The 288,358-nt window shown below is 36.2% G+C and overlaps 24 protein-coding genes and 1 long non-coding RNA gene across 54 annotated transcripts in view; 12 read left to right on the top strand and 13 right to left on the bottom strand.

Moving 5' to 3' along the window:
* The first annotated feature begins 7,762 nt into the window (after positions 1-7,762).
* On the top strand, positions 7,763-8,083 carry LOC118270945 (homeobox protein Hox-D11-like). The gene has a single exon (XM_035586770.1). It carries the CDS (start codon positions 7,763-7,765, stop codon positions 8,081-8,083), a length of 321 nt encoding a protein of 106 aa, XP_035442663.1.
* On the top strand, positions 7,869-54,049 carry LOC118277827 (potassium voltage-gated channel subfamily KQT member 4). 9 transcript variants are annotated; one of them, XR_007705995.1, is made up of 19 exons: positions 7,869-8,172; positions 8,981-9,036; positions 16,064-16,237; positions 17,776-17,910; positions 18,589-18,671; positions 20,292-20,467; positions 27,519-27,647; positions 28,667-28,777; positions 28,979-29,166; positions 29,629-29,780; positions 30,572-30,637; positions 33,437-33,535; positions 37,669-37,739; positions 39,778-39,905; positions 42,525-42,621; positions 42,790-43,100; positions 46,354-46,460; positions 46,844-46,958; positions 49,588-49,616. XR_007705995.1 is itself a non-coding variant. In XM_050698588.1 (19 exons), exons 1-18 carry the CDS (start codon positions 8,128-8,130, stop codon positions 46,910-46,912), a joined length of 2,166 nt encoding a protein of 721 aa, XP_050554545.1. In that variant the 5' UTR covers positions 7,869-8,127; the 3' UTR covers positions 46,913-46,958; positions 49,588-49,734. The 9 variants fall into 9 exon arrangements, 8 of the variants coding, with proteins under 8 accessions (XP_050554545.1, XP_050554539.1, XP_050554537.1 ...); XM_050698588.1 differs by having other exon boundaries at positions 46,875-46,958; positions 49,588-49,734; XM_050698582.1 differs by lacking the exons at positions 39,778-39,905; positions 46,844-46,958 and adding an exon at positions 38,566-38,693 and having other exon boundaries at positions 49,588-54,049.
* On the bottom strand, positions 43,911-46,344 carry LOC126911456 (uncharacterized). Its single transcript, XR_007705996.1, has 2 exons — positions 45,495-46,344; positions 43,911-44,675 (listed from the first exon to the last, which is right to left on the bottom strand). It is a non-coding gene; the product is annotated as an uncharacterized LOC126911456 (long non-coding RNA).
* Positions 54,050-56,648: 2,599 nt separating the features above from the next.
* Positions 56,649-63,205, top strand: LOC126911480 (negative elongation factor D). The gene is made up of 12 exons (XM_050698765.1): positions 56,649-56,840; positions 57,070-57,295; positions 58,019-58,128; positions 58,202-58,309; positions 58,403-58,552; positions 58,890-59,020; positions 59,169-59,356; positions 59,680-59,920; positions 62,366-62,576; positions 62,651-62,791; positions 62,859-62,988; positions 63,070-63,205. The coding sequence occupies exons 1-12, from the start codon at positions 56,781-56,783 to the stop codon at positions 63,099-63,101; spliced, it is 1,728 nt and encodes a 575-aa protein (XP_050554722.1). The 5' UTR covers positions 56,649-56,780; the 3' UTR covers positions 63,102-63,205.
* On the bottom strand, positions 63,128-67,938 carry LOC118277835 (nuclear speckle splicing regulatory protein 1). Of its 6 annotated transcripts, XM_050698766.1 has the most exons (7): positions 67,737-67,938; positions 67,570-67,654; positions 66,587-66,650; positions 64,844-64,988; positions 64,569-64,766; positions 64,284-64,449; positions 63,128-63,761 (listed from the first exon to the last, which is right to left on the bottom strand). In XM_050698766.1, the coding sequence occupies exons 4-7, from the start codon at positions 64,853-64,855 to the stop codon at positions 63,199-63,201; spliced, it is 939 nt and encodes a 312-aa protein (XP_050554723.1). In that variant the 5' UTR covers positions 64,856-64,988; positions 66,587-66,650; positions 67,570-67,654; positions 67,737-67,938; the 3' UTR covers positions 63,128-63,198. The 6 variants fall into 6 exon arrangements, with proteins under 6 accessions (XP_050554723.1, XP_035452703.2, XP_035452699.2 ...); XM_035596810.2 differs by lacking the exon at positions 66,587-66,650 and having other exon boundaries at positions 67,579-67,654; XM_035596806.2 differs by lacking the exon at positions 66,587-66,650.
* LOC118277858 (uncharacterized) lies at positions 65,731-68,790 on the top strand. The gene is made up of 5 exons (XM_035596831.2): positions 65,731-66,088; positions 66,195-66,361; positions 66,602-66,733; positions 66,851-66,967; positions 68,562-68,790. Exons 1-5 carry the CDS (start codon positions 65,984-65,986, stop codon positions 68,764-68,766), a joined length of 726 nt encoding a protein of 241 aa, XP_035452724.2. The 5' UTR covers positions 65,731-65,983; the 3' UTR covers positions 68,767-68,790.
* Positions 68,791-69,522: 732 nt separating this feature from the next.
* On the bottom strand, positions 69,523-73,786 carry LOC118277875 (FUN14 domain-containing protein 1). Of its 2 annotated transcripts, XM_035596882.2 has the most exons (4): positions 73,505-73,786; positions 73,076-73,271; positions 71,686-71,786; positions 70,717-70,818 (listed from the first exon to the last, which is right to left on the bottom strand). In XM_035596882.2, exons 1-3 carry the CDS (start codon positions 73,645-73,647, stop codon positions 71,706-71,708), a joined length of 420 nt encoding a protein of 139 aa, XP_035452775.1. In that variant the 5' UTR covers positions 73,648-73,786; the 3' UTR covers positions 70,717-70,818; positions 71,686-71,705. The 2 variants fall into 2 exon arrangements, with proteins under 2 accessions (XP_035452769.1, XP_035452775.1); XM_035596876.2 differs by lacking the exon at positions 71,686-71,786 and having other exon boundaries at positions 69,523-70,818.
* Positions 73,787-74,085: 299 nt separating this feature from the next.
* Positions 74,086-78,489, top strand: LOC118277823 (probable leucine--tRNA ligase, mitochondrial). The gene is made up of 6 exons (XM_035596770.2): positions 74,086-74,396; positions 74,708-75,157; positions 75,346-76,693; positions 77,096-77,334; positions 77,650-77,886; positions 78,196-78,489. Exons 1-6 carry the CDS (start codon positions 74,289-74,291, stop codon positions 78,424-78,426), a joined length of 2,613 nt encoding a protein of 870 aa, XP_035452663.2. The 5' UTR covers positions 74,086-74,288; the 3' UTR covers positions 78,427-78,489.
* On the bottom strand, positions 78,414-88,876 carry LOC118277862 (uncharacterized). 3 transcript variants are annotated; one of them, XM_035596845.2, is made up of 6 exons: positions 88,855-88,876; positions 83,712-83,825; positions 81,482-81,607; positions 81,085-81,156; positions 80,141-80,284; positions 78,414-78,984 (listed from the first exon to the last, which is right to left on the bottom strand). In XM_035596845.2, exons 1-6 carry the CDS (start codon positions 88,855-88,857, stop codon positions 78,913-78,915), a joined length of 531 nt encoding a protein of 176 aa, XP_035452738.2. In that variant the 5' UTR covers positions 88,858-88,876; the 3' UTR covers positions 78,414-78,912. The 3 variants fall into 3 exon arrangements, with proteins under 3 accessions (XP_035452738.2, XP_035452748.2, XP_035452757.2); XM_035596855.2 differs by lacking the exon at positions 88,855-88,876 and adding an exon at positions 88,644-88,810; XM_035596864.2 differs by lacking the exon at positions 88,855-88,876 and adding an exon at positions 88,644-88,769 and having other exon boundaries at positions 83,712-83,840.
* A 417-nt stretch (positions 88,877-89,293) lies between these two features.
* LOC118275126 (exostosin-1) lies at positions 89,294-95,495 on the bottom strand. The gene is made up of 8 exons (XM_035592993.2): positions 94,345-95,495; positions 91,749-91,950; positions 91,109-91,228; positions 90,679-90,996; positions 90,356-90,477; positions 90,099-90,279; positions 89,774-90,018; positions 89,294-89,543 (listed from the first exon to the last, which is right to left on the bottom strand). Exons 1-8 carry the CDS (start codon positions 95,205-95,207, stop codon positions 89,363-89,365), a joined length of 2,232 nt encoding a protein of 743 aa, XP_035448886.1. The 5' UTR covers positions 95,208-95,495; the 3' UTR covers positions 89,294-89,362.
* Positions 95,496-96,086: 591 nt separating this feature from the next.
* On the top strand, positions 96,087-103,521 carry LOC118273405 (zinc finger protein on ecdysone puffs). Of its 4 annotated transcripts, none has more exons than XM_035590362.2 (13): positions 96,087-96,251; positions 97,319-97,555; positions 97,853-97,930; positions 98,843-99,222; positions 99,545-99,656; positions 99,903-100,055; positions 100,893-101,222; positions 101,316-101,433; positions 101,599-101,702; positions 101,856-102,042; positions 102,166-102,285; positions 102,542-102,650; positions 103,111-103,521. In XM_035590362.2, exons 2-13 carry the CDS (start codon positions 97,319-97,321, stop codon positions 103,229-103,231), a joined length of 2,049 nt encoding a protein of 682 aa, XP_035446255.1. In that variant the 5' UTR covers positions 96,087-96,251; the 3' UTR covers positions 103,232-103,521. The 4 variants fall into 4 exon arrangements, with proteins under 4 accessions (XP_035446255.1, XP_035446271.1, XP_035446278.1 ...); XM_035590378.2 differs by having other exon boundaries at positions 98,876-99,222; XM_035590385.2 differs by having other exon boundaries at positions 98,876-99,222; positions 99,548-99,656.
* A 2,992-nt stretch (positions 103,522-106,513) lies between these two features.
* LOC118279516 (glycylpeptide N-tetradecanoyltransferase 2) lies at positions 106,514-108,277 on the bottom strand. The gene has a single exon (XM_035599154.2). It carries the CDS (start codon positions 108,156-108,158, stop codon positions 106,743-106,745), a length of 1,416 nt encoding a protein of 471 aa, XP_035455047.1. The 5' UTR covers positions 108,159-108,277; the 3' UTR covers positions 106,514-106,742.
* A 1,584-nt stretch (positions 108,278-109,861) lies between these two features.
* On the top strand, positions 109,862-112,681 carry LOC118279579 (60S ribosomal protein L13-like). The gene is made up of 5 exons (XM_035599220.2): positions 109,862-110,022; positions 110,152-110,416; positions 111,557-111,706; positions 112,214-112,366; positions 112,531-112,681. Exons 2-5 carry the CDS (start codon positions 110,174-110,176, stop codon positions 112,648-112,650), a joined length of 666 nt encoding a protein of 221 aa, XP_035455113.1. The 5' UTR covers positions 109,862-110,022; positions 110,152-110,173; the 3' UTR covers positions 112,651-112,681.
* Positions 112,682-117,881: 5,200 nt separating this feature from the next.
* On the bottom strand, positions 117,882-122,282 carry LOC118279494 (polyadenylate-binding protein 1-A). The gene is made up of 3 exons (XM_035599131.2): positions 121,709-122,282; positions 119,644-120,428; positions 117,882-119,252 (listed from the first exon to the last, which is right to left on the bottom strand). The coding sequence occupies exons 1-3, from the start codon at positions 121,899-121,901 to the stop codon at positions 118,395-118,397; spliced, it is 1,836 nt and encodes a 611-aa protein (XP_035455024.1). The 5' UTR covers positions 121,902-122,282; the 3' UTR covers positions 117,882-118,394.
* Positions 122,283-123,353: 1,071 nt separating this feature from the next.
* Positions 123,354-138,080, top strand: LOC118279440 (tudor domain-containing protein 7). 3 transcript variants are annotated; one of them, XM_035599118.2, is made up of 20 exons: positions 123,354-123,523; positions 124,816-124,910; positions 125,345-125,559; positions 125,730-125,867; positions 126,638-126,793; positions 126,949-127,101; positions 128,535-128,717; positions 129,362-129,579; positions 129,672-129,786; positions 129,976-130,137; positions 130,303-130,394; positions 131,142-131,304; positions 131,509-131,745; positions 131,854-132,053; positions 132,133-132,280; positions 132,355-132,590; positions 133,022-133,226; positions 134,923-135,074; positions 135,160-135,320; positions 135,856-138,080. In XM_035599118.2, exons 2-20 carry the CDS (start codon positions 124,826-124,828, stop codon positions 136,083-136,085), a joined length of 3,249 nt encoding a protein of 1,082 aa, XP_035455011.1. In that variant the 5' UTR covers positions 123,354-123,523; positions 124,816-124,825; the 3' UTR covers positions 136,086-138,080. The 3 variants fall into 3 exon arrangements, with proteins under 3 accessions (XP_035455011.1, XP_050554726.1, XP_035455012.1); XM_035599119.2 differs by having other exon boundaries at positions 123,381-123,607; XM_050698769.1 differs by lacking the exon at positions 128,535-128,717.
* A 1,143-nt stretch (positions 138,081-139,223) lies between these two features.
* On the bottom strand, positions 139,224-141,826 carry LOC118279590 (splicing factor 3B subunit 6). Its single transcript, XM_035599231.2, has 3 exons — positions 141,617-141,826; positions 140,911-141,029; positions 139,224-139,572 (listed from the first exon to the last, which is right to left on the bottom strand). The coding sequence occupies exons 1-3, from the start codon at positions 141,644-141,646 to the stop codon at positions 139,341-139,343; spliced, it is 381 nt and encodes a 126-aa protein (XP_035455124.1). The 5' UTR covers positions 141,647-141,826; the 3' UTR covers positions 139,224-139,340.
* A 748-nt stretch (positions 141,827-142,574) lies between these two features.
* Positions 142,575-148,182, bottom strand: LOC118279505 (carboxylesterase 5A). The gene is made up of 11 exons (XM_035599143.2): positions 147,683-148,182; positions 147,164-147,256; positions 146,260-146,394; positions 145,730-146,057; positions 145,123-145,319; positions 144,877-145,042; positions 144,688-144,797; positions 144,325-144,550; positions 143,596-143,734; positions 143,312-143,508; positions 142,575-143,139 (listed from the first exon to the last, which is right to left on the bottom strand). Exons 1-11 carry the CDS (start codon positions 147,782-147,784, stop codon positions 143,000-143,002), a joined length of 1,833 nt encoding a protein of 610 aa, XP_035455036.2. The 5' UTR covers positions 147,785-148,182; the 3' UTR covers positions 142,575-142,999.
* Positions 148,183-148,268: 86 nt separating this feature from the next.
* LOC118279541 (protein mono-ADP-ribosyltransferase PARP16) lies at positions 148,269-151,663 on the bottom strand. Its single transcript, XM_035599180.2, has 7 exons — positions 151,390-151,663; positions 150,935-151,079; positions 150,642-150,797; positions 149,778-149,987; positions 149,078-149,258; positions 148,779-148,952; positions 148,269-148,555 (listed from the first exon to the last, which is right to left on the bottom strand). The coding sequence occupies exons 1-7, from the start codon at positions 151,515-151,517 to the stop codon at positions 148,389-148,391; spliced, it is 1,161 nt and encodes a 386-aa protein (XP_035455073.1). The 5' UTR covers positions 151,518-151,663; the 3' UTR covers positions 148,269-148,388.
* A 1,688-nt stretch (positions 151,664-153,351) lies between these two features.
* On the top strand, positions 153,352-162,058 carry LOC118279466 (aryl hydrocarbon receptor nuclear translocator homolog). 3 transcript variants are annotated; one of them, XM_035599120.2, is made up of 14 exons: positions 153,352-153,550; positions 154,703-154,751; positions 155,502-155,582; positions 156,577-156,737; positions 156,843-157,015; positions 157,100-157,247; positions 157,320-157,502; positions 157,830-157,918; positions 158,000-158,210; positions 158,407-158,557; positions 158,642-158,769; positions 158,933-159,093; positions 159,266-159,422; positions 160,170-162,058. In XM_035599120.2, the coding sequence occupies exons 1-14, from the start codon at positions 153,523-153,525 to the stop codon at positions 160,334-160,336; spliced, it is 1,887 nt and encodes a 628-aa protein (XP_035455013.1). In that variant the 5' UTR covers positions 153,352-153,522; the 3' UTR covers positions 160,337-162,058. The 3 variants fall into 3 exon arrangements, with proteins under 3 accessions (XP_035455013.1, XP_035455014.1, XP_050554535.1); XM_035599121.2 differs by having other exon boundaries at positions 153,353-153,550; positions 157,842-157,918; XM_050698578.1 differs by lacking the exon at positions 153,352-153,550 and adding an exon at positions 153,628-153,838.
* Positions 162,059-163,075: 1,017 nt separating this feature from the next.
* On the top strand, positions 163,076-171,851 carry LOC118279424 (trafficking protein particle complex subunit 8). The gene is made up of 18 exons (XM_050699087.1): positions 163,076-163,409; positions 163,863-164,024; positions 164,228-164,516; positions 164,600-164,744; positions 165,072-165,159; positions 165,239-165,336; positions 165,523-165,711; positions 165,849-165,949; positions 166,248-166,496; positions 166,619-166,901; positions 166,983-167,168; positions 167,422-167,731; positions 168,172-168,463; positions 168,622-168,760; positions 168,979-169,186; positions 169,387-169,604; positions 169,711-170,507; positions 170,599-171,851. The coding sequence occupies exons 1-18, from the start codon at positions 163,253-163,255 to the stop codon at positions 170,852-170,854; spliced, it is 4,167 nt and encodes a 1,388-aa protein (XP_050555044.1). The 5' UTR covers positions 163,076-163,252; the 3' UTR covers positions 170,855-171,851.
* Positions 171,852-171,948: 97 nt separating this feature from the next.
* LOC118279526 (casein kinase II subunit alpha-like) lies at positions 171,949-177,100 on the top strand. Of its 2 annotated transcripts, none has more exons than XM_035599163.2 (7): positions 171,949-172,110; positions 174,143-174,423; positions 174,562-174,749; positions 174,889-175,081; positions 175,220-175,449; positions 175,534-175,682; positions 176,103-177,100. In XM_035599163.2, exons 1-7 carry the CDS (start codon positions 172,053-172,055, stop codon positions 176,189-176,191), a joined length of 1,188 nt encoding a protein of 395 aa, XP_035455056.1. In that variant the 5' UTR covers positions 171,949-172,052; the 3' UTR covers positions 176,192-177,100. The 2 variants fall into 2 exon arrangements, with proteins under 2 accessions (XP_035455056.1, XP_050555045.1); XM_050699088.1 differs by lacking the exon at positions 171,949-172,110 and adding an exon at positions 173,567-173,763 and having other exon boundaries at positions 173,982-174,423.
* Positions 177,101-178,256: 1,156 nt separating this feature from the next.
* On the bottom strand, positions 178,257-181,138 carry LOC118279551 (cytoplasmic tRNA 2-thiolation protein 2). Its single transcript, XM_035599190.2, has 4 exons — positions 180,436-181,138; positions 179,771-180,126; positions 178,828-179,100; positions 178,257-178,649 (listed from the first exon to the last, which is right to left on the bottom strand). Exons 1-4 carry the CDS (start codon positions 180,698-180,700, stop codon positions 178,389-178,391), a joined length of 1,155 nt encoding a protein of 384 aa, XP_035455083.2. The 5' UTR covers positions 180,701-181,138; the 3' UTR covers positions 178,257-178,388.
* A 454-nt stretch (positions 181,139-181,592) lies between these two features.
* LOC118279562 (probable elongation factor 1-delta) lies at positions 181,593-183,939 on the bottom strand. Of its 2 annotated transcripts, XM_035599201.2 has the most exons (7): positions 183,772-183,939; positions 183,190-183,277; positions 182,991-183,077; positions 182,576-182,761; positions 182,331-182,490; positions 181,977-182,218; positions 181,593-181,889 (listed from the first exon to the last, which is right to left on the bottom strand). In XM_035599201.2, the coding sequence occupies exons 2-7, from the start codon at positions 183,274-183,276 to the stop codon at positions 181,851-181,853; spliced, it is 801 nt and encodes a 266-aa protein (XP_035455094.2). In that variant the 5' UTR covers position 183,277; positions 183,772-183,939; the 3' UTR covers positions 181,593-181,850. The 2 variants fall into 2 exon arrangements, with proteins under 2 accessions (XP_035455094.2, XP_035455101.2); XM_035599208.2 differs by lacking the exon at positions 182,991-183,077.
* A 5,769-nt stretch (positions 183,940-189,708) lies between these two features.
* On the top strand, positions 189,709-288,166 carry LOC118269607 (protein grainyhead). Of its 5 annotated transcripts, XM_035584795.2 has the most exons (15): positions 189,709-189,874; positions 191,777-192,412; positions 248,825-249,037; positions 256,054-256,213; positions 256,591-257,010; positions 258,782-258,939; positions 267,081-267,243; positions 277,696-277,807; positions 280,761-280,855; positions 282,058-282,114; positions 283,288-283,386; positions 283,486-283,820; positions 284,442-284,640; positions 285,201-285,265; positions 285,699-288,166. In XM_035584795.2, the coding sequence occupies exons 2-15, from the start codon at positions 191,874-191,876 to the stop codon at positions 285,838-285,840; spliced, it is 2,757 nt and encodes a 918-aa protein (XP_035440688.2). In that variant the 5' UTR covers positions 189,709-189,874; positions 191,777-191,873; the 3' UTR covers positions 285,841-288,166. The 5 variants fall into 5 exon arrangements, with proteins under 5 accessions (XP_035440688.2, XP_050555048.1, XP_050555049.1 ...); XM_050699091.1 differs by lacking the exon at positions 285,201-285,265; XM_050699092.1 differs by lacking the exon at positions 256,591-257,010.
* Positions 288,167-288,293: 127 nt separating this feature from the next.
* Positions 288,294-288,358, bottom strand: part of LOC118270935 (delta and Notch-like epidermal growth factor-related receptor) — a 16,013-nt gene continuing 15,948 nt past the window's right edge. The window contains exon 12 of the mRNA XM_050699095.1: positions 288,294-288,358. This exon is cut by the window's right edge and continues 1,723 nt beyond it. The gene's annotated coding sequence lies outside the window, so the exon portion shown is untranslated.

Consider the following 288,358-nt stretch of genomic DNA (forward strand, 5'->3'; position numbering starts at 1 on the left):
AATTTCGAATTTGCAGGAAAAGTATTAGCTGAAGTATGGAGTTCAATGGAAATTGATGGCTATAATGTTAATGCAAAATATGTTGGGGCAGGTGAACAAGATCTTCCTGATTTTCCAGACATTAAATGGTATTCAGAACATGTGCGTGAAAGCCAATACTTGCTCCAAATTGTAAAATGTAGAAATACAGAATGCTGTCGTCCAAGAAGTGGACTATTTAGATTACTAGACAACAGGTTTCTTCCACCACCTGTAAAAGTAAAACAAACAGTTGATGACTTGGTTTTAGATGAAGGAGGGCAATTTCTTAATCTTCCAGTCAATTTAGCTCTACGCTTAAGTGCTTCACTCAAAGATTTCCTGCAAATGCCATACGATTATTTTTGTCCGACGGTACAATTGAGGCTATCAAGTCGAACATGCAAAACGTGTGGTCTTTATCATGCTTCCGTCAAGTCACTAAATCGTCACATCGAAAAGATCCATAAGAAAGTAAACACGCACACTGATAGGAAAGTTAGACCTGTAAGAGTCGCTGCTCGTCGTGCTAATGAACTGATGTGCATTATTCAAAATTTAGAGCACCATGATGTTGAATGGCTCGATGAGAATGACGTAGACATTCCAAAATCGGATGAAAGCGAGCAGACTCACAACACTGAGCAGCAATCGAAGCAATCCAATGTCATCGAAAACTTAGAATCATGGATTCGGGTTTCATGGACTGAAGACTGTTAATTTGAATTTAATATATGTACCAAAAATTTAAAATAAGTTTGTTATGTTAGTAAGATATAATATTTTTGTCCTTTACTCTATGTTGAATACCGTTTCAGTAAAATATAATCTCTATCCTAAATCTATTTTCTTATTTTTCAAATTATAATTATAACATTATAAAATTAAAAAAACAATACATTAATTGACAAATGTTTACGTAAGCATGGGGGGAGGGGGTAAGAGCTTTGCTTACTTTTGCTGACAAGGGGGATGGGGGGTAAATAATTGCAATAAATCTGCTTACGTAATACTTGAACGGCCCCAATGATAAATCGTAGATCACGTAGGTATGTATTTATTGGGTCTTTCGGGGTTAGTATTTATTTAAAATAATCCCATATCTTTTATAAAAAACCGTGTCACAAAAAGAGAGTATGTAAAGACATGTCTATGGAAACACTGGTAACCATGCTGCGAACAGATGGCGAATAGATACACCAATGTACATATTCGCCTTCTATTTCTTCGAGGGTCTCTAAATTAGAATTGACGCTGACCACAACATCGTAGGTGGCAACAGTAACCCATTTAATACCCGTCCCAGTCTAGAGGATTTTAATAAGATTTGAACCGCAAATAGGTTAAGTTGTGGCAAGATTGGTTTGTGTGCCTGCATAACTTACCTGCCTACATAATATATATGAGTGACTATGTCTCCGTGTCTTGGAGAATACGTTAAGCAATGAAAAGTTTAATCCCTAAAAGAAATTCAACTGCCGAGGCTTGAAGTTCGATGTTCAAATCGAGTAAATATTCGGGTATATAATTGAGAATTCGATTTAAATTACACATACACATTGATTCTCGCGAGAATCGAATCCGCGATACGTTGAACAACAAGTAACAGGAACCCACTTCTTCAACGGCTGGGTCTAATAAAATTTTTGCTTTCACATACTGAAGGTGTAACTGTGACTACACCCCTACTTACTTCCTTGGTGGATAAAAAGCGTATCTTGTTATATTAGTGTATGTACGTATACATTATACGTACACCGTAAATAGCCCGACTACCTTCCTTCCTTGGTGATCACGTTATGAAAAATCCTCTATACTACTTACAATTTACCTATTCTCAGTATGAAACTCACAATATTGTATCGCAAGCATTGTGACGATATTTTCAAGTGAAAATTACTACGGGTTTGTATTTCGATGGAACTTTACAACAATGTTTTTCTTAAGAAGGTGTCAAGTAGAGAATCAATCTGGGTGCGATTCTGTTTACACTTGTTTTGTTTTTTAATGTCGTGAAATAAAGGATCTCCCACGGGAGCGGCTATAAACCGCGTTGGTATAGTATACACGGAATACACAAGTTGAATAAAATGAAACTTTTACTAGTAACTAAACCAGTAGGTACCAACGAAAATAGTTTTACTTGCCAAGCTTCAAATTGTCGATTTCTCTCCGTCTCGTAAAACTGTTTCAGTAGGTAGATAAGTTGTAATATGAGATCGAGACATTCGTTTCTTGGACCCAAAAACTTGTGCGATAAACCGTAGACCGTAGCCACTGCGAAACGTATCTACGTACTAAAGTACTAAGATACCTACCTACTCAACGAAAACCCGTAGTCTTAAACAACAAATATTTTTGGTCCTTAGGTTCCCAACTCGTTGTATGTGAGTCGTATTTTTATGTAAATAGCTACCTCAACTGCCTACGTAGGTATTTATTTGTCGACCTGTCACCTCCACACATATGTCTATCGATTCTCTTGCGATATGGAGTCGTCAGTAATAAATTAAATATATGGATATCAATAAAGTTATAGACTGTTGGATTGGTAAACTTTCCTCAGATTATCAGACTGTCTGACTATTCAACTATGGCATTAGTTTCCTTACTTGTTAGTCATCTAGACTAATAAAATTGTAGTGTCTGTTTGTGATATTGAAATAACCGATTTTTACTACATGTATATAAATTACGATACATACACCAAAAACGATATTGTTTTGATTAATCTCTGAAAGAGCTTTTACTTTTTATCCCACGGGACTGCGGCCGAAGCTGCTAGCAGAAACTAGTAATTAAATAAGGCAATACCAACCTGTAGCGCACAAATAGGTTCGATCTTTAGTTCGGTGTTATTATCTGTTTAAATAAAAAAAAAACATTTACAAATTTGAAATTGACGAATATACTACTACCTACATACCTAGATATGAACAGTAGCTATTGTAACTACAAATGCCTCTCCTTTGGGGAATGTCCTGCGTGATGTTGAGTAATGTTTCATACAAAGTATACACCTCATACATATGCAGGTGTGAGCACCTAATTATAATACTATTACTTATGTATGACCAGTGAAGGGAAGCTCACTCAGTAGGTAGGTACCTCTACCTACTACCGACTTAAACACGTAGGCTCACACATTCAACAAATTATAAAGGACATCGGGCGCTTTTTACCCGATTTTTTAAAAGTCGCGAACATAAACCAAAACATTTTTAAATGATAGTGTTTGCAATCATATTTAATATTGTGTAGTTATTTTGATTCACAATAATGGGAAAATGGAAATAATTAGTAAAATGAAAATGATATTTTAAGTTGACTATTTTTTCTAATTACTAAACGACCGCTCAGTAAGTTAAAATATCACTCCGTGGTATTTTTGTAAACCCAATCAGACTAAATCCGTCAAGTTGATGTGCATGTTTCGTTCTCACTCTCGCCCATAGTCCTAAAACTGGTATACATATGTTGCGCTCGCGCAGGTAGCTAGCTTATCTTACTACATCGCAGTCCTTCGTCATCATCATCGCAGTCCTTCGCCAAAGGTTAAGAGAAAAATATGTTGTTTTAATTATTTTTGATTCCCTTTTTCCTCTTCAATTATTGCCCAAAAACATTTATAAATATTTTTTAAATGTCCATTTTCTCCTTATTGCCACGACCCACAGATATGGGAACTATACCATTGTGAACTAGATTTAATTGCCTATCCACCGTACCTAATTTTATTTTTGTTCGCCGTAGGTAAGTGTCCCATACAAAAATGCCCGATGTTCTTTATATTTATAAGTTATATCTGACCAAAAACATTCTGTAAAAAACTAGCCAAGCTTCGATGGAGCTGCCTATTTAAAAAGAATTGAAATTTAGACAAAGTGCCGTGCCTTGGTAAATGTACCTTAAAGAAAAATAAAACGCTGTTTCTTTATTATTTTAGTTAATGATACGCGTATATGACTAATCGTTGAATATTCTTTATACGTTAGTGGGTTCAGCTCAACAGCAATAAACATGCAGCTCTTGGTGGGATTTCATATTTTTGTAGAAATGTGGACTTCAGCAGAGACCAGCTGATGGCTTTACATCACATACTTCAGATCTTAGATTTTTGACATCACATGATGCGAACCAAGTCCAAGTCCATCTTTTATGTGTAGTTTGGTTGGACTCTTGTGTTTTCATGGAACATGGACATGGAACGGCAGTGTTTGCTTCGCGATCGTCTTGGCGGGGGCACTACCGTTTCCCCAGATACATATGTCCACCTTTTGAATACATGCCAACGGTAATCACTTAACAAATGTTGAAATATAATCATAGTTTTATTAATGCAAGCTTCAGTTCAGTTCCCACAACTAAAGTCTTGATTCTGTACGCAAAGTCCAACAATTAGAAGGCCTACCGACCTACCTATTTGATCTGAAAAAAATTTTAGTTGTCTTTGACATTGCCAGGAAAGGGTCTCTGAAAAAAATGTTGGATAGTTCGTCGGGATACTCAGGAAACAGCAGTATTTTCGATGCCGTAGTGAGCCCCAAACAGAACAATGACTGACATCGGGGAAGTTAGGAATTAACACTGGTGCGAAGCATGAGATATTCATTATTTAATGCATTTAGAAGAGAATTGTAATCATTCTCTAGTTTGTTATGAATAAGTAGGTACTCGTACTAACACTATAATCTCGGTGCACCACAGAATACACGCACCTTTAACTAAAACACGGCACCCACGTAGGAGTTAATGTAAGCAAATCAGTCATGTGCGCCTTATTGTTTACAAATACAAGCCGTAAATTAGTACCACTTCAATTCAAACTGTAACTACGCCATCATATTTTACTATTATTACTTAACGTTTTTAAACAACTCCTCAAAGCATTAGAAACAAACTGATACCCGGTTATTTATTAGTATTAACCAGTCTCCAATTAGGTCAAGTCTAATTTATTATTTATTTATAGCAATTAGGTAACGAATATTTCTAAGTAATTGTTTAAAAATAGCTTTTGGCTAACTAATGTTATTCATTCTTGCACAGCATACTATTTATAAACATTCTTGCGATGAAGATGGAAACTGTACCCACGTGAAATACTAGTAATGTTAAATATGTAAGTGAAAATAAGTAGATATCGTATATAATGTAGGGTGGTGTGGTGCAGGAAACAAGGAACATAGTTTTACCCAGTTTGAAGCTTGTAAAGTATAGAATGTGCCAGTAACTTATCATTCGGCGCAGGTCGTAAAACTCGACGAAGGAAAAGGTTGCCGTTGTGTTCGTAGATAGTGTATGGGATGCCAATCTTATACATCGTGCGTTTTATGAACCTCTAGAGCACTGGTAAATAACTTGTATGTGTAGCATACGTATATGCCATGGGTTCAGAAGATAGTAAAAGAAGATACTGAGTGTTAACAAACCTGTATTATAATGTATTGGGGGTACGGAAATATTGAAGTAAGAGCTCGCTAGTAATTTGAATTTAATAAAACGATACAATACAAATACTGAAACATCACTATATACATATAACCGCCTCCATTCCTCAAACGTGTAGAGTTGTACTTGTCCCCGTCACACGTATGAATTAAATGAAATGATAGTAAGTGCAATATATTTTTCTGATTATAGTATTAGCATAGATTGGAAAAAGAGCAAAAACATTACATTAAATATATGTAATTCAGCAAATTCCTTCTAGGATTAAAGGAACGATGTTACGTTTCAATGTTGCAAAGTGCAACCAACAAATCTATTAATTAACAGCCAAGACTCCGTACTGCTATTAATTGCTAAAACGAAGCATTCGATTTAATAATAGATTTCTAATTTCGTTTTGAACTGCCATTGACTGGCCTACTGCAGCGTACCTGATGAGGTCGGGTCGGGTAAAGTACGAGTACATAGTATTATTAGAATTTTTGATTTTGCAATTTTCGCTCCCTTTTACATTGACCAATTGATTGTTTCCGTTCTTTTACTCATAATCAAAGTACTACCTGCCCCCTCGTTAATTGAGTAGACGCCAAAGTGACTGCAAAGTAAGGTCTGCATTCGATTTCTGAATTAGGCAAAGTAAATATTATTAGAAAATTCTCAGTAGTTAGTACAGAGTCTAGAATGGTGATCAGTGTATGAATATAGGCTCGCTTATTGCCTTGTGGTCATAACGTAACAGACGAAACATGGGCATTACAAACAAATTGTGTGCCTCTGCCTTCCTTCTCAGGGTACGTATGTATGTTGCACAGCTGCCGTGAAGAGAATGTAAATGTGTACTAAAAGTGCAAATACATCTGATACTCAGGAGAAAAAAGTTTTAATGTCAAGTTATATTTTGAATTCTGAAACAAACTCGAATCTCACGACAACGCGACGACGACGTAGAAACGAAACTTGCACCACTACTGAGCATCTTATACTCGTACAATCAGTGCAACGTGTCGCGGGTTCCGTTCCCGTACGGAAGAATTCTTTATATGATCCATACTAAGATTCACAAAAAGTTTACTTCAACACGACTTTACATCCGCACGGTATCAACCGCTGCTCGGATCCTATTGGTCGCAGCGTGATGTGTGGAGCTTTAGCATGGTGTTTTATTCCTCGATAAATAGACTACATAAAACAGAAAAAAATATTCAAATCGAAACAGTACTTCCAGAGATTGGCGCGTTCCAACAAAGAAACTCTTTAGCTTTATATATTAGTATAGATAGATAAAACAAAATATTCCAAGAATCCGCCATGTCACAAAGAAATCAATACAATATATTGTACTAATTTATCAAACCATTATGAACCTCGCAGTCGGTACTCGTAGATAATTACAACGCTGCTCATGCAACCTAAAACGCAATCATGACAGTCATAATGCCACACATTAACATGCACGGAAACTTTAATGAGCAGATCAATATAAAATGAGTTTGTAACTCCTTACTCTACCATGGAAAACTGGCAATATCTACAAGGACATAGTGCTACGTGCGCCCGTGTGACCTTATACTTGTAATCACAATTATTATAATTATAAAATGAATTCAAACTGTTTGGAAAGCATCGACGTGTGACTGAACACAGTACCTACCCTACAATATTGCCCCAGCCACTAAATACACAAGCTGAACAAATTGTAGCCACCCGACTTGACGACCAATGATGGTTAGCCTTATAGATCGATAGCGACATCAGTTTTAAAATATTATAACTATGGTAAGCATCAAGTTACCTTTAATAATGCATTCAATTACTGTAATTAGAATTAAGATTGACTTTTTATTCAATTGGTATTCTCTTTACTCCAAGCTAAAAGATTTGCTTACATTTACAATAAAATAAAGTCAAATAATATTTTAACTCGCAACCCACGGATCAGAACGAGGGTAGTCCCATGGGGTTGTTCTTGCTCTATTATCGCGTTTTTTGGAGTTCACAGACTTCGTACGTACTATATTTGCCTGACTATGTATATTATTATTTACTTTGGTGCCAATTTGTTTTTTTAAGTAAACACTTGGACCGTAAGAAGTCGTCCAATTGGTTTTTAATTCTTGTTAGGTACGCCGGCCGTCTTCGCTAAATAAAAAATCTACCCGCCTAACTTATTCGCTAGTAACTTTTTATGAAACTGAAGGTGCCAGCGTAATCTCGACTTGAATTGAATCACAATATTAAATATGCAGGTACGAATTGGGTTTTCCGTTTAGGAAAGAATTCACATGCAGGTACGATGACCTGGATCGTCAGAGGTGGCCAACAATTAGAATTAGAGGAGTGCGGGCGGGCGGGCGCGTTGGGCGGGTTGGGCGGCCGCGGCGGTGGCGGTGGCGGCGGTGGCGGCGGCGCGTCAGTCGGCGTCCGCGTCCCGCGTCAGGTCGCCGCCGCCGCGCGCCTCGCGTGCTATGAGTGGCGGGTATTATGCCGGCGCCGCAGCCCCGCTCCGCCCGCGCCGCTCCAGCGCGCTCGCCGGCCGCCAGCGCCGCCGCCGCGGTTGCCGCGCGCCGCCTGCACCACACCACCCTCTACAGCGTCTACAGCGCCGACAACATAACGCACGCTATTACACGTCTCACGTCTACCGGAATGTAAATATTTATGGATGTCAGTTTTCAGTTGTTTAGATTGGCTGTGAATTTTAAGGTACGTAACTAATGTCTGGTGTTTCGATTTTTGCACGACATTTTTTAGACAAACGATTGTGTCGATTGAATAGACTAAATATGTCGATTATAAAATTTAATAAATAGCATGTCTGTTCAATATCGCATTGTGCTTTGTGCCTTTGTACATAATTGCTGACGATGACTTCGATTTTAATGGCGCTCGAAGTACCCTTCTATATTTGGATCGATAGTTTACCATTAAACGTAGGTAGCATTAGTCGAACAGATTTTTCGCATTACATTACGTGATTAAAATATGACGGCGGTAAACGACAGTGCGCCGCCGCGAACATGCCAAATTGATATTCATAACAATTTAAAAGCTCTCGTAAACTTTATTGAATATCAATCAATACTTATTAGTCACACCAGTTGAACTTTTATTTTCACTGGCTTTTGCATAACTTTCTTTAAAAATATCCTCACGCTAAGAAGCACAACCACAATTATATTTAAACTTATTAGACTATCAAGAAACTTTGTAGTTACTTTACTTGTTACATTTTCTTAAAATCTTTCAAACATAATCACCATGCAGTTGTCTCATCGCTACGCCCACATACCTAGTTACTTTACGTGCATTGCTAAGTTTCCGAGTAAGTGACACTTGACAGGTACAAACAATACAATAACATCACTCTACATACTCTCCGCCACTCACTACTTCTAGTTACATCATTTCCTCGATGTCACACAAGAGCTAAACGACATTTGAATTGCAAAAATCGAAAATAAAATCTTCATTGTTATATAAAATAACATATTCATTGGCATAAAATGTTTAGGTGAAAATGAAATCGACAAGGCGTGTTCGGGTACATGAAGATGCTATACGCCATAGGTAATATATTACCATAGTTTTTATTTTATTTTTCTAATCGTAGACCTTGCGTAGCCAAGATAATACCTCCTACCTATTTATTTACCACTAAATTATTTTGGTCCTTAGCTGAAACTTGAAAATAATTCTTCCTACCTAACATCTACTTATTTTATTTGCTGTAGTATTTAGTGTAAAATTATAAAAAAAACTGATTAGAAACACTATAACATAAAAGCCATGAAATAAAGCACACGTCCATCTAGGTGTGAAAAGTACTAATATACTTACTTATAATTTATTATCCCTTCAATCAAGTTCCATCAAATTTCTATGTCAATGTACTCTATCTTTTGTACATAAAACTATATTCAAAGCTATCAATCACTTAACCCAATACTTTACTTCACTGAGTGTGTTTTATCTTCTTCGTTTATAATAAATAACATAAAATAATAAACGTTTAATCCAAACAAAACTTCTGTAACTTGAAACTGAACAAACGTCTCGTTGTATATTTTATTTGCAATGTCAATAAATCGCACATTAGTAATAGCACATGTTACTTAACAGTGGCAAGGTAAGTAGGTATGTAAACCATAGCATATATTTCTAATACTGGAGATGTCAGGTAATTTGGTTTCAACAAATTAATTTATTAAACAATTTATTTACGCAAATGGTTCATAAATTCTTAGCCGTCAAATATACACAGTATATAACATATAGAGCACTATAATAGCTACATAATTTATTGTGCCGGAGGCTACCAGGGCTATAAATATGTATAACAATCTACCATGAGGGTTTGTTTCACCATTCGCGGATCAGTTTTGTGTAGTAAGATAGATACGTTTATTATACTTATAAGTAGGCTGAAACATCGCCACGCGTTTTTATCAATAGATAATAATACCGCCATGTTTGTAATTATTTTCAAATTAGTAAAACTAAGGTGCAACCCTGAAAGTCACATACGTAAATATGTACCGCATTTGAAATTATTTAAAAAGTATTAGAGAAATTCTTCCGTTATATGCTCATAGTAGTGATATAGTACTACGAAGTGATACGAAACGTGTGCAAACACTCATATTGCTTGCTTTACTCTCATAACACGTTGCGCCGGGATTACTTTGATTTTTACTAATAATTAGGTAGTGGCTGGCATATGGCCTAGTTATTTGTAATATATACTTAGAACATCAGCTCATTTTAATAAAAGTTTTCGAGTAGGTAAGGGCATTCCCTGCCCCAGAGTGCCGCAAAAACGATTACAGATTTTTATCAGAACTCCCTGATTATCTTTTTGCGATTAACAATCTACCAGCAGGCTCCGTGATTACGACATTATCTACCCAAGATCGTTGGTGGAAGCGTTTTATGGCCGAGACCCATATCTAGCAGTGGACGTTTATGGGTTCCGATTGTAATTTTCAGCGCTTTAATTAAGTAGACCGAGGCGACCGCAATAAAAGCACAAACACAATCTGATTTTTCAGTCCGTAGTCCGTGCCTACTCAGTACTTATTGTATTAAATTGAGTGAATAAAAATATGAGTTTATATTGAACACGTCGTTAAAATACTTTTCCTCTTGCAGAAAAGGTTTATTATATGTTCGAGTAGCTATATCTTCGTTCATAAAAGTCAATGTCCCCTTCTTGTAATCGGAAGCTTTCCTCGTTACGTATAGGAAATTGCCGTGTCGTTTATTCCTGATACATAACAGGTTTAGATATGATCGCTGTTTGATACAATTTGTTCCTAATTGCCAGTGATAGCAGCTGCCAATCCAACTAACATTGTACGTGGGTAATTTCTTAAAGCCCCCATGGGAGTAGGCTTATTCAGAACTGGGCACCGCACGGCGCTCAACATGACATACGCCTACCTAATGAATATTGCTAGTATCTGAGCCTTGTCTAATACCTACCGGGGCTGTTACACTAGTGCACTGTTTATTGAATAATAAAATGATTACTATTAACTAACTTCAGTCCCCGGCTATGCCCCGGTTCTAAACGCAACTGAATTCAGTATTTCTCTAAATTGAAGCCAGCGAAACAAAAGCAATTGCTTTCCAAAAAAATACTTTTTTGAAAACAAAATTTTAAAAATAGTCTAGGATTTTGTAATAACCGCAACATTGAAACCTTCGAAATACTTATAATTTTCAACAAACTACATATTCGAGACCGACAACAATCTCCTACTTTTTTAAAAGTAGGTTAAAAAGTGGGTTAGTCATATACACCTGCTCCTAAGTATAGCAAACACTTTTCTGAATACAGCATCGAAATCGGTTTAGTAATTGCTGACAAACAGCTCAAACCGAGAACCTCCTTATTTTTGAAGTCAGTTCAAAACCATTTAATCATTTATAGTTAACAATACAAACTGAAAGCAAACAGCAAATAGAAACTGAAATAAAAAAATATACGTGACGTAATGTTCGGAGCTACGGAGCAATTACAAAACTATAAACGTAGTTAATAATTTTATAATTATTACCTTCGTTTAATAATTATTATAATTAAGTAGCGACATAAAACCACAGTTCATAAAATATTTAATTGTGTATGCTTGCTGTACATACTTATAATACGCGACCATCTTAAATCGTCATTATTAGCCTAACACAATAATTCTGGTTACCAATACACAGTCATCGTGTTTGCAAATCATTTATCTGGAGGACGTTATAACGACATTCAATTCGGCAACGAGCGATTTGTCACAGGTATAATTTGTCGACGCTCGTTCCACTGAAAAGAACATTTTACCGCTAAATCTGTTTTATCACTCGCTGAAGTGTAAACCAAGTTGATTTTTCGTGCGTAAGTAATTTCATTAGATTACGACTTCTTTGAAATGTTGTGCACGGTGGCCAATCAAAAAAGGGACTCGTGACGTTTGTTTCTGACGGTCCCTCACTCATAAACCCGTTCTAGAACTGTATAAAATATTGAATAGTGACCCGTCAGCACTCGACGATCGTCCATTGCAAAATTATGTTTGCGACAATTTTCTCCGTTTCTTTAGGAATTGTCCAGTTGGGATAAAAATCATATCAATAAAAATCTTCAGTGAACAATATTAAGATGTTCTTTCATAGTATAAAATAAATACTTTCAGTGCTTTTAAGAAGTATCAGTGAATAGAATTTGTATGAAATTTTTAGTTTTCACAATATTCGGAACGAAATAAAGCTATAAACACTATTAATTCATGGAATTGATCATCATCATTTATGAACAGAGAGAGATATATGGTGTTGATAATGTCTATTAAAATCGATTTTTAACTAGTCACACAGGACTTAATAAAGGGTTACGAATTGATCTATTAACGAGTGGTGTCTCCATAATGGATGTAGGCAGGTGACCTAGATTACCGCGTAATAATAGCGTGACCATCTGCAAACAATTACTGCGGGCAAGCACAAGATGGAATCCAATATAATTTATGGATAGTAAAAATAAGATTGGATCAAAACGTGATCCCTAGGGATCGCACCGGCACGAGGTCATTACAACCATTGACTCGTGTCTGTTTTATCACTACCTACGCTTTAAGTCTGTTCCCTGTAGTAGGTATATCGGGAAATAATCTATTATATCACCTCTCACTATACGAATGTTATTTCGTTCCGACTAATGATTTATTTTATTGAAGACGTTGTTATAGACAGATACAATTTGTAAACACTAAGAATTGAGAGCCATTGGAAATATAACAAAGCGTTCTTTTGAAGTAGATGCACAATAAAAATTTGGAATTATTATCTTCATGTACCTAAATAAATATTACTTGTCAGGCTCGTATTGTTTCCTAAGGTCTTGGCATGTTAAGAAACACTGTTGTTCATAATATCTTCACATGATGCTTGAACTCGTAAATATGGAAATATTATTTCAACCAATCTCAAATAAGCTTCTTTTTTCTTACAGAACAATGTAATTATTCTTATGCCAGACCTCGGAATCAAACTTAGGATCAAACTCAACGTCCCTGCTTACAGCCGTAAGATCAGAATCTATGTAAATAAAATAAATTTTATTTAAAAGTTCAAATGTTACTACTTACTACGATATCGACTAACTAGTTTCGAATATGACTGTATAGAATTTACCATCAGTGGCGACCATGCCTTGGGGAATGCACATCCTACGTCAATTAACCAGAATTACATTAATTCTGACATAAAAACCTTTATTCACAATTAGGTAACCATTATATGAGTTCCGATGTAACATTTGAACTGTAGCAATGTATACAAACGCGCTAATTTTAATACCAAATCATAAACAATAACAAAAATGACAATAAATAACACGCACGCACGTAATATCGACATCTCCAATAAACTACAGCATATGCACGCCATCACAGAAACTCATTTAGAAGCATGGCTAATTTTCACGCCAGTGTAATTAACTTGCTACGTATACACGATATTATATTCATCGTGAGCTGAATTAAGGGCAAAACTTTGACACGGACTTTGATGTCGGCTTAAGTAAGTATACCGTCTTCGTCTTGTTTAAGTATTATGCCGTTCTCGAAGAGGACTTATCCTATAACTGTCACTAGAAACTTTCAATACATATACCTATCTGTTTTAATATCAATATACCAACTAAGTAAGTCAATTGCCAAGTTGTCTATGTACCTATCTACAAAGAGGACATAGAAGGTAGTACCTAAACTTTCGTAATCATCTACTGAATAAATTCCTACCATAAAATGTCATGAAAACAGCTTATACTTAACCCAAAATTGTGGCTAATTTCGTATGCTTAATTTCACATTGAGGTCACGTTATACATTCACTACTAAATATTCACACAATATCTCATGGGGCGAAAACAAAAAAAAACCTAGTTTATTTATGGTTGCCTAAATAATTTACTAAAAAAGTTTGTAAATGCATAAGTAGAGAATCTATTTTTATATGCCGTATGATAGATTGTGCTAGGAACATGTGTTACAAAGGTATTTGTTACAAAATAATAACGCCTTGGTGTTATTCCTACGAGAAGTTGAATCGTTATGATTACCATATTTGTATTAGTAACTTGGAAAACTGTAATTAGAATAGTTTTAATTTTTAAAAGGGAGCGGAGCTACCTCTCTGTAGCTCCTCGTTGTGTGGGTTGAATATTGAATTCCTTTGTTCTGGCTTCATAGATTGATTGTGTTCGCAGTAGTTTGTGTTGGGAATGTTTATGTATGACTCCTATATGAAGCGTAGCGTAACTGAGTAACAACTTAATTATGCAAAACCTTTTATGGAACCAATATAGAACATTTTTGCCGAAAAAGTATTCTGCAATATTCACACAAAAGGGTATTTTAGTACAGCTGTGGATATATTTATTTATACACGTATGTATAAGTTACATTACGCTTCGTAAAGGGTAGCAACTATCCAATTTCGTAAAATGAAAGCTGACGCGTAGCGGTTGGTAGCTAGAAGTTATATGATGTTTGTGGATAGCATCGTCTCCGCCGAGCAGAGGCAAGTTTATCGTCGCGATTTCATCGCTTTTCCGCCGTGTTGATAAACTGAACTGTAGTCGCGCCAACGGGCATTTACGATACGTAACGCCACCAGCTTGTGTTCGTATGGCTCACTACAATAACGCATCAACAATAATTGTTACCAAACCAGCTTAATTCAAACTCATGTTTCGCAGTAAAACTAAAATCTTAAGGTTTTACTACATATAACAACCGCTTTCACTCAGTTTTCCTTCCAAACGGTGCATAATGCGATGGTAAATATTATTCTGTGCTTAGTATATGTTAGAAAAGCATTAAATTTGGGTCGGTGTGGTGGTAATTAACTTTATAGCTATGTATATTTCTGTAGGGTTGGTTTGCTTAGTTTTGTATTTTATATTTGTGTCGTACGTCGGACGCCGCGGCAGCAGAATTGTTTTGAACAAAGCACTCAGAGTTTCCACGGCACGCGATTTTATTGAATTTAATTCTGCTAAAGCTGTTTTACGCTGCAAAGTCAATTCTAATTTTATTTTGTCAGTTTTACAGCAATCACCGAGAACCTATTAAAGGGATTAAAATTAGTACAATAATAATTATAGTAGTAGACATATTCAATATTCATTTCAACTTTTACATTATTCCTCGGGTCGCAGTAAACACTGAAAACGTATTTTTTCATAAAATGAAAGAGAATTGAATAATTTACATAGAAGATAAAATGGCGAGATGGCTTTTGACTGAATTTATTTAATTTTCGTCAGGGTTGGCAATCTGATATTAACCTTATATACATTTACCTGTTAGCACATGTGCACACTGTTTTTAACCTCAGTATTAACTCACAATAAAGCACATCTAGAATCCTAATAATATTCATGTAGCATAATAATATTTCCTTTCACTAACTGAGTATAACAACACGAACACACCAAATCAATCATGGCTTTCTGTCTAGCACTTCTTCTCATGAATTTAATATTCTTATTTACTGTAATTAGGAGTAAATTCACTGTTGATATACCTATGTACAATGTGTAAACCCATTGTTAATTATACAGACCGTCGAGAGACCGTTATTGCTTATAATCCCGAGAGCAAACTCTTCTAATAAATTACCAACCCTTAAAATTGTAACTGCCGTGATAGCTTCAATTATAATTTCTTTTATAGTTCTAATTAACTAGGCGTACATAACGAAGTTGCTGGTAAAACAATAAATAGGTATATAGGTACTGACAAACCGACCTCACTGCGCATTTTGATATTTGGCTAGATAGTAATTTAAGTACCTGCATGCTACAAGGACTATGGACTTGCAATAGATGCATATCATAGGTCACCAGTTAAGTCGGTCTGTAAGTACCCAACTAGCAAGTAATTAGCCGAGGGTTGGTGTGGCCCGATTCTGTGGAGGTGTGGTAAGGGTTAGCAATTGTGTGCGCAGTGCTACACCTCCGCCAACAATTGATTTGATGCATGCGAAATGAAAACATGTGGTGCGGCTCAGTTGTGCGTAGCTGCGGTGTCATTGGTTGCAGTGAGTGTAAGAGTGGCGGCGACCGGCTGGCGACGCCGCGGATGTCGCTACTTGGCAAACCGCTCAGCTACCGCGCCACGCGACGCGACGCGCGTTACCGCCGCCTTCAGTCCAAGTTCTACAATTTCCTTGAACGGCCTAGAGGTGTTAAAGCAGTCCTTTATCATATGATCGTGTAAGTTTTGTGACATTCCAAAACCATTTCAACATTCTGAACATTCTCGTACCCAAGCGTAAGTTATTTTATATGGATTTCATAAATCACCGTAAACTAACGACATTGTCGTTCACAGACAGTAATTACTGTTCGATGAAAGCCGAAAATTCAGCTAATATCAATGTTTTGTAGCATCAATCATACGTAAAACAAACAAACGGAAGTGTAACGCGTTGTTTACGCCGCGATACTTAACACCCTGGCGATGTCCACAAATGTACTTTCTTGCTCATAGGATGACACAAATATTTCACAATATCATATTACTGAATAAACCATTCAAAGCTCAATACGTGTTGATCCGAGACCTATTCATTCTTTAGTAGCTACAGCTAAGACCGACTATATTAACAAATATTTACAATGGATTTTTAAATCTTGAAACAAGTTGTTTATCCCATCACTAAAAGACCAATATTTAATAAACTTTGAGTCAGACTAGTCTCTATACACTTTATACATAAAATAAACAAGCAGTTTTCCAGACCATTAATGTGTTTATCAATGTGTAGACGTCTCATTTCGCCAACGCGTGAGAATTTAAAAAAAGAAGACGCCTAATTGAAAAATTGTTATTTAAAAAATCACTAAAATAGCATTCAATGTTAAAATATTGGCAAGAAAACTATGCTGGATTACAGTTGTATCGTGGTTTATGACATCATGACACAATAAACACGTGTGGAACAAACACATGTGTGGACATGCATGACCTAGAACGCATAAAACTTAATCACCTTACTTATCCGGTATTTTATGTCAAACATATTATCATGAAACAGTCGTTTACAAATATCAAGGGAGGTATTTTGAGGAAGTTGTTCTCATTATAGAATTGTTTAGCGTGTTCATTAGTTACAAAGATTAGGATAATTAAAGTGACAATACTGTCAATTCCGCTAACAGTCTGGTTGGTTTTTCCACTATTCATACAAATAGATATCTATACTATTTGACTGAAAACCACATCACTGAACAATACATTCCGTTTAAAGTATTATTGTTTCTTCATTAACATTATGTCTTTGCCAATGTGTCTTAGTCTACGTCATCTCTGGCCATCATAGTGAAAAAAATATATTGTGTCTTTCTAAGATAATTTTAAAGAAAAATATTATACTGAAATTATGGCTTAAAAACCAATGTACGTATGTGAGTAAAAATATTTAATCTTCCATATAAAATAACTCGCGTTTAAATAGTTTTTAATCTTTTATAGTATTCAAGAAGTAAAGGTATGATTACTACATCACCTTAATTATAGATTCGGCATCTTTCCATGTAATCAAATTCATGCAGTTACACGCTACAGCTGTGAATTAAATCGTTGGAGTTAAATAGGAACATTCGTAATTCCATCCGACAATCAACTAACATATTCAGTGTCGAAATTGGATTACGTCAGATTCTGATCGCTTTACCTGCAATCCAACGTCCTACATTCACGTATTTACGTTAAGTTCATAAAAGTTTAAACGCAATTTTTCTCTGCACAGATTTCTGATGGTGTTCATGTGTTTATCGCTGTCAGTTTTCTCAACAATTGAAGAATACGAAGCAAAAGCAGGAATTGTCCTTTTCTACATGGAGACAGTAGTTGTAATTTGGTTCGCTATCGAATTCTTTTTAAGGTAAGATTTACAATAGAAATAATTTACTAATCACAAAGCTACCAAACTACGATACTAATAAATTAATTTGATGAAAATTGGATCGTGAATTGTTTATGCAGTGTTGGCAAGTTCTCTTTCAATGCTATAAACGGTGCACAAAGAGCTGCCAATCTCGAAAGTTTCAATTCGACTAGTTATAGTTTTACAGCGGCTGTGTTTAGTTTGTGGATACACAATAAACAACGCTCTCATAGATAAGTTCTGAGAGCTTTGTGCTCGTGAAGTACACAAGTAGGTAATTCGTCACTCAAAGTAGACGGATTACTCTGCCTACAGTGGCTCCCCGTCCAATATTTTCTTTTGTTTTATTTATTTTATCTATCTATCAAGCGCTAGAGTAACACGGTAACACGGGTCAGCTGCACAATGACAGTGACACGCCAGTGAGCTCAGAATTCCTTTCGTTTTTATTATATGATTCAGTTTCACTGTCTAACAACCAAAATTATGGAGCAAATTTTGCATGAAACGCGGCAATTTAAATGTCTATTACCAAAAAATGTAATCGTTTCTATGTTGAAATCTTTTTGAGTGGAAACCTGCGCATTGAAATGACACAAATTTGTAGTTAGTGTGTTTATTTTGAAACGATTATAATACTTTTTATAGCCTGTATTAATTGCACTATTTTTATAGGTTATGGTCGTCAGGATGCAGATCCCGGTATCAAGGCTCAATAGGTCGCCTCAAATTTTTGAGGCGACCGTTTTGTATTATAGGTGAGTCTTTCAAAATGTTATTTAAATTATAGTTACTTTATAAATTTAAAATAATAATAATCTAGCTGTTCCCCACGACTTCATCCGCGTGTAATAATCACTTCTGGCAGAAATTGAGTTTTTGAATTCTCTTCTATATTCTACGGCTGTATCAAATCTTATTAGAATTGATTTAGTACTTATGTTATATTTATTGTGAAATAAAATCACTAACACTACATACAACAACACAAACAAAAAAATAAATCTTTCCTCTTTATAATAAAGTGTAGATATACAGAAGCATATCTAAATCTAAGTTTTGTGACAATGACAATTTTACAAGTAGATACTAGCTATAGTATCTAGTCGATACATTAAAGTTGACTTTGTCATACTGTGTACATAATACTCATGTAGAAACAGTATTTTATTTAAATGTTGTTTACCGAAATAAAAAGTGCTCCGGTGGCGTGTAAAAAGACAAACAATAGACCAGACAAAACTCACGGTGGCTATATCAAATAAACAAACATGGCGTACAAAGGACAAAACAGAAGAAATACAATTCTCAACGACCTTCACGAATCGTCAAAGAAAATGTCTAGAGAATGCCAAAAAATATCATAAAAGAAGGGAGTTGGAAAAATGCGCCCTATGTACTTTCATCTTCAACATTTCCAAGTAAAAGTCACGTTTTGTCTATAAACCGTGACGAAGTGACCCTATTTCAGGTGCGAGCAATCCGCTATGACCTTCGCATTTTCGGGCTGGTCTCCCTTGACACCAGTTTCGTGCGACCGCTTTGCGCTCTCTGGGGAGCCGGCCGCTCGAGACCGTAGTGGCCGCACTGCCGCCTCACATGGCCGCACGATATTACCGCCGACGACGACAATAAAATGAACACTGCCCTCCTACCCAATTATATATTAATGTTAAAGCACAAACATTCGCGTGGCAAACCATTGCCGTTTGGCCCGGCCGTTTCAAATATAAAATTAAAAACTTGATTTCTGTTGCAAAACCAATTAACGAAGAATGGGCCTTTCATAAATTTATGGAGGCTTAATAGTCAATCTTAATATTATAGAAGGCCGAAGCTATTCAACTTAAAACTTCATGGGGTTCATTTAGTACAGTAGGAACAACCGTTTCTATAAGAAAACATTGAGTTATTAAATTACGTACACGAAAAAATTATAACTGAAACAGAGAAATTCACTGCTTTGTTTTTCTTAGAAACCCCAATCTGTAACTTACTACGTAATTACCCCTTTTCCTCTTTCCTGCATACCAGTAGCTAGACACGAAATGGGATACCTCCCGGCTCCCTGCATTAATATTAAAACGCTCTCTGTTCTGTCTAAATTTCCTTTGTTCGATTTTTCTTTTATTTAATTTATGGACAAGCAATAAAATATTTACGTCATGATTTTGTAGAAGCTGTTTGATCACGCTTTAACTTTACTGAAAAATATTTCTGTTAGACAGATTTCTTGAGAGTAATATTCTTGGTAAATATTTTGACATTAACTCATTGGTTGATTTTTAATGTTTTCTGATTTCTATTCCATGTTTCAATACAACATCGATTTCTGGCACTTCTGGTGTACTAGAATTGATAAACCGTTTTATGTACAGATGTAACAACAATATTGGCATCAGTAGTGGTGCTGGGTATGGGTTCATCGGGGCAGGTGTTCGCAGCGTCTGCCCTGCGTGGACTGCGATTCTTCCAAATCTTGCGCATGGTGCGCATGGACCGACGCGGTGGCACTTGGAAACTCCTCGGCTCCGTAGTGTACGCACATCGGCAGGTAATTAATTAACCGTAACGATAAGATCACGTTAACTAATAGCTTATATTCATTCCTTTACCCTAATAACACGTTACAAAAGACACAAAGAGATAATGGACTCACTCGCTGAATAACAATGAAAAATGACAACGCTTTGTCGAATAACACTGGGCTATAATAAAACTGAATTGGCCACTCTCTCTATCAATTGTTCTTTTCTGAACGCAGATATCTTTCTTATTTTATGCGATAATTTAGGAACGAACGAGATTATCTGGCGAGACTGTTTGTCTCGATCTTGAAGCCGCAATAGATATGTGAATCAGTATGCATCGTTGCTCGGACTAAGACGGGCTCTAGAATCACTGTATACTGCTTGAACAGATCGCTGCAAAAATCTATATCTCCCCCTGCTTAACACAATAATACAATTATACCATACAGCTATAGTTTCGATAAAATCACCCGCAGGGCACACAGCCGTACAATATTATTCGTAATCTAATAGAACTGACTCGTGCGGATTTACGCTACACGTCCCACTGCGAATCATTGCCATATATATTCACATAACTGTAGCTTTCGTTGGGACAAACAATAAAGAATTTTGTCAACCTGCTTACATACCTAAATGGAGATGCTTTACATTGTAAATAGAGACGAAAAAACGAGAGTAGTAATCAAGCCGCGGCGCGTCGAACAACAACAAAAACATAAAATAAAATGTCAGTCGATATTGGTGGATCCATAAAGCTATCAACTAAAGCGCAAAACGTGTAGCTACTAAAGACTATACTTACTTTTATACTTATGTCGGAGGCAGTTCTTTGTGATAGCGTTTTTCAAGAAATTTGCATAGCTAGGCCACGACCGACTGCGGAAAACGAACGGAACCGTAATCTAGTCTACTCGCCGCCGCCATACAATAGGCGCCATACATTACATTTATAACTTCGGCCGTGACGAAGGTATACGAGCAGGATACACAACTTCGACACACGTTCTGGACAGGTTTTAGATCAGAAATGTAAGGGATTAATATAGAAATACCTCCCGTATTATTTTAAATCAGAAAACCTTTTTGTTTGACGTTGTCTAACTTTGGTTTGACCTCAAATGGGTATTTTCCAGAGATTATGAATTCACTGACAAATTATTTGGCTAAAAACTATGTCCCTTGTATTTACAAATGGGTCTCTTGTTTAATTAAACTTCATTTTCCTCGTAGCACTAACCGGCAAAAAATTGCGGACCGCTTTGAACTGTGGGATTCCGGAGTATTTCAGTCTCGTCCACTCTCGGCATTAATATAAAACTAGATTGTTATGCATATAATCCATTATTCGCCAACACAAACACGAAATACTTATAAACTTTACCTCTACTCAACTCTATTGTGTTGTATATAACTTTTTATTGTGAGCCCGTGGTTACAGAGATGTTTGTAAAGATGCTAAGACAACAATATTCTACATTTATGCAAAGCTCACCTGTCACCTGTTCACAAATCCAACGGTCCGACCTTCGCATACTCTATTATGGTCGTATACATGTAAATTATATTTTCGAATTTTATTTCGTATTAATAATCGATCGAACATCGATCTACGACTATAATACCTACATATCTTATTACCCTTTTAGTAAAAAATAAATAAAAATATATTTACGATAAATCTCGGCAACCCACATACAGAGCCCGTTGAAAATATACCGTGATTGAATGACCGACAGAGACAACTAAACCTATTATTGGCACGTAGCGAGAATATATTCCCATATCCAAGCTTTACGACATGTTCCGTTACGATAAGCATCCGAATTCATACACAATCAAATTTTATTGCATACAGCGACGTTGAAAATCAATTAATAATACACAATTCACATATATTAATTATGATCCTGTACACTATATTACTATGCGTTTCTTTATTCGGTACACTTATCACAAAATTCCTAATTACTTATAGGAAATTAACTTTCTCCAATTTAATTAAGTAGGTAGTAATTTATGAAAAGCAAATTGGGTAATATCCGCGTAAAACCCCGAACATAACTACACAATGTTATATAGGAACGTAATTACTTTTAATTAGCAGACGTTAAACATAAGTATGCCAACACGGTTCTCCATGTTACTAGACTTGCGAATAACAAACTGTTTTTCTATCCGTGAGTAATCGTAAATAGATTGCCGAGTGGAGCACTTTTATAACAATTTACGTAACGGGTATTTAACGAGATACTAATGAAGTGTAGTGATCACGACCCTAAACATAAATAAACGAATGGTAGGACAAGCATAAAAGTGCCAACAATATTTCATTGCAGATATTTGTGTAGCACAACTTATTTACTTCAATTTTATATTTTTCCTCAGACAAATTAAATAATGCAATTTGCTCAGTGATTCCATTACGACCATTGAATAATGCGCTTTGTACATCTCGTTCGAGATGCATGCGCCAGTAGATTTATATGGCTCTTGTTTATTCTTTATTACATACATGACTTTTAAGATTTCACATCTCCTTTTAAACTCAAAAGGAATATGTTATATTTGATTTAAAATGTAATATTGTAAAGTTGGTTATACGTGCACATACAGAATGTAAAACTTTTATGAATCCACGGCTATCACAATCAAGTACACACTGAACTAAAGCGATATGTCATGCAATAATTCGCCTCAATGCATCGCGTGGTAGTTTAAAAATGTGCGGCCATGTTTATTAGTACTTGGATGATTGTTTTTGTTTCTGGGCAAAGAAACGTTGAAATATGTGCACACTTGCACAGTGCACATAAATAAATATGTTTTTCTAACTACTGAACATTAACAAACTGAAGTCTATAGATATTTACGGTGTTGGCGCGTTATTCTCCCAAACATTTAGATACTAAAAATAAAGTACCTTCTATACTTATGCTATTAATAAAACGGTAATAAAATAATACATTAAACATTCAAACGTCATTTGACGCCATACAATACACCTATGATATACATACATATGCACCTATGACGTAAAAAGCCGGTAAAACGATGAGCGTTAGAAAATTATCACCTTGATGTTAAGCACGTAAAGGTCAAAGAAACACATTTGTACAAATGGATCAAAGATAAAATTAACCCTTCAGTCTTAACTAATTAGGATCTTATTTTATTAACACTTAGAAACAGGATGAAAATCCTGTAGCTGTGATTGTGAAGTATTTATCTCAATTACACAACAAAGGGTTGTATTATTACAGATTTTATTGGACGGTAATGAATATAGCATACGCTTTTCCTATGAGAAAACTTACAACAAAAAGCAGTAAGTTTCCTCATTCTCTTGCTCCAGATTCATGCATATTTCATAAATGAGGGCCACCGGTTGCAAATACTGAGCACCTCACCTTTTACCGCACCTTTCAAAGGTCATCAATATACTTCTCACGTACAATTATTGTTGTGAATGTTCATTAATATTTATGGGAATTATTCCTTACCTTAGACGGTTAGATTTAATGGATGTAAGAGAAGATACTACTCTGTATTTGAGACGTATCTGTTGACGAATGTATATGGAGCGAGGCCAGTCGCAAAGCTTGTCGCTAGTCACAATTCGTTGGTAATGTTCTCTTCAAACTGTACTATTTCGTTTTATGGTAGTTTAAGTGATATAACATATTTATGTACGTTGTAGAACTCTTGTAAATGTAGTTTTGAATAACCACTTCTAGTTGGTAGTGTACAAGGAATAGGTAGTGTTCATAGCAATAAATAATGACAATAAAGAAGAAATAGTTGAATTAATAAAGGGAAAAGGAATACAATGTCTCTCATTAACTTTATTTCTTCCTGGAATATAACAGTAAAGCGTACATTTTCCTCCTTGTACAAGTAATAACAATCGCATAAGTGCAGACTACAGTTTTCAGCCTGTGAAGACTGCACCAACGAGGTAATCATAAATATAAAATGAAAAAGGAATTCCTAAAAAGTCGAGCGTTTAACCGAGATAGCGCTAAAAAGAAAAATGATGTAAATTAAGTACCCACTGCTTTTCATTTCCGTGTTTTCTCGTCACAAAATGATCTTGCTGCGAAATTATATTTCAGCGACTTCAAAGTAAAATGTTCTTCATGGAAAGATTCCCTATTCAGATTTTTTTAAGTCGGATGTTTATTAATATGTTAACAAGTTAAAAAGAATTAGATTTTGAATGGCGAGAAAATTGGCGAATTGACAATATTGTGTATCTATGCAATAAAACAAAATAAGTTTAAAATCGACATAGTTAATAATGGTGTCATTGTAGATAAATTGGTCCGTAACTGGCATGGTGTTCGTAGCAGCGTGTAGGGACTTTCGTAGCACGCATCGACCTTGCGCGTAGCAGGTGTAGCCGCTGTCGTAGCGGTGGTCGTAGTAATAATTATGGCGCTAATTTAGCATGGACACTTTTTATCCAATTACTGTAGTTGTCAAAAGTTAACAATCCAATGCAATGTTTAGACATAGGCAATTTTCTATTGAACAACAGACCTTTGTTCTCAATAATTGTAGAAAAGGTTAACTTTACTTTACCCAATATGTATTTTACAACGGTTTGCTGTCACGTCAGCAGAAATATCATACTTTACTAGAAGGAATATATAAAAAGAAAGGCGTCCGTATCAAAGTAGCGTTGTTAAGTAAGCATCGCCAACGCTCTCGTCGCAATTTCCTCCGTTCAAGTGGTGTAGTAGTGGAGGTAGTGGAGGTGGTGACGTTGTCGGCGCGCCGCCAACGAGACTCAATATCTACTCACAATCACTTCAGGTTAAAGTTGCATGATCACAATGCAGAGCAAATACACCGGAGCAACTGGCGCGTTCCTCGCTTCTACAATATTGACTTTCAGAACGCTTCGTTCTAAAGCAAACACAAACGTCGGCATCCCGTTTCAATGCAGCCGGGTGCTAATTTAATATCTAATATCAGCTTTAATACGGACGACTTTTATTCGGCTGTTTACGTCATGAATAGTTTATATGTGTGCGGAGTTGCTTACTCTCGAGGGACGTTCTCGATACCAAAACTGCTCGCGCAATATTTTAGTGTAAGTAACAATTTGAGCCACAAAATTCAGCTTTTCGACTTTACGGCTGTTGAGGTGTTCACTCAGGAAATATATATAAACATTTGGTTTATTTCCAATTTCGTTTTCATCATAATATTGTATAAAATTCATTCACTTACTTAAAAATAAAGCCGAATCCGCCATCTACAATTTTAAAGAAAAAGTTTCTATTAAAAATGTTGCAGTAACTTGCCTAGTCAGCGTACGTAGCTCGGCGATGAAAATTTATAACAGCATGTCAGATTAATGAACAAAAGCTTTTGTTACTTAAGACTGACTAAGTTTGCCAACATTTTTACTCGGTCTATTGTGACTAATATCTTGTCACAAGCAGCAATTTGTGTTTGTTTCGCAAACAAACGTTTATATACAAACATTAGTAGGCACATAAAATAAATAAGTGTTGTGTTTTGTAGACAAATATTTGGACTAGCCACAACATGCAACATGTCAGGTGTGTCCCAGGGGAGGCAGGTTTAGTTTGCTCTCATTACGTCTGTTATGTTATAATTCCCATGTATACTCTGAGATATCTGATATACCTAGGTATACATACAGGGAAATGTAACATATGAAATAATCAAATAACTCGGCGCGGTAGAAATGCATGGTATGTATTTAGAATTCTTCGTTTTTCATATATCCCTTCTTACGTCGTTCGCTCAATGGCGCTCGATGTTCGCATTCTTCGGATACATATTTGACATGTTCCTGAATTTCTTCTGAGACGTGTACCTGTAATTTTTCCCCACCGAAGAACAAGCGATAAATATTTTGTGTTGGCTCCGACAATGGCTACTTCCACAGCAATAGCACACACGATCTAGGAGTGTAATCAGAATGCACCTACACTATTCAGTAACCCTGCTTTACTAATAGGATCGCTGCCCCCACTTCAAGACAATATTACCTACTCAACTTGAAAATTTATACAGCACCGGTCACCATGTTGCTTGTACGTGAATTTTAGAGTTTTGTGCTTATACATAGTTTTGTAAAACTATCCGATTGCTAGTGTGCTATGTAACCTTCTTTTATATATTAATTTAACTTTCTAGTTTAAAAACTGCTTAGACTTAAACTATTAAACTTATAAAAGACTTTCGGGCGAATACTTATCGCGGTTCAAGGACCCTTCATGCGTATTTTTTTCAGTTTAGTGTTAATTTAATTTGAGACTTAAAAACTTGTGCAATAAGAATATAATCTGCTTGGTATGTAGTTGAAGTCATTAACACAGTGATATCGATAAGTTCGCAATCGCAATGGCATCTTTGAACTGTGACCTTTAGGACGGCGCGGCGCCGACAGACGTCTACTAAGGCATTGCTACGGTCGTGCCACTACGTCATGTCATGCCACACTACACCATTACACTTTACCTTGCTTTTGTTGGAAAATTATAATTATGTAAGGTCTTGATCATTTATGTCGTGTAACCTTTATTGTAAAAGGTACTAATTGAATTTAAGTGATACTTATGTATGTAGTGTATAGGTATAATTAACGACTTACAGGTTTGCGTACTCTTCTATAGTCAGAAACACGACTAAATGGTATCTTTTAATTAATTCCACTAATTTGGGACGGATAATCTAAATCAATTTACTTTTGTGTCAAATTATTATTTGATGACTCATATTGTTATACTGATTTATTATTGATGCAGACAGACAGACAGATAAAACATTTTTATCACATTTTCGGGTTAGTATAGTAATACTATCTAGTAACGTACTATTTATTTTTTACTATTTTTAAATGTACAGAATTTACATTTCTACAGTTTTATTATATGTATAGATATAGATTTTCTTGTTGCGCGAAATTGCTTGAAATTACTTGGTAACTTCTACCAGTCCCATTAAAGGGAAAATCCTTAAATATAACTTTAAAACCGAAGCAGGTACGGTTGATAACCCATAAAAATAGAGTAAGCAATAATTTTGTTTCAGGAATTAATAACGACGTTGTACATTGGGTTCCTTGGGCTGATATTCGCCTCATTTTTGGTATACTTAGCTGAAAAAGACGTCGCCGACACAAAGTTCAAAAATTTTGCCGAGGCTTTGTGGTGGGGTGTGGTGAGTATTCCATTATATATTAGCTTCATATGATAGCATACTACACAATTAGCTTATTTTATCTGAGTGACATTTGATTAAAATTGATAAAAAATGTATCATGATAGCGAATTACACAACTCTTCACTTATAAACAAGTAAAAAATATGTTTTATGTTAAACAGTTTCAATGAGCTCTATTATAGCAATCCAGCCCTTTCATTTGATATTCATAATGGAAGTTGTTGTGGAAAAACATAGATTATATTGTATGATCATCGATATTAAGAGTGTCTACCAAGTATACAATCGATCTGTCTTCAGAAAGGGAGTAAAATTTCATTGACTTTACCCAAAGAAACAAACGGGGTAAGCTAAATAATTAACTGTTTGATAACCGTTTAGTAAAAATAAACTTAAAATGTATGTTGTGGTCGACATGGAACTCAACACAAAAATGTATTCACTTATGAAAAAAGAAACATAAATTCTTCATCTTTTAAGAGAGCCATGCTTCGCCACAAATAGGCCAGGTCAACCAGGGTGTGATACTACGGCCTCATACAAAACCGGCGTAAAATAACGCTAGCGATGATTTCGCAATGTGAATGATGTCACCGAGGGCCCAATTCCCAAATCCTCAATCCTCAAATCCTTAAATGGCCCCCGGCCCCGGCTAAACGCCTCTGGTGTTTCGGGTGTCAATGGACAGCGCCAATTACTTACCATTAGATGATCCGTCTGTTCGTTTGCCGGCTTATCCCATATCGACTTATCCGCTTCTTCCATAAAAAAGAAAAAAATCTGGCAGTCTACCCAGACAGATTAGTTCCTATACCTAATCGTATATGTTCTCAAACCATTCTTCTCGTTGACATCGAGCCGAAACAATGTTTTATCGCTTTTGATTGTTATTATTTTGTCGTTTAAAATATAAAAAAAATAACACATAAAAGGCTTTTTAGTTTGATATATTATGCGAGTAACTGACGAGCTGGCTTAATACCCGGTTGTGTGTTAAGTTGTTATCGTAATCTCAGATCACGCTGTGCACGGTGGGGTACGGCGACATGGTGCCGCAGACCTGGCAGGGCAAGTTCATAGCCTCCTTCTGCGCACTGCTCGGGATCTCTTTCTTCGCGCTGCCCGCCGTGAGGACCACTTACTTTATCTAATACTCTTTCAATCACTGCTTATATTCCTTTACAAGTTTAGTATACAGCTAAAGCAATTTCCCGTATTGAATTACATTTTTAGGTGGATGTTAATGTGTCACTGACAAGGTTGGCAATTTCCTGTGTATCCACAACGTTTGATTTGATGTAATCGATATAGATGTATGTTATGAACAGGGAATACTGGGCTCTGGTTTTGCGCTCAAAGTCCAACAGCAGCAACGTCAGAAACATATGATTCGGCGACGTCAGCCGGCTGCAACGCTGATCCAGGCGCTGTGGCGGTGCTACGCCGCCGACGAGCACTCCATGAGTGTGGCCACTTGGAAAATACACCAAGTACCTCTTCCTAGTCCGCAAGCCAGGTAGGTCATCGTTATCTTTTTTTCAAGCAACAAAACAGCAAAATAAATGCGATTCTTAGAATTTTCTGTTTTAACATTTTACCTATTTATAAACTAACCACAGAATCAAACGAATTCTTCCACGTAGGATTTCTAACTGATTATTTACAAAGCAAAATGGAAATGTATTTTCTGGGTCGAAATTATAAACAGCTGTTATTTAAAAAGTATTTACTTTATGTCATGATTGTAATCTTGATAAATTAAAAAAAAACTATTTTCTTAAATAATGCGTAAAAAAAGGATACCTATATCCAAACATCCTGAAGTAAATTAGCATCTCTTTGGTAGCAGGGTTAAAACTTATCCCTCTTTTATATTGACAATAATAAAATCTGACAAGCAGTAGTGCCCCCACTTACACTATGAAACGTGACGGAGGGCTTAACAGCGAGTAGTGACGAGTATGTGTGTATTTGACAGCCGCGTGATGAGTGCGTCGTTCAAGAACAATGCATCCTTTGTGTCGCGCCTGCCGACTATCCGCCGCCACAAGAGTACGTCCCTGCACTCTCCAGCGCCGCACTCCAAGCCCGCGCATAGATACGATGTCAATGCCAGCGCAGAAAATCTGGGTAAGATTATTTGTATCATGTTTATTCCTAATTACTATTTATATAAAATTACCTTAATAACTAGAAATTTAATCTATATTGTAAGTGACAAACTAATGTTTCCAAATTTACCTAATTAATGATGTAATGATCTTTTCAATATAATATACATAGGTACATTTAAACAATACATGATCATAATCGCGGTAATCAATTCCACCAAATATTTTCACTTCATAAATAAACAACACGGGAAACCATAACTAGGCACCGCACGATCTCGCTCACTTTCATTGGTAAACACCACACAGCAATGATGATGACCAACAAGAGTCAATAAAATATACGTAACTAACATTAACTGCAACCTTTAGTCCAGAAAGTTTTGGATGCCATGAACAAGATTACCAAATTAACAACAAGAATCCTAATTGGCTGTTTAACCATGAGACCATAAAACAACACGAAGAAAATAAAAGAAGAAGGAAACCGAACAAACAAACGACAACATATCGGCAAAAAAACAAAGCGAGCAGATCTCTAAATATACGACAAGCTGGGACTTAACCAATCGAATACATATAATAAATGTTCGCCGTCACATTCATCATGTATACATACTACAAGCCATTAACATGGTGCACTCGAATCGCAACTTTTTTCAATTGCTAACACAACAAAAAGGACAAATATTCATCAACACTCTGTAGATTGACGAGCCGTTTTAATTAGCGCAGTGTTGTGCAGTGTGTGTGACATGTGAAGAGCTTAGTGGAATGGAGTGTGATGTCATTTATTGCCCTGTTCCGTAGATAATCATACGTCGGGAGGGGACCGTGCGTGTTGTCTACTACATTGTTGGAAAAGCTGCTTTAAAGGTTCTGTTATAAATATTTTAGACGGCACTATGGCATGACAATATTACAGTCGATAAACTTCCGCTGCGTTTCTTGTTGATTCTTATTAGTAAAAACTTTCCAGAAATATGTGAATACACGAAAAGCGAACATGTTGACGTAGCTTTCAGCCCGGACTAAATGTCAACCTTCCGGCGATAATGGCTACGTCTCTTAGCTCCAGACACGATTGCTGACATCCTACTTACCTTCTACTTCTTTCTATTATTTTTCACTTTTTTTGGAATCAAAATGCACCCGCGTAGATTAAAATATCGCTTCGAAAACTTTACAGTACTTACTTGTACTTGTATCGCAGTCAGAAGCTTTATATACCTACATTTGACGGAGTGGCTTCTAAATAAAATTGCTTCCGCGTATTTTAACTGCTACAGTTAGAGAAATGGAAAATGGAAATGTTAATTTCGTTAATTTATACCGATTGCAAGAGTTGCGTTCATTTAGCATCATAGATCGCGGTTCACACAATGAATTTCCAGATTATACAAGCGACCTCATGTTACTGGAATGGCTTCCTTAAGAGCTTGTAATTTTAAGTTCGACTACATATATCTTAAATAAATAATAACTAAGTATTTACACTGCTTTGCATTTTTTATTATGCATGCCAGATAGTTCATAGGATTCCTGTAAAATATTTATAGGTATTTTATCATCACAATATTTTAAGTATGTGGGTGATGATCGTATGAGACTATAAATAGGTAACAAGCGCAATAACAGATCTGAGTCTTATCACATGATGCTGTAGGCTGTAGGCCACATTCGCTACAGTCGACGTCCGCCTGTCTTCATTTGTCATCGTTTCTCTCGTTCTCACTTCAAGGCACTACTTACCTAGGTTTATTGACATTAACCAAAGATATGAATGAACAAAAAAATATTTGATATTATGATATTACGACAACTGACGTCAATCTCAGTATTAGAAAACACCAAGTCAATATTTCACTACAAACAAAAACAAATTTCGTTACATAATTTGTTTCTTTTTTCCTCACCAAACAAAACATACAAGTTGCTTGGTGACTCAACACTTGGTGGCTCCTCGGAAATGATACAAGTCAATCTAGAGATAAAGTTTGAAGTATTAATTCAATTGATAATCCAACTGAATACAATTCAAGTTAATCTAGGTTGAGGTTTTGTGAACGTATTATTTTGAAAGCAAAACGTGATAAAACCACCAAGTCCAGACTTTGCGGGATCGAGATCTTTTTCAACACTTTTTATGTATCTTTCTTTTTATTTATCTCTCGCGAATAAATTGAAACATCGTTGTCAGATTTACTCTGCAATAGATAGCGACTAAAAATGTCAAACAAGTATTAGTTGAAGATGAAGTTATTAAAATGAAATGTAACTCTTAGATGTTGTGTTCAGTGTTCTCATTCTAAAAACTGAACGGTTCATGAACAACGTCAACAACTACATAAAAGAATTCGACGTCTTTATGTTACTTTCGAAGTTAATTCGTAATAAAAACTAAGATAATCATCCTCTAGTGGCCATTCTGTGATCACAAAAACATGTGAAACGCCTTTAGTATGTAAACAACTTTTGTTGGCATAAAAACAGTCGGCCTCTGTATTTCGACTCCCCTCCACATTCTCGCACGTTTTGTTTCGTCAATTTATATTAAGAGTTTGTAAGACTTATTTATTTATCCAGGGAAAGACAATAATCCCATTATCCCACATTTACCGGTCTCCACATTTTCACAATGTGAGCATTTCACAGTGCGAGCTTAAGTCCAAATCGTCCTCATAAAATTAGCTCCATAATTACATAAATTAAAAAAATATATATTTTAAAGATTGACGTACGTATATAATTTAGGTGTCTACGATAAGCTACATTCATAAAACGTTTGCACATTAGTCAGAAAGAGACGAAGAACGGATCAATAGTTTGCCCGAGACATTAAATGGCAACCGCTGCATTGACCTCATTATTTAGGTGTTTCTTTGATGCAGCCTTTACATTTTTTATTCAGTCAATTAAAAAGGAAATTCCTCAATCTAGTAATAAAATCAATGAGCCTACGTACAAATGCTCTGGTTTATACATTACACAATACAAGTCAGTGATACTGTACATATTTATCACGGTTTTGTTATACCGGCGCTCAGACCTAATGATAACGTTCTCCTTCAAAGAATATAATATAAAAGGATTCTCCGTCTGAGACGTTTCCCGCAACCCTGTAATATAAAATAAAATTAAAGACGAATCCTACTTAGCATAAGCTATACGGTGCGGAAAATTTTATTTAAAGAACATTGTTTAAAACCATTTAAAACCATTTTGCATTAGTTAGCATTTTAAAAGACGATAGGATAACGGAAAACAAAAGTCAAAACAAATTAATTTTACTGAGAAGGCACTTAATCTTATTATCAAACTGCGTTCTACTTGGTCTCGTACTCCGAAGATAGTCTCATAGTCTCATGGAGATTTCCTCTATGATGATAGACTTAAGTTTTACTTCAATAGCATAGTAAAGAATTTTCAATAACGATAAAAAAAGTGTAGCCTTTCTTTATCGTCTATAGGCATTAGGTGGTTTGTTCATAGCAGAGAAAAGCCTGATGTGGAATGCGCATAGATCGCTGTAATTACAATGAATCACGTGGTGGGGTGGCTTCGTAAAAGTACGGGGAAGTATCAGCACAGGGTAGGGTCGCGCAGGTCAGCTAGCCGAGGTAGTTTAGCTGGTGTGGGTGCAGTGTTGAAGTGAGCGTGTGTGTGGGTCGGCAGGCGCTACTGCGGCCCGGCCGGCGCGCGCGCCGCCTGTCCAACCGGCACACAGCGAGGACTCGGTCGCAGAGACACCGCTCTCCAAGAAAAACTCTGATGGTAAGAAGTGGACAAGCAACAAATAGCTGTTTTTCGTATTAGACAAGACTGATTGTCTGTTGACATGCTCTTCCTGTTGCTTTCGAGTAGATTAACATTTCTTCACTAGGTGTATGTATGTACATACGTAGTGTATGTGGTTTGATGAGATTGTGTACATTTTAAACATTCACTCAGTACTTTCCGACACCTAGACTGTTGAGTAATGTATGTCACTAAAGTTTCCACTTAGATTCGATAAATTATAATCCGTATAAAATATTTACTAACTAAATACATGTATATTGTATGTATAGCTATTGACACGCGCTTTATAATATTAGACATCGTTGCTATTGGAAACTTATATTGGTAAGGTATTGATAGTGTGTAACTTCTCTATCGGATGCACATGTTCCAGTTAGATTGTGTACGTTCGAGTGTACAATATCTACACAACAATGTTCCTGATTGTACTTAGCCGTGTAGTTCTGTAGCTCTCTGCATTCTGAACAACATTTTATATGACTTTAATGTACATACACTAATTTCCTATAAAATGTTGTTACAATACCACATAGTTTTATTGTCGGTATATGTGAGTAGGCCTTATATAACTTGTATGCATTACGCATTCTATAATATTTATGTTTATTGCATATAGCATGGACCAGTGATCTCCCTAGGCACAATAACGCATGCTACAATATGGAAATGCAATGTGTGGACTGTGAACGTGAATAAGTATTCAAAACCTATCTGTGCTAATCACATGAATCTTTACTTGCCTCCTTACTACAAATAATAATCAATCGTGCACGCGGTGAAACCTCGTTGTCGTAGCCGTTGATTAAGTACATTAACCCATTTATGTTATACTTGAAATAGCTAAACAAATAAATATCCTGTTATCTATGTTACATTAATCTTTACGGCCTTCGTGCCCTACGCTATATATGTACTTACTAGCTCGCACATAAACCTCGAAGATTTGGTACTATGAGAGAAAGGCGGTAACAATTCCCCTCACATTTCTTTGTGTAAATACGATCATCGTATCAACAAACAAAATCTAATTTATGAAGAAGGCTAACATTAGCATAAATACATAGATGTATATAGCAATTATTATTGCAGCTTACTTGTGTAAATAAATAACTTTTTGATGATAACAGAGGTTCATTTTTTAAAGTAATAAATGCTGGGAAAGCATATAATGAACAACACTCCGACCTCATAATGTTTGTTTAATTTGAAAAGTCCTTATAGTGCAGGTTCCCTAATACGAATACAGCTGCGTAAAGGAAAACGAAAGTGTAAATATGAATTGGAAGAAATTGCGTAATATTTACAATATGGCGCGCACATGCTATGAACATTTTTGTACAACAAAAAGTTGGAGTATGCTGACAAAAGCATTTGTGAGTGTATTGTGCTCACCATGGTTTGTTTTTCCTTTAAGTGTGTCTGTTTATTGAATGTGCTGAAAATATTAATAAGACCCCATTAAAAATGTAATGCAAAACATTGTTAAAACAGGTACTTATATTTTATTAAATTCAAAGCGTACATATTTCTTATTTTAATAAACCTGTGTTGTCTCTTAACTATTTGTGCCTACTTATAATTCTTTACGAAGGCAAAATTATTTGGGGCTACATATATAGGTACCCATAAGCTAAGCTATGCTCAAGGGCTTTTGTTCCCGAAATAAGGGGAACGGGCCTCGTTTTTCTTCAAAGCTAAATCCTTTCGTCCGTGTCCGTCCAAACATTTTCGTGTGACGAGTACTTTATAATCCGCGTGTTACAACATTTTCTTATCCAATATATTTACTTCACCACGATGCTCATTAATTTGTTTACATTAAAAAAGTTTGTTTGCTCTCTCCTACGTACAATTTGCCCCAGTTTGGGAGCCAGAGTACAATATTGTGTAAACTCGGTATATATTATGTTAGAATACAATATATTGGCGGAGTTATTAAATTAAACGCTTATTTTAATTCTGTTCACCTAACATAGGGCTGAAATCGATATGGACCGGCACTCGTGTTATTAACTGTCAATAGATTATAAATAAAGTAATCACTTATTGTTGGATTAATTTATCTTTTTTTGATATTTTATATAACAAAGGACTCATAACATAACTGGTGAAAAGTGGGTGTACATCGTGCCTATATTGAAATTATGAGTTTTACCTTCGGGGACGAAAGGTATTACGATAATTATACCTAACTAAATAATATAGCGACTTCGTCCGCGTGAAATAATCTCACTTCTGGCAGAACTTGGAACTTCTTGAGTCAAAGTCTTTCCAGGGCGGAGTCTCGGAGTCAATGTTTATTAAAAATTACAACTTAGGTGTCTTCAAGTTTTATCCCGGAAGTCTGTCCTACGTCCTTTTTATTAAACGGTTTTATTTAGCTTGCCCCGGTTGTTTGTTTGTTTATTTGGGTCAAGTTTAGTCATTGGAATTTTACCCCCTTCCTGTTTCTTCCTGACGACAGATCGATTTGATATTTGGTACTCGCTACACAATCTTAATCTTGATGATCATAAATAAATATCAGATTGTTCAACAACTACCTCAATTGTGCTTAACACTACTTGCTTTTATGTTATAACTAGCTTCTGCCCGCGACTTCGTATGCGCAATCTCGTTTTTTTCCCGTTCCCATAGGAATTTCGCGAAATCCTTGAACAAAAAGTATCCTATATCCGTCTCCTGAAGCTTCTCCTAAAGCAAGATTTCCAGGCAAATCGATTAAGTCGTTCATGAGTAATAGTGTACCTAACACGATTTTCTTTTACATAGATATATAATTATGGTCAACAGCTTTTCATGGTAATGTCCTACAAACAGTGGCATTTCAAAAAAAGGAAACGTGAATCATTTTATTTAACAATATGTCATACGGTAAACGCTGTAGTAACTTATTGTCACAACATTGGACCCAACGCTCGCTGCTCGCTAGCTAATATTCTTTTTTGTTATCATATACTAGTAAGAGTGGCTTCGTTTTTATATAGTAACAATTGTTACTATACAATTTATACAATGTATATGTTAGTTACGTAAAAGAATATTTCTATGATAAAAAATAATTTATAATTATATAAATCACGGTTAAATGGGCATTTTTCAGAGACAATAGAAGTCACATTTACATAATAGCGGCAGTAAGGTTTTGTCTTATCTTATTCCCTTTCGTAGGTTAAATAAAACAAAAGAATACTCACCTCCTTTATTTTGATGTGGACGTTTTTTTTCTTTCACCGACACCCCTATTTATCGACCTGAATCTGGAGAATTTGACCTGCGTTGGTAATAAAACTCACAATCTAAGTAATTAACTGAGTAAACAAATTAATTGTAAGTAATGTTATTTTCTCTGAAAGAATTTATGTGTCCGTGTTGTTTATGACATCATTGACCGTTATTGTTTGACCGAGGCTCCTTTGTTACGAACCAAGGTCCGTTGTGAGCCTACTATTAAGGTCCGAACCATAAAAATGATATTTAGGCCCGAGTTGAACCACGAGGGGCGGTTGAACAGCGGTTCTATTACAATACCCTAATAGAAAAAGCTCATTCTGCTACTCCTAAGTATATAAATCTGGGTGGATATACAAAAATAATTGGGATCAATGAAATAAATTATTAATTCACATTTGAGTTTAATAAACAGGAAAATCAATTATTTTGTTACAATAGTATGTTAATTTTGAACCCTATTTCAAAATAGTGTACATACCAAACTGCGATCGACTGGCACCCGAAGCATGGGCGTTCGTACACTTCGTGTGGTCAATTATGCGGTTCACTAATTTACTACTCTGTGATGTAGTGAGGAACACGAGTGTTGCTACTCAATTAATTGGGTAGGCGTTTTCCCACAAACGTAATAAAGGATTGCTACGATGGTATAATATGGAAACCTAGCGCGGAATACTAAAATGTAATTAAGTGATTTAACTGTTATTTAATGTTTATACCTAAAGAAAAGCATACTGCAACTTATTAAAAAGCATATAAAATGGTCACGTCTTTGGCTTTAATATAAAACTCCCCGTAAACACCCGCTTCAGATGGCAGTCTCTCGATAGTTTCACTTGACACATTTATCTAAAGCTAAGCTTTTTGTGCAGATGAAGACGAGGAGCCGCGCTGTGTCACTTTGACGTCGCGCCACAAAGCCGCCATACGATTTATAAGAAAGGTACGTAACATTTTAAAGAAACTTTTACATGAAAGACATAAAATGACTCAAAACGAAGTGTAATATGTTAACTGGAAACATCACTGCTAAGACAATTATGAAACAGCAGCGTATGCTTGTGAAATAATATTATGATTAGAATAAGTTTATGATCTTGAAAACATTCGCAAATTAACACAGAGACAGACAAAATATCGTCGACTATTTACATAATTCAGAATTTTAGTTCAAGGTCTATGATTTCGGTGCAGAAAATAACTACACGGTGTTCTCGACAGTCTATAATTATCTTTGTGTTAAATACAAAAAGCTTATATTTTTAACAGATTTTCCCCTCAGACGTCTGTAAGAGACTAATGGCATCTATTATAAATTCACGGCCAATTTGATACTCTCAAAGCAGTCAGACAAAACTTGTAAACATTCCATCACGACGGCAAATAACAGAGCTACTTACAAAACATTCTATTACATAAAATATTTCAATTCTACAAATGAACCATTTACCTACATTTATTTACACTCGTGTGTTATTTAATATCACTAACATGGAGAAAATGTGAGAAATGTGTAGTAAATGTTCAAGTACAAAGCTTAGTAATTCACAAGAACACTAAAAAAATATTCCTAACATAATAAACTTGTAACAGAACTGAGGTTCTGTTCGATACCTGAATAATGAGTTCTTAATGATGACTTCTAACTTTTTATTGAAATGCTCGAGGAAGCGGAAAAGTTTAATATAAATCCGGGAATTAGTCTGTGTTCATGAGAATTGTGTAATAGACATAAATCCGTAACTTACTGACTTGTTAAATCCTGACAGATGAAGTATTTTGTGGCCCGACGTAAGTTTAAAGAAGCGCTAAAGCCTTACGACGTCAAGGACGTTATTGAACAGTATTCCGCGGGCCACGTGGACCTGCTGGGCCGGGTGAAAAACGTCCAGACTAGGTACTGCAGCCACCAGCGAACCATCTACACCATGCACTGCCATTGACTTTCTACATACCTACCAGCTACCTACTATACTTTCATCTGGACTGTGTACCGACTGTGTCTTGTTATCTTCGTAGTCAAAGTTGCCATTAAACTTACTACCTTTATACTACCTCCGTAGTTAGTGTGTGCAACGCTATACATAATGCATAACTACAGTACATTACCTGGCTGCCTCGAAATCGCTAAAATCTTTTCTTATGTCTTCAAAGAACACACGTACTTCCATTGTATGTTATTCGTTTGAGTGATGATTATTTCAGATAAGGTAGTTATAGAAATGTTATAAAGGATCGTAGGTAAATTTTTTATTCATATGTTCTTTCCATTTATTTTAGCACAGTTACCTACAACTTGTTCATAGGATTTACTACGACTTTACAAAAATCGTTAGGAACATTTAAAATCTCATAATTATAGCGATTTTGATGCGGTCTCTACACTGAAAACTTCAAGTGAAAACTGCTCCTGCCTCTTAGTCTAGATGCCTGATAGTTTATATGAAAACCCTTTCTTGATAGGAAAACCCTTCTGGCTGACTCCAAATATATGCCAAAGACAAAACAATGGTTTTATCAAATTACCTAACAAAAATATAACCAACAGGTAGTCTTATCTAACAGATTAGTTGCTCGGTACCAATACTTTCTGCATGATTGCCTACCTATTATTATTCAAATAAGTACAATGTCTAAGTCCAATACTGTAGAGGCACTATTAAATTAATTAATTATCAGATATATGATATAAACTAAAACACACTTAATTTGTGATTAAATAACTAGTGCGCGACATTTTTATAAACTCTGACTTGACTCAATAGAACATGTTAATTAGAATTTCAATCACCACTTAATAAGAGTACAACAAGCTGATACACTTCACGCATTCAATGACTAGGTGAACACTTGTCTATAAAAGAGTGCGGATGTTAACTATAATCGAACAGTGAATTTAGATCATTCATTCTTTCAAAATTATAACATGTGCAGAACTTTTGCAATTTTAGCTATCAGGATTATGTTTTATTTTCGTGTAGCTCAAGTATTTTGTCGCACGCAAGAGATTTAGAGAAGCATTGAAACCGTACGACGTCAAAGATGTGATAGAGCAATATTCGTCGGGACACGCGGACCTGCTAAACAGAACCAAGAACCTGCAGTACAGGTGAGATAAGAGCCGCCGCGGCCGCGCTACTCGCACCGACGTCGGTCCTCGCCGCCGCCGCCGCCGCTTCATTCACTGATCATCATCAGCCCGTCCGCCTACTAGTACAATGTACAGCCACTCGCTAATCAAATTTACCGAAAGAACGGCTCACCAGTAACCAGTCATTCCTCTCTGACTAACATAACATCCATCCATGTACTTAGGTAGGTATCAAATTAGTCAATTATGAAGAAGGGTAACTGTGATTTAATCGTGTTTTATGTGATTTGAAGTTTTAGTATTATTATTTACTGTATTTGCATTGTGTAACCACGTTCCTGTTTAGATGTTGTGTGTAGTTAAGTACTCGATAGATGAAGTTAGTTTTATTAATGTTCCTTCACGGGTTTATAAATGTTGACTTAGAGTTTGGGATACCTGCCTTCGCACCTACTTTAATCGTTTAAACAATTGTTGTTTAATTGTAATATTATGAGCAGTCTACTGTAGGATTAATTCGCTTGTTTAGAGATAGACTGGCTTTGTTAGGGAAATCTTAAAATAGAATTAAGCACAAACATCAACACTTATAGTTGATGAATAGACATTTTATGAAAGAAATAATGGAAGCTGTTACTGTCCCTGTTAAAAATGTACGCTAAATATCTTTGTTAAAGTTTAACTAATAAATAAATTTATTAATTATTAACTACGTGTGTATAGAAAGCCGAGCATTAGGTAACTGGCAATTTGCATGATAATTAGTTTTACCAAATAAACGTGTCCTCCACTGAATTCCTTACCTAGAGATGTGTCGCGGATGGAAGATCACTCATTCGAATATTATGCATGAACTGTTTCATCTTTGACAGCAAGCAATGATAATATGCATGCACCAAGACAATACTTGGCATAAACCTACACAATTAATAATACAGCACAATTTTCTTAAGCTTAGCACTTCTTTCTAATCTAACATAACCTAATTTCTAATAGTATTTGTACCGTAGTTCATGATCACACTTATGAGCATAACTCACTTTGCGTTTCTTTCCTCAAAATAAATCATGATTAATAAACCTTCCACATTTATTATATATGCAAGCAGTCATCAAATTAAGGTTTACGCTAAAGCATTTGTACCTTCGTAAATAACTATATTATTTCAATTTAGTCAACGCATACTTTAAAACTGCTTCTTTTTTTCTGTTCTTGAAATAGAAAATGTGTATGAAATTGGCGTATTTTTTTTATATAACAAAATGTGTGCAGTGCCTTTCATCTCGACTCGTTAGAGTCGGTATTTTGCAATTCACTCGCTAATTTTAGTAATGTTTTCACATAAAAACTCCTAAACTGATTTCAAAAATTCTTTAACCATTTGCTGCACTTTTTTGAGCAATATATATATTACATTTTCTAAAAAGTCTGTGTAAGCCTCAAGTACAAGAGGACGATGTTGCAGGCAGAAACCAGAAACTTTTACATGTAAACTGACAATAATACCTACGAAATTTAATTTAATCTATCTATAGGTACATATAATAAATCAGTAAACAAACGCTGTTTGCACAGGCTACTCTCCAGACCGGCTTCAAATGAAACTTTTTTTGTCGAATAGCTAATACGCTTGGGCAACATAGGGATTTTGGAAAACTAACAAAAAAAGTAATCTGCCTAAAGTCAATATTCTACGCGGATGACGTTTCGACCAGAAGCTATATTAATAGTCCAAGATCCCAGAGACCTAGAAATAGATATAAGATATATAAGAGATTAATATGTACAGTGCACACAAAAATTGTACTTATAGTCTGAGGTTTGATTCTTACTTATGTTGGGAACATACGTAAGAAGGGAAGGGAAGGGAATGTAGTCTACAAGTACTGTTTTTCTTTCTTTCTGAGTTAGTTGAACACACATAGTTCAGATGCAAAATATTTTTATTTACCATAGCTTTCTTTGCTATATCATTCCATTTGTAATATAATATACGTTTTAGATTCTTTTATTGCAATTTGTGGTGCAAATCATACATATTTACGTATGGCAGGTATAATAATGGTTCATTATTTGTTAATATTTTAATAAATTGTAAATTCGTTACTTTACCTCCTACCGATTTATGTATATGTACTGAATATATTATTTTGGGCCTAGATAGGCTCAGATGGCGTCGAATTCTAAACCTATTAAATAATCTACATGTCACTATGTTGCTGCAAAGCTTTATATTTCATTACATCAGCTAGTAATATTTCAAGTGCCTTTTCATTTAACTTGAATTATGGTCACGAGCAATAATTTTAATGGATCACTTATTTTATATTGAAATAACATTCAGTAACGATGTCACGCCTTATTTCATTTATCACTCGAGAGTAGAGCATGTGCCAATATTTATAGGTAACCTTTGTTTGGTTTATGTGTTTTATTGTAGTTCCTGTACGTGATTGTGAACTGTATTATCATATTTAAAATTATTGGTTGTTTATTACTTATAGATGTCGTAATGTATTGAGAATACCAATACAATACAGTCAGAAAGTTGTCATCATGTTTAAATGTTCACTATTAACTTAACAATTACATAGCCTTCAAAATGTACTAACTAAAAATATTTTAATGTGCCCACAGGTTAGACCAAATACTTGGAAAACAAGGATCTAAAGCTAAAGATGTCTATGCATCGAAAATCAGCCTAGCTTCCAGAGTAGTTAAAATTGAAAGACAAGTGAGTGCTATCTTTAATTGTTAATTTCAATATTTACTGAAGGTACTGTTTCCTTACTACTTTTAGTATAAAAATTACTTACAGCGAGTGACTTGAGTCAACAGATCATTAATGTATTATTCAGGTTAGGTGATGTGACGTATAGATAAGAATATTAATTTCTTTCAGGTAGATGATATAGAAAGTAAGTTGGATCATTTATTAGAATTGTATAAAGAGGACAGAGGGGTGCCTCGGAGACTAATGGGCAGTAGTAATAACGGAGGAGGAGAAGGCGGTCCGTCCGGAGAGGGGGGACTGTTATTGAGGAACAGGCCGGCGCTGACAGAAAAGCAGTGTTCAGAGCCCAACTCGCCAGTGTCACGCACCTTCGAGCCGCCTCCGGCCACGGCTGCGCCGCTCGTCCCCTTCAAACGGCCTATGAACCGAGGGTACTCGGACCTTGGTAGCAGATTTATAAAAAAAAAAGTTATCGTGAAGTAAGTACCTAAAAAACTTAATCTTTAATCTATTGCGTAGTGTTTATCTATCCACTATTCTCTAGTTATTTTGTTAATTACATTGTGTTAGGTATTTTCGGTATTTAAAGTTCTGTGTGCTAAGCACGAAAACTATCGAGAAAGTATTCGTATCGCAATCGAAAGAATTTTCTATGGGATTTGAACAGCGCCCCTACCGTGCGTAAAAGGAACTAAATATCGCAAGCACGAATGTTTTTGATAACTATCGTATAGTAATCGTATCGTATTGGTATCGAAACCTAGAACATTTTGACACAAATTGGAAGCACGAACGAGCATTTGACGTACGGTAACGTAAATTTCGAAAGCTGGCTATCGAAACGACTCGACACATTTGTCACTGAGAATTTGTCGGTGAGAAAGGTATCGAAATTTGTAATAATACAAAATATATTATATTGTGAAGTCAGTGAGTGCTTGCAGTGATTTTTATAAAATGCCAAGACCGTCGTTGTACCAACAAAGTACCTACAACAATTACTTAAGATCGTTAACAACGATTATACCAACAACAACGAATACGTTTAAGGGTTGTTGGGGAATCGGGGATTGGGAAGGAAGGAAGGGGGAAATTGGGCCTCCGATAACCCCACTCACACAACAAAACAACGCAAGCGCTGTTTCACGTCGGTTATCTGTGAGGCCGTGGTATCACTCCGGTCGAGCTAGCCCATTCATGCCGAAGGATGTAATCCACAGTAATAGGAAATAAGTAAAGAAAACTACTACTAAAAAACATTTTGGTGGACAGAATAAATAGACTCCATAGTTATTTCAAGTGTTTTATTACTTTTTAGTACAAAATCCTCTTTTTATAGTTAATAAAATGTATATACATATATAACTAATAACGTAGTTATAATTAGCGAAACAATTGTATAACAAGGAAGAGCGAGGCTTATCCCAACACAAGTATCTTCGGATTACTTTTTGGGAAGCCCCGGCAACTTATTGTACTAACTTTTGTCAATAAACACATTTTTATTTATTATTATTTAACTAACTTAAAAACTATTTTATCCTAATCTTAATCCCAATAATATATAATTTATTTATTTATTATTATAAGACATTAATGAAAAACAAGATGAAGACACAAGATCATGTGCTTATGCCAATTTATAGACATGCACCACATTCACAGTATTGACACAGTTAGAATAATTATTATAAATACAATGCCATTAACAATATTTTGATAATATTTTAAAATAACATAAAAACAGAAAAATTCAAATAAATATAAAATTAACAGTAAGTTATAAAAAATAATCAACTAATAAAAAATAATAACTTTTCTCATGCTCCTTAGCATAGCATTCTTGTCATTCTCTATACACATTTTAATCAAACTCGCTTTAGGTTTTTTCACTGGTGGAGGATTCCAGCTATCTTCCTCGGATGGAGGATCGGTGGTGTTGGTGGAGGCGCTGGCGAAGGGTAGGCTTCGTGAGGAACAGTGAGTGGTGTGGTAGGAATACAGTAGGCCCACTGCTCCCAGAAATATTGGACTGGTCCCACAAATATACCAATCTGTAAAAAGATAATACATCAAATATTACATTACAAATATTGTTTAAGTATCCGCTGCTGCCTGAATGGCTCCTTCCATTTAGCCTGAATGTAACTGCTAGGGGTTTGCACCGGAGCAGTGAGTACCGGAGAATAACCGGTAATATACCGGTAAAAGTACTCGATTGAAATCAATCGGTTGTTAACCGATTAAACTCTGGTGATTGTATTATATCTAACTGGAATATTTTTAAGTAAAAAATATTATTTTTCAATACTATATTAATACTACTTACTAAAATAATAGAAATATTTATTAACCATTAGTTTTTCATTTAATACATAATTAAGATAATTTATTTACTGATTTGCTTCTTTCGAATGATATTATTTATTTCGGTCATCAAATCAAAGCGCTCCTGGCAGTTTATGTGGCATAATTCACTTGCTACTAGCTTTCCAAAGAGTTCAGGGTTCGTTGAAGTCCAATTATCTATTTTGGTTTGTTTTTCAATTAATAAAAACTTGATTTGAAATTAATGGTTTTCATCACCGGTTATACCACAGTCAAACTATTAAAACGGTTTTGTGGGGCTTAGTATATTGTAAAGTAATTTATATGGAAATTGAATAAATAAATAAATAATAATAAATCACCGGTGAATCTCCGGAGATCGGCAAATCACCGGTGAATTTCACCGGTACGCCAGACTTCGCTCCGGTGCAAACCACTAGTAACTACCACCCTGGGGAGGGTTTAGACAAATCTCCGTTAAACTATTGTCCATATCACATAAAAAAAGGGGCTAATCAAAGAAACATTTAGAAATCTTTACTTACTTTTGCATAAATTCCACCATTAGCTCATATTGGAGTTGAATCGTCCTCATTTTAAATGTAACATGTTAAAATTGTAATTTTATCTTATTTACATTTTACATAAGATAAAATAACAAACAAACAACCGGCATGACAAATGTGATGTCAAATACGACGTTCGGAAATCATAAAAAAAATTATAAATTTATGAAACTAAGTACTTATTTTTTTTCATAGATAATGTCGTTATATTTCTCTTAACTCGCTTTAAGAACTTTTTGCACATAATTAATATTTATTTAATAAATATTATTTCATAAAACGTGTACACAAAGGTTGAAATATATATATATAAATTTAATTTAGTTTTCAGACGAAATCTTTATGCTCAATAAGTCATTCAAATCGTTCACTTGGCCGCTTCTCTAGTTTACATTAGCATGACGTCACTATCGAATTTGATGCGAGCTCTCGATAGTTGAAAGAATAGGCTTCGTGCTGCCACACTCCGTTAACGTCTCATGACGTATCGTCATCTCGATACGTTTACATTACGAATGCGATAGTTATTCGTGCTTGGCGCTCTGATCAAACTGGAGACTTGACCTGAATAACTAGTTGGTAAATGTTCAGCAGGGAACGTCTTGTGGCTGACATGATGATGACAATGCTGCATTAACTTACCAACTACTTACATTTAAATAATTTTAACTTTCCTATATCCATGTCATAAGAGCGTAGCGCGTAGCACAGACAGCGTAGCAGGTAGCATAAATGTAGCTAGGAAGATGTTAACGTAAAATATATTGCAGCCATACACTGTCGTTGTGTTGTCAATCCCTGGAGTGTGGATGCATAGTTCAATAATGAATGTTAACAGGACAGCAAGTTCAAGTCGCAACGGTGATTCCCCCAGAGACGATGAAGTAGTTATCGTAGTGCCGGACCGTGAGGTCACACCGCCCCGACTCGTCACCGACAGCTCAGGTCGGTATATGTCACACACACACACGCACATGTACATACTCCAACATCAACCCATTTCACTGTAATGGCAACTTAAATTAACTGCCCCACTTTACAACTCCTACAAGTCACAAATATTGACATGTTTTATAAGTAGAGATTGCATGGAGTGTTTTGTAACTAGACTTAAGATGCACAGCTGATGCGGTAAAAATAATTGATTAGCCTTGACTTACAGTTTTAGAACTTAACACTCCGGTCAATCTCTACACTGTTCACCGAGAAACTTGTCCTCACATATCATCAACGCTAACACTAACTTAGTCACAAGTAGATTAGTAGTATGAATAGCAAGTTGTAGTGAATGTGATGCTAACTTAACCAATTACACGTCGTTGCCATAGGTATAAATATGCGAATATTACAAAATTGCAGCATCTTATGAAGATTATTCGTCGTCAACCTCTCTCTGACCGACGACTTGGGAGAGCCCCATAGTAAATGGCCGCCGCCGGCTGAGTGAGTCCTAAACCCTACCCCTATCGATGTGTGGAATGTTTATTATTTAATAGTATCTCTCTGTGTCCTACTAGACAAGCCTACAACTTACTCCAACCACATGAATGTATCTACTAATGAAGGTGTCGTAGATTTAGATTTATTTTATCTAATCTTTTATCTGACAGGGGTTAAAGTATCACAAAGCCGATTTATATTGAATTTTTAAAAACAAAAACATTTCATCCATGTAATTTTAGATAGCAGACCTAGACTAACAGAGTCTTGCCAAGTAATGTATCATTACAAGTGAGCCGTGGGGAGTTCTTAAATTGACGTCCTTGTAATTTGCCGTTAAAACGTTAACCGTATTACGTTTGTACACATGATCCTAGTGCGAGTTTCGGTCTGTTCCAATGAAGCAACCAATCAGAGCGTCGAACGACGATGAGGAACGCGGAGATTAACGTAACATAAACTCGTATTAAGCCCTCTGGCTTGGTTTAATGTACGCAAAGCGTGTCGTCAGGTAAATTGTTGTTGCGTTGTTAATTAATTGACATTAAACCAACTCTGAATAATTAACAAATGTTTATCAATAAAACACACTTACTTTTCGCTTGTAACAGTCTTAATACTCAGTAGACAAAGTCAAAGGAAAGAAGGGCAAAAAAGTAAAAATACAATTTCAATATAAGACGGCAAAGTAATACTTCAACACCTACATATTAGTATCTATTACTTACATTTCATTTGCTATTTTACCAACTTATATTTAAAACACTATACATATAACATTAATACGACAAAATATATATAAGTATACGTATGTAACTGGAACTCCAACTATTACACGACTCTACCATAAAAACATGCCACAAATTTTATTCGACAATAGCTGCAGTTGTTTGTGATCACACATACGATACCGATGTTACGATCTGTATATTCGTCTATCCGACAAATTACAGCTGAACGTGCCTTTGACTAATGCCGACTGACGCACAACGTTTATGAATGAAGGAAAGTACGGCCCGCAAGAAATGTAGATTGTACCAACATTAAAACTTGTAGCATGTTTCAAACTATCTATTTAGGTACTTAATAAAACACAACTAGGCTGAAATCTGCAAAGCGTAAAAGTAAAGTTAGGTGTTCAGATTTCACAAGATGACCTACATAACTGGCTGAGTATACAATACAGAACACGAGCCTGAAAACGACTAACTTATCTTTAAAACTTAGTATTTTCGTACCATTACTTCTTAAACAGTAAACTCATATCAATAACAACAAATAAATAACTAAGTAGATAAATATTCAAATTTGTGAAAGATTTATTTCAATACTTTCAAACTTACAAATAAACACACATAAACAGTGACAAAACTTGTACCTTCTATACTACGCTAGATTTCAGCCTTCTCCTCTAAAACTAGGGTAAGACCGAACATATATTTTTCACAACACCATCAGTTTCAGCATGAATCTGTAATGTAGATTTCTTTTACGTATTTAATATAGACGTTTTATAATAAGTACGTGTGCAACATATGTACAGGGTTATCAGTAAATAGTACGACGTGACATACTGCGAGGGGTGATAGCTGAGATCAACATAGACAACCCAAAATATATTCACCGAAAAATTCCTTAAAAAACCGAACCGAAACCTTCTTATGCGGATAATTCTCAAGAAATTATGCGAATGGGTCTCCTAATCCTGCTTCCTTCCAGACAAAAGTATTAAGGTTGTTGTCGACGTTGAAAGATCCTACTCTCTGTCTGTAAAGGCTGGTGTCCTTTAAGAACATACATTGAGTTGCCTAGGTATTTATCCGAGCTATGACCCTTCACAGTATGTTGTACAATTTACTGAGCACCCTTTGTATTTGGATACATTACCAGTGTCTTAAATGTTAATGTGTGGTTAATTATGATTGTTATCAACTCGTATATGAAACTACCGTTACTGAGTGACTGACTGACAGACAATACACAGCGGAAACTACTGGACCTACGAAGGTGAAATTTGGCATGTATGTTCCTTGCGGAGTGTAGGGGAACACTAAGAGAGGATTTCTCTATATTCTCACGAGAACGGGTAGAATGGGACAAGTCGCTGGCATAAGCTAGTAAAATATATTTCTGTTTACTTTAACGATTTAAATTGATTTAAAGTATAAAACCACTTACATACAGCTTGTATTTAATCATGAAAATAAATGAGGGCGCCACAGTCGTTCACAGCGAGCCCTAGGTACAGCGCGACTAAAGTAATATTGATACTAGCGCATTGTTTGTTCACAAATATTTGTAACCCACATAAATCAATGCAAGTGTTTCAAACTTTTGATGAAACTTTCGTCGCATATAGGCAGTGAGGATAACGATTAATGTAGACTCTAGTAATACATTTTACTAGCTATTTGCCAGTGATATTTACATTTGTATCTTGGTTTTGTTTTGTTAACAAAACAAATAAACATATTAAATTATCATTATAAACACTATCTAATATAAAAGTCTCTTTGCCAATTAAAACGTTGTAAACAAGAAATGTGAATATATAATCTTAGCTTTAGCTTGATTTATGTACCCACTTGCATAATTAAATTTCGTAGCATATTAATCGTAAAGATGATTGCAGAAGTGTGCGCCAGTTGTTCGGCCGGCGCGGAAACAGAACCTCGGTCGGTGAGCTCGGGATCCGCGTCCTGGTGCGAGGGTGACGCTGCCGAGGAGCGTGGCTACGGCTCCGGAGACTCTCTAGCAGAAGACGCCGCACTGCTCGGCGACGCGGCACAAGCTTCACAACCCCGCATGATGCGCAACCAACGCCGCGACGTGGCTGTCGACCTCCATCTCCTACGACCAGATGTCTGAGACTTACTATTCAGTATTTTCATCTTGACGAAAAAAGGCTTTCCACTAATTACCTACCTACCACCATTATGATTGTAAATATAATGTCATCGCACAATATTGACTTGATACTACGCTGTCCATTCACTTAATTTCCTTATTGATAGGTGCTTGTAATGAGAAAATGAGCAATCATAGTTTAGGTAAAACGAGTAGATAGTATATAAGGCGTCTTGTGCAACTCCAATGAATAAAATATACAACGAGTCGATGTTGTGATAATCACTTCCGCTCGATTATGTATAAGACCAAGGACTCTTGAGCCGAGTACATAGGTACCTACCTAATGTTTATTATTACGCTTACATTGTTTAATTAATTATTGCTTTAAAAGATATAAAATTTACGATTATACTGGGTGTAAGGAAAACGCTCTCGAAGCCAAAAGACTTTTGCTTTATTATACGAACACAGTTTAATAACAATAACCATTCACCAAATGGTTAATGTATTAGTGATTTAGTATTTTTCAAAACCGCAATGTACAGCGTACAGAATTTAAGGTAAACGACATCGCACGCGCGCGCAATTTTCATACCTACCGTACCGCACGATCCAGCGGCGCGGCGGGCGGTACGGTGAAACACGCGCCTATTCATCCAATACGTCGGTATAGGTTGAAGCGTATTGTTTACTGTAAAACACTTACCTAGCTAAATCCTTTGCGATCGAACAAGGTGGGGCTCGAATTGTGCCCCATTCATCTCGATGCAGAGGCGGGCTCGGCGATATGTTTCCGCATGAAGACGGGGCATCAAAGTTGGGTCTTCATTAGAATGCTCATTTTGCCGCATTTCATCCGCACTAGAACACTCGCGGTCGAACACTCTTTCCTTAACGTACCCCCACAAAAAAGTCTAAGGGGGTTAGATCGGGCGAACGGGGTGGCCAAGCTTGTGGCCCTAGCCTGCCGATCCACCGGTCTTCCAACATCACCGAGAGACGCTCACGGACACTTCTCACTACGTGCGGCGGGGCACCATCAACATGTTGCCGTATTCACGAGCACTGTACATTGTTGTGGCATTGATAAACAACACGAACACAAACTTAACAACACGAACACAAACTTAACAATAACTAACAAGAAACTTAACAATTAACTAACAATAACAACAAAACTGTAATTTTAATCTAAAAACGTAACCGGAACAAAATTAGGCGCGTCTACGTAATTCGCAAGGGAATACTGACTTAAAAACTGTTGCACGGTTGCACAAGTACCAACAGTGTTGCCAGTTTATTTTTATGTAAATAATACTTAGACGAAATAAAAAAACAAAAAATACCTTGTTGCGAGGTCTTGATTTTTACCCCATGACCTACTACTGATGAACTTGAGAAATCTTAATATGTAGTTACTTGATTCATAAGAGTTTTTGCACACTTAAGAAATAAAGAAGAAACAAATGCAAATTTTAATACAAAAATTCAAATAAAAGTGGCAACATTGCTCGAACTTCCCCGAAAAGATCTACCCGGTGGCGGCGCGGTGTCGGCGCCATCTTCTTGTTCAAAGATCAATAAATTGCAGACACTCCTCTTGCTTCCTTTGTCTGCTACTGTTTTATTCGTGGTTACTGTTTACGTTTCTCAGTTATTTTACCTTTAATAAATTAATTAATAGAGAATCAAACTAAATGCATGAACGTTTGAAGGCTTCTTAGTGGTGAAGCAAAACGGACTAAATTAATACCTACTATCGCTACCTAACGGTACTTGACGTTAGGGATAAAACTATCTCAGTGTCACTTATACGGCATGTTGGTATGTTACTTAAAGTAAGCAAAATCGTTCGTTTAGAAAGATGATTTAATAATTACATAATAATTAAATGATTGAATGATGATTAAATAATAAATCAGAATAGTGAAGTTAAAAAAGCATAAAAACAAAAAACTAACTTACGTAAAATAATAAAATAAAATGTTAGCAGTGTAGGCATAATGCATGTTTAATCATTATTGTCACCTCTGTTTTATTTTAGGCGCGTCGGCTTGGCGCTTGACGTTTGCGTATGTAGTAGTGTAGGGCTCGCCCACGCACACATAGTCTGTACCGCTGTGCCTACTACGTGCAACAAAGTATTGCGCGGTCGAGTTAGTTGACCCGTGGTTTCACAGCTGATTGAATTAATTTACATTGCGTTTTGAAAAATAATTACTGAATATGGTTTTTTTTATTGCGATTCTATTTCTTTGTATGTATCAAAGGCTAGTGACCTAAAAAAACCGAAAAAAAAGTGTAAAAAATTGGTTTTTTTTCGCGTTTTTTTTGGTGCCTTCGTATCAGTAATCACCAGCACTATCGCCTGTTTTTGTTTTCGGAAGCGTTTCCCTTACACCCGATATAAATAGAAAATCTTTACTTTATAAAAATGTACCATAATTGTTAAGTTGTACATATTTTTAATAAGTTGTTTAATAATTATTATACTTAGATCTATAATGTATAGTTATTTAGGAAATGTTACTCGCCGTGAACGAAATCCAGAGAAAGCATCAATCTCGATAGCTAGGCTAGATATTGTATAATGCCTAAAACTAACATTTATACATACTACTAGACATTTTATAAGTGGAAACATCCAGGATTAGGTGTGACGTTTGCAAATAATGTAGGAAATATGAATTATTATAATATTTCTACAAATAAATAAGTAGGTAATTTTAAATAATAACATAATTGACAAAGAAACTGTGATAGATATTCAGTTTTGCCATCACGCCTAACGAAACAGACTATAGATGATAGAAGCCACCACAGAGCAGATTTCAGTAAGTACTATTGTAAAAGTAGTCCAATCTGTAGGTCGACGCCGTGCGTGCTATCGAATCTGTTTTTAATTTATTGGTAAAGTCCTATTCTTGAACCAATTTTGAAATTTTGGACATGTTTCTTAATAAAAGCAGGGTAAACTATTGCCTGAAAATCAAATGATTATGTAATAAGATTATAAATATTGGTATATATGTATTTATATATGTTTAAAACATTCATATTTAGAAAGATGTTTCAGACATTCAGACTTGAAATTGTCATGGCTGATGCTGTTCACAATATCGAATGATTACAGAAGATATTGTATAGAATGAAAAATGTTTTTATTCTATGTTATATATTCGGAAAAGGCTTCCAACGTCATCAGATATGGCTTTATCAGTATTTTAATTATGACATCAATAATGGTTATTGTAATATGAATAATCGTATCCAAAAGCACATTAAGTTGTAGGCGAGAAAATTCATCAGTCAGTAAAATAATAATACAATGGGACCTACTAATTGCCTAACTGTTAGATCTATGAATTGTGATATGTTTATGAATTACTTACTTACCTAAGTCAATTTACACTGTAAATAAATCGAAATAATTACCTAACTACTACTGGCAATAACCGTATAGATCTGTATATTACTGTGAGCATCCTAACGTCAGATCGACGAATGTTTAGAATTTCTGAACACATTTCTTTCTCCTTTCACATTATGTTTTTCCTTAATCAAAAATACATTTATTTTGTGTACAGTTGAGTACTACGTAGAGTACAGTCACGATTAGCAAGTTGGATCTGCCTGTAGAACAGTTATTATAAAAGTAGATGATGTCGTACATGGATCCTGAAGTGACAGTGTAACTACTGAAAGCATATTTACTCTGTGCAAATCTTAACATTTATTATGCCAAACACTGGGCAAATGCTAGACTATAAGAGAGAAATCTATTAAGCAATGGAGTTAAGAAAATAAATCCAAATTAATTCGAATATTTTATTTCTCTTTCTATCTTTAAAGGCAGGTGCTATAAGTTGGTACGCAATTTAAAAACAATATACATCGTAATAGTCTATTAAAATGTGCACAGTCTAGTTCTAAATGAGAATTAGATTTCATTTAAGATAATATTTTTTCTCTTTTGCAATATCTACCTATACGCATACTTATATCTTGAAATAAATACAAAGACTTATCAAAGTTGGAATATTCACAGTAATATATAAGACAACACGAAAACTGGTTGCCAGGAACTGGCCTAATAATACCCTAAAATCCTGAACATATCTAGACTTTAAGCACGTACTAACCCTTCGCTTGTCAAATACAATGATCGAAACCGATTGATTCGTTTTAATAAATAAATCAACACGAGTAGTAACGAGCCAGCACAAATAAATTCATCACAGACATTTGAGTTTTCTCTACGTTGGAAAAATCCCCATTCAGGCTAGTTTTCCAACAGTGCTATGCCAAGCCCTTTGTATGAAACCTTTTAATATTCCCACAATAAAGCTGGTTTAAATTAAAATTAATCAACGGCCTGGTGTTAAATTCTCATACTTAATTTGATTTATTTTTGAACTTCTGTTGGAAGGCTAGCCTACACCCTAATATGTTTAAAACTATGGAACCAAGGTGCCATTAAATATGTATTTAGACTGCACGCTTGATGCGATTGCTGTGCAGCCAGCTACCACACCACGTATAGTGGGTTCGACTCCCACACGAAGCTCTTTGTGTGATCCACAAATTGCTGTTTTGGTCTGGGTATCAAGTAATTATATGAACTTTTAAACGCACCCATGGTACAGGAAACATCCTTGTGGGGCAACGTTTTCAGTAATACCTAAATTACAAAACAATTTAGGTAAGTACGTATGTATAAACTACCTTCAAGCAAGACCTAGGTACTGTACCTAAACAGTGGACCCAATGAAACTACTCACTATACACTATCATTACCTCGGAATTGGAGCTGTCGATGTGTAAGTAATCAATGATGATTTATAATATCACGCTAGTGTTTCTATTGTCATTAGTGGTTACATCAAAACTACTGGCTTCAATATAATGGTGTCACTGTAATACGAAGGGTAAGTAAGTACCGTAATAGGGGTTGATTCAAACTCGTCGGTAAAGTATTTTTGTTTCTGAAAAATATTAACATAATAAGGAGCATGCTTGAGGACTGTCCATGATTAGTCCCTATATCTAAACGGTTTAGGTTTAGTCCAGTTTAAGATGTGCTAGCACATAGGTAGGTATATTTATCGTTTCTTTTTACTATAATTAATTAGGTATCACCATGAAGCAAGTACAAAGAGGAGATGACATAATGTGATTACTGATTATGCACTGTGACAAAACAAATCAGCCTTGCCCCATGATATTATAAGTAAAAAATAGTAGATTGGTTATAAGCGCTCAGAAATTGGCACATTAAAATGTAAACAATTAGCAACTTTTTTAATAATTATGGGGCTGCATGATGCGTCGATATAATGAATAGTGAGATAATATGGTGTGGAGTACAAAATGTATGCAAAACCGTTGAAGCCACAATTGCTCCTCCATAACACTAATGTTGCACACATAGTTCTGTCTAAACAATATCTACGAACAAATGCACTAGATCACCTACACGTACCTAATTGAAAATAACAGATTTTTAGAAAATGATAGCCTATCTGCAATGTGAAGTTTTAAAAATCCTTAGCGATGTTGACGATCCCTTTCAAACATCTACTGATATAAAAAAATCCTATGTATGTTAGTTACTACACACATCAAAATAACTTCATTATCGAGCCAAACGATAATCATAAAAATGAGTTATGGTATGTTTATGCTTATACTGCGAGGGCTGCGGGGCTATGGAGTGGACATGCTAAGTCATTGGCCATTGTGCCCATTTCCCCAAACACAAATAAAAACATGTAGGGCAAGTAGGCATGCCTACTAACAGCTTGCCTTATTATTGTAATATTACCGTGAGGAAGAAAAAGTCTAATTTACTAACTTTTTCTAAAAGCGCTAATAAATATAGTCCGATCGAGACGAAATTAAGTCGTAACCTAGATGTAATTCGAAAAATGGACTATATGGAACAGGACCCGACTAACACTTTATATGGTTATTGTTTTTGTTGCGGGAAAGCTTGAATAAAGAATATCCAATGTCCGTCTGCTGATTCTAAACTACATCCCTACCATATTTCAGCCAAATTGTTATAGCCGTTCTCAAGTTATAAATAGGGCAACTAGTTATAAATAGGACAACTTTCTTTTATACAATATAATATAGCTTTTGCACGCGGCTTCGCTCGTGGTGTTTTGCGGAGTTGGGGGAGGGTTTACAAAAAATTACTACTAATATTAGTTTTCGAGTAATGCTCAAAAGTAATCGAGTAACGCTCGAAAATAATTCATGAAGCTCGACCGTTTTCCAGTAAAGCTCGAAAGTACGATCGAAAGGGATCGAGAAAACCTGATCGTTTTTTAAAATGCTTGATCGTTTTCAAGTGAAAATGATCGAAGACGCACTTTTGTTTTCGAGCTTATATGTAGGTACGACAAACACATCGTTGTGTAAGGCTCTTTAATACTGCATGGCCAAACAGATGACCAATTCTGTACATTAAATCCCGTTTCTGTGTTACCTATACCTATGAAACACCGATCAATATAGTAAAATTATCCACGAAAATATTATTTTATAGATACCCGATTAGAAAAGGACGACACATTCGGACTTCTCTTTCATTCGGACTTGGATATTGAATTAACTAAATGAATTTGCTTTATATTCCGTACTTTAAGTCTTATTTTAACAGCTCCGATTGCGTTTGTATGGGTTTGATATTAGATATTTAATAATAATGAGATTTTATTGGATTGAAATTTCATTGACAGAGTAAGCGCTCAGTTCTATATACGTCTATGGTCAGAACTCGGTCGACAGAAGGCTCAAGGCTGTCAGACGCCTGTCAGTCGTTAGGTCTGTCATTGTCAGTTTTGTTTTCTGATTGTCAGATTGTCTGGCGGCTTGGTCTTGGTCAGAAAAATAATAATCTATCTGTTGTTGCATATTTAAGTTCCTTTCCTATTTTTTTCTATATACTTATAAGTATATAAGTTAATAATGCCAAGTCAATACGAAGAGGAGCGTGCTTGGGAAGCACCAAATCACAATCAATATGAAGTATGTTGACCACTTAATAATTTGTTTATTTTATAGTTACCCTAAATTTAATGCTAGGACGCTGTTTTATTTTACATGTGTTTATGACTTAAATTGTAAACATTACAATAGTTTACAATTTATTACGCAAACGGGGCAAAATAGTCTTGTTGTACAGTATGATATTCTAATCAGTTTACACATTTCGCCCCTAATGTGACCCACTGACCATTTGTATTAATTTTATCAGGAAGAAGGCAATGAAGATGTCATTGAGAACCCAGAAGAAGTTTTACATGAATGTCTTGAAAAGTTCAAGACCCCAGATTATATTATGGAACCTGGAATATTTGGACAGCTGAAACGATATTTCCAAGCTGGTGGAAATCCAGAACAAGTTATTGAACAGCTATCAATAAACTACAATGCTGTTGCACAAATGGCTAATTTACTTGCTGAATGGCTAATACTTGGAGGTTGGTGTAAAGTTTGTATTAAAAACTGAATAATTTACAAATTATTTGTTAGTATGTAATGACATTTTATTTTTAGTTTTTGGCCCAACTTATTCATGATTATTTGATATACCAAATACTAATGGCTGTTATCATCAGCCCCTAACCCATCTCCTACAGTAACCCCGTAGGTACTTGTTCTTTTAGGTAACACTCAAAGATTGGTGAAAACTAAACTGTCATTTAGCTTAGGAGTTCCTTAGGTATAGATCAAATACACTCTTAGTTTTTATCAAAACAAAAAGCAAAATGTCCTTGAAGCTCTGTACTCACATTCGGTATTACTCAATAGTTTTACTCAAAGTCGAGTAAAAATCAATGTGTGGACCGCAAAACTCATGGCTTGATGGCTCGCACCCAGCCGGCTTGATGGAATTAAATAAAAGTAATTTCCTTCAAGCCTACTCGAAGCACCGTCATCCTTTGGCTCAAATTGTTTGGCGAATACTGAACGGTGGAACTCACTCCATAGATCAATGCTAAATGTGTGGACGAAAGCCCAAGCCATGGGTTTTACTCGACAGCTTAGCTCCATCGAGTAATACCGTATGTGAGTATGGAGCTTTAGAAGTTTATAAAAACAACAATGACCATGGGGGCAGAAATTGCTTCCTATCAGGTGATCTATCAGGTCGTTAACCAGCTTATACCATTACAAACATTTAAATTAGTACTTTATTTCAGGTGTCAAAGTGACAGAAGTACAAGCAATGGTGGAAAACCATTTGAAAGATATGATTTTGAAAACATTTGATCCAAAAAAGGCGGACACCATATTTACAGAAGAGGGAGAAGTAAGAAACACCTATAAGAATTATTTTGGTCTTTTTACTAACTTTTTATATTAACTAAATGAATACATTTTAGACTCCAGGTTGGTTGACAGAAATGATTGAACATCCAACATGGAGGTCACTGATTTACCGATTGGCTGAAGAATATCCGGATTGTCTTATGCTTAACTTTACTATCAAGGTAACTAACCACTTTGATAAAACATAGAACCAATTTTTCTTACAAAATTTATATCAGTGCTAAATTAATAAATTACATATGAATTATTTTCAGTTAATATCAGATGCGGGATTTCAAGGAGAAATTACAAGCATATCTACAGCTGCTCAACAAATTGAAGTATTTTCTAGAGTTCTAAAATCAGCAATAGTTGGATTTTTGCAAAGCTCTGATGATTGGCAAAATAGTGTTAATGAATGTGCAGTATGTATTACTATTTTTGTGGGCTCTAGAAAAATATGCTCTACACATCTTTTTTTTTTATTTTGATTGTTTTTATTAAGAACTAGCAACTTCCGCGCGATTTCACCCGCTCTGCTCGGCTCCTATTAGTCATAGCGTGACGTTTTATAGTCTATGGCCTTTTGTCGATAAATGCTCTATCCAACACAAAAATAATTATTCAAATCGGACCAGTAGTTCCGGAGGTTAGCGCGTTCAAACAAACAAACTCTTTAGCTTTATAATATTAGTATAGATGAATTAGTTGTTCCTTCTATTTCAACAGAACATAAACTTATTGACAATTGAATTCTTTCAGAAAATGGTTTGCCATGGTGCCCACACATATGTGTACAGTCAAGTGATTGTGCATATACTTTCACAAGAGCCTAGAGGAGGTGCTATCATGAAAAGATTAGGCCAAGAGATAACTCGTTGTGCTCAACAAAGGTGAGCCTTTAATCTTCTTGAGACAAGAAACTAAGAATCTAGACAGAATCTAAAGAGAATTTAGACAAGAAATGAGAGAAAATCCTTTATATGATTAATTTATAAATTGTAATGTATGTAATTGTTTTTCTTTTTTATTAATTTTTAGTGGACATGATGTGACCCCAATCACATTGGCCCTCACGTCTGGGGAATCATGGCGCAACGCTCGGACAGCCCTTGCCGCCATGTTATCTCGCGGTGCCTTGAACCCGGCCGATATTTCAGTGTTATTCAGAGCTTACACACAGTCTGAACCACCACCAGTACATTTGCTAAGAATTCCTCAATTTTTGGGTATGTAGTATTTTTTCAACTTCGATACGCTCTGTTTCCTAAACACACTCCATTCAATCTAGATTTACACATGGGTACACAGGCAACTCGAATACATACCTATGTCAAACTGTATCGATCTCACAATAAAGAAAACTTAAGTATCTACTGACTGAATCTGATGAAATTTGATTCAGCCATAAAATAGATCTTGGAGAAGGCAATAAGTCAAAACTCCCAAATTCTGCCAGGAGTCATTATTCCGTACGGCCGAAGTCGCTGGCAAAAGATAGTTTAAAATATGAAATATCATAAATTGTCTTAACACACTGTTTGTTTTACAGAACTACTAGTCGACTCATTGTTTAAATCAGGAAGTAAACTAAATCCAGAACATAAATCAAAGTACATGTATTTATTGGCTTATGCTGCAAGTGTTTGCGAAGGATTGACACCGGGCAGGCCTGTGAAGGATGAATTAAAAGCTACAGTACAAGCTATAGAAAAGGTGCACGCTGTATGTAGCAGCTCTGCCAGCTCTAGTGAATTGATTGCCGAATTACCGACATTGTATCATTGTATAAGGTACTACTATACAACTGCATACCCCAGTAATTATGTCCGTAAGGATTGAGGAGCCACATCAGATTTTTAAAATCTGATTTTACCATTATTTAGCAGCAAGGAAGCTGATTTTGCAGCACGAATTCTAGATTTAGCAGCAAGATATATAACTAGATATATTAATGCAAAAGTGGCTCCTCAATCTAAACGTTTAAATTGAGGAGCCACCTATAACTCGTTAAGTAATAGATGAATATTTTTGAAAATTTTGTATCATTTAGCAGCAATTTCGCATATTACCGTCTACAAATTTCGCTTCTGTGGCGCTAAAATGTAAGAAAATACAATACTTTTAGTATGGCTCCTCTATCTAAATTTAACAGGTGAATTTCTACTGGATATGAGCGATCAATTATTATATTCGACATAATGATCATTTAGTAGGTGTTGTGTTTGTTTTTGCAGTATAGGAATAAAATAGTAAAACAGAGTAAATTTTGTAGATGAACGCATTTTCTTTGGCTCCTCAATCCTGACGTTCTAATTATATATGTTTGACTGTACCCACCTGAGATGACAACGGAATCTAAAGCCAGAGAAAATGCGTTCATCTACAAAATTTACTCTGTTTTACTATTTTATTCCTATACTGCAAAAACAAACACAACACCTACTAAATGATCATTATGTCGAATATAATAATTGATCGCTCATATCCAGTAGAAATTCACCTGTTAAATTTAGATAGAGGAGCCATACTAAAAGTATTGTATTTTCTTACATTTTAGCGCCACAGAAGCGAAATTTGTAGACGGTAATATGCGAAATTGCTGCTAAATGATACAAAATTTTCAAAAATATTCATCTACTAGCTTTTGCCCGCGACTTCGTTCGCGTGGAATAGTGATTTCCGGCAAATTTTTGGTTTTAACCACACAGTTCCCGATCTCGCGGGATCTCTTCAAAAATGAGATGTGGAAGATATTCCAGGGAACTCTTCAAAAATCAACATAATGAGCTCTGCGTTTGAATTTAATAGATGTATACTCACTTAGGGCATTGAAAAAATAGTTTAAAAACGGACTTAAACTAACTTAAAACTAAAGAAAGCTACGAATTACGAATTTATAACAATTAAAAAAGAAACTATATTACAACCTATCCTCTATGCTATAACAACCAAGCTTAAACTAAATAATTTAAAAGAAACGACTTAAATGTAATCTAATTAATTTATAAATTAGACTCACAATTTTATTAAAAAAACTAACTACAGTAACTACTAATAATCGATATCAAACTAAACCTACGTTAAATAGTTTAACCAGAAAACCAGGAAAACCCAACAAATAAATTATTAATTGACAAATACAACGAAACCAATTTAGAATATACGAAACAGCAGGACCACTACAGACAAATAATATAATAGATAAAGACAACTTGGATTATTTATTTATACTCCGTTCGGGCATTTTCTTTGTACTAAAAGTTTAATTATATTGATATTATTTTTTTCATACCTTTTTACTATTTATTTACTTTTTTTCGATGAATTAAAACAATAACATGAACCGAAGTCGTGTAACGATCGACATAAAATAATTTATTTCTTATTTTTATTTTTTGATTTTTGAAATAAAAATATATCTATGTCCTTTCTAAGGTTCTAAACTATATCTGTACCAAATTTCAACCAAATCCGTCAAATAGTTGCGGAGATTAATGGTATAAGCATAGAATGTTCGACGTGATTCTTTAATTTGACATAACTTTTTTATTTATGAACCGATTGACATGAAACAAACACTAAATGTAAATTTAAGCATCCCACAATATATTCGTGAAAACCGCATCCAACTCGGATCAGCCGTTTCTGAGATTAGCGCGCACAGACGAACAGACAAACAGACAAACAGACAAAAAAAAGTTAATTACATTTTTGGGTTCGACATCGACATAACAATAACCCCTGCTATTTTTTTTATTTTTATTTTCAATGTACAGACAGCACTTTTCTACGATTTTATTATATGTATAGATTACTTAACGAGTTATAGGTGGCTCCTCAATTTAAACGTTTAGATTGAGGAGCCACTTTTGCATTAATATATCTAGTTATATATCTTGCTGCTAAATCTAGAATACGTGCTGCAAAATCAGCTTCCTTGCTGCTAAATAATGGTAAAATCAGATTTTAAAAATCTGATGTGGCTCCTCAATCCTTACGGACATCAGTAATTTGCTTAGAAATAGTCATTAAAAAAAACTGTTTACTCACATAAAGTCACTGAGTAGCTGCTAGTTTCAAGTTACAATAGGTCTCTTATTCATGAGCGTGCGTAGACACGTCTCTTGGCCGACTTCACAGTGTGTTAACCATTATTTTAAATTATTCCAGTATATCTCACAATAGATATTATAGAAATATTAAAATCTTAATACAACTAATTCACGTTATTGCAGATTTCCTGTCGTTGGAATGGGTGTTTTAGTTTGGGTAGAATGTGTTGTTACTGAGCCCTCATACTTCAAACTGTGCACAGAACACTGCCCTGTGCATTTAGCTTTATTGGACGAAGTTGCGTCTTGTCACCAATTACTGCACCACAGGCTCTTACGATTACTTGTGCAACTTTTCGAATCTCCACAAGATGAATTGGAAATCTTAGTACAGGTAAATAACATATAAAAGGTACACAATTTGTGTTTTACGCATGATCACCATTTGATAAAGTTGTTTGGTTTTAGTTGGAACTAAGGAAAATGTTATTGGATAGAATGGTAAATCTACTAAGCAGAGGATGCGTCGTGCCAGTTCTACGTTACATAAAACAATGTTGGCAGCGTGGGGATACTGATATTTCCTTGATTAGATACTTTATAACTGAGGTAAGATTATCGTGAAAATGTTATTTTTTCTTTGTATTCTTGTAACTTATGAATTGTTTTACAACAGGTTCTAGATGCGATAGCACCACCTTACACACCAGAATTTGTGCAATTAGTATTGCCAATGGTTGAGAATGAAGAAATTACTGGCACAATGAGGGCTGAAGGAGAAAATGATCCTGTGTCTGAATTCATAGGTAAAACTAGCTCTAAGCTAATAATAGTTTCATAACATGTGTTAATTATAATTAAAATAATTTCATTTTTTCTTTTTTCAGTTCACTGCAAGGCACACTATGTTGTAGTGTAAACAAGAATGGAATAACAACAAACAGAAATATTAAATATGTTTAATTTTGCTTCTTAATATTATAGAAAATGGCTTACGAAATAAAGGCCCAATTTAATCAACAACCCCTGGCTGCTTTTCTTTCATAATACCTTTTAAGAGCTTCTTCAAAAACTAGTCCAACAGTTCTCTTTTTCCAAATATCAATTTTCTCTTTTGGTGCAGGTTCTGCAATTTCAGTACTTTCATTTTTAATTTGTTTTGGGCTACTGTCTTTTTCTTTTGTGCTGATCTTTTCACTTTTTTCTGGTTTAATTTTCAAAGGTTCTTCATCTTTCTTGTCCTTTTCTTCATCACTAGACTCGTCAATGGAAAAATCAGAATCTGCATCAATATTGTCTGATTTTTGTTTCTTTGCCAATCTCAGATCATCTAAATTGACTCGATTAAACTCTTCATCAGAGTCCTCTATTTCACCTTCTGACAATCTTGTCCTATCTGATGATTTTCGTTTTCTATAATTTCTTTTCTTTTGTGTATCAGGATTTGTAGTAGTTTTTGTAGATGCATCATCTGTTTTGAGGTTTTCTTCTGGTACTTCAGGCTTTGTTGCCTCTACATTATCTCCTTCTGTTTTATCTTTTCCTAACTTCTGTTCATACAAATGACGATAAAAACCACCTGAAAAAAAAACAACACTTAAGATTGAAGTATGATAAATTTAATTATAGTCAACACAATCCAAGAGGTGAACTCTGACGTTTGTATAAAAAAATATGAACCACTATAAGTTGTTATGAATGTCCTGTAATTACCTCATATAAAATGAAAATTCGAATTCATAATATAGACTAATTACTTTGTTACTAATATAATTTATATATGTATATCAAATTTAGAGAATCATTAAATAATTCAGAAGTTCTCGAGATATTACCTATTGTATTTTGTGATGTAAAGATTACAAACTAATTATTTTAACTCAATATAACTTAAGAATCAATCATAAACAGCAACCAATCTTATTTATCTTATACGGCAGCTGTCAGAGTTAGCCTCTTAGATTGTGACAACTAAACTTACTCTATAGAAAAGATATGCAGAGAAAAATTTATGTTAATTATCCACATATTTGCTGCATGCTTAAATATGTGGATACTTAATGAGCGTGAGCATATTAAAAAGTTAATATAAAATAACAACCTAAATCTCTTTGCTTCATAACATCTCCTATGTTCTCTAAATATTCTTCCCTTTTCTCTTTCTCTTCTTCTAATCTCATTTCCTCCAATTTCTTTTTGTATGCTGATGTCACAAAAACTTCCTTATCTTTGAATTCATCGCCTTCCTTTTCTCTTTCTTTCTGAACCTGAAAATTTATATTATTGTTTTAAGTGTTATTTAAAGCAATTGATTAGAGTTGGCAAGTCTATGGCTTCCTATACAAAACCCTAGTGGTAACATGTTCTACAAATGAATGATACTGACTTGTCTCTCAATACGCCTTTCATTCTCAATTTTACGTTTGTTGGCTGCCTTCATCAGATTTTCTATGTACTGCGGTTTCTTTTCCTCCTTCGTTTTAACCTTTTCCTTATCTTTTTTGCAAACCATTTCTTCATAGATTTCATCATACTGGTAAACTGTTGGATCTTCATTCAAAGCTTTTTCCTGAGTCAATTTTATCTGAAAAGTGTAATTAAATGTAATAAATACATCAAAGCAGGATTAATAATTTCATCACAGCTAACTTGGTAACTTACCTTTCTATTCATATGATCGCTAGGTCGAGGCAAAGCTGGTCTTTTCTTGGATTCGTCGTCTGAATCAGAATCGTTTCCAAAAACATTCCTTGAAGCCTGGAATGTGGGCTTTGGTTTACCTTTGTCAGATAATATAAGGCCATACCTGAAAACACGCAAAATTTAGTAAATTGTTAAGTGTAATTACGATACCTAAATGATTTAACAATACAAACTTTTTATTCGACATTTCAGAAACAAATATTCCACATTTATATTTTGAAGACAGACTTGATTATGTCAAATTCTTTATAAATCCACAGACTAAATAGAAGTGATATTCTCTTTGGTTGGACATAGAGCATACAAACCACTAGATATCTTGTCTATTGTCTAGTTTATTAGCTTTAATATACGTATACGTCCTGATTTGGTCTGGCCCGACAGCCCGACAGCCCAAATTGCAACGTGTAGAGCGAACCTTAACACAATGTTGACCTACCTAAAAAAGGTATTATTATTGACCAAAGAATGTATTCAACACTATGGTGAAGGTCATTATTAAAAAAAGTTGGCAACATGGCGTTTAAACATAGCCACGGCCTTTAAAAACATATTTCCTCAAAAAACATGGCAATTTTCCCTGCCAAACAAGGCAGTCAAATATCTTGCTAGCAACACTAATGTTGGCTCAACCGCTCTACACGTTACAATATTGGCGGTCGTGTAAAATATATGGGCTTATATAATAATAATATATGGTCGTGTATTATTATAATATTTATATTATAACTATAATAATACATATTAAAATTATAACAATAAAAGTTAAGGAAACAGAACGTTTACCATAGCCAATGAGAAGAAATCTATCTCTGTCAATGGTGTCATGTCAAACAGTGTCACTGTCAATGTTGATTATGTATGATATAGTAAACAATATTAGATTTGTGCCTCTGAGACTAATTATAATTACCGATTTTCCAATTTTATTTTCTTTAGGTATACATTTTTAACAACTTACATAAAACATGAACATGTATAGAAATTGTATATGACATGAATGGTGATAGTATAGTTGTTCTTGTTTGAATTGTTTTCGTGAACAAGTGTGATTAATTTAATAATATTGTGAAACTTAGGAATATATTAAATAAGAAAATGGAAACTAAGCGTTACAAGCCAAAATCTACAAAATTTCCAGAAACTGCTTACACTTATTATATCAAACAATATTGTAAAAGAAAAGGCACTTCGGAAACCAAGGTACTCACTCATGTTGTTTCTTGAAACATGATGTGTTGGTAGTAGTTAGTAATAGTTTTAGCTTTTTAAGTTTGAAAGTATTTATATCATATATTTTCTATTCTAGTATACCAATGTCTTAGTTGAAGCAACAAAGTCATGGTTGTCTTTAACAGAAGCTGAGAAACAGCAACTAACCACAACACACAAGGAGATAGAACAGAAGTTCAGATTACACTATATTGATCAGTTGAAAAATGCAGAACCTTTCTTGAAAAAGAAAAATTTATCTGGGTAATAAACAATGACTAATTTATTTTATACAGATTTAACATTTATTTGCAAGAAATGCATGTTTTTAATAGAAATATTAAATGCTTCTTGTGCTTGACATTATTTTCTAATTTATACTGGTTTATGCAGACTAGCTAACTAACTAGTAAGCAAACCAAGTTATTATTTAATTAACTTACTTAAGTAGTATTTAATAAGTAAATAATTTTGTTCTACTTTTCATACCTTTCTGAATTACAGACAGATAAGCAAGGATTTTGTTAAAAGTAATTCGGAAATTCAGGAGTGCCTAGAACAGGTTGAAGATGACTGCTTGCAAATAGACACACATGAAGTAATAGATGATTGTAATGAACCATTAATAGAAAACAAGTAAGTATACCTTTTTAGACTTGACTACTGAAATATTATCTAGAAAGATATTTCCAATTTTGTTGCAAAAGTTCATTTTAAATTTTAATATTTATATTAATGTAATTTGATTTTTAGTATCCAAGATTTGCAAAATAATCAAGATCTTCAAGAAGATGGACCTAATGAATCCCTTAGGGATGTAGAAGAAATACCCAGCATCCCTCTGGTGGAACCATCACCTCCCACAATAAAGTAAGTACAGAACTTGAATTTTCAGTAAATAACTAACAAGACCACACAAAGCCTTTTTTACACATTCTAAGGTAATTGATAACTATTAGAGGTTTTCAGTTTTAGAGTGACTGCATTAGAGGATCAATGCTAAAAGTTGAATATTTCATTAACTATATTCGCCTATCCCTTTGTTCGACAAACATTTTGGAACTGATTTGTTCTATAACCTCATACAATATTGTGCTCTAATAAAATTATAATTTGTCTCAAAACCGATATATCAGTCAGTAATAAAATTGCGTCCTCCAAAAAATGCAATACTCGGTATTTAAATTGTAACATTTCAATGAACTAACATATCATTGTCTGATTTCTACAAAAAATATCGACAAAACAGAGGTATACGGGGCGGAGGGTAGTGATGGGGAAATGGTTCACTTAAAAACAAACAAAAAAAACTTTTGTAATTCTTAAATAATACAAATTAAAACTTCTGATAAAAAAAAATTGCCCATGGAAAGCATCTAATATTTGTATATGAGTTCAGAGTTATATTGTACAAAACAAATATAAAAATCAATTACAAAAATGTAAGTTAAGTAACTCTGATTTTTAGTTACCTTTCTCACCTGGTATCTGTGCAGGTGTCACCGGGCTTACCCGATGGAGCTCGCTCCAAAAACAATCAGCACTGCATAGTGCACCCTACAGGTATTAAAAATTACACAAAGAGAATACTGAGAACCAAAAGTTATATACTTTAGAAAATGAGATTTTTTTGTCTTACGGCTCAGGGTTGTTGCGACTATTATGACTCCTTATCCAATGGAATAATGTTGGAAAAAATATCTCATTCAAATCTAAAACTTTGAATCCACCGAAAGATTACATCTTGCCTCAAAATTTTTGAAATCGAAATTGCTCAAATTTTAAATAAATTTTTGACAGTTCTATTTCTCTGGTTGTCATCGTTTAGAAAGAAGTTTGTATCTCTTACATCCATGTCAAAAAAACCTAAGAGGTCAACACTGACGTCAGTCTATGTACCGCTATAACTTATTATGAACGTCCTGGAACTCAGGCGTAAAGTAAACAATTGTCCGAGGACAATGGGTTTTTTTATCATATAGGTACCGAAGCCCTAACACGGAGCAGGAGTTGGAACGAAATGGTTTTCAGTTAGTAACCGTCTGGTCTGGTAGACTGGTACTCCCGCACCACTTACTTCAGATTTTTTTTTTCGTTTTTATGGGACAGAACGTTCTTAACAAGTTATAGCGGTACATAGATAGACTGACAAACGTCAGAGTTGACCTCTTAGATTGATACTGTTAGTAAAGCCTAATTAAAAAAGAACATTTGCTATTTAAAATGCACCCCTGTAAAGATGCGGATACCCTACGATATGTAGGTTTTGAATCAAGTGTTATGTTGTGAAAATAACGACTTTTCACAATTCTCACTTGCCTTTATTGACCTAATTTCCGTACATTATTGTGTTGTAAATTCTTATAATGAATTAAATTTGATTCATACTAACAAACTCGGTACTTTATCTTTATGTATAATTTATTAAAATTATTCAAATTTAAATAAAACAACTTTGTTTCAGATCTAGCAAAGATTTATTTTGTTTGCTTAATTCTGTGAATGGATCCAGCACCTTAAACTGGACAGACCTAACACCATCACAAAAGAGCCAGTACCGAAGTGCCGTATGTTTATTGAAAAAAGATTACCTCAACAAATATAAAGAATATTTGTATAATTTAGCTCCAAAAGAATTATTTGATTATTATCATACAAGAATATTTTAAGTATTGAATAAAATCAATTTGTAACATCATGTCTTTTATTCCCCGATGCAGTAAATGTACCTTGAATAACGAAATTTCGTATAATATACAAGAAACACAATCCTCATTTCGGTATGTGGTGGACGATTTTGTAAAGTTCTAAACTATCAGTTGGCAAGCAATAGTTATTTTTTTGTTTTTATTTTATTTTATGGTTTTTGTTGGTTTGGGCACACGCGGGCCCCGTAGCATTCACTACCTCCAGCTATATGGCTAATCCGGCACTGACCAAACTAGAGACCAGAGTCGCCACACTACACTGCGACGGTATCAAAATGGACCTCGAAGAGTGCGACTGTCGGACTTTATTCTTAATCTATATACTACATATAGGTACGTACGTACCTACGTATAGGTATATAAATAATTAGTAGCAATCGTTTAATAAAAATTACGGCCTCATACTATAATCAATGTGACACAGATTACCGTGCCAGATTTTTTTTTAATAATATTTACTTAAATCTGTTGAGGAGTTTAAAAGATAAGAGACCTAGAAATTTTAAGGTCATTGTTCCAGTTCGAATGAATTCCCCGGGATAAAAACTATATACTCCTCGAGTCTCAAACTGTCTGTGCTAAATTTTATTCACATCGATCGATTTAGATGATAAGTAGTCCCGACATTTCAACACCATGACTACGACTTCTTTATGTGATGCAAAGTAGCATAACTATAGTAACTAAATAAAACCTTTAGATGAAAAAAAAACAGTGTCAGTATTTAAATAAATAATTTATTAATAAGGGTAAGGTATAATTATTTCTTAAAGAGATTAAATCCTACACTAATGCTTACTACAAACATCTTAGATTGACCTATAGTCGTCACAAAATGGTCAACTCTGACAGTTGCCATGTAGTGAGAGGTAAATAAGATCGGTTGCTGCTTATGACCGAGAATCGAACACGCTACACGTTGCACGGCAGACAGTTGCCCAGCCAGTTCCAGCCAGGTGATACTTATATTAAATTACCTAAACCAAACACATATTCGATTTGAAATTGTCTGAATATTCCTTAAGTCCTTTAAGAATATTATCTGAATATTTTTCTATTTAAATGCATTTCTATAAATTATAAAGATACATTTGAAGTTTATATTTTTTATGAAATTATAACGAGTAACGTAATTAAGTAATATTATGAATTCGACCTTTTTAATTTTTTACTTGAACATTCACAACAAGTTTTAACGGTACATAGACTGACAAATGTCAGAGTTGACCTCTTATTTCGTGACGACTATAGTAAGCACTACTACATACATCATTTATATAATTATTCGATTTTAAATAGGTCAATAATAATACTTCAAAATGAGATGATTTTTTAAATCTATTCACACTTATTACAATCCCATCGCAGGAACGAAAATGTGTGTGGGTAGGCAGTTAAGGAACCCCAATCACATTGATCTTAAACAACACACAGGGACTACATGGTATTTGGGTATTCTCAATACTATAATTTTAATAATAAAAAAAACAAAATAAGTATGTTAAGAGTTAGATGGTTTCCTTTTCGTTGTTCTTATTAAAAGAAATCATTACAATCAACAACTATCATGATACTGCTGTTGAAGAAAGTTATTTAACTTTTGTCCTCAGCAATTGCATAAAAACAAATTCGATTATTATGCTCCTTGAGAATGATAAATGAATTTAATGTTAAAAAGAGGAGTAAATTAATTGTTATATTTTATATTCAACAAGCTATATACCTAGGTTCCAAATTCTATCACTATATTGTGATCTATTTCAAAAAAGTTATGGTGAACATTTACTGATTATTTTTGTAAGTTATATTTATTTATCCCTGACTTACAATCTACTTCCCGCAGAGGAGACCAACGGCCATTCCAGCAACAAATGATGCCAGAAATACGTGAGACTCAGTAGCACGATAGTGGTCATCTCCAGTTATGTTATGGACCCAGCGTTTAGCTTTAACTTCTTTTTTCTTCAATAGGTCTTCAGCTTTGTCCAATTTGCGATCCACAAATCTCTCAACCTTTAACAAAACACATCTATGTAGCTACTCAATTATCTACAAACCTACTACTGTCGACACCATTGAAATATTGTAGAAAATTTAACATGGAGTTTCATATCCATAAAAACTCAATATTCTGCTCCACATCTATACTTATATCACAGAAGTGTTTTGTATCGTAAGAATGATATATAAAATTCGAATTAAGGTAAAACAGATAGATATTAGCTATTTACAGATGTCGCAAAATTATAATGATGTGCATATAATTATATGTTTGCGAATGGAAAGTTTTTTAATTAATAAACATGAGACATAAATACATGAATTAGGAAGTTATAACTAATATTTTTTTTTCAGGGAATGAATGCAAGCTGGCCCAATGCTTAGTTAATTTTTTTACTTCTACTTGTCCAATAAGTCATTTATTATTTAACTTGATCTGGAATGTAGACATAGGTGTTTGTTTTAAATGACATTATTAATGTATATTAACATTTAGTTTAAGTTGACGCTTGGATAGTCAGTGTATTATGTATTGTATGTTATCAAAGCTACACTACTGGCAGCCTTGCATGAATTTATACTTAACTTTAAGTATAATTATAAATCTGAAAATTTGTTTGTAATTGTAATGTATAGAATATGTAATGTATAGAAAAAGAAATAATAACTTTTGTTAAACTAAAACAGGTTTATTCTGCATCTAGTTTTTATCCATAATGTTAAGCATATAATATACATAGGTATAGCAATATTCTACTTTACTGCTTCTTCTTCATAATAAATACATTTAAAAAGTAAACATGATGTATACAAAGTTACAGACTTAATCAAAATAATCATAAAATAATAAAGTGGTGTATAACAATATTACAAACTCACATTAACTATTAAAAATTAAATCATGATGAAGCAATACCAAAAAAGAATCCTCCAGTAAACCCTGCAGAATAATAGGTATTGTTTTTGACAAATAGCAATACCTGCAACAAATAAACTGTATTTGAAATATTGACTTCTTTATCTATCATAGATTTATTTAGAATAGACCCAGAATAAGTAGAGCCCTGTAGAAACATGCATTAATGAAGACCTGTGGATACATCTAGAAATCTAGAGACTCCATTATTTTAATTGTTTTTAAATGGAGTTCTAATAGTTAATTAGAACAAATGAATGATAACAAAAATTAATACTACTCCTACATAGCTATACCTAGGCACAATCTTGTTTTAAATTCTTTTAAAATTACATATCTCTGATGAATTTTATTTGCATTATTGAGGTTGAAGAAGTTTTGTGTCATTTGGTATTTTTGTCACTCCCTATTCTAAAAGGTACAGTAATAAACAACCAATTAAATTACACCCGAAACAACAATTTGTGGATCACACAAAGAGTTATTCAAATCACAAAAAAAGAGATGTGGGAATCTAATTCATATTTAGAAGCCAGTTGCCGGGCAGCTTCTGCTTGAATGAGGTAAAGCTAGAACTAGCATTTCAGTACTCAACTTTGGTTCAACTGGTACATGGTTATACATGTATAAAGTAACTGCCCACTACTTATTGGAATATGTTTATATTGGAGAAACATCTAAATATATGCCTATAGCATAGTGATCTATCAACTCACAGCCCAAAAACTAGTTTGCAATAAATTCTGAGTCTAATGGAAGTCATTATTTTTTGTAAAACATTGTCAACTCACACAATCAACATTTAACCATAATTTTATAGGTGACCTAGAGTCGAGTGTACTAAATTCAAGTATTAAAGCAAACTTTAACTTGTAATATCACTCAAGGTGAATTTGTATACAAATTCGATTTTCCTCAAGGCCCTAAAAACAATTAAAAAGGTCATAGTTATTATTATTTAGTTTATATATCTTTTTTGGTTCTTTTAGTTTAAATAATTACAGTTATTTAATATAAAATATTTTTTAATTGGGAAAAGTAATATTTTTCATTTGTAAAAAGAAAACAGAACAAGCTTTTTTGTTTGACCCATTCACATTAGACTTGGTATAAAATGAACTATAAAATATAAATACAGATTCGCATATCATCTTCATGATCTACTCTAGAGACAAAGTGAACTGAGTAAGAAAAGAACTGTGTAGTATATGGGAATCTATAGGTTTTAGGCCAAAGTGACTAAGTGCAATAAGCAAGCCTCTTGAGATGAATTAATTGAACATTAAAAATTGTGCAGATATTAGATGTGGTAAAGCAAGATTGTGTTAAACAAATAATATAGAAGATGCTTACTTTTTCAATCCAATCGGGAGATTTTCCAGTCGCTTCTTTCTCTATCTTATCGCTGATTTTATCAACTCTCTTGTTGATTTTGTCCCAATTAATATCAATGTATCCCTTCTGGCTGGCAATGTGTAATAGAATAACACTGCCTCCCAAACCAACTGCAGCTATCTTACCTATTTTCATAGATAGGAAACCAGTGATCCTGTAATAAGTGAAAGTAAACATTTAAGATTAGATCATCGTAGACTGAGTCATGGCTTTATAACAAAGATGTGACCTTGTGCAATTAAGTAAAGTAAATATATCAAGATGTCATTACCAATCTACCGACCCGCGAATTAAGTAACACCACATTATTATTCATTAATCTAATTCTATTTAAACACAATGATTTAATGAGATGAAAAGTAATAGATGAATGCAAAGTGCACTTACCACCCTGACGTAGTTCCTAAAATTAACTGCTTTGTTGCAGACGTTTTACCAATATCTGATATTGCCTTTTCAATAAAATTCTTTGCATCATCTACTATCTTCTTCGCATCTTCAGCGGCATCTTCTTTCCCTGGCCTAGCCATTTCAGATATTGTTTCTCAATTTACTTTGCAAAGAGATTTTTTGTAGATTCGAAGTGATCGGAAGAACACAATAAAATCGTCGCAATAAAATTTTTATAACAATGAAGACTGAGATGACAGTTAACTGACAGACAGCATTGCATTGACAGTAGTATGGGACAGATAACTATAATACTAGTCGGAGACCAACTTTAAGCCCTTCACACGTTCCAATTTGGTTTTACCCGACCAAATTACTATTATCCCGACATTGCTTCACAGGTGACGACTGTCGGGCCCAGTAGTAATTTTTTAATATTTGCGAAAATGTGGTATAATTTTGAAACCATACTATCGCTGAACATAATTACCTATATTGGCTTGTTTAGATAGGTATTGATGCTAGCGCCACTTTGACACTTTGACAGTTGCAAATCAGAAAATGAAAACGAACGTCAAAGTCGTCAAATGTCAACAAATGTGAATGTGAGATTGATGTGAGATCGTGTGAGAATTGTGCGTTTGCTGAAAGAAGATTATTTTATTACTATGTGACTTAAAACCGGCATGATATGAAACATATAAGTTATACTTCCATATAGTAAGAAGCTTAAACAATATAAAATATTGAAAATTTGTTAATAAAAATTAATGTTTAAATCATGAAAATAAAAATATTTCAAACGTATAATTATTATCAAACCGCACATAGGTTTCGCAATTTCCAACAATCGTTTCTATATAGAAGTAAAAGCAGTTTAAGTTTATGGGTAATTAAATTTTTATACAATAACTTACTACACATACATGCACTTTAAAATTTTAAATGGTCACAATACTTGATTATAGTGTATTAAAAATTGAAAGTTTAATGATGCAACCATAATATTATTACTAATTTCTTATTTACAAACATGAAAAAAACAAAAATATACTTACATAAAAGAACTGTACTATGATTTTTTCATACATATTTTTTAAAGTATTATCATTATTCCACTCAGAAGTTTTTTTTTTAAGATATACATACATCTCCTGATTTCATTTCATACCTCATATTCACTTATATTTTAATCTTTAGGAACAAGACATAAACACTGAAATTAAATTGAACATTGAGAAGCAGTGGTCTAGTGTTGTCAGAAGATCAGCAGTCAACAATGGAAAGAAGCCATATTATGTGTTGCCGATGTTTCCTTACCCATCAGGGAATTTGCACATGGGTCATGTTCGGGTGTACTCTATCTCAGACACTATTGCAAGATTTGAACAGTTAAATGGAAGGTATTCTATTCACCCTATTGGATGGGATGCTTTTGGTCTACCAGCAGAAAATGCAGCAATAGAAAGAAATATTCCACCTAGCCAATGGACTAAATCAAACATAAATTCTATGAAAAATCAATTAGAGAAGTTAGGATTCAATTTTGATTGGAAAAGAGAAATCTCTACATGTAATCCTAGCTATTACAAATGGACACAATATATATTTTTAAAGTTATTTGAGAAAGGTTTAGCCTACCAAAGTAAGGTAATGTTCTCACATTAATATTTGCTTAGCATAATCTTCCTGATTGTTGTAGTGAGCTCCAATGAACTAGAATAAGTTCACTGGCCTCAACAATGTATGTACTATAGTTTCTATACTTGTGTTATAAAATACCTATTATTATGGTGATACTCACATTACTAACCTTGGGACATTAACCTTCATTTCAGGCACAAGTAAATTGGGATCCAGTAGACATGACAGTTTTGGCTGATGAACAAGTTGATGATCTTGGTTGCTCATGGAGGTCTGGTGTTAAAGTTGAAAAAAAATACTTAACTCAGTGGTTCATAAAAACAACAAAGTATGCCAAAGCTCTGTATGATGGACTAAACAGTGAAGAGTTGGAAAATTGGAAAGATATTATTAACTTACAAAAACATTGGATTGGAGAATGTGATGGAGTTGTAGTGAGTTTTAAACTAGAAGTTAATGGTGAAATGAAAACATTTGATGTTTGGACTGCAGATCCTTATAAATTTATTCATGGTGATTTCTTAACAATGAATTCTAGTCATCCAATAATCCAGGACTTGAAATCTCATAAAACTGTCACACTTGTGTGCTTAAATCCTATATCAAATCGTGAATTACCTGTTTTTATTGTTGATGATTTTAACTACCCTGAAGGTAGAAATGTTTACATTGGATGTTCACAAATTGATAAGGAAGATAAAAATGTTGCTAATTTTTTAAATGCCCCTGTTAGCAGTGAACAATTGAAAATTGATATTGAGAAGGAAAATAGGCAGGCAGTTGATATGGCACTTGCCAAAAATGTTGGTGGTCACTTTGTTAGCTCTAAACTCAAGGATTGGCTTATATCCAGGCAACGGTACTGGGGTACTCCTATACCAATAATCCATTGCAAAACATGTGGTGCAGTCCCTGTACCTTATGAGGACCTTCCTGTAGAACTACCTGAAATTGAGTCGAGTACAGGTATACAAACATTGGAAAAGTTAGAGCATTGGAAAAAATGTACATGTCCTAAATGTCAATCTAGTGCAATAAGAGAAACGGACACCATGGATACATTTGTGGATTCTTCATGGTATTATTATCGTTTCTTGGATCCAACTAATGAACAAATGCCATTTTCTAAAGAACAGGTTGTAGATCACATGCCTGTTGATATTTATGTTGGGGGCAAAGAACATGCTGTGTTGCATTTATATTATGCTAGATTTATGAGTTATTTTTTGCATTCACTTGGATGGACACCAACTAAAGAGCCTTTCAAAAAACTAGTGGTACAAGGAATGGTAATGGGGCAATCTTATAAATTGAAGAGTTCTGGAAAATATTTACCCCCTGAACAGGTTGAAAAGGTTGGAAAAGACTATAAAGAAAAGGGCACAGGTGATGCTGTAGTAACTCAATGGGAAAAAATGAGTAAATCTAAATACAATGGAGAAAATCCTGAAAGGTTACTTGCCACATATGGTTGTGACACTACTCGTCTTTTGATTTTGGCAGATGTACCACCAGCGACGCCCAGACGCTGGTCCGATGCAAGTGAGTATAATCTAGATACTTGTGTTGTTTATCTGTGTAATGAGGTTCCCTAAATTCCTCAATTCTCAAGGGTGTCAAGGAGTATGCCAAATTAAAGACCAAATATTCGAATATCAATTGATCGAATACTTTAGATCCATCGCCTAAATATTCGAAGGTGCATAAAATCGAATGGTTATTTTATTACTATATTAATGTTGCGAGTGTCCAATTGTCTACGCGCAGCGCCGCACCGATTGCGAAACACGCATCAGAAAATCCCTATTACCTACTGCGAGATACATACATATTAGAGACTGCTCGACTAGATTTGCGGTGGCTCATGCAAAATCATGAAAAGTATTTGCGGCAACTGTCTTTTTTGTCTCTTTCTGAAGGTTATACAATTTTTTTTTGTTATAGCATTACCTGGTGTGTTAAATTGGCAACATCGATTATGGATGACCATGAGGGAATTTTTGAATCATCGAAATAACTTACCTGTAGAAAATACTTTGACTCCTGAAGAACTTCATAAACATGAATACAAAATATGGGATTCAAGAAACTATTTAATTGCTACTACAACTTATCACTTCAAACACACTCAAAAGTTGAGTGTGGGCATTTCAAGACTACAAAGTTTAACTAGTGTGCTAAGGGTAATTATTTATATTCATTGGTTAAAGTAAGGTCGAATACTTTCTATTAGTTCCCTAACTGCGCTGTAGAAGTATCTATAGGTCTCATTACCACTTCTATCTGTTTAATTGAGAATTCTCATTTCATCCTATTTTGCTCAAATCGTCAAGACCCGTTGACGCGGTCGCGCTTTGCACCACATTAGTAATATAAATGTGCTAGTCCAAAATTCGGTAATATCGGTTTTATTTAGCAATTGAACTTTAAGAGTAGTGCTTCATAGTCGCACTATCCACTCGCATCTTTGACGTTAATGTTTTAATTTAATATTTCAGAATAAAGTTCCGCCTGAAGTAATAACTAAAAGTAAGGAATATGAAAAAGCTTTAGCTGCGCTGATAATTATGTTGGCACCGGTAACTCCCCACTTTTGTTCTGAGCTCTGGGCTGGCTTGCAATCTGCACCTCATAGATTGACAGAGTCATCGAATTTGATTGATTGGGAGAAAGGCGTGCTCGAACAGACTTGGCCTAAAGTAGATGAAAATTATGAGTTATCATTTTTGTGTAAAGTAAGTATTGCTATATTTTTATCTTTTATATATGCTCTGTAATATAAATTAACTTGATAAATGCAGAGACTTGTCAAACTTCTATTGAGTATTTAATCTTACTAATATTATAAATGCGAAAGTTTGTAAATTTGTGTGTTAGTGTGTATGTGTTGTTTTTCCATAACGTCAAAATGGCTGAAGGGATAAGGATGAAATTTGGAACAGGGTTAAATTATGGTCTGGAACTCTGGAATAACACATAGGCTAATCCCTCGAGAAGCCGCAGACAGAAGCTAGTAAATAATAAAGTAAAATCCACTGTTTCAGGTTGATGGGGCAGACAGATGTGAACTCAAAATTAAATCCACTGACCTCTCGAGTCTAACTCACGAGAAGGCAGTACAGATGATGCTAAATCAGGAGTCAGTCAAAAAGAGACTTACAACGGAAATACATAAGACTAAATTTGAGTTATATCCTCATTGTCGAGCCATATTGCACATATATCCAAAGAAAAAGAAGGTAAAACAAGAAAAAGTAACAGATTCTGTAGTTTAAATGAGAATATAGTTTAATTATTGTTATCGTTAAATACAATAATAAATAAATAAATCAACATGACAGTTTTTTATCTATTTAGCCACAATTTGACATTTATAATTATTTTTGGGTCTAGTAATTGGCAATACTGTTACAATTATGAAAGATCGTTTAAGTACAATCATCGTCAAAAGACTATCTATTATATTTCTCATGTCAAATAATAATATTGAGTGACTTTTTTATCGACTTTCCCATAAACGCATTTTGTATGCTTCTCAAGGGGTAGTCGTTGTCAAAAGTACCTTCACCGTTTTATCATTTCTACTTTATGGCCTGTTTCACAATGTCTCGATAGCCGTATGCAACATAAAATAAATTATAAATAAGAATGTAATTTGTGTGAACTATTAAGTTGATCGCGTAGGTACTTAGGTAAATGTGGGTGGTGAAACAGGCGCTTAAAGTATAAAGTTAGTCTTATATCTACATTCCGATTGGATGTTATCTTGTGCTTCTCGCTTTCTTCCCTCTAAATATTTCGTCCTTGTACATTCTGATATTTGCTGCAGAATCCTGAAATATAAAAAAAATGTGATTACAACACTAATAGTAGGTTATTAGTTTATTCAGCCAAAATAAATTGTTTCGACCAATCACTACAATATAAAAATATTTAAAATAATCCTCCTTTTTTTAAATGATTTTGATAATATGTAGTTAATTTTAATATTTTTCATTTCACTATTTGACAGTATTGGACATACAAATACTGTGACGTTACGACACACAAACGATGACAAGCAGGACCTACAAGTTAATTATCTAAAATTATCGTTTTATATATTTGCCAATACCCTAATAATATAGCCCTACAATCGGGTAAAAAAATCGGACCTTAATTTATTTATTTTATAACACGCATCCATTATTTTTATATTATTCTAGAAACTTTTAAGAAAAATAATGTTAATTGACGAACAAATATGACGTCACAATACCCCAATCTTGTATGTACTACATTTTTTTTATTCGTTTGACATTCCAAAAATGAATTTAATTTGTAAGTTGAAAAAATCCCTATTAATTTCACCAACAACCTATTTTTAATTAGTTTTAATTAATAGTTGGGCGATTATTATACTTTTTGTGTATCTAGCTACACCCACATAAACAGTTTGTAATCAATGTAATCATTAACTTTATGATAACACATACGGTACGGTACCTATACCTACTTAGGAACTTATGTACATATTTACTATATTATGTATAAATAATATTTTATGAAAAAAATCTTGTTAAATGGTGTATAGGTAACTTGAATTTTCCTGTTACTTTTTTACCTCTCACTCAAGCACCACTGGTGGGTTCGACTGCTACTGCTTTGCTGACAATTTGAAGATTATATTAAGATTAGTTCGGTGCGCAGGCGCAGTATCTGACCCGCGCCGCGGCAGACTGCATAGCAGCTGAGCCAATCGTCAACTGAGCATATTTTATTCTTATATATGTTATAGTCAATCCTCGAAACTTCAGTTCCCCTAGGTTTGACTAGTCATTCCTTTTCTCCAGAATATCATAACAAGTTCAAATGTGTTACAAGTAGGTACTTAGTACAGTGGACGTTTGACCGAGTCTGCCAGTCGCTTCTAAGATCGACTAGGCAAAGTCAGAATCAGATTACTTTCGAGGTTTGGCTGAAAAGTTAGGAACAATAAAAACAAAATACCTTCTTGGCTTCTCGCCATTCTAAGTTCCGAAGGCGACTCAGTCCTTTAAGATTACGATCTAATATTTTTAGGAACTCTGCTCTCGTAATTTTCGGTGACTCAGTGGTGCCATTATTTGAAGGATCTGGGGTTGTTGTCACTGCCTGTAAAGTCATTAAAGATTTCATTAAAAACCTTTAACATAGAGTGTTGAAAACTTACTTCCTACTAATATTATAGATATTTATAAATACGAAAGTTTATATGTTTGTTAGTTGTTATCAAACTATGACGTGATTGAGTAACAAGTTGTTAGTCAATCAGTCAGATCCGGAGCAGGGTTAGATTATGGTTTAGGCGTCTGGAATAGCAGGCTACTTTTATCCTATGGGATCGCTCACGTTCCGCTGGCAGAAAAGTTAATAAGATAGGCAACGGGGTGGTATACCTACATTTAGATCAAGTAGAAGTCTAGACTAACTAAATAAAATAAAAATACCGCAAAAATGTCTCGAGTTGAGACACTCACACGCCAAAATGTTTGTGTGTACAACATATAGATATAATTGAATAAAACTTCCATAAATAATTAATAATATTAGTGTATTATTTCTACATAGATATTATTCATCGTTCTCTACATAGTATTGCAATAATATTTCCCAATGTGGTCCCAAGGAGGTGTGATTCATTGTGTACATACTTGATTAAGTTCTGGTACCTACTTATTAGGCCTTTATAAAAAACTTGCTCAACAATGATATTGCTAATGCAAAACCGTTATTATTTACTTTAAAATGAGAAATCTATAGGTACTTAAGCTTGTGTCTATCTAACTTCACCCAGCGGTTTTGCTCAGAAGATAACGCGGCGATCCCGATGTTAGATCCCCGATCCTCGTCCTACTAGGTACTCCAATTAGATGTAGACCTGCTTTTATTATATGTATAGCTAACGTACTTACATTGTCATCCGCAAATTGATTGTTGACTAAATCAGATATTTGATTGTATGCGCTTTTGGTATCGTTGATTTGCTGTAAGAAAGAAGAATATGAAAATTTGCATGGGTTAAAATTACCATTGACATTTCAACCAATATGTTAATAACTTAGTACATAATACCGTATACATACCTACTCGTTTAAACGATTAGTAGACCTTCAGGTCGAAATATTACATAAAAGTACATTGTTATATTTCATAATCGGATACACATTTTTGGTAGTGTGTAGGTACTAACATGTAGAAAATAACAACAACCTTCATTGTCAAGTAACAGTCATATAAAACTGTACTTGCATAATTTACCTATTAAGTTATCACTGTGTTAAAACTCTTTAATGATTAGTAGACACCTACCTCTAAAATGACATGAAAAATTGTTCCAAAAAATCCTCTTTTTGGAGCCCCGGCAACGTGTCTGCCTGCTCTTATAGCAGATTGTCTGGCATTACGATCTTTTTCGATGATTTCATCTGCTGATGACTGAAAAATCACATAATATGTGTATAGTTTAGTTTATAATTATCATAGGTAACTTCCACGCTTTTTATTGTGGGTGAGCCATGCTTGGGCCGACACGAATGGGCCGGCTCGACCGGAGTGATATCACGGCCTCACCGATAACCGACGTGAACGTTACTACCGTTACGTTACCTGAGGCCCGATCCCCCTTCCCAATCCCTAATTCCCCCAACAATCCTTAAATTCCTAAACCCCAAAGGGCTCCCACACCAAACTGCGATGCGAATTTCTGCGATACGATTTAGTGCGGCGTAGTTTTGTGTGGGAGCTACCGGCAAGTACTTTAACGGTGTTTCAAGTGTCCATGGGCGGCGGCGATTGCTTATCATCAGGTGATACGTCTGCTCGTATGCCATAAAAAAACCATTTTGAAATTCCCGAGTATTTTTGGTATTCGATATGTGCAGTAAGAAAGGCCAAAGATACTCATAAATACACACACCGGCAAAATAGGGGAACACAAAAAAAAAGGCGATTGATTTTTCAATTATTAGCTTTTTATGAATGTTTTTTCGATTTATTTAGGCTAGGATATTCAAAATAAATATGACACAATAGAAACTAGGGTTAAACGATTATTTATTTATGGATAATTACAAAAATAAATTAAATGTAAGACTTTTAGATTTTATAGGGTCATTTTTTAATTTTAATTATCGTGAAATTTTTTATTAATCTACCGATTTAATACCTCGTATTGCCGCCGCGGGCTCTTATTAAGGCTTGAATACGTCTGCCCATGCTTCTAATGACACTCTCTATCATTTCCTGGGGCAAATTGGGCCACTCTTCAATTAACGCCAATTTCAATTCCTCCACATTCCTAGGAGGTGGAATCCTCTCCCGTACTTTCCGTCCAATCATGTCCCAGACATGCTCTATCGGGTTCATGTCCGGGATCGTGCTGGCCAGTCCATTTGGGTAATTTCAATAACATTTAAATAATCGCAAACCACGTGAGCAGTATGTGCCCGTGCGATATCGTGCATAAGCACAAAATCTGGCCCTATAAATGGGGCAAAAGGCATTAAATGGAGTTCCAGGATCTCGGTAATGTACTTTTGTGCAGTCTGAGAACCGCCATCAATTATGACCAATGCTGTGCGGGCTGTTAAAGTAATGCCAGCCCACGGCAACGGACCCTCCTCAATATGACACTGTTTCGGTAAAATTAGCTTGATGGTACCGTTGTCTCCGATACATCCACGATCCTTTCCCTTCCGATGAAATTTACACAAAATCTGCTTTCGTCAGAGACTGAAACACGATCATTCATACCATATCTTGGTGCTGACGAGCGAACGCTAGTCTTACTCGGTGACTTGCCTCAAGTTTATGCCCTTTTGCTCACGTACGACTTTAAACCACATTCGTTTAACCTTCTTCTCATTGTTGGGTGAGCTAACATGCACATTACGCACTTCTTCTAAATGGGCCGGCTCTGACACGGAGTGTTTGACTACGGTTTCTCAACGTTTGCACCCTTATGAAACGTTCATCTACGGCATTGGTTGCAAACAATGCCTTGTTCCCGCCTTCGTACGTAAGATCCTGCCTGTCTGTATCGTTTGACACAACGGTGGATCACAGATACTGATACCTACACCCAACGTTCGACTCACTGAACGGTATGTGTGACCTTCGTCGATCATTGTCACAGCTCTAGCGAATTCAGTAGCTGACAAATCACTCATTTTGGCAACGCACTTCGTAACGCCTCTGGTGTTTCAAGTGTCCATGGGCGGCGGCGATTGCTTATCATCAGGTGATACGTCTGCTCGTATGCCATAAAAAAACCATTTTGAAATTCCCGAGTATTTTTGGTATTCGATATGTGCAGTAAAAAGGCCAAAGATACTCATAAATCTAACACATCCAATGGTCGTACCTTTATCGCCTCCGTGTTGCTAAGAATTTTCATACTTAAATAAAAGTCCCGATTATGTTTTTGCTAATACTTACAATGTTTGAGCCTATAGGACTGGGCTTGTGGGACAATTAGTAAACACAAAACAATTAGTGTGTTCAAATCAAATAAACCTATAATAAAACAATGGATACTAACTGGCTGGATACTGAGGCATGGCGATATAATAGCGATGAGTACGATCGTTACTAAAACGTAATGCTGCACACCGGGTGCCATGGCTGATCTCCACAGTAGACAGTGACACCTCCCCTGAATAAAAGATTACTTGAAATAATTAATTATACCGTATGGAACAAACACATATGACTTAATTTCAACCACATATTTGTTGTCATCTTGGCTGACAATGTACGGTGAATGAGCGACATAGGCCTGGTAGTTAATTAAAAAAAGTGCAGTTTTGACTTTAAACCAGTTTGAACATCCTCGTCGCGTGTCCGTAGCATACCTTGACAACGTGCATCATACAGCTCTTGTGTGGCCAAGTATCATGGAGCTGCTCACACAGAATTTATTACTTGAACAAGAACAAATATATTTTTACCTTCAATCGACGACCAAGCATGAAGATGAAAATATATAAAAAAAGAAAGTAAGTAAGTAGATACCTTAAAGAGTATCGATGAATATTGATATATTTTAATTATGGTTCCGTTAGATAACGAAGCTACACTAAACTACAACTAGGCTCTTAGGTGCATACCTACTCATTAAGTGCATATAATGTAGGTGCTAGGTACCTAGAATCTACCTAATTGCAGTTACTAACTACTTATTGCATGTATCAAGAAAGGTGACATTAGCTTAATGCTTACGAAAATTACATCCGTCATTAGGTTTGCTTTCGCATTTACTTTTCTTTCACAAATGCACATGCACACCTGAAACTTAAGTACTTACCTATAGCTATACTGTATAGGTAGGTACGATCATATGTAACCGAGGTAACGATAGATAGTAGGTATCTGTTTATATGTATTTATGGCTATAGAAATACGAACTTATTTTATGACATTTGGAAGTAACCACTAAAGTAATTAAAAATCCCATTCAGTCATATGGAGTATTTACAATAGGGTACTAAATTTTTGGGTTAGCAAGTAAAACAGGCACCAAACAACTGTTAGTGTTATGAATTCAACTGCTTTTATTCAACAGATATAAAACAGATAAGTGGGAGTCAACAATTTACCTACGCCATTAATTACTTGTAACATACATACACTCCACTTGACTCAGACCAGGAACAATGTGTGGATCACACAAAGAGTTTCTTCGTGCAGGAATTGAACCAAGGAATTGCCCAGCCACCACGCCAACCGTGCCAAATTGTTAGAATAGTTAAAAAAGCGATAATAAGTAGTACCTAATTGCGTTTTGTTAGGAGCTTTAGAACCTTCTGAAAACAAATAGGTAAGTACCTTCTGACACGGCAATGTAGTTTATTATTAAGTAGATGTATCGTGTACAAATTCAATCTCTTTCGTAACACAGAAATGCGGAAAACCAAACCTGTCTTACAAGATCGACTTCACTTTTCCAAAGTTAAACGAATGAGTGATATACCTTTACCTACTACTTATCTATCTCCCTACCAAGCTACTTTAGCCACAAAGGAGAATATTTCATGTAACAACTTGACAACTTCAACAATATAGGTAGGTAAGTAGGTAGGTACCTACTTGCACTAACAGACATTAGGTATTTGTTCTATGCATGGTTTGTTCTATTGATGTAACGAATGTAATTTTTTAGACATTCCGCAAATTAATATCTGCCGACCAAAGGTCCAAAATTTCAAGGTTCTTATCAAGTCTTTGAAGAATTCGAATTAGATTAAAATATCGACGAAATATAAGTAAATATAAACTAAAAAAAAAACACTATTAGCTTTTGTTGAAAATTTTAAGACCTTTTTTAAGGAGGGAAAATCATCCAATGACATTTCACCCCTTGGGCGCGGCGAAAGGGAGTGTCAGACTCTCGCTAACTAAAAACCACCCCATTCCTACTCCTGCCCTACTTTACCCTACCTACCCTAGAGGCTGCCGCGGTAACCCACAAGGTAGATACTTAGAGATCGAAGCGCGATCTCCGATGCCCGGAGTGTTTCGCGACGGCTAGGGCGTGAGGAGGTTCATTCCCTCACACGCGCATCAGCACCCCAGTCCACCTATTTCCGCGCCATGGCCTGAACCAATGCCGGACGCGAAAGGTCGCCGTGGCCGACCACATCCCTGAAGACACGGCAGAGCTCACACACATACCGCCACCGTATGCTCCACCGTGTACTCGCAGTGATGACACCCAGGCGTTTGCTGCCATCCAATCAGAAACAGGAACCTACCGAAGCTCCCATGTCCGGTAAGCTCCTGTGTCAGGCGGTAGGTAAGGACACCACCATAGTTTCTGTCAAGCCAAACCACTCCTTGAAGAGGAGACTTACCGCCGCAATGCCTTACAGCAAAAACAGCCTAGCACTCGGTTGCCATTCCGCTACCAGATTACGCCGGAGCTCGTCTCGTCATGAACTAATCTGGAGTTTTCCAGAAATTTTAAGACCTACAACATTACTTTAATATATTATTAAACTTACAGAAAAAAAAATCTTAATTCACATATGGGACTTATGTGGACCCCCGACAATTTATTCCTAATGGTGAATTCAAGGCATCCACCAAAAGGGGATTGACCAATTTGTATGGGACTTTGGCTATTTTTGAACAAGCACTTCAGCTAATAATATATGTTTGATTTAATAGTTCATATCAGTAAGAATGAAGATACAAACTTAGTTTTGTATCAAGGTTTTATATTTAGACATTTTTTTACATTTTATTGAAACTGGTTATGCATGAAATAAAACATTTTTTTCTATTAAAATGCATTATTAATCCGATTCATATGTAATTAAAATATGGCCAAGGAACTCGGCAGGTGGATTCATAATTTTCTGGTACCTTGCCCAGCTTAAAAACCAAATAATAGTTATTATATGTGCACATCAACCTACTGTTCTATGACCCACCATGCAGTTGCAGCAATAATGTTTTATGGCTGTCCTGCCTTTAGTGTTTTTTTCATAAAATATATATACAAAATATGTTTTCCTACTAATGTGTCTGCTTTGTATTTTCCCACGCAATAAATTGGAGTTTCAACACTCACAATGCAAAAGAACAAAGCGAATAATATCTGTCATTTTGACGAAAAACACAACAGATTGACAGCAGATTGGCAGCACTAAAGTCAAATTCATAGCCAACTACTACAAATACTTGGTCTTATCATAACAAATACCAATAAAAATCGATATTTTTAAAGTACAAATTGATACAAAGTTATTAGCGTCAGACATTTACTAAAATATAAATAAAATTATTGGTAAATTACATTTTTGTTGAGCAGCCTGTTCAAAAATAGACAGATTTGGACAATCTCCTTTGTCTCCTCCCTAATTTTAATTAACTCCTGAAGTCTACTTAGACCGTAAAGTACCTGCCACAGTAAAGTTAAAGTACATGATCGATAAACTGTAGAAGTGTTAATTCCGTACATTCAAAATATTGAAAAAAAAAATCTATCTATACTAATATGTGTGTTTGTTTGTTTGTTTAAACGCGCTATTTTCCGTAACTACTGGTCCGATTTGAAAAATTATTTTTGGGTTGGATAGTGCATTTATCGAGGAAGGCTATAGGCTATTAAACATTTCGCTATGACCTATAGGAGTCGAGCAGAGCGGGTGAAACCGCTTGGAAGTAGCTAGTAGTAGATAAGGGTGTTATACTAAAAAGACACTAAAGCCAAAAATGTGATAGCATAGAGATTAAATTGTCTTAAGCATAATGTCTAGTTTCTTTATTTCTTAAGGACATGCTGTGGCTTGTTTTATAGGTGCCTATTTGTCGATATATTATGACGCACTCCTCGAGGTCACCCATCCCCAGACTGGCGACAGCAATGTTGCTCAACCTTAAAGCGGTTCCTTTCGTTCATGAAGTATAATATATAATTTAAATGTTATCAAGGTAAAAAAAACCGCTGAAGAGAAACGGAATGTGTTTACATTGCTACGTGCAAAATTCTATATCTCCGTAGACCTTTAGCTGAAAACGTGCTGTTTAAAACTTTAATAGGTAATATAATATACCTAAGTATGTACCCACGTCTTTAATTTACAATGTTAATAAGTAGGTACTTGGTAATTCTACCTACGTGCTATATCCAATAGGTACATTTCCAACAGATACCATTTTTTTAGGATTAAAATCATCCAAATATTACTCCTCCCAAGAGGGTGAGGGAGATTATAGGAAGTGTCAGCCTCTTATCATAAAAAATCCTCTTATTGACTAACAACCATCCCGTCCGTTTAGTAATATACCTAATACCAATTAATTAATCATTTATCTTACTTATTATTTACCCCCATACTCCCCAAGGGAACACAAATTTAAAGAAGTTGTAGAGAAAAGTAAGTATCACAAAACCCATAGAAGACGAAATATTTGCAATAAATATGTAGGTACTTAAAGTTTTTTTTTTATCTTTGACCTTCAAAATTGCAGATATACTTTACGAGATATTATGTTACTTACATGCAAGTTTAACCCCTTAAGACTCTCATATTCGACTAATTTGACAGCTAATTTTAAAATGATAATTATTTACTTTATCACACTTAGGTACATTATACACATAAACGGCATAAGATCAATAAGAAATTAAATATTTGTTTTTTATCTTTGGTACCCATAGGTAGATGCAGTCGCCCTGCGATATGTAGGTACCTACCTAGATATCAGACATATTTTTTAGTTGACTACCTATCTCTCGTTTGGAAGTACCTATATTCACTAATTTACCTGCGTTATCCCTAACTGGATTGAAGAATAAAAAATATACTTTATTAAGTACCTATTAACTAAATACCAAACATAAGATACGTAAAATGTGGGTAAAGAGCTTATTTTACATTTAACACAAACACAATACACATTCACATTTACGTTAAGACTTGTTCGAGTAACTGTCACTGAAACTTAAAAACTTGAAACAATTTACCTAGCAAATCGATGTACAAGACGATAATCGAAGCGATTGCACTCAAGCTTCGCGGAGTAAGACGACGAGTGCACTGCGTAGCGCGGTGTTCACACTAAGCGTGCGAAGCCCGCGCGCAAGCACCATCGGTGCCAAGGCCGCCGCTGGCGCTGATTGCGAAGTAGTTATTCGTTATGTCAGCTTGTGTTCTACTTATGCAATGCTTACCTACCATTACGATGCAGTTCGATGGCCCGGCGGTTCTTCTTAATGTTTGGCGTTCCGACTAATTGACTTATTAAATAGGTGGTACTAGGTGATAATAGGTGGTGGTACATTATTAGTACATACGTATATTACTCGCGCATACCTACTCAAGAAGGTAGATAAGCAATGATGGATTTTACAATTGCTTGTGCAACTAACGTCAAGCACTATTAGCCGTGTGGTAATAGAATATTTATTTGTATGGATATTAGCTATTTCAACTTTTTGATACTTAAAATCGTTTAAAGGCAACAGGTCCTCCAAATAGAAACGAATTACGTTGTTTTTTTTTGTGCAAGGTGGTCAAACTTGCCTACTGCTCGAGAAATCTGACAGCCGGCACCAGGACCAAAAAAAGTCAATTGATTCTGGCTAGACACATTAAAGGTAAATAAAAAGCCATCTTCAGTCTGTTAAACCTCATATATTAGATAAGAAGATTTATTTACTAATTAAAGGGTTAAGCAGGAAACTTAAGAAGTTACTAGCTCCATTTTTCTATATTTCTTCCGAAGTGTCGATACAGGGTCCTTAAACAGTATCGGATCTAATCTCAATACGGACCGCATCAGCGGCATGTAACCCCAGGCAGTAGCGAACGTATTCAGACAAGACTGCCTTTGCACGAAATGCTCGGGGTCGCTCCACGAAGATCTGAAACAAAAATTCAATAAGTATGAATATCTTCAACCTGCCCTAATTTTAGAAAAATGTCTATGACGTTTTGAAACGAAATATTATTATTATTGCACAAAATAATAGGTAGGTATTTAATTTACTACATTAATTATTAAAATTATGTTAATAAAATTGGGTTTCGGTTAACATGATAATACAAAATAAATAAGTTAAAAGACTACTTATATAATAAGTGAAACATTTACTTATATTTATGGTGTGTAGCTTTATACCGACGCCGTTGTGCTAATTTGAGTGGTGGACGTCGGGTGAGATGCGAGGCAAGACAATTCAGTAATATATCCTCGCAATTGCGCGTCCGCCGCACGGCCTGCCGCAGCGCTGGGGCGGCGGCCGCGTACTGGGCCAGGACCGAGCGGTGCACTAGAGCCGCACCCGGTAATACCATTGAATATGAATCACCCCACTTACTGCTGTAACCCCAAGCTCCCTGCATTGGATAAAAAAACAATATGTATTACATATCATTATTGCTGTATTAGAATTTCATATAAATAAATTAACATCAACCTTTGCTTCGTCCCAAAAATGAGTTCGAGCCGGATAGCCGACTATTCGCTCAGGAAAATGTTTCCAAACACGGAAGGCAAAGTCAAGTTCTTCAGCCAAAAGAGGAGCATCACCGTCAAGAGAAAATACACCAGCTGTGGGGACCGCCCACAGAGGTTGCCACCTAGCCGAAACACCTTCCCTAAAATAATAACAGGTATTAATAAAATAATCTTAAAAAATATATCTTAAATACTCAGAAAATATATTCAAATTACCCAGGATAGTGGGTGGTGGCGTCAACAACGAGCACGGGCAGCGGATCGCGCGTATCGCCTGCTAAGCGTGATAGCGACTTTAGCGAAGGCGCCGCACGTTCGCTATCCCACACCAATACGACCTACCGATTAACAGTCGCATTAATGGAAGTCTAAATCTTAATAGTATTATCTAACTGTTAGTACGAGTTTCCTTTACGTTTAGCGAAACGTGCTCTCGCTTCGATATCGTTAAGCAAACTCGTACAAAGCTTTCAGTGTCTTAAAACATGAAACGTATTGAATTTCTTATACTGCATATTTCCTTTTCTCATAATACCTACCTTTTCACAATATTCACTACTTGCTATATTGGCGAGTAATTTATGTAACGCTGGTGATGTAGCTTGAACATATAATAAAGCTGTATAAGTATTGCCTGGTGTAGGTGGTGGCGCTGCCAGAGGCACCGAAGGGGCAGGGAGTGGAGACAAAGGACTAGACGGACAAGTAGGGGCCTGAAGAATAGGGGCTGAAATAGGAAAATGAACTCGGGAGTCACCATAGGTTGCTAAAGTTCCTAGGGCACCAGGAGATGCATTCCAAATTAAAGCTTCCCGTTGCTTTGACAATCTGTGTTCTAGCACACGCTCTAGTAAAATCTGTGAATAAAAAAATGTAATTCAACAACCAATATCGATTAAAACTTAGTAAAAATAAGATATGAAAAATATTTAGTTAAAAGGACATTGTATGTCAACTTTTATTAATTACCTCTATCGTAGTAAATACAATTTTTTCTATTGACGAAAAATACTGTTCCCATAAAAATTGTGTTTGTTGCCGGAGAGCAAGAATACGCTCAGGAGAAACTGAGCGCACTAACTCAGGTACCTAAAGAAAAATATATTATTTAGTAAATCTTTTCATATTTTTTACATGTCGACCTCTGATATGTTAGTTGTTATTAGCATAAGAAAACGCAATCTTTAAGAAAATATCACAGTTTCGAATGACGAGTTTCGAAACGTTGCTACAAGGTTATTATATGTACATTTAACTATATTGTAGAGTTGATATTGGATTGTAAGCAAACTATGCATTATGATATCAAAGTGACAAATTCAACAGTTGATAGTCAATGTCAACTATTAAATTGAGCATCATCGTCAGCTACCTCCACGACTGGCAGATGAGAGAGATAGCAGTTATTTAATTTCATCTCAATCGGATAAGATATCTGAAATTCAGTTGCAAGATTCCACTACACACACATACATTGTAAGTTAAATAAAAGGTTTGTCAAAGAGTGCTGCTATCCATTTATGTTAAAACTAGGTTAAAACCATACTACCTAATAATACCATAAATATAGTCTGCCCTATTCCTTCCAAATCCCAAACTTGTGACTTGCCTGCAATAGGAGGCGTTCATCAGCCCAAATAACCGCGCGGCGCCAATCAATACGTTCATCGAATGGTAATCGCCAACCATTACTTAATAGGACAGGTATACATCCTGCTGCCAATGCTTCAAGGAAACGATATGAACCCAAACGTCGTCCTCGTGCCACAAGGCAAAATGTCGAGTTGGCTAATAGTTGCTCATAATCAAATCTGAAAATAAGTAAGAAAGAATATTCTTTTTTTGATGATGATAATGGTATATGGTGGACATAAAGAGATCTCAAAGTAGACAATAACACGGTTATGGTAAGATAGTAGGTACTTGAAACAGTAGAAGTTGGTAGGTAATTGAATCTACATGGATAAAAATCAATTGCTGTTCGTTAGTTTCGATAAAACTCGAGAACGACTGGATTTGGCAAATTTTGGTCTAGAATTATTTGTAGAAGTCTATAGAAGGTTTAAAGGTGTGAATCAGCAGTGCGAGCTACAGTAATATGGAATGGTAAATTATAAGCCAACTACTTTAGAAAAGGATTTTTTTATGGAATACGGGGCAAACGAGCTGGCAACTGATGATAAGCGAAAAGCGCCGCATATGGACACCCGCAACACCAGAGGAGTCACAGGTGCGTTACCGGCCTTTCAAAAAGGAGTACGCTCTTAATGTAGGTACTTATTTGGCGAAAACACCGCGCTGCTGTCGCGTTCGCTCCGATTGATTTTAAATTGATATTTTACAATGCAACATGGTGTTGCATGACAATATGTAGTCATCAAATTAATGATCTTTAGTGAGACGTAATTCACAAGAAAAGTTCGCTTGTTCATCTAGCGATAATATTGCCGACAAATGCTACTGAAATTATAAGTAGCCAGACGAGTTATTTAACAAGAGATCTTCTCAAATTGTTTAGCAACATGACGATAGCATATCGCGTGCGAAGTGTTGTTGTTGGTTACGAGGATTCAAGACCCGTCTAGCCGGCGACTCGAACTTGCTTGTCAGTGTGGCAAATATGTATGCTGTTTCACGCAACAAGTGTGCAAGTGAGACACACTCATTAAATAGCAGTATGAAGATATTTTTTCAGCGGGGGAAAGCGAGACCGGGAAATATGATAAATTCATAGTAAAATGGCCGCACAAAAAATACGATTTGCTCTTTCGAAGATTCCTTTATGAAAAAAACTACTGGTTCAATTAACTACAAATAAAGTTAATTAAACTCATTAGTAATCGAACTTTATTTGTATATTTTTTGTTTTGGAGATTTTAAAGTTGTTTTATTATTTATTTGCACCTAAAGTTGCGCTAAAATTACCAAGAAAACGAAGACTGGTGGCTTAAAACTTTTTATTGGTTTATTATTTTACAATTCTAAAACGAAAACCGTACTGACATACTTAGTTAATAACGGGTTAAAACGATATCATGTTTAATTTTGGATGTCCGACGCCAAACTGTGGTGGCGAAAATTATATGCGAAAAAGAACGACTAGTATACTTTCAAGTTGGTAAGTACTGTCCCCACCTGATGAGAACCCAGGGAAATCTAGGGCAACCTTCCAATTATTGCACTTATTACGTTTATACTGACAATTTCATAAAGCTATCCAACCATTTGCGTCTGATGATCATCATTTCATGTTGATGAGCTGATGATGGAAGGTAGAACACCTCAATAGTTAACAGTTCAAAGAAAATCCATTTAAAAAAATATATTTACATATGGATCGAGAATAGTATTCTTTGAGGCTATTAGGTAGTCCTGATTTAATGTAGATAGAATTTAAATAGATGTGGATCTTTCATTTGTGTTATTTTTTCACTAATTACTAGATATCAATCAATAATCTTATATTTGTATTTTTATAGAATTATTTCAGTAGTTATATGTATTAGGCGTGTGGTATTATGCTATCGACCTCACAGGTTGACGCATCCAGAGCAATATACCCGATGCAATCGGACAACAAAAAACCAAAAACGTTGCTCTGTGCAAGTCCTTGGAAATATAAAAAAATATATATTGAATGGTGTAACCCCCTAGTTATCTTCTTAGCTTTTAAGGCCTTGGGGCACTGAGTTCTAAACTATCAATTGCTAAGCAGTGGAATGAATGATGGTTATTTTTTGATTTTAGTTTTAATATGAGGTTTTTAAAGTCAGTTTTTTAAACTCCTTATTAAATGCGCCAACTTTGTTGAAACTTGGAACAAACACAATACAACTTTTTCTAAAGTAACTTGAAAATTTTATGAAGAATACATAGTGTATCAAAAATTACATCTTTTACTAATCTAAAGAAGTTGGCTCATAATTTGTTCTTCCATGTCACTAAAGCACTATTCTGTACAGATGAATGCAAAAATACAGAAGAAAGATAGAGATTAGTAGCAACTAGACTCAAAAGACTGACACAGGGTGTACTTTTTGGTGGATAACAAATATGGCACTGTGATTCAAAAAGTGTGTGACTTAGAATTTTTTAAATATTTTTCTGATAACTGTTGGTACCTTTCTGATCACCTGATGCCATTTGGACGTCCACCTCAGGTTCACCCTGTATTTAAGTATTTAGAAAATTTTATAAATACATACTTATCATATTCTCGGTTGTCTTCATCACATCTTTCATCACGTAAATCTTTCCATGACTTTCCATGACGACATGTTGTAACTAGTATTAAATGATTACCATCATGTAAATGCCATAATGAATTTCTAGTTTCACTACCAATACCGTGGACATATCTCTTGCCTTTGAATGCTAACAAATGACGTCTTGGTGCAGGAAACAGGTTACCAGTAGCAGCAGGAGGAACACCCCCTCGTTCTGGATGTTCCTTGTGAAATAAGGGCAAAGAAATGTCAAATTCATCCCTAAAGAATGATTCTGAGGCACTAGCTCTAGCTAAAATTGCCTCTCCTGGGTTAAAACCTAGAGCACTTTCAGCATAATCAGGCCAGGTTCCAGCATACAAATTGAATATGAGATGATTCCGTCCGTTGTTCCAGTAGGGTAGATGAGTTAGTCGTGATGCTACATCAGGAGCATGTTCTGGTGACAGAGGGTCAGCATCTAACGTGTCTATAGCAGGCACAAATAGACAGGCTTCATTCGGGTCTCTTGTCGCATACCGTGACTCTCTTATCACCGACAATACCTTACGATATGATGCACTCACTGGACCATCACTAGGGTAAACATAAATCTTTGGATCTTTGCCACATTTGGAAAAGTCGAAGCATGTTTCCATTCTACAAGGAATCTTTTCTATAGTTAACTTTCTATAAGGTTGAGTTGGCAGTTCTGATAATTCATCGAAAGACGCGAAACTGGGTAATTCACTTCGTCGACTACTTTGGGTGTGTTCAGATTTCAAATGAAACATAGTAAAATAACAATACACTACAACTCCAAAAGTTAATGAAAGAAGAATGAAACGTTTTTTAGCCTGCATTTTGCCACACACTCATTAAATTTCTAAATATTTAAATTTAAATCCATTACATATTATAGATCTCACAACGATTAACTTTTTAAGAAATATTTCCTCGGGCTTACTGAAACGTTAGTATCCCCGCAGTTTTATATAATATTACATTTACTTAAAATATAAACATTTCGTCTACTAAATAATTAATATTATTGACCGTAAGAAAGGGGAACAACATAATAACAACATTCTTTCAATGACTTATGCATGAAAATATACCTAACTCGAAACTCCGTCTAAGTGTCAACTGAACTGACAAGAGTGACAAGTGACAACACAAAACATTTTTTTTTATATAATATTAAAAGCCCTTAATACAATATCTGATTTGGTCGGGCCCGACCACCTAAATTGTAGCGTATGGTCAGACATAATGATTCTGTGGTAATTAGGCCATTTTTAATAATATACTGTCTACGTAACAAATATATTGCGAATTTGCGATAGCAAAATCTCCGGCAGTTGGTCGTACGGTACGTAACGTAATTTACCTACTACAAAACGGAATAAATAAATAACATCCGAAGTCAATTTAATAACAAACGTAATTATGGTGAAGGTGGTTGCAAAAAATATTGTTGGTACCTAGTAAAAAAACAGAGCGATAGAAAATTACTATTTTTTAATTTGATACTTTCAACAGTTTTTTTCTGACACATCTACGGTTTAGCTCTTTGCTAAGATTGGCATCACTGGAACGAAGAACTAGATAAACGTACTAATGTCAGCGTCGGGGACCTGACCAGCCTGATTCCGGTATTAATAATAATTTGTCAAACCAACCGCTGTGCACACGCTATAATTTAGGTGGTCAGGCCTGACCAAGTCAGGACATGTATTACGGCAGCACAATATTCCGCTGGCAACACTGTCGTCAAGTCGTCATTTTACACTAATTCCACTTTCATATAATGGAATACCATTGACTTGCCGATTGCCAAAAGTTAAGAATTGCTTTGTGATTATATAGGTTCAAGGTGTTGCAGGCAGCAATTGCTTTAGATTGAGGTGAGATTAGATTTGCTTCAAAATTTTAGTCAAATTTGTCATGAAACAACACTTCTATTCACATAATTATATGGCATTGATAGCGGCATGTGCCTGCTATTGGCACTGCTACATGGGGAAACGAAAATGGCGCCGGATTTATAATTCAACATATTTTAGTGGCCTGATAACTTATTAATGGTGTGGTCTTTATAATCCGGATTTATCTACAGTCACCATTCTAATAATTGGTAGAGTTACTGAGTGCCGTCGAACTGTAACTTCAGTGTACTTCAACGTATTACGGGCGTATGGACGCCATTTGTGTAACCATCTACCAGTCAACATAGCATTTTAAGGAACTGTCGGCAACTGTAAACAGGGGCATTGATAGCAAAATTATAATTGGTGTTAGTTGTCTTAGGTTATTAAAGCTATGAATTAGCTGTAATATAATTAATACACGTCTTTTAATTAAAGATATTATTTATTTTCTTATTAATCTAAACTTCTATATTAGGTATATGGTTTCGGGAGGTGATAATACAACTAATATTCATCAAAATGAGCCCTGAAATCCAGAAAGAGGTTACTTTCTCAGATATTCAACAAATTGGTTTTGGTCAAAAAATTTCGATCAGACCCCAAAAAAGTCAATAATTAAATTGTTTTAGTTTTCATCAGTTGCCAATACATTAGTTAACATTTATGAACAGTACAATAGTAGCAGACATATCATTTGCTTTAAAATACCAAGTAATAATAAATATTATCAAATTTTGTAAATAGAAAACTGGATTTATTTAAGAAATATATAATATTATAAGTATTATAAGTACTAAGCATACAAACTATTAAAAAAATCCTTGGTTTATATATAACTACCTAGAAATGTTAAATTATTTCTAAAATTCTTAAAAACAAATTAAAATTAGTGTAAAGAAAAAAGGGCAATTTCTAAAAGTTCTTTAATTGCAAAATCTTGTTAAAAGTCACCTCATAACCATCAGATTTGTTTATTTTTTAATTTTAAAACCCACATAAAATATTATGTTATGAAAAGTACCTAATCAAACGAAATTATTCAGATGTCGTCTCGAGGTAGAGGCTATGGAGGAAGAGGAAGTTACAGTGGTGGAAGAGGCAGTGGATATAGGGGGTCGTATCGAGGAAGTAGCAATAGAGGATCATATGAGAGCCGTGGGGGACGTGGTGGAGGCTACTCTTCATATAACAATGAGTCCCGATACACTAGCAGTAGTGCAAGTAGATACAATTCTAGCCGTGACAGAATGGAAGACTCTTATAAGAAACCATATAGATCAGTAAGTATGAAAATAGAATGTTAACATTATTAATTTAGTTAATAAAAAACCTCATTATTCTAATTATTACAAGTTCCCCATTTGTAATAAAAGCATGTCTGTTGATGAGTTTGAATCATTATGCAGTTAAACATCCAGAAGATTATCAAAAGAACTCAGAAAAACGTCTCAAAAGAAAGTCTAATTGGGTCTAAGTATAATGGGATATAAACTTATTTACTCTTCATTTAAAACAGTTACTGGCTCACTTGTATAAATACAACAGCTCACTTGTATAAATAGCTCTTCTACTTTTAGGAAAGTTCTGCAAGTTATTCCAACCGCGATTATGGTGGTCGTTCCGGCTCCCCTGACAGAAAGAGGATGAGGATGGAGGTCAGTAAATCATGATAGCAAGTTAATTTACTTTTTATTATAATGTTTATTTTCCATTCTACACATAAAATTCGACAAATGCAACTAAAATCTGCAGATTTAAAGTAATGGCCATCATAAAGCTGTGCACGCTAAGCTGTAAACTTACTAAAATACATATATCACAGAATTTTGAAAAAAATATAGTTCAATTATGTGATATGTACATATTCCTTAAGGAAAATCAAATTTTGAGGAAAATCAAAGATATTATTCAGTGATGCATTTTCGAATGGAAAAATTTGGCACATTTATTGAACTGTATGTAAAACTATCTATGGGTAACTTGAATGTAAAGGAACTGTGAAAAAAATATTTCCTTCTTGGATTTGATGAGGCTGATATTTGTTATACAAATGATTAACAAATAATATAGAAATGAATACAGGTGTGAAATTATTACTTCAAGAATTTGACATGGAAACAGATAATTTTGAACTATTCAAAGCAGCAACAAGTATGAATATGATTATACTATATCATGAGGACTAATGAATAGTTAGAGTTATTAACCTTCCAGACTTCATCTAATTTAGATATGGACCACCCTATTCTTCTTTTACAATGTCAGTGTGAATATGTGTGATGTGACATCTATTTTCTACTCATGTAAGTACCTGAGTGTCATTCAATGCCAGGAGACTGCATTTATAAAGACAGCGTCTTATTTGTCTACCATGGTAAATTGTAAAAGTGAAATGGTGGATCTAGAGAAAAAAGATTCCATTGCATTGGACTTTGGCTATAAATATGGTTAAAAGGAGTTTGTTGGTGCCTAAAAATTTGTGTGTTAACACTTCGATGAGGGCTGCAAAAGAAGAATAATACCATTTCCATCCTCATTAAACAATTTATTCTATTTCATATGTAAAGCGTGTCGAAAGAACCAAAGAGAGTTGTGTACAGGGCTCTTCGAGCGATAGACGTAGCCATGATGGAGGTGGCCATTACGGTGGATCTTATGGCGCTCGACAAGAAAGTTACAGCAGCGAAAGGAGATCGTTTGGTGGCGAAGATCGCAGACGCTCGCCAAACCGAGAAAGCTACCGCAAGCCGAGCGGAATGGGCCCGCCGCGAGAGGCACGGCCCACGACGCGGCCACGCGCCGTGCGCCGGTCCTTCCGCGGACGCACTATGCGCTCACGGGCGACCTTCAGAGGCGCACCGCGTTCTCGCGGTACTTTTACCTCTAGGCGATACACCGAAAGAACGCTCGGTTACACCCGTGCGTTCCGATCTGTCAAGGGCCGAAGGTAATTCGATATATTGAGTACCAATTGCTTACATTTAGTTAATCATATTTTGAAAAAATAAAAAAATAGAACAACGGGAATTAGAGTGAGGCTGAATGAAACGCCACAATTGATATCAGAATGTAGACTCACTGACTGTGACCCTGTATACCCGGCCATAACAAGAGATGCTCTAAGAAAAGAAATAAGAGCCCCTGAGATGGTACAGCATAATTATTTCATTATAGAAAGTAGAATATGTTATTAGGAATTGAATATTACTTGATTTATTGCATATATTGTAATATGCATATACTAATACATATCATGATTAATCTTCAAGCAGTTCCGTCAAGTCCAAAGAGGATGCCTCTTCAACTGAGGAAGATTGGGATGCAGAGGAGAAAGAGGAAGTTGCTGAAGAAAAAAAGGAGACCAAAACTAAATCCCCAAAGGTAATAAAATTGCTTACATATTTAGTAATAATCAATACTATTCATACTACTATTAAAAAAATTAATATTATAAATTGCAATGTAGTTGTCTGTCTGTCTCTGAAGAAATTTAGCACAGAGATAACTTAGGACCAGAGAAAAGACGTACGCGTAGACGTTTTAACTCGGAAATCTACGGAAACGGAAATCATGCAATTAAATTTATTTAAATTCCTGGAGTCTAAAAACAAATTCTATGTGTAACAGGCTGAACCCGAAGTGTCTGATGGAGAGCAAGTAGAGGGTGGCGAAGACACGGACAAAGAACCAGATGCTGCGTCGGACACAGCTCCCCCGCGTCCGCGTCCTTACGTACATTTATCGTGCGTACATTGTAAAGAGAAATGTGCAACTTTTGCGGTAAGTTTCACTTTTGGTAAATTATTGAGATGGTACTGTTTAGAGGGCCTATTAATGTTTCTCTTAATTGTTTTTTTATTGATGAAAACTCTGATATCTTTGAAAGGGCTGATATTTCTAAAGACAAGTAAATATTTTGTTCGTGTTTTTTTTTTTTTATGGAACAAGCCGGTTAACTAGGAGACGAGTCACCTGATGGTAAGCAATCGCGTTGCCAACCTTTTAGGGGTTTGGAAATTAAAGGTTGTTGGGGAGTCGGGGATTGGGAAGGGGGAATTGGGCCTCCGGTAATAACTTCAATCACACACGTCTAGTTGTTTCGCGTCGGTTTTCTGTGAAGCCGCGGTATCATTCCGGTCAAGCCGGCCCCTTCGTGCTGAAGCATGGCTCTCCTGACGAAAATTTTGTTGTTCCGAATGTAAGCGAAGAACCATAATACTTTTACTGACATGCGTATTAACCGCCGATAAAAACAAAATAAAAAAAATACAATTACGTATGAAGAGTATACTATATAAATATCTCAATCTAATATGGCGTTAAACTTGAAATAAGAAATTGATTATTTCATAATCTATTAACATTACATATTCCAAAAATACAAAATTCTTGTTTTGAGTGCCAAACTGTAATATTTACATTTTTGTGATTTTTCGGACCCGGATATAGGGAGACTTTCGATATTTTTTTTGGCAAAACTAAAAGTACAATTTTATGCTATAGATAAGAATTATCAGCCGTTAATTGAAAAATCAGCCCTTAAAAATAGTTTATTTTGGCGTACCAGCAAAGCAATCCCTGCAGAAAAAAATTAACTACTTCATACCTATTCACCAGGCATACGCGAAGCACCTGGTGTCGAGCAAGCACCGCGCGGCCATGAGCGGTGTGGCGCGGCGGCACAAGGCGCAGTTGCTGCGCATGCGCGTGGCCCAGCGCGGCGCGCAGCGAGAGCTGGAGGCTGCGGCGGGCGCGCAGCTGGCGGCGCGGACGACGTTCTGCCCGGTGTGCCGCCTCAACCACCGCACCACGCGCCACGCGCACAACCTCACCGACACGCACCGCGCCATGAAGCGCTTCCTGATGCCGTTTTGCCAGATTTGTCGCCTCACCTTCCGTTCGCCTATGATTTACGAACACCATATTTGTTCTCTTGAACACCTTAAGGTTAGCTATAATAATAATGTTTAGTTGCAAAATGATTTATTTCTATGTTATTTTTCAAATACAGCTATTAATATAAAAATATCTCTATTGTAGAGGAAAGCAAGCCAATCTGCGAGAAGGGTGAGCCCCAAGGCTGAAGCTAGCGGTGACGAGGGCATGGATGTCGATTTAGACAACTTTATGACTCTTGACTCAGTGGGTGATGTAGATGGTAAGTGCTGTAGATATTCACGAATGCGATTATTGTCTTAGCCTATGGTCGCACGTTTACAAACATTTGCTCTCAGAAGGTTTTGCGATTACCTTTATCACAGACACAAGATTTATAGCCGAATATAATAAAATATAATGTCCTTTATTTACACATTTCTTACAGAAGTTGAAGATGATGACTCAGGGGGCGAAAAGAAAGATGAAAGTTCTCCTAAAAAACCCAAAGTTGAAATTAACATTGGCAGTGAGCATATTAAAAAAATGGAGGTATGAAATATTATGTATAGTGTACACTCAAATTCTAACTAGGTACCTTATTTTCTTACCTTGAATTAAAAAATTACACACTTGAATTAAAATCTGGAACTTATTACATAATGACTTTACTTTCGCGATGCTTAAGTCACTTTAACTTTTTAGGTTTGGTGGTGTGAATTATGCCGTGTTTACTTGCCCCACGTCGAAGCTGGCGGCACTGAAGAAGCAGAAGCTCTACGTCGTCATTGCCGTTTACGTATACATCTGGGGCGCTACGTCCAACACCGTGACACTCGCACTCTTCGCAAACACGCTGAAAGAATTCATCGCCAGTTACATCAACAAAAAGGTAAAACAATGTTGCGGTAATATATGTTACCGTTGATGCCATCTATGATTCGGCTTATTCTCATGTGTGCATAATCAAAATAGCAGTCAATCAGTGAAATGCTTAACAATATTTTATTTTTAGAAGAAGAAAAGGAAACCTCCCCTGCTGAGACTGGAGATAAAACTGCACCGGTAAAGGTGGAAGAGACCGAAGATCCTAAAAAGAAACTTGATAATGGTGCCGATAATTCGGCCGCATCTGGTTAGTACAAATATCTCTAAAGTGGCGGAAAAGCGAAATAACCACCTCGTTACCAAATTGCCATTGTTTGAAAATTTGCTTTTAAACAATTGTCGTTAAATAATTGCTGTCAACACTGTCTTGAAAACGAAAGGTCGTTCTTAGGCTAATCAGCACGTATCGAAGGCACAACTTTGATTACTATCGTGAGAGTCAAGTATATATAGAAAGACTTCAAATATATTTGTTTAACATTTGACTCTTAACATTTTTACAGGGAGTGAGGATAAATTATGGGCAGATGTTGATAAAGACATTGGAGAACTACTTCGAGAAGTTGATCCTCAAGGTAACGAAGGCAGTGACGACGACGAGGATCTCGGGAGGTATGTAAAACAAGTCACTTGTACTTTTATGATAATATTATTATATATTATATTGCTAATCGACAGTAATTATAAAGATGATGACTATTTAAATACCTGTCAAAAATAAAAATTAACAACATTAATAAATTTTCTATGAAATAACAGCAAAATAATAATGTCAAATAAATATATTAACATATTTATTTAAAAAGTATAGTAATCCATGAAAATGATCATGTATTATTTTTTATTAATATTTTAGGGTATTGAAAAGTCTGAATCATTTATTCTCGGAAACTACTCAAAATTTATTATTATTTTCTTTACTATAAATCTACTAATATAACATACCAAACAACAATACATTGTCTTCTTATACCTGAAACCAAATCTAATCTTGCTTCCAACAACTCAAATGACACTCGTCTTAATGCCAACTGCTCAACAGTTATTAAAGTAGGTTTTTTTTTATTTTCAGGTATGATAAATTCAGGAAGAGTGATAAGAAAACTAAACCAGGAGAAAATGGAGAAAATCCTGTTGATGCTGCGGATGCTGTTAGCGAGAAAAGCAATACGGAAATTAATGCGTCTGCCTAAAAGTTATTATTTTATAAGGATTAATACTTACTTAAGGGTTGGTTCATATCTGACGGAATATGCGACGCGTATAGTTAGTCACGTAACGCCAGAACAGTTAAATGTATAGAAAAACAGTTGACTGTTCACACTCAACCGATGATACGTTAGTGCGATTGATGATCATCAATCGCACTAACGTCTAGCCGCGTATCATGCTAGACGTATTTTACGTCAGATATGAACCAACCCTAAATCTCAACTCTTGTAACAGTAGTGTCTTGACTAATTAATTAAATATCTGGCATGACCATGTTTTATTTATTTATTTCCTGTTTGAGAGGCCCATGATTTTAATTTATGAATATGTAGTTTAAATGCGTTCCAATGAACCTACGATTGGTAATGGTATGTAAGTTTTGAGACAAGTTTTAGGGTGTCAATATACAAGTATATACAAACTTACAGCTGGGTATCTCGCATTCCGAGATTCTTACCTAATTTAATTGACAATCTTGTAATTTAATTTGACTGGACTAATGGTAAACACTGTTACCATGTCAATGCGGCTTCAGCTTGTAGACCGCGTCGACCACGCCTCTGAAAAAGACACTTTATTTTAAACTAGCTACTCCGATGTTTTATAGCCTCGATAAATGTACAATACGCATAGCTAGGTGTTTACTATGCCAGTAAGAAAATAAAAAAATATTCAGTACCTACATAAACAGTAAGCATTGGTTGATGATCGACTAACGGTTACATAAGATAACCGCCGCCGTGCAGGCTCTAAAGTACAGTATGAGGAAAAAGCTATTAGGGAAAAACATTATACACTTTTTTAACCGGCCCATTCGCCGTGCCGAAGCATGGCTTGTTTTGTTTTGTTTGACATATGTACTTGTTTACCTGTATAAATTCCGGAAGATAAAATAGTGACGGTAAATGATTACTTATTCGATGATGAGGGTAGATATTCATATGAATATCTATCTATAGGTACCGACCGAAACGTCTGCACAGAGCAGGAGTTGGAAGGTGGTTATGAGTCACTAACGATCTGGCACTCCTTTCTACTTCCCTCAGGACGAGAAGAGTTATTTGAAGATATTCCACAAATAAAAATAAACGGGGTAAATATATATAGAAGAGGGGTGAATTAAATGTTGGGAAAATGTTCTAACTTCTATTCACGCTTGATCGAAGTATTCACGCCATTCCTTTAGACACAGGAATGGCGTGAATAGAAGTTAGAACATTTCACATGTCACCCCATTTTACCGTACCTGTATAGTTTCCTATAAGTCAAAAACAATATCTACTTTTTACTAAACGTTAAAATCGATATTTTCTATGAAATAGTGCGTTATGACGTCATCCGATTTTTGAGTTGAATAGCAGACTTCCACATAATTATCTAGTTCCCCTATACTCACCTTTTTTTTACCCCAAGTTGGGAAATCCTCACGGAGCCCTCTCGCCTGGGGAGGACGAAAGGGACTGTCAGTCCCCTATACTCACCTAGATTAATATCTAGAAAATACGAAAATTAAGTATAGATTATCAAATGTATGCAAGAAAGTATGATTTTTTTAATACCTTCACTGGGGAAGCTACCCAATTGCCTCAGATGGTTAATTCCAACAATATCGATCACCAGTAGTTTCTGACATTAGCGCGTTCAAACAAACAAACTCTTCAGCTTTATATTAGTATAGACTATTTTGCGTTTCCTAGTACCTTTAAAAAACAATGATTGTATGAAAATTATGAATCTTCAATCTTGTGTAGCTTCTACATCTTGGATCCTACAACTGCAGTGCTATATTATTTATTGCTTCAAATAGCTAATTACGATATGTGCAATATTTTTCGTTGGCCGGCTACTTTCAGAAAAGGCCAAAAATGTCCATGCCGTTCCTAATGATCTAACCCTGTATATCTGACGCTGGCTGTTCCTAGTTGTACCGACAATACTGGAAAAAAATCCTAGTGTGAAGCAACGTGAAAAAAAGGTAGGTAGGTATAGCGGCCACAAAAATAGGTAGACCAGGTACCTACTATCTACTTCTATTTCTTTCAACTGTTTGTTTTCCCCTATACTTATTATATTTGACTTTCATGCATGTCATGGTTCATAGTCCTAGTTGTAATGGTCCTTTTTATCCTTTGGATACAGAACCTTACCTCAGCTGCCTCGGGCCTACGCAAAAATTTACCGATATTGCATTAGTTTATGGATTGCACCCTCAAACTCATGCCAGGACGACATACTATAGTGCACCAGACTGACACCGATGCTAAAGCACATCGGCAGCTTAATAGACAGATATAAAAGTCCCTGCGACATGATATCCGCAACTTTAACACTAAATGTTAAAAAAGCGATAGAGCTGAACCAAGGCTCCAAATTGTTAGCGAGAAACAGACAGTACAAAGCTGAAGGCGGAGGATGGTAGTATAGCGTTGACGAAACCGAGGTTTTGGGGTAGATCAGGAGGTTCTATGGGCAGATACTCATCTGTCAATAAACCTGTTAGCTCAGCTGCTGATCCAAGAGCTAAGCTTACCCGACACTATACCAAGGATATCCCGGATATCAGCCTATACCAGATTAGAATGGCCCTCAAGCAGCTAAGCTTCTGAAAGCGGGTACCCGCGGGTGGATGACCTGAACGCCTGTAATCCGGGGAGTACATCACTCACCTTCGGTTTGCGACGATATTGTGGTTATGCAGGATCGCTGGTAGATCTAAGCACAATGCTCGATGACCTCGGTAGAGTTTCTCAACAGGTGGGCCTCCGAATGAACATGGACAAGACGAAAGTCATGTCGAACGCCCGTGTTACGCCCTACCAAATAATCGACATTCTTGAACCCCTCCCGATACTAAAACCTGGCTACGCCTATGGGCCTTATAAGGAAGCTGTAGGAAGTGTCGGCGACTTATTGTCGTCAAATGACTTATCATAGATGTCAGATTAGGAAGCTCGGAGCTCGGAGAACCAATGGCTGCTGGAGCAGAAAGGTTCTTGAGTGGAGTGCCAGGAAGTGCAGTGTAGGACGTCCGTCGGACAAGGTGGACAGATGCCCTGATTAAGGTCTGGCCTATCTGGAAGTTATCGGGGGTGACCTATGTTCAGCAGTAGATGTTTTGTGGCTGATATGATGATGACAGAACCTTAAAAATAGCATTACTATTTTCTTCCAGTGGGTATAAAAGAATCATTCAATCAGTTTCTTCCCTGAGACACTACTATAAGTACCAAAGGCAAGACTCAACTATACAAGAAAAGACATAATAGGATGTACTTGGAAAAGACTATATTTAGTTGTCAAACTCTGTTTACAATTTTGAAATGTGTAAATACTATATTCATTGTTAAAAACAGTTATTAATAGGCAACCACTTTATTATAAACTAAAGCTACATTTATCCAACTAATAAGAACATTTTTACACAATGTGATAAAAACCAAAGAAACCAGTCATTGTTATCACTGAATACAAATTATTCAAATTAATGTAATGTTACTGCAGAACTAATCCAATTTTGTTAGGTGCCATACTTGGACACCTCCAGTTGTACAAGTAGTATTGCAAATTCCCATCTCCAATGCCAAACTTCAAAGGCTCCAAAAATTCCTTGTTTTCCATCAGATCCAGTGCATTGAAAACATCAAAACCTGAATTCTTTGCAGTAATCAATCCATCTAGCATTAGATCTGTCCATGGCGTCTTTGTAGATACATTATAAAATGAATATGCAGCTTTTAAAGTTTTGTGTACTGGATGATACACAACTGTAGAAGGCAGAGTATAGTAACTAACAAAATCTGTTATACTGCCATCAGAAGCTTCTACAACAAAGCTGTCAATTATGCCTGACTGGGGCAAAAACCAATGCTTGAAATCCTCTTCTGAAAATATTGGAGCTAAATCAAATTTTCCCAAATAATCATTTAATAGTTTAACCACCTTCTCACAATCTTGGATTTCCATTTTACGAAATCCAGCAGTTTTGGGCAAATCTGGTAGTTTGAATAATTTTAGTGTTCTCTGCATTGTCATGTTTCTAGACAAATGACTGAACTTAATGTCGATTAGTTTCTTTGGATTAAGCGACCTATGCCAATAACGGCAAGTAGCTATTGGTTTAGGTAAAACAATACCTGCAGTGTAAACACCTTGAAAAATACCAGTCAGATTTACTCTGCGTGTTATTTCCCTAATAAGAACAGGAGCGACTCTCTTGGCACGGAGCTTTTTATGCACACATAAAAAGTTTATCTCAACAACTGTTTGTACATGGTCATAAATTCTCAACTGAGCAGGAATGGCGGAAATAAAGCCCACTAGTCTGCCAGACTTAACTACGCGAACACCACAATGCCACTCCATTCTCCAGCCAGGCGGCTGGAGGGCCCACTTCAGAAAATCAGTTTGATAGTCAAATCTAAACATGCAGTCATCATCCTCGACATAGTTTTCATTCAAAAGTGTATACAGCTCTTTTAGTACTAAAGGTTCATTCAAATTCAAAGTATCCCATTGGAACCCATCTGGCAAAGTATAAGGTTCAGATCTTATGTCTTCAACAGATTTAGGAGGTTCTATAGGTTCGTTAGAAATTATTTTTTCATCCATCTTCGGAACAGGTTGAGTTGACCAAAATTGATAAGACTTGTGTAGAGCTTCTTCAGTTGTTTTAGCTGGTTTTTGTTGCAGATTTAACACCTCCATAGCCATTTTCAAATCTTTCAAGGATATGTTCTGATGAACATCACTAGAATTAGGCACATTGACTAAACCGTCGGGCAAGGTTGGAACGCCGTGGTCGCCATCCCCACCGCTTCGCTTTTTCTTGTTTTTGCTCTTCTTTTTCTGGTGTTTCTCATCGTTTTCTTTGTGGTAATCACTAGATTGAGTTGCTTTGGTGTCTTCCATTACTACTGAACACGAGTGAATCAACTAAATTATTATTTTTGCTACCTAGAAATTTTATGACAACTAAGATATTTCCGCCGTGATTCTGTAATAATGGTAATTTGGTAAAGCCGAAAACAGTGTTGCCAGCGAGATATTTTGGAGTGCCGTATTTGGCAGAGAAAATTGCCGTGTATTTGAAGAAATATATTTTCGATGGCCGCAGCAATATTAAAACGCTATTATATATATTATTTATTAATTTAATAATTAATAGCGTTTACACATTACATTTTATACATCGGTCTTCAATATACATTTGTTGTGTCGGCTTAACAATAATTTAAAGGTTCACAGAGCATGCACAATAGAAAATAATTTGTTAAGCCAAACTTAATTTATATTTTTTATGTTTTAAATTTTTATATAGTTACTATCGAGCTGATGCCCGCAGCTTCTCTCGCTTGCAGGATGGACTTTGTGACTTTATTTTTAAAATAAAACTAGCCTAAGTTACTATCTAGTACATAGATATTTAAGCTACTCGCCAATAAAAGTTCAGTCAAAATTGCCAGTCCAGCTAATTTCTAAATGTTATTTTGGATATGTATCGGACATAGTACGTGCATATTATTATGTACGGTTACATCAATATTACAAACAGACACTACAATTTTATTTATTAGTCTAGACTAGATAATGTCCAGAGGATAGGGTCCTTTCATAATAAACTTGATAAAATTTATAAAAATCAACAAAAACGATTTAGGTATATATACTCAAATATTTCAAACAAAAATCTTTCGATACATCATGAACAGCGAGCCACTGCAGCGTATCATGGAAAAAAAGAACTTTAGGGATTCATTTCACTTAACTAGTGATTTACACACGATTTCCAGCTTCGTAGACACGTGGTGCATATTTGCGAAAAGGCGTTCAGGAATCTGGCGTTTGTGTTGTACGAGGCTCTTGTGAAGAGTCATCTCGTATACATTGCAGCTATTTGGAACCCGAGTGAAGGGAAAATAAGGATATGTTTCAAAGAATTAAAAACAAATTCATTCGATTCCTTTATTTAAAGCTGTATGGGCTAGCTATAGATTCAGGTTACCCGTTGTTGTATCCTACCTTATTCTTTGTGGGTATGGTAGAACAAAAAAATATATTTTTATTTTATTTTTTATTTGTATTTTCGCTTACGTTATGCTGAATTATGCTTTAGTAATATGGAATGATTCATTTTTTCCAACTGGTTTAGTTTTAAAAAGGGTGTAATTTTTAGACGAACCAAATACACCGCATGATAAAAAATTGTAACTAGTGGCAAATTTCACCAAAGTTGGTGCATTTAATTAGGATTCTATAAATTAATAGTAAACCACAAATTGGCCCTACGAAAATTTCTTCTAGTTTACTCAAAGCATACTTTACAACCTCGTATGCACTAGACAACACTTGGCACACGATTTGTGATCATCATGTTGAAAATCAGCGAGGATCTGTTGCTAAACAATATTGTCCGTCTACTCATGATTTTGCTAGCAGCATTCGTCAGCAATATTATCGCTAAAGATGCACAACATCAGTTCCTCTAGCGATAATATTGCCGACAAATACTACTACGATCCTAACAGTTGGTACCTTACCGATCACCTACTGCCACTTGGATGTTGACTTCAGGGACAGCCTGTATTGTGATCTGTGGCTCCCATTACTGCAAGTATTTGGTAGGCACGCTACACAGCACGACATGCTAGTGTGTCCACCAAACCACCTTTTATATTGCAATGGCAACACTGATGTATACTGTCAATATGTCAAGTGTCACTCCTGACGTCTCTTTCTATAACAATTCTTTTTACACATCTTCTGCCTGACACCGGTCAGTCTTTTTCTAAATCTATTTATTTTATATGAATCTTACCATCAATATAATTTTTTATAATCGATTTTGTATAACTGTACCTAGTGCCATCAGTACTCTTTTCTATTTTTGAATTTTGTGTTTTAGTTGAAGTTGTGGATAACCAAACATGGGGAAGGGAAATAATATGATCCCTAATGGCCATTTCCATAAGGATTGGCAACGTTTTGTGAAGACTTGGTTTAACCAGCCAGCCAGACGTCATCGCAGAAAACAGAACAGGATCAAGAAGGCCAAAGCCGTTGCTCCTCGTCCTGCTGCTGGACCATTGAGACCAGTTGTCCGTTGCCCCACTATTCGCTATCACACCAAAGTGCGAGCGGGTCGTGGATTCACTCTTCGTGAAATCAGAGTGAGTTTATTATCCAACTATGTTAAGGTTTTATCACAGAAAAATTACCATAACTTCTTGTTTACGTTAAGGAATCTCAGAACTTGCTAAGCATTGAAATGGGGGTTGAAGTCCTACTGGATACTGCCTTGATCAACCTTGTTTTGTTAATCTAGACTTTGCCTATTAGGAATATTATACTACTTCAACCTAATTAATAACAAAATGTGTTGATCTTTAAATCATATTATTTATTATTTATATCAACTCTTAGTACTCACATTACTGATGCATTTCACAATATAAACTTATGTAGGTCCTGTATTGTAGTTTAAATCTAAAGTATCAGGAATCATTAGTGTGTAATCTTTAATAAACCTTTGTCTTACAGCAGTGGACACATGATACTGAATACCAGCTGCATTAATGTACAATCCTTATGCTTAGTTTATGAAATATATCAGTAAAGCAATATTTTCTAATTATGATTAGTTTGTACAGGCTTAAAACTGTATAACTCATGTTGTGTAAGAGAAATTGTCTGTGAATAATCATTTATATATTATTATTTAAAATCCTCTAAATTTCATTTTTAAACACTACTTCTAAATTACAAAATAACTATAAAATTGTAAAGTAGGAGTTGACCAGTAACGAGAACTTGGTCCAAGCTATTGGTGGTTAGGGGTTCAAAGACAAAAACCTCCTCACAATGAGTGCCATTTTCAGGAGAACAGCTTTTTGTATTAGGTTTTTGATCAATCCATCCAATGCAGCCTCATTAGGAGGAGTCAGTGAAAATTAAGCTCTTATTGTTTTTTTATTTTTATATTAGTTGTCTACCTTTTCCGAACTGTTCCAACTTCCAAGGATAGTAAAGTAAATCATGTTGATTCTAGTTTGGAAAACTGATAAAAGTGTAAGAAAAATATACTAAAATATATTAGTTTTAGTATATTTTTTTTCTAAAATTTGCATGTGATATTTAGGTAATTTGTAGTGCAAAGTTGATTAATCACTACCAAATTGGAAGTAGAATTTTTATAATGAAAAACTTTTTATTTTCACGTTGTTTATATTCACAATATTCGCTTTAAAAATTGGTATGAATGGGAATGCAAATATTACATCACTAGTCATAATAATATTTTTTTTTTACAGGCAGCTGGCCTTAACCCTGCTTTTGCTAGAACCATTGGTATTGCAGTGGACCCACGCAGGCGTAACAAATCTGTTGAGTCTCTGCAAGTTAATGTTCAGAGGTTAAAGGAGTACCGTGCACGACTGATCCTGTTCCCTAAGGGCAAGAAGGTAAAGTTTACTGTTCATAATTTCAGTTAATATTTTTCATTTTTAAAAGTACAATAAGTATTTACAATTTTTGCTTGAAATTATTGTACAAAAATGTAACATGATTTAAAATGTATTTTTCTTATTTTTAATACTAGACTGCTTTTTAACATTCTCAAATCAAAGGACAATATTGTGACCCACATTTACTTCAGAGCGGGAGATATATGGATTTGAGTATGTAAAATATGAGGACTGCATTCTATAAATAGTTTAGACCTCAGAAAATCTTGCAAATTCTGGATAATGCCAATCTATTGGATTCTGTTGGGAGATTTGTTGGTCCATTTTTTTTACCTGCTCCTCGGCTCCTATTTTGATGTAGCTCAATGTTTAATAGCAACACAAAAAAAAAAGTTTTCCAAAATTCTAGAATTTTATTGTTGCGTATTTCATGTCTGCACTAACTGATACAGAATTAATGGGAATTAATAAACCAGATTATTTATAAATAAAAAATTCTTCTAGGTATTGAAGGGCGAAGCCAATGAAGAAGAACGCAAATTGGCCACTCAGCTCCGAGGACCATTGATGCCTGTACAGCAGCCAGCTCCTAAATCTATTGCTCGTGCTATCACTGAAGAAGAGAAGGACTTCAAGGCTTACCAATACTTAAGAGGGGTATGTTTTGTATAATTGAATGCCTGTTTCACTACCTTCATATAGGTTCCCAATTAAATGATACGACATACAAATTACGTCGTTTTTTCAAATTTATCTGTCATTGTGAAACAGGCCTTTAACTTTTGAGTAATGTATGTAAGCTAATACTCCTTGTTTTACAGGCCCGGTCAATTGCTAAACTAGTTGGTATTCGTGCCAAGCGTTTGAAGGATGCTGCAGAAAACCCTGACGACGTCACTAAGGCGCCTACTGCAGTGAAAGAAACAAAACCTAAAAAGTGATTGCTATAATAAATCCATAAGTACATAAAAAGTATTTTATTTTATACCTGTACATTGTTTGGTCTGGTGTTTTGTCATATTGGCAAAATGACAACCAACCACTTAACTTAAATTAATTTTATATTTATTTAGTGTAATTAGATATTCTACATGTGTAATTATGTTAATGAGCGAAACGCCTGCAAACTGCCGAAGCAGTTTGGCGATTATTAATTTATATAAACTTAATTGTAGAATTGAATTGAATAATAAAAAAAAGTTCTCAAAATGTACATTTCTCGAGACGACAAACTCATAACGTCATCTTGTCAAAATGTAAAATTCGCTTAACCGATTCCGTGCGGAAGTCTTTTTAGCAATCTTTAGTGCCTGGCGTCAAACAAAAATTCTGTGATGCCTCTGAGGCACCAAGCGCCAGAAAGTTTGATGATTCCCCTGGGGAATCATCCGCCATGAATTGTCACTTTTAGCTTGTTTTCGTGTTTCTACTTGCTAAAATAATCATTTGACATTGTGTATCTAACGTAGGCAGTCAGTAAATTCGTTCAGTGCGTTTAAAAGTGACGATCTGTGTGTTTTTATGGAAATGGAAGGTAAGTGACTAATTTATATTAGGGGTCGTAAACCTTTTTGCATTATTTCATGGATTTATTTATTCAAGTGTTGTAAAGAATTTATACACGTACCACTTGAGTATGAAAAACACAGCACAGTAAAAAAGCACAGTTAGTATGAAAAACTAGCGGGACAAAATTATTTTGTACCAATACCAGAGCAAAGCAGCTTGTCTTGATTCTTTGGCGTTAGAAGGATCATTTAAGACATGTCCTAAATTGACTTTTGTCCGTCTAGTTTATCAAAATATTATACTGTGCGCCGGCGCAAACAATTATGAACGGCGTAGTTTTAAACAATAATCAACCGTATACGCAAGGAAATACGGTACTTCGTAGGCGAAGGGCCGGCGAACAGCGCACTCTTTGTACGTTTTTAGGCAACAATGAACCTTATGACAAAAGCATTTGATTTTTGAGAAACATTCCAGAAAGTGGGCTGTTAGAATTATAATCAATAATAAAATTTGTCGGCAACTTGGTTTACAACCCCTGATGTCAGCTAATTTGCGAAATTACTTAAAACGAACACTGTGGGCATGATAAGGGTGACAAATAAAGACACTTTTATTTAGGGGGCTCTTTTGACGAATGTCGTTTAAGCCGAGTTTTGTATGATTTAGTTTTGTATCCTCTCGGGCACCATACGCCATACGCAATAGATTTACATGGTGCCTGTGCGGCATCATCCGCACGGAAACGGTTAATGACAATTGCATGTAGTTTCTACATTAACCTTTTAACCGTGAGGGAGAGAAGATATAAAATGTATTTGTTATTTGCACATTATTCAGTAAGTATTGGTGTACATTAGACTTCCGGTGGATTTACGTAACTCCTTGATGAATCGAAATGGTATTGAATAAAGTACTGTAACGGCCCGTTCATAAATTCATTCTAGACGACGTGAGCGTATGACGGGCGATGCGGTGGACTTGCTACGAACTCTCAGTAGCGATTTTAGAGCGCGACTGAGGTAGACGGATTTGGTTTCCTAGCACGCTCAAAATTGACTTTATTAACACGTTGACTGTCCCATCAAATATCAAAGTTGTATATCTAGACTAGCTTTCCGCCCGCGGCTTCGCCCACGTGTAATTCGGTTATATATAGCGTTTTTTAATGATCTCGACAGGGCTTTTTCTTTCACAGGCTGAAATCTTGTTACAACTGGAATTAAATATAGCCTGTGTTACTCAGGGATGATGTAGCTTTCTAATGGTGAATGTTTGAAATCGATTCAGTAGTTATCAGTATTTATGCATACCGATTACGTCGAGATTTATGGACCGATTTACGTAATTCTTTTTTTGTTCGGTAGAGTATACTTTACCTACACACGGTACGAATGTTCTTACTGAGTTAAACTATTACCTAACTAGGTACGGTTAGGAGTTGAAAGAAAATTCTTACGAAGTTATACGTACATGTGAGGCTATTAGTTTGACCTGATAATAAAAAGTAAATCTCATTAACGTTAAGAATTTAGGTGAAAATGGATGCGGACAAATTTCGTCTCTTCACTTGTTTCCTTTTAGCTGTTTGTATGGGTAGTGTTAACACAAAATAGGGATTTAAAGGCGTGATGTATGTATGTTATTATGTATGTTAAAGAGACGACTGAAAGTTGTCATACAAAGTCTTTTTTTAAGGATGGGAAATCATCAAATGACCTCTCCCGCTCTGGGTGGAACGGAAGGGAGTGTCAGACTTTTACTGACTAAAACCCACCTCGTTCCTTCAGTTGCCCTTTGCGTTCCGGGGCCACGGTATCTCGTTTGAACTTTCCCGCAGCCCCGGCTCAGTTTATCCCGATTCCCCCCTTGGGGGTTGACATTTCAAAAATCCCTTCTTAGTGCTCACTTATGTTACTAAAGGAACCTTTGTTCAAAATCTCAGACTCCTATACCGAGCGGTTTCGGCTGTGCGTTAATAAATCAGTCACCCAATAAAATACATCATAAACTTGTTTATCATCGATATTATTGAAATATCTATGCACCTAGGTAGTTTATCCCATCACAAAAAAGTTGTTTAGTGAATTATAGTTACCGACACCATCACTTCATTTCTCAGTAATCATGTAATCAGTGTCTGACCGATGACTAATTCTTGGCCGATATCGAAGATTATGGCAATCGCCACAACTTTCCTGAAGCCCTTTTTTTATTTTATATGTGCTCGGCTCCTATTGGTCATAGCGTGATGTTTTATAGTCAATAACCTTCCTCAATAAATGCATTATCCAACACAAAAAAATATTTTTCAAATCAGACATTAGTTCCAGAGATTAGTGTTCAAACAAACAAACTCTTGAGTATAAAAGTATAGAAACAATGTACGAATTGCAAAACAAAATGCAAAAATACTGCAAAACGATTTTTTTTCTCCCCTTCCAAGCTGCTCAATTTTTTGAAGCGTACTATATTTTTAGATGACTTTTTCGACAAACTAATGTTGGCAACACTCGGTAGGATCACTGTTTAAGCCCTTAACACACGTCCCAATTTGGTCGGCCCCGACCGCCTAAATTGCAACGTGTGTAGAACGATTGGTTCGTCATAATTATTGCTTATGCTGGTTGGCCGTCACTGCCGCCAGAATTATTCTGTTTTTTTGAGGAAAAATGTTTTCGAATGCCGTAGCTATTATAATATATTAAGGGTATAATACACATTCTAATTGGTTGTAAGTCGTAACAAAGGTTGGGTGCCTGCCTGACCATCATAACGTGTCACAATGTCGGGGTAGATGCTGCGTTCGACATAGGAAATGTATTAAGGGTTTCAGGAAGGTTGTGGTGATTGCACTCATCTTCGGTATCGGCCAAGAATTGGTCATCGGTCAGACACTGATTACATGATTAAACTCAATCAAATTATTTTTTCGCTTTCGATTTTAACTTAAAGAAATGCAAAAATTTTGTGGTTTTAAAACCAAAGAAACTGTATTTTTACGTTGTTCTAATGCGTAATATTTTTTAGTGGTAGGTATAAGCCAGTTAACGACCATACGGATCATCTGATGCCATAGCTATCGCCCATGGACACCTTGAGAGTTAGGGTCAATTCACACCGAGAGAGCGGCGAAGGGCAGCGAAGCGAAGCGCAGTTTCAGTGTACTATGAATTTTAACTTTATTTTCATTACTAGAACATTTATTATCGCATGAGAAACTCGAACGAGTAGTGCGTATGGCCGCGGCGCCGCGGGAATTCCGGCAAATTCCACAAACGGAACCGTGCGACTGCGTGGAAGTCGCGGGAAGTCCCGAGAATGCTCGAGAGCAGTTTCGAGCGGCCACTTGCAATATCCTGCCCCTCACGCGGCTATTGCGCGTGAGCATTCGAATTCATTTCTTGCAATATCACGAATACAGAAGTGATATAGATAGGCGCGCGGATTCCCGCGACTGCTCGAGAAGTCACAAGAGTCCGCACTTCGTTGCCCTTCGCGTGACTCCGCGCTTCGTTACCCTACGCCACTCTTTTGGTGTGAGTTGACATACGCGTCGCGGGCACTGGGAGAAGGAATTTGACAAAAAGTACTCGGGTCGCATAATATAGCAAGAGGTGTCTTTAGTTCGTATGAAATAGACGTCGTTTAAATTGCATGAACGCACATGTGAGTCGGGGGCACTCAGCGTTGCATTATTGTAAAGACGCACATACGCGTCGCAGGCACTGGGACTAATGAAACCTAACAAAAAGTACACTAGGCTCCCACAATATAGCAAGAGGTGTGTAGTTGTTATAAAACAGACGTCTTTAAATGACATGAACGCGCATGTGAGTCAGGGGCACACAGAGTTACATTGTAAAGACGCACATACGCGTCACAGGCACTGGGACTAATGAAACCTAACAAAAAGTACACTAGGCTCCCACAATATAGCAAGAGGTGTGTAGTTGTTATAAAACAGACGTCTTTAAATGGCATGAACGCACATGTGAGTCGGGGGCACATAGCGATGCATTATTGTAAAGACGCACATAAATACGAATACAGAATAGTTAGTTATTGGGGAATGGGGGATTTAAAACGGTGAGGAAAAGGGTAATAAAGTTTATATAGGTAATGTTATACACATCTAAGGGTGCAGTTCGATTGAGGCGGAGTGGAGCAGAGCGGAGAAGCCACGGCCACGATTCACGGCACAGCTCTTCTCCGCTCTGCTCCAATCCGCCTCACTGCAACCGCAGCCTAAGACTGTGATATTATTTCTATAGAGTTATTTGTGGACATTGTGTGAGAAGTGGCTAGTATAATGCATTAATTAGAATAGTATTCGGATTTTATCAGTTACACTGATCTTTATAATATGTTGATAAAAGAAAGGGCGTTAGGAAGTATAACATTTTTGCGTACTATACATTTTTTTAACTGGATAAATCCCGAAATATAGTATCATACATCATAATATAGTACGGTTGGCAACCCTATTTCTACCCGTCATAGGCGCTGTTCGAGCAAAATATCTAAATACCACATATTTTGTCCAGCATGTTCTAATAAACATAACAAACATTTTCATGAATAGACAGATTATACCTGGAGCGTCCACGGTCTTGTTACAAAAGCCACGTGACCTCGGGCAAAAGGTTAAAATAAAACACCATTTTAATGTGCTTTCACAGAATATATATTGTAACAAATCATAAAGAAATTGAACCAGTTACATAAAGAGACCAAGTTTACAATCCATGGTATCAATGTAAATCTGATTAAATGAATAAGATAAGAATGAAATTGAAAGAACATAAGCCAATTAACTCTCCTTCTTGAGATACAAAAGAAATAAAAAGCTAAAGAATAAAAACTTAAAACAAACTTCTCAGTTTTAATGTAAAAAGTCTACGAGTTCAGAATACTCTCTCAAATATAGAAATGTTGACAGTTTCTTATTTTTGTTTGCAGATTTGCACTCAAATGTCAATAAGTATAATAACTTTATTTTATAATTATTTGGAAAGAGTGCAATCCACATTTTGTATCTTTTTTTTCAATTTTTATTTATGTATTTTTTTATGAGCGGGATTAACAATGTAAGATGTTCAAAGCATTATAGTAATTAACAAGAATGTTTATATGCGTTCTCGTTAATTAATTTGGCCACTGTTGTTATGTAGTTTTACTCCTTTTTAGTAGCTTGCTGTTTAGCTTGGTGAGCTTGTAACACAGCAACAGCTTCATCTACTTTAGCTTTGAGTGATTCTCCATGTTCCAACATATGAAGAAGTTCAGAATTGTCAATTTCGAGAAGCATTCCTGTAATTTTTCCAGCTAGATCAGGATGCATTCTCTGAATCAAGGGGAACAAACGCTCTCCAAGCATTTGTTTTTGTTCTTGAAGGGGAGCGGCTGCCAACATGGTTGACGTTAACGGTTCTTGGCCTTGGATGTGCACTGCTGGTTGTGGAGCTGGTGGATTACGCATGTTGGCGGTGTACTTGTAGCCGGCAGGCCTGCCACTCTGTGTTACCAGAGGTGCCCGAATGGAAGCTGCGGTAGCTACGCCTTGCTGACCTGTTATAGCTCTTGCTCCCAAAGACGATCGCAGAGCAGCTTGAGTAGGAGCTCGAGGTGTCGGACGGAAAGGTGCCTGCATGTTAGGATAACCCGAAGCAGCTGTCTGGGTACTGGGACGAACTGGCGGTTGTGCAGTCCAACGTGGCGATGGCCTAATCTGGGTCATTTGCGCTGGTCCATAGAACCTTTGAGCGGGTGGAATGGTAGGGACGAAATAACCACCAGCACCACCCGGCTGGAAGATTTGACCCATTTGTTGCATACGCATACTAGCCATCCTTTGCATATATTGCGAAGTCAGGTGGGCCTTACGATCCTCTTTACGTTGAGCCAAAGCTACATACAGAGGTTTGGTACCAACAATACGACCATTCATTTCTGTAACAGCTTTGGTAGCTTCTTCTGGAGATGAAAAGCATACAAACCCAAAACCTTTGCTTCGACCATCCTCTAACATCACCTGAAACAATAATTATCAGGTGAGTTTATTTATTTATTCAGACATGACCAATCTATTTTTAGCTATCAATGAGTTCTTTATGTACTTCTGTGTGTCCGTTTGCCAGGTGGCAAAGGTCTTCTACAAACTTCTTCATTTTGATACTATTTAAACAAAATTTTACAACAAATACATTAAACTTATTTTGAACCCATTCTCCACTTTTTAAATATTATTATTATAAATGATGGCCAAGACTTAAAAAGAAATGAGTCCAATTATTAAATAAAAATAACTAATATTGTGTACCATTTAGGATACCATAAACAAATTTGTCAATCTACAAACTATCTACAAAAAATCTATTTAAAAATTTAAATATTATGATACTAGAATTAAGTAATTCACTCACCTTAGCCGAAGTAATTGTTCCGAAAGGAGTGAATTCTTTACGGAGACGTTCATCATCAATAGTATCATCCAAATTTTTGACATACAAATTGACACCTTGATAACGCGTCAGTCGTTCAGACTTCAACTGCTCGAACTTCCTCTTAAGCTCTTTTTGACGCTCGGCTTTCTTTTGAGCACGACCAACATATAGAGGTTTACCCTCCACAAGTTCTTTACCGTTTAACTCCATGCAAGCCCTTTCTGCAGCATCTGGATCTTCAAAGGCCACAAATCCAAAACCTCTTGACGATCCATCGTCCTTATACATAACTTTATGGCTCGTAATACGGCCGTACTTTTCAAACATATCTTTAAGCATTTCATCACTAAAATCTTCTCCAAAGTTTTTGACATACACATTGGTGAATAATTTAGCTTTTTCGCCGAGTTCCTTTTCACGTTCTTTACGTGGGATAAATCTACCAACGTAAACTTTCTTACCGTTCAAAAGCATTCCATTCACTTTTTCAATGGATTTGTTGGCTGCTTCTTCGGTTTCAAAATGAACGAAGCCATATCCTTTAGAGGCTCCAGTTTCATCTTGAGCAACTTTACAGCTTAAAATATTACCAAAGGCAGAAAAGGTGTCATACATGGCCTTGTTGTCAATGGTTTTGTCAAGGTTTTTAATAAAAACATTCCCAACGCCTGATTTGCGAAGAGATGGGTCTCGTTGGGACCACATGATTCTAATGGGCCTTCCTTTGATCATATCGAAGTTCATAGTGTCCAAAGCTCTTTCAGCTGTAACAAATATAGAAACTAGTTTACTACCTGCATTTGATTTTAGTTAAAAACCAGCTGAAATCATGTGAAAAAATATTGTTCAATGTACATTTTTTGTTGATTGTTCAATGTACATTGAACAATATTTTTTCAGTGATAAATCCCATGTACAAGTATAAATTAGCTATGGGTACTAAGACAACACTTTCAATTTTCAATAATTTATCAGGCACATTTAATCTTGTGCTTATTTTATTTTCTAAAATATATTAACATGAGATTACCCCATTGCTTGATTAGTTGCAATTGTGGCTGTGGAACATGGGGTCTCGATTTTTTAATTCCCAGTGCAAGCAATGTTGAGGATTTTTGATATCTGAGTAATGATATGGGGTTGGGATTATGCCAGGTATATGTAAATAGGCTAACTAATAAAAACACTAACCACTATTACAAACAACATATTTATGATTGCTTTCCTCTTTTTCAATAAACACATAATGTGTTCACATTTCAGCTTTGCCCCATGGCTAGTAGGTAGAAACTTTCTTAGTTGAAATTAGTAATTGATCCAAAATCTATGGTCTTCAAAAATGCTTGACTGTATGGTTATTAATTCTTAAACCAAATAATGACCAAACCAATAAATACAGTGTGCACTTGTATTGTACTTTAATAGACTTTAGTAAGTTAATATTTATATTTTACCTTTCAATAAAACAAATACCTGAAGGGGAAGGGAAGATTGAAATGTGGATTACCAGTACATTAAATACTATACTATAACATGATTTAAAGGGAAAATGAAATGAGAACTTTGGTGTGATCAACAAGAAACTTGGAACAATATTATTATTTGAAGTTAAAAATGAAATATACAGAAAAAAATTGCAAAATACTACGACATGATACGACAGATAGTAAAGAGTTCCATACTTTCAATACTTAAATAAATAGATAAGGACGAAGCCTAAATTTATTGATTAGGCTTGTCAGGTATAAGACAAGATAAAGAAACCACCCATGATGTGAATTAGGAATGGATACTCAGATTTCGAAAAATGAACTGATTTAATACGATTTTTTTGTTAATATTACAATGCGGTCATTATGAATAGGAAATATGAATATCACTGAATAAGGTAAGTTGCGGGAAAAGACGATTTTGGCAATTGATTGCAAAATATAATAATTATAATAATGTACATGTGTCAATCAATAACCGATTCGAAGGCAAACTATGTAGGTATCTGAAATAAATGAAGGTATTAGAGAAAAATAATTCAGAAAGTACTCACCATCTGCAGGCTGCTGAAAGTTCACATACGCATAGCCAAGGGATCTACGAGTTATCATGTCGCGACAAACGCGTATTGAAAGAACCGGACCAGCGGTTGAAAATTTCTCGAACAACATGGCCTCAGTAATATCGGAGTGTAAATCCCCGACATACAAAGATGCCATCGGGTAATTAGGTGGACCAGGATTCATTTTGAAAATTTCACTGCAGCGGTTTACGTCGACATTAACTTAATGTAGGCAAAGACCAACTTCACTTTCTCTTTATAATGACTATCGCATTCCTCAGACCACGTTGCACGCTTACGTACACTAACTTAAAATCAAGTGATTCCCGTTAAATTTTTGTTATTTTACTATTTTTTTGGATTTTATGAATTTTTTTGTTTTTTTTTTTTTATTTTACAAGAATATTTCACGAAATTCTGAGGATTGTGTGACCTACTATAGAAGGGAACACACAACCTCACGTGAACACACCTTGCTCACCAAAGGAAAGGGTGACGTTTGACGAAATGCAAGATGGCGAACGGAACCCAGCTAGCTATGAACGCATGGAGCAAATTTCTATTGTCTATGATTTGTGTGGCTGGCTCATAGATACAATACAATGTAGACGTACGTAAAGGCGGAAATACATTACCCGAAGCGTTGTTTGTCGTTGCTACAGATGGGCGCGTATTTTCAGTTAAATACTCAAACTTAATATAAGTAATAATAAAATAATAAATACAGACGACGGTTCTCCTGGAAACGGTACGTATTTTTAAATATAATTTTAATTTTAAAAGTATAATATGTAATTTTAGAGGATGTTCAAATAAATGAATGAAATAACAATTAAATAACAATAATTAATATCGCCATTCCCGATGACGAGAATTTCGTGAAAGCTAGAGAAAAATAAACAAATTAATTATCTTGATTTACAAGGTTCTCATGTGGATCACAACTGTATTATTTTTTTCGATAAAATTTTAGTTTATGGTTATGTTGTTTTTCCTTGAATATTTTACAAAATAATAGTCCGTATCCTAAACGGAAAGGCCAGGAACCCATGTTAATTGTTAGATATGCTAGTTTGACTTCTACCACTTTGAATTATTCAGACCAGGGGGTCTATTCTAATTCAACGTACTACAATTCCATTTATTGCGAAGCTTTGTGAACAAAAATGAACGAATGAAATGAAGATAAATAAATAGGTTTTAGGTAATTTCATTAGTAAATCAATAAACCTACGGCCGAAAATTAAACAAAACTTCGGATTCAAGAACCGGAGTAGGCCCCCTGGTCGTGACAATATGTTAAAAAATATATATTAAGTATATTTATAATATAAGGTTAGTTTAAGACCTAATTCTGTTTCTAACATGCAATATTTGTATAAATAAATGTTATGAATAAATAAACTACTTGTCGGAACAATTATTTCTTTATCTAGAGTGGAGTGCTAATAGTGGTGCCACAGTTTACAGTTTTAACTTTTATCATTATCGTAGTTTCGATCATTACTGTCCAACATGTTTATGTTTCAAGTAAAACATTAGCGCCATCTGAATTTACTTTTCGACGTCGCGACGTCGACCAACCCCATTTGTATCAGAATCTAAATAGGTAATTGAATTTAGTATTTTTTAGTACAAAATTCAAGTGGATTTAAGTGGCAACACTTGCATTTTGGCATATTTGGCAATACTCAGAACAGAATATGCAAAAAGAAAAAAAATATAAGGGATCGTATCGTAAAAAGGAGTGAAGATTATTGAAAATTTTGATGCAGTTTTCAAATATTCAAATTTAGTTGCAGTTGGGTATGATACTGAATATATTTATTATAGTTAATTGGTGATTATTATTTATAGTTATTCAGCACCTTATTGCCGAAGTGAAAGTAGGTGTGTGTACTGTTTACAATATTTGCTAATATGAACTGATTTCTCTTGCTTACGCGTCATAAATAGTTTCAAGCAATTTTATTAGTATTATTTTCAGAAATTTTTCAACGACAGCTTTATATTTTTAGAAGGTATTTACGCCTTGACTGACGATATTCTCATTTTCACACCGGCGCGTTTGCTTTGTCGCAGGTATTTTATAAAAAAAAAACCTATCATTAAATACCTGTTATTTTATTTAATTTTACTATTTCTTGCATTTAGCTTCTACTTCTTAGTTAGTTAAATAAATTATAAAATAAATTTATTCTGTCTTTGCTCAGACTGGTTTTACTCTGTATTTAACAGAAAAATATAAAAATACTCTATGTCCCATATTGAAAAAAATCTAGTTAATTGTTTCCATGTAACTTGGTGTTGACCATCATATTTTTAGTGATTCATGATACACAACACTTATTCCTTTAGTGACAATATTGCTGGTGAATGTTGCGAGATAAATTATGAGTAGACAGACAATGCTGTTTAACAAGAGATCCTCATCCTCACTGATTTTCAACATGTACAGGAACATGATGATGCATGCAAAGATAAATAACATTGCCTAGTGGAATCAAAGTTCTAAGATGTGCTTTGGTAAACCCAAATAAAACAACTTAAGTAAATCCAAATAAAATGTTCATAATGGAGTTTCCTTGAAAAAGTTTTATTTATGCAGAATTTAAGAACCCTCCAAATCCATTTTAGTATCCTCATTAAATGGGCCAATGGGTGAAAATTTTATTCAGAATACTTAGTTCATTAAAAATACCTTTTCCAAAATAAAACATCAGGAGGAGGAGGTTGGAGGTCTACTTCAGGGGCACCCTGTATAGTTATCTTGTGCAAATGTTCAACATCCAAGAAATGTTACACACACTGCACTACTTGTAGCAGAGCAGGTGAAACTATGCATATGCGGAAGTAGCTAGTTAAAATATAATTTTCAATGAATTGACTTCAACCTCCTTCATTTGAAGTTTGTTAATTTAAAGAGTGCTCTCAAGTGTAACACTTCAGAAAACTGCTACAATATTGATTCAGTCTATCGCATCAAACATACAGGTTAAATTGAGAACTTCCTTCTTTTGTTGAAGTCTGTTAAAATTAGTAATAAATTTTCTCTTATAATGTTTTATAATAACTATGCATTTAAACTTTATTTTCAGGTAACTTACTATGGCTGACAAAGAACAAGTTATCCAAGCTCTTAGAGCAACTCTGATATCAGTTAAGGGGGCATTGACAATAAAACAATGCAACAGTAAGTACAAAAAGAAATCCATAGTCTATTAAAATTATTTATGAATAGTTATGTATAATATAAAAACGGGAATATAATGGACTACCATAATCGAGTTGACCAGCAGCCTGCAGAATGTTATAGTTTTGTATAACAGGGTGTTAAGTACTGACTTATTGTTTTGTTACTGTTTGTGTATAATGAAAGACATGAAGAATACAAATACATTTCATTTACGAGAATTACTAGTAAACACTCCCACACCTTCAAGATTTTCCAAAAATATTATACCAAGCGATTTTGTTTGAAAAAAAAACTACTTTAAAGTGACTGTTAATTGTGTGGAATAATCATACAATACATAAATTATTTAAATCAATTCGTTTTTGCTCCATAGATTTTTAGGCATTCCATAATATTTTTTAACATTGGATTTTATTAATTTTATATAACAGGAGACTATCGAGAGCTGCAGGGAGAATGGATCCCATTTAAGAAGCTTGGTTATTCATCACTAGATAAACTATTTCTTGATGTCCCTGGTTTTAAAGTGACTCAGGCTAACGGCGAATGGTATGTTGATGCCATAGCTAGTCAAGAAACGCAACATATAGCCGCTATGGTCTCACGTCAAAAGTCGAGCAAAAGAGCTCCAAAATTAAGCTATCCAGTAAGTATATGATAAATTATAACAATCTTTGAGATTTTGTAGTGTATTCAAACTACATTCAGATATTACTTAATTATCTGTAGGTAATATTATATTACATAGTATTGATAAAAATATACGTACGTAAATAGAATTTTGTTAACTGTGAAAAATTTTTCTTATATTTACAGAATCGATTTCCCAAAAAACAAGGATCATGGCGAAAACCTTCGTCTGGATATGCATCTAATTACAATAGCCAATACTCCAATCAATATTATAGAGCTAAAGGCAGCACTCCATTTAATAATAACACTCAACATTACAAGGTAATAACACTTGCATTGCGCATTTTATGTGTTGCCCATATACTAATCTGCTGTTTCTTTAAACAATTGTGTATTTTTAATTATTTATAAGATTCGCACCTCGCGCCACGTTATTTTTTTTTTTATAACGTCACGCCTTTAATCCCCGAAAAGGTAGGCAGAGGCGCACATTATGGCACATAATGCCAATCTAGACCCACATTTCACAATTTATATTGTAAGTCCCATGTAATAGGTGGTGAGCCTATTGCCATATACCGGGCACATTTCCAGACTCCGTGCTACCAGTGAGAAATTTTCGAAAAACCGAAAAAAGCCAGTAATACTTCGCCCGACCCGGGAATCGAACCCGAGACCCCTTGCCTTGACTCGTTGGCTGAGTCATATTATTTTGTTTTTAATAAAAAAAATAATGAGTCTAGGAACATAATTAGCCCAAAAAATAATGCTTTGTTTACGTTTAAAAGTTGTCGTGCAGTCACGATAGTGGCGTGTTGGGCACTTCTTGATTTAAAAGGTTAATACAAATATTTGTACCTAGATCTACCAACTTCTCAGTCTACATAACTTAATTTTACAGAGAAGCCAAATCATTATTTTTAGTCTCGGTCCTTGGTGTATCATTGTAATTTGAATATATTGTACCTTCCAAGACTTCTGACCAAGGCAAAATCGAACCTGAATCCTGAGGGTTTGATTCGATTTTATTAAAAATAATCTAGGTACAACAATAAGTATTACAATTTTAATATGGCTTTCTTTTTTCATAGACGAATAAATACAATTCGAGTAAATCGAACGAAACGAAATTAACGGCGAATGTAAAACAAACAACGAAGACAGTAAATGACCATGTAGATAAAATACTGAAAAGTTCCAATTCATCACAAAGTTTGAGAGAATCCAACAACACACATAATGAAGAGGTGGGTATTTGTTGATTATCCTTCAGTATAATGAAGAAAATATGTTACCTTACTATTTATGTTAATTATGACTCCTTAAAACTAAACTTAAACTGTGATATTTCATAAATGCATGATGTTATAATGTCATTAATTTTTATGTGGTTTATACTTAGTTGAAACAACAAGTGCAACGATCAAACAATGATATGGATGTTAAAGTATCCACCAAAGTATCAGCATCTCAAAGACTTTCAAATCTAAGAGACCGGCTTAATACAGTGGATCTTATACCATTGCAGTTGCCTGCTGCTAATAATGAATGTTTGGTAAGTAAAAATAACAGTAATATTAGCAATTTAATAAAATATCAAGGAACCCCAGCAGTTCAAATCGGAAATGCAATAGTGTTGTAAATTTCAACAAGACCTGTATTGAGAAAACCATGACATATCTCTATATATAAAAATCAATTGCTGTTCGTTGTCTCGCTAAAACTCGGACGAATGATTGTTAGAAAAAACTATAGACGAGAAAAATATGTTTGAGGCCGTACGAAGTGTGTATTATATAATTTAAAATCGAGCCAACTAGTCTATTATATAATTTTAAACCGACTTCCCCAAAAATTAGGTTCTTAATTCAACTGGTTTTTTATTTGAATATACTGTTACGCGATTACTCTGGCGTTTGTGGACGGATTTTGATGATTATTTTTTTGTTGGAAAGGTCATATCTTTCATTGGTCCCCTTTCCACCAGGTCAGAATCTGATGATGAGATCTCAGTGAAAACAAGAAGAACTTTTAAAAATTGTGGATGCGTTTGGTATTTTTTAAATTAGAAGTATTTAAAACGACTACCATTTTATAAAGGTCTGGAGTCAATCTGATGATAGAGCCGAAAGACAGTTGAGAGAACTCCCCGATGACTCACAGCAATGATCCCGTGTTTGGGCTTTAATTATTAGAATTGATGAGAACTTTACACTTAGATGGGATGTCATTGTCATTAGATCATGAAATAGTACGTTAGTTAAGTGAACCTCATTCCATTCTTTGTGGAGTGGCTTGAGAGGCGCCTCGGCGTCCTCACCTACCTGTCCTGTTTCTGACTGGGCGGGAGGAAACGCACGGGTCATATCACTGCGAGGACCGCCCAGAGGACACGGTGGAACATACGGTGGCGGTGTGCCCTGCATGGGCTGAGCACCGCCGTGTCCTCTGGGATATGGTCGACGACGACGGGGGACTGAAATGCCGTCTCCTCCTTTTGCGAAGCAGGTCCTCATGCTAGGTAAGGTTAGCCCCCAGCCGGCGCGAGAGACTTCGGGCGTCAGATATCGCGGGACGGCGAGCAAGGGTAGCTCGACACTCGACCAGAACCAGGTCCGTGCGTAAGACGTGTTGCATTCCGCGTGCGCCTCAAATAGATTTCAAACCACCACCAATGCTAGGGTTGATGCCTGATTCCGAGCTGCGGACTACGTAGTGGGTTTACCAGAGCTTGGGCTCGAAAAGTAGGAGTAAGAATGGGGTGGTTTTAAGTCAGTTAGAGTTTGACACTCCCTGTCGCCTCGCCCAAGGCGAGAGAAGTCATTGGATGATTTTACTCCTATAGAAAAAAATCTGCGGTGTTTGTTCACTGAACCCTGAATAAGTATTTTAGGTACTTCATTTTGTGAGTGTAAACAGTAGTTGATAAGCCTAATAAATAAAATAAAAAAATTAATAAGTATAGTTAATTGAAATATGTTTGTTTAGGAAAGCAGTGGTCCTGTTACAAATGTTGTGCCAGCTCATAACTTAGAACCACCTCCTGATTCTACATCATCTGTTGAAAAATTAGCTTGGACTTGTAAAAAACTTGGACTTCCAGAACCTGTGTATAAAGTGCATGAGTTTAAGCCGAAACGGGGCCCTTCGAGCTTCGACTGCACCGTGAAAGTAACTATTTCTTATACCTTAGTACCATACACATTTAAACACGACATTACACTGCTTCTTTGAGCCTGTTTCACAATATTTGGATAGCCACTATGTACCAGACACATTAAAAAATATTTTGTATATGAACTATCTGTCACACAAGCTTATCGGGAACTTATGCGTAGGTTCTAAAACAGGTACTTAGTCTAATGTTAGCAAGTAAGTAAAAACCATAATTACTTTAGTTAACCCCCCCCCAATATACTCTTAGTAAGTATAGTTTGAATGAAACAATTTTAAATCGTGGGATGATGGGAGAGGCCGCGAAAAAAATACCCATTTTCCCCATTTGGGAGAAAACATTGTAGGGGAGATGAGTACGAACCGTTTATTGCTCTAATGAATAAATAAACAAATGGCACCTACCGAATTTGTCCAGTTTTTTATTTATTATACAGGTGTCTCTGAAGTCGACGTCGAAATGGCACCAGGCGGTTTGCAAAGTTCCAACAGATATCAGAAAATTATAAAAAATCTAAGTCATGTAGTTTTTAAATTACAATGACTTATGAAAACTACACCCTGTGTATTAAAGAATTTTGTGAATAGTGATAGTTATTGTAAACAAAGGCTTGTTTTTACGAAGTATTGTCTATCCGTAGGTCGGAGGATCATATAGTGTTTCCTCATATCCTGACTCGTCACCATCCGAAGATTTAGCTAAAGAAGTCGGGGCAGTGAAGTTGCTTTCGGCTATAGAAAGTTCTGAAGCTGGTGGAAAGCCGACTTCCTCAAGTAGCAATGCTATTATAAATCTAACAGAGTTAGTGTCAGAACATGAAGCAGGGTTGTGGGCGTTCACAGTCCCACATCTGTACAGGTGCGTTATTTATGTTTGATTACAATAACTATCTAACAACGAAAAAGTACCTACTTGAATTGTTAAGTATTCTATTTATTTTTATCTTACAGAGAAAAATATCAAGAAAACCTACCAAGCAACTGGCAAGAATTAGTTGAAAATTGCCCTAAAATAATAAAGGACCGACTTTTTAATGGACAACTAGTGTTACTTCCTAATAAAGAGGTATGTTCCGATGTCATTTTAGTTTTAGTAAGCTATAAATAAACTAATTAAATATGTATATGCAGTGTAATGGAAACTATCATAATGAAATCACAAATTATACAAGCACAGGCAATATTTCAAGATATAGGCATCATCAGATGCATGCACACTTCTGGACCAAAGCATGCTATGCATTTTTGTTCACAGGAGATGCCAATACCGCCATTAGAAACAACTATTTATGATGATTCCATGGATAGCGACCTACCACCGTTGCAGTTTCCCGACGATGATTTTTGGAACGTATTTGTGACTGTCGCAAACTCAACACTTGAAATTTGGCTTCGCATAATTGGATCACAGTACAGCGTAAGTAAATATAAAAAAGTCCTAGTTCATACTAAAAATCAAAGTACGGATCGTTATTTTTCAAATTACATACATATCGACATTATCGACTATCGTCACTGTGGAGTTTATTCTAATTTAAGTACGCAATGAGTTGTGTGAATTAATTAATACATTATTTTTCAGGATACTTTCGAAAATTTATTGCTCGAAATGGCGAAATATTATGAACATGCAGGATCACCCGTTGTCAAGTCCATGCTAATTAAAAATGCCTGGTAAGATACTTTATTATGTCTTATTTAAAGTTTATGTTAATGAAAGTCAACAAGGTTAAATAAGGTACAGTGTAATCCCTTTAGTACGACTTCGCATATAGCGACCAACCGTTTTTAGCGACGAAAGTTTAGGCATTTGTTTGGTTTTATATAAACTTGCATTAATAGACATTCGTTTATTACGACTCCGCTTACAACGCCCAACCGCTTTTAACGACCGAATTTCACACAGAATTGTCCGGTTACAACGACAAAACGACGAGCATTGCCGTGTTTACAAATAATTCATAGAAAATAATGAAATAAATGATTAGCTATCTCAACTATCGCCCCGCGCGACGCCTCTGATTGGAAATTGACTGTTTATTTTATGGCAGTACGTATTTGTAGGTAAATCCAAGTGACGCGATAAAACGCGAATAAAACCAGAAATAAACAAAAATTACAGACCATTTGCATTAAATGTAAAGTTGTTAGAATAGATTTACACTTCCATATAAGAAAGCGGTACATTATGTACGTACATTACACATCCTTACATAATTTGAATAATTAATAAATAACTATTTTGATTAAAATGAGTTTTTTTTTATCTGCTCATCACCTAAACGGGCATTTAACTGTAATATCTGTTATATAAAAAAAAAAAAATTTCTGTTCGTTTAATACGACTTCCGGTTAGTACGACGTAATGTCACCGGTCCCTTGGTAGTCGTTATAACCGGATTCTACTGTAATTTCTTCCAGGTATGCTGTTAATTTAGACGACGGCGGCTGGCAACGTGCCAAAATTTTAGAAATTGAAGAAGACTCGGCGACAGTGTTTCTAGGTGATCATGGAGACGACGATGTCGTGTATATTAACAAAATCAAAATATTAGAACCACAGTTTAGAAAACTTCCAGCACAGGTAATAATTTCCATCACTAATAAAATTATAACTACTACTGTTACAGTATTCCTATCGATGCCATATACCAGTGGTTTATGTCATTTATTTTCCAGTTGATCATGGTTTTAGTTCAGCACCTTATTACGCTCTAGACTTGTTATATTTAAAAATTGTTAGGAATCTTATAGAAACCTTTATTAAAGTATGTACTTGATAAAACAGGCTATCCTGTGTCGTTTGGAAGGCGCGGAAGAACTGGCAGCGAGTACACTGGGTGCCGAGCTGGTGCGACGGCGACTGCCCGGCGAGGTGCTGGTGGCGGCGCCCGGCCCGCGACACGACCCCACCGACCCTTCCGTCGCCGTCGTACTCTTCGACACTTCCACGCAACGCGATCTCAACCTCAACAAGGAGATAATACATGATTTCTGCATCGCCGGAGCTTTCACGATTACACAGGTTTTATTTCCAATCACAACTTCCAACCGATTCCTTGCGCTGTCAAACCAGCAAAAAATTTAAATAGATAGAGGAAGCGGCGTGACGGAGTGCGGGTGTGCGTTCCAGAAACCGTGCGAGGTGGAGGTGGGCTGCGTGACGGAGGAGGGCCGCGTGTGGGTGTCGCGCGCGGGCGGCGCCGGGCTGGTGCAGGCGGCGCTGGCGCTGCTGACGGCCGGGCCCTACCGCCGCCCGCTGCCCGCCGCGCCGCAGGCGCCCGCGCCCAACGCCACCACGCTCTACATCGTGCGCACGCTCGCCGGCGACTGGTGCGTCTGGCTTTTCTCACTACTTCTCGGTTTTACCGTTATTGTCACGAATTTCCTGCATAATTTGTTTTGTTATTAGGGTTCGCTGTACTATTATAAGTGGACTGGACGGTGAAGGAACAGTGAGAACGCAGCTCGTAGACAGCGGCTTAATTTTAAGAGCGCCTTTATCGTCTCTAGTACCATTACAGTCGTTTTCTCCAGCCCTAAACGCTTTTCCACCTCAGGTGAGTGTAACGATGTATTACAAAAGAATGTGGTGTTGTGGGTGAGTGCGGGTGCGAGTACAGTGCGTGTGCAGGCGGTGTCGGTGCGGCTGGGCCCGGCGGAGCGCGCGGCGGGCGGCATGGTGCCGCGCCTGCGCGAGCTGCTGCTGGGCGCGCGCGTGCTGTGCCGCGCGCTGCCGGCCGCGGGGGGCGCGGCCGCAGGGGGCGCGCCCGTCGCCCCTCATGTCGAGCTGTTCGTACGCACAGGCCCGCAGAACATCCTGGCTTCCGTCAATAACGCAATCCTCATGGAATACGATTATCTGCAACAGTAAGTGATTCGTCTTAAGTTTAAAACTACTGTTTTGGCCTGGTTAAAAAGCTGCCAGTGTGCTTACGGCGCGACGGCCGCGTGTGGAAACTTATTGTCGCTGCGAGTAATGGTCAATACGAATACACTGTCAGCAAAGAGTCAGAGCACGGGCGCTTCAATTAACACTCAAGTGGACCGGCTGATAATAAAAATCCACACTCGGACCTCAGGGGACGAGATGACACCCTAGTTAGGGGTCGAGTGGAAACATAAATTATCGGGGTCCGAAAGTGGACTAAACGATATAATAGTACCTATATAAAATTTTAGTAGCTATAAAATTTTAGATGTAGGCTTAGCTAAAACACTCTTAAACATTCCAACTTCCATAGCCATTTCCTTGTATCGGACATATTCTACCCTTTGTCATTTTGTTATTTTTGTTTTAGTGGTAAATTAAAAGAAAACGAAAATAATACGACAAACCACGTGGAGGCACTACATAAAAAGAAGGAACGCATTTTCCGGAGTTTGTCAACGGCCGGTGAAGAACGTACTTCGTCTGGCTCCGTCCTACCTCCGCCGCCGCTGCCAGCGCCTGGCAAGTGCTTCGACGTGTATATTGCGATGGCTGCTAATCCCTGGAACTTTGTTGTAAGTTTTTTTAAAAACCGTTGACTACCGAGTCTATCTATTTAAAAAACCGGCCAAGTGCGAGTCGGACTCGCCCATGAAGGGTTCCGTAACAGCAAGTAGATGACATAATATAAAAGGTTGTAAAATAACTTGGTTTTACATAGTGTTTGTATGAACGACAAAGTTATATCTGCGGTTTTTGAAAATGTTTTATTTCTTAAAAACTAATAATGATATCTCGTTCAAACCAATTTTCGTTGTTAGTTTCTATTGAAACCTACAGCATATATTTTTTTCAGTTTTCTCACACTTATTTTAAAAGTTAGAGGGGGGGGGGCACTCTTTTTTCCACTTTGGAAGCGTCTAGCTTTCAAACAATTGATTTTAACGAAAAGTGGTTTTAGGAACCTTAATCTCTTTTTTAAATACCTATCCATAGACACCCATCACGGATATGTTAGCTGAAAAAAATTTTTTTTTGAATCAATTCCATGTACGGAGTGCCCCCCTTTAATTTTTAAATTTATTAATTTTTATTCAAAATTCGAATAGCGGTTATCGAAATACATCATCCTACAAAGTTTCAACTATGTAGGCCCAATAGTTTCGGAAATAAATGGCTGTGACATACGGACGGACGGACGGACGGACGGACAGACGGACAGACGGACAGACGGACAGACAGACAGACATGACGAATCTATAAGGGTTCCGTTTTTTGCCATTTGGCTACGGAACCCTAAAAATGGTGCAAAGTCAAATGAGACACGGACCCGAACGTACGTTGTGCGTGTACGTAGTCAGAAGCCGCCTAACAAACTCACAAAATTATGGCATAGCGGATAACAATAATTATTGTAGTACCTATGACCTAGCTGGCATATACACATACGTATAGTATAAACTCGTCAAAACATAAGTGTGTTTATGAATTTCTGGTGATTGTTTGTTTGACTTTAAGTATCTTTTAAACTTCTTATAGTTAATCTAGTAGATACCTATGCAATAGTCTTAAGTCTAGGTATTGGAGCTCCTTTTGTCATACTAACAACTGGTTGTTTATGGACGAGCATTGCCTTTCATTAACACTACACCAACACCTACTTTTTATGAATATGGAATGCTATAAGGTCGAGTTACTCGACTACTCGAAGTAACTCCCAGCTGGTGCAGAGCTGTTATTCAGAATTATTAGCTCTCATTAGTTTAATAAGGGAATTCCACTTAAGAGCATAACATTTAATCAAGAGAAATGGTTGGTTCTGTGGGTACAAGGATCCATAAATTATTCATTGTTTTTTTTTCTACTCTAGTATAAAGTACTTTTTCCGAGTCATATGTACTTCTAAGATTTAGGGACCAGTGACATATTATGGTGAAGGAAAAACATCGTGAGGAAACCTAAACTTATAATTTCTAATTAGTTTGAAATTGCCAACCCACACTCAGCAAGTGTGGTGATTAATGCTCAAATATAAACATTATCAATCTTGAGAAGAGGCAGTGTTGCTTTGTTTACAAGTGGGCACTTATATGTATGTATTTATTGCTGTGATATGCTTTTAAACAAGGCCGAAATTATCTTTTGTAGCCATTGGTATTGGACTATGTACTGAATCAATCCTTAGTATCTTATCTGCATACTCTAACTCGACAGGACTGCAGTTATTTGAATGTTCAATTTTAGAGTTTAAACTTGAACTTTTTTTAACAGGTGCAACCAAATAGTACTAGACACACTTTGCAAACGATGATGTCAACTTTGCAAACAGAATGCCCAAAATTGACTGAACTAGATGCTCCTGTAAATCCAGTTAGTGGAGAACTGTATACAGTATATTACGACAAAGATGCATCATGGTACAGGTATGTACATACGTTTTTATAACAGTGCTTTAGGCAATTAACATTGCTAGCAATAGTTATCATCAAATCTGTTCTTTTATTGCAGGGTGACAATCGCTGGGACAGTTTCATCAGAAATGGTCTCTGTTTATTTTTGTGACTACGGAGATTTAGCTTTATTTGCCACCAAAGCATTGCGGCCTGTGCCACCCGGCGCCCCACTAGCGCGGTCGTTACCACCGCAAGCTATAAAAGCCCGACTATATGGTAAGCACTACATAAGTTAAGCTATCCCTAAGTAGCAAAATGTGGTCCTATAATTATCCTAGGAGCACGTATTTTTTAATCCTATAGCACTGTTGAAAACGTTTATAGAGCTGCAATTGGTCGCAGTTTATAAGACAATTTCGTCCTATAGTCGCTTTGTTATAATCCGGTAAAATGATATTGGATTTTATAATTATCTTATTAAATGCTTTAACAACTTAATTGTCCTATAAAAGTCCGGTAAATGCATCTAAAAAGAGCGATTAAATTATTGATCCTATAGTGATCAGTTTACTATTAGACAGAAATTCGATCCGACTCTCTCGTTAAAATAGTTTGTATGTGTCATACGAAAAATGTATGATGTCCGTACTTCTTCAGCACAGAATGGACAGCAGACTTCGTTGTCACTGTACACCATTTCAGAAACTGAACCTATTCTAAAAATAATGTGTTTGCTTGCTCGGAAATGCTTCTCTTGGGAAGGCCTATATTAATAATGTATTTTAAATAATTAATGTTTAATGTATTTCAGATGTATGGCCATTGCATCAAGACTGGACTGTAGAAGACTGTATAAGATTCCAGGAATTGTGTGTAGAGCAACAGTTTGTAGGTATTTGTAAAGATGTTGGTAAGGACCCGTTAAATCCAAATGAACCCTTATTGACACTTGATCTTATCGACACCTCTACTGATGAAGACATTTATATAAATAAACAATTAGTTACTGAAGGCAGAGCGCGATTAGCTTCTACTTCCTAATTTAAGCTATTTATGACAAAATGTTAAGTTTTTTAAAATACAAGGTGTAACAGACTACTCTTTAATATTATTCACTGCATTTTTTTATTGTGAGAGAGGTTAACAGACTGAGTTACGAAAGTAAAAAATGCAATTATTTTAGTGCTCCACATGTGCACACCTTAGTGTTTATTTTTGTACATTTTATGTATGACGTAATTGAATATACATTGTATGATAAAAATGACTGTTAAATTTTGGTCTAATTAAGAAACAATAAGATGTCCATGCTTTACTATCATTAAATCGTATCGTGTCAATGACCATAAATGGTATTTTTAGTGACATACAAACATACTTCTTATTGTGTATTGTTCTGTAAGACTAAAACTTTTATTATTCACCTTTACGACTTCAAGGTACAATAGATTTACCTACTTCATAAACAATCAAATAATAATTATTTGATAATTATTATTGTATTAAACATACTGTTGGTCAGTTTCACAAACTGCATAGCTACTCACTACCAACATTAATAACTTTATACATGAAATAAAATTTGTATGATATTATAAGGTACTAGTAACATATTCCAGGAACTAGCAGGGATTGTGAGACTGGTCATGTTTGGTTTGGTTTCTAAAATTCTGTCTCATATTTTATACATTTTTCTTTGTTTCACACTATCATATGTTAATTTTATTTTAGAACTTAATCTATCCTCGTTCCATTAAGCACTATTTTTCAAGCATCTCAGTAAAGTTCCTAATTTTTGTTTTGAGAATGTCTAATATATTTACTGTTGTATAAATATAGAGTGACATTATACGCTTAATATATAAATTGTTATAATAAGTATTCGCTAGATTGGCTAAATAGTGATTAATATTGATGTGGATTGTGGATGTTCACTATGTCATTAATTTTCACTCTTGTTTATAGAGTTCCTATTCATACTAATCACTAGCGCTGTTTAGAGATAATTAATGGTTAAATAGTCTCAGAATATTAAGACTAGTGTTCTTAAGGCTTTAACCCTTTAACCGCCGCAGTTGTATATAAGCAACTATAAAATATTAAGTTGCTTATATACAACTGCGGCGGTTAAAGGGTTAACAAGCATGACTATATAGATTGAAAGTTGGTCGTAATCAATTTCATCGAATAATTTTTAAACTTATATCATAAACGTGATTGGTTGTGGATTTAGACTATACCTGAGAAACATACCATCAAACATAACAATATGCTACTCGGATATTATTCCGTAAAAAGAAAAAAAATATTGTAAACAACGAAATTACCATTGTCAACCATTATTATTATACCATACAAAAGTATTCAGCCCATAAGGCTAGGTACTCTGGCTAGGGTTTTCTCATGTGTTGGAGTATTAAATGATTGTTGTATGAAATTAAAAAAACTACAGTTGAATAAAAATTAAGAATATTTTGTTATACCTTGAAATGTTATATGATTCATTATGTAGTGTTTTTGTTAGAAAGAGTGGGATGGCGATTCTATTCGTAGACAACATGTTTTAATTAGAAAATGTAAAAATACTCCTTAAAAAGACACCAGTTATCCTTTAACTACAATTATTATAGTATTGTATGCAGACAAAAGTAAGCTTATATACTTCTATGATTCCACAATCTAAAATTAGCATTCAGTTATTTTTATAGGTGTAAGTTTCAACAGCAGATTTTATTCAATAATAGGTAGTTATTGCATGTTTCGTGAAAATCCTCTATGTGATATCTATAGGTATTATTTAATCAGTGAAGTAGATTTAAATAATAATATTCTGTCAAAAGATTATGTCAACATGGTTATTCAATTTGTATCTCTGTGAAGTAGTATTTAATTAATGTAACTGTTTTTAAAATAATACCATCAGTAAACTATTAATAATGGAGTAGGTACATATCTGTAATTCTGTACTCAAGTATATCAGATTTTAGCTTAACATTACTACCTTAAACCGATATGCAAATAAATATTTAATCTCAAGTTGTGTAAGTCATTTTCCAACCTTCAAAAAATATTAGTGTAATAAAAATCATAAACATAATTTTGAAAAGTTATTGTATGAACTAAATATTGAGGTACGCATTGATTAGGGAAGTTTCCAACTTATTATAGTCGAATTAAAAAAACTAAAAAAATAAAATAATACTTTTTTTCCATATGGCATACGATATTTATATATGATTTATAAATTTTGTAGATACCTAATAGATAGGGTTTAGTGACACAGTGCCATAATATTTGTACGTAGCATACTTATTTCTTTAAAAGTTTTAGAAAATTGCGTGTATCTTTATCATACTAACAAACCCGGCGAACTCCGTTTTGCCACTAATAATGTTCCCTGATTTCCTGCTTTTCTCTTGAATTTTTCCTGAATTTGCTACAAACCTCACGGAGCCCGAGACCTTTCCAACGAATGGAAAAGTCCGGTCTCGGATTCCGTGGAAATCGGTTCGTGCGTTCTCGAGTTACAGCGTCAGGAAGGAAAAGTCTGGCTATAAATACTGTTACACTTAAAAATAAAAAATATTACATTTGAATTACGAATCTGTATTTTTTATACGATTGTTATGCTATAATCTATACTAATATTATAAAGCTGAAGAGTTTGTTTGTTTGAACGCGCTAATCTCCGGAACTACTGGTCCAATTTGAATAATTCTTTTTGTGTTGAATAGTGCATTTATCGAGGAAAGCTATAGGCTATAAAACATCACGCTATGACCAATAGGAGCCGAGCAGAGCGGGTGAAACCGCGCGGAAGTAGCTAGTGGATTAATAAAATTATAAGTATGAAAAATTAACCAGGTGGGTATATATAGTCTACTAGTTGCATATTATTTTAAGTTTGTTGCCCACCAACCCCACCATTAGCCGTTGACTGGTTACACACATGCATATCTATTTATTTGTGCAGCTGTTGATTAGATCTAAACCAATTATGCTAAAATGCTATTAATTAATGCTCAAATTTTCTGCAGGTACCAATTGGTTTATTAGGTTTTCAATTTACTAGGCTAAGGGAAAACACAATGTTTTATAAAAATTGTTTATTTGCAAAGATCATCTCTTAATCCCATATTTCTTTTTCCATGGCATTCATTCATTTGTTATTTATATAAGTAGCTGTTCCTTCAAACCTAAACCAATAATGCTACATTTTTCTGCAGATACCAAATGGTTTATATACAGGTTTTCAATTTACTAGGATGAGGGAAAAGCAATTTAATTTAAAATAGTTTATTTGCGAAGATCATCACTGGATATCCCATATTTCTTTTTCAATGCATCTATTTCCTCCTGTTTCTTTTCAATATCCATGCCTTTGAATGCTTTGTTAGATCTGTAATATAGTACTACTAAATACCTATTGCAGACATTAAAGCCTGACAAATGATCACATGCATTTTTAGCATCAAATATATCTTCATACACCACAAATGCTGTTCCTCTCGTTTCAGGAGTATTACCTCTGCAAAAAACGATAAATTATTTTAAATTACATTTTTGGGAATTTAAGAAAAAAGGGCTGTGAAGATAACTTTCAATGAATTTTTAAAGATTCAACAATTATAATATAGGGATTGTATGTAAGTTCTAAATCTTAGTCAGTTTACGAGTTATTCTTTATTATACATGGTAATGTTATCAGTAGCCAAGTAGGAGTAGTAGCCTATTTTTACCGACTTCACAAAAAGGAGGAGGTACTATGTTCGGCTGTTTTTTTTTTTTTGTATGTTTGTTCATCGAATACTCCGTCAATTGTCAACGGATTTTCAAAATTCTTTTTTTGTTCGAAAGTTGATAGTTCTGAGGTGATCCCATTGTCACCAAGTTAGGATCTGATGATGGGATCTTAGAGAAATCGAGGGAACTTCTCAAATATTATAGGGAACCATATAGTGATTTTGGTATATTCATCTAGAATTGAAGCATTTACAGTCAAAAAGTAACCTTTGAAGAGGTGGAACTGATGAAGAAGACCAGAAATGGCCAATGGAACTTCATACTCACAAGAAATCACAATAAAGTTATACTCCATCAATTGTCAACGGATTTTCAAAATTCTTTTTTTGTTCGAAAGTAGATAGTTCTGATGTGGTCCCATTGTCACCAAGTTAGGATCTGATGATGGGATCTTAGAGAAATCGAGGGAACTCCTCAAATATTATAGGGAACTATATAGTGATTTTGATATATTCATCTAGAATTGAAGCATTCAAAAAGTAACATTTGAAGAGGTGAAACTGATGAAGAAGACCAGAAATGGCCAATGGAACTTCATACTCACATAGAAATCACAATAAATTTAATTAAGTGACTGTGACAATACAAATAAATAAAGTAGTTATTGAGATAGAGAATTTTAACCGACTTTTTTAGTTGCGATACTGAGTATCGCAACTAAATAGTGTGAAATAAAATACTTTTTACAAAAAAATAAACCGACTTCACTAATTACATCTGAATTGCATTTGTGCTTTATACACAGCACGGATACTAGGGAACTTTTGGTCATAAGGTAACAAAGTAAAAGATTCTACTTGATCCCAGCTATCACTTGGATTTTTGGTATGCTCATAATTGACATTTGGCTTGTAATAAGGATTATTGAAGTGCCAAGTTAGTATCCACCAATAGCATTACTTGGCTGCTGATAAAACTACCATGTTTAATAAAGGATAACTCTAAACAGACTATGATTTGGAACTTGACACCATAGTAACATTTATTCAGCTAAAATCACCTATCCATAGAAACTCTGTCCTTTATAACTTATGTACATTTGTAACAAACAGTTAATACTTACACACGAATCTGTCGTATGGCTCCATATTTTCCAAATATATCATACATTTCTTCAGCTGATATTTTGTAAGGCAAATTCCTGATATACAGTATTCGGTTGACTTCTGGTGGTAAGCGAACCTAGAAAAATAATAATAAAGGGTCATTCGATTTTATTCACCCACCAAATTTGAGCTGTTCAGGCATTTGGACTTCATAATCCATGGTTCTAGTCTTATGAACTATTATTGTATGGTATCCTTTTTCAGATTATAATTATAAAACAAGGAATATTCTTATATAATTCACATTTATTAACAATATCCAACCAGGCTAAACGGTTGTGGTGGTTTAAAAAACGAAGAATTACAAGAAGGGAGCTAACGTCTTAGTTTTCTAATCTAAACAGTCTGAGTCAGCCAGTGCCCTAAAATTCATATATGTCACTTACTATAATACGTAACGTATTACATCCATTGCGTATAATTTTTCATGTATACAAAAACTTCACAGAATTATATCTCTGCTACTTCAAGAATAGTAAAGCAGGTTCTTTTTATACTTTAGTGAACTTCCAACTAACTGGCCCATAATGGAAGGTATCTAATCAATTTAATGTGGCTCATTAACGTAGATACAATTTATAAATGCCTTGAGATAAACTCATATTAAATTAATCACCATAAATTAATCACCCACATTATTATGTAGTGTTTGTAAATACTTACATTGGCTCGTCTTTGGAGGGCTAAAGCCATTTTCAAGAAGCGTTATTAATTTGCGTTACACTTGATAAATTAAATTGGTCTATTCTGTGTATTATTGTTGACAATTATTTATTGTTGTATATGTCTAATTTACAAAATATTTTATTAAATATAACCTAATCTATCACTCCGTTACACAAACACAAATACAACCAACCATAGACTATACAAAAAAAATATCAATCAACCAAAAACAACGTAATCTTAGATAGAGTCTGGCAGTGTATAATCTATGGAGTCTGGCCATCAAAACTCTCGAAAGCTGTCCAAAAAAGGCGGCAAATTTAAAAAATCAAGGGCTGCTAACACTGTCTATTAGCCGCTTTTTTAAACAGTCTTGATATTTTTATTATTCAAGACTAGTAATACGCCATATTTACACTGCCTCGTTGGTCTTGTGATTGCTAACGTGACTGCTGAGCAAGAGGTCCTGGGATTGATTCCCTGATAAAATACAGCTACTGGATTCAATCATATCATTTATAGGTTAGTTTCGGGAATTCTACTCCGAGTTTTCACACTTACATTTGAAGATAACAAATATAACAAATTACGTAACAATATAATAAAAATAACTAGACTGTAAAATATTTGGTTATTATACTCATTCATACAATTCAAAACTATAATGAATAAAATGCAAGGAAAGCATGCTGGTCAAAAACTTGTAAACATGACTAGTACTAATACTAGTTTTACCCTAAGTATCCAATCGTGTTTTAACAGTGCTAAATTATTGCCATATCAAAAGTTCATTAATGTCCACAAGTTGTGGATAGCTTTTGTTGGCCAGACTCTAGTAAAACTTGACTCTAAGCAAAAAACCCCGGTAGATATTTCGATTCATGGGAATTAATGAAAACCAATTAAAATAAATAGGTATTTTATTTTTATATGTATAATACATATATGTATAAAACGATCGCTGTAAGTTGGTACAAAGATATTTGATTAGGTATACAAAGGTATTTGGTGAAAATAATGTTGATACAATTTCTACAAAAATACACATCAATCATAGCCACAAAATAGTAGAGTAAACATAATACAATACAGTAAAACGGGGTGAATAGGGATCGAGAGGTGAATAGGGACAGAAGAGGGGTGAATAGATACTATGAAGAATTTCCCTGTACGTAGGTATTCACCTCTCTTCTGTCCCTATTCATCTCTCGATCCCTATTCACCCCGTTTTACTGTACCTAAGAGCCGGCGCATACTTTATGAGGTATGTATGTAAGTATATTGTAGCAAAATTGTGCAACAGTAAAGTCATTTTAATGCGCATCACAAGACGATTTAACATAATACGAGTTATGTATATGGTACCAGCATGTATGTTGCTTAATGATGATTCTCATCAACAACGGTAAATCTACGGGACCTTTGTCTATGTAATATTATAGCACAAAAAACAAGAAGCAGCAATAGTACTATTGTGACACCGCACATCGCAAGAACACCGCCTCTGAGTCGATTATCATCTGAAAGTAAAGAAATTGGTGTTTTAAGGATGATATCTAAGTTTACTAGAATATAAGAGTACCTAAGTACCGTAAGTAAGAGTAAGAAGGACCTAGGATAAGATATACATATAAATGAGAAGTAATTATCATTCACGAAAATAAAGAATTTGGTATGAGATACATAATTCACCTTTCTCGTCTGTGAGTTTTCCTGTTTTCTCTGTGGTATCCAAAATAATGTTAAGTTGTGGCAAATACTGGAGCCAGAATCTGACATCTCTTTCAGCACTGTGGTAGTAAGGATAGGAGTTTATCGTATCGTGGATATCATATACATTGGCATCAGGAGATTTGTAGGGTTGCCAGATGGATTCTTCACCAGGTGATCTGTTTCAAAAAGTTTAATGATTTACAAAAATAAGTACCTAATTAACAATAATTACTGTACAACAACTTTTTTGACTGAATACTGACCCGAATTGAATGAAGTTAATTAAATGTCTCCGTAACAGAAACGAAACTCTCTTTTCCTCTTTTGTAGAGGGCCGTCGGGCTACCTGGAGCATTAATGCATCTCCTAACAGAGACACTAAATCGGATCCGTGGACTGCTCCTAAACATAAGAAATAAACGTTATCTGTCTACATTGAAAATATAAATAGCTACATATAGGTACGTAAACACCTGTTAAGTCGACCGAAATTATTCAAGACACGATAGTTTAAATGGCTTTCATAATTTCTGACCGATTTGTTGTACATACATCTGCAGCACATCCACCGTAGCCTTTTATCAAAATATCTTACTAAAAACACAACAACTTATCACACATTTATTGATTCAGTCTACTTTGATTCAAATCAAGTAATCTACTACACAAAAATAGCAAAATCAAATCAAAATGCAGACACAAAACATTCAAAAATATTGATAAAAAATCTGTATTTTTTATAAAAGTAATTCAAAAACCTGAGAACTGCTAGTTTTGGGATATTCCCTGGCCAAATCGGTCAGAAATTCTCCATCGAAACTCACCAAAGTGAATAAACATGGTAAATATCCCGTCATAAGTTCTAATAATCGGTCAGAAATGGTGAAAACTATCATCTCTTAAAGGATTTAAGTCGACTGAATCCTGTATGTGTCATGAATGTTGCAAGTAAAGTATCAAATGCGTGGAAAAATATAAAGTAAGTTAAGTACCAGTGAAATTGTACTGTTGTCCTTCTAGGTCGACTCCAGCTGATTGTGAGTATCTATAAACGAAGAGGCGCTTAACTCTCTTCGCCAAACGAGCTGCAATCAGTACGATACCCGAGTTCCATTTTGCTGCAGATTCCACTCGCCCCAGGAACTCCACATTACTAAGTACCTCTTTTACATTTCTTGTTTTATTGTTCCAATATTCCCAACGTACGGCTTCCACTAACTGAAAATCAGTAACCGTATCAATACTAGTTTTGACAAAATTCGTCGGTTTTGGATTTGGTTTCCATCTATCAAAGTTGAGGATTTCAGAAATAGCACAGACTCTGAAGTGTCCTTTAAACCATTTTTTCAACTCACCATTGGCAACATTTCCGATCGATCCAAAGAGAACAAACGAAGACTTTCAACTATTACTTTATTATTCGCGTAAAGTTTTCCTTGCTTCATTAATTCTTCATATTTCATAACTGTGGAAAATTTAAACGTGAAAAGTATATGTAGGTACTTATCTACCTAAATAATCAAATATCCATATCCAACACCTACCATTATTATTTAAAGCCTCAAGATCAGTCGCGCCTAGAAGAACCTCGAGTTGAATTTTGGTTGCTTGATTTGTTAAGGCAGTCATTATTGAATTTGGTAAGAATTGTTCAGATTCTGGTAAAAAATTGTCAGAAATCGGTTGCATAACTCTATTCCAGGAATCGTTCTGAAAGATGACAGGTGATTAAAGTAAACACATGCAGTAAAATAGGCATAGGCATTAAAAAATACGCAATATATGATTACCGAATATAATGACATTATTTCCGACAAAGGGCGCTCTCGCATACAATGTAGAATTTCGTGATCTGTGTCACCGTTACAGCCGAGTGACTTTGCAATATCACGAGATATTCGTTCAACCTCAGTAACTTCAATAACCTTTTCGCCAATTATTTTCCAAATATCAAACGGAGACATAATTATTGCTCTTCGAAATAAACCTGTAGATCAAGGTTTAATTTATAATTATTATGTTTTTTATAAACAATAGAGTAGGACCGATCCTAATTTTTATTTATGTCTGTCTGGTAAATTTTTAAAACATGAGACACGTATTTTTTCTATTCTGCAATTTTTTAATTATCTAACTGATGGACTCATGAGATTCCTATTTTTCATACCCTATTCCTATTGAACATAGATATAGGTAGGTTTGTCATCAATTATATCATGGAAATGTTTATTTTTTTTTTTATTTTTGGGCTTGTTTACTTTTTCATTTTATTTTCTGTTTGTTTGTGATTCCACCTTCGTCTACTCTTTCCAAGAGCAAGCGGTGTGATATAAGAGAAATGAGAATAGACGCATATTATTGTGCTATTATATTGTTGATTTGTTTCATGGCACGTACCAAGAGATCGTGGTGAAGTAATATGATGCAGGACACTATCAGCGCCGGCCGAGTGTCCAAGTAAAGTGATTGCAGTAGGATCTCCACCAAATGCTGCAATGTTGTCGCGAACCCACAGCAATGCCAGGTATTGATCCAACAATGCAAGATTACCCCGAGCTGCTACAGAGCGCAGAGTAAAAAATGCAAGTAGGTGTAATCGATACATCACCGTGACTACCACTATTCCCTCGGCTGCTAACTCTTGGCAAGGAAGGGATACACCACCTTTTATCCACGATTCACTGAATAATATCACAACTACTGGTAAAGTTTTACCATCTGAGCGCTACCTAGAACAACGTTGCGTAGGTAAGTTTGGTAAGTAATTTATATGTGAAAATTGCATATATTATTAAATTGTTCCTGGTAATAAAAAAATGCTTATTAGTATTTTAGTAATTGGTTAGCCATTAGCCATTTTGTTATTCAAGGAATAACAGATTTAAATAGTGTTATAATATGTCCTGAATGAAGATGAAAAGTCTTACCCGAGGTGTCCATATGTTTAAGTAAAGACAATCTTCGCTGTAATTGGCCTTGTCATCGTCTCCAATATGGGGACAGTGTGGAGGTATTCTATGGGCAAAAAATGTTCGTCTCCAACCCGTGTGCCGTTCTGGAGCCTTTATTTGATTTGAAAATAATGCATGTTAATCTATTTAATTGTTAACTATCAGACTTAAACTTCAGTATTGGAAAGAGAAAAAATTGCTGTTATGTATATGCTTTACTAGCTTCTACCAGCAGCTTCGCCCGCATTCCCGTGGGACAAGAAGTATCCTATCACCCAAGACAGCTCATACCATGTCTGTATAGGTACCAAATTTCTCCAAAATCCGTTCACTAGTTTCAGCGTAATTGATGAACAAACATTCAAACAAACAAACTTTCGCATTCATAATATTAGTGTGATTTTACATGGTAAATAAGTATGTAAATAAAGCAATAAATAATATTTGTATCTATCTGACGGTTCTTTGTTTGGGTATCATGAAATCGCGGGTGTTATTGATTTCATGATACCTTTTTGCCTTTAGAACTGAATAAGGCTTGTACCTTCAAATACAAGTTATGAAGTTTTACAAGTATTGAAGTGAATATTTTAAACGTAGGCAAGTTATGAAGTTACTCTACGGCTACGATTACATGTGTATCTATACTAATATTATAAAGCTGAAGAGTTTGTTTGATTGTTTGATTGTTTGTTTGTTTGAACGCGCTAATCTCCAGAACTACTGGTCCGATTTGAATAATTCTTTTTGTGTTGAATAGTGCATTTATCGAGGAAGGCTATAGGCTACAAAAACATCACGCTATGACTAATAGGAGCCAAGCAGAGCGGGTGAAACCGCGCGGAAGTAGCTAGTGTATGATATACATATTCATTCTTACCGAAAACCTGTACCTTCCTTTTGGAGGCGTTGCATACGGAACGCCATAGTATATTTCTATTGGCGTGTTGGACCCTTCTGTATAAGCTTTTATCTGTAATTTTAAAACAGCATTGATGTAAACTTTAAATAGGAATTGGATAACCAAAAAGTAACCATCTACAGGAACATATTGTGTAAACCAAATAATTGGAAACCTGGGTACTAAAACATTCCCTCTAAAACTGACAAATAAAAAAAAAACATACAATACTTATTATATCATTTTATTCAGTCTTGCAAATCCACATTAGAAAGATTTTGCTTCAATACTTTTGCGATTACAAAAACTGCTACGAAACGTTTTTCTTCGTAGCGAGTTCGTAGCACAAAAGACGACATAGCTAGTCACCAATCTCGTAGATCGTAGCATATTCCTACGTAGCAGTATGATTTAGTGAAAAGTTGCATAGGATTTTATCATGTGAATGTGAAAAATATTTATTTTTTAAATAACTCTAATTTTAATAAAATTACTCACCCCAACAATGCGTCCTTGTGGGAGATTAGTCACTGGTTCTTGAGTTAAAACCACACTTAAGCCTAATGTGCACCAGACTTGAACACGTAACAAATTGAACATAATATCTTTTGGAATATTCTATCGTAACGGAAAATGTAAACACTGTATTGGCTTTGTATACTGGTACAAATAAACAAGTACAGCCTTATGTGGTGATGCCTGTAGTGACGATTTCAAACTGATGTTTTGTCACAGGCTACATGGACATGAGGATATGAATTAGCTATGTACCGCATTGCTACTATTGACAGAAAAGATCGTACAATGATTGTGCTCCAGCCCATGACGAGAAAATTGTAACGATGGCTGGACACTATTGTTCTAATTTCACCATGAATCCAAATTGAGCATTGTCACAAAACAAAAGCATGGGTGTGGTGTGTTAAAACAGCTTATTTAGGTATGCACATATTAGATAAGAAAAGTTATTACCGTCCATCGTAATGATACCTAATCGTGCCATTTCTACCGCTACCCATTAAATAAAAGTGTCGTTACACATCGTAGCTATTGCTTACACTGTTATATGAAAGACAACACAATGTGAAAAATACGTTTTCCAAATTTATTACTAACAAATTGCTCTAAAATATATTGGTGCTCAAATACTTATAAATTTGACTTCACTATTCTAAACACTAACAATATGGCAATAAGTCCAATGTCACACTTTTACAGAACTGTATGCAATGTCGAGCTTTTTTAATAATATTTTGTAGTAATAATGGATTGGTTGATTATTTGCAAAGCCTATTGTTGCGAGCATCAATCCGTAGCCAAGTAGAATGGAAAACAGCTTATGCCTTGCAAGCCATTGACGTAGCCCACCAACTGAAAATAAATTAGGTATAGTAATTCTTTATAGTTATTTAATAAATTGCTTCTTTAGTCGAGTAGCAAGCGGTATTTTCGAACAAGACTCCGCGGGATCTCATCTACCCTTTCGGGAATTAAAAGGCCTGACGTAAGTAAATAGGTTTTACTAGGTATGTAGAATTCTAAAGTAGAAAGATCACGATGTCAATACTCTTAAGAAGTTAAATTAAAAACATACCGTTTCTGTTGACGCTCGCTGTAGGGAACCTCATGGAGGCGGGCTGTTTGGCATACACAAGCATGTAACGCACTCTCACTAGATCACAGTTTGTTACTACATATTGTGTCAATTGTCCGTCGCAACCTTGCTCAGTTAGTAATTTACTCTTTTCGTCTTCATATAAACCATCACCTAAGACAAAAATATATGAATGCTGTTTTAATGTTTAACTGAAATTAAATCGATAACTAACGCAGATCAAAAATCAATAGATTAAAAAAAAAAGTCAATCAATTTATTGAATAGAAATATTTTACCTTCATTAGAAACTGGCTTTTGGTAATTTATTCCTTCTGGGGCATCAATAACTTCGCACAAGGCTATGCAAGACAAGTGTCCACCAATGCAACTTGCACCCCATCCGAATCCTCCATGACTATATGGCAAGCTTAAGTTCAACTCAGGTGATAAGTATACACCATTGCCAAGCAATGTATTCTACGAGGTAAACAATACTTAATCAATATCTATAAAATTTGCAAACTTAAGTATCTACTCGTAAGTATTTTGACTTGTTGGGTCTTATTTATTTATTCTACTTACTACTCAATATTTCGACCTAGTAGCAATTATATTAGTAAACTCGGTACTCGGTACTATTTATTAGTTCCGCGTAAATTCACAAATCTATTGAAGTGAGCAGTCCCGTTAGTCCTGCCCGATGTTTCGGATAAAGCCCTCTCAGAAAAACAACGGATTTCGCGATAAGATCTTATGTTAAAATAGGTAAGACTTTTTTATCTTACTAGTTTTCTTCTTACTAATAAAAGCGAAAGTTTGGGAGATTATGTTTGTGATTTGTGTGTATGTTAGTTGCAACCACGTCAAAACGGCTAAAGGAATTGGGATGAAATTTGGGACAGGGGTGTATTATGCTCTGAAATAACACAACCACGATAACGCGGTTGAAACCGAAGCTAGTATTAAATATTTTGTGAGAAATATATGACGTCTCACCTTATTTAAATGCTGTTGTAAACCAAAATTAAGTATGGTGTAAAAATTTTCCAACCGATTTCCATGATATGCATAAAATATATGATGGTTCTTAGCTAGTTCTTTCCATTTCATTTCAGCAGAGGACTTCAAGGAACTTGATACTTGAAATATATACTGCGGCTTCGGTGCAGCTATTGTCGAATGTGAGTTTGCTAAAATCGCCTCATGCTGAAAGTGAGACAAACACTATAAAAAGTCATGATTTTTTTTTAAAGATTTTACGCGTACCAAAACTCATTGATATCTGGCTACTCTACCTAACTTTAATGAAATAAGTCCATAGAGTTTAATATATCCTAAGATAAGTACACATTCCTAACCATGACATAAATTTTAATAAAATATTTTTAAAAATAAGCCTTGATAGAGCGTAGCGTTTATGGTAATACAACATTTAACTTAATCGATTGAAGACCTGCTTCAAAGTCTACATGTAAGATACCACTGGACTTACATACTTAGGTACCTTTTTTTAAATACATAGGTACATGCATGAAGCAAAAATACAAAGCGACGTTACAAGCCACGCCTCTCTCTATTTTCCATCTAGCGGTCCCATACTATAAAAACGTTGCCAATTGTCCTCAGTTTAATGTGCCACTTTCTGAGCACTTATAACCTATCTACACCTTTTTACTTATATTACTTAAGTATAATTGGAATTGGAACACACATTTATTTGTGTCACACTGCACAAACAAAATATGGCACTACCATTTTTTACTTGCTTCGTGCGTCACCCATCCATCAAATATAGGTACATAGGTACATACTTTGCACGTTAAATAAAAGCTTGTAATAATAAATGAAACATAATCTTACCACTTCTGCAGGTATGGTTTTTAAAGTAGGGTCCTTTAATCTTACTAGCACATAAAATAACAAATCAATTATGTCGCTGATATTCGACAAATTATCCAAGTTATCCAATTGCTGCAAGACTAAATCCAGAGCTGGCACATCCGTTATCACACTAAGCTGGAATCACATTATTATATTACATTAGCTACTTCCACGCGATTAGGGACTTTCATTAAGGACTTTCTAACTATCCCGTTAACAATAGTAGCAGATATATAATAGCTTTAAGTTATATAAAAATAATAACAGCATACTAATTCATCCATATCCTTGACTCCATTTTTCAAGAAAGCCGGTGGAAATGGCCTCAGGCAGCTTTCATATCTAAAACTAAAAGCTGCTGCTACAAATAGACTCCATTTTATATCTGCAGCTTTGAAATCCTTCTCCAATACTAATCTGAAATAATGCCACAACCTCGTGTTACAGGTATTTCAATATTAATTAGGGACACTATTTATAGAAAATAAAAAATAGGTATACCTAACTGATAATTTATGTTTTTTTTAAGATAATAAAATGTATAAGTTACAAAAGTAGCTTATACTGCTACTGAGAATGTTATAACGGAATAGAAGTACACGAAGTAACAAAATAACAGGTACGTAAGTGTTACATAAGTAAGTACCTACGAAAGTAAATTCTCGTTGTGATAATAAACTATAATTCTAGACAACAAATAAGAGATAAATATAATTTATAAATTAACCTTAAATGAACAGCTTTTTTCTCTAGAGAATCTAATTTTGCTTGATTATGATCTGACAGCGTTTCTGATGCAGATGCCAAATTACAGTTTGTCGCTGTATCGGATAGCACTTCGGGCTCGCCGTCCATGATTTTATATGGTCTCTCAGAATATATGGAAAAATATTATATATTAGTCATAATTTTGAATTCTTCCAAATAAAGTTGCACATTTTATTTCATTATGTAAGTCCTTGGACGTACTTGTCAAACTCGTAAAACAAGAGACGAATAATAATTATGTGGCCAGCTATGTTAAGTACGAAAGTAGGTAGGTGTATGTGGAGAGCGCGTCGCATTCCGCCCGTGCCTCAAAGGGCCATCAGACCATCACAGATGAGGCCACGAGGTAGTGGGTCACGGGGGCTCCGGCTCGAAGAGCAGAAATAGGAATGGGGTGGTTTTTAGTTAGTAACAGCGGAGTAGCTAGCGCCGTATGTACCGTATCAATTATACGGGGCCTCCGACCCACGAGGGGGCCCAAACGTGCGAATGCAAAAAATAAAAACTTCCCATTTTTATTTTATTTCTGAAATCACAAAAGTCCAAATAATCAATTGCTTTTCCCACGTAAAGCATGCGTTCGAAAATTAGCAGCAACTTTAGAAAATTAACTGTTATAGCAGCGGTAAGTTCCCACTTTAAAGACTGAACCCTTAGGCATGTGATCGGTGACCGTGACCTATAGCGTCCGGCTCTGCTTCAGGCCATAGTGCGGAATGAGGGGAAGCGGGACGCCGTCTCCTCCTTCTCTGAAACAGCTAACTAAGGGGAAGGCGGAGCGCATGAGGGAACTACCCTCTCCACTCCCCAGGCCTCGCGGGAGACACTTCGGAAGTCGGGGATCGCGCGACGATCTTGGTTACCGTGAGATCACGGACAGCGAGCAAGGCTAGCTCGCCGCCTGACTAAAACTAGACCGTACAGAGCGTCGAGTTCCGCGCGCGCCTCAAAGAACCAGACCACCACAAATGAGGCCTAGCAGGGCTGACGCCCGATCTGGAGCTGCGGGCTACCAGGCGGGATATCGGAGTTCAGGCTTAAAGCATGAGTAGGAACGAGATGGTTTTTAGTTAGTAAGAGTCTGAGAACTCTCTCGCCTCACCAAAAGGCGGAAGAATTCATTGCATGACATTCTCCCCTCGAAAAAAAAGACGTAGATAAATAAAGGTTAAGCCCCGCCAAAGCTGCGCTAGTGGTCAGTAATAGTCTGACACTCGATCTCGCCTCACACGAGGCGGCAAAAATAAGTGGATGATTTTACCCCCTCAAAAAAAAAACCTATAACTTTCATTTACCTACTTACCTTGTACATCACTTAAAACCTTTCCTTACTTTTTTTTGTTACTGGTAGCACAAATTTTATTCTATCTAACCCTGTAGTCTCGACAATGATAACGATTTATATTAATAAAACTTTTTAACTTTATAACAAAACGATAACGTATTTTTTTTTTATTAAATATTAACAATTAAGAGACGTATTTTTGTTTTATCCATGACCGGACTCAGTGCCTGGCTGGTGGCTACACATCATCCGACGTGATAAGTTCGGTTGATATGTTCTGTGCTTGCAAGTGAGAGGGAGTGGTTTTTCTTAAATAGAATAGGTAGAAGAAATGACGATTACGGGTAACAAATTAAAAATAGCATCACATATTGTATATCGCATTGAGTTTAACCTAGGTCAACCTTAATGGTACATCCCCTACTATTTTCGGCATGCAAAATCATAAGTACTATTTCTGACATACCCCGATAATGTCATTCTGTAATAAAAATACGAACTATAACTATATAACTAGAAGTTGTAATGATTTGTGTTGCTTTCGTTAAATGGAAATAAAAAGGAAATACTTTAAAAAATTCTAAGAAATCGACTAAGCAAAATATTGCCATTTTTAAATGGCAACATTTACATGTGACGTTTTTATGTATGGTGATTGCACTGGAAAATGGCGTTTGTGTTGTATTGAAGAGCTGTAAACATACGTATTACTTTGTTCTTTTACTGACGTTTTTGTTGTGAGTTTAAATAACATTAGATTTTAAAACTAGTGATAATTATAACGTGGACTAATGAGTTTACTGACCGATGTCTGCCGTGGCTCCCACTATCCCCGGTTGGTGTTCATTTCGATACTGTTTTAGGAGTAAATCCTGGCATACCTGTATTAAATTGTATAAGAATACTCATTAAGGATGGCACTCAAAGGACTGTGATTATTTTTAACTAATTAATATTTTCTTGAAGATACGTAATCCATCAAAAGTTATCGACCTATTTTCAATTTGACATTGCACCGCGTGACGCGTTGTTAGTTACTTGAGTTAGAAATGGAAATTTAGGAGCAAAGCATTTCCCATGAATTCATAATTTGCATACAAAGCACTTTTGAATATAATTGATTGTAAGTAAATTTTTTATTAGGTATATGTTTGAGACAGGTATTGAGAACATTGCTGACTATCATGTCATATTTAAAACATAATTATGAGCAGTAAATAAATTCAGAATAATTATTTATTGCTGCGTTTCTTAATATTACAATAAGTAAACTAGTTGACTGGACATTGATTTCTATTTGTTTGTTTTTTTATTCATAAATTGTATTTACAATTTAGATTTCAAATGACCTTGATCTAAACTATCATGAAAGCTATATTTAGAAATTATTTATTTTCTATTCTTATGGTGCAATTTACCTATAGTTATATTGAAGTTTTAATGTATACAATCATTTTGGAAAATATAAAAACAATTGTAAATAATATGAAACCTTATAGATAAGATAAGTTAATATTTATTGATACCGATCATACAGTTCTTTCCAATAATATTTATTATTGTAGCTTACTATATTTCTGATTTGCTAATTAACTCATTTTTTTCAGTTGGCTCACATATTTATATATCCTTTCTAATATTTTGCATCTATTTATCAAAGTTGTATTATTAGTTGTTTGAAAGTTAGTTGTATGGAATATTGGGAAAGATAACTTGCCACTTCTTTTCAGGATGAACAAAGCTTTAAATAAAATGGGTTTTTAGCAATTTGATTTATATTGGAAAAGATTATGATAAAAATAGTACAATGAAGTTGCTAGATATTTTACCATAGTTTGTTTTTGAAATGGTATTTTTTAAAAACATTAAAATTTAGTAAAACTAAAAAAAAAAATATATCATATTTTTAAACTCAATTAAATACCTCAGATATAAGTTATTTCTTAGTTGTCTTTGAATAAAACTTAAAATAACTGCTATTTTTTAGGGGCTGACCCAGCAAAGGATATACAAAAACGCCGTGCTGGCAGTGTTGGGTGAGTTTCTGGATCTTATGAAAGAATAAAGGCTAAACATTCATAAAACTTATTCATTGACTTAACTGCAGTTACAAAGCTTACATACCTTACACACTGTTAAAAAATCATCCTTATGCTATAAATGTATTACCACAAACATTCTCTAATTTTGCGAGATTTTGTTATCCGTGTGTTCCATCCACATTTTTTACTGCTTTGTTCTCACAACCATAGACTAAACTTAAGATACAAACTTTAACTTGGGACTTAGGCTACATTAGGTTTCTCAAATTAGGCAGTTAATATTAAAATAACACAAACTCTAATTAGTATCAATCAGTCATTATTTCTAAAATTTGATAATCAGGCAACAGACACACACATAATTATAATTAAATTTAGGTAAATAATATTTATTGATGTGTACAACTAATAATAAAACATTCTAATATTATATCATTATTGTCTTGGATTAAAAAAATATATATTTATTGTAATTGATCAAAAGTGCTTTGTGAATCATATTTTATGAATTTAATCATATTCTCGGAATTTTGTTTCTTGTATTGTTTCCTCATGTCAGGACTACAGTTCCTGTATTTTGTCAGGTTAATTATTATATAATTTCCTTATCTTTTTGAGTATAAAGACATTTTTCTTGTTAGAGGACTCTCTAACAAGAAAAAAAATGTCATAGTTACTGACTATACAGACCAGATTAATTCAGCACAATGTCCTCTGAAATATTAATAAAATGCTTGTTTGTAGGTCAGATGAAGACGACGCAAGTGGTGGGAAATACACAAGGATGGAGGAGGACAACATTCAGGACAAGGAGAGATTCGCAAGGTTAGTATTTTTTTGTTATCTACTTTGTTATTTTATTATCAGCCTGTTCTCCCATTCCTATCAGTCAAAGATTAAGTATATTTTGTGTCTTCCACACATTGTTTCCAATAAATAAATCCACACATCGTTGCCAATAAATAAATAGGTATTTAGCAGCTCAGTTAAACATAAGAAAAGCCGGGAATTATTTCCGATTTTATAAGCATTGACAAAACCCATAACAGCAAACATCATAGTTACTAATTTAACCTTACAAAACTATGTACCTAGTGTGTTTTAAACCTTTTTTCATCGTCAACAAATTACAATGAATTGCTTGTCTCAACAGTTTGCGTGTATAGTAAGAAATTGAATACAAATCTTTTCATCAAGGTTATGATTCTCCCGTAACTACAACTCATTGCTGTGATGATTGAAAACGTGTCTTATCACGCGACAAGTGCGCGCTCTTTCTCTTGAACTTATTATTATAAATTATCAATTTTGTTACTTGGCGATAGATGTACGAGTACGTATCGCCCTTACATTGAATGAGTTTGTAAAACTGGATATTATTTCAAGATTGGATTAAAATTAATATTATAAATATATAAAAAAAATACATCTCAATATTTGACGGTTAACTAGACTAAATTATGTGAAACGTTTGTACATTACGTAAAATCGATAAGTAATATTTGCTGTTTGCTAGAAGACAAGTCCTCCTCAAACGCTCATTCATTGTGGAGTAGGCACGCTCCTATCTTTCAATCCATCTATTAAACTGAATTTTTGATGTCTTGCAAATATTGCTTACTCCTACACAATCACTTTGCCACCTTTTCACCACACATAAAGCCTTTGTAATAACTAGTACTGATTACTGAAACAATGCGTCATCATTAATCAGTTTATTCAACTCCTAATTACATCTATCTTAACTTACATAGCTGTATCTTATTTATAGGTTGATACGCATTATTAAAACATTAACGATTACCTATTTTATTTTCAGCCGCGAGAACCATTGTGAAATTGAACGTCGCCGAAGAAACAAGATGACGGCATATATTACGGAACTATCGGATATGGTTCCAACATGCTCCGCCCTAGCGCGGAAGCCAGACAAACTTACCATACTGCGTATGGCAGTAGCCCATATGAAAGCCTTAAGAGGTACTTACGTAACAAAATTCAAATTCTCTACTTCCAGATATTTTTTATTTATTTTATAAACTATTACAAAATGCAAATTAATATTCAAAAATTTCTGTGTTACAGGCACTGGCAACACTTCGACTGATGGTACTTACAAACCGTCGTTTTTAACTGATCAAGAACTGAAGCACTTGATTCTTGAAGCAGCTGATGGATTTTTATTTGTTGTCAGTTGCGACACTGGACGTATTATTTACGTCAGTGATAGTATAGCTCCAGTATTGAACTACTCTCAGGTAACTATCAGCAATGAAATGGAGTGAATATATATAACATAGAATTTCCTTATGAATGTACCAATACAACCTGTTTTATTTTAGGGAGAGTGGTATTCTTCTTGTTTATATGATCAAGTACATCCCGACGATGTAGAAAAAGTAAGGGAACAGTTAAGCACTCAAGAACCACAGAACACAGGTCGCATATTGGATCTTAAGACGGGAACAGTGAAAAAAGAAGGTCATCAATGTAAGTAGACTTTACATTTACAAAGAAAGTAAATAATCTGTGTGTAGTTTATATATAGAAATATCATTGCAGCGTCTATGCGTCAAGTGATGGGTTCCCGCCGAGGTTTCATATGCCGTATGCGGGTCGGTGGTTCTGCGGAAGGCGCTCACCTAGGAAGACTGCGTGCGCGCAACTCATTAGGTCCTTCGCACGACGGTCATAATTATGCCGTTGTCCATTGCACTGGATATATAAAAAATTGGCCACCTACAGGTAACATGTATACCAGTGAAAGAGTTTTCTTATGTATCTATGTAGGTATTTTAACTAACTTAAATTCATAAACCATAATAAGTAATCATTACCCATGTAGTATGTTAATGTTAACAAAGTAAAATCATTATTTCAAAGTGAAATAACGATAAACTGACAATATTACTGTGAAACTGAACACACGCAATTGAAATTGACAAAAATCGTAATTTATTATGTGCTGCTAGTTTAATAACAGGTTATTTAAAGTACCTAAAACATTTACTATGAGTTCTTTGACTAAATGAAGTATTAAGAAACATAGTTTTATGTATGTTGGCACATCAGATCTGTTTCCAGGTATGCAGATGGATCGCCCTATTCAGGAAGAACTTGACACGTCTCATTGTTGCTTAGTTGCTATTGGAAGATTGCAGGTAATGTGTCTTTTCATCTTTGTATAGAAAAAGATGTATAAAATGAAATGTTAAAATTATATCCATTTTTTATTCTGGCAGGTGACATCTACACCAAATTCTTCAGAGAACAGTTTATGTAGTGGAGGAGTAGAGTTTGTGTCGCGACATTCAGTGGATGGCCGCTTCACGTTCGCTGACCAGCGTGCAACGCAGGTGGTTGGGTACGCGCCTGCCGATCTACTGGGGAAACTGTGCTACGAATTCTATCATCCTGAGGACCAACAACATATGAGAGATAACTTTGACCAAGGTAACTTTTATACACTTGTTTTTTTTTCTTTGATGGCAATTGAGTCTCCAATACAACATAGACAATGCTGCCAGAGACGGCTGATGAATTAACTTGTAATGGCCCAACTATAGTTGGTTATTTTATACACTTCATTTACCTATATCATTTTATTATTTATCTCTAATTGATTGTTCCTTCTTTTGTTGATTTTCAGTATTAAAACTAAAAGGGCAAATTATATCACTGATGTATCGGTTTCGCACGAAAAACAGAGAGTGGGTTTGGCTAAGAACTTCGGCCTTCGCCTTTTTGAATCCTTATAATGACGACGTTGAGTACATTGTTTGCACAAACATGTTGGCTAAGTAAGTAGGAACATTTTTCGTAAGATTGAAATTAGACACATGTATCTAAAACTTTTTGACTAACATAATTTTTTTTTTAATTAGCCGGTCATTAGGTAGTACTACTGGCGAACCTGCTCCGGAAGAAAACTACGATTACCATTTACGGCATCGTGACGTATACCAAGCTCAAGCACCGAATCTCCATCAGCAGCACCACGCCCCACCACCAGGTATTAAATTAAAAATGATTGTGTTAATTAGCTTATGATTATGCATTTTTTTTTTATGAAACTGAATTCAGTCAGAAGTTAGACATTGCAATGCAATACATACTATAATACTATGTGTTTTATGTGTGACATTGGAGAGATGCATGTGTTATGTGTGGTGCAGTGAGCGGAGGCGGCGGAGTGACGGCGCGGTCGCCGGGCGAGGCGGGCGTGGCGCCGGGCGCGCCGGCCGCGCCGCCCTACGCGCCGCACTACGCGCCCGACTACTCGCCGCACCGCCCCACCAACACGCCGCCGCACACCACCTGGACCACGCTGCGCACCGTACGTATCGCCTCTACATGCTTCATTCATTATCTGTGATGCTAGTTCATGGATTAGCATTTCATCCGATTAGCCAACTACTCATTAATTTTGATTGAACCCTAAGAATGAATTTTGAGATAATTAAAATTGTATACATACAATATATTCAACAATAAATGAATGCTTGCAGAGCGGCGGCGCTGGCGGCGAAAGCTACGCGTACAGCAGCGAGGCAGGCGGCGGCGCGGGCGCGGCGGACGCGTCGCCGGCGCGGTCCCCGCCCGCGCCCGCCTACCTGCCGCCCGCCGCGCACTACCACCACAACCACCACCCACACCCCTCGCACGGTCAGTTACTATTACATTATTCCTATTACTTTTTATTTCAACAGACTGCAAGCTACTTATTCCTATTTTAATATCATAAAGATAAAGAGTTTTATTGTTTGAAGGTGGTAATATCACTGGTTAACAAGTATTTGTTACAGCTAAATTAACAAATATTTTGAATAGAACTAAACAAGATTACTCTCCAAATAAAGTACATGTCTATCACATCTAGATTTTGTGTAATCTACTGGCAAATTCTTAGGTAATTTTTACTTATTACGTGTCTTTATACAAACACTGTTTTCATTAAAACATATAATATATAGTAGTAACATACAGTTTGAAATTTAGACAGAATTATGTATAGAAATTCAGTCCCATAGAAAAAGCAGTAGGTGATTCAATGTGATTGACAGACAAACAAACAAACTTTCACATTCATAATATTAGTGTGATTTGTTAAAAATATAGTAAATGGAATAGTTAATGTGTTGATGTTGATGTTAAAATTATAAAATTATTGAACATTATTAACAGATTAAAAAAATCTAGATGTGATACACATACACTTTCTTCAAGGATTGTACTCACCATGTATAATTGTATAAAAAATGCATTGTTTCAGCTGTAACTTAAAAAACAAAATTGTAGACCAGTGGAACTACTGGTTCGAATTAAATAAATATTATTGTGAAATGATCAAAATATTGTAATTGTAATCGCGGCTGTGTTGGGTTAGCTCGAACTAATGATGGTGTGTTGCAGGCATGTGGTCCTGGCAGGGCGGCGCGGCCGGGCCGGCGGGGACGGGCGCGGCCGAGGGAGCGCATGCGCCGCATGAGCTCACCGACATGCTGCAGATATTGGACCAGAGCGGGACTGCTACTTTTGAAGATCTAAACATAAATATGTTCAATTCGAACTTTGAGTAATGTTAGTTGTAAAAATGTGTACCTAATTTAACTTGTGAATCTAAGAACTGAGAATATTTCGCTTCCAGCAACGAAGTTTATAAAAAGAAACGACGTTGTACGTTACTATTTCTCACTTACATTATAAAAAATTATGGGTTTAAAATTTTTGAATTAAATTTATTATTTCGATTACAGAGTTGTAGATTCAGGTCAATTTTCTGACGAAGTTGATTATATATTATCTCACGCTATTATCAAATAAAACACGTACATCCTACCCATCACATAAAAAACCTCTCCTCTTTTATTATGGCACTGCTATGTGGGTTTGATGGATAGGTTTCAGGCATAAATTAAAACAGCAAAGGTCTTTCTTGAACTGAATTTTACTACTATTTATCGAAATATTAAATCTTGTGTGATGATGATTCTGCATAGTCGTTGGATTGAATATTACGTTAGCAAGAAAACATTTAAGTGCTTTTTTCTGTGTAAATAGTATTATCTGGCAGCTACCAAAGTTAATTGATCATAATGTAGAAATACTTAATCGACTATACAGAATTAACTCAACATATCTTTTTTTCTTACGACTGTCATGAAATCATGTGTTTTACCATATATCCAAATGTACACACATGATTTTCGTTCGAATGGTGCAACTAGCAAGATTAAGCTTAATTAAAGTAGTTGTTTTGTATTAATTTTATACATAATAATTATGTTGGGTTTAAGTTATAATTAAGACTCATTTAGAAAATAGGATTACAAATAAGTATTACTTTATAGTTATAAAAATCTTTCGATTGTAGGAACTTTATTCACCATTCCACTACACTACTTACGTAAAACTCAACTATATGCTAGTTGTGGAACTCTAAGGGCGCCTTCAAATTATCCCCAAAGTGCCGCGCGACAGCAGCGTGACGGCCACGCTGCTTAATTTTTTTTTTAATACAAATAAATGACGCGCGGCGCACATGGCACGAATAATTTGAGGGTAAGTAAGGACGAGCAAAATAAATAAATAAGAAACTGTGACGTAATACTCAACATACATGTTATGTTTGCCATCCGTTACTGAATCTATTCTGTTTCTGCTACGAAGCCAAAGACATGCGGTGCCGTGAAGCCTTACGTCGAATGGTTTTGCTAGTTTTATTATTAGGTAGACGCGTCATTTTATTTGTACTTAACTACACCCTAGAACGACAGCTTCAAAAAAATATTTTTTAGGAAATGTATAACAGTCTGGTTTCTGTTTACTACACATACTGCATACTGCTGGTCATAATAAAATGAGAGTTATGGAGCCATTATTGTAAAATATTTTAATTGATTCCTCTCACTTTTCAACATTGTTCATTTTAGATAATTATTTCATATTGGTCTACAAAACATAAAAAATATTATACATTGTTTATTATGCATACCTTGATTTTACTTATTTGTTTAGAAAGTGAGTGGACACTGCTTCACAATTATTGCTTCATAATTCATGTCCAGAAGATAAGTAGGAATACATGAAAACAGAATTACGATTTCAATTAAATATAAATTTCTTTTAATAAAATTTATACCTAATTTAAGATAATAATGGATTATATTTTTATGTAAGTAACGCATTTACGATCGTATGTTCGTCGTAAATAAATTTTTATTACTTTTAATTGGTTGAATAGGTATACTTGAATTTTTTTAAATGAATTTTTCATTAAATATTAACGATATGAACATTAATTGGTTGTTTTTGTATTATCCTTTGTGCAACTGGGTGTAAAACTAGACAACACTTGACCTGCTGTGGACATTGGACATCTACCGGATGATAAGTATCAATGTCAGAGCGCATGATTGCTGCAGTGTGTTTACCGGCTGCTGTGCAATGAGTCATAGAATCAATTCCCGTGTTGGGTGAATTGTTTTAGCGGAAGTTAATCAATATTGCTACGTATTGCTTCGATCTGATTATATTATATTATAAGTATGATATAATATCATCATCAATCATAATATTAGTTTTTATTAAAGATGCGCATTTATCTGGACAAATATTCAAAATAAAGGATATTGAAAAAGGTGGACGTTGTCTCGAAACAACGCCTAAGGCACCTGGCGCCCTCGCACTGTACACGTTGACACATATACACATTGCGTGACATGACCTGCCATTACACTTTGTATATCAGTGTTGTTTTTGTGCCCGCATAAAATGTATTTTCTTGTGGTAAAAAGCTCTAGAAACCACAGTAGCCAAAAAAAAAAGCCAGGGGATCACTTATCATAGGTTACCAAGTAATAATACATTTTGCTTATTTCCGCTTTATTTTCCATTGGTGTTGCAAGTTAATAAACATTTTCATTTACCCAGAATTTGCGTAAAAATTAGTTTGTCAAATATGCCTACATTAAGTATAAATTGTATGGTCATGCAAATTAAACGTATTCTACAAAACAACTCAATTGGTTAAAGACAATGTTATTCCACTTCACACATAATATGTGTATGTACTCTACGTAAATACGTAGGTACATTGCAAGTTAGATAAGAACTTGTAAGAAATAAATGTTCCAAAAAAATTTTTACTTGTCCATTTTCTTTCCATTTTTTAATTTGTCTGATCCCCCTTTTTAGGAAGCTGGTATTGAAAAAAACGGTTGTTAAATAAACCAATCTCCTCTAATCTTCTTTTTTTTTATCCACAAAAGAATATCCGTAAATGTCAGTGTTGTGTCAAGTGTCACAACTAGGTACTGTCTAAGTGCATATACAACTGTCACAGCTGTCAATAATATGAGAAGTAGAATTCGGCGACAATTTTTATCTTCTAATAATTTTAAACTAATTTTAATCGTATGAAGCTGTTTGATTGATTTGTGTGTGTCCGCATGATCTATTTAAAGGAGTAGAATAGTGGAAAGACCTTAGACAATATGGCTAGACTGGGCAAAACTGCACAAGAATTCATTCAAGATTCATTTTCACCTATCATCGCTGTTCTGTGTAGCCCAAAAGTTGAAAATGTCGTATCAAAGAATAATTTGTCTTTTACTGAGATGTTGCAACCGTTCGCTTCTATGGATTGGGAAGGTATATTTAAATACTTGGGTTATTAAATCTATGTATACATGTTGTTTTGTTTATGATTAATTTTACTTACTTTAACAATTTTAAGTGTTATTAGATACTTAAAAATTCTAATAAGTATTAAACAAAATATTAAACTGCCCTCTTCCACAAAAATCTACATGTATAAAGTTCCATCACTATCATACCCATATCTGGTTACAAAAACAAAGGTCTGTGTTGCAGACATTTAGATAAATACAGAATTATAACCACAATAATAACTAATTTAGTCCAACCAATCTGTCCATGACCACTACATAAATGTCAAACAACCATAATAAGGATATTATGGTTGTTGTTGTTGTTGTTGATGATTAAGGATATATATTTCTATTGAGAAATAAAAACAATACAGAAAATATGAATGTAAAAAAGAAACATTGAATGTCAGTTAAAAGTATTGTAATTTTTCAGGGCAATTCAAAGATGCAAGTGGTAATACATGTTCTATAAAGAATTGGAAATTAATTATAAGAGATGTGAACTGGAAGCCACTACAGCCCACAGAAGCAAGAAGACAATTAAATAATGCTGTGCTACATAACTATCATGACAAAATTGTGTCCCTCGAAATAGGTATTGTAGTGCTCTACATTATTTATTACTGTAATGATTATTAATAAAATACTGAAACAATTTATAGATAGATATCTAGATCTTACATAGTTGGCTATGCATTAATATTCTGGCCTACTTGACATATGATAACAAGAATTAAAATGTAATGCCAATGTATATAAGTAACAATATATTTTGATAATGCCAACATATTATTGCAGATGGGCGAAAATTTGATATTCCCCAATCAACACACTGGTTTGATGCCTGGAGAGAAACATATTTGGAAGTACAATTTCCTTCAGACCATGAATTCACCAAACACTTCATATCTTGTATTATAGTTGGTACAACATTAGATGACAATATAATAGATACTTTTAATAGCTTGAACCAGCAATATGCTATGTTACAAAATGTGACTCCTCCAAAATTACCCAAGTGGTTCAACAACAGTGTGTTAAAGTCTTATCTCCTTCTTCATGATGTATCTGCTGTACCTAAAGAAAAGTAAGTCTTATATTCAATACAACTAATTACTTTTCATGTATAATGTTGCACATTTTTTTCATATAAACAATCTTTTTTTACAGAGCAGATGCTGCATTTGATACTCTGAAGCAAACATTTGGAGCAAGCAACTGCTTTATGTTACCAATTAATTCTAAAAGTACATTAGATCAGAATGTGCCAACTGATCTGTGGGCTCAATTTGTAAAAAGGTCATCTCAAGGAAATGTAAGTAGTTAAACTATACATGTCAAATGTAAAGAATTGTCAGTAGAATAAATTATCATTGCATTTAAAAATAATATTTATTCTAAAATTACTCTTACTGCATAAAGAATAAGGGCTAAACAGTAAACATTATTTAAGCAACCTAAATGGTATAATTTGTTTTATTTTTGAAGTTTGTTTAGCAGGAAATGACATGGAATTATTATGTATGGGTTTGACTTGTAAATTAGTAGGATAAAACAAACAATCACCAACCAAAATGTAGTTTAAGGCTTAACCATACTTTTGGCAAAGTGTCTATAAATGATAATTTTGCTTAATTTCCAGAATGAGATGTCAACATCACTTACAAACCTACCCACTTCACCAGCTGAACCTCAACCGACATTCCCCATAACTGTAACAAACATACAAGGTCTAGATCAATTCTTTTTCTCATTCATTGAAAAGTGTCCTTGTGTTGTTTTTAAAACAATATTTTACCTGTTTTCCAGATGAGAACAGTGCAGCATTGTCAGCAATGAATCCAGACACCTCTCATCCACTAACAACTACAGAAACTGATGTTTATGATAATGCAAACAGCCTACAGGTTGTAAGACACTGCTTAAAATGAATTATAAGTTTTGATTAGTCATACAAATTATTTATTACTTCAAAAGAAAGTATTATCTTTGAGTTTGTATTACAGAGTTTCTATTCAGAATAGAGTTAAACAAATACTTGTCTAGTTAATTTACTGAAATTAATACATATCTTTTTAATAATAACATTTCAGACTCATTCCTTCTCTGGTAGCTCAGAAAGCATGAATGTGGCTGGCAAAGGTCTGGATTACTCAACAGAAGTTCATGGAACAGCTTTGAATTCAAATGATATTGAAGGTATCAAGAAATTCCTGCAAGAATATGCTTCAAAAGCATTGTTGCCCTATATGGAAAAGCAAATATCGCAGTTATCTGAAGTTGTGAGTTACATTTTGTTTTAATTTCCTATGCCCAGTTTATTTTCTCACTCATTTGAATTTTATCTTTAGGCATCTCATTTAAGTATTAAATAATAATTTAACAACTAGCCACTAAGCATCATATTGCAAACTTTCAGGTTGCAAACAGGAAGGGTGTGAGTAGATCATTGCTATCAGCTACAAAGCGGTGGTTTGGTACTGGAAAGGCAGGAAGTACTACAGGCAACAGCGCTGTCATGTAAGTTGCTATAATATTACATGTTTAACATTATAATTATATACTCAAAACAACGTCTCGCCTTTTATCTCATAAGGGGTAGGCAGAGGTGCACATTAGATGAAACACGTAATGCCACTATACAATGTGCACCTACTTTTCACCATTTGTGTTATAAGTCCCATGTAATAGGGGGTGAGCCTATTGCCATAATATACTGGACCCAATTCCAGACTCCGTGCTACTACTGAGAAATTTTCGAAAATCCGAAAAAGGCCCAGCAATACTCAAAATAATAAAATAATTGAAATGATTGTAGATATACAAGTGACTGCCCAGAATTACAACTACGACGATTGGGCGACCTATGGTTTTTATGTCGGCAATGGCAACGAGCGTTTGACGCCTATCACACGGCAAAAAGAGAGTTTTATGCGGACAGTGCGTGGCTTTGTTACGCCGGCGCGCTTGAGATGGCGGCCATCAGCGCGTTCATGGCTGGAGATTCAAACCGCAAAACACATGGCTATATGGAAGAGAGTATAGTTACTTATCTTAACACCTGTAGGTGAGTATAAACATTATTCTACTTATTCCAGGATGTATTTTAGAATTTAAATATTGACTACAAAATTATGCACGTCATACATTTAAAAATGCAAATTATTTTACTAAGTTATTGCGTTATAGGATGGTCCAGTATGCAGTAAGGGCGACCTTGCTATCCGTGCTATGCTTAAGTGGGTCAGGATTGCATGGAGAGGCTGCCAAACAATTGATACGTATGACGTCAGAGGACAGTGATTTGCGTAGTGCCATGCTTCTCGAACAAGCAGCACTGTGCTTCTTATCCGGCCCGGCTTCTAAAGGCATGTGTAGGAAGTACGCTTTCCACATGGTGTTGGCTGGCCACAGGTTTTCAAAAGCTGGACAAAAGAAGCATGCATACCGATGTTACAAACAAGCCTACCAGGTGCGATTATTGTGAATGACAAAGTGAATGGAATTATGATGAGTGTGGTTCGTGTAAGTAATCAGCTCCTTGTGGCGTCAGGTGTACGAGAGCAGTGGGTGGCGGCTGGCGACGGACCACGTGCAGTTCGCGCTGGGCCGGCTGGCGGCGGCGCTGCGGCTGCCGCGCGACGCGCTGCGCTGGCTGGCCGCGCCGCTCGCGCCCGCCGGGCACCAGCCGCCGCGCCAGCAGGACGCCTTCCTGCGCGAGTACATGCTGGCGCACCAGGTCCGTAGTACACATCATTACGCTACATTTGGACAATCTTTTTTTGCCTTTCAGTTCTTTCAATTACTCACCACACAGTCGTTACAGTAGCTGATAATGATAAATGATATTTATTTTGCAAATAGGTTATTATGTAACTCTTTTACACGTCAATAATAGATAATCTGATGTTACCATAGTTGGTACCGATGATGCCCTGATGAATAATGTCCGACATGAGCCCATACCTAATGTAACTTCAATATGTGTACAGCAATGGGTGGAGAGCAGCGCGGAGCCTCGCCAGGTCCTGGAGACGCTGCCGCTGCCGCTGGCGCTGGTGCGGGAGACGCGCGTGGTGTGCGTGGGGCCGGCGCCGCTGGGCGCCCCGGGCCGGCGCCCCGCCACGTCGCTGCGGCTGGCGCCCGCCGCCGACAGCGAGGGCCCCGCCGCGCCCGCCACCTGGCGCACCCTCGAGGAAATGCTCCTACAAGTAGCGCAAGGCTCGGTGCCTATGATATTCAAACCCACCGTAGACCTTTACACCGATTCCACCGACTGCGAACCGCTTGTGCCTCAAGGAGGTTTGTAATTTGATTCAATTAGATTAAAATTCTAAATTACTTTTTCCCCACAAAATCTACAACAAATACTATTCACAAAGTCTTATCTTAACCTACACGAATGAAATACTACATACAACAACGACACGCTGAAACCGAAGGTGGAAGACTGGAAAAAGTAGGTGCTACACGGACGCCACCCTCATGACTTTGAACAGGCACATGTAGACACAATAGCTTCTATTTCTACTAAAGATTTTATTATCGCTATTACACTATTAACAGAACATATCGCCCTACATCCTACCTTCACTTGGCTCTAGCCCGAGAATGCAGGTGAAAACCAGCCTAGAGCTGAGAAAAGATACCCAAAAATAATATTATTATTAATGTTCGTATGTAAGAACATTGTTTAAATTCCCTTTCAGTAAATCACTAAATGTATCATATTTTCTTTTCAGAACCGATCCAGATCTCGGTTACTTTGTGGAATCCATTGAAGATTTCTTTGGTTTTAAAAGATGTAGAACTGTTGTGGCGGTTTGTAGTGACAAGTGACGACACTACAATTGATCCTGAAGAAGTACTGAGCAATGAACAAGCTGTGTCCGCCGGGCAAGCTTTAGAGAGTAATGTCATAGTTAGCCAGAAAATAAAATCTGTGCTTCTGGAAGGCGATTGTAAAAAAGTATTAATATTTACTGTCACACCTCTTAGAGTTGGTCGTATTAGTATTCATGGAGTGGCTTACAAGTAAGTATGTGTTACGTATTTTATGTACATTCTGTCTAGATAATGTTTGTACCTAACCCATCTATAAAGTGATGAAAAAATTATATACTTACGTTATTTAATTAGAATCAACTGATATTTATAGACTCATCTATTATTATAAAAATGTTTATTTATAGACTCATCAATACTGGGGAAGGCAGCACTGAAAATGGCAATAACGTCGTAATATCAGGGAAAGTGAATCTTGCGTCTGATGGAAAAAGTCTTGATAAACGGTTACAAATCACTGTCATACCAGAAGCTCCTTGTTTACAGGCAAGTAATATTCTAGTTAAAGGTTATTTCGGTTCATTCATTAACTGAATGGTTGTGGCAGTTGCAATGGTTAGCAACTATTTCTAATTCACTAATAAAACATCCATGAACGCACCTGAAGGTACCCATGATACAGGACAAATCTCTAGAAGATGTTTTTAAAAAGTTTATATTAATGATGCTTGTATACTTTATTATAATAATGTTTCTTATTTTAGATGACTTTTTCGGAAACTAGTCCGGAAATAATAAGTGGTGAAATGAGAACTGTTGATGTAGAGTTCACAAACGTGGGTCCCGTCGATATGAACGATCTCTATATTGCTGTATCCCATCCTGATTGCGTCAATCTCATCACTGGCGACGAGGAGGATGATTTTAAAGTTTTGTACGATGAAAAGTACCGTGAACCACCGACATATTCAGGTAAATTTTATGCAATCATTAATTCCCACGTATCTTAGTATTTCGGTACAGACTTTTTTTGGGAATGAGAAGCATGCAATGTTTTCTCCCGTCTTGGGTGAGGCGAGAGAGAATGAATGACTCTTACTGAATAAAAACCACCTAATTCTGCCATCGGACACACTGTATGATAAAGTATGAGGATGGTATGTTGGTTGTAGACGAGCGCGCGGCACGCACGGGCAGTTGGCGCGCGGCGGCGGCGCGGCACGTGCGCTGCGTGCGCGGCGGGCTGGCGCGCGGCGCCGCGGCCCGCGCCCGCCTGCAGCTGCGGCCGCGCGCGCCGCGGGCAGCGCTGCAGCTGCTGGCCTACTACACCACGGGCTTGCGCGCGCGCCCCTACCGCCTACTCAGACATGTCTTCCGCTTCAAAGTGCTCGTGAGTACCGCATTCACTATTACTACATGCCATATTTGTACTACTTCGATTGTTCGATCTGATCCGATCATGTGGAGCGCTCGCTGTACGACATGTTCTCTTTCAGGAAGCTGTGGAGTTAGCGGTGACTCCGCGACGCAGTCTGCGAAATGTCGATGGAGAGGTTGTTGAAAATATGAGCCTCGCCGTTGAAGTTAAAAATATTTTCAACGAAAAGGGCGAGGATTTAACCGTAGAAGTGTTAGAAGCGTCACTATTGAGCCGGCAGTGGCGTCTAACAGGGCTCGTTGCAGCCCGGGGCGCAGCTGATCCACTAACTTCGCGCGAGAAACTGCACTTCGTCCTCCGAGCACGGCGAATACTCTCAGAACTCCCAGAAGAGAAAGTCGAATATACCTGCGTTAAAATCAATGAGCACCACCCAGATGCTGTGGCTAATATTAATGAACCTCCATACTCTAAATTTGTGGTTGATGGCCAGCACTCGTATATTGACGCGCCTGATGCTGCTCTAGCTCAAGAAATGTCTGGGAAGAGAACAGGATTGATACAGTCTATGTTTGTTCTTCGGTGGAAAGTACATGAAAAAACCAATGGCAAGACTGCAGTTGGTCAACATTGCTTGTGGTTAGATTGTTTCACTAAAGCAATATCTCGAGAAAAGGAATATATTCCTGGAGAAGTTCCTATGCCGCTTGATGAATACGACAGTAAACTAGATGTACGCGATACTAACAAAAATAAAAAAGACAACGTTGTGATATTCAGATTGGAACATTCCAATTACATTAACCATAATTTTAATGAGATGAAGCTATGTTTGGTGCCAATTACTTTAAATCTTGTCAACTGCTACGGAATTCCTGTCAAAGTATTTATTGATATGACCAAACAAAAAAATAGGTAATGATTATACTTTATTTTATCCATTTATTAATACCCTTACTTCTTGATCTAAGGATAAATTTAAAACATTAACTCATTAATGTTTCAGGGAGTTGTCTGGAGAGTTGGGATGGGCTGGTGCGCTCAGTTACGGAAACGACGTGGAAGCTAAGGAACTGGGCGTTAGCGTCAATCTAGACAAGTTTGAGTCTAAAAAAGTACAAGTACGAGGAGTTTGTGCTGCCCCAGGAACATATTTAGTTGGTTCCGCCTTTTCAGTCTCCACCACGGGGGAAGACATCAATCTCAATGTTTCAAATATCTCTAACAACACATCTTTATTAGTAGTTGAACAAGTTGCTTAAATGTTTATCTATTGTTTCTGAAATTTTCTTAGGTGCTGTTTAGATTAGAAGCTTTGATTATTATTTATTTAATATTTATCCTCTTTACGATTGTAACTGTATAAAAATAAGTGTATGTACTTGTATTTAATTTACGAAAGCAATAATTATGGAAATGTTTCAATTCTACCTTATCTAGATGCTAGTGAGCGATGTTTCTGACGTCATAAGAACCTCGTCAAAAGGAAACTTGTTTTACCATTATCTTCTGTAACGTACAAGTTGGCAGCGGGCTGCACTGCAGTGATGATTTGGAACTTATAAGTTTATAACAGCGGATCTACTGATCCGCAGTCGAGCGAGACTGACGTCTGCCGCTCTACGACGCGAGACCTAAGTAATTTCGTAGAATTAGTAACCAGTAGTGTCGCTGTGACACGTTCTCCGCTGCTGCCTCATGTCGCCCGCTGGTACAATGACGTGTCGTGGCGACCTGTCACTGCAGTTATGATTTCGAACTATATCAGCGGTAGGGCAAAGCTGGCGTCTGCCGCTCGACGACACGTCGCTAGCTTCGTGTCGCTAATCACGGAGTTAATTTCACAGAAATACGTAGAAACCAGTAGTGTCGATGCTATACGTCTTCTGCTTCTGCGTCATGTAGCCCGCTCTCACCTTGTACCTTAACACTTAAAGATTGTGCAGATAGTGACTGCTTACGCAAAAATCTTATTTTAAAACTATGTATTATCTCAATATTCCATGAGAAAATTATTGTTTTAGTAGTCTTTAAAAATGCATCGTCGCGTCATTGAAAAAGAAAAATACATATTAGTATGAACTGTATATTTTATATAATTATAATCAACATTTGCAATGTATTAAAAAGTTATGTTATCTATTATGTACTTACGCAAGTTTTAATTATCTTGTTAATGGTAACCTGTTCAAGTATTTAAGTTATCCTTGTATTATATTTTTTTATATATTAAAATTAAGCAAGTTTAATGCCATTGAATTTGTTTTTTACTGATTCGTGGATCGACAAACACAAAACCCGTTTATGTATATAGGTAAATGACGTAATAGTTGCTTGAAATAGGTAGTGTAGATATGTTTTATTGATATCAAAATTTTAATCTCACTCAACACATTTTATAGTTTACTTCAACGACTATGCAAAGTAACTGCTTTATATAAATAAGTCTATAAAATAAACATGGTGCTAGCTTATATTTTACGTGGGAAGAAACTTATTATTTTTTTGTTATTATGTGGTAAGTTTGTTTAAATTTTATTAATATTATAATAATGTAATTCATTTTAAATTCTTGTCATTATTAGGAATTACCGAAAATCGAAAACTCAATGATAGCCAATCCGGAACGAAAGTTGCGACTCCTTGATCAATGGGGTCTGAGCTTAAATAAATCAACATCATATCAATCATACAACAAACTTCCAACCCTATAATGAGTAAAAATTCAATTTTTTTGAAAATTTCGTTATTTTATGTCGATAATTTAAATTCTAAACATATTTTACTTTCGAAATGACGGACTTTCGCACAAATAAATTATCATCCACTAATTTGGTTTTAGGAGTGGATTTTTTAAACTCCTTTTTAGAGGGTGGTAACATAAAGTGAATATACCTGCAGCATGTCTATTTTGTTTATTTTCATGAAAATAAACGAGGGCGCCACAGTCGTGCACACGATATCTAGCCCATATATTGCGACTAAAATAATATTGATACTAGCACATTAGAAAAAGTAAGACTGCAATCGTTTATGAGCGTTTATTTCATGAATATGAAGCAAATATGGAATTTGAGATAAGCAGAACAATTTTTAAGGGACATCAAACTATGATATAGATCAATCGCATTATATAGGTGGCGCTACAGTAGTAAGTGTATTGTTTTAAAATGTGTGGAAAAAGGTAATATTAATAAAATACAAAGTATAAACGAGTAGCAATCTTTTGTCAGTGAAAGTTGAGATTCCGATATCCATATTACGTATATACAGTATTATTTCTCTGAAAAACCACCCAGATTTTTCAGAGAAATACTCAAAATTGATAAAAAAATAGTAAATAATATTTTTCCTTTTTTAATCGACTATTTACCCAAGAAAGTAGATAAATACCCAATATGTACTCAGTATTTATAAATTTTTGGTATTAACCGAAAATTCGGCCATTTCTAACCGTGACATCAATTTAATTATACACATTTTATTTCCAGTATTACCTACACTTGATCAACACGCTGATTCCATTTCAATAATTTATAGAACTAGGAAAGGCCATAACGACATATTTTTATTACATCGTTTTAATTAAATAGCTTTTATGAATTATAATAGTTTTAACAGATACTGTCCGACTAATTGCTCATGTTTGTATAGTTTGTAATATGCAGCCTATAGAATGCAATTTTATGCCATAGTGCCACGTCTAAACTAGATAATTGTGAACAAAAGAAACAACCTACTAATATTACGGATTTTGATATTTTTGCTACCTTTTAATTTTTGTTTTTATTCCAATTAAATTTAAAAAATAAATTATATTATAAAATAAATGCTATATATTTATGTCAATAGTGAATAGTGAACGACGAGTAATGAATTTGTGTAAAGTGCAAACCATTATTAAACTTCGTTTGGTTGTGAATATAAAAATACGTGGCAACATTGGTAATTATAATGATGCTGGTAGTACTGGTAGGGTAGGTAGTAATTTTGTAAAGTAGTGGATAGGTGGGCGTCCATCTTGAAATTTTACTGGGTTTGAGCCGGTTTAGTTCTAATAAAAGTGTATTTTGTAGCTTGGAGTTCATATTAATCGTTAGTTTTCAAGAAGTTTTATGTATGCCGAAACTATTTATTGTTTAAAATAGGATTAACTGCAGTTATGTTTTAGGTATGAACGTCTGCTAAAACATTTAATCGTTTGACGAGTAATGGCGTGCGTTTTTCTCTTTGAAGACACTTTCATATTTTATTCTATGTCGTCAGATCCTATGAATAGTAACATATAACTCGTGTGTTCTATATTTGTGTAAATGTCTTCATTATTGAAAAACGTGCTTCAATAATTTTGTTAGTTGGACAGTAATCGTAGCTGGATGTCGTTTTTAGGTTATACATCACAATACTTTAATTGAATAGTGACTTGTAATCATAACCGCCTATGATTCGATTCGTCTGGTCGAATCATTATGCATGAACACATTGCAATTAACTGGAGTTCTTCACCGACATGAATGTTTGAAAGTGACGTAGAAAATATTTATTCGCAGTATCATTATTCAAGACATACGCGATTTCCGGAAAGACTATCGCAGATAAAAGCAATTGGCGAAGGCATATGACGATGGCAGTACCAAGTAGAGCGAGGGTATATGCTGATGTCAACTCACAACGTCCAAGAGAATACTGGGACTATGAAAGCTATGTGGTTGACTGGGGCAACCAGGAAGACTACCAGTTGGTGCGTAAGCTTGGGCGTGGAAAATACAGTGAAGTGTTCGAGGCAATAAATATTACAAATAACGAGAAGTGTGTAGTTAAAATATTGAAGGTGAGTCATAATATTACTTACTAAAGCCATAGAAGCCTTGTTCTTCATTGTTTACATTATATGCATTATCTAATGAAGATGCTCCACTAAACTTTTCCTAAAAAAATATTGTTTTCTAATCGCAAAATTTTATTTCAGCCTGTTAAAAAGAAGAAGATAAAAAGAGAAATAAAAATATTAGAAAACTTAAGAGGAGGCACAAATATAATTACTTTACAAGCTGTAGTCAAAGATCCTGTTTCTCGTACTCCAGCACTCATTTTTGAACATGTCAACAACACTGATTTTAAACAGCTGTATCAAACACTGTCAGATTATGATATAAGGTAAAAATATTTATTTTTGTGTTATTTAGATTAGAAGAGCGAACCAAATATTTAATAAAAAATACCACACTAATACAATTTACCATTTTCAATTTCTAGTTATATAATATTAACACTAAACTAACTAACTTTGTTACAGATATTATTTGTATGAACTGCTGAAGGCATTAGATTATTGCCACAGTATGGGCATCATGCATAGAGATGTGAAGCCACACAATGTGATGATCGACCATGATCACAGAAAGTTGCGTCTTATTGACTGGGGACTAGCTGAGTTCTACCACCCTGGTCAAGACTATAATGTTCGAGTGGCTTCTAGATATTTTAAGGTATCTACTTTTTCATTATTTTAAATTAATTGCATAGTCTTGTTTAAATATGTTGTAAATTGATTGACTACTTAATGATTCAATTTAAATATAATTAAAAATATGTTTACACTAATGTGATATTTAAATTTTTTATAGGGTCCAGAGCTCTTGGTGGATTATCAAATGTATGATTATTCTTTGGACATGTGGTCACTAGGATGCATGTTAGCATCAATGATTTTCCGCAAAGAGCCATTTTTCCATGGCCATGACAATTATGATCAGCTTGTGCGTATTGCTAAAGTGCTGGGCACTGAAGAGCTATTTGAATATTTGGATAAATATCATATAGAATTGGATCCACGGTTTAATGATATACTTGGCAGGTATGTAGTCATATCTATTGCTTTTAGGTATTTAATTGTAATGTGTGTTGACCATGATTATACTTATTGATATTTTTCTTCAAGGCATTCTCGTAAACGATGGGAGCGTTTTGTCCACTCTGAAAATCAACACTTGGTATCTCCTGAAGCATTAGATTTTCTAGATCGCCTTCTACGCTATGATCATTATGAGAGATATACTGCTCGTGAGGCAATGGATCATCCTTACTTCTGTAAGTTTTTCACTTTTACTATGACCTACTTACTACACTAAATTAAGATTTATTAATGTTTATAATGTTGCTGTGTGTCTAGAGAAAACTGAGTATTAATTGGGTACTTCACATTGAGAGGCAATATATTTGTTACACCATTTTGTTACAAAAGCATTCCACCAGTCTATAAACTCGAATGTAATTTTTTTTATATCCATTTAAACTATTTAAGTAAAATAAAACTGGATATAGATAGTTGTAATATACAGTACACAAATTATATTCATTGGTATTTTTTTCACATTAGTTCACAATTTTGTTTAACAAAAATATCTATTTATTTACACAAAATACACATTACTTAATTTTTTTCACTTACGAATAATAATTAAAAATATTGTTTACTAAAAATACACACATAATATGTTTTTGTTTCAGATCCTATTGTGAAGGAGCAAGGACGAATGGTTTCTTCCAATTCTCCAACTCCTAATGCATTGCAAGGACCAATAAGTACTACAGAATAATTGTTAAAAAGAGATGATAAATTCTCTTTATAATGTATTGATATGATATACTTGTACAAGATTCCGGAAGAAAACACTGTAAAAATAACACCAACAAGAGGCCACTGATGGTGTAAATACATACACAGGGACAGTGAAGGACACTAATTCTGTTTAACAAACACTGATGTAATTCCAATGCTTGATAAATGGAATAATTTGGAAAGACAATATAATTTAGTGTTTAATATTAGTAAATCTGGTTTATTCATTGTTTTAAAGTGTTTTTATCTCGGTATAAACTGCTGACATACATTTGTGAAAGTGCTCGTGTACTCAAGCTGAGTAGGTATTTTGTGGTGGGAGGGGTTCAAATTGTCAAAGTAAATTCTGAAACATCCATTTTTATATGAAATTCGATAATAATTAATTATTGAAAATGAGAAAAATGCATCGAGTTTCATTGCACTTGATCTTTTGCATTTATTAACCTATGGTATTGATATTGTAATTACTTGTATAATATATTGGTAACACCTGCATACCATTTGCAAATACTGGTTAGCAGCTTTTCGTTGGTACTCTTACTTATTAAAATTTTGTATTTATGTAATAGAAGTAAAATGTAGATATGTGTGATATAAATACAAAATTTTAAGATGATTAATTAATCGTTTTCTTTTATTATGTATTTTATAAAAGAAACCAGCTAATTCTAACATTAGATATTGTCGGATTTAAACATTGTTTTCTATTAGTATATTTTTAATAAGTTATGTTAGCTGTCCTCATAAATATTATAAATAGAAAATCAAATCGTATCTTCAATTGGAAGGTGAGCCTCATTGAGTATAATTTATTTTATAGTGTGATAACTCCAAGTTGTTGCATAAAATTTTCTGAATAAACAATACTAACTTTGCCTGGAAATGTTTTGGATTATTTATGATCAAAGATCAAAAACATCATATCCTTATAGATTAGTTAATTCATCGGTGGTAAAGCTAGATAAAATACAAATAAATGAAATCTCAAAGTAATAATAGAAGGTCCTTACTGCTCCTGTGAGGGACCTACCTGAGGGCTCTACTGAGTATAACACATAAAATGCTATGTATAGGGCACTATAATTATGTAGTGTGTGATTGCGGTCAGCAAAGTTATGTTATGGTGCTAAATACTACAATAGTCTGCATTATATTGATTAACTACCTAATTGATTGCTGATGTCCTAAAATAAAAATGGAGCAATGTAAATAATAGTTGTGCTTATTGATCAAATCTAACGGCGTTTACTTTATAACGCAATTTGAATCGATTTCTGGCGGAAATCTATGAGAAGTTTCTGAGTTCACATTTATTTTAATATTGATATATGAAGAACTAAATCTCTTAGTTTAAAAATAAAAAGAAATATGCCTATAAATGCTTATTTTGTCAGTTGTAGTTTTAGGAAACCGTCAATATTCTGTGAATGAAGTGTATATTGCCATTTACCCTATTATTTATAAGCATCTAGGCATGATTTTTATCTTTTTCTTATTTTGATAAAGTACTTTAATTACAAAATCAGGAAAAGTTAGCTGCTTTTGTGTGGACATTAATCTCTAGATGGCGCTGTTCCGAACTATGATTTTTACCGTACTTGTGTATCGTAACCGTAAGTATGATATTTATTATTATATGCTATCTAAACTTGTAAAAATAATATAAAAGTAATCTCATCAATTACTTTTTGTAAAATAATTGATGAGATTTATTCTCGATCAATTATTCTGCAAAAATATTTCAGAATTTAATACATATATTTTGCATTTGTATAAAAATGCTCTTTTTATTTTGAATACGGAGATACAGCCAACTAAAATTTGCGTTAGGTACTTCCAAAAATTATATTTCTTATGGGGTTATCACCAAATTGGACGTGGCAACAGTAAATTTTATGAATTGTAGGTACTGGATTCCCTATAATAGAATATGTAATCCCACTTCTCCCCATGGGACTCGTAAGATAAATATTACAAAATGTACCCAATAACATACACGCGCTTTCACCTCCACACTAGGAACAAATAATACAATTAGGTATGTTATGATAAAAATATATTTATTGTATAATAACATCTATTAAATAATCAGCACAAGAATTTGAAACAATTTTCACATGATGTTGTTTCTATTTATATTACAAAGTACATAACACATTAATTTTCTTTCATTATTCTGCACTTAAAGCTTTTTGTAAGTGGTGTGGTAATTTATGTAGATTCATTTCTGAATGGTTCCTGCTGCAACCATAACAAAGATATTTATTGATGAGTGGGAAAACTGAAGTATTGGTATTATTTTCCAGGCTATGTACGATATCTGACGTCTTTTCGAATGTTGGATTAGGCAGATTATTTTCAAGGGAAACAATTCTCGATACGTTTGTTGCTTCAAATGCCGATAGTTTCATGCTCTTCACATCAAGATCACTCTGTAAAAAAAGACATTTTCAAATCAAATCAAAATGTTTATTTTATGTTGTATACCTACAACACCAGTGCTAGTTGCCTAGCCACTGTGCTAACCATGCAATTATTTTATAGCATTATTTTTAGCTATTTAATTTATTTTAAGAATATTATTGTCTGCCTGTACTTAATGTATCTTACCTCACATATTAAGCATTTTTCACTTGTATTGGATTCCTTCTCAATTCCAATTTTATCAGCAGTTTTGCAAACTGTAGATATTGTGGCTTGAAAGTTATCTTGAAGTTCAGATACAAATGAAGATATTACTGACTGTAAGCTATTACTCTTGATATGACTGTCATTTACTGGAGTCAACTGCTTTATGGAGATATAGTGATTCAATTCCTCAGTGCTGATGTCTTTTATGGGTCTTATGATTTTAACTTTGTCATCGCGATTATCACAAAATCCCTGAAAAATGCAAATGCATATAATTTATCTATTTATTTAGATTTTTACATAATATCTGGTAATTCCTGAAGTGTGATATATGGCATACCTACAGTTCTTATCCAATCATGATAATACTCCCATTTAATATTGGTAAAGCTTAGTTTGACCATTATGATTACATTTGTGTTAATATACTTGCACTGGGCATTCAGTAAGTTACTTATCCAGAAAATAAAATTCTGTGGCCATAGGGCAAAATGTAACTACCAATTTAGTTACTTTGCACCATTTTAATGAGTTACTGTCACCTTGGTCAAAAATAAACTTATCATAGTCTAATGTTTGACAGAATTATTATATACTAAGCTATCTGCCTGTGGCTTCACATGCTCTTTGTTAAGGAGTTGGGGTCAATTTCTCGTAAGTTGCGGAATATTCCATACAAGCTTCCAACCTCCATTTAAGAAAATTTGGGGTTATAAAGACACAAAAAGTAGCCTGTGTCACTCTCCAGCCCTCCAACTAACTTCACACAAAAATCATGTCATAAACTCCCTTCATTGAGATGTGAAAAAGGACAAACAAACAAACACACTTTCCCATTTTTGATATTAGTATGGATATGGATTTCTAATATTTTCAGCATTAAATTTTCAAAAAAGGTGCATGTAGAAGGAAATATACTTACAATGTCATATTGCACTTGGGATCCTCTGCCAATAGCCAAATTAGATAATAAGTTAACTGCTAAAGTGTTTGTAGTTTCTGCAGTGAAAATAACACTGCAGTTCAATTTCTTTGCAAACTCAACTAAGAGATTGCGTTTTATTTTGAGTAAATAATCATTAGCTGCTGATGGGGGCATGCTGTTCATCATATCCTTAAAGGCTTGCCTTTCAATGTCATTACAATCTTGTAAAGTGTTTGCTTGAGGTAATTCATAATTAGAATTCATATACACAGCAAGGTGTACCACATAAACATCAAAGTTATACCTCTCACATTGTCTGATTAGAGATTCTGCCAAGCATTTGCTATCATCATCTGGAATAATAGAAAAAGTGTAAATTATAGACACAAATAACATAATATTATAATGTTATTATTATTCTGTTTGATTTTAAATACCAATATTTATTACTTGTGAAGTAATGTATTTGATAATCATCTAAAAGGATAAGACTTGTATTATAACTTTTGTGAGATATACTAAATTAAATATTATGCTCATATTTGTGAGCCTAGAAATGTGGCTAGAAATTAATCAAGTTACTGAAGCAATTTAATCAACATACAATGAAAGATAATGCTGATGCAGTGTATTGAAAAAGTACCTGTTTTGAAATTACTTACCATATAAATGTAAAAAGTATGGAGTTATTCGCAGTTTTTTAGTGTTTTCTAGGGATATAGCATGGTGCACTAAATCTGCTAAAACTGTGGAGCCCACACCCCCTGAGAGCCCAATCATTACATTTTCATTCGGAGTTATAACCTTATTTTTTCCAAGACATGCACGGAACTTATGATTAGTGCTTAACATAAAACAATCATCACAATAATAATCCTTTTTTCTCAAAATCACAGTCTTAGGAGAATCACATTTTTTGCAACTCATGTTTAATAATTTTTTACTCAAATAGCTATAATTAATTAGTTATCTCTTAACATATATTTTTCAAGCAAATACTTAGTTTAATTCAGCATGAAATTAATATTTCCAAAATATTTGAAAACTATACACAAATCGGTTCAACAACGTGCTATAGACAGTTGATGACAGTAATGACACAATTGATTGAGGTGACATAACAAAAGTTTGCAGAGTTGTAAACATAAAAAAATAAATTTTGGGAATAAACAACGGTAGAAGTGGTACAAATTATGTATAGTGAGCAAAGTAACAATGATTTAAAAAGGCAGTTTTTTAGGTAAACATTGAAGCTGATTTTCCCATATCATTATAATTAGCGAGTAACCGATAAAACACTCCCAAATTGCATGTGATTGTTATTAGATTCAGTAGCGGAATATTCACTTAATGTGAAAAAATATATTACCTATTGATTAGATTATATTCCCCTAAAGTTATTGTTTGTAGGAGAACAAAAAACTGCGAGGACTTTGAACTTTCCGGTGAAGTAAATGCACTGAATGGTATTTTCATCACACTAAAAAAGTATCATCACTAATGTATAATAATATAAGGTAGCAACTTTTAAATATCTTAGTTCACCAGAACATACCTAGACTGCACGGTTGACGAGGCTGAACAACCGCCTGCCGCGCAGCGTTTAGCGGGTACGATTCCCGCACGAACTAACTCTTTGTGTGATTCAAAAATTGTTGTTTCAGTTTAGGGTGTTGTGTATGTGAACTTGTGTTCGTAAACGCACTCATGACTCAGGAGGAAATCAGTAGAGCAACGATTTTTTTAATAATAAAACTCATTTTTAGTGGAGATTATCGAGACGAAGTAAACAATTTAAATTATGAAAGAAAAAAAGTAATGATTTTTGAAGTGTATTATATTAATTTATGAACAATAATTTAACAAGAAACTTAGATGGCAGTAAAATTCCATGTTTTTATACTATTAGATTTCAACTGTTTGGCATTGCAGTCATCATCACAACAATAAGGTAAAACTAGTCTTTTGGGTTTCACTGAAGGCGGTAGAACTTCATGCATAAATTCAAACAGATTTTTTAAAAAAGGCACATTTATTTCTTCAGTTCAATTTTAAATTAGTGTGTCTTTTCAAGGTTTTACACTTTATTAAAAGCTGCAATATCCACACTTTGAACCTGTAACAAAAATAGTTTAATCAATATTTATTTCAATATAAAAAAAAATCAGCATTTCTGATAAAATTAAATATTCATTAAACTTACAAAGTCTTCAATTTTCTCAATCTCTTCAGTCAACCAATCAATGGAAACTTTGTCATCCTCGACAACGCAAGATATTTGTAGCTTGTGGATTCCATATGCCAGTGGTACAAGTTTAGCTGCTCCCCACAAAAGACCGTCAGTGGCTATATCTCTTACAGCTTTCTCCATAGCAGCCATATCAGTTTCATCATCCCATGGTTTTACATCCAATATGATATTAGATTTGGCGATAAGAACTGGCTCTGAAATAGTAATTGAAAGAATTAGATGTCAGTTCTATATAATAAAATCACCCAAGAAGATAACTGTCTTCTTTATTTACAAACATTTTTGTTTCATTTTACCAATACTAACTTTTGGCTTTTTTGGCATTGTATGCTGCAAGACGTTCCTCTCTTATTCTTGCAGCTTCTGCACTCTCTTCTTCATCATCAGAGCCAAAAAGGTCAACTCCATCATCGTCATCATCATCTTGTGGTTTAGCTGGTGCTGCAGCTGGAGCAGGTGCTGGTGCCTGAAAGAAATATTCATGGTTACAGTTTATCTAAATCATATTTAAATTAAATTAATCATATTTATTTTTATTTTAAATCACTTACTTTGGAAGCTTGAGTTTTAGCACCACCTGTTGATTCCAGTGATTCAACTCGAGCCTGCAGGCTAATGACAAGGTTGCGCAGATCATTGATGGCCTTTTTCAGATCGCTGTTTTCTTTCTCTAGACTGTTGACTTTGTTAGTCAACTCCGTGTTAGGAACTCCTGCTAAAGTAGCAACACTGTCCATCTGTAATGTTTAAACATTGTCTAATACAAATTTTATAAGGTTCTTCTATTTCTTTTCTACAGGTTTTTTAAAGCAAAAATAAATAGCTACACATGTACAGCTACAAATAAATACTTGAAAAGAAATTAATTGACGAAATAAACTCAAAATAAAATAATAAGTTAAAACATGAGCACAAAAACTTTCAAGTAAAAAATGTGTGAATTTTAATCAAATATAGTTTACTCACACATTCTAAAGATTCTTTGATATGTTGTCTAGCTTTAGCAACTTCGCTGGCCAAAGAAGATCGAGCTACTGAAAGTGGAGCTTGGACCTACAAAGTTTTAACATAACAATATATTTTATAGGTACTTGTGTCAGTGGTACAATGATTTAAGATTTACATTTTATACTTTTACTGAACTACTTGATATACCTAAACATACCTTTGACAAAGACTCATAGTAATTTCGTTCAGCATCACCATAGATGTTTTTGTCCAACCAAATTTTTTCATGTACTAAGTTCGACATTCTGGAAACATAACATTAATATTATTTGTGAGTTACCTTTCTTTCACATTAAATATCTTAGGATGAAAATAACAGAACGAGTTTCATAAAGGATTACAACAATTTTATGCTTTTGACCTAAAGCTACAAGATAACTGTGATTTTTAACGTTATTTATTACTTGTACAACAAGAATAAAATAAATTAAAATAACTTAAAATAAGGCAATTTTAACTTAGAATTCTTTGCAATGCCAAAATCAAGGAGGCAGGTTATGAGTATTTCGTGGCAATCAGGTTCAGTGAATGGTACTACGAGCACTTTCACATAAGTAATTAACAAATATTTTCTTTAACCACTTCATGTAACGTGACAGTTTTAAAATATTGAAAAGGTTATATAAATTCTCGTTGGCAGATTGAGGCGGCAGATGAAAGTTTCAAAATTCGACAACATTTTTAGGTTATAATAGTCTGTAATACTTTAAAACATTAAAGAATAATGACAAAAACTTACTTGTTGATATGTTACAACAATTAAAGTCCAAAATATATTAAATATTTCACAAAACTGATGAATCAGAATCTGAAGTTATCAACAGATGTAAAACCGCACTCGACGGCTTTTTGGTGGGCACGGAAAGAAAGAGATAGAAAATGCAACGAAAATGATTCCTATTTCAACCAATCACAACACAGCAAGTTGGTTCCACGACACGACGCTGACGTTTCACACTGTTGACGTTTACAACTTTACTTAGTGTTTTTTAATGGGCAACACTTAAAAAATGTTTTTTTTATTATTGTCATAAAAGTTACAGTTACAAATAAATAAAAATTGGTTTTTATCCGATAAATCAATAAACATTTTCTCTGAACTTTAAACTCAATACTGTCGGCACCGGCAAGCTTTAGGTTTTACTTTTTTGTGGTGGTGATTTGAGCATTTATGGCCGAGGCTCAGGGTGACAGTCAGTCAAGAAGGAATATACCTGCTCCTTGTGTTGACAAGGTCTTTTAATCTTAGTTTATCAATAAATTAAGATTGTACTAAGATTGAATATTGTTATGAAAGAAAAAAAAACTGTAGTTTTTATTTTTATATACATATTAGGCATTTTAAGAATTTAGGTAACTAGTACTGTACCTGTAATGTAGGTACTGTTTACTGCCCTACTCTCCATATTTATGATCGTTAACTTCAAATTCAATTGATAAAATTTGTAAAAATATAAAATATAATTCCTTTTGTAAGTTTTTGCAATATAAAACAAATCAGTACCTATTCTTAAGTGAGTGTAATTCTATCATCATCCACTATTTTTTCTTTATTTTATTTAAGAAGGATTTTATCATTATTGATAACATAACCCTCATGAAGATACATGAACTTAAAAACAACAAACTTATGTTTTACGTTTAGATTAACTAACTTATACATTATTTTAACCATCTTTGATGATGGGTTGCTATGGACAATATTACATGAAAAGAACTCATTAAACATCGTGTTCCAGTTACAGAACAACTTTTTCAAGCTCCTTTCTGACACATCATGCTATAACACCTATGTTTACTGCTTAATTAAGCATTGTTTATTAACAAAGAATTTTCGTCTCTTGCCGCGGTTTGGAAATCGCAGTTACGCCAATGAACACTGAACAAACATTTTCAAACACACAGGCAGATATGCGAGACCTTACATTCTTATTTATTAAGTTAACTAAGAATTTAAGTATATCGAAATCATCAGCCGATTTTCTATGGAACACCTCTTTGTCCGCAAATTTTATGGTCCTCCGACTTTGTGGTAGTTACTCCTGTGCTTCAGGTATTCTTCAAGCTATAGTAATATCAACAGACAACACAGCAGCAACCTTTCCTTGTCAATTCTTTGAACGGGAACAGACTTGGTTCGTAACTCTTAAAATAAGTTAATGTCATAGAAATGCAGGTTAGGCAATGCTAGTTAGTAGTGATCGAAAGAATTACGAAGCTACAAACTTGAAATTCGGTTTGTATTTCCCATTTTTATGTAAGCCCAATATCAGACTCACTAAGACTGAAAGGATATAAAAAAAATCCTCTCCGGGGTAAAATTAAGGGATGACAGTTTGTACCTATGAAAGTCAATTTTAAAGTAAAATAAACGAAGTTTTGTATTTCTAGATAGTTCTGTTCTGTGATCCAGAAATTTTGAAAATTTTACATATAAGAAATAAAATAGGGGTTGAAAGTTTGTTGTATAATCAACTTCCATGCGAAAAAAGCCGCGGGAAACAGCTAGCAATAATGCGGAATGAGATATTTATTGTACTTAGTCGATGTAAGATGAAATAGACTAGCTCCCTATGAAATGGCAAATGGTAGGTGTTCAATTGTAACTTAATAATAACAAGCATTCATATTGGTACGTAAATTCATCCAACCCTTTCTGAGATCAAATGGTTTGATGTTATGTACCTATTATGTATTCCAAGCACGGACATATAGAAATAAAATAGAATATACTTAGTAATGATAATTGAGAAGTATCTAAATTTGAGGTGCCCAGACTAATAAATTATAGCCACTGTAATAAAACCATTGATTTATAGTTGAAAATTAGCGACTCGTAAGATCAACTCAATTTGATACAAATAATAATATTAAATTAAAGTTTTTTAAAATGATTTCATAATGTTATTTATAACAGCATGGCATTATATCGAACTTTCGTGAAATGGTACTGCATCTACCCTGTCCAACGTAATGTGTTACACACCTGTTTTGTGTAGCTTTCACCGCTCATTTAAACAATTCTTGGAAGTTAAATAAGTATCCGTGGTCTTGTGTAGGTCGCTACACTGTTCGAGATCCAAATTAAGATTCTATCACTTAATACTTATGAACAACATCATGTACCTACATTTAATTAAATTGCTAATCAATTAATTAATTAAAATGTATTATGAAAGCGGCTACTTTATTCAAATAAAGTAGCGAACATTACTTACTAAAGTAAGTACAACGAAAATCCTTTTCTTATATAAAACTAGCGGACCCGACAGACGTTGTCCTGTCTACACGTCTTTAATTTGAAAATTTTAAACTTTTTTTAATAAGCTAAAACATTCTGGACCTTTTTGATGAAAATTGTCATTCAAATGTTATGACAATATCTAACGTCATTAATATTTGACACTGCGATGGTAGCGCCGTCTGTCGGATCCAATGTAAAACATTCCAAAATCAACAACTACAAATAAATTAAAATTTAATTAAAAAAACATTGTCAATCGGACAAAATTGTGAATGTAAACCATTCTCAGATCCCCTTGAACACACACAAAAAAAATCATCAAAATCGATCCAGTCGTTTAAGAGAAGTTCAGTGACATACACACGTACAGAAGAATTATATATATAAAGATATATTCCTTCGTAATGTTGTGAGCTTCAAATAAAGGCTGTAGGGAGTATCTGGATGCAGGTCGTTTCCGACCGGCCGATCTGTTCGTCAAGTCAATTTGGCAATATTTTTCACTTGATTCCAATTAAGTATTGAATATGATTAGGTAATGGGAGGAAAATACTTATTTTTTGGGAGATGAAGCCAATTTGTATGAACCTTAACACCAACTGGGGTTAAAGATTGGCCTCGGTGGTAGTAGGTAACCTTATTTTAAGAAAAAAGCTTTAAATTTTCAGACGATGTAGTACATGTATTTTTAGATGTCAGAGACATTGCTGTGTAAGGTATCCAACATGTTCACCCGATTTGGTGCATACTTCGGTTTCGGTTTGTGAAATCTGTACCCTTAGTATGTTGGCTGGTTGGTTTATTAAAGCTAATCACAGCTCCGAACGCGCTCTCGTTTCGACTACTTTAAACGTAAAGCAAACTCGTACTAAGGGTACATAGCAGTCTACTTCATTTCACTCACAATACTTGACAATTCTACGCTGAAAGTCTGTACACCAAATTATAGTTTAAAGTAAATCAATCATCCAAGATTAGGGCAAGGTTCTTCTAAAAAAATCAATACTCATACAGTATACTAAAGCACTGACGCTAGGTAAAGGTAATATTTTGATATTTTGTGTGTAAACCAAAAATAGTCATTTCATTATGAGGTATTTCATTATTGCTTAGCTTAAAGCCCATCCCTTCCTCCTCCCTAAACGACAAGCAACACAATGCAACCAAATGATTCATGAGAGGCACTGATTGCTTACCATTAGGTGATCTGCGGCCTAGTCTGCTATTAATTACAACATTTACAAAAATGTTATAAAAATGTAGTTTACCCCTATCTCATAAAAAGCACCAAGTTGAATTCATACGGAACCATTCTTGTGCTTAGAGTTATGTATATTATGTGTGTATGTATGTTTGTGAGATGCAGAAACATCACGCTCACTGAACTCGAGAGGGTCGATCAAAATATAAATCGATGATGACGTTATCGGTAGCTACGGTTAAATTGATCGCAAAGATAAAAGATAAACAATAAGAGAACGGTAAATAAACTTTTTAGTAACTACATTTTATGGTAAAGTATGGTGTAGTATGCATAGGTATGTGTAGTCTTGTATAAGATTTAAACTATTTATGTGGAAAATAAGGATTGGAGAATACGATCCGGTAAATAAAAAATCATTATCAAAATCAGACTACTCGGTAAATAGTAATGCATAAAAAATGTACTCTTCGAATTGAGAACCACCAGCCCTTTTTCGTTGGGTAATAAAATGCTGCCCTATATTATATAATCCAGGGAGCTGCGGGTTGCCTGCCTGGCAGGAGTAGGAACAGGGTGTTTTTTAGTCAGTAAGAGTCTGACACCCCCTTTCGCTGCACCCAAGGCGAGAGTGGAGTGGAGCGGGTGGAGTCCTTATTGATAAGGCGGCGAGCCCATTGCCATGCGTCGGGCACTAATCTGGTGTCTAAAAAAGTCTAACAACTTTTCTTTGTTGTAATTATCAGTGACAAAAAAAAATTGAGACTTATGATATATAATTATATTATATTATTATATTTGCTTTGACGTTCAAAAGTGCCTTCCTGGTCTATTTGAAATAAATAATTTTGACTATAATTACTACAACATACGTAAATATTGGAATCAAATATTTATAATGGTTATGATAAATGAAACCCCAAAGTTAATTAGAAGAAACTAGTGGTCGCCTAGTGGCCGAAATTCGACCATATATAATTTAATTTACAATACCACTTAACGTACGTTGAAGGATAATTTTTATTTAATTCAAACTCTTTTATAAAACTCTTTTCATATGAGACGTGAGAATATCATCGCAATGTCTATCGATTTTGACGTTTTGTCAAATACGATCAGATACTATGCATGTGTGTGTAATGTTTTATTTATTGATTTAATGTACTTTATAAGCATTATTTTTGAAAAATATTAGCGCTATGCACTTCTCCTACACATAAACTATAAGTGTACCAAATTTTATGCTCCTACGTCCGCGCAATTATCGTAAAATGTGGTCCAAAGTTTTTGCATCACGTATTAATATATAGATGATAGGGAAACAAATGAAGGCGCGTCGTGGCGGCGACTTTTCAATTTAAAGATTTTATTATTGGAACCTCTTTACCCCCTTCCTGAAGATTGTTGTATCTGATATTTGACACACACTCTGAATCGTGATGATTATTATTTAAAAACCGTTTGACATAGTACTATTTATGTATTACTTATTTATGTACATCTTAGGAATCCTGTAAAATAGTAGGCAAGTAAATTGCATGTGTAATAGTAATACTGGTACTGAATACATGTTGATTTCTTTGTTTTATTGATGTATATCAAGAAAAGACTGTACTCAATGTTTCGTTATTGTAAAAATAAAACAGTTACATATTGAGTTTAGTTTTCTTTAAGATTTCTTTTGCCCGAGTGTCTGAACCTTTAATAATGTTTAATTTTGTTGTTGTTTCCTTTTCCAATGTTTTACAAAATGTGTATTGTGTACACTTTTCGCCGACTGGAGTTTATGCAATCTGGAGGCTCAATTATCTTGATATCTTATAAACCAGTCGATATATCGTTGCATGAAAGTTCAATATAAGGGAAGTTGCGTCAAGTTAGGCAATCATAACGTTGTAGGTCTCAGATTTTGTAACGGCTGTAACCGACGTCGCCGTGTCCGAGGCGAGTCGCGAGCCGTCGAGACGCGGCGGCGTTCCTAGCCCGAGGCGGTGCGTCCACAGCCTCGGCGCTGCATCCACTCTGCGGTTACAGTTGATTACTACAGGTAAAAAAAATGTTTCATCAAAATTTTGGTAATAAGTATTCTTGGACTTATTCCCCAAATCGGTAATTGTACCGATATAAAATTCGAAGTGAAGTTCTCTCAAGTAGCCACCCTGGGCAACGTCCTCGAGTAGGAGGGCCAGCAGGCACGGAAGATAAATTCGTCGTTTTGGTGCGTGCGAGAGCGCGGCGCGGGCGGTGCGGGGAGGCGCGGGGGCGGCGGCGCCGGCGTGCGGAGGCTGCTGCGCTCAGAGCACCTGCGCCCGCGCTCCGTAGCGCCGCTCGCCGCGTGCTCGAGTACCCGCGCCCGCGCACCGGCCCGCGCCGTTCAGCGTCGTGACGCCGCCCACGGTATGTGAAACGCCGGTGGCGCGTCGGGGTCGGGCGGCAGCGCGTCCGCCACTGCGCTGCGCTGCTTGCTGGCGCAGTCGGTTGCGCCGCCCGGCCGGTTTTGTAATTTCGCCTGGCAGGCCGTGACGTCACGAGACTAGTTTGACGCGCGTGCGTGACGGTCTGCGCCAGGACGCCCGCGCCGCTGCCGCCCCCGACCTTAGTACCAGTGCAATGACGTGCCCGCTTGTCTCCTTACTAGTGAAAATTACAGTGAACTTACATTCACGAATGTCCAGTTGTTTGTTTTGATATTTTGCATGTTCAATATTCGAGTTAATCAAATGCTTGTTGAGTTTATGACTCAAAGCATACTTAATTAAAATGTTTTCTATACTTGTGTCTATAACATAAACGTGTGTGCTGTTCGTATACTATACGCTAGCGTACAGTCATGACCAATTCACTTGTACGTGTGAGTAAATTATGTGCGCTTATGTCTTGTAACGACGTGTTCGGCGAGCTTCATCTGTCTATGTGTGTGCGCGCACACTTTGACGACCCGGCTCAGCAGCAGAGCCTTTTTGTAATTTTATTTTTCCTCCTTCAGTTCAGCGATGTAATGCTCCTGCCGAGCAAATCTTCCGAATGGACAAAGTAATGTTAAAATATTAGTTGAGATCGATCTGTTTACATTATTCAAACTTATTGCTTTAATCATTTCTTCAGATATCAGAAATAAAAATAATACTAACTAACTAGTATCTCCGTCTGGTAAGATATTAAAAATGTAATTGATACCTAATCCCCAATAGGAGTCGTAGTAATGAGTAAATGTTCGTTTTATAATAAACTGTATACTATGTAAGTTCATTCATTAAAATGAATGTTTTCAAAACTAACTTACTGAAAATATAAAGAAAAGCTTTTTGATAAATCCAATAACTTTTCCAATAAGGGTTTATTTATTCGATTTAGATGTATATGGTCATGGAATATGTGAGATTTTCATAGTTACTTTAAACTTTATGCAAATGTAATTTATCATAAAGAGACAAAGAGCGAAGTTTTATATCGTGAAAAATTCCTTAATGCACACTCGTACATACGTACTATATAGGAGGCTGGTGTTGGTCACTTTCACACTTACGTGTCGCATATAACTCCGTCTCCCTCACACTCTCTCGAGCCTCAGCCTCCGTAGCAATGCAACGAACACTCAGTATCCCTCTCAGTACAGCTTCTGAACCAATACGATTCTTTTTGTCTTTTTATAAAATGAGAACGATCGCTAGGTTTGTGTATTCGGCTGTTCTGTAGCTCGTGGGATCCTGCCTGCGTATGTATTTGCGTTTTCATAGTTTTGTCACTCATTTCAATACTTTAAATGCCTTGTGTGAATCTTGCAAAGACGCGTAGTACCCCGAAACAAGAAAATTACTGCCGGTGTAATCTTAAGCGTAACTGATTTGTTTGTAAATAATTGTTTACTGACGAGTTTGACAACCACGTGGATACAATAGTTACCAGTTTGTACCGTTCGGTGGTGCGTCTCGTTTCGTACGGCGCCGGCCGGAGCAGGGGGCTGCTGAACAAGTTCGGGCGCTTCTCGCCGATCAGGTGCCACTTGATACTCGTTCTTTTCTAACTGGATTTGAATCAGCTGTTACTGCTTGCCCTTGGTGTGTTAGATACTCTTTGTAGCGAACCTACTTCGTTTACGTTTTCTACTACACTTAACTATAATTCATTGACCATGCTCATCTATTTATACTGTACATTTGTATGGACCTAGTCTAATTAAATTGACCCTTACATAAACTAATATCAGTGTTGATGTTGAGACAAGCGGGTTCCTTTCACTGGTTGTTAAGATTATACGTTTCTTGCTATCATACGTTTCACGAAAAGATTGTTTTTCAGAAATTGAAGTCAGGGGAGTCAAGTGTTGAGCGGGGTGCTCCAGTTCGGAGCCTCCGCCCTCACGAAGACGTCGCCTACCGTGTCGAGGTACGGCGGTATGTCCGCGTCGGCGTCGCCGTGCGAGGAGCGCGCGCGCTCCCCCCGGGCCGGCGCGTCGCCCTCGTCAGCACCGCGGTCGCCTGCGCCCGCGCACGCTGTTCTCGCCACTATGACCCCGGTGCAGCCTGCGCACGACTACTACCCGCACAAAGTAGAGATGGACTCCGATGATGGCTACCCCCCGGAGGCGCACTCCTACCGCCATTCGCCGCACGAACTGGCAGCATACGCTACAGATAGCAAAGTGCCCGTGCAGCCCGATGTCTATGACCAAGGAATGGAGTCCATGGACGAGAAGACCCCTATAGATTTAATATATGAAGATGAGAAGCAAACCGTGATATACACAACAACCCCAGACCAGAAGCGCGTAGAGATGATTAGCGGCCAGCTGGATGATGGTCAGCTGGTCAGTAGCGGTGGTCAGCTGGTGGACGGCGGAGTATCGGTGGTGGTCGGCGCGCCCGGCCAGCCCACCGTGCTCGTGCTGGCCGATCATGTCGTCGACGAGCTCGGACAAGTCATCACTATACCCAGGTATGGTACATTGTTATATTATATGCCACATTTCAAAACATTATTTTATTAATTTAGATGCTACAGTTCGTGAAACAAATGTCGAGTTGATTTTATTTACATAAATAAATCAAAATAACTATTGAAGGTTTTGAGTAGCCGAGAATAATAAACGGCCACAAGAACGTTGATTCTTTATCCTATATGAGGATAATTATAATACCTAAATTTTATCAAATATCCAAATGGTCATTTCCATAAACATCATTGTAACATATATCGTATTTTATAGCCTCGCATTTATTAGATGATATGGAAATATCACGCAGCCACTGTTGTCAGGTGTCTTTGATAGTGGGAAATTCCACCGGAGTCGAATATAGAAATTCCGTCAACGTGTAAGTTTGTATGAATAGACGATATATTGTTGTGAGAAACATCATCTAATTTTTTTGTTAAAATAAATAATTTCAATGCATCCCGTTCTAAAGTATATTTAATTAATGATTGCCACTTTGCACGTTTCATACGTGTGCGCAGTGCGGTCAAAATGAGACCTCATTATGATAAATTTATTAAAGCGTTAGCACTCGATCGTGAAGAGTTGAGTAGTTAGAAACAATTGATTGTTTGTGGTAGTGAGTGTTGTGTAGTTGGAAGAATGAGGTGGTTGTGTCGGAGGTCCAGTGTCGAGTTCTCCAGTGTAACGGTTGTGCGCGTTAGGAGCGGCGCGTGTGGGCGGAGCGACGCGCTCACCTTGAACTTGCCGCGAGAGCCGCGTCCGCGCCGTGCGCCCGCGCCGCCCAGCCACACTGTGGACCACGGCACAACACACCGAGATGCTGCGATCTCGCCAATTGCCATTGTATCGACACTAACTTCCCATTATAATGATGATACAAGCCAACTTCAACTTCCAGTGCTGGATATAGCGCCTCGTCTTCATACTATATGTTAATATTTGCACGGCTAAATCAAAGGCAAAGGTTAAGATAGGATCGTCACGTCCGCTGAATGAATTTCATCTATGCGGTGTCGTTATGTTTGTTTGGTACCATAACTACGAATGTTCGTGCTATCAATGTTACCAAACACAAATCGAGCTTTCCTACTTTATTGGTTTAGTTAATTTACAATTTTCTAAAAGATGTAAATGATCTTTGTATTCTTGAGCTCGTTGGGTTACCTTAATACTGGTTTGCCACGCAACAGAAATTATAAGGTTATTATTATAGTCAGTGATATAGATTTTATAAAACAGTAATAAATTTTCTCCATGAAACCGCTGTTCAAGAATCGTGCTAATATTACTACTACTGTTGTTACAGTGTGTTAACTAAATCATGATTATGAACTGGATAGATACCATAAAGTAGTGCGACCTTAACTGAATCATTTGTTGTGTTTGTCTAGAGAGTTTGTAAAGCGTAAGTCACGGTGGCGTTATTAAACAACTCAGTAACCGAGTTGAACGTAACCGTCGCAAAAAGCGTCCGCCATGTGGTTGCATGTCATTCATATCGCATGACGTTCGTGTACATCGCGGCGCATGTAGTAAAATTAGTTACGTCTGTTTGCTGACCAGACGAGTTCCTACGCGACACCTGTATATTAGTTTAGTACAACGCGGTAATAATAAGCGGACGCGCTGTAGCGACGTACGAGTTATTCGTAAGTTATACGCTACGAAAAAATCAAAATCTTTTTTATTACTATATACACTACTAAAAATTACAAAAATATATTACCTATATAAATTGTGTATCCAATATAAATACGATATCAATCCAAAATACTTATAGTTTTGTATCAAAAAAGGATACGAATTCATTCTTAAATCAATTTAACCAAGTTATACTAGTTAGTAGTTACGAAAGCCTTGATTCCGAACGCTTACGGAACGTTAAAGCCGTGCTACGTCACTATTTCAACACTGTAAGGCATTCGAGCGGCTGTCCGTAGTCCGTAACTGTCTCCCAACTAAAATCACTTACCATAATCAACTCTTCTACGAGCTAATCTATAAATTATAGATATGTTATCTCTCTCCACAACCTGTTCTCGGAATATATTAAGAGAATGGACTTAAAAATAGGAGGGAATCTATTTCATGAGATATCGTGCGTGAGAATAGCATATGGAATTGACCACAAATTATTTTTATTTTTGTTTTCGAATCAACGTTAATGTTGATACACCTTGAAGTAGCTTTTTTAATGAACCGAATGACGTCATTGTTGTTCGTTGATATAAGAATGTAAGTTTAATAATCGTGCGGCTTTTCGATGGGTCATCGTCGGATTATTATTTATAACATATACTTATGCTGGTTTTGTATCGAATTTCTGAAAAACATATCGGCTTTCAATCTTTGTATTTAACGTGTATATAGTTTCGAGAGTTTTAATGCTGATAAGGGAATTTAAAACGGGAGAGCTCTTAGTAAAAATGAATAAATAAGCTCGATATGGATTGGTAAGTGATAAAAACTCGGCTGAATCGTTTAGGATGGAGCGAGAGGCTGCGAGCCTCACCCGCCGCGCCTCCAAGACTTTAATGATGACTTTTTGTTGCATCACGGTACGCGCCAAAGGCGGTGCGCGTTTCTTTAATATATCCATAAGAGAACATTCATTGCGTTCCCATCAGGAGTTATTTTTAACGCATATGCACTTTTTGAGTTTAAGAATGGTTGTGAAAATAAATAAACATTAACACTCACATTTGACTACTGAATAAAAAAATAGAAACCAGTTCATAAAACATGGTACGAATGACAAAAAAGTATTATTTACAATAACTTTGATTTAATAATTTTGGGACGTGTGGTCGTCCTACAGAAAACAAAGGCTAAATAGACTCGGTTATCAGAATCGCCTCCTCTTATAGTTTGGCGCAGGTTGCAAGGCGACAGGCTGCGTCCCCCGCGTCCCGCCGCAGCCTTATTTTATTGCCTCGCTCGCGCTCGTTGCGGCGAGCCCTCGAGATGAGCTTACCATCGCTCGGGTTCTCGCCCCAATCGTTATTTAATGTAATTATTTGGCCGGTAAACTGCTTTTTTTGGAAATCATAACAGTTATGTACACTTTTTATCGGGCGGCTTCGGCTTTAGCTGGTTCCACATAAGTTGCCATATCGTGTGCATCACAACACGGCTCGAATTGTAAATGTAATTTGTTTTTAAGTTTTAATAATTAATTAAGCATATAAAAGTTTTACTTATATCCAGATGACTCCTACTAGTGTAGCAACCACTTTTATATCACTATTTTCGTAATAAGAGTTGCAGTAGGATTAATGGGACGACCACTAGTGATGATAATAAAATTTAAAATAATTAATAATATAACATATACTCCAGTAATCGGCGAGACTTTGTAAGTAGAATACCTTCATCAGTTAAATTATCGCACATTGTTCTATCAATGTTGGCTACTAGAGAAGTCAATAAACTTGTGAAAGCGCAAGATATTAAAAGCTCTTAGTAAAAGACATCAACGAGCGCACCATCAGTGTGCTCCCGTAGCGTAGCGCGTTCGGGGAGTCGATGAGGCGATTCGTAGCACTTCGATGATAACTGAATTATTTTATTTTCTACTTATTTTTCAATTGATTATTACATTATTTGTGCAGCACTAGTGCATGAAGGATTGTTTGTTGTTTTTTTACTTCTTTTGCTTTTAAAGGTGACCTGAAACTAAACCCATTACGATAACAGAATATTTAAAAAAAAGTGTTTATGTTACAAAAACGTAGAAATAACACTCGGTTTGTCCACCTCATACTGAATAGTCACTGTTTAAACTCAAAGTTCAGTGTGTCCTTTAAAAATTAACGATCATCCTTTCTACCTGATGCCGCTGTCCGAGTGCAAATAAAAAACGGTTTCCCCGCGTAAAGGGTTCACTTCCCATCACATGGAGGTTGAAGGTACCCGAACACACACGCGAACATCGATACACACACATTGACACGTTGCTATGTAACTTTAGGCACCGACGAGCCAGCGTCCGACAGAAATCTCAACGGGGGATAAAATTTCTTTCGAACTAAAGAACATTGTGGATCGATTGATCGAAAATATTTATAGCTCGATGTTCGATATTCGACCTGTTTGTTGAGATACTACGTTCAGTGATGACGTCACTCGGATTATAATATATTTTTTACTAAAGAGGATAAACGAGAAAAATATAAGCTAAATATAGTTTAGTTTTCATCAAAAATTAAAGATACTTTAAACGATTAAGTACAAAAATATAGGTGTTATTACATATTACATTGTTTAAAAATATAATTGTAGGTATAATTTTTACTGTCAACATACAACATATTAAAGTCAATGTTTTTCGAAAGGGAAATAACATATATCCACACCCAGAAGTAGATAAATATTTCATTCTTTTTTTGTAACCGCAGCTACACAACAGCAAATCCATTATAGGATTTTATTATCTTACATCAAGGTTCGGAATCGAACATCAGAGGAGTGTATGGCCACGGCGATAAATGAAAACGAATTCTACGGCACTTGTATTTAGGGTTGAAGATAAACATTCCTTTCGGAAGGGAAGTTATATATTCATAGAGATACGCAACTTTTTTTTGGGAATGGGGATTCCTTTGTGGTTAGCCTCTTAGTCGGTCGCGGCCACATTCAGTCCCGTTGTTTACCCTTTGTCCACAGTGATTGTACCGATAATTAAACGTACTCTTATTCAGGACTGATCAATTAATACTAAAGTCGTTTTTAAATACATTCAATTTAAAGGCCGTTGTTTATTTTTATCGAAACAAATTTAAAACCAGTTTGTTTGTGACAATCTCACTTTAACATCAGAAGAGATTATGGTCATTTATGTGGACGCTGTGATAAAACAGGAATTGAACTTACTATACGATGGTTTTGCTTTTATGTACGAACCTATCATCGTTCTACGAGCTTTATAAAGGATCTGCTTGAATTACTTTTGTAAAGGAACTCTTCTATTATTTTAGTGAACGAGTATGGTATTCATGAAGCGATGTTCGTTATTATTTTTGCTCAGTCATGATTTAGGTACGCTAAGGCTGTGGGGGCCTCCTGTAGCGCCAACAAAATACGCAGTTGGCTCGATCGATCGATCAATGTATTAAAATTTTATTTAACATCAATATTCTAAGAAAATACGAGAAGCGACTCGCGCTGTTAATTAGAATGTTTGTGTAAATTGCTGCGCGACTTTTCTGTTTCATTGTGTTTGTAAATCAACATTGTAGTGTAAGATCATTCGATACCATTCTTTCACGACGTTTGATGTAATCATTAATAGCCGAGGTCTTTGTTGAAACTTATGTTATGTTATGTACCATTTAACTATTGAGATATATAACAATGATAAAACGGACAAAGTTAATCTAATAGTCTAATTGTTTCGTCAATAAATCGAATGTTTTGTTTTTTAATTCTTTCCCAAGACCACTTAACTATTTCAAAATCATTAACCAACTTTGCATAGATACGTATCTATAATCATTGAGTCGTAAAATCGGAGAAACTGTTTATTCATCACATTGACATCGCATGCACGCACACAATGAAACATTGTGGATGAGTGCGTGGAGCTTGCGTGTGTGTTGTAGCTTATTAGTGTGACAAGGACAGAACATGGTATTGATCTGTGTGACAGAGAGAAACGGACGTCAACAAGGCTAGCTTTGCCTTATAAGTATATGAATGTACGTTTTTATTAACTTGATTCGTTATACGGCTTGCCATTATAATAATATATGGGTACATATAATCACAATTCGGTCCAATTTTAAGATTACTGTCTTATAAAAAATATGAAAAATAAAAAAGTTGATATTTTTTGGTTGTTGTTTTTAATAAAACGTCATAAAAATGTTTTGAGATAAAATCGTGTTTTTCAATATTGTAATTAAAGAGACTGGACGAGATTCTTTGTGGTCGAGTAAATATTTATTGCAACTGTTTCAATATAAGTAAATAAATAGTTTGAAATATCTTACTCATCTTTCTGAAATTCGTTCCCCAGGATATATTTGATGACGTCATGATTTCTTTAATAAAGAACTGCGCTGGCTCACCATTCTTTGTTTTAATGAAGCAATCATTTTGTTTCCTCTTTCTTTCTGCTGATGTATAGCAGTGATTCTAAACCGTATTCTAATTACATTATTTCACTGCATCCGTTCCACGTTTGATGTTCTCATTTAGATTTAGTGTTATTGATTTGTTTTAGAGTTCCTTAAGCCGAAGTCTAAAGTTTTTCAGATCAAGCATTCTATGAGCACTATTTTCATAATCCACTATGATAGTGCCTTTTAACTATAGTATATGAGATCACTTTTTTACTTTCCACGTCTAATTATGACTTAGGTAAACAAATATCACAAAAAGCACCTCTTGACATGTGTGATATGTCTAGGTAAGTCTAATCACTGTAATAATAACTTTTGTTTGAATTTCGTCACGCTTCATCCCGTGGTATTTCGGAAGCTAATGTCAAACCCATACATTTTGATTAACGGTCATGAGCTGACCACAAACATCGAAAAGCACTCGTCTAGACACCATACTGGTTTACTTTGGATTTTGACAGAAAGACAATTTTGTTGGTCGAGAGCACGTTAGTATGTCTACAGCGGAGGTTGATTCCCTAAAGCATTTAAGGTTCCTTTCTTAGTATTTTAATAATGTTCAATAGAATATTGGTATTACAGAGTATCACAAACACCGTTTAAGATTTCATTAACGCGCTGTTATGAGGCCAATGTTCTACAGTAAATGGTTATGGACCGATATGACATCACTCCACATTATTAGATATTTATATAGACATCTAGAACTAACACTATGCCCTGATTAGAATCTAGAAATTGTATAAAATTAAACATGGCTATGACGGCAGCTTTGTAAACTAGAATGTCATTAGACAAGTTGTTATACTATTATATGAGTGTTAGTCATATACCGATGTGTGTAAAAATCAACAAAATTGAGATAGTACACACGACATGAAGTAGTAAGAAAAAACTTACTCTCATATTTACAATATTAGTAGGAAAACAGAAGTAATATCCGTCTGTTACCTTATTCCGTTTTTCATACTTCCTCACTATATTTGGAAATAACTTTGAGTTTTAAAATAAGTTCCCATGGTCTTACAGGGGTCACGAATTCGAGCTGATGTAATAGTAGGAACATTACGATCAGTCGGAATTTATTTCTTTATTGAAAACTGACATTGAACATTAACATATCGATTTAAATTATTTCGTAAGTTGTAACAGCACCTTGAAGCTATGCTCTGGATGGTATTATTTGGATGATTCACGTGAAATACCACAAATGGGTTCGGCCATTAATAAAGTCATTGAGTAATCATCGGTCCAAACAATTTAATAACAAATCAAATCATCATTTCTACTAATTGTATTTTCCTTTTTACTGTCTTCTGTCTTTAGTAGCTGCAAATGTTGATTACCGAAATAAATGTCTCAGATTTCCCAATTTCCAGGTCGAGACTACATAGATTTATATAGAGTACTCGCTTCTGCCAGCGGGTTACCCGCGTTCCCGTGAGCTAAAAAGTCCTATCATCTTAGTCAGCTCACACCTTTTCTGTATACCAAATTGTATCAAAATCCGTTCAGTAGTTTTATCGTGGTTGACGAACAAACATCCAAATAAAAATCTTTAGTCATAAAAAAATATCAGCGCGCTCATACTCGAATCGTGTCCCTTGCATGACTATACGATACTCCTGATAGTGTTACATAAGACAACATAGTAGTTTTAACACTGTACAACTATCTATCTACCCTTTAAGAAAATATAAGGTGTGATGTTGTTATCTTTCTGTAGGTAAACCTTTTTTAGTAACGGACATCGGATCACCTTAAATAAAAATACTTAGAATTGCCATTCAAAATAAATAATTTGAATGAAGTAGGTAATTTAAAAAAATATAAAGTTTCGCTGACTTAATGCTTCCATAAATAACTTAGTGTACCAAAATTGCTTTCGATTTATTAAGAGAATCAAAGATTAAATCGTGATTCATTATGATTATTAATAATAATCAAATGTAGAAAATATTTAAATTTTCCTAATCCGTGGCGTAACCCCTTTTGTTTCAATGTAAAATTGTACGAAAAATATAAGTGTAATTGTATTTATTTGAATAAATATACTTATATATTAGATTAGAGAGACGGAGGTAAAGTTGACGTAATTGAAATGAATAAGTGTTAATTTCAATTAAACATTAACCTTACCTTTTGTTTACATGTACTTCATAATAAGCTTTAAGAATACACAATTTAAATAAATAAATCGTTATACGTTCCTCTTAACTATGCTTATTTTGTTTTCTATATCTACATAATATTTAAGTAACATGTTACACGTGAGTTTGACGACACTGTCCCACGACATGAGAACATAAAGTTACACAATACGAAACGAATAAAAATAAAATAAAACGGTCAAACAAGCATCGCGGAGGGAAACGCTCATAAGCGTAAATTGTGCTTATCTGACAACGATAGCAGTAAGTACGTAATAACTGTTAATTAGGAAAGTGCAGTATAAGTCTATTCAGTGATTTATACACGTATATTACCAATTTGTACATCCGCATCGTAAAAGCCATTGTATCAATAGTTTTGACCTCTCTCATACTTTATGTACAATGAAGAGCCAGTAAGGGCACTTGGGACCATTGTGCATATAAATATTGGTGAGAAATGTTTGAAAACGTCACACGTGTAGTTTAAACTTAAAGAATGAGATAAGTAAACGTATATTTCAATGATACGTTGCGACTCGAGTGCTTGAGTAGCTAAATTTAGTGCTGCTATAAAACTGGACATGTTGTGAAATAAATCATTTCAATCATTATGTTTCTTGTGTTTTGCAAAAGTTCAGGAAATATACTTCGAAAGTCTTTGTGTAAAGTTCTTCGAATATAAAATTCAGGGTCTTCTTAACTGTTTGTAAATACAACATCTTAGCACAAAATTTAGAGCTGAATTTATATTAGTTAAACTTGTTTGAAGCATAAGAGATACAAGACAGGTATAGAAAGAAATACTAAAATAGAAAAGGAGATTATTATAAACCCGTGCAAATAAAAACCATGTTAGATCGTCGTGAACTTGAATTATTTCAATAGACAGTATACAGGCTGTATGCTGGAATACTCTGTACAACTATTTCCATTTCCCGTAGCACGTGTTATGTTAAATTTAAGCTGTAAATTGATGTTAATGCAATGCATTTCTGATACCGATTCATAATTATTGCGTTTGTATCTATTTTACAATTCCCGTGGACAGCTGACATAAACTATACGTTATCTGTGTAATTGGAACTCGATAAAGGCGGCAAAAATATGTATATGTAAATTGTTGGCACAGGTTAAATATGGGGTAAATGACTTCGACAACGTCAACAATTCTGATTCCACCTGGAATGTACACGACGCTTACCAAATATTTGATAACGACTTATTTGAGATGCCAGATTTTCATAATAATGCCGTAAATGTTGGCGTCTTTAATAAATAATAAATGACAAGTAACAATAATTTGTATGTCAGGCATCTTTTGAGATATGATCACTTTCTTGGAAAGCCCTGAGGTCGTTATGAATTTTACAAGTTAATATTAAATACATTTTGGAAATAATGCAATCAATTTCTCCTGTCTTGGCAAACGCGCACGCAACAATTATTAATTCGCAAGAAAAACAAAAATGTTGAAGATTGTTAATCGAGATTGTTAAACGTAGCAATCCAAGGTATAGCAATGAACCTTATCTAACGTAAGCGTAGGCGATTGTATATGTAATTATATCTAAATATGAACTAATGGATACCGTGGTCGTGCAGCGGTCAATTTAATAGTTGATCGATGTCTGCTAATTGTATACAGTAGGAATATTTTTATGAAACCAAATATAGCTTAGCTGGATGTTTATGTATATGTTTTATGGACACACATTATATCATGAGACACAATATGCCTTCGAAGCTGAATAACTTGATATAGATAATGCGGTTCTGCAAGAGTAGTGAGAGTAGAGAACCAAACTAATTATGTTGTAACAAATGTAAAACATTAACCACAGAAATATACTGATCTCAAATTAAGTTATAACCTATAGCGTGCATGCCTAGCAAGCAATGAAAGTAACATATTTCTTAGAACACGGTCACGGTCGAAATAAAGCTGTAACTCATTCTAGACTCGATCGACATATTGAAACCTACATAGAATCGAATTAGTCAAAGTAAATATTGAACAGATTCATTGTAGTATGTTGGATGTGAGGTAGGACTTGAGGTTGTACATTCTCTCTGATAGCTTGGCCTCGAGACCAGGGTGTATGGCCGGGGTCCGAACTCGCGATGACATTGTGGCAAGGACCGAGGCAAGGGCGCGCCTCTCACTCGCTTCCTACGTCACACGAATGTTTTCGGATGCCAATGTAATTATTAAAGTAATCGATATTGCTGGACCCGAGAAGAATTAATGACTTTTAAGTGTGTTTTTTATTTAAACTCGAGTTCCATTTTCATGTAAGTAAATATAGTTAATCATACGCTGTCACGCTAGGGTTGCCATGCGCACGTTACTGGATACCGTTCTGATATTTTTTGTATTATTTTATGCATCTTTAGTTTATCACATTCGATAAAATTTAGCAATTAATTAATTTACAAGTCAAAACAGATTTCTCCGATAGAGTCCGAATATAGGTAATGATTAATTACTAAAAGTATCAAAAAGTATTTACATTAATAATAAGCGTTATTACATTACACATTTTACTCGCTACATTCCACACGACGACGTCGTCCATTACATTACATATTTAATCTTTACTAAGAAAAGACAGTATCATTTCTCAGTTGCTCAGAAAACTATAAAATTAAATGCGTTTTGTTAAAAGAACAACTAACTACGGCATAAAGTACAGAGAGCATTTATTGTAATGCTAGTAGTCTCGCAATAAATGAGTGACTGTGTAGTCATGCCCGTCGTTAGTTCACAACCTCTAATAAGTATATACATACGTTTTTATTGTATTTAATATTCTTTGTTTTTTTTTTACAAATATCCCATTATTTTACCGTTAATTGTTAAATAAATTACAGAGTTTTTAAGACCATCAATGCGAAAGAATTTTAAGTTTTTGTCGGCTACCAACTTGGTAAAGATAAAGTTTATCTTTTAAATTAAATGCAATCTATGGATGGACGTTGTGTTGGATCATTAAGCGAATACTTGGAGTACATTAAAAAAAGAAAGCCTCAAGGAGCAATATGGAAGGTTTTTTGTGTGGCGCAGTGGGTTCCGTACGCGCCACCGACGCACATACAAGGAGTTGCGAGCCACCACGTCCGCTGCGCCGCGATGTAAATGATCCCCTTGAATAATGTATCCCTTTCCCGGCCATCCTGGCCATCCCGGCCATCCCGGCCGTCTCCCTCCCACCACCACCACAGCCTTATACAGCCACACGACAATCAACCGTTACGTCTAACTGCTCTCCTTCTATGTCACCTTATAATGAAACGAACAAATGGTTTGCGTGATCACAATAACACTTTTGGTTTTTGAAAACCTATGATTCTTTTTTCTCGTTTTTAACTTCGTTATGGTGTAACGTATAAAGTTACTCAAAGCAAAGTATTACTTGTCTAGTTGTATTTTATGAGCTAGGTGCAAAGTGTGTTATTACGTAGGTGCAATAATTTAACGTTACGTCGCAGTCGTCTTCCGTCGCGAGTTCATGGCCTTCGTGTGACTTCAAATGTTTGCATTGTACGTTCATCTCTCGAAACCGCGTAGTTAAACTTGGTTCCGGTTTACGACTCAATGAAAATTACTCGAGCTACCAGCTGTTAGGATTCATTTAAATACATTATGGTAACGTGATTCGAATTTTTATTGTCATTAGGATTTTTTTCCGAAGGTTCAAACAAAACACCGCGCGTTGTTCTTACTAACATTATAAAGATTAATGCTTTCTTAAAGTACAAACCTTAATTGTTTCTTAGATAAAGTTAATCACTACGTTCCGAATAATTTTTATAGGAATAATTTGGGTTCTTTAGTAAATTCTGGAATGGCCACGTGGTAAAAGTTACTCGTACCTAAATTTAGACTGTATTAATATTTAATTCTAATAAATATTGTAATAGCAATATAGATTATTGTGAAACTGAGCAAATAAAACCGTCTATGATCTCAGCGAGTCGCTATTTAGTGTAGGTTCGCACTGACTCATTTTTGGTTACGGAAAATGAATACGTTATTTAACTGCAGCGAACGAGCACAATAACATTAAGAATAGGAAGAGCTCTACGAATCTACCTGATCTACGCAAAACACGACGTAATATAATTATCTTACAAAAACTTGAAAATTCGAGACGGTTAATGTCTGTGTAGAAACCTTTTTTATCATAAGAAAATTGTTTAATGTTAATAAATGTTGTTGGAATTGAACTGAGATGACGCATGTGGTTGCCCTTAGAATAGCATCTGGCATGTCTAGAATTAAGAGGCGACATGCCCTAGGAGCGGGCCAGAATACCGCCAGTGTCGTATTAGATACAGCCGAGACATTGTATTTAGATTACAATACAAATGATTGTGTACTCTATTGTCAATTTCATTGATACGAAAATTGCAGAGTTCCATGTTAAGCAAGGCGCGCGAGCGGGTCACGACTGAGGCGCACGCGCGTTCGTGACCTTGCCGCGCGCGCCTCGCAGAGGTCACACTCTTGTGTTGATGCGCTTGCGCACCACACCACGCTTTCCATATTTTCAAGCGCATCTTGTAACTGCAGGCAATTCTAAGGACATGGTCGTGTTAGACCTCAAATTGAGATTGCAAATTATTACAGACAAGTGGGGTCTAAAACATACGATCAAAATGCAAAGCTTTTGTTCCTCTTTGTGGAGTTTATGGAAATGAGTCTACTATTTTATGGCCATTTACAAAGTAAGATTAATGTGATTATATTTATAATACGTTATAATTCTTACGTCTTAACGGTCACTGTAATTACTGCACCTTATTGACACTTAAGTGGTTTCAATTAATTTTCTTTACAACAGTTCCGGGTCGATTAGGTACTTAGGTCTTAAATTGTTAGTAGGTATATTTAGTACCGATATCGTAAGAATAGTGCTACTGATATTTAACTCGCGTTATAAGAAATTATAGCTGTACTTGCAATACCGAAGTGACATATTTACGCGAATAATAGGAGAAAAGGCTCTGCGGAGGAATGAGAAATGCCGCCATAACAGGGCTTTGCGCACTTTCTCCAGCTGAGGCTCTCTCTCGGCGAGTCGGTGCACCCTTTACAGTGTACAGTTAGTGAGGGCTTTATAAACAATAATCAATTAATTCAATTGCCTGTATCATTTATTACTTTAATGTGTGGCTTCGGATAACATCATGTTATAATACCCACAAGGAAGAATACGTGACAAAAGGATGTTCCACGTTTGAGTTTGCCAAGTATAAATAATGGTTTATTTAAATAGTTTTTTCATGTACTGAGTGAATCATAGCCGATTTGTTAACGTGATTGCTGTCAGTTAGAACTTATAGTACCGTAGCACTTATGACTAATTTCTGACGAAACAAATTAGACAAAAATAAAAATAAATATCATACTTTTAAATATCGTTGTTAACAAATTACTAAATTGATTGCGGATATGTGTCATTAGCGGTGGATGTCATCTTTCTAAATAAGAAGCTGAGTGACAATTTTGCAATGACTAAGTGCGGTGCGAAACAAATTAAGTGGAAGGAAGTTACGTTAGTGCATGTAGGCACGTTACGTGACATTCTTAGAGGAAGTCTCACTGCATTCAGGCGAGTCTCGCAGCTCTAAACTTAATTATACCATAACGTTGGCAATCAACCACCACACTATTGACATTTATATCGAATATAGAATTGATATTAAAAAGCATGTTACTAATTTGAGCCTTAGGATTAGATTTGTTTAGACTCTTACTATTTATTTATTTAATACTTTATGTACAACAACAACCATAGGCAGGCTTAATGCCGTATGGCATTCTCTACCAGCTAACTGCAGAGTGGTGCAGGGAATGTTTTAATTCAGAATTTCGTGAGGAGGGCAATTGAAGCAGCTCGTTATAGTTCACCGCAGGGCTTGTAGGGCTAAGCGCTTGACTAAGTTGTATCTTCAATTCTTCGTATCCTGGCATTGCCAGCTACTTCAACAACACTACATTACATTAATCTAAGCATCTTAAATTCTTAACAACATCTACTCCATGCTTCTCTTCGAGTCATTAGTTTTGCGACAAATGTACGTCAGCAACTCATTTCTTGCCAATTATTTTATTGACCTTACGATCTTAAATAAGTTTTTATTTCTTATAGGTACGGAGGAATAGGTCATTAATTGATATTTTATTTTCTTATCAAACAACTATTTGAGGATACTGTAAATCACGATACATAATAAAACAATTTAACATCAACAAAAGCAATAAAATAATATATTTGTGTTATCGACTTAGGTATATTCAAACCTTGAACTTTACATATATATAAAATCGAGTGGCGAACAGACTATTATTATTTGTGATATTTATTGTAATATTTTACATACACTTAATATGCAATTTTAAGTAAATGCGAAGCAAAATAATGTAAGATATCCGTATCCTAATAGATTCTTAGAATCATTTGACGTCAGGTGTACATTTAGGAAACCTTAATACGGTTTGAAACTTTCAATAATAATTTTGTAGTTTTTTCTCATACATTGACCATGATTATTAAACTAAGCTAAACAAAAATGCGGTATAACGTATAAGTTTAATGTTACTTAATATATATGTGAGAAAGTACGAGTACCTACATTGTATGAGCAACAATTATTCAGACAGAGATAAAGCTTAAAGTAAAAACTGTGAAACATAAATATATGTCGAAATACTTTTGCAAATGAGTTTTGTAAATCATGAAAGAAAAGCGCTCACCGTTACTGCCTTAGTTGGTCAAAAGTTGTAATGAATGCCACAAATGGTATTGGTCCGAGGCACGTCCACAGCTTGCACACGCTAATGTTCCTCATTAAATACTGGAACATCAATTTGTATCTGCACCACGTAGAGGAACACCGCAGCCATACATTTTTATTGCGCTGTACCATCGTAACATTTGCAGACGCCGATTTAAAAGAATATCATCTTATCTGATGCTATTCGCATAAACGTATTTTATGCAAATCCGTTCGTTATTATTCTTGATTAATGATTAACTCCATGACTTCTGCAAATTATCAAGAGTTCAAGGACACGAGCGTCATGAATTGGCTTCGGAGGAGCCGTTAAAACAAACATACGATTATGTCTAGCCACTGATAGAGGTTGAAAAAACATAATTTGGTACAATTAAAATAATTTCCACGATGTTTGATGCATGAATGTAAGTCGAGTCGATTGGATGTGTTCTAACAAGCAACAGGTTTCGATACGATAATAAAGTCGATAATTTTTCTGATGCACCCCACGAGATGCGAGTATTCCGGTTAGTTCCGTTAAGTCTTCAACTAAAGTGGAATGTCCACTTATTACTTTCCGTTGATATAAAATGAATGGTCCGCCCTTTAGTTAAGCTCGCACGGGCTTTTAAATATGCAATTTCACAAATATTTTCTACAGGATCCGGAGAGGAATTGAATAATAAAATTTATCTGAATACACATAGACCTAAAATATTTAAAGCATAACATTAACTTGTGCTTACAATGAACATTACTCTTCATCACAGAATGTCTACTTTTCGGTGATAATGTGACTGACTGACAATGAGCTAGAGAGACTATTATTGAATACTCAATAAACGTTTCAATATTCAAACTGACATTCGTGCGGAGTAGGTACTATTCATGTTCATAAGCTACGATACAAACTAACGAAGCTATTTTCGTTTGTTTGGTAACAATAAACAATTGTTTTGACGTGGAACAAAGGAAGTATAACAAAATGCGGAACACGATTGTCTCGTGTTTAGTTACCATAATTAATATAATTGTAATCAGATGTATATTTAGTAGTTTTTGCAGTCAATTCCCATAACGATATATTAGCACCACACAAAATAACTAATTAAGCGGGCGCTGCGGGAGGCGTTTTTATGTTCCCAATGCTTTGAGTATTATTGAGGCTAGCTAAAGGTTTATGTCAATAATATATTAAATTCGGCTAATGTTTATGGCTCTGCGTTTAAAGCTATAATTTACATTTTAAAACGTTGTTCAGCCATTTGTAACTGACCTTTGTGTGAAAAAGGTTTACTGTCACGAAGATATCAGTTTTGTTTTCGAAAATTGAACTTGACGTTTCGTATATGATTTTTCCTCATATTGACCCTGAATCGTATTTGAAAATGTTAATTATTTTATTGTAAAAATCATTTATGAATCTATAATTATGTGATATACCCAAGGCCGTGGGTTCAAACCTCACTCGTATAAGTTTTTTAGAATTTCCTTATTAAATAATTGTATCCATAATTTATGCCTTACTTCGTATTTAGTTTTTGCGAATAAGTCGAGATTTTTTATTAAAGCTTAATAACATGATCAGATAAGATTCTACATAATATACACGAGCACCCGTTAATATGTGTATCTATAAATAAACCCGAAAGTTAGTTTACATTAAAATGATTTGGAACTCAATTCAAATCGTAGGTTAATCTTTACACAGGCATGAACTTGTAGCTTGTACTTGTAGGTAACTAAGCTTATGGAAGTTTTAATGATATTTGACCTTTGCCAAGCGTCTGTTTATTGACGTGTTTTGCAATAAACAAATAAACTTATCTGCTATTTCCGACGCTCTGTGGGAATTTCAACTCGATGCAGCGCAATGGCAGTAGCTGATGGAGATTAGAGTCGCAGTAGTCGCCGCGAATGACGTCCTACGTCATTTAACTACACCCTTTTAAGCTGAACTCACTCCCAGTAAGCAGATAAAATTTATTTTTAACTTCATACATAGATGTTAAGCCAACAGGTTTCACATTTATACCTGATCCAACATACATGCAATCGCAATGTTAGATATCTAATGGATTTCAATATAAATACGTTAAGCTAAATCATTTTGCAAGTGAAAGTAGCTTTGTTGGAATTCAATAAATAGGTCTATTAAACTTTATCTTGATTGTACTTTATAACTGATAGTCGTATTTAGTTTCTACGATCGTTGGTCCACATACAGTTTTTAGGTTACAAACACATACGTACAAATCAATCTCTACATCTCGCCTGACCTAAGTTTGATCGATCACGTCCGTCATGTTGATAATTTACAGGCTTCATTGAAAGCAAAAAACGTAGGTAGTTAATGTGTACACTTAGGTACCTCGTCATTGTATTTTTCAATGTTTGGTTGTTTTAAAAACTTTTTGTGGAAAAGCAAAGAAACGTAAAAAAGATTTATTAGGTCTGCAAACTTTATAAATAAACCTGGTATTTTTTTAGTCATCGAAAGGTTTATGATTATGTAGGTATATCTGTTGAAAAGGGCAACGCGATAACAAATAATGGTCGGTGGAGAGCTCGACAGACTTTTAATATAAAGGCTGTCTTATAAATAAATGAGTAATCAGTGTATATTAAATTAAACTGATAGTTGATAGCTCGAACAAAAAGAGCTTTACCGTTAATGTGTGCGGTGGATCATGAAAACTACATGTCCGTGCGTCGCTGTGACTGTCATACTAAGTTTGTCTTCTGGTGAAACGATTTAAAAAACCACAATCTCAATTAACGACCAAGTTTTCTATTTAGGAAGCGCTATAAATCACTTTACATGCGCAATAGACTCAGGAAGTTATATGATTTAAGTTTAAGCGTTTAATGTGATGGTGTCGATGAACTGTAAAACGATACAGCGAAGTGCTTCATCATCTGTGTACAGGATGAAGTTAAATTAAAATTATCGAACACTATTCATCAGGTTACAGCTTCCAGCCAATTGTTTATAATAATATCCTAACCTTAACATATTTTTTCCACTAAGTGTTTATTTAGGTAGCTTATTATTAATCATAAGTTCAATCTAAACAAAAACAACGTCTTTATAAGTCAAGATATTAGGTATATTATATTAATTGTTATATCAAAACAGGTAGTCTGTAGGTAGAATAAAACACTAAAAATGCTTGTGAATCAACCAGGAAAATGATGACTAGCCTTAGACTTTTCTTATCATGCAGGAAGTTCTAAACTTTTTGTTGCGCTACCTTATTTTATACAACATTTGTAGGTTAAAAGGTTTTTGAAATTTAATATTTTATGACTAAAACGAATAAACTAATCTTTTAAATTGTTTGATATCCTTAGACCTGACCATGGCAGAGCTAAAGAAATAATTGAGAGGATCAAGTATTTTTTTTAATGATATGACTATTTATATCCTTGAGCTGTATCTTTATTACAATGAAAAAAATAAAGGTTTGGTTACAAGAAATAAAAAACATTATAACCGTTTGTGGTTTTAGTATTATTCTCGGACTGGTGTTGAGATTTCTATTTAATTAATGTTAGCCCAAGGAAACAGTTTCTCTTATTCTTTTAATCCCAGTCGACGCTTAGACGTTGAGATTTGATCTAAGAATTACCATAATAGGATAAGGTAGCTTTATTGATTGAATGCGTTTTTATCTGATCGATCGCAAGAAGCGTATATGTACGCAACGTCTTTATAAGGATAATGGATTCTAGCAAAATCTTGTCATTTCCTTAGCATAATGAACAATATTAAGAGGCCCGCTAAGTGTAATTGGGGCTTGAAGCAGCAAAGTGCTCGGTTTATGCGGCCGCATAATTACGTATAATAGGCGACTTTTGCAACGCACGGGCATTCTGAATGTTTAACTCCCCTGAGACAGAATTTTGCAACACTGGCTAATTATAAGTTATAAGGTGAATATTACACGATTAACTTAAATGTGGCCTTTGTGTTTACCGGGTCCGTTAAAAAATATTTAATCGATTTTTTCGGTATCCAATAATCCTATGCAAATTGAGTCGATGTTACAAATACTTTATTTTTGCGATTACTTGTTTTTGTACTTTTATGGAATAGGTTTACATAATTACATAGAACAAACAGGTGCTATAGATTTTCCTCCTTCTTTTCGACAATGGCTGGTTTAATGTCACTTATCTCAAAAATCCAATCATAACCCTATATTGATATACCTTCAGCTAGTGCTTGAACAAGATAATTCAATCTAATTGTACTCACAGTACATAGAATACTGTTTTTTTATAGTTACACAGTTAGGCATTAGGAAGTGGTCAATCTCGAAAAGTACCGAGATGAAACAATGGTTTATTATACAACGTAAATCGTTTTAAGGCTATAGTTATTTGTGCTCCTCATTTGCCTGTTAAGGAAATAATTATACCGTATTGCTATCTCAATAATAGACATACGCCGTTGACGCGGAATTTATTCGACACTTGGATGCTATAATTATCACTCTCCTCGCAGTGTGGAGATAATTTAAAGATGTTAACTACCTACCAACAATACTTTACGACTATTCTAAGAGTACGCGCAGATTAAATATGAAGTCTGTTCCAACATACTGTTTAGGTTGATTAAACTTGTGAAGAATGTTTGTTAATGTGAGCAGGGAGTGATGATTTTCTGGAAAGATTTCTCCTCGCAACCATAACGACCTGCTCAAGATTAATGCGACTAACTATTGCTTGTATGAAAGTGCACGCTGGTATTAGTGCACGCTGTAGGTAGATGTGCTATTGACTGATTGCCAGATTGGCAAAAAAGCGTAGCTCCATCAAGAATGAAGACACCGGTTCCAATGGGCTCCGGCTCTCGTGATAATTAATTTTGTCGCCTTTTTCGGATCATTGTTTTTGCTCGCATATTGTATCGAGGCCGGTACTAATCGGGACACAATTACGGAGAACCACGTCAGTATTTCATACATTTCGTTAAGTTCCAGTAACATAAATCGAACTATGCGACTCTAGAATTAATGGGTGTACGTGTATTCCTCGAAATATTCATAGCCTGAGTAACATCGCCCTCCCTATTATGGGCACTTGTTGCACGCTGATCAGAAAAAAGCTGAATATGGATGTGCTTTAAACTGAGAATCAATTGCAGGCATCTTGTAAACCGCTCTCTCGGCAATATGCTAATAAATAAATAAAGATATTATTTCTTTCTTTCATTCTCTGTTAAGTAAGAAATAAGTAAACACTTGATTTTAGTAAATAGTTTCGTAGTGCCGCCTGATTAGAAAGATCGCCATAAATTGATTCTGAAAACGCTGAATGAGGCCGAGTACAACCGCTGGGGTTTAACGAGATGGTCCGTCAGTGCAGTCGTTTTTGTTCCTGCAGATAGCATTTTATTTAAAACAATAGTGGACGTGGTCAGCATATTTACGGCGGCGACCGCGACAGACTTGTCTTACTCCGCCAATCAATGGCCGACTTAACAATCCTTGTGGGTTGTATTTTTATATACTCGGAGCTTATATATCCCCCAGAATAATTTAGTACCTAGACATTTACCCAATAAGCGATGAAACTGAGCCGCTGATTGATTGGTACAGTCATTAGATAAAAAGTAAAGGCATTTTACTCATTAGGCCCTTTTTGTGAGGTTGTTAAAGAGAATTTAAAAGGATGTTAGCTGGCTATAACAATAATGGATGCTGCTCCTAACTATAATATATTAGGATTAGTTTTGTATTTTATTTGTAAGATTGTGTTATAATAAATAGTTTATTTCTTTAATAAAGAATTTTATAGTATAGGTATTATAAAGTTCTTAATTTTGTTCTTAAGTTGTAAAAATATATAATTTTACTTATAAAAAAATCAGTAAAAATATAATCCAATTAATAATCGAAAAGATAACTTTAGGCGTTCACAATGACTAGGAGCTGCGGACTACCCTGCGAGTTGCCGGAGCTCCGGCTCGAAAAGCAGAAGTAGGAATGGGGTGGTTTTTAGTCAGTAAGAGTCTAACACTCCCTCTCGCCTCGCTCAAGGCGGGAGAAGCCATTGGATAATTTTCCCTACTTAAAAAAGGCTCTTACAATGCTTCATTTCAAAAATCGATAAGAGTACTTATTAAACATTTGTAATATCACTTATGTATTAATTAATAATTTTATTATATAAATAATCAAACACTTTAAATCTTGGAACTAAACTAAATTCCGAGGTCGAGGTCTTTCTCCTTCCACTGTTGATACCGTTTTTTACATAAAAAAGTAAAAGTTTCTTCCAAGTTATCATAGATGTCTCTTGTGTGCGCCCACCTCTGTAGTTCTCACATTCGGGGACAGATGGCGTTACATACATCGTTTCACATATTTGAATATGGAATCGATTATCTGTTTTAATTATAATATTGGCGATTTGTGTTGTAAAATCTATTTCTGAGATAAAATAAAATAATGATTTAAGATAAAAAATAAATTGATTTATAACGCAGCGTCCAAGTCCATCCTTTACATGATTAATACTCGTATTTTAAGTTTTAAAGGTACGTTACTTTTATAGGCGTGTTTTAATTTTAAAGAGTAATTTATAGAGTTAGCTGACTCGTAATTCGGAAGGTTCTCTGTTCATATCGCTTAGAGGTTTTAGCAATGAATTGTAAAATTAAATATAGATAGGTACCTATTTAATAGTAAGTTTAACCATGTAAAACTCAGTTGCTAGAATGGTAAATTTATATAAGTATTTGACACCAACACCAATATTATCTGAATTTAACTCACAATTGTAAATAGGTTTTATTGTTTCGGTACGCCCGCCGACCGCACTTCGTAGCCATATTAAAGCACAATAATTTAGGTTTTACCAGAATACTTACCTTTTGAATTATTTATTAAATCAGTATCTACAGAAACCTATTAAGTATGCTTAATTCGTATGTAATAGTTCAAGATATTATTAGAATATTAAATTGCACCGGAAACTGTATAATTGGCGTCTATTATAACTTTATAAGCGAGTAACTGCGATACTTTATCGTAATCACAAGTACACGGCGCATACAGCCGAGCGCCGACACCTGAGCTCGAGTCGCGACGCAAATTGAAAATGCACAATGTGTCTATCGGCCAGGCGTGCTTTACGTTTTCTTAGCAGTTATCATATCCATCGCGTTATTGACCTTAATCTTTACAATTTATGGTCATTCAGTACACACTACCATAAACGTTTTATTGACAGTCGTTATTTGAACCCGTGGCTAAGACGGTTTTATAGCAATTCGCTGTTCGTATTTTATTAACGCCACTGGCAGTGACGCAGTCCCTTCGGTTCATGCATATTCAGTACACTCCAAATGTGTCTCGTGTTCCGCAAAAATGTTCGCGAAAGCACTTCAATCCAATTAAATTACATAACATACAAACTTAATTTATGCACGGGTAACATTGCAATTCTTATTGACACAAGTAATAAAAAAATGTCCACGATTTTGCAACACTCAAAAAACAAAAATGTAAAAAGAGACTTTAGGTGCCAGTATTAAGACAAACAAAGGGCAGTGTTACGAATCTGTTACGATTCGATACAATGAATCTTATTGCGAAATATTTGTTGATATACTTTCCGCAGATAACAGAATATTTTTCGTTATGTTTTTGAACGCCATAAAAAGCGCCAATATGACGGTTGTTTTAGTGTCTCTTGCAACATTGTCGATATTTTAAGTTCCAACCGAGAGTATCATGTTTCACGGGTTGTGTTTAATAGTTTATATTTTTACGTCTCTGGTATTTCCTTATTCACTAAAGAGAACGTAAATTTCATTCGTGTAAGTACGTACGCGAACACCTGTACAGCGAAGTACCTACGTGCGTAGCTATGTACCTTCATACGAATCTTAAAGGTAGTGGTCAGCGCCGGGGACGCAACAGTAATAATACATCGTCGAGATCGCCAGTACAGTCACGTTTCCATTGTTCGTGGGCGGCAGATAAAAAGTTCACAGAGAACTAATAATTAGTTTCAGGATCGAGAGTGAGCTCGCGAAACAAGAAGCTTAATTAGCACTCATAAAATAACTCGCAAGGGCAGAGCCAATAATAAGGGGCTGCTCCCGCCGCGCACCGGTGCCCGATGGCACTGTAATTTCGGTACAATCGAAATTATTGTGACGTTCAGCTAAAGGTGCAGTGTAGTATTACAGCTACAACTAGTCATTTTAATAGGTTATCTGTCTGTTTGTCATAATGCTGGACTGAATAATCATATCATAGGATGGACTATAGAACAAAAATGTATTTGAATTAAAGATAACAAATTACATAATTTTATCAATTACTGATTAACAAAATTAACATAGTTAAATTAAGATAGATATTTCCCATCTAAGACTTGATGAACTTTTTAGTTTGCGAAATGAATGAAGACTGATAATTTGCTGAAGAAAAATATCCAGGATTAGAATCTTGGCAATAGATTGTGCGCAATCTTAATAAGGATCTTATTCTGAAAAGTAAAATAGGGTTCTATACCCATATTAAGTGTCTTAAGTAGCCTCCAACCTCACATTGCCCTACGATTTCTGGGTCATGAAGGGACGATGTTTGTGAAATTGTGATATTATTTTCATTCGAACTGACATCGTATTAGTTAATAGTTTATTAAACATTTGCCAAGAGCACACGCGTGGGCTTGCTAGCATCGACAAATACTTGAAACATTATTTGTGTTTAAAACAACTTGAAGGAGGCATTAACATGTAGGCATGTCAGTTGATGACTATCGGTCCTGTACACGAGTTTAGTTCCAATTGTATGACATTGTGGGAGGTGCCATTTGTAATGTCGAGCAAAGTGCAAGCGCGGGCGCATGTCGCGTATCAAGCAGATCGGTGTAGTGATAGGTCACAACGAGCACGCGACTGTCGCTCGTCTACGGCGCTATGCTCGAGCAACGAGCACCGTTCCGCCCTTCGCGTTAATTTACTCCGAGCATAAATCTCTGAAGATCGAGTGCTGCATGTTGTCACCATTCGTCACCGTTGTACGGTCATAGACTGAAAAACGAACGTGATTCGGGTATTACAAAGCGCCGAACGAACCACTTAGACGGCTCATTAAATTAATTTATTCTATTCGATAGTGATTCGATACGATTGCAAGTAAGCCGTTGAGCCATGTTTGATTAATATTGATCGTGGCGATGATAGCTTTTCGGATAACCGAATATCTAGGTACAGCCAAATGTTTTGTTATTGGATATCTTTTTTCAGTTGATTATATGCAAATTGGTAAATGTTATAGAAATCTTAAGTTTCGATAATCGGCGCACGTTTGAGTCCGCCCGGAATAATTGCGTGACTAAATTCCGAGACGTAGGTTCTGTATCAGCCTCGCAATTCATTCATGTCGACGCGGCTCTGTAATTAATGAGACAATATATTAGAAACGAATTCGTTTTGGATCGATAACTAATGTTAAAATATATCTTTAAGTTTTCTAAAGATTGTATGCAATGAGTGAATTAAACGACACCATAAGTAACGGCTGACAACTTTTGAGAACAATTTGAATAATGAAGGTACGAGTACGTAGTTACTTGCACAGCTACAACTAAAACGTTTACGGCTTCAATAACGTGTTCGCTTACAAGTCAAAATGGCGGATGTTTGGATTTGATTGGATTTATTGATGAGTATAAAAGTTTATTCGTCATTTTATTGACAGTTATCTATTTTATTTACTTGATATCTAATCGATCTGACTAATCTGTTATGTTAATTTTTCGAAGAATTGTAGCTTAAAGTATCCTTGTGAAACATCAATTTATAAAAACTATAATTTTATGACGCATTCGAAATTAATATTTTGTTTAGTTGAGCTACCATTTTTATAGTTAATATCGAAGTACATAATTACTAAATCATAGGTAGGAAATAGAGGTTTCTGAGTATTAGCATGTGAGGTTAGTTAGATGCATCAACCACGGTGGGTCATATTTTACGGTCAGCACTAACTACCGCAGAGGTTTCCGTGAGTCGTGGTCTCCATGATAAGCGGCTTGACCGTGCGGCGCCGCGCCGGGTCACTATAAATATTGCTGTGTTGAGTCCCGTTTAAATTCTCTATTGATTGAGCATGCACCTCATTAATACTTTAGTACTTATAATATTCATTTTAATATATTCGTCTACTTTGAACTTGCCCAAGATCCGTTAAGTCTTGTCTCTTTGGCCTATCTACGCGCTCACTCTTTAATTAGAACATAATAGACTTGTATGTGTGGTAAGGTAATATCGATGCTAATTATGGTGCAGTATATGCCTACAACTCAAATTACTTCTCCAGAAGTTTTATCACTCTCTCACGATCGGGCTTTTCTAACGGCTATCACAATTTTTTAATTAGCTTCCAAAATAGAGCCCTCATAAATTTTATAGCAACATAGAGGTGTAATGTAGTCGGGCGCAGGCCGCTGCGTGCGCCCGCGTCGCCGCCGGCGTTCATTTGGGTATCACAGTTTTACGATAGCATTTATGATTGATTAATCAGTGATCCCGAAGTTGATCGCTTCCGCACTTATTCTTCTGATTGCAAAACATTTTATTTCGTCTGTGTCTAGGAGTGACGGTAATTTGTCTGTTTATGAGCGCGATGATAAAATTATTGCCTGCGGATATTGACATCGTAAAATTAAAATTGTCGTTTGATCAGATAGTTATATTCACCGATTTGATGCAAAGTCGTTTAGTTTAAAGGTATCTATCGTGTAGGTACTACGGGGTGCGGGGGCAATGTGTTGATACTCGTTACTTCAAATAAGGCCAAACGCTATTGTTCTGCTATTGTGTCTCATAAACGGCAAATCGAGTTTTCGTTACGTAAGATTAATGGCTCGTATTTACATTACATTTGTTACTCGAAAATTGACTTATAATTCAACTTTGTTCCACTTTTGAGTCATTTACTAGTCTGATTCATTTAGATTGTTCCTGCTTACTTTACGATATTAACTTTCGTAATGCGACTGTCATACGTGGAGGTAAGTCATAAATAATTGAGTTCAAACATAGCTTCCGAGATAAGTATCTGCTCCATGGAGTATAGGTCCGAGTATTATAACTCTTATGCTTTGTGCCTGCTTTCGAATGAGTGACGGCTACCGAACAACATACGCGGACGAGATAACGAAAGCTAACTCATCTCTGTTGGCTTAGCTTCAACCTTATCAGCTAGGAGTAGTTGTTGATCAGGGTCAACTGAAGTGTATACTCTCAAACGCGCAAAATATTAACTTCAATTGTAACAAGAGTTTGCAGTTAAACACACAGTAACGGCACCTATCACTATCACAGAATTTTTATGTTTAACGATAAACACTAAAAAGTTGTAAAAACGGCAGGTCTCGTCAGTGTACCATAATGTGCTCGTTTTCTAAGAAAACTTAGATGTTTGATAAGCGGTAAATGTTAGGCATCATAAGATGTACCCTCCACAATTTTCTTTGACCCTGTGTATGGTATCTTCTGAGGACAAAAATTATACAGTAGAGAATACGTTGGTATCAGTCGGGAATCTGACCGTATAATATTGCAATAGCCATTACGGACACACCGTAGCATCTTCAAAGTGCCTCGTAAACGCGCTACACGGCTACTAGAAATGTAATTTAGCGGTACTGAGAAAGAAACGATGGCTATCTTCAGATGAATGAAGCAGTGTTAGTGCACCGTCACACTTTTTTTACTGGTTAAGGTGTTCTGGAAACTTATCTCTCAATCACTTGCCGTAACTGTATGTTATAAACTTATTTTTCAGATCTGCCCGCCTTGTTCTCGCTCCATAAAACTTTCGCAACTTGCACATACGACATATGCAATGCGCAACGCGCATGCTAGCTATACGACTATACATACACACATATATCTACATATTATTGTTACCTGACTCTTATTTATCGAAGAGTAGCACATTGGTTTTACGATATTTTTTATTATGGTTTTGGTACTTCTATCCATGTTATCAGTTTGGAAACGAATCACAAAAAGTCTATTTAGATTTTATGCATAAGGACTTCTTTTTAAAACAACTGTTCTGTGTTAAGTTGCTGACATTGCCTATGAACTAAAACATGCCTCAATGTTTATGATTATACTAAAGGTTTATATGTATAAAAAACAATGCCATACACGTTATAAACATTGGCACACAAACAACGAGCAACGCGACAAAAACACTATCGATACTTTAATTTTATTTTAATTGGTTCGGGCGAGAGTGACATTCGAGGCTGTCAGATTTAAGTCGTGTTCAAGGTGATAGTCTCTCTCGCGTCGAACTAAAATGGCGACCGAGTTGGCATTTAAATGCCATGCATTTTTAAATTCATTCGACGTACGCAATTAACAATTCGAGTTCGATTACTTTGTCATAAACGTGCGCGTGTTTATCGACGTCGCCCGTTAGGAAGCTGTTTAAGAATTCATGGCACTGTTAGTGTGGAAATTATCTGTATGATTTCTGTGAATATCCAAAACATTAGCAACAAAGTTTACGAGGAAGATATTAGTCTTTTGCATTCTTTGTACATAGTAAAGGCTGCATAACTAGTGTACTTACGTCCGGCGACGTAGCGACGGGCAATGCAATAAAATAGGATCAATATAACATTTATGTTGAGTTGGATACTCGCCTACAAATAATTTTGCTTTACACTTTATTAATCTTGAATATTGTATATGCGTTGAACTAGCTTAATTATGATTATTACGAGTGATTTAGAGCTTGTATAAGTGCCTGTATTAAGTAAATACTGTCTGATTTTATTGTATATATTAGTCACGAAATTGTATTTTACATCTAATCTAAGTCTTTTATGTATCTCAGTGGATACCAATGTATCAAACGATTGTTGTAAGATTTAATTTTATTCCCTCTGAACGCTTGCTGATAATAACCGTATAATGTGGGTTGTTCGCGTATAACTTAGTGCAAGTACCTCTACATGGTTAGGTTAATACCTAAACCGAGCCATACAAACTTGGAATTAATCCCAAGATTAGGTATATACTTGTTCATATTAGTAGCGTTATATGTACTTTGATTCTACGTGTAGAAGTGTATGCACCTCCTCGTGTTAAAGCAATAATCTACATCTTTAATTTCGCTTCAATGTATAAATAAAACTAGTCTTGGATACATAACTGTATCGCGGATGCTTTTGCCCTTAAAGTCTGAATAATGCAAGCTCTAAGTACGCACTTAAAGGAATATTATTCCAGGGATTTTTTATAAATTCAAATGTATTCCTGTTTAAAGTCAAATTACTATATTATTCGAATGAGTTCGTAATAGCTCGATTGCCAGGGAAGGGGTTTTATATTCGAAAGTATCAATAGGATTTTCAGTAATCTATTAAAACGATTTTTGATTGTCCTATTACATGAGATTCATAACATACACATAACATTGAACATGTTTCTCTCTGTTTACTCCAAAGCGATTCGTTATGTTGTATCCATTACAAGAAAAATGCATCTGATATTTTCCTATATATTATTATATCTAGTCGACTTGTATCTTGAATACTTATGACTGATCTGAGAGCAATAAATAGCGAGTTAATTAACGTTAATGGCACCAACATTGGAACCTTATTATGGGTTACCATAAGTCCATACTTATTATTTTAAAGTTGGTTACTCAATCTTCTTGGGACTATTACAGTTTTTTAAATTAGTATTTATGGGTGGTTTTCTGTTATAATTTTGTTTATTAGTCTGTTCTTAGTATCCTACTAATTATAAATCAGAACATTTTGGTAAAATAAGTAGTTTAAATGTGTTGTTTATATTTTTACTGTGGGGTACGTAATTACTCGTCGATTACTTGTGCATTCATATGACGCTGCAATAATTATGCTAAGTCTGTTTATCATTGGTGTCTGACTCACTACACTGTTTCCTTTTATAGTGAACGCAATTTATTTAGTATTTTACAAATTCACATGGCGCCGAACAGCCGACGTTAATAGTACTAACATATTACATTGGCATAGCCGATACATTAGTAAGCGCTTATTCGCGGTTATAAGAAGACATTGAATGCAATTTAACACCGAGGGAGGATGGCCGCGACACATCCCGTCCTCGCCGACAATCAATTATCCACAATCCATAATCACGAACAATTAATTTTTTCTCGGCGCAGTTAATAGGACTGCGCTTTCGTCGGTTATTTTCTCGATAAGGGTCAAATTGATCCGCCCGCGGCCTATGTGAACAAAACAAGCAATTTACGGCAGTCGATACATTACGGTTGTTATTATTATTCTACCTTCGTTACATTGTTACTGCGTGTGTCTCGTAGTAAAAACAGTACGCGTTTTACATGGTATTTTAATGCTTAATATGTAGTGGTTCGGCAGTAGGGATTCAGGCGCGCTAATCTTGTCAGAGAGCTAGTACCTGTAGCCTGGATATTGAATAATTTCCCCATAAACTGCAGCGAACAATACACAGACTGTGACCGTTTGACCCGGTTGTAGTGCTCCTCCAGAGAACATAGAGCGTCACGTGTGCACAAAGGGGGTCTTTTTTGATAAATCGTTGAAAAGAAACAAAGGGCGCATAAATTTATCGTCGGCTGGTGGCTTATCATGATCACGTCGACTTTCTCCGAGTGTCGATACAGCCGGCGTGCGGTGTAGCAGCATCACACACGATGCCCCGCCTTGCGCCTCGGTTGCTGCGCCCGCGCATGCAGACAGAAAGCTCCATTGATCACAGGGTAGCTAAACTACCACGCCATGTAATGCAGTAATTTGAACTTTACCTTTAAACTCAGCCTTTAGTAATCAAGGCAGATTGATAGTCGTATACTAAACTTTGAGGTCTAAGGTCGATGTAATGTCGATTTTCTTATTTAAGTTGTGCATTCAAATAAGAATAGATGAGGTAAAAACTATAATGGATTCTTATTAGAATTCTGTTTAAGTCCTTATAGATCTTCTTTTTATCTAGAGGATCTCTAAAGGATCTAGGATCTAAAGGATCATCCAGTAAAATTAAGTTATCTTTATCAAAAGGACAATGTATGAAAATCGTAGACAAAAGGCTACTTCAGTACAAATAAACATGAATCGACTGCCTGCAATGGTAGTGTAGCTGCGTATCTCTTTTATTGTATTGCAAAAGATAGCTACTGGCCATTGATAGCGATTTCAAATGTTTACCTGCATGAGGGAAGATAAATGACCGTTTGCTTAATTTAAAGGGGTGTCACACTCCCAAGTCCGTCTTGCAATCATTCAAAAGAAAAATATCCTTTCAAATTGTAAAGGGTTGTTTTTTTACTGGGGAGACAATGTCCAGACAAAACATTCGATGACCACCGATGACCAGTACCGTGAATGACCAGTGTGGGAAGCTACGTTTATTTCTCTGTGAAAGCTTGACCCCTTCTTTGTGTCACCTATTATAGATGAAGTTTCAAAAGCAAAGGGTCAGTCGAAGTATGAATACTTTGTACCTACTGTGATTGTTTATTTTTTGCACGGCTTAAAACGGTTAACTGAATTAATAAGAGATAAAAAAAAAATGCTGTCCGAACTTCCCATGCATGTATTTTTCCACCTATAATTACGTGAACTCGGCATGGACTCCTCGAGATATTTTCGTGCGCACGACGTGAAGGGCTTACACAAGAACTGTTCAGGCGTTTCGGAGAACAGCAATGTGATAAATCGGACCCTCCAATTATTATTGCATTCGGTACGCGAAAGTACTGACTATACTTATGGCGGTTATTGACCAAATCGGTGCATGTTCTCGTTACGCCAATCACATACTTGATATGTGCGGGCCGGTCATTTGACTTCTTGCAATATTACACGTTTCTTAAATCATATTAATACCTATTATTGCCATTAATATAGCATCGTGGATGCTAACTGTCATATGTTTTTATCTATAATAGCTACTATTACTCGTTAATAGATGACTGCTACATTATTCTATTTATGCTCCATTAAATGCGTTATACAACATTAAAAGTTTTAAAACTAAATAAATAATTGACCAAGCAATAAAAAAGTTATTATACTTTTATTTCAGTAAAACAATTATTGTTTAGAAACTATCTAAAACTATTATATCCAATTGGAATGACTTATTACTTACTATTTATACAAACAAGTCAGTCGGACAAAAGTCTGGTTCGACAGAGAGTCTATTAAGAATGATATCAGGCAGGCCATTAGCGATCTAGTTGACTAGTTAGTGTTATTTGGCTACTTATAAAACGAACATGACACATTATCTGAGGCAATCCATCTCGGCCGTGTGTGCTCCTCTAATTCTCTTATTTGCCGGTTGTGAGTGGGCGCGCCGCGTGCCGCCGCCAGCTCGGTACACACTACTCATAAATATAAGGCATAATTTTGTAATTATGTAAAACGGTAAAAAAACCAAGTCTAAATCGTTTGCTATCTGTAACGCAATATAAATTAATGGCCGTTATAATAAAATTCGTAGACGGCAAATGTTTGAAGCATTTTCGGTTCCAATCAATCGATGGATGTAAGTGTTCTACTTTTATCATTTAATTAAAATTAGACGAAATATATTTGACTCGTTAGAAGTAATTATGACTCGAGATAGGATGGTGTAGTCAACATGTTGTATACTAATCACGTTAAATAGCCGCTGAGTATTCATGAACATGAAATATTAAGACTGCACGTCTTATAAAAATCAGATCACTCATTAATCATATAAATATTATTAATGGAATATTAAACGTGGACTAACTTTCAACATATTTGTAAAATATAATAACTTTTAATTTTATACAACAACATTCTCTTAGCAACATTCTGGTCCATAAAATTTCGAGGTTTTGTTTTAAATCGAGAAAATGTATGCATAGTAGCAATAGTAGCGTAATAAAGCCGGAAGGAGACATTCCAAAGAACCAAGGACTTGTTGTAAGCGGCGGACGATAAGTGTAGATCTTTTATTGTTTTGTAATGATAATGGCGAGTGGAGCGGCATGTCGGCAAACGTGGCTTAGGTATTAGCATTCCCAGAGTTGGGAGTTTGTACAGTGGCGTTGTAGTGGACACAGTGGACGTAATTAAAGTATCGCGCCGAGCGCCGCACCGCCGCCGTCCGGTGACTTCCGCGTGCGGACCCTCCACGCCTCTTGATCTCGGCTTCACTCAAATTTGACTTCTAATTACTCCGCCACTGCCGACATTTTATGTTTCCTTAGGCCATAACTTTAATTAATTCTTACATCGTCCGAGCTTTTCTCACGCTGTATTAGCGTAATTAAATATACTTTTAATGTTTCTTCTATTCAATTGCTTTACTTCATAGTTTGATTTGCTTCGTATCTTCATATTCCACGCGATTATTATGTAATATTTAAATTTCATATTGTGGTCTCTTATTTATTTTTAAGCTTAACATAATGTCAGTCCTTAAATTTGGATTCTTAAAATGTCTTATACCTAAGTAATTTGCCCTTCTCTTATAATTTACTGATGTGCTACGAAAATGCTACGCTCCGTAGCAAAATATGCCGAAATTATCGACTACGCAATCTCGTAGCAATGGCAAGCAATGCAAGTGCTTTTACATTTTATATTTCCAAAATTATTTTTTTCTGTTTGAAATGAAGATTTACCGATTCATGACACTTGTATTCGATAAGCAAGTGCGATTTATATTTTTTTGTAACTCTTTCTTAATATGTATAGATTATGCTGTTATTGAAAACGATTAAAACTAATTATTACTTTAAACTAATTAAATTTGAGTACAAATCGTTTATTATGCAAAACGTGAGAATAAAACTAACAATACCAACATGTTGAAAAATAATTAGAACGTTTTAACGTCTTGTCTACGAAGTATAAATTATTGTTTAGTAGTTTTGTTAACTTCCTTCCTGTAGACGTGCATTCCATTAGGTCTATAAAAAAGAAAGCTCTTGTGTCACTTAAATGAGTTAAGATTTTATTATCGACTGTCATTTAAGTGATCGACCTCGATACGTAGCCTCGTAGATATCTATCGCGTAGCTCGTTGAACTCTAATGTATGGAGATTAGACCCATGCATCGGTTATTGATTTTGCCCATTTCATTTTTGTAGGCTACGAAAATATATTTATGAATTACTTTAATAGCCAATATTATTTTAAATGCATCCGTCAGTCGCGAATGTGGGACTTAATATCTTGCGTTAACGGTTTCGGTGAGTAAGACAGTACAAATGAAGGCCGGTAGTACAAAAGGTCCTGCTCAAACAATCGGCAACCCTTTATCATCAAACAAAGAGGAAGAACTGCGATGTCACCCTTCTCCGAGCGGGTCGAGTGAGCGCTCGGCGCCGGGTGGCGTGTGGGGCGAGCGGCCGGCGACGCAGCAGTAGCGAGCGACGCCGCACCCGGACCGCACCGCCGTCGACCGCGCACTGAACCATTTGCGCACTGTCCGACGCGAACCTGTTCCAAAATCGAACCCCAACCGACGCAGTCCGTGGGGCAGGGTGGACCGGACACTGTATTGTGCACAAGTGACCCCTATTGGACGAGTGTGACAACTGACCGGTACCTGACCGCGTCATGCAAAACGCCCTCGGACGTTGATGCGGGGTTGCCCAGCTGCCCCCTCGCCGACCAGTTCTCAACTTGTTCCACAGGTATTTTCGATTATTGTCGTGACCTGTTCTTCTTGACCATTGCTCAAGCAACGTATTGAATCATTATGATAACATCGTGGGCCGTAACGTACCGATGAACGATATCACTCGTAAATAATTGCTACTTATTTGACACTTTATTTCCCGCAACCTGCTACTGAATGTGTAACGTGTGCCTCCTTCAATTTGATCTGATCAATGCATTCATTTGTTTTATGAGATAATGTCATTTTAATTTTGATTCAATCTCAAACGTTGCGTAGAATTTAAATTATGATAAAACCGGCTTTAATGCAAAGTATGCCTAATTATGTAATGTTAATGACACTAATTAGTTAATTTCAACGATACATCAATCACCACTTGACTTTTGTTACATGTATGTATTGAATAATTGCTAAATAATTCAATACAAACACAGTGCATACAATGACAGTTCATGCCTGTAAAGGTGTTGGTCTCTGATTATAATTAGTTGTTTTTTATTTCGTAACATTTTGTAGTACATGAAGAACTTTAAAAAATAGGATTTGTTTCAGATTTTAATTAATTCAATAAATTAAGGGGAGACTTGATACATAATTCAGAAGTTATTAAGGACATAATATTATGTATGACATTTAATTTTTTTATTTTAAAGTCCAAAAATTACACACAATTTATTACGAGACAATCCTAAAATCCAAACTTGCAATTCGCTTTGTTGAATTTGATTTGTTTTGCCTTTGTCCATGGAACACATAACAACAGGAATTGATAACTGATAAAAGCTTCAGATTTGGATACAAAATATTGGTCTTTTATTGAACGCATGTTTCTGTATACCTACGCAATTACAGCAAATACTTTAAGACAGGAAAAAAATATAATTTTGTCTCGCAAGTCAACAGTTTTATAATTGAGATCACTTTGATATTGAAAGTAAACTAGTTTTGGGACGTCGTTTTACAACCTAATTATACGAACATTCCCTTAAAGATTTGTTAGCAATATAAGTTAGTTTTATTTTGTCTTCGAGTATGCATTTTTTATATCTAAAGATTTATCAAAAATTGCGGGTACAAACAGTTTTTGCAAGATTGTCTAATAATTGTGTATGTTTAGCTAGATTGCTGTGTTGGTAGCAACAAAAACACGCGTATCAATTTAGTAGTGACGCATAATTCGAAATATATTCTGATTCTCGGTTATAGCAGATAATTAGGTGGTAATATCTCGGCAACACTTCCGCGTCGCGCGAGCCCCGCGCTCGCCGCTCCGCGCTCGTCAACAGATTTATAGCGAGTTTGACCGTGAGACCTCAAGCGTAGCCGTTTTTTGCTTAATGCGTTATTTATTAAAATTTGATTATAAAACAACCGAAGTTAATTTTATAAGTTGGACTCGTGTCAAATCTTAGAATATAATACATAAATATCGTCAAGTATTGGGTGCTTAATGAATATGTATGTGCAATGTTAATATATTTGTTTATTCATAATAAGAGACCTCAATATAGCTAATTACGATATCAGATGTGAATAAGGATGAAGGTTGACCATAAATGTAATTGCTAACGTCTAGGTTGGTAGTTACAGCTATGTAGTTTTTATCAGTAATAAAATTAATTAAGCTCGAGTTTTTGTAAGGCATAACGAGACTGTTCGTAATTAAATTCTCCATTACATACACATAGGAAGACAATTCACTAACGAATATATCTGTCGATATTTGGTCTAAGTGCCTTACAGTCGAATACGAATGCTGCGTATTAGTGTTGCTAAGCAGTTGATGTTTTAACGTTAAAATGTCACGTAATATTATTACAAAGACCAAAAGAGCCGCTAAAGAGCCTGATGCCTCGAGTGGTGCCATGTACCACGACATACATTAGAATAGTATTTTCGAATATCAAATATTGGTTTTGGCGGCGGTCGTTGTGCAAACAATTAATGTTTATTTCTCTAAAAACATCGGCGCGCGCCCGCTCACATTTTTGTTTAGATAATAATTGATTTTTTATTTACTCCTTGAGTGTTGCCGCACGAAGACAACGGCAAATAGCGTTAGGCACATTTTCTCACGGAACGCGGATAAGCCGTATCACTACCCGCGCCCGTTATACTTTTCTTGCGAAAAGCTCTCGGAGTGAATATTGCGTGCAGCGCGCGACGGCCGGCCCGCGGACGCGGCCGCCGCCCGGCGCGGTGACCGGGCGCGCTCGTGTGTCACACGTCAGATCAAATACACGAGATAAAACTAAAACTAATGTACACTCTACTCAAAGCTTTTCACAATCACCGGTGAGGGCAATAAATAAAGCTTCGCCGAAGAACGGGAGCAATTAATATGGGCGCGCCCGACTCGCGTGAAAGTAGCAGACGCCGACCACATGTGTGGACCGTGGACGAGACGCCCGCGCCTGCACAGACGCGCGCCCGTGTATACTGTCAATATTATAGGTGCGCAAACGACACACACGGATGTGTAGGTGGAGCTCAATTGCATCTTGAGATATATCATATTTGTTACACTATGTTAATCCGCTCATGGAATATATTGTATGCTTGTGGAGGTGTTATAATTCTGACGTCTGAGAAATAAACTACACACTTTAAGTTTCTCCGATACATAAAGTCGTAATATTTTCCAAATACAGAAAGTGTCCAGTATGTATGCAAAATAATTATCTGTTAGAAGGATTGGTGACCTTTCCTCGTCATATCTTAAGCTGCTCTGACGCGAGCTTAAGGCTCGATATCCGCTCAAGGAGTGTATTTATATAAGTATTGCCTTAAAAGAAAGTGCGTTATGCAAGAATGAAATACGTTTTGAGTAATGTGTAGGTATAATTAAGTCGAGTGCGAATGTTCTGCTACATAAGCTCCGATGAACTAAATGTTATAAAGTTCCGTGGACAGATAAGCAGCTGATAGCTCTCTGATCACAGTCCATATTAGCATATATGGAAGCTATAAGTACACGTCGAGGCCGTAAACCCGAGATGGAAGTATAAGTACCCGGTATACACATTGAAAGCATTTATCTTTCTAAATTGCGACTAATAAAGAATAAATCATAAACTGGTATCATAATAACAGAGTATGCTGCAGTAAAACATAAACGGCTCATAGGTGTACAATTACTTCCATATCCAATTACTTTGTTGTGCTGATATTCGGCTGACCCACATTCAAAACATTTTGCGATAGTGCCTCCTACGCATATGAGCGACATGTCGATATTGGTGTATCGGTGATTTCAATATGGCTACGTGGAGCAACAGTGTAGCCCCGGCCGAGTGTATGCTAATAGGTGCCGCGGGCTGCGAGCGCGGCAGGGCGCGTCGCACTATGTATGTAGCACTGTACACATGGTATGCAATTACCATTTTATTAGTTGCTTAGCTGCCTCCACTTCACTTCACGGAATTTCACTAATATGTAGGTGTTTTAATCTGCAGGCTCAAACAATCATTAAAGGAATATCTTTTGAAGTTTATGTTATACATAAAAACTTAATTGCTTTGTAAAGAATTACTAAGTAAGTATTCTAAGTATCTATACCTATATGCAAGTAAAAAGATCTCGTAGCATAGGTATGTACGAAGATTTCCAATTCCTCATTTGTTTATTGTCGTTTTGCATTACCAATCGGTTTGTTAAAGATCGTAGCAGTTTACAACGCTGCGCCTTCCTCAATTTCAGTTCAGATAGGACATTGTGAAAATGTCACATATTCATACAGAAACTAGGGTTGTTAATTACGTGGGTGTTCATTGTATCCCAACATAGCGTGAAGTTTTTGTGTTTATTTAGCGTGTTCCCGAGAATCCCACGCGCGCTGTGTCAGTTTTTCTAGGTATGATGCGTGAGTGCAGCGCGGAATGCGGCCCACAAGACCGCGCTCTCTCGGACGCTTTCAAGGGTAGGCAAGAATCAAATATTATTCATTGGTCTTTAGAAACTGTATATAAAGTGGAATGATGTTTACACATGTCATTACTTACTTATCTTAGAAAATTGTAACAATTACATATTTTTTGATGATGAGCTCGGAGTTTTGCGATAGCGCACTATTTTCACGGTCAGTCGGATCCGATGGATAGCGACGTCTCGCACGCTGATACACACTCGTACGTAAAGAACGCGGCGTGGCTACGGGCTACGCGCCGTAGATCATAATCGGACGAGTATTTATTGGTGCGCGCTTTCTAAAGCCCTGCGCCTGCGCCGTCCCGCGCTGGTAAAGCTGTATACTCACGAATGTCATGTGACACGCGATATTCCGTCCAGTGTATTTTATTGCAACTTTGGATCGTCAACATTAGCGGCGTCTAAATGTGAATAAGCCCGAATGGCAGGTGAACATTTGGATTTATTACGAACTTCCTTTTTAGTAAACGTTGGCTGGCAGTTACTGTTGGACATTAGTCATTTATCGATCGTAATTAAAAATAATTGACTAGTGAGTACCATGGGTTACGGGTAAAGTTAGTTTTATTATCTCGTATTGAGTAACTACGAGGATGAAGCGAAAGAAACTTTAAATATAATCATTTGAATGACTGTCGTTGCCATGGTGATAGCTGTAGTTATTCACACAAGAAGTCATTTGTAACAATTAATTTTAAAGTAATAGATAATTTTAATGTTGTAAAGGTAGGTATGATGCGGCTTTTATAACGGAACTTTAAAATTTATTGCTTTCTTTTACTTAACGACTTTCAATCTCTTAAGATTCGACATGTCGCGTCGGTTCTAAATGCGGGACATCTAAACATTATTGTCTGCGGGAAAGGCTATATTTTACAAAATGATTTAAACACTCAAAATGTATTTAGTTAAGTTATTTATCATTGAAAGACATGAGTATGAAACGCGAAATAAACACAATACTATAATATATTACATTCTATAATATTTTATTGTTAGATGAATGCCAAGCTACGTCACTACAAAGTCGGTGCGGCCGGCGAGAGAACAACTTAATTAAAAAGTAATTAACGGATAATTTAGTATAGTTTGAAATGTCACACTTGCGATTTATTTGTAACATGCATGTTAATATGATGGAAGAATTCGTTTGGTGTGACTCGAATATCGCACAATATTCGCAAGAAATTCTAAGTATGTACAATTAAATTAATCAAAACATCGTCAATTTGTATTCAACTTTATAACATTAGTACACAACTAATAATAATCGTATTATTAGCAATCACGATGTACTTACGAACAATGTTATTGCCAGTCCATCAAAACACTACGCTCAACTAATCTTGACACTTGCGTTTTAAATAACTCACAAATTATTCAAAGTGACATGGTTCGCACCAAATATTATTATGTTTTTTTACTATATTATGAAGTAGCATAAAAACTTTATTTTTTGTAAGTACATATCTATGTTATGTACCGGAAAATTAATACATGTGTATTTAATTAATAAAATTATATAACTTTTGGCAGTTAAAAACGATTAATAGGTATTGAATCTCATACGGAAAATATTGTTTTGACCTTTATACCGTGTAGTAGTAGCTTTTTTACTTTAATTGCTTGTTGTTTTTATTAAAATGTTAATTAGCCGTTATCTGGAATACAAACTGAATGTAAAGTATTTTAGTTAGAAGGTAAGCAAAAATATCAAGACGTGTGGATCGCGGTGTAGTAGAGCTCGGTGGTCGCAGGGCGGCGCTGGGGTTGTAGTGCGGTACCTGCCGAGAGCGTGTGAAGTCCGGCGCAGGCAGGGGGTGCACGCCACAATGGAATATTCAAATGCGCTCCTGGACGTGGCTCGCATGAATGTGCATTACCCTATGACCATATTATTTTTAACATGCAAAGATAATGGCTCATCGGGGCGATTCTTAATTTTTTGTCGCTTTCTTATACGTTACCCTTTATTAGGGCCCGCAACGCTTTAGGGTTTTTGTGCAACCGGCGAATATCATTATTAAAGCGAATATAATTAATTATTTACTCGCACCGTTTAAATATCTTTAAGCCAAGCTTTGAATGACGGAGTTTTCGTACATGAGAACGCAAAACTTTGCGAACGATTTTTAAAGTTCCGACAAGTATGTATGAAATGTATCAAGAATAAATCACAAGAACTCGAGTTAACAAAAATGGTCAAATGCCAGCCATAACACCGAGTTATTAATAAGGATAACAAGTTTTTTTTAGTTAAACGAGTACGTTAGACGATTATATCCGCTAACACTGATTAATTATCACAGTTTGCGGTCTTTAACTTCTGCGTGTAATTAATTCCACGGCGCTAGATAAAGTTCAAATGCGGTAAACAACAATAATGAATTAAACATTGTCCCGTCGGTCCACAACCGGTACTTATGACACTTTACCCTGTAATTTGGCAATCAGTTGTGTGCCCACTGGCTGCGCACCGAGCTATTGTGCGCTGCGCCACGCTGACATCAAGAGCCTGTAATTTTGCGGTTACTCGCAGGTGTTTATTGCATTATAGCGAGACGTGAGATTAAGTGAAACTAATAAACTCCACAGGACACGTCGGTTAGGTTTTCCGAATGTCGTATCTCCTTCCAAATTAACCATTAATTTGTGTGTAGCAAGAATATTTTATTCATAAGCGGTCATCCTGATGGCAGATGAACTCTTGAACTTTAATTAAATAAAATCGCGGCGCTGTATAGCTACAACTATTAATCAAGTTTATTGTGCATCCTTACTTGTGACAAAACTCACATAAGCTTATGTCATTAAAAAAAGCGTATTAATTTATTCTGTTACTTTATAAGGCCATCTTGCATTTAAATAGTCTTCGGTGATTTCACACGGTGAGCTGTGCACTGACCATTGTCTCCCCTATCATTAAAAAGAAAATTGCGAACCACGCCATTGTTGTATCTTCAACCCTTTCTTCGGCCTGTGTCCATGAGCGTTACGGCGGGCCGGGGTAATATCTCACAGTTTTGACAATCCGCCGATGGGGAGACACTCATTGTTTCGCAGCATCCGAGGGTCCCGCGGTGAATTTATGCTCGCCTGTCATAACAGAATGAATTTACGCATTGTGAATCAATACAGTGATTTCATCAATAGACGGCCTTTGTTTCTGGGTGTTGAGCTTACGTAATGTATTAGGATATGTCAGTAAACAGAGTCGTGTAAGTGGATACTTTTAGTTGAGACAATGGCTACTCATTTATATTGTGCTAATATTTTGTGATAAGAACCGGCGATCAATACACTTTCAGAATAGATATCTGTATCAATAAAAAGTCGAGTCGTAGGATTTTTTATTATTTTGCAACAATATATGAATACCTAAAGCACGTAACAAAAAATGCAATATATTATTTTTATAGGTATTTGTAAAAAAAAAACGATGCGACAATAATCCGTTCTCAATAGGTACGTAAGCTTAGGATTTCCAATAAATTACCTAACTGTTTTCCATATTTAGTTATAGTATTATATAGCTTTTTTATGTGTGGAAAAATTGGTGACGGAATATTCTGTCATTAATGTTTGCATATTATAAAAGTTCAAATCAATTAACGGACTTATTAGCTGACTCGAACGTGTAATGTGAAAAATGTGGATTATTAAGTTCCCTTATTGTAGACACAAATACCTAAGAAGGTCTAAAATTGCGTACATCTGTACAAATATTTGTGATAGCGATGTGACTCAATATTTTCGGTAAATAAATTATGTGCGAGTACATCGAACATAAATTAATTGGTCAAAGGGTTACATTGAAATGTGTAGATGCAATTTATATTGCGTGTTGCAAGTTCGCCTCTACAATTCTTGTTTACACTCAATACTGTAATTTCATAATTCAAGCGTTTAAATGCATAGCTTTTCGTGAGCGTACGCAAAAAAGCGCAGAGGCTCGCTGGAACGGCGATTACGGCCCTTAAAATAACATCGTACGTTTAAGTTAATGACAGACACACCGACAAAATGCACTTATAATTGCTTATACAAAGAGTTTTGGTGAAAAATTATCATGTATATGGTATTGCGGCGAGGCTCCCACGGGGAAGAGGAAAGCTTTTGTTTCTACTGAACATTGCCTTGGTACCACAAATTCACAAGAATAACTTTAAGTATAATCAATATCGTAAGAGATCAGACTGAGGCGAGACCGCGCTCGTAATAGAGTACCTACGTTTGTGTTGAAATAATGTATCAGATTAACAGATTCCAATCGCGCACGAGTACTAATGTTAATTAATTTATTTACACTGCATTAATAAATAAACATATATATCTGTTATGAGCCAAGGGCGCCCTCTGTTTTACCACATTAAATACCAATGTGACACTTGAGTGCAGTGCTCGCTGGATTTGTAGTCACGAGAAATATCAATTAGTACTGTTAATTGATCTTAAAGCATGAGTTAGTGTTATATTAACTTAGAAACGATCACTTTAAATAAATTAATTGAATTAGGAAACGAATTTCATATAAGAATTTAATATCTAATAGACTTTAATTCTAATTTCATTGAATAGGACTCTGATTAATCTTATAAGAAGATTTGAGTTGGACTTTAGATAGAAATAAGACACACCTTTTCTCTTTTCTCTTTTTTTAAAAAAAAAAAACGTTGCCCCACACTAGGATTTTCTCCTGTGTCGTGGGTGCGTTTACAAACATACAAGTTCACATACACATGACATCCAGACCCGAAACAACAATTTGTGGATCACACAAAGAGTTCCTCCGTGCGGGAATCGAACCCGCTACCCGTTGCGCGGCAGCCAGTTGCCCAGCCACCGCACCAACCGTGCAGACAGTACACCATAAGTAGTTTCTTGATAATTTTCATAAAATCTTACTCCACAAATTTTGGGCTAATTTCAAAAGTTTTATGCAATCACATCTTTTACACCCCGAAGGGGTCGGCAGAAATGTGAATGTATAGACGTTTCTTAGAGCTTTTGACAATGAGAATAAAATAAGCCCAATTTGGGTGTGGATTCATTATTTAATGGTATCTAGTAATTAAAGAAATGTCAGTCTAGTTACATTTTCTTAATCATAAAGCGACCAATAATTTAATACAAGATTAACATCAAGGTGTTTGAGAATTAGCAAAATAGCCAGCGGATAACAGTAATTAATTATATGAAGAATTAGAATGTTGACAGCTACAGATACAGGTGCCCATAAACAACGCTTAAAATTTAGCCATTATGTAATGTCACAGAGATATTTAATGTTTGAAACATTGCATAAGCAATTAGCAGCTCTTAGTCGTGGACATACATCAGTAACAGAAGCTGTAGGTAGCGGCTCCGGCGATAAATTCCCGCAACTAGTCAGTGGTTACTAGCCAATAATCGACGTTGCATATTTGCATAATTGTGCCCGCTAAGTGTCTGTATCTACATAAAATTGCGTCTTTTTCATGACTCCTCTATATTTAAACATGATGAAAATCGCTTCGATCAAAATATTTCCTCCGAACCGCGTGCCTCTTAATTAATATTTATTTTTGAATAAATTTCGACGACGATCTTCTTATAATGACGGAATGATTTTGATAATATCATTATACATGTTATTATGTTCAACATATATCGTTAAGCTTTGTAAGTAATTCTGTGAATATCAAATAACAGATTCGAATCTAATTAATTATTATATTTCCATTTGATACTCAACGAAGTCTTCTGGGAAGAGCATTGGCTTACTAATAGCTTCTTTTATTGCTCTCATTGAACCGTGAATGACGAACTAATTAGAGTGTCGGAAGTTGGCAGTAACGTTAAATTGTAATTAATGCTATCAATACAATATTGTAATTAATAATTAATATTATAATAAATTAGAATATTGAAATAAATTGAAAAAGGCTTTAAGCTTACTTTAATGCTAAATGTTTCGTGTTTTCATTGCTCGCGCATATTGATTATGGCGTTAATGTAATGTAAGCAGGGTGCGGATGAATATATTACTACTTTATATTACTGAATTGAGATGTTAATTAGAGTACAATTCATACTTCTTAGGTGCAAATGTATTATAAATTAATGAAAGGCAGTTACAAATAAATACTGAGCTGTTTATGAAGTTATTAAAACTATCGAGAAAACCTTAAATTTATTTATTTATTTATTTATTTACTCTTCATGCACATTAATGTGTACATAGGTGGGCTTAATGCCGTAGGCATTTTCTACCAGCCAAACCTTTAGGTGGTGCAATGAAAAATCAGTGGTAGGTGCATTGAGCAAGTAAGTACGGAAAAGCTCAGATGGAAAAAAATAGAATATACTTACTTATACAAATATATACCAATATATATTTAAATAACATGGAAAAATAATAAACCTACATAATAACATTACATATACTATTTACATATACTTAATATATACATACTACTTATATCATGATGAAGACTCTGACAACCTCTTCAGAAGAAGCTCCCGAACTCTCCGCTTGAACGTCAAGCGAGTAGACAGCATCCTGACATCGGTGGGGAGCGCGTTCCACAGCAAGATAGATTGGATAAAAAAAGAAGAATGAAGGAATTTAGTGTGGTGTGTAGGACATTGAAGGAGACGGTTATTGGAAGAGCGTAGATATTTGCTGTGGTTGGCGCAAGTGTATTGAAAGAGAGAGGAAAGATAGCTAGGCGTAGAAGCTGAGTTGAGGAAGGAGAAAAGTGTGGTAAGCGCCCTTTGCTCCCTGCGCTGGCGTATGGGCAGCCACTTTAATTGCATCCGATGTGCAGAAACGTGATCATATTTACGCAGGTTGAAAACGAATCGAATGCAGTTATTCAGAAGTCGGTCGAGTTTATTGAGGAGATCTGCATTCAGGTCGTAATAACAAACATCCGCATAATCTATAATAGGGAACAATAAGGCCTGCACTAACATTGACTTGGTGGTAGACGGAAGCAAGTTCTTAACGCGATAAAGAGACCGCAGTGATCCGGTGACCTTTTTGCACACATTTGTGACTTGTGCCTGCCAGTTCAAATTGCTGTCAATGACTAAGCCGAGATCTTTGACGTCACCACTGAACGGCACGATCGCACCGTCGAAGACAACAGGCGGTAGGGATGTATTGTCAACCTTTCCCAGAGACCGAGAGCTTCCGATGATGATCGCCTGGCATTTGTTGGGGTTCACCGCGATCCCAAACCGTGCCGACCAGCTGCTGATGGCAGACAAGTCAGCATTAATTTTAGTGATGGCGCTCGGTAAGTCGTCAAAGCCGGCCTGACAGTAAACCTGCAAGTCGTCGGCATACAGATGGTACGAACATTGAAGTTCTGAGGTGATTAGATTAATAAATATGGAAAATAAGAGAGGTGAAAGTATGCCGCCTTGAGGAACGCCAGCTTTTAATTCGCGCCAATTTGATGTTGAGTCACCGTGTTTGACCGACTGCTGACGCTCCTGAAGATAAGAAGAAAACCATTCCAGTGACTCGCCAGAGACCGTAAGGTGGGATAGGATAGCTAAAAGGATGTCGTGACTGACCATATTGAAGGCATTCGAGAAGTCAACCAAAACCAGGACTGTGGCTCTGGTACTCTCGAAGCCGGTTCTAATATCGCCAGTCACTTTAAGGAGGGCGGAAGTAGTGCTGTGGCCTGGTCTGAAGCCAGATTGTAATGGACTAATTAGTCCATTTCTGTATATGAAACTCGAAATTTGTTTATGTACGCAGGCCTCGAGCACCTTGGACAGGAAAGGAAGTATGGATATTGGTCGGAATTGGGAAGGAAGAGTGGGAGTAGAGACCTTTGGTAGCGGACGGACAAAAGCTCTACGCCAAAGGGACGGGAAAGTTCCGGAATAAAGGGAGAAGTTAATAACATGGGTTATAGCAGGTAGGAGGTGATCTAATACAGTGACAATCATGTGGCGAGAAATGTTGTCACAACCTACCGCTTTGGATTTTATTGAAAGGATAATCCTTCCAACCTCTGACAAATCAACTGGAACGAAGCAGAAGGGGTTTTTGATGTTGGGACGCGTCAGACCCTCGATATATGTTATTGTGTTTTGTTTTACTAGACGATCCATAATAGGTACTGTGGTGAAATGGTCGTTGAGATCGTCTAGGCAAACTGGACAGGGAAGGTCTGAATGTTGCGTTTTGCCGATACCTAGAGTTCCGAGGAATTTCCAGATATCGGCAGAAGAAGAAGAGGAGATATTTTCGAGAACGTGGCGGCGTTTGGCGTTGCGTACCATCTGATTACACCTATTCCTCGCAAGCTTGAATGCCGCCCAGTTTTCATCAGTGCGATCCCTCCTATGTTTTCGGAACGCCCGGTCTCTGCGACGCATAGCCATCCTTATCCCACGCGTCATCCAAGGCGCAGGTGGCCGCTTAACCCTTATCCTCCTGAAGGGAGCATGGCGATCATATAGGCTGACTACATTGGTATTAAAAATCGCCAACTTGTCATCGACTGTAGTAGCCGCCAACAGAGGCTCCCAATCAATCAGCGACGCGTCTTCCTGCAATCTTGCTCCGTCCATCCGCGCAAAACAACGCCTATACAGAACCCTAGGCTTCACCTTGGGTGGCTTAAGGATATAGGATAGGAAAATCATGTCATGGCGAGAAAAACCAGGGGCGTCATGTTGACCATGACAGGATACAAAGGACGGATTGGAGGTGAGGATAAGATCAAGCCAGGAATCATCACCAGCAGTATTGTGGTGGGTGGGATTCAGAGGTATTACATGAAGGTTTGACGACTCCACAATTTGAAGGAGTTTGCGGGAACGGGATTCATGGGAGAGGAGATTGGTATTAAAGTCACCCATGATTATGTGATGCATGTACTCAGACCCCAGGGATTCTAAAACTGATTCGAATTCAGTGAAATAATCAAGAGTAGGGGGCAGTAAACAACACCTAGTAAGGTTTTCCCCCCTGGCTGCAAACCTCAAGAAAGAGATACTAATAATTTACGACCTCATCTAAACGCAACGTATAATTATGCGGCATTATTAGTAATAGTTTATGTGTTCAATGACATCATGACACGACATGCGGTAAACGAGAACGGAAGATAGAAAAAAAGTGTAACAGAAAACAATTTTATTACAGAGACATTTCCGTTCGGCTCGATCGGAGATAATTTTTAATCTTGAGACCTGAACACAGCTAATCTAATTAGATTCCAACTAGTGGAACTAGTCGATAAAAACGGTTATGAAGTTGGAATGGACGCCGCTACCGAGCGACAATTACGTGTGGATATCTGATTGCAAGTGAACACAGCTTTTATTATTTCATACTAAAACAAGCACAGAAATACCGCTTATTAAGCCTTGTTAAAGTCAATTGTTGATTTGTACCTAATAGACAACAATAACACGCTGTCTTAGACTATTCTGTTGCACGGTAGCTGAGTTATTAAATACTCTATAGCAACCTTTTTGTTTGTAATTTATTTCAACAAAAGGAATTATGCAAACAAGATACATCTACTCAGTAAATATATTTCTGCAGCGTTTTGTTTGAAGATTATTTGTGACACAGTGCAACAAGGTATTTGTTAAATGTTTACGCAGTACAGGTAATGGATACAGTCACTGGATACTACCCGGCGCACAAATGTCCGTTTGCGCTTGCACTACACTAATGATAAATGATTCAGGGGATTGCGTTTCCTTAAGCACCTTTTGCATTTAGGTCCACTTCAAGGCTCTTGAGAACAGACATAATTCTCTTGTCGCTATTAGTTTAACTAATAACTGTTACAAATAAATATAACTAAACATATCTGTGAACAGACATCACTAATAGCCCCTAGGTTCGCAGAAATTCTTGTGTGGTGATAATACAGTGTTTGAAGTTAACTTTTTGCACTTGTGTCGTTACATGAAGACCTATATTTATCTGTGTTTGAAGCATATGTAATTCTTGTGAACCTAATTATACTCCATATAATTTGTGTTGGCATAATTGCATTGTGAAATGGTATGATAGTGTAGTGGTGCGTCGCACGGTCGCGCCCGAGGGCGACTCGGACGGATAACGGAGCGCGGCCCGTGAGGCTGATTTATCGTGGACATCCACCGAACCTATCCGATTTGCATTTAGATAGCGCAGCGGCGCGGGCGGCGGGCGGGGCGGGGCTGGCTCACAGCGAACACGCCGTTTTACTCTATCGCACGTAAATTAACTATAAAATTATCTTTCTGCAAAAAAACGATAGCAGCTATTCATCCCACTAATAAGATTTAAACGTACGCCATCCATGCTCTATCATCAAGCTTCGTTCCTTTAATGGCGGAGTTAATGATGTTCAAATTTCCTTAGAAAGTTGGAGAAAAGTAGTTTGAACTAGATGGGAAATATTTCCACAGCGGATCTTGATTGAATTAATCGAGTGACACCCTAGTACCCTTAAGGTCGAGATTCGTCTAAGAAGTGTTGAAGGACAACAATACAGAGTGAATAAACTGAAATAATATGATGTTAGACAATAATGGTTTTTGTTTGTCTGGCATATAATTACATTTGGCCAGCACATTCCTCGAGGGCCGTTACGTAGTGGTGGCGGAAGGCTGACGATGACGGCTTTTTTTTTTTTTTTTTTTTTTTTCAGGGTGGAAAATCATCCAATGACTTCTCCCGCCTTGGGCGAGGCGAGAGGGAGTGTCAGACTCTTACTGACTAAAAACCACCCCGTTCCTACTCCTGCCCGTCGAGCCGGAGCCCCGGTAAACCCGCTAGGTAGTCCGCAGCTCCGGATTAGGCATCAGCCCTACTGGGCCCCATCTGTGGTGGTCTGATGGCTCTTTGAGGCGCGCGCGGAACGCGACGCGCCGCACGCACGGGTCTGGTTCTGGTCGGGCGGCGAGCTACCCTTGCTCGCCGTCCGCAGACCCGCACTTACGGTGGCCGGAGATCGTCTCGCGATCCCCGACGCCCGGAGTGTCTCTCGCGACGGCTGGGGCGTGAAGAGGTTCGTTCTCTCACGCGCCCCGCCTCCTCCTTAGCTAGCATGACTGCTTCGCAGAAGGAGGAGACGGCATCCCAGTCCCCCTCGCTACGCACCATGGCTTGTATCAGTGCCGGACGCGAGAGGGCGCCGTCGCCGACCACATCCCTGAGGACACGGCGGTGCTCAGCCCACGCAGGGCAGACCGCAAGCGTATGTTCCACCGTGTCCTCCGGGCGGTCTTCGCAGTGATGACACCCGGGCGTTTCCTCCCGCCCAATCAGAAACAGGAACCTACCGAAGCTTCCATGTCCGGTAAGCACCTGCGTCAGGCGGTAGGTGAGGACGCCGTGGCGCCTCTCTAGCCACTCCTCAAAGAGGGGACTTACCGCTGCAATGACAGCGAGCCCAGCCCTCGGTTGCGACAGTCGCTGTTGCCATTCCGCCATGAGATCGCGCCGGAGCTCATCCCGCCACGCCAATCTGGCGCGGCAGTGGAGTTTCGCCCCGGCGACGCGCGTCGGCGCGCAATCTAAAGACGCGCGCGAGCACCTTCGCCTCCAAATCCCACGGCGGGGACGATGACGGCTAGGTTATTCAGATTGCTCGTAAATTATCTACCTCCGCAATTAGTAGGCGCCGATTTGGCGCATTATACGTTTCCTTTACAAACTAGCAAATATCGATTATATTACACAGCCACCGACTTTATCACTTAATAGTTTTCTTAATAAGTATAATGAAATGTTTCTGTAGGTTTGTCTGTATGTAGTCATTTGCTTTGATTTACTAATATTGTAACTTGTTTATATACACTAAACTACGCATCCATTTAAACTACTGACAATTAAAATAAATTTGTAAGAACATTTATTAATGTCTTCTATTTAGTACTGTTTTATATTTATACAAAACACACGTAGCGTTAAATAAATACAATTGAAACACAACCTTATATTTATTTACTAATAGTAGAAATTTATTTCTAATTTGCACGCTACTTTGTAAAATGTTAATTTTCTATACATACCTAGTACGTACACACGTATTAATCGAAACTCGGCGTATAAAATATGGTGTCAGTGGACGTTGCTAAATGTTTTACAAAATGGAAATCGCAATTCAGACGGCTCGCATGTGTGGCACGCAGCTTATTGCAAATTTTCTTCGTGAGAGCATTTAATCTTTCCGTCAAACAGATGTTATCCACTGCAACAAACCCAGCCACTCGGACACTTAAAAGGAAGAAGCATACGCCCCTAATTGCGATATATCCCCGAGTATCTTCTACAATATGTAAATAGGCGTCGGAGGTAATTAAAAGCTTATCTCGCGCCCTGCCATCGTGCTCCGCTGATTGCTTCGTAAAATGATTGACATGCTATTTTAACAGTGTACCGATAATGAAAACGTTCCTGCACAGTTTAATTCATACTTTATTTATTGTTGACAATTACTATTTGCACAGGATAATTGATCGCGTTCTCACAATTGTCAGCCTGCTGACGAGTTGTTTGCGATTTTTTAAAAGCTGCGTAGCCGCGAGGCGCCTGCGCCGCCGCTTGCCCGGTGTCCACGCACCGCCACTTACCACGACTACACAACTTTTTATTATTTGTGGCACTTTTTTCGTACAGAATTCTCGATAAATTATCTTAATACGACAAATATTTACATTCGTTTTACAAAGCTTATTGACTTGTCTATCTATAGGTACTAGGTACTGGTATTTCTTAATCGTTTTCAATACGATTTTTTAGGCAGAGCCAGTAGTTCGAACGGTTTTACGTATTAACTGCTAAATGGCGGTATTTACGTAGCGGTCCCGGTGGACGCACCGAGCTAAGAATGGAATTTGTAAATAACTTAAGTGTCTGCTTGCTCGTATAGTAAGACATCAATAATAATCGTGTTTTATCTGTTAGAGCTGACTAATAGTTGCTCAATTGTTGGGGCCTTAATAACCTCGGCAGTTCATCTGGGTAAAACAATGCGATAACAAATCTGAATGCATTAAATCAACATTGCCATATTTCCGTGGGCAGTGTCGCAGAACTTGTAGATCTTTGGGGAATAATGGCTTCGCGGTTTAATTATAGTCGCAGGAGTATAACATAATCGAGCATAAATCACGTTATATAGATACCTGCCAACCACAACCTGTTTCAATTGGCACGGCACAATGCGCGCTGCGTATTGTGCGCCTGCGCGGACCGCGCTCCTAATTTATACCTTCATGGTGATTTAACGACAGCAGCCGAATCTATCCAAGAATACATATCAAAGTTTTTACTATTGCTGCTTTAAAGAATGAAATTCATTTGGAGTGTCATTTATAGGTTTTTTATTCGTATAGTTCGCATCAAGAAATTTATAGATATGGTCTCTTTGTTCGGTTGCTCGTTCGGTGAGTATCACGTTTAGCACACAATCGAGAGCATTAACATTTCCATTGAAACGTGCAGACTTTAATCAGCCGATACAAGTCGCTCAGCCCAAACATGACTAACTGACACAGCGGCGGAATGAGCTTCACTTCACAATATTATCCTTCATTTGTTTTTCGAGATAACAACACACGTACCCGACTTATTGCTTCACGAAACCATTTAAGTTATTGCTCTACCCAATTTATATTGTTTACAGATTTATACTAGCCGTAGTTCTGATTTATAATAAAGGCTGTACAAGCTATTAAGTAACGCCTTCTCGATGAACATGGACCACACACGGCATTCAAATTAGAAAAGTCAGACAAAACGGAAACGAGGCATTTATTTTGGGTTTAGAGAGGAGCGGGCGCCGCGGGCGTTCCTTCTTTCTAAGCTCGTAACTCTTCTAATAAGACACTTTACGCGAGCTTAACTAGAGCTTAATGCGTGCAACTTCGATTGTATATATCATTTTGATTTGTAGTGAAACCGAAACATTATACATCCCGTCTCGACCGTTAAGGAGATTAGAGATATATTTTTATGTGGTCACTAGTGGTTGAAACTATTCTTAATTTACTTCTTTATAATTCTCAGATAACATAATAATATTTACCTCGTATGTTTGTTAAAGGGAAGTTTATTTATAGTTAAATGGTTGTTAAAGAGTCGTTGTAAAATGATCGATGATAAGTGCTTCGTTCAGTTTTTGTCATGTTCGGTGGTGCAGTAATTGCGAACGTATTCATATACGTCGCAGACAGGCGCAGGCGGCCTTCAATGCCGTCTCTATTTCCGCACTTCCCCTCAATGCTAAATGGCACAAATTGTCTCCTACATGAACGCTGTGTGAACGTTCATTGTTTAGCTTGTCTTTTTTTGCATTCTACTAGGTGCATTTGTAATTTAGAGTTTCAAATCTAGTCTATATGAGTGAAACATAACCAAATGAATTAGGTAGGAACTAATATAAAAACGAAACATAAATACAATACAAAAGTTTTGTCTAAGTTGCTCTTAGTTTGGTCACCGTCAACGGACTTCAAAAATCGTAGTAGATAATGCAGTCATCTCAAAAGTTTTTCAATTGCAACAATTATTCTCCTTTGTAAATGAAGCGTGTATTGATCATGATGTGTGTGACGGCTCACGCGGCCGGCCGGCGAGGATCGCAGCGACCGCGGCCGCGCGACCGAGCACGCACAATACAAAGAACACTTCTTATAATCGCGAGTTAACGTCGCATTCAACCGCTGCGTCAACCTACTCAGCGTTGTCACTCAACGGTCACTCAACGGTTTTAAAAAGAATTGTGAATAAACATTTTATGTGCCCTGAATTTAATTTTATTTCATGCCAAATGTCAGATTTTGAATAAAATGCTACGTGTGTGCTCTATAAAGACGTGTGAAATACGGTCAACGATATTTGAAATTAAATTGTATTCTTGTTATTAGTAAAGATATGAGAAATAACGGTCTGTGTCTATGAATAGAAGGTAAACAATGAAACAAACTTCACAATACAATGTGTATTTATGACATTGCCCAATAAAGAGTATTTCAAACAAAGCAAATATTCAATGCATCAATACTACCCCTTTTATTTACAGGTAGTCGTTGATTTAAATCGAGATATGAATCCAAACACTCCTCATGACAATTCATACGTTCCTCAATTCTACATATTTATGTAGATCGCAGCCCATTGTTGCTTATTTAGGGCCGGTAATTGTAAGCTTCAGCGCGTAATTATAGAGAAACGTTAAATTTTCAGACTTGAATGCTACTAGTTACGCAGACAGGAGACATGACTTATTTAGTGCCCATGTTGCGTTTCCATCTTTAATCTGCGTGGGCGCATATTTCTGAGAAAACATTTCTTGTTGACCGTACATAATGCTGCCAAGAAAACAGAAGTAATAATGTTGGCCATACTTGTACGGTGAAGAACTCCGTAAATGAATCATCGCATATGCGTTCCTCGTCAGGCCGCAAAAAGAGGTTTGTCGAAAATGCTCCTCGTTTAGTTTTGCTCGGCGTGGCTGCGTTCGCGCTTACTGCTCCCTGTACTCATCCCTTATTTATTTATACTGGTATGAAGAATGTACATTTTTTGTGCTGCCATAACAGTGTGCGTCCAGCGCTGCGCTGCCCACAATCCAAGCCAGCGAATTCTTTAATTGACAAAATGCAGCGAAGTTGCATTCCACCGCGAATCGTTAGCTTTAATGTGGGAATACAAAATGGATTATTAATGACACAGCCCTATAAGTGCACTAGTATGACGTTTGGATCTTTATGGTAATCCGAAGTCATTATGTTAATACTAGATGTATTATTACGAATAATCGAAATTTAACCAAGAGGAACATTGATTACGTGACAAAAATTTGAGAACATAATTATCAAAATTTCGGTAATAAGTGGTAGAGCATTTTTTTTGGACTGCTTGTTTATTAATCGATCATTCAAGCTTTTCTAAAATGTTTTTAAGAAGCAAGTTTTAATTAAAACAGTACACATGTTATGAACATGTACATGATATACGTACGAGAAGGTACTACTTAAGATGTAATTTACGGGCTAATGAAAAGTAATCGTTTCAATCATCAGTTTCTATCACGTCTCGGTTCGCGTTGGTAATGAGTCGTTAGTTGCGATAGTTACTAGTTTCTCTTATCATCGATGATAAAACATGCGTAGATTTGAGCCGCACCCTGCACTTTCCCTTGAAGGTAGGTAGGTACTGCACCTGCCGGGTGAGCGAGGTGAAGCCGCGCGGCTTGTTCCGCCCGCCACGCATGATTCAATATATCTGCACTGCGACAACTACCTTTATGGATATATATCTACGTGAGGTTAGTGCTTATGAGACAGGTTAAATAGATCTACGTGAAAGTTTGCATCGCTGTGCAGACGGGATTAAATATAGGCAGTAACACTTATTTAGGCATAAATTGGAATGATACGTGTTGAAAACTTGAAAGCATCTTAAAATAGGTAGATTGTGGTGCATTTAATAAGAAAAATCGATGAAGCAGTAGTTTCATAATATTGGTTTTATGGTTTTAATTAAGAGGTTGATAAAATTAAAGCTACGAGCAGCGGAGCCAACAACCGGAGAGGATAAGCTCGGCAGGCGGGCGCACGCAACCCTATGAGACATGCGTGCCGCTCCGTTACGACACCTACACCAAATTTTTCCACATGCCCGAGCAGCAGATAAGCGGCGAGCGACGCCAACGTGTTATTTATTAACGAACCGAATGATCGATAGTTGGACGCGTCACCGGACGTGGACGTGGACGAGCGCCGCCTTTCGAAACTCGCCGCCGCCGACTGATCGTTTCGCTGTATACGCTGTACACCTCCGATAAATCCATCCCGCAATGTCTCCGACGCGACCGAGCACGAAATTCATATTCTTAGAGACAACTTCATACTCGAGCTTTCACTCAAGCGCGTCTTTGTTTATACAGTTTCGACTTTTCTGATTCACGGAGTAAACGATCCAGATATTTGGTCCTAGAAGATAATGTTATTGTAAGAAGATGTCGAGGTGTACCTTCAAGGATTTTGTAAGTCGTCGTCGAAAAGTCGTGCGTGCAATATCCGTGTCGAATGCATTGTTTGCGTTACCAAGGCTTCTCCAACCCTTTGCCGAAGTCATCCGTTCCGCTCTAGCATACGTTGCGTCGTCGTGACAGCTGTGCGCAATACTTTCTAATCGCTCCATTGAATTGTTCATTGCATACTCAACACCAAACAAATACACAAGGAGTAGGCAACTTGCGAAACTTAAATGGCTCGAACAATTGACAGCTAGAAAAGAGTAATCAATTAATTATTTATAGAGATACCAGTTAAGCGTAGCTTTGTCAAAGTGATTGCACAACGCTAAGTTTCGAATACTTCCAGATTATGGGCAACTGCATGGCTTATAATGTAAACAAACTCGTATGTTTACATATATTGAATCGAGGCAAACGTGATAGGAAACGATCGGAAATTCGAGGTTCGGCTGCACAGGGCAGGTTAGACCAGTCCCGGTGGCCTCGCAAGGACCCCAGCAAACCTGTTAGATTCGTTGCACGATTTTTACGTGCGCACCTACCGGAATCTCATTCACGTGGTGCAGCCGCGCCGCTCCGCCCGGCCCCCTGCGCCACCGCCTGCCAGTTAACTCGTCAAATGACTCACGCTTCGGCTGGTTAAATGCCAGAAGCTGGCTTTTCCAGTTCTCTGATCCAATTCGCACATTCTATTCTTGCTTGGCACTAACGTGACATTCTATAACCTGGGTTAGCTCATTGATTGGATAATCATGGACTACCACGATGATGACTTCATACAACCTTTGGAAGAATCATTTTTACAAGATGCTGTTTGATACTGTCCTAAAACTCTGACTGTAGTTTATGCATAGAGAAAAATCGGGAAGACGGCAGTGTCCCCGACGCGATAGAATATTAATAAAAAAATTAAGAGCTGAAGTTGTAGCCACTTTTTTACTGTGATGGAACTACGGGTGGTAGCAGGATCCGCGACGTCCATTCACGTCTATCTAGAGTAGCGAGGGTAGCGCTCAGGAAAGTGGGAGTGCATAAGTATGTCACATTTCACACAACAAATGCCACGATATATTAACACACCAGGAACAGGAATCAGGTAGAACTACGATCCGGTCAAACCCGTCCGACGCGTGCTTCCAACATTTTTTATTTATTTGTCTGCATCGTCGGATACCGCTGAGCGTGACGTCAGACGACCTAAACTGGTTAGCGAGGGAGCAGGGATTTGCCTCGTATCCTTCCGGTTCTGCGAGTGGTTCAGACCTGTTCTACATCAGGTTGTGCGGCACCAGGCGACCCGACCGCGTGACGTATGAGTACTACGACGAACTTGCATAAACTCTTCCGAATTAGACATCCCTGCATGTTTTCGAAGCTCGTTCTGATAGTAGCCATTTCACTCTCGCACCCGACACTGGCTTTGCTGAGTCATTCTCTGTGTGCGCAACAATTAGCAAACGTAGCGTCACATTATGCGATGACCGCGGTGGGTACCATCAAAGGTCAGTATCCGTACCAAAATGGTCACGCCTAATAACTGGTTCGTAAGTTGTAATCGACTCATTCGTAAAATACAGTGGTTTTGTATACCTGTATTTTACGCTATGTTTACTCGATTTACTCTATACCTACTATGGCCTGAATGAAAATAAATAGTGCTATCTTTAACGGCAAATTTCGTGTTCGATATAATATACAGGTGTTTTATAGTATTTTTTATTGTTGCAGGAGACGTAAAGAGGTGATGGAGGTGAGCGGAGAGTCGTGGCGCGCGTACTACTCCAGCGCGGAGCACCCGCTGAGCGCGGCCACGTCCGCGGTGCTGGGCGCCGTGGCGGACGACGGCCAGGGCCAGCCCATCGAGTACTACAAGCTGCCGCCGCTCGGACAGGACACGCACCTCAACCTGCACAAAGACGCCAAACTTGTCGATGTCTGGCCGTGAGTCCTGAACACTGTTTGCTTACCTCTGACTTGTGTTGTTAATTGGCTCTAGCGTGTTTACACATTCATTTAACTAACGGTTGCTTACCAATATAGCAGTTAGGTGTTGCTCATTAAATCTGATATACGACTTTGCAAAACATTAATTTATTACAAATAGAGTTAGATACGCAAATACCTATGTTTGTATGTAAGTATCATTTGAAGCACGCATTGAGCGTAATTAATCATTTAAAATATAAACATACGAATAATACCTACATGGAGCGATAATCGAATATGCAAATCTAATTCCAAAAGTCGATACCTAACAATCAAGTGGAATCAGAAAATGATCGCGGAAAATCAATCGTCGATTCTCACGGCCGTACATCAAATTGAATGTTCGTGTATCGGAGCAATTATCATTATAATCGCCGAATATCGTGGCGCAGTGAATACGGAATGAATTCGCGTAAAATTTATATGTAAACTATGATAATATGCAATCTTTGTGTAGTGGAGTTTTTGTGCACAATGATGTACGGGCGGGGCCGGGGGTTGTGTGTGTTGCTCCAGTCTCACGGACGAGTACACTGAGACAAGACGCCGCGTGGCTTCCGGCCCCACCGAAAGGTGTAAGAATAACAAATAATAAAAATGTTAATGTTCCACTCAATAAATCATGAGCGCTCATTTGAATACCTATAGCAGGATTAACGAAATAGCAGTTCGCAACTCGCGAACCCCCCTCACCTCCCGTCGGCCGCCTGTCTCTCTATATCATTCCGAAATTTACATATTTTTGCTATTTGACTTCGTTTTGCAAAAGAAACATGTGTTTTATTATAAATATTTTGAGATTGAAGAATTATGATTTATGAAACTATAATGCTCATTATATTTAGATATAACGAAAATATTTTAAAATATTATGTATTGAGTTACTAATTAGCGATATTTTTAACAAATAAAAATACTATACCAATGTCGCATTCACATTTTCTAACTACTTACGTAAATCACAAGAATAATAAAAATTAACTGACACAATTTTTGAAATCTTCTAAATGCTTATGAATAAAGTCGGTGCATTCAACGAATTCCCATAGAAACACGACCCCGATCAAATTATGCTCGCTCTTTGAAAGAGGTTGTTAACAGCATCCTTTGAATAGCGGCGCAAAAATGAGCAAACGCCGTGTCATTCTTAATACAAGGAGTGCATAATGTTAACTTGACCCTATACAGACCATTTAAACTTTTATGAATGTTTTATTATGTTCCATAAACACTAGTTGAATAAGAAACTAGTTTTGAATCCGTGAAAATGTTAATTTTTGAATTCAATTCTGTTGTCAACAAAATTAACGCAATGTTAACTACGCGTATAACTTGTGCAAGTGTAAATTCTTTAGCGTTTTGTTATGTACGAGTAGGTGTTTCACATAGGAATAGTGAACTGTCGAAGTGGTAAAAGCCTCCCACGTGTCACCACACACGACGACGTGGCCGAGGGTCTGCCGGTGTGCAGCTCGCGCTCCCGGCTGCCGAGGCTGCGCTCCAGAATGTGACAGTCGGGTCTCCATTCCGCCCGTCATGCTCGTCACTGTTTACGGGAGTGCATAAATACAAATAATGACAATAGACGGATGTGGCTGGAAGCGGCTCACATTGACAAGGACGCCCAGGACTTGTCTCGAGTCATTGTCGGCACGCGTCCCACGCGCTCGGTTCAACGCGCGCCGCTATTGCTCATTCATACATTCAAAATTATAACGAATGCTCTCAGTCGCCCGCACCCATACGCGCGTTCTGTCTCCGAATGCGTTTGTATGCTAATAGTTCAGCGCCAGTGCATCGTCAGGTTTCAAGCACACTATTTGTTGTCTAAATCGCTCGTATTATTTGAATTGAATGCTCGATACATGTAGAAGTGAACTAGTTCCGTCTGTATTCCTTAGAGATTCGTTGACGTAGGCGTGAAATCGTTTCGTAAACGCATTGCGTAGTGCGCGGGCGCAGCTAAGTAAAACTAAAGTCTAAGCACAGGACTACGCGGATGTTACGGGTATTAAATGGAAACGGCGGCTATAACCATTAATAGTTGTCGGAGGCTGTCGAATGCTAACGCTAAGATTAGCATAGAAACGCACGGCGGGATGCCTCTGGGGAGGGCCTCGCCCTCTTGACCCTGTCACTGTTCGCACTTGCTGTACTAACGGGAAGTCGGTTTCTCCACACTAATGTACCTAACTTATTTTACGAGCTAATGATAGAAATTATCTTCGTATTTAATTACTATGTAGGTAAACGGATAATATTTTGTAAGTAGTTAGCATTAAAATACTCATCATATTGCCATTTTAAGTATTTAAGGGTTTTTAATAGTTTTAAAATGAAAACTAAATTAATTGTATATGCTAAAAGTAAGCAGTGAATAATATGGCATTTAGCAAGCGAGCTGAGCACATGTGTCGTTAATGTCGCGGTGGTTTAACAAAAACTCAGGGAGTTGGAACCGTGTGACCCATTTAGGACTAGAACCGGTTTCCTCTTGAAGATACGTCGTTATTGTTGAAGACACAGTAGTTAATACCATTCAATCCCCCTGGATATAACGGACCCTCTTATGAGGATAATGCATAAAAAGATGGTAACTTCGTTGTCCCTGATAGTCTCGGCCATCACGTAGCGAAAAATGAAAACCGGGACTGACCATTCTTTCTTGACCATTCTTCACCATGCGAATATATTTATAGTATTATATTGGAACAGCTGCGCAAAGAATTCGTTAGAGCTGTAGACTGTAGGCCAAAGTACTGTTTATTATTAGTATTTTGTTACTCGGTCGCTGTGGGCAGATAAAATTAATTACCATTTAGGGAATAAAGTACGGAGAAATTAATGGGCAGAGACAGTTATTTGTAATCACACGCCCGATTTAATGACTTAGACAAATGGCGAAATCGTTTTCAATTAAAGTTTTTGATAATGTATTAGTTCCGTGAGAAAAGCAGCAATAAACCTACATTTAGTCGAATGATATATTCAAATAGAATGAAATTACGTTGCTCGTATCCGCTGCAAGCGCCTCCTTCGTCTCGTTTATCGTTCGGTAGATTGTAATCTATTCGTCAAACGATGGATAAACTGTCGCCGCCTCAGATTTTGTTATAGATAGAGCTCGCTGCGCATGCGTTAGCTTATTAAGTTATTATCTGAGGTTCCGTGGAGCTACATTAGGGTTTTCAGAATAAATGTCGCAGATAACGACATTACCATATTTGGAATATGAGTTATTTCTACAATATTCTAGAATAGGTAATGAAGAAACGTAGAACTTGGATAGGTATCTACTTTAACTATGAGGTAGAAATCTTAAGCATCAACAATATTTATAATTTAATTTCGATATTCCATACTATATTTTATCTAAAAAAGTTATTCCGATTATAAAAATTAAAAAACGACTCGCGAAAGATGCCCTTTGTATCTTGTAAGAGGTAGTTCGATAAACGCATTGAATGCATGCATGAGTTTGGCGCGAGGGTCCTTGCACCCTAAGTATCGTATTGTCGAGATCTCATCATGTGTGAAAGGGTGTTAAGTAAACATTGCAAATAATTATAATGGCAATTGCATCCGAGCTACGAACCGATTCCGCTTTGATAAGAAAATTTATATTTGCATGTAAAATGTAGCACACCGCTAGAGATGGTGATCATTCCTACCTTTTATTACAGTTACTGTTATGTTAATCACAAGCAACATGACACTGATATCAGATTAACAGTTTGGGAAATCTATTCCGCTACCTGATAGACTTTGAGAAATATACACAACGGTGACGAGGGATGTGCTAGCCGTGTTAAAGGGGTTGTTAAACTTGTAAACATCGCATTTCTTAAAAATCTTATTTGTAAACTGAGAAACTATGGGATGTTTAATTTGATCAGTGTCTCTGAAAAACTATATTTAAAAATACTGACTGGTATTTATACGTGTCAGATTATTTTGTTCCTTAAGAGAAGTCTTGTCGTATGGAATAGTATCTTTTATTTGGTTTTAATCTTCTTCTATAATACCGTAGGGCTAATACTAGAACTAGTAATAAGTTGATGCACTGTAAGGACATCCACAATACTCTCCCTCTCCTCAAATAGCGTTAGCATCTAGGATTAATTTGGTACTTTGTCAGTATAAAAAACTCTTTTTATTTTATGCAAATATCAGATAAGAATGCGAGACTTTCGTAAGAAGCTCGGTACTTGATAGTGGCAGCACCCACATCGCTCGAAGCGTCAGCTGTCAACGGAGCGCGCTTTGTCCCGTTTGTACAAGCGTCAACAATAAGCGACAAGCAAACACCGTATTGTGCCCCGCACATATGAATAACGATATCTACGTGACGCCGCCGGCATACCGACCTCGGATTAATACCAATAATTCAATTTGCATGCATCGCAAAAAAAGCTGGCAGGATGAACGTTCACAACATCAAGATACCACAGTACAGACAGTCTATAACTGCGGATAATTCTCTTGATATTACAAATTCGTTTCACTTTTCGCATGTCGCGTTGTTCGTTACTCGCGCTGCGGAAATTTGGCGAAACAAACAGAAATATTTTATACGGCTCAGCTTTATCTTATCGAATGAGCGATTTCACACTCGTCGCGTTTCTCTTACAAATCGCGTGCATAAATCGTGAAGAATGAGCAAAGCGAGAATTGCAATCGGACACGGGCGAGGAGCGTCCGGAGCTCGGCGCGCGGGAGGTCGCGCGTCCCGACCAATTCGGACGCATGAAATAGTGCCGCGAGACTCTCTTATCTAAAATAAACATCTGAGCGCCGGTGAAACATGTCTTCAATTATCATAAATCGGCGCGCACTGACAACGGCCGACGAAAGCCGCGCCCCGCGCCGCTCGCCGCTCGAGGTGCGCGCTTACATGCAAACAAATCAAATCACTCCCATGTAAATGAACTTGCAAACGCTATTACATGTAAACCGTCCTACTTGTGACGTTTATGGTAAATGTGTATTGTTTTATATTTATGTTGGTGTACAGGGCCACCTTCATCCTTCAGTGTTTCGGTATCGCTGTCAGAACCCATCTGTCATGTGCCATTTCATTTGATAGCTTTTGGATATTCAATTTGTGAGTGACCCCGCCTCGTGTGATGAACGTTTGATTTATTAGTTACACGGTCTTTTCTTTTATGTCTCTAATATGTCACAGTGACGTCTACCATTTTAAGTAACAAATTGTTCTCAGTGTGTGTAAACTAATCGATTAAATACTAAAACATGAATTTATCTTGTTTCTTGCAGTAACATGGGATTGTCTTGAATTATAGTTTGACCTCGATCTTCCAAGTAGTGTATAGATATTATTGTCCTCATTGTCCTGCAACGGATGTTGGTGCTTCTTACGTATCGGATCTAATCGGCTACCGTTTCTCTTTTTTATTCACGTAGCAATCAAGATCGTGGTCTTTAAAATAAAATATAAGTTATAGTGACCCGTAAGTAATGTCAGAACATACTTAAAGATAAAACTGACCATATCCCATCAGAGATGTTTCGTCGTAGTCACCAATTTTCGTAGAACTCTACACTAATTAAGGTGCTACGAAGTTCTACGAATTTCGTAGCGCTTCGTAGTACGCAATAAGGGCAGTGTAATTAGTATGTTTTTTTCAGACCAATTTATTTATCGGTTGGCGCCTAATTTTAAGAATTAATTGAAATGATTAATAAAGGCAGGTGTCGATGTTTTAGACTTTATTAATTTATTTATCGTGGTTCAGAAATATTAGAGTTGTGAAATAAGATTTTTCATTTAAGTGCACAACGCCTCATTGGTCTCTTATTTTTCATTGTTATTATTATGCATGCACAGATTATTTTTTTATTATTATTATTAGCTATATAAAATTGCAACTGTCTCGTCAGTTTTGAGGGTAGAAATGTTTGGCACTAGGCTCTCCGCAAGGAATCATTAAACAAATGGTAACAATTGATCAACTTAAACGACAATCGAAAATTAATGGGCTATAATGCTAATATAGTGGTATTTGTATTACTCAACCTGGATATTTATTTAGAAATATCAAAAAATAGAGTTTACATTGAATATTGTGTGAGATAAAAAGTTAAGACTTCATATGTTTGTCCCAAATAACGAACTTATTTTCTCAAATTAGCGAGAAAACTATGAATCTAAGTGTATAATCAAAACAATCAATGAATGTGTGATTATTTTTATGTATTTTCTATGTAGGTACGATAAAAATAAGAAAACTGTAAACACAGTTGAGAATAAATCCCTAATAAGTCTCCTGTTAACGTAAAATAAGTATTCATCATTTGATACACTTTCTTAATTTAAAAATAGATGGCAGCACTATAGCTGTAATACTAAAAAAATATACGTTATGGTATCTTTACGAATATACTTCTTACGTATATATTCACAAATATATTGAATAAAAAAAAAAACATTAACTTAATATAAATGTTCACTATAAACCTCAAACTTAACTATATATACAGAATATGTAGATAGAATAGACAATGTAGACAGAATACCAGAAATTATATGGAAACTGGTATCTGATGTATATTATTCAACAACTAAATACAGTCTCGTGATAAAGTGTGAAATAATGTCAACTATTTTGTATTATACAGTTTGAAAGTAGGCTTCTATCTCAAATGCCATATTAGGAATGAGCAGAACATGCAGGTCAGATATCTGTAAAATAACTTTATCTAGGATTTGATATTTACTAAGAAATATAAAGTAAGCCTTGCAATAATGTAAATAATATTGCAAACTGCAACAAGTATGATAATTTTATTTGTGTTTTGATTGCTAGGAAAATACCATGTGACAATTTGACAGTGTGTAACACCTAGAGCGAGAATGATAGTATGACGAGTTTGCGCGCGCATGGCGAGGTCGGGCGGACTCGAGGTGCGCGCGCGCACCGTCACCAATCACGGGTGTCTCCCCTCCGCAGGGCCGGCGGAGCGCTGAAGGCGGCCAATGGCGCGCACGGGGCGGAGCTGGCGGAGCTCTCGGGACTGCTGCACGCGGGGCTCGTGAAGCGCGAGCCCGAGGACCTCAGCCGCAAGGTGGTCGACGAGCCCGAGCACGCGCTCAAGCCGCCGCGACACAAGGTGCGTCACACGTCCGCACGCCGCCGCCGCGCGCGCACGCACTCACACACTTACTGTACCGGTCACTCATGTATTATTTATCGCGGTTGTCGAACGATGCGCCGAGCACCGTGCTCGAGACGCACTAGCCGCGCCCGCCCGCGCCCAGCTCGGCCGGCCAGTGCTGCCCGCCCAGTGCATGCCGACCTCGGCGACTGTCAAGGACCATTACACATTTTCGGGATTACCCTCATTGATAAACGTGAACGTGAAACAATCAATCGACATTAGTGTACGTGAAGCTGTGAACTGTGCTTTGACGCGGCATGTACGCGTCGACTTTGCGGAGCGGACAATTGTCGTGGGAGAGCGCGTGTAACAGGCGCGTGTGTCCGCAGGTGGCGGTGGGTGAGCCTGGTGAAGCGGCCTCGCCGTCTCCGGCGCCGTCGCGCGCCTCCTCGGCCGGCTCGCTGCTGCCAGACGCCGCCATGTACGCAGCCCAGATGTTCGCGCCGCCAGGCACCCCCAGTCCCACCCCCTATGGCGACCAGTACTCGCGCCAACCGGCCACCTTCGCTGGCGAGCCCTACTACAGAGAGTACTTCGTTGGCGAGGGTTATCAGCAAAGGGCTGCACCACCATATGCTGATGCGGAGCCGGCATCTGCATCCGCCTTTAGTGATCGATACGCCACCCCTCGCTATCACAGCAAGAGTGTTATCGCAGCCGCTGGGCTCACAGTGGACCTGCCCTCACCAGATAGCGGCATAGGAGCTGACGCAGTGACTCCTCGGGACCACGCGTCCGCTGTTCAGCAGGTCGGTGCACGACATGGGCGCGGGCGGGCGGGCTTCTCACACATACACACACATACAACAACAACACTACACAACAATGTACCGATGTATTTACAGATCGCTGCGATGTTACAGTCGTAGGGCTCATTCATGCATTTGTCACTCCTTTGAGATACATGCTGTGAAGATTCACAACATGTTTCTCAGTGGCTTCACATTGAACATTTCACTTCATGCTTTAAGAGAATTTGATTCTTCACTTCTCACTTCAAATGTTATGTCTAGGTACATTTATACATTTTCTAAAAAGTATCGCGACTGGAACCAACGTAACGTTAAAGTTGCAAACCCATTTGTTTGGAGTGGTAGTTTGTACCAACAAAAATCGAAGCCCACCCGCGCTCTTCAGTATTGTCTTATCTTTGCAAATATTCCTTATTTATGATAAGTTAGGAGTCTTTTATAAGTCAACACTTTCAAGTCAGTAGTTGTATAGTATGTTTAGCCATAGAAGTTTATGATGAGGTCATCATTCTGTTTGACAAAATAACTGTTCAAATCTAAATTTAAATGTTCTAGATACATATAATTTTGCAATTTAAATTTGTTTGCTATTATTGTTATACTTTCGTGGTCACAGATGGTGATCGTGTATTAAAATTGTCTTTCGATGAATGATCTCCAAATTATTAAACATACAAAATAGTTCGAAAAAGTAGGTACATACATATATAAACACACCACTTGCCAACTAGACTAGTGTCAATATTAGTATATCTCTAACAATTCCTATTAGAACAGCCGCAGTGAATAATTAGCTAATAGATAATCTAAGTATAATAGCAGAGTCCACTAATTACAAGTGCGTCGACGTACAAACAATAGAGTCGACACCACGCAAGACCTTTAACTAACACAATTGCGAACACTTCGCGTTTGACTGGAAATTTATGAGTTTACATATTAAAATAACAAATTGACATGATCGGTAATCTGGTTGAGCTAAGTGGTTTTGAAGGACTTGGCAGTTCCTAGGGTGTGGCGATCACGAGCATGGAAACTACCTATTTACCACCCAACTGGTCTAGATTGTACATTCATAATTTAGTCTTTTGTTAGCGCGACGTAAAAGAAACGAGTCTGGTACTAAATAAGTTATGGCTGACACTCGCTACTGAACATTGTTCCCAACTTGTCGACTTGTCCATCGACTTCCAACATGAATGTTACATTCCTTTAGCGCTAGATATAGCTTAGTAAATAGTTATGACCTTCCACGTTATCAATGTTCGAAACTCAACATTTTCACGACATAACTGTAATTATTTTTAATGTTGTCAGCAAAGGTAGTGACGATGACGTAACTACAATGATATTTTAATGTGTTACCATTATCATAAATTAGTTGCTAATTAGATTTAATTTATTGGAATTTGTGACATTAAATATCTCATTACGGTACATATTTTGTTTCCACTCAACTCAAGAGATGGTACGTATATGTATCAATATTTAAAAAAACAAATGACTAATAGAAACCTCGAAGTTACACAATATATTCAATATGTTGAAAAATAAAGGGAATTATTATAAAAATATATTCTTAATATTAGTACCACAGTGCCAATCTAATAAGATATGCAAATAAGAATGTGTTAAATGTCGTAAAGATGTTAGGTTTTATGTTACGTTGGAAACGTTTTTCTTGGTAAATATTATTTCTTTGAGCAGTTAGGTACACACGGGGATATTATTGTTTTGGTGTGATTGTAATATGTGTCTGTCCGTGCAGTCATTCGACTACACGGTGATATGCCAGCAGCCGGGAGTGGGTGAGGACGGTAGAGGGACTCCATCAGCGCACCACTCACCTGCTCAGGCGCCACGTACCAGGCCGTGGCATGACTTCGGAAGACAAAATGACGCTGACAAGATTCAAATCGCTAAACTGTAAGTACTAACTGAACTATGCTTTGAATATCTGAGACTGCATCGAGCAGTAACATCGACGTCGTGTTGATGTCAGTTTCCAAACACGTTCGAAAGGCTCGGGAATGTAAAACCAAAGCACATATAAAGTAATACAGCATTCATTCATACCCAACCGCAGCAATGTCATTTTTTATACACAGCATCGAAAACAGGCTGCCGTTTGATACGAGTTCGTCGTATTAACATTTTATTATTTTTACCTAAAACCTCTTCAAGCTTTTGAGTTAATTACGAATTTATTATGTAAAATGATTCAAAACTTAATATGTACGAGTATAATTCACGTATCTTATTTCGGCAATTATGATTTGTAGTTCCCACCGCAGTTGCCATTGACAACGATACATTGATAAAAAAAAAACTCACGTAGTTACAAGAATATCTACAAACGTATTTTTTATATAAAAGACCTTAATCAAATGTTTAAATTCCAAACATAACATTTTAATAACAATCCACTGTACAATCAATAAACTAAAACTTAGTTCCATCAAAATTAAATTCTTATCAAATCTTCAAATGTCATCAACATCATGATTCATATCGATTTGGGTAAAACACGTTCCCCAGTGATTTGTTACAAATAAACACCACAGTCACTGACGAACACAAACAACTCGCCTCCGGTATCAACAAGTTGAGTAAACATTCATTTTGATCAAACCTTTTTTGTAATGTTAGTAATTTGCTGGTACGAGAGTGGCCCAAACGAAAATATTGACGAAGCACTTTGCACCTCCTCGCACGACGGCTATAACGTGGCCCTTTCTAGGAAGCGTAGACTTTTGTTGTAACTGCGAACACACGCATAGACGACACAATGTTACTCCTCCCAAAAGTATATGAACAATCAATCCTATATCTTAGACTCGTACGTTCAGTACATTTATTTTAGGTTACAATAGAAACCAAAACTATTAAGAAAAATAATATCTCTATTTACATTCTAATAAGCGAAATTAGATTCCAATTGAATTCCTACTAACTCATAAACAAGACATTTTTGATATGCAATTAAAGTAAACCGAATTAAGAACAATCAATTATATCCGTTAGAACAAAAGACATCAACGACATTGATAGAGTGTTTGCACTTTACATTTCATCAATAAAAAATATCTCGAATTCCAATTGTAAAAAAATAACATCAAATTATAACGATTCTTTTAACTGGTAGGTAGTCTTTTTTGTACATTTAATTTTTAATAGAAATCTTACATTTTCTTTTCAATTGCTGATAAATAAGTAGTTACAATAACTTATCGCATTTTATTTTCGTCGTATTATGCCTTTTTCTGTGAATCGTAAATAATAAAAAAGTTGCGGTTTGCGGTTGTCAAGCCACTAGAAATCTCATTCTGCGTTAATTGATATGTACCTATCGAAAATCGATAAATAAAAAGTGATAATATTTTATAATAATATTTAACACCTTGCGGTTTTCTATCGCTTGTTACTAATCTGACTACGAATGTTTACAATAGGGATGATTACCAATTGTTTCCTAACGTCTGTTTAAAGTGGTAATTTAAAAGAAAGAATACGGTATTATTAAATTTTAATGGAATAAAATTGTGACGTCACACGTAACACAGCGATCTCTAACTCGCGTCTAAACAATCGAAATATTTCTTATTAGTTTTGTATCTAATTAGCTGATTGAATCATCATCCCTATTTAGTAAACCTTAGTAAGTTTCCACCATACATGATATGCATATACATGATTATTTATCAATAAAATGACTTCAATTATTCATCAGTTAATTATCTAATCAGTAATGGTATCATTATCGCTTGATCTCTGTCTAAAAACTGCGCGCACGCCGCGTGTATCGGAGCAAACACGTTGTATTAGTGTGGGAATCCATTATACATTATAATTATTATACATGTATAAATTGACTAATGAATTTCCTTGGTATTTTAAACATATTTCCTTATTCATCATGCTGTGATATGAGTAAGAAAATATTCGAAACTCAACCTTATTTCTTAGTAGAATTTTAATAATATTAAAATTGAAGTTGTCACATTTAATTTTAACATAAACACTTCAGCGTATTTTTCGGGGAGAAAAATGTGTACTACGTACACCTATGTTATATTTACAGTACAGTGTACACAATTATTCTGTATGGCAGTAAGAAAATAAAGGTTGACTTAGTATAGTATAGAGATAGTAGCTAAAGTTACACTAAAATATAATTACAGTTTTTAATGAAGCCATATATTTTGTAACCATTGGTCAGATCAGAAGCAAAACAATAGTTACTGTTTCTATAATCAATCAATCTTTATTTACATACTAAATAACTGTGCAGATGGTACATAACTTAAAACACAGTCTTAACTCTATGACACGAGTACCAGTAAAACGTGGCGTCTTCAAACAATCAATTAAGTTTACAATGAGCGCCGGCACCGCCTGTGTTGCCTGTGTCGTTGTTAAGTTGTTACCCGAATAGTTCTTTAAGAGGTGCTAACTTACATTTCGTGATCTCTGAATACAACCAGTAAAAGCAGGTGTGAATTAGTAATTTCCTAACTGACAAGTTAATTTACTTGTAGGGGTTTTTCTTAATTAGTTTCCTCTAAAATGTACTCTATTCTACTCATGTAAGGATTATTTTTCTTTGAAGTTCCATTTATGAAGTTCATTGTTCCGAAGCCATACAATGTATTGGAATATGAGTAGAATTCCTTAAGCAATAATACTTGGACGGATTTCAGACTTGTTTGGTACAATATAAAGTTCACAATCGAAAGAAACTAACTAAATGGTTATGTCAGATAGATTTTAATAGAAAATATTTACAAAATAATAATAAACAGTGCTTAACATTTTAAAATACCATTTCTTAATCGTTTATTGATTATAATGTGATTTTAATTATTTTGGCGATTATTTTAATTAGAGTGAAATTGATATAACATTTTACTATAAATGTAAATAAGATAACATATATTTGTTTAAAAATAATTTATCTGTGATACACATGATACGTAGACATTTATCAGGGAAACTTAATCCAAAACATTTATATAGGTTTTTGGCCGAAACTCAATAGAACTAGCGTAAAACGATATTCTATCCAAAGATTTTGCATCGTGATAACTTATTAATTAGACAATTACGCTTATAATTACGCTCGTTTTTCTCTTTTTCCTTAAACTCATAAAGGTTCAACGATTTCTTGCGAATATCGTAACTGTTAATAGTTTTGTTTATCGAATTGAATTGCCGTATTTATAATAATATGTACATACGTTTGTTCGTGGTACATGTTTATCAAAGGAAGTCCCTATCTATAAGTGTTATTCGCACAAGTACCTACGTAAGTACGTTCTCAATTGTACAACGACTCAATGAGTTAGAGTTGATACATTTAATTAAGATTGTTCACTTTATTAATTGAATGGCTTGAGTTGGTCCAAAGGTTTCATGTTAGACTTCACATAATTTTAAAACAAATTAAAAATATATATTTTAGAATCAGGAAAGGTTGTATTAAGATTTAGAGCTTTAAGATTTGTATTAAATGAACTAACAATGAACTTAAATCTAACTTTGCGTAGGATTATAAACATAAATATTAGTTACTTTACAACGTGACAACTTTTTTCTTAATATCTGTTAGCTTAACTACTACAATTATCTGAAAACTAAGCACAATTATACATCATTCAATAATTAATCAGGTATTATGAAACGAGCCTTAAGTCTCAGTAATCTCGCCATGATCGATTTTGTGCAAGAATTAAATCGAGTGTATTTATGAGTAAGTCTGAAAGCTGTATTACGCTGTATTTTGGTTTGACATTGCGCAACGGTGCTCTGGTTACCTCCTAGACTAGGACTCCTCGCCTACGAGTAGTCGGCAACTTGTCTCCATCGTCGGTACAATTTGCGCGGGATGATAAACTGTCGATATTAAATGGGTTTCTTCCATTTTACAACAAGGGTATTTCCACATAGATAAACAATCGTAGTTCGAAGTCACAGGTTTTACCCAACTTTTAGTTATTTAACAATTTTATTTTATTTTGTAGTGTTTTTTAAATTAGTTATAAATCTTCCATTTACAAAAGCTTACCTGTAATGAATGAAATTTTGTGGTGAAAAATTTTGAGCGCCCTTTATTAAATTGAAGTACAATTGTTGTCTAATAAGTAACATTGTTCTTCAGTGCATCGTATACGTAATTATAGTATTAGAACTAAAAGCGGTTAATCACGTACATGGGGAAAGACAGAAAAACCTGATATACAGCATGTTGTAATAACGCCGTTGTGAGGTTATACTGAAGAAGCAAACAACAACATACATAGGTACATACAGGTATGTATGTTGTTGTTTTTAGTTATTTGTTCTTGTTAAGACAACAATTGTCTCAATGCGAATAAGTACCTGTTAATGTTCAGCAGAATAATAAAATACATTTATTTACACGCTACCTAATTGGACAAAAAGCAACGGACGTAAGTACACATAGTTTACCATTTTTGTCTCATTAAATGTTCTTTTAATTTTATTTAAGTTAGTGACGAAGTAATTGTTTCCATATTCATGTCGTTAGTCGTACAACATTTCAAAATAAGTAAATGATAATAATATTCGGAGCAAATAAACAATTAACTCTATTACAAAACAATAAAGAATTCTTGAGTCGAATACTTGTAATTTCAAACAACCTTACTTAAAATACAAATAGATTCGAAACAAAATTGTACGATTTAAGTTCCAATACAAACATCAGAATACCGTCGAAATGAAATCGTCGGAAAAAACATCGTGTCGCCAGCGGAAGCACTCGTCGACATGATAAGTGCATTAGCATTATTATCTCGATAATTACTTGCTTGCATTTGGCCCAAATAGCGCGGTCGCTTCTACCGTCTTAAATTACCTCCGATGTCGATACATCGCCGCGGTCGCAGCTCGCTCGCCGCGTCACCGCGCGCCTCTCGCCCGATTACCAGCCCTCGCCAGCCGCCGCGTCAGTAATTCTAACGCCCTCACAAATGTTTGGTCTATTACCTACCGGTCAGTTAACTACACCAATACCTTTCCACGTATCAAACAGATACATTATTTACCTCTCGACTTTTCAACGCAGGAATGAGCTTTTTAAAGGTATAGTAACTTAATCAAGCGAAGTGTGTATTTGATTATCACTTCAAAAGGCACTAGTTCACATATTTATCTGTATCACGGAATTAATTAACGAACTGATAAATAATAACATAACGACTTTTTGTCTTTAATTTAAGTCTATAAATTTTATGTTTGATAAAGGTAATGCGTATAATTTAATGAAAAGTGCCGTTATTTTTAATATGGTTCGTAATATTACAAGTTCATTACCGGGACTTATAAATGTGGAGAGCAATATCGCTGCAATGCTTCAGGATTGCGGAGTACACGCGATCCTAACATCTGTCCGCTTTAAGCCAAATGAATGTATACTTTAAACGGCATTCCTCTGCCTCTGTTATAAGTATTCGAACTACATTTTCATTCCGTTTGCTCGATCACTGAGAGCTGTTCTCGATCTACTTATCTGTTTTATTGTCTCATGAATTGTTCTTTACAGTCGAACCCTAGTCGAGTTGTATTACACTGTAGCATTGAGTTGCAATCATTACGTTTCGTTCGCCAAATGCGTGTTTGTTGCAATTCCTATGAGTGCGTTAGGAAAACTTCCATGAATCGTTTGCAGCGATGGTAGCAGTAAATAATAGTAGTTTGGCTATGATGATATGGTAGCGTGGTGCGTGTGTCGGTCGTCAGCCGCAGCCGGCAATCAGCGTGGCGCCATTACGCTGGCTAAGCGTTCTCATTAAGCAGCCGCGTGCATGGTGCTCCTGCAACGCCAAGCCACCGCACACTGTAACGTGCCACCTCTAGTACACTGCACACCGCCCCTAGAATTAAAAGATAATATCTTTTAATTCCGAAGATGCTACGAGCATACCTACTTTATCCAACTTTACAATTAGTCGGAGTGTAGTAGATTAATGAAGGCGTTTATCTTATTAGAAACGCTTAAAATATAGGTTTTGTTGGTTGTGGGCGATTTTTTGCAATTCGGAAACCTTGAAAAATGTATGTCGTCCATTTCTTCAAAACACGATGGTGTTCTATTTACCTCTTAATGTGATGTCTCAGATAGAATTGCAGTTTTTACAATTATTTATATGGGAAACAAGACTAGTAGTCTGCGTACGATAATTAAGAAATATCCGTATAAGTACATAGACACTTGCATATTTTATCCCTCGGTCTCATGTCGAGGAAAAAAGGGTAAGAAATGTTAATGATCGCTAACGAGTCATTTTTACGGGTTTTTAATACCAGCAGCGTCGCCCTGCTGCGAATTCTCTTGGTTTCATGTGACGCATGTTGTCAGGAATTTCACAGTTTACTTCAAAATATACTGAGCTTTTCCTTTTCTACGAACTAGACTTCTTTGGGTTTTATGTTGTACATTGTATGTATGTTATAGTTCCATTTTTTATATTGAATTTAATCTCGTCTAGCAGTCACGTCCAGCATCTCAGCTTTATTTATCGTAACTTCCTTTAGGGTGACTTCTGAAATGGTGTTGATTTTTACTCGAAACAAAATGCAAAAAATGAGACGACTGTTCAATAAATGGTCTTTTTCCATAAGCGTATGTAGTTATAGAGGGTTCGTCTTTATGCGCATCTAATTTGGGCCGCAGCGCTCGAAGGCTCTGCGGGACGCGAGCCTGTGCGTCTCTTATCGCGGCATGCGTTTTTATTGCGAGCACTTTGTTGTCGCTACGTTCCAAGACTTTTTGCGCACTCATCAATTTCCGCGCCTCTCCGATTGATTTATTCATGAAAGGCAAGGCTCTTGTCTCCACTCAGGAAGTGTCTTTTTTTGGCTGGTTCACCACTGAAATTTGTAATGAAGCTCATTCGAAAACAATGTGTTATTTATTACTGAATACAAAGAATTCATGTACCCATACAACCTGCATGTTATACACCTACATCTATCGCGGTCGTCATTGTGTTTCGTCCATTTGTATTTATTGATCGGGAAGTATTGCAAAATTATAATCTCGCTGGTAGTACGAACAGTCCATCAAGTGTAAGTAAACAAAGGATAAGGGTAGTTGAAATGACAATACAAAGCAACATTGCAAATGTAAATTGTGTTCGGAATCACTTAGAGAGCATCAGATAGGCGAGCGCCCGCGCCGCCGCGACCGATCCGTCAATGTCGGCCTGCGTTTGCATTACACGGCTTTTATCTTCACAAGCTCGGTTCAAATCGCAAACATCAGCGGGGCTGTTTACCAAATTGTTTTCAATAAGCTTAAGTAATGGTGTAACTGTAGAACTAAATCGACGCAAACTGCTTTATCCGCATTCCTTGGACAGATTTAAAGGATTAAACGTTTCATAACGATTTATTACTTTTTATCATGTTACATAAGTTAAGTCTGTGCCACAATAGAGTATTCCGATAATGACTAGTTAGTTTGGTGGTGCAGTTTGTGAGCGCGAGAGTGGTGCGCGTGGGCGCATCGAGATCAGCGCGGTGACAAGCGGGCGGGCGCGGGCGCGGGCCGTGGCGTGCGAGCCGAGCGCTAGTGTCGCTAACGAGCCGCGGCACGCGATCACCGCTAAATTAGCGGGGTTTTCCTTCCGTCGGTCCAGCGTCAGGAAATCGCGAGAAAACACAGTTTTTCATTGCGTACTACGAACTAGATCTGCGCCTTTATGTAACGACGCCGCTGACAAGCTGTACCGGCCGTGCAATTAAGATTTCCACTTTTTGCACACTTTTATTGCTTTACTTCATGGAAACTTTATTGTCGAGAACGTGTATCCGTAGATAAGTATCTCAAAGAAGAAATCGCACTTTTTCTAAATGTTACACAAACCAGCTCTTATTGTGCATTTTATGTTCCAACAAACATTAAGGACAGGTCGCCTACTGCGCTACTCCGCAATACACAAGTTTTTGTGTTTATCTTAAATCTTGAGCCCGCAGGTGTCGTACATGTCATAGCGACTCGTCGTTTCTCAGTGATGATATAAACACTTTACATGTTTGTGCAGGTTTTCCCCGTATGGCTTCAAATACCACCTGGAAACAGCGAGCAGCAGTTCGCAGAGACGCGAAGATGACCGCATCACATACATCAACAAGGGACAGTTCTACGGCATCACGCTGGAGTATGTTCACGATCCTGACAAACCACTCAAGAACCAAACAGTCAAGGTAAGTCTTTTAATAGAATTAAACGACATTCTCAGTTAAAAAAGTCAATGGAATTATCGACTCTAACGGTTAAGTGGCCGGATGTTTACTTGTAGTGGACCTTAGAAAGCTGTGGCAGTGGTCACTGGGCGTGCTCGCATAGGGAATCGTAAAATACTCTGCGCCTCGGCATCAAACCGTGCCGCAGTCGCGACGCGACGCCCGTCGTCCGGCTCCGCGAACATCTTAATTAATAACTCCTGGCGCTACCGTTCAAATAAAACGTTTAATATTATTGCTCCTATCTTCAAACTTAATCAATATAATACATAGTACACTTTTTATTAACAAAATATAACATGCGGCATCAATTCGTTAGGTAGGTAGGAACCAAGACGTAAAATCCTTAAATAATTGTCAGTATTCCTCCCTATCTTCGGTCCCTCGCGGGTTTCATCCGATAACAGTATGTACGTGTAATTCGCTCGGCTTCAACGAATTCAATTAACAATTTAAATTAATGTTCTCGTATTCTATAAATTGTTTGTTCCTTGCGATAACATTAAACTGAAAACCAAAACTTTTTTTATGTAACTTAATGAACAAGTAGATTTACGTAATAGTGGGCAATATGTTGCGAGATAATTTGAGTTTAACAAGGGCTACTGTAAGTAAGTGGTGGTAAGTAGATAAGTGGGAGCGGCCGGACTTGCTCCGTCGGGAGCGCGACCGCAGGCGTCTCGGCTCGGTTTCACCCTGCTCGCCTGCTCCCTGCTCGCCTCTGGCTCACCTTCAAGTATTCACTTTCATCATTTTTCTTTCTCCAGCTACTCGAATTACCAAACATGCAAAAACAACTCGCGTTTATTTATATTTAATATCTACTTGTGAACAAACTGGTGGAATACGAATATCAATCGTTCCGGTGCTAACATAATTCTCGATAGGCAGGTTTTACATTTACTAAACGAAGAACAAGATTTTTTTTACACCCATTGACTACCGGTTGAATATTTAAAGAGACAAATATCAGGGCCAATATTTGCTTTTAAGCTTTGATGAACAACAGAATTGATTATTTATTTATTTATCGGTAACTGATACGTTATGGTTTTTGTTTCTGAAATCATGTTAGGCAATGTTCATCATTCAAAGGTATTTTCTTTGTAACTGACAAATGATCTTGTAACCAGTAGATCAGTGTAATACAAAATAAATAATTGTCTTTGTTAGAGTATAATTCAATATATAATGACACCAACAATGCTATGACTAAATTACCATTTAACTCGTGAGAAGTTGTGCTTAGACAAAAGATTAACCGCAACAATTATACACGCGGCGCGTGGTGTCATGTCGACGCGCCGTGGAAATCGGAAATCCCATCATTATTGTTTCCTGACACTTCCCTGAAACACATCATGATGGATTGGTACTCGCCGAGAGAAGGTTGACACAATAAAATTGCACCATAATACACGTTAACTATGTAATCTTGATAAACCAGAAAATCCACATTTGGTAATCTGGTTAATCTGGTTTAGATAATTGAAGTTGGTTTTTTGTATTGTTTTGATTTTAATGTTATTGTTTGTACTGGTTATGAAACGGGACGTTACTCATACTACAGTAAGATATCGTAGACGAGCCATACTTACGCAATATACTTTTTATTCAAACATTTTCCTTTTTTTGACAGCGCCTAACATATTCAAACACGTTTTATCTGTATTCAATGGGCTTAGATCGGAATAATCAGAGATACAATGCGACATACGTTTGAAGTTATTATTAAGGCAGTAAGTGGGCCGCGAGTCCGGCCGCGGCCCGGCCGTATCGCATTCAATACGGACTCAGATAGGTGTACAGAGCTTATCTCGCCGCAATCGAGTCCGCATTGTATAGCCGCGCCCGATAATTAAGACGACGCTTTTGACATTCGCCATATAGGAATACAATGACCGCCCCGGGAGTCCGTGCCTCCGCTCGGATAATATCGCTCCCTTTAAACAATAACCATACTGCATTATGATAAAACAATTTCAATGCGGCAAACATCGTGTTTTCTTAACGAGAAGAATTCTTTCATGTTTCCAAAAAGGCAACAAAACACCGAAGAATTTCATATTGTTGGAGGCGAGGATGCTGGTGAAACTATGGCATGTGCAGACGAATTAGCTTAATTTAGAGAAACTCGTGAGAACTCTTCCTTTACAGTATTTTTCTATCATTTTTAGTTTCATGGCGTATTTTATACAAATAAAGAATTTAATGGCTACATTTAAATCCAAACAGCACAAAATTGATAACCATGCCTACACTATATCTACGAAACAATTTTATCGCGTTATCAACCGTAACTAAAAAGTATAATTCACACGCGATGCGAATTCAATATGTTTGCGTGCCAAAAAGCGGTTAAGAGATTGTAAGAAATTTTGGTAAACAGAGAGATTTGGGTGCAAGTGCCCTACCGGCCGGTGCCGGGGTGTGCGTGGCGGGATTGTAATTACGGCTGGCACGCCCCTGATTCGGCGGAGCTTTGCTTTCGTCCGCGATACCATCGCCTTGTGGCTTTCCACCGACGAACACACGACACAACACGAATTCCAGATTCTGCACCTAATTAAACACCGTACAAAATACACGATTGACTTAATCTCCTCTTAATATTGGAAGCGTTCACACGCCACGGCTGTAACATTTACATAAACATTTAGTGACAAATATCTCTTTAAAATGTTATCTCAAGACGTTAGCTAAGTTCAATAGATTGAAATATCGTTCCGCAAAAATAGTTTACGTACAAAAAACATTATGAAAAGAGCTCAATCAATCACAGTACGTTGAGGCAATTAATCATCCCGCTAGTAAGACGGAGACGTTGTTTGTTATTCTGCGTCATTGCAAGGGTTGTGTCGCGGCGCCCTACATCTTCCTAGCAAATATGTTAAGAATATTTTAATAACATCCGTCGTCATTAATCATTATACTATGTTAAAAATAACAAAGATTACTCATCTTTCTCACATTCTTATGATAAGTCTAAAATATTGTATAAGCCTGAATATTTATTTTCCAGAAAATAATAAATAATGATGAAGGCAATTACACAATAGACGTGCAATTATTACATTGCACTCGTATTGCATATGTTAGATAGCTGCTAATAAACTTCCGTTCGATCTGAGTATTGTGAGCTACGATTAAGCCATGTGTTGCGTGTCCAAAGCGCTTCTACTCATTCAGAGCATTTTTTACTCGGCTTTTTATCGGCGCACTGACATCATTGTGTTCACTTTCGTAGCAACGGAAACTCGCGTAACGAGACGTGTCGTTGTTTATTTTCTTTTTATAATATTTTGCGACTTTAATGATTGCTCCCGTTTGCCTTTTTAAGGCAATCGTTAATGATGCCTTTTACACTGAACATATTACGCTTGATGAGGGATTATAACGGTTCGCATTCTGAGCGCGCGGTTCCTACCGGCGCGCACCTTTCGGCTGACTGCATCGATACAGACAAGTGAAGGGCTGTCATACGAGACTGACTGAATATTTCTCACAGGGGGCACTCGCCTGTAATGAAATTTCCGTACTCGAATTCGCGAGAAAGGTTTCACAACGTTGTGTACAAAAAATGTATGCAAAATTTGCATTCGCTCTGTCGTGAGTTGCAAGTTGGCAATCTCGGTCGTAATCAATCACGTGTTGAGATGTCTCAATTTAGCTTGCACCCTCAGCTCACGAGGTCGGCGCGGCGAGCGCGGCGCACCCCGCGCCGCTCTCAGCCCTGTCGAATCAGAAAAACGCTAATGATTATAAATTGCAGAATTATACAGCAGAAAGCTCTTAGTAACGGCATTTCTTTAAATCTTTAAATTACATGCGATAGACATTCTTTATCAAATTAAAATTACCCAATTTTTTATCACAAATAATGCTTGGTAGATATTCCATATTTATTTTTGTTATTTTTATCAGACTCCACAAATTTTATTACTATAAATTTCATCGTCCCGGCGTAAAATAAAAATGTTTTTCATTACATATAAGTATCTGGGATATATCAATATGGTTATTTATCAACAGAGCGGTCTTCTCTCAAGTTAATGTACTTTTTCTGCTGTTTCTTATTTTTTCAAGAATAATTTATGGGATTTTAATGCACCTAATTGCTTTTTTCGCCTTTTTTATTTCTCGCACTAATAAAAATTTCGGTTATTCCATTTTAAGATAAAAACTGATAATTGCGTTGTCTGCAAATGAACACTCCCGTTAACGGCAGAAATTCAATTAGCGCGTGCAATTTATTGAATACTATTCAGTAAAAATACATTAGTTACGTTAATTCGTGTAACTCGCCTGTCGAAGGATTAAAGATAAAGTTGGAGAGCCGTTCACCACGTGGTAAATATGGGTGTGCAGTTAACGTGTAACATTAATTATAGCGTTGCTCACATGTAGAATAACGACACGTATTTTGTATCCGAGCAAACAATAAAAAAGCGCCGCAAAGTAAGCATACGCTTGTAGTGTGTCCACGGTGCGGCGAGTGCGCGCGCGCCGCTCGACCGAGCGTGAATTTTCCACGTTTGGTTTCAGGTTCGCATAACGCCACTCGATAACTATTACACTTTCGAAATATTACGTATTATTCGGTAATATGTTTATACGTAACTGCTGAAACTACGTAACTAGTCGTAATTAGCCCTGTAACAAGTGCGCATGTATAATAGAGCGCTTTCTTCGAACTGCAAATAAAAATTGATGTTGGCAATTAATTCGATTATATCAATAATGATGACTCTATAATATAAAAGAAATTACAAAGACCAAACACATCACAAATACAGATAACATCAAACAACTAATTACATCTACTAACAATTAAATCTAGTTATCACTGCAAAGAGATTGCGTCTTGATATAAAAGGGCATTTTCTTTCAAAGTGACTTTCACAAGCAAATGCTTGTGTGACAGTAAATCTAGTCGTAAGTAGTGTTACGTAATCCGGGGTCCGTCATTGTTTCGATATTGGTAGTGTCACGGCGCAGGCGTATTTAGCGTCAATCCTTGATACTATCGCCGGCTGACAGCCGCTAGCCGCCCGTAATCAGCGACATTAGGGTGATATAAGATGGGATTATGCAACATCAAAGTGACTCAAAGCTTAACCCAACTGTTGTCAACGACACTTATTTATTCCGTGTGGGTTTTAAAACAATAAAGAATTGGTGTAAATCGACTAGGTATCTAATGTTTGTATCTACCTATGACTTCTTTCATTATTACTATCAATAGTTAATATTCGTTCTAAATACATAATATTTAGATATTAAGATAAATATTTCCACAAATATGATAAGAACAAAAGCTGTTCTCTCAGGTCGACTTAATGACTGATTAGTCCCGCGGTTAGTGCAAGAAGAGTTGCTTTATGATTGAAAGCTATGTCTTCAGCGCGGTAGGTACAGCAAGTTAAGCCGCATCACGCCTCGTCTGGAGCCCTGCACATTACAATCTGACATTTCCTTTCGACATTTAAGCAGATTAGTGTTACAACGTGGCTTCGGATGTTAATCCGACGCTCGACGTGTCGCGGGAATTGCTCCGATTTAATCGAGATTTAGCGGTCAGCGCACACTGCGCAACGCCACTATTAGAGCTATCAATACGTTCTGTAATCATCTATTTGCAACAGCTACTTCTATTACGCTGCAAATGTAAATGGGCGTTTTAATTTGAAAAAGTATACAGACGTGAATCTGTCATTACAGAGGTATTGGTTTACGAATAAGCTCTTCTCACGCGATCACGATAATATCACGTTTACCCAGATATATTGCAGCTAATACAGTCTTATATGGTGAATATTCAATTATAGTTAGTAGGTGGTTGTAGCGCGGCGGATGTGCGGGAACACTGGGCAATTTGTCCGGCGGCGGAAGCTGCACATCTCTAGCAATCTCCCGTAGCTCGCGGCGCGCTGCGGACGCCGGGCGCCGGGCGCCGCCCTGCCAATACATGCACACGCGACATAATGCGCTTATAATATAAATACCCCTCCAATACTTATAGCGTTTCACTGCATGACTATCATACTTAATTTGAATATTCTTGAGCTATTCTACAAAGTCTATCAAAAAGTAATTGCGAAGCCTATCTTCCTATCTCAGATTAAGATTAGGAAGCACGGTATAAAGTCCTACATGAATATTCTTCTAGTTAGCGCCTACGAGGGTCGTTGAAATAAAAGTTGGAAAGGAAATACTTGTACTGTTATCGCTTTGTTTACGGGACAAAAATGGTCATTGATATATTTCACCTGATGTGAAATAAATACCGACACGTAGGCAACTGCGCGGCAGTTACACCCACAGTTTCGCTCAGAATTTATGTCGAAACCGACATTCACTGCGGAGAACATTCACAGCAAATAACCTAGGCGTTAAAACAACTAGCACAGACAACTAGCGCACTTAACAAACAGACGTATCCGTATCAGATATAGCCTATCGAGACGGCAGGACATTACTTCTGCGCTATCGATAAAGCTCAACGGTGAGCGAAATAGTTTTGCCACGCAGTGAACATAAATAATTGTCATAAAATAGATAGGAGCTGATGGATGGGCGCCGCGCCCGGCCGCCGACTAACGAGGAAGCATTCATGACGAGCAAGAACCCACCACTGCACTGGGTTGTGCTCGCTGCACGCTTACGCACCCATTCGCGGATTTACGTATCTGACGCAAACATAGAGAACTGATGAAGCAGTGACGACTGCTCTTAGGAGCAGTGTTAGCACCGGGAACGAAGTGAGCGCCGTTCTCCTGGTTATCGCTAGTTGTGGGTTTATGCACAAGAACTCAAGATTAAATCTGAAGTAATTGTTAAGTTAACGATGCCATTAACTTACGATTTATAAGCAACAATAAGACAGGTGTAGGGTCGGAGAGCTCTTATGGACTTGCCGACAACAACAACAGCATCAATGAGAAATAGGCGTCGATATAGGAATAAAGTGAATACATGTTCGGGCGCTATACTTAATTAGATCATTTATCTCGCTTCCAACCGAGTTCAAGCTTGTTGTTTGATAGTATGAGCTAACTGGAACATAAGCATGCAGTATATCTTATTCAAAATTATATTTTTCTATTTAGAAATAACTTACTCCTTACTAGATAGTTGATTTTTATGAAACTTGAACACAACATGATTACTAAAATAAATATTTGTATAACAATCAAATGCCATACATAAGGAAATGTTTAATGCTTACATTAAAACACAACACAATTCAAATAGAATATAAAAATACATAATATTAGTGTATACATTTATTGGCTATTCACGATAAGATTTATGAAGTCGATAGCAGCCACGTGAACAGTTGGGATTGCGTGTATCTGTATATGATATAAATATGCAATCGGTTATTTATTCAAATAGAGTGACGAAATTAATGCAGAGTGCTTGTCGGAGCGTAATCGCATCGACGGCCGACACTTGGGCACAACAGTCTCTGGCGTGTGTCACACACGGCGAGAGAAAGCGTGCTTAATCAGATAACTCAGATTGTCAACCGAGCTCCTGAAATCGGGTCGAATGTCGATACACTCGATTAATTAATTGACGGTCCGAAAACTTGGAAGTAACTGGTCCACGAAGCCAAAACTGTAGATGCTCTTGTGAAACCCGTGTATTGCATTCGATACAAATACGACATATCTGTGTATAATACAATTAAACGCAATATTAAGCCTTATTACATATGTACAATGTTCAAATAAAATACGTGGAATAAAGTAATAATATCAATACGTCAGCTCATATTCTATTATATTCTTTATTCTATTATACCTAAGTATTATTATTATAATTAATTTATAGCATATATTAATACCGGTCCAAATATTCAAATATTTTAGAAATAAATTAATAAATATATTTTATCTATGGAATAGTCGATTGTTATCTGAATTTAAATGTGCTTTAGTTGTGAGTCGTTTGCTAGTAAAATATTATTTACAGTTATTTTGGACGTGATATAAGTTTGTGGTACAACACATAATTCTGTCATTTCGGATTAAAAATCCAATTAACGGTTGGAACAAGCGCTGCGCCCACGCGCCTCGCTCGCCGCCCTACACGGTCGACCGTCAACGTGACGGAACCATCCGATCATTCGACTCGCTGTCCAAATAGTAAATTATTATACCTCTAACCAACACTTTTAACTTTAACATGAAACAATTTTTGTCGATATTAATTTTATTATGTTTTGTAATTTAACACAAAAGTTGTATTTAAATTAAAATATATATTTTCTTTAATAAAAGTAGTATTTAACTCCGCTGTGTTCCGTATTTATTCTAGTATTCTTAATTTGTTATATATCACGTTACTATGTAGTATCCAATTACTGTATCATATTATTTAATTTATTACAAACTTAACACATATTTTGTAATAATTATAATAAGTAAAGATCTGATATACATTTTTATATTTGATAATGCTATATAATATCAATCGTAACATACATTAAAAAAGCCATCTCATAAACACACAAACGAGAAATAAATTAATAAATTAACGCTATCTAATCTTGAATTAAATAACATACATCTACATTACATTCCAATCCCACGAAACTTCTTAAACGAAGTGAATTAACATACAAGCAGCGATTAGTTAAATCTTAATGCAATTGTTGCCGGTCTTATGGTTTTCGCAATAAGCTCCACAAACTTGTACCTACATAATGTCAAATTAAAGTCGTTAATGAAATCAAAATAAAGCCTGTCCCTGATAAATTGTGCGGTAAGTCAAACAATTATGATTGCCAGTTATTACAATGTATCTTTGTCATGCAACAATAGCCAACATTGTTCAGTACCAATTGCAACCAGAAAATAGGCACTAAATTACGTAAACCGTTACTAGTCGGAGTCTAAATTAGTTAGCAAGTGTTTATGAATCATTAGTTCCAATACAATAAACAAAAGTGGCCAGTTAAGTCGGCGATTATCTACAACACATAAATAAACAGTAAACATAAAGAACAATAAAAACAAAATAGTGGTACAAACCCCGCGTTCGACGCTATACATATATTAGCCAATTCAAGTTTACAGTTAACATTATGTATTTCGTCAAATGCTTTCTGGCATGCGGAATTCTAATAAAGTAGTAAATGTTTATATTTATTTATTATAATCGATGAGACGATTCGTAGAGGCGGTGTAAACCGTTACAATTTTATACATGGGCTATCTAATAGTATGCACGGTTCCGTTGGGTTTACGCGTCGCGCCCGATCTCCGGAGAAAGCCCGTGTCCCGCTTATAGACTCGCTGAACTATTCGCCGACACAAATTACTCGTAAATTTACCGATTTACAGTAAAATAGTGTTTTTATTGCTCCCGGCCAACACTGTAACCGCGAGTCCTTGCTGTATTTAATTGCAATGCAAGCGTAATTGCCGTGTGCAGACGCCGAATACTTCATCTTATTTAGCTTATCTTTTCCTATGCATATTCATGATTTGATAATAACGTCTAAGTCACAGTTAAGTTGTAAATAGGTATTAGAGCCAGGGACGGTTATAGAGTCACTTCTTTAAGTGCTATAGTTAATAGGGAGGAAGGGTGCGTCTATAGATGTGTTTATATTACATATGTACATACGCTGTCGCATCTCATGTGTTTCATTAAAATATACTCTAACTAAAAACGGCCCAAGTCTCAATTTTCAATCAGTTTAATAGATAAGTACTGACCTTGCATAGGCATTTTTGCTAATGTTGATACATATTTGTTACTACTTACATATCACATAAAATAAGTTAATGTATGATGAAATTGGAAGACAACGGTACAAGGAGGAAGGAAGGAGCAGCGCGGTTGGGCATGATGTCTCGTCGCGGCGATCCATCAATCCAAGGCGACGCTCGGAGGTGCTTTCTCGTCGTTAGCCCTATAAGGCACGGTCGGTACCACGCCTCGCACAAGCCACTTCTTTTGCACTTCATTTTCTAACGCGTCGATAGAAATCGTCTTAACAGCATATTTCACTTTTTCATCTGAACGGAAACTGTCCAAGGGTTTCACGTTACTTTTTAAAAGCATTTAAATGCGTATGAAATTAAGATACCCGCCGTAACGACGTAATCACGCTCGTTTAACGTAATAGCTGAGAAGTGCACGTCGGTAATCGCGTTTTGCGTATTCGCGAAATGCTCACGGCGCTTCGTCTGTACTTTCGCCATTAAAAGTTGGCAATAAATAAACTAGAGGCATAGCTGCCTGATGTCAGGTGTTTCTAATGGCCACCCTGCGTGTTAATTTATATACCGTCTTATTTACAGAGGATATTACTTATTTAAGCAGTTCCACTTTGCAGATTTATTGTGCAACTTTAAAGGTACTTTGTATTAACAACGTATCTTTCATTTGTTTCAGAGTGTTGTAATGTTAATGTTCCGAGAAGAGAAATCACCTGAAGACGAAATCAAAGCGTGGCAGTTCTGGCACGGCAGACAACACTCAGTCAAACAGAGGATATTAGATGCCGGTGAGTAATGTTTCATTGTTCCTGACGTTTATATAATACTAATCAGCGGAGTCTAATCTTGCGTGAGTTGATAAGTGAGTATTTATGTAATTATCAAACTAAGATAATTTGAAGAACAATGACTGTTAAGTTTTTGCTAAATATACACTATGTAGTAGCGCATACAAGGGTTTAAGACACGATACCCGAGCAAAAACAGAGTCGTGCTCGAGGCGACACAGAAACATGGCGGAGGTTGCGTGTGGTGGCGGGCGGTGGCGGCCGGCACGCAGCACCTAATTACCGTGCTGCAGGCAGATACCGCGGAGACGCACCCGCGCACCCCGCCGCACCACCATTATATCTCGTTAGGACATTTGCATAAATAACGCGCACGACGGCCACGGCCCACACCGACCGGTGAACCTATCAATCGCTGCGACTAAAAATAAACACCTCTGGCGCCGCACCACCGCACCACCGCGCCGCCTAGCAAGCCTAGCCAGCCGCGTCACTCGCCCAGCCTGGACGCGGCGCGATCTGCTCACGGCTTTATATTACGCTACCTGTAATGACACATTCCGACATTAACCAGATTATAGATATAAAACTAAATGTGAAGTTTCCCCGGCGCAACGACGCAGGCAAATGAAACTATGTAATAAAGATATCTGACACGATGAGCTCTATGAGGCCGAGTAACAGGAAATCGTTAAAATTCGTGAGAAATCTCTTAGAAACACCTGCTTGTTTTGTCGCTGTCATTTTGATAGGCATAAACCGGGAGGTTCAGAGATGTAGCTTGGCTACCACAAAATACGCGTGTCGAATGTCCACAAAAAGGTAAGACATACAAGCAATCTTATAATATAGTCGCGCGCGGACATAATTACTGCGATGATATCGGGGAGCGTGCTCATTAGCATGTTAATTGCACGATGGACCTCGGCCTGCGCCAGCGCAACGCTTTGCCTTAGAAAATTATTGTTTTTGATAACTTTACAAAGTTGCGATATTCATACCTTTGCAATATCAATACATTTCTCAGGCGTACCTTTGGTAGAGCCTTAAATTAGTAATGCAAATCAATTAAGGTAGTTTCATACATTACTATTGAGTGAGTTAAATAATAATGGCTGTTATTTAATTGATGTTATACGTTAACCGATTAGTTAGGGAGTTACGTCATCAATGAAACGCTTACTTATTAATCGTTTGCCTCGAAGTAAACAGCGCTGATATATGACACTTTACACATTCTAACATTACTTACGTGAGGCCTGTAGCATTTGTAATGAGTGACGCCGCGGCCACAACCACTGCCTATAAATTAAATCTCAAGGAAAATAAAAACATGGAAGCCATTAATTCGCGCGGTCGAGTCAAGTTTAATGTCAAGGTTTTTTAGCTTATCTCGATGTTAGTTAAGTTTTATTTTTTCATTTGTTGACGTTATTACATAGAATGACTCTGAATGAATTAATGTCTAAACACAAAGGAATTTTGTATTTTATGTCTCAAAAATTCACTTAATGTATTTGTTTTTAGTTTTATTATATCCGTAACTTTGGGTCAGCCTCGGGGACTTATTTGTTTGGTACTTTGGTATAAAATGTATTTGGATTTTGTAGAATAGTAGTAGGATAAAACGGATAGATATGTCATAATGGGGAGGTAGGGAAGTAGTGCACCAGTGCACCATGAATGTATGCGACGAACTTGGGAGCAGCGTCAAGGGCGACACCGGACACCTGTGCGCAGGCGTGTGAAAGCGCGGCGGGGCAAGGGGTGCGGCGGGGGTCGCAACGCACTGCGCGCCCGCACAATGCCTTCTCCGATTACCTACATGTCTTCGTATATCGCGTGTCCACGTTCAGCGCAGCTTCTTTGCCTCCACACTTATTTCTTTTGACAGTTTTCTTACAAACCATGCCTCACTGATTCGACAGATTACTCTTCAGTAAGTCGATGTTTTGACGATATTAAGGAATATCCGTTTGTAATTTTATACATCGATGGTCATAATCATAACAGACAATTTATTCTCTTATTAACATATTATATCGTACTCGGATTTATTTTCCTGCCCATTTACGAAGAACATATATAACATAAATTGAATATTTAAAGTAGTCAATTAAATAATACTTAATCGTTAATTTGGTTAAAAACTTTTAGGGTACTAATCAAAAGAGTAAAAAGTTTGCTAATCCTTATTTGATTATATATGTTCATCCATAGTCCCGTTCATTATAACTAAATGTGAATGCTACATACTCGTATACATATATAAAACCTACATGTTTAAACAAACAGTGATTCAAGCAAATCTGAACGCACATGGGTAGTTTTTGTGTGGGCGGATTTATTAGCACAAAGCAGGATGTTGCGTGGACTCGTAAATTTGTAAGAGGCTGTTAAAACAATAAGGTTGTCGGAGGGCGGCGTCCCCCGGCGGCTCATAAACACGTCAGCTGCGACGTCGCCTGCGCCCGCACAGATCGCCGCCCGAGCGCCCGACTGATAGCCCCAGCCCACGCGTCTGCGCACCCAGCCAGCCTCACGTGCGCGCAGCCGCAGACCAGCAAACACCCGCGCAATCAAAACCCAATATTAGCAGAACCTATTTATGCATGCCTATGTGAACAGTCTATATAAGACACATTTTCCTTTCTTTTAGGCACATAAAAGAAAATGCTTCTGGAATATGGAATAGAATTAATTTAGCTCGTGAGCAATTAGTGCGAATTGCAAATCTGCTAATTACTGCCTATAAACCTCAATCTAGGAAGGGCAGAAATGGAAACATTGCAGTCGTCAATAAATTGATCCTATCATGTGATTATTCACGCCCAGCAAATAAATTTCCGTCCTCGATGACGTATTGTGCGTTGATATCTTAATCGAAATCTCCGCCGCCATTACTGCAGTTACCCGAAGACAAGATTAATGACAATTTGTTGTTTTGTTACAGACACGAAAAATAGCATCGGCCTGGCGGGCTGCATCGAGGAGGTGGCGCACAACGCCATCGCCGTCTACTGGAACCCGCTCGAGAGCGCTGCTAAGGTACCCACTCTTACTTAAACTTCTCACACACATCTACACATCAAACCGACGTATAAATTTAGATCTGACGCAGTTTACATACAAATACTAATGGGCTAATGTGTCTTCCTGACAGTGAAACTGCACGCCGATTGACGATTCAGCTCACTAATGCAAAAATATGTGCATATTTAAAATACATAGTATATCGCAACCCACATGGAGATCATTATAAACAAAATTAAAACATGGATTATGATTTTATTGGCCTTATTATAGTGTAATTAAATAGAGTCCTGCAACCTTATTTGGTCGAATGACTGTACCAAATGAAACAAAAAGCGCGTAAAGGCGCGCGGTGCTGCGGCGCGCGCGTAACGGCAGCGGACTGCAGCGTTCTACCGTGAACACTCATTATATTGTTGAATAATAAACAACACTCTATGTTTTTAATTGCTTACATAAAATTATACAGTATCTACTACCAGCGGCACAAAAACGTATACTTCATTGATAATGTTATGTATGTACATAGCCTTTTAAATATTCATCAAACAATTAAAAGTCCGCGTGAAATAGCCTCAATTCTACGACAGTATGCTAATGTTAGTCAAGGGAGCTATTAACGTTTAACGACTTCTACATAGAATCACTATTTCGATACTTCGATCGTAAAGTTGAAAACTACTGCTAAAAAATAACCTTGCTGAAATTAAAAGCGTTTCGAATTGGATTAAAGTGTTTTTTTTTTCATTTATTTATATTATTGACATAAATGGGTTTAGATGTAGCTGCTGCGGCTACTGGTCTGTTATCAATATCCATAATTATTTATTGTTAGCCTGTAAAGCATAGCGGATGCGAGTTGTTTGCGACAGTTAATATGGTTGTAGAGAGCCGTCGTGACGGTGTCGGCGGCAAGTAAAAACGCGCGAGAGTCATTTGCATAGACCGCGGTAATGAGTAGCGTCCAGTGCGCGATCCGCCCTCCGCCGCCACTCGCTGAGCTAAACACGCCCTACGCGACACGTACAGCGGTACGGCGGTCGCTGTAACCACACACTGCAACAGTTTCATTGAAAAGCTTTTACCCATACACTTTTTATGATGTTTATTATTCTATGCGTCCTGCTTTCTAAGGACTCGTCATACCGTTATTAAAGTTATTAAAGTTCATGTATGTGTTTTCAAATCTTAATTCTTATATTGTTTCTTTTTTACAGATCAATATTGCAGTGCAATGCCTCAGTACAGATTTCAGCAGTCAGAAGGGAGTAAAGGTTAGTCATCATTCAAGCTCTCTGAACGTAGACTTACTAAAGATATAAATCTGTAGACTTAATTAATAGATAAATCACTATTGTTACAATGCTTGATTATTTTAATGTATGTAAATGGCCACGTCGATGAAAATAAATAAAGCTGTTTACATATTGCACTTGAGTCGAGGAAAACGGTAATTGACTTCTATAATGCCAGTCGTAAATAATTTTAAATTTTATATTATTGGTTTGTCCACCGGGTGCACGGTCTCTATACGAGCTAAATATGTCGCCAGGTAGCATTTAATGGGCGTGGGAAATCGAAGACGAGTCAGCAGTAACGTCTACAATTAATGTAATTTAATTTATTTTGTATCGCAAAATGTTAATTAAACTTACCACATTGAAAGTATGTAAATGAATGTTACGATACGTGGACGTCAAGACTTGAGGTCGGTAACCGCGTTGTCGCCGGCGACGCTACGATAACCATGGAAGCGAGGCACACGGGCATGGGCGGCGCAAGCGACAGCCGGCCCGCGGTCACTTCACTCAAATCATTCTGATTATCAATACCACGATAGCATCTGCTTCACGACGTGATCACGGTTGTCTACCATTTCCCACAACAAATTAGTCGTCTGCGACTGATCACCCATTGCTTGATCCGCTCTAAGCGTGGGTCTCGAGCCGCGCCTGTCCACCGCCTGATACGAAACCTGTCCGCTATCAGCCTCTCAATTACCTATCCAATGCGCAGTGACGCCGCCGCAACACCGACCTCGAACCAACGCAATTAAGACGTTTTAACGCGATTCGATTCAGACACGTGCATATTTTTTCCTTATTCGTAAATTTATCGCAATTATCCCTTATGAACGTTTATTAAACTGTTTTTTTTTTGTTATCATTCTAAGATAAGTGTAGACTTCAAGCGTGAAATTGCTTGACTCAAATATAGTCGATTTGTTTATATGACTATGAGATCATATACGTAGATAGCAAATAGCGTGAGAGACCATGCGTCTTCGAGTAATTGGTCAATTAGCGTAGACCTAACCTTCTTTCTAACTCCCCATTTGGCAATTTTTTATGTAAAAATGGATAAGGATAATTTTGTAATTAAAAACGAATATTCAAAAGTGCGTGGACGAATGATCAAAACTTATTATGTTTCTTGCTTCATTACAGGGTTTACCGCTACACATACAAATAGACACCTTTGAAGACCCACGAGACCAACAAGTTTATCACAGAGGCTACTGTCAAATCAAAGTTTTCTGTGATAAGGTAAGATGCAAAACAGTGCAACAGCAAGTTAAAACTGTATTATAAAATATTAAAATAATCAGCTTACAATAATGTAATTGTATTACTTTAAAATTGAAGGGTGCGGAAAGGAAAACAAGAGACGAGGAGAGAAGAGCGGCGAAACGGAAAATGTCAGCCACGAATAGGAAGAAATTGGACGAGATCTACCACCCGGTGACGGAGCGCAGCGAGTTCTACTCCATGGCGGACCTGGGCAAGCCGCCCGTGCTGTTCAGCCCGGCCGAGGACATCGACAAGCTGGCGGGCATGGACATCCAAGGGTTCTACGGGCACGACGACTCTGCCCTGGCCGAGGCACATCTCAAGGGTGCCTCGCCCTTCCTTCTACACGCCGCCAAACCGCAGGCACCCGCTCTTAAATTCCATAACCACTTCCCACCCGATGCACCAGGGTAAGCACCACCAAGTTTTTATTAAAATATTCTTAAAATTGTAAAACTTCACAATAAAATTAAATCGACTTATAAAGAATACACATTAAGTAGGTATTCTGGTACAAATCACAATATTCTAAAGCTATTTATTGATAATATCGTATTTATTCATATATAATTTACGTTTATGATAATATATGGACGGAATAGGTCGTGGAATAGTAAATAGGAATTTAGATGAACATTAATGAATGCCATACATACATTTATTATGACAAAGGTCTAACGATTACGAACTCTTCTATATAATCGGTATTCTAATATCAATTCCTTTTTTGCTTTAACTTTTTAATTGATTTTATGATCTGCATTGCTTACTTATCGATTTTTATTTGTTTTATAAATGTTATTAGCTGTTTTATTGCCAGAGTCGAGATCACACATACATATTAAATAGTACAGTTTAATATATTTATGTTAATTACTTATTATAATATTATCTTTTGTAGATAATTCTGGTGCCTATTAATAAGAAGTATCAAAGTTATAGCTCCCAAAATTAATTATGTAACGAAATCCCAGATGAACAAGGACTTGGCATATAGCAAAGATTTAAAATGGATATTATGATTTTTCCAGTTACCGAGAGGTCGGCGGTCTATCCCCGTACAGCGACCGCAAAGACTCGCTGGAGCTGGAGGGCGTGCTGGGCAAGCGGCCGCGCGTGAGCACGCCGCCGCTCAGCGAGCGCGTCATGCTGTACGTGCGCCAGGACACCGAGGACGTGTACACCGCGCTGCACGTGGTGCCGCCCACCACGCAGGGCCTGCTGCATGCGGTCAGTACCCCGCCCGCCCCATACTCATACAATATTGCTGGCCTGCACCTCGATACGTCGCATCCAGTCTTATAGCTGGTGACGTCTCCAGGTGCACGTCTATCCGTGCTGTGGCACGAGAATAACCTTGGTGATGTCAGCTAACCACAGAACACGAGCGAGCGAGATGGTCTCCGTTGCTTTCTCGGTTTCTCGTCGTTCGTCAATGAAAATTTATACTTGTATGTGAAATAAACGCAAGAAATCGAGACGCTTCGTCGGCGCGCGGGCGCCGGTCCGCTTGCCGGCCGGGCCGCCGCCCGCCGCTGTAACCGATTGGACGCTTTATAACCCCGTCTAATAAACACACGATCATCATAACCGCATGTTGTAATTAACATCCGCACGGCCGGCCGCCGCGCGCCGCACCGGACCTCCGGCGGGTCCTCGCGCGTATTGTCCTCAGTCACAAACCACTAGACCGGTTACTGAACTTTCGGTTCCGTTAGACGAGACGTCTCGGTTCTAAATAAATGGCGAAAGGCCCATTTGTAACTCTTTTGTTTTTTGCTTATTTTCAGATTGAGAATAAGTACAAAATTTCAAGTTCGGCAATTAATAATCTTTATCGAAAGAACAAGAAAGGGTAAGTGGTTTTCATTGGCCTTAAACAAATCTGACAGCGTAAACGCACCGGCCGCCTCGCGTTAATGCAGCATCGCTTGTCCCGAGGGCGCGCCACTAACTGATAACTACGCAAAGCTTACAATTTGAACACCCCTATAACTGTCTAATGAGCTTCATAATAGGTGCCAGTCACGTAATCGCCTCCCCTGGTCCGAAATGACACCTTAATCTGGATCCGAGCTACTTTACTGGCAACCACTCGCACCTAATTAATGTTAATGAGCACATTACTACCTTAATAATTGGATATAAATATTTGTCTTTATATGATACCTACTTTAGCTATTTTTGAGAGTCACCCAATTAATTTGCACGTGTTTTAATTTCAAATAGCCGAAATCCCGCTGTGTAGAGGACTCCGAGTGCATATACTAATGAATATTTAATTACAGGATTACGGCCAAAATTGATGATGAAATGCTGGCATATTACTGCAACGAGGATCTGTTCCTGCTGGAGGTGCGACCGGCGGTGGCGGCCGAGGACGAGCGGCTCTACGACATCACGTTCGTGGAGCTCCCGCTCGACCCGTAGTGGCGCGCGCCGGCTCGCTGGACTTTATCTCGCCGCCCTCCATCGCCCTCCGGACGGCAGTTTTTACTATAAGCATTCCCGATTTACACTCTATACGTGAAAAATCTTTATGGGATAAGGTTGTATCAAAAGTGTCGATCTCAGGTTGAAATTTACTCATAAGCGATTCACTCTCTATTTTGTTTGAAACGGAATGTTACAGAATGTTTTGGTTATCGTTGTAAGCGAAGCGATCGAGTCGAGACCGTTGTGTAAATATCTACTTTAGTGCCTTATGACATTACATCGTGATTCGATTGCCCGGTGATGGCGAACTAAATTTTTGATGTTTGGTTAGCAGAAAACATAATGTTTCGTTAATTTAATGTATTTTATTGTAAATGACGATTATATGTTGCTGAATATGAACGTGTGTGCCATTCACTCGGTTATCATAGGTATGTAGTTAACATTTCAACAGGTACCTTTTATTCTTGCCATGATGATAAAGTAATAAATTCTTGTCACAAACTTATACGTAGGTATAATATATCTACACTGAGAAAAGCATCAAGTGCCTTCGTCATAATAATTAATGTTATAATAGCATAATGTAAGTGAGTTAAGTCAAATTAAATGCCATCCACTTTGTTAAGTTTTGTAAGCCTAAGTTTGCTTTATAAGCTCGCTCAATTCTTACAATTAGTGAAGTTGATATTAGTTTTAGGTCCATGCATGCGTACATTGCTTCCAGTCAGTGACAAAAATCCTTTTGACAATATAAAAGACTAATTATGAAAAAATAATTTAATGCCCGGATGTTTGCATAAATTTTGTTCATTGCCACGATTCAATCAACGTGGTGAGTTATAATCGGAAGCAATGGCGCAAATTACAATTTTATGAGACAGAGCCGAGGTTCCGTGTTATGTTGGATGTATAATAGTCATATAAACATAGTCACAAAATCGTCCATCCGAACAACATTATAATTATCATCGATGGGAGTGGTATGTGTATAACTTTAAGATTTTTATTAATAATACAATTGTTATAATAAACGAATTTCGATACGTAGGTTATCGGGCCATGACAACAATTTAGTTTATCAAGTATTTTATGTCCAAGACTTATTTATATTATAAGATGAAGATTTCGTGCCGGATAGGACCATATATTTCTGTAGCGACCTAAGTTTTTTGTTCTTAAACCTCCCTATATCAAACACATAATTCGACATCAGAAAATACATATTGACATGATTAATCATTTGTAAAGAGTAAAGCGTATATTATTGTTAAGTTATTTCCACCGATTATTCAAAATTGAGAACAAGGTTCTGTGTCAGTGTATGCGCGGACGCCGGCGGGCGCCGCCCAGAGCGAGCGCACGCCCGGCGGCCGCGGAGTAGTGCGGACGGTTCGAATAACTGCCATATTATGACATAATTTAGAGTACTTAATGTTCTTAGACGTAGATTCTTTAACATAATGTTAGTTCTTTTTACTGTGTCTCATGTGACTTGCAGGTAGGCATCGAATTTTAATTAAGATATAGTTCATATATTATACATATTATATTATGTAACGTGTTGTTTTTGTTTCATTCAACTCTAGCTGCGATTGCGTTGTGACTAGTTCCGTCCTTCGCGTTTCTATAATCTTCCATTATTTTGGCTTTCGTACACTTGTTATATCTTCACAACTTTAACTTCCTTTAATGTTATGTTTTGGTTACAAACCCGTTGCTCAATGTCCGCCACTCTGTGGGCGGGACTCTAACAGCACTGTGTTATACTCATACTTATGCAAGTAATTATATTTATTTATATACTTATTAATATAAATTGTGCAGCTTTAATGTTTACTTACAATGATGTTAGCTCGTGATTCAGAATCTCGTCATAAGTCACAAACGTCAGTAGCAATAATACAGTGTAGTAGTTAAAATGTTAGCGCCCGCGGTGAGTCGCCGCGCGCAGCCCTCTCCGGCAAGGTTGTGCAATGTATAATCAGAGTTTTACTATAAAAGTTGTATAATTATATGAAAGCGGTGGTTGACCACGATTGGATTGAAATTATATATAATATAAATGTTGGGAGAGGCGCTGCGGTGGCGACGCGGCGCGGGCGCAAGGCTTGCGGAGATATTAGTCACACTAGTTAAAACACAACCCGAAAGTGGTAGCACATTTTCGTTATTAAATTGTACTGTACTTAAGGTTTAATTGAATAGATGTTACGTTATTCTTTTATATGAATATTTGTAAGTTGTCATAAAAATATTATTAATATAATTATTTTTATCAAAGTTTATAATCTAAATAAAAATGTTTTTCTTGAAAACATCACTATGGTTTTAATATTATTTGTGTTTATAAATGTATCCCATATCTACTGTATGTTTTATATCTGAAACATAAAAAAGGATTTGAGTAAAAAACTCACATAACACCTGCTAAAAATTAAACAACATTGCAACTTCATAGTTACTTTTAATTGATCTTATTACTTTACGTTAACAATTGTTAGTTTTAATA

This window comes from Spodoptera frugiperda, chromosome 15 (assembly GCF_023101765.2).
Source record: "Spodoptera frugiperda isolate SF20-4 chromosome 15, AGI-APGP_CSIRO_Sfru_2.0, whole genome shotgun sequence".
In the NCBI taxonomy this organism is placed as follows: domain Eukaryota; kingdom Metazoa; phylum Arthropoda; class Insecta; order Lepidoptera; family Noctuidae; genus Spodoptera; species Spodoptera frugiperda.

Excerpts from the sequence above, each read along its gene's own strand:
- LOC118279516 (XM_035599154.2), bottom strand. The coding sequence starts at position 108,158 with ATGGAAGACACCAAAGCAACTCAATCTAGTGATTACCACAAAGAAAAC.
- LOC118279526 (XM_035599163.2), top strand. The coding sequence starts at position 172,053 with ATGGTGCTAGCTTATATTTTACGTGGGAAGAAACTTATTATTTTTTTG. Across the intron at positions 174,424-174,561 it reads GTGTAGTTAAAATATTGAAG|CCTGTTAAAAAGAAGAAGAT; the intron begins GTGAGTCATAAT and ends ATTTTATTTCAG. Across the intron at positions 175,450-175,533 it reads TTTAATGATATACTTGGCAG|GCATTCTCGTAAACGATGGG; the intron begins GTATGTAGTCAT and ends TTTTTCTTCAAG.
- LOC118279505 (XM_035599143.2), bottom strand. The coding sequence starts at position 147,784 with ATGTTCAATTTGTTACGTGTTCAAGTCTGGTGCACATTAGGCTTAAGT. Across the intron at positions 145,320-145,729 it reads TACTTCACCACGATCTCTTG|GTTTATTTCGAAGAGCAATA; the intron begins GTACGTGCCATG and ends CTTGATCTACAG. Across the intron at positions 145,043-145,122 it reads AAATAATGTCATTATATTCG|AACGATTCCTGGAATAGAGT; the intron begins GTAATCATATAT and ends GTCATCTTTCAG.
- LOC118275126 (XM_035592993.2), bottom strand. The coding sequence starts at position 95,207 with ATGCAGGCTAAAAAACGTTTCATTCTTCTTTCATTAACTTTTGGAGTT. Across the intron at positions 91,229-91,748 it reads ATGAACGCCTCCTATTGCAG|GTACCTGAGTTAGTGCGCTC; the intron begins GCAAGTCACAAG and ends ATTTTTCTTTAG. Across the intron at positions 89,544-89,773 it reads GCTACACACCATAAATATAA|ATCTTCGTGGAGCGACCCCG; the intron begins GTAAATGTTTCA and ends TTTTTGTTTCAG.
- LOC118279562 (XM_035599201.2), bottom strand. The coding sequence starts at position 183,276 with ATGTCGAACTTAGTACATGAAAAAATTTGGTTGGACAAAAACATCTAT. Across the intron at positions 182,491-182,575 it reads CTAAAACTCAAGCTTCCAAA|GCACCAGCACCTGCTCCAGC; the intron begins GTAAGTGATTTA and ends TATTTCTTTCAG. Across the intron at positions 181,890-181,976 it reads TTGAGAAAATTGAAGACTTT|GTTCAAAGTGTGGATATTGC; the intron begins GTAAGTTTAATG and ends TTTTTGTTACAG.
- LOC118279541 (XM_035599180.2), bottom strand. The coding sequence starts at position 151,517 with ATGGACGGCGAGCCCGAAGTGCTATCCGATACAGCGACAAACTGTAAT. Across the intron at positions 151,080-151,389 it reads AAAAAAGCTGTTCATTTAAG|ATTAGTATTGGAGAAGGATT; the intron begins GTTAATTTATAA and ends GCATTATTTCAG. Across the intron at positions 150,798-150,934 it reads TCAAGGATATGGATGAATTA|CTTAGTGTGATAACGGATGT; the intron begins GTATGCTGTTAT and ends ATGTGATTCCAG.
- LOC118279590 (XM_035599231.2), bottom strand. The coding sequence starts at position 141,646 with ATGGCTTTAGCCCTCCAAAGACGAGCCAAT. Across the intron at positions 141,030-141,616 it reads CCCTCCAAAGACGAGCCAAT|GTTCGCTTACCACCAGAAGT; the intron begins GTAAGTATTTAC and ends TTATTTTTCTAG. Across the intron at positions 139,573-140,910 it reads GCCATACGACAGATTCGTGT|AGGTAATACTCCTGAAACGA; the intron begins GTAAGTATTAAC and ends CGTTTTTTGCAG.
- LOC118279424 (XM_050699087.1), top strand. The coding sequence starts at position 163,253 with ATGGCTAGACTGGGCAAAACTGCACAAGAATTCATTCAAGATTCATTT. Across the intron at positions 168,464-168,621 it reads ATTCATGGAGTGGCTTACAA|ACTCATCAATACTGGGGAAG; the intron begins GTAAGTATGTGT and ends GTTTATTTATAG. Across the intron at positions 170,508-170,598 it reads ATGACCAAACAAAAAAATAG|GGAGTTGTCTGGAGAGTTGG; the intron begins GTAATGATTATA and ends TTAATGTTTCAG.
- LOC118270945 (XM_035586770.1), top strand. The coding sequence starts at position 7,763 with ATGACCTGGATCGTCAGAGGTGGCCAACAATTAGAATTAGAGGAGTGC.
- LOC118277827 (XM_050698582.1), top strand. The coding sequence starts at position 8,128 with ATGGATGTCAGTTTTCAGTTGTTTAGATTGGCTGTGAATTTTAAG. Across the intron at positions 18,672-20,291 it reads GCGACCGTTTTGTATTATAG|ATGTAACAACAATATTGGCA; the intron begins GTGAGTCTTTCA and ends TTTTATGTACAG. Across the intron at positions 28,778-28,978 it reads CTTTCTTCGCGCTGCCCGCC|GGAATACTGGGCTCTGGTTT; the intron begins GTGAGGACCACT and ends TGTTATGAACAG.
- LOC118277858 (XM_035596831.2), top strand. The coding sequence starts at position 65,984 with ATGGAAACTAAGCGTTACAAGCCAAAATCTACAAAATTTCCAGAAACT. Across the intron at positions 66,362-66,601 it reads AAAAAGAAAAATTTATCTGG|ACAGATAAGCAAGGATTTTG; the intron begins GTAATAAACAAT and ends TCTGAATTACAG. Across the intron at positions 66,968-68,561 it reads CCATCACCTCCCACAATAAA|ATCTAGCAAAGATTTATTTT; the intron begins GTAAGTACAGAA and ends ACTTTGTTTCAG.
- LOC118277862 (XM_035596845.2), bottom strand. Across the intron at positions 81,157-81,481 it reads TTTTTCATGTCATTTTAGAG|CAAATCAACGATACCAAAAG; the intron begins GTAGGTGTCTAC and ends TCTTTCTTACAG. Across the intron at positions 80,285-81,084 it reads ATCAATTTGCGGATGACAAT|GCAGTGACAACAACCCCAGA; the intron begins GTAAGTACGTTA and ends ATGACTTTACAG.
- LOC118277875 (XM_035596876.2), bottom strand. The coding sequence starts at position 73,647 with ATGGCTAGGCCAGGGAAAGAAGATGCCGCTGAAGATGCGAAGAAGATA. Across the intron at positions 73,272-73,504 it reads TTAGGAACTACGTCAGGGTG|GATCACTGGTTTCCTATCTA; the intron begins GTAAGTGCACTT and ends CACTTATTACAG. Across the intron at positions 70,819-73,075 it reads CTCCCGATTGGATTGAAAAA|GTTGAGAGATTTGTGGATCG; the intron begins GTAAGCATCTTC and ends GTTTTGTTAAAG.
- LOC118279551 (XM_035599190.2), bottom strand. The coding sequence starts at position 180,700 with ATGAGTTGCAAAAAATGTGATTCTCCTAAGACTGTGATTTTGAGAAAA. Across the intron at positions 180,127-180,435 it reads ATACTTTTTACATTTATATG|ATGATGATAGCAAATGCTTG; the intron begins GTAAGTAATTTC and ends CTATTATTCCAG. Across the intron at positions 178,650-178,827 it reads AAAAATGCTTAATATGTGAG|AGTGATCTTGATGTGAAGAG; the intron begins GTAAGATACATT and ends CTTTTTTTACAG.
- LOC126911480 (XM_050698765.1), top strand. The coding sequence starts at position 56,781 with ATGCCAAGTCAATACGAAGAGGAGCGTGCTTGGGAAGCACCAAATCAC. Across the intron at positions 58,553-58,889 it reads ATAGTGTTAATGAATGTGCA|AAAATGGTTTGCCATGGTGC; the intron begins GTATGTATTACT and ends GAATTCTTTCAG. Across the intron at positions 59,921-62,365 it reads ACATTGTATCATTGTATAAG|ATTTCCTGTCGTTGGAATGG; the intron begins GTACTACTATAC and ends ACGTTATTGCAG.
- LOC118279440 (XM_035599118.2), top strand. The coding sequence starts at position 124,826 with ATGGCTGACAAAGAACAAGTTATCCAAGCTCTTAGAGCAACTCTGATA. Across the intron at positions 128,718-129,361 it reads GCTTCGACTGCACCGTGAAA|GTCGGAGGATCATATAGTGT; the intron begins GTAACTATTTCT and ends GTCTATCCGTAG. Across the intron at positions 135,075-135,159 it reads AAAGATGCATCATGGTACAG|GGTGACAATCGCTGGGACAG; the intron begins GTATGTACATAC and ends CTTTTATTGCAG.
- LOC118277835 (XM_035596797.2), bottom strand. Across the intron at positions 64,450-64,568 it reads AAAGGCGTATTGAGAGACAA|GTTCAGAAAGAAAGAGAAAA; the intron begins GTCAGTATCATT and ends ATAAATTTTCAG. Across the intron at positions 63,762-64,283 it reads TATGAAGCAAAGAGATTTAG|GTGGTTTTTATCGTCATTTG; the intron begins GTTGTTATTTTA and ends TTTTTTTTTCAG.
- LOC118269607 (XM_035584795.2), top strand. The coding sequence starts at position 191,874 with ATGTCCGCGTCGGCGTCGCCGTGCGAGGAGCGCGCGCGCTCCCCCCGG. Across the intron at positions 256,214-256,590 it reads TCAAGCCGCCGCGACACAAG|GTGGCGGTGGGTGAGCCTGG; the intron begins GTGCGTCACACG and ends GTGTGTCCGCAG. Across the intron at positions 257,011-258,781 it reads ACGCGTCCGCTGTTCAGCAG|TCATTCGACTACACGGTGAT; the intron begins GTCGGTGCACGA and ends CTGTCCGTGCAG.
- LOC118279579 (XM_035599220.2), top strand. The coding sequence starts at position 110,174 with ATGGGGAAGGGAAATAATATGATCCCTAATGGCCATTTCCATAAGGAT. Across the intron at positions 110,417-111,556 it reads TCACTCTTCGTGAAATCAGA|GCAGCTGGCCTTAACCCTGC; the intron begins GTGAGTTTATTA and ends TTTTTTTTACAG. Across the intron at positions 112,367-112,530 it reads CTTACCAATACTTAAGAGGG|GCCCGGTCAATTGCTAAACT; the intron begins GTATGTTTTGTA and ends CTTGTTTTACAG.
- LOC118273405 (XM_035590362.2), top strand. The coding sequence starts at position 97,319 with ATGTCGTCTCGAGGTAGAGGCTATGGAGGAAGAGGAAGTTACAGTGGT. Across the intron at positions 99,223-99,544 it reads CGATCTGTCAAGGGCCGAAG|CAGTTCCGTCAAGTCCAAAG; the intron begins GTAATTCGATAT and ends TTAATCTTCAAG. Across the intron at positions 99,657-99,902 it reads CCAAAACTAAATCCCCAAAG|GCTGAACCCGAAGTGTCTGA; the intron begins GTAATAAAATTG and ends TATGTGTAACAG.
- LOC118279494 (XM_035599131.2), bottom strand. The coding sequence starts at position 121,901 with ATGAATCCTGGTCCACCTAATTACCCGATGGCATCTTTGTATGTCGGG. Across the intron at positions 120,429-121,708 it reads CTTTCAGCAGCCTGCAGATG|CTGAAAGAGCTTTGGACACT; the intron begins GTGAGTACTTTC and ends TATTTGTTACAG. Across the intron at positions 119,253-119,643 it reads GAACAATTACTTCGGCTAAG|GTGATGTTAGAGGATGGTCG; the intron begins GTGAGTGAATTA and ends TTATTGTTTCAG.
- LOC118279466 (XM_035599120.2), top strand. The coding sequence starts at position 153,523 with ATGTCTGCCGTGGCTCCCACTATCCCCG. Across the intron at positions 157,503-157,829 it reads AAAAAATTGGCCACCTACAG|ATCTGTTTCCAGGTATGCAG; the intron begins GTAACATGTATA and ends TTGGCACATCAG. Across the intron at positions 158,558-158,641 it reads TGCACAAACATGTTGGCTAA|CCGGTCATTAGGTAGTACTA; the intron begins GTAAGTAGGAAC and ends TTTTTTAATTAG.
- LOC118277823 (XM_035596770.2), top strand. The coding sequence starts at position 74,289 with ATGAAAATAAAAATATTTCAAACGTATAATTATTATCAAACCGCACAT. Across the intron at positions 75,158-75,345 it reads GTTTAGCCTACCAAAGTAAG|GCACAAGTAAATTGGGATCC; the intron begins GTAATGTTCTCA and ends CCTTCATTTCAG. Across the intron at positions 76,694-77,095 it reads CAGACGCTGGTCCGATGCAA|CATTACCTGGTGTGTTAAAT; the intron begins GTGAGTATAATC and ends TTTTTGTTATAG.